Source organism: Podarcis muralis, chromosome Z (assembly GCF_964188315.1).
Source record: "Podarcis muralis chromosome Z, rPodMur119.hap1.1, whole genome shotgun sequence".
In the NCBI taxonomy this organism is placed as follows: domain Eukaryota; kingdom Metazoa; phylum Chordata; class Lepidosauria; order Squamata; family Lacertidae; genus Podarcis; species Podarcis muralis.
In genome coordinates, this window is record NC_135673.1 from 17,191,966 (window position 1) to 17,478,721 (window position 286,756).

General features: G+C 46.2%; 6 protein-coding genes across 14 annotated transcripts in view; 2 read left to right on the forward strand and 4 right to left on the reverse strand.

Moving 5' to 3' along the window:
* Positions 1-4,713: 4,713 nt before the first annotated feature.
* Positions 4,714-14,764, reverse strand: MYMK (myomaker, myoblast fusion factor). The gene is made up of 5 exons (XM_028715625.2): positions 14,475-14,764; positions 12,196-12,310; positions 8,952-9,100; positions 8,188-8,304; positions 4,714-5,592 (listed from the first exon to the last, which is right to left on the reverse strand). Exons 1-5 carry the CDS (start codon positions 14,607-14,609, stop codon positions 5,446-5,448), a joined length of 663 nt encoding a protein of 220 aa, XP_028571458.1. The 5' UTR covers positions 14,610-14,764; the 3' UTR covers positions 4,714-5,445.
* Positions 14,765-28,902: 14,138 nt separating this feature from the next.
* ADAMTSL2 (ADAMTS like 2) lies at positions 28,903-68,130 on the forward strand. 3 transcript variants are annotated; one of them, XM_077922194.1, is made up of 19 exons: positions 28,903-29,030; positions 35,339-35,453; positions 37,168-37,310; positions 38,296-38,371; positions 39,122-39,224; positions 40,833-40,978; positions 43,282-43,405; positions 43,727-43,807; positions 44,418-44,593; positions 45,191-45,533; positions 46,135-46,516; positions 51,536-51,639; positions 53,935-54,061; positions 55,247-55,460; positions 58,589-58,744; positions 62,940-63,110; positions 63,955-64,131; positions 65,774-65,918; positions 66,310-68,130. In XM_077922194.1, the coding sequence occupies exons 2-19, from the start codon at positions 35,340-35,342 to the stop codon at positions 66,426-66,428; spliced, it is 2,901 nt and encodes a 966-aa protein (XP_077778320.1). In that variant the 5' UTR covers positions 28,903-29,030; position 35,339; the 3' UTR covers positions 66,429-68,130. The 3 variants fall into 3 exon arrangements, with proteins under 3 accessions (XP_077778320.1, XP_028571154.2, XP_077778321.1); XM_028715321.2 differs by lacking the exons at positions 28,903-29,030; positions 35,339-35,453 and having other exon boundaries at positions 37,248-37,310; positions 40,833-40,973; XM_077922195.1 differs by lacking the exons at positions 28,903-29,030; positions 35,339-35,453; positions 40,833-40,978 and having other exon boundaries at positions 37,248-37,310.
* Positions 68,131-69,238: 1,108 nt separating this feature from the next.
* FAM163B (family with sequence similarity 163 member B) lies at positions 69,239-119,302 on the reverse strand. 4 transcript variants are annotated; one of them, XM_028715402.2, is made up of 4 exons: positions 119,075-119,300; positions 78,538-78,635; positions 75,784-75,899; positions 69,239-74,794 (listed from the first exon to the last, which is right to left on the reverse strand). In XM_028715402.2, exons 3-4 carry the CDS (start codon positions 75,874-75,876, stop codon positions 74,381-74,383), a joined length of 507 nt encoding a protein of 168 aa, XP_028571235.2. In that variant the 5' UTR covers positions 75,877-75,899; positions 78,538-78,635; positions 119,075-119,300; the 3' UTR covers positions 69,239-74,380. The 4 variants fall into 4 exon arrangements, with proteins under 4 accessions (XP_028571235.2, XP_028571234.2, XP_077778323.1 ...); XM_028715401.2 differs by lacking the exon at positions 119,075-119,300 and adding an exon at positions 118,758-118,885; XM_077922197.1 differs by lacking the exon at positions 78,538-78,635 and having other exon boundaries at positions 119,075-119,302.
* Positions 119,303-121,310: 2,008 nt separating this feature from the next.
* DBH (dopamine beta-hydroxylase) lies at positions 121,311-154,992 on the forward strand. The gene is made up of 13 exons (XM_028714705.2): positions 121,311-121,556; positions 133,317-133,668; positions 136,117-136,263; positions 137,332-137,592; positions 139,862-140,038; positions 140,615-140,717; positions 144,662-144,828; positions 146,075-146,218; positions 147,252-147,290; positions 149,424-149,483; positions 150,022-150,149; positions 150,773-150,932; positions 153,947-154,992. Exons 2-13 carry the CDS (start codon positions 133,318-133,320, stop codon positions 154,079-154,081), a joined length of 1,872 nt encoding a protein of 623 aa, XP_028570538.2. The 5' UTR covers positions 121,311-121,556; position 133,317; the 3' UTR covers positions 154,082-154,992.
* An 83-nt stretch (positions 154,993-155,075) lies between these two features.
* On the reverse strand, positions 155,076-206,736 carry SARDH (sarcosine dehydrogenase). Of its 2 annotated transcripts, XM_028714703.2 has the most exons (22): positions 206,628-206,736; positions 204,947-205,020; positions 201,748-202,072; positions 199,718-199,896; positions 199,320-199,499; positions 199,003-199,126; positions 198,449-198,549; positions 195,815-195,919; positions 194,931-195,060; positions 186,029-186,115; positions 184,985-185,075; positions 177,607-177,748; positions 176,952-177,035; positions 176,280-176,393; positions 175,383-175,521; positions 173,952-174,065; positions 170,013-170,160; positions 164,854-164,947; positions 161,924-162,086; positions 160,208-160,376; positions 158,657-158,792; positions 155,076-156,807 (listed from the first exon to the last, which is right to left on the reverse strand). In XM_028714703.2, exons 3-22 carry the CDS (start codon positions 202,064-202,066, stop codon positions 156,682-156,684), a joined length of 2,745 nt encoding a protein of 914 aa, XP_028570536.2. In that variant the 5' UTR covers positions 202,067-202,072; positions 204,947-205,020; positions 206,628-206,736; the 3' UTR covers positions 155,076-156,681. The 2 variants fall into 2 exon arrangements, with proteins under 2 accessions (XP_028570536.2, XP_028570537.2); XM_028714704.2 differs by lacking the exons at positions 158,657-158,792; positions 160,208-160,376.
* A 5,966-nt stretch (positions 206,737-212,702) lies between these two features.
* Positions 212,703-286,756, reverse strand: part of VAV2 (vav guanine nucleotide exchange factor 2) — a 157,215-nt gene continuing 83,161 nt past the window's right edge. The window contains exons 3-28 of one of the 3 annotated variants that reach the window (XM_028714438.2): positions 265,353-265,411; positions 256,526-256,594; positions 252,632-252,734; positions 250,082-250,180; positions 248,221-248,289; positions 247,417-247,517; positions 245,746-245,845; positions 244,722-244,817; positions 241,970-242,038; positions 237,941-238,027; positions 236,698-236,783; positions 236,269-236,401; positions 234,645-234,754; positions 233,869-233,970; positions 232,611-232,699; positions 231,919-231,935; positions 226,817-226,832; positions 225,633-225,760; positions 224,569-224,643; positions 223,798-223,850; positions 222,609-222,725; positions 221,266-221,353; positions 219,438-219,561; positions 218,240-218,326; positions 215,965-216,119; positions 212,703-215,825 (exon numbers count right to left, since the gene is read on the reverse strand). In XM_028714438.2, the coding sequence (XP_028570271.1) occupies positions 215,778-215,825; positions 215,965-216,119; positions 218,240-218,326; positions 219,438-219,561; positions 221,266-221,353; positions 222,609-222,725; positions 223,798-223,850; positions 224,569-224,643; positions 225,633-225,760; positions 226,817-226,832; positions 231,919-231,935; positions 232,611-232,699; positions 233,869-233,970; positions 234,645-234,754; positions 236,269-236,401; positions 236,698-236,783; positions 237,941-238,027; positions 241,970-242,038; positions 244,722-244,817; positions 245,746-245,845; positions 247,417-247,517; positions 248,221-248,289; positions 250,082-250,180; positions 252,632-252,734; positions 256,526-256,594; positions 265,353-265,411 (2,280 nt within the window). In that variant the 3' untranslated portion in view covers positions 212,703-215,777. The remainder of the gene's footprint in view (positions 215,826-215,964; positions 216,120-218,239; positions 218,327-219,437; positions 219,562-221,265; positions 221,354-222,608; positions 222,726-223,797; positions 223,851-224,568; positions 224,644-225,632; positions 225,761-226,816; positions 226,833-231,918; positions 231,936-232,610; positions 232,700-233,868; positions 233,971-234,644; positions 234,755-236,268; positions 236,402-236,697; positions 236,784-237,940; positions 238,028-241,969; positions 242,039-244,721; positions 244,818-245,745; positions 245,846-247,416; positions 247,518-248,220; positions 248,290-250,081; positions 250,181-252,631; positions 252,735-256,525; positions 256,595-265,352; positions 265,412-286,756) is intronic. The other 2 variants (XM_077922582.1, XM_028714441.2) reach the window with 2 other exon arrangements.

Below are 286,756 nucleotides of genomic sequence, written 5' to 3' on the forward strand. Positions count from 1 at the left end.
GGAAGGTAGATTCCTCATTCACCACCCCTTTTCGCTCATGTCTCTCTGAACATTTCTTATAGCTCAAGGCATCCATCCCTAATGTCCGAATTAAATTTAGATACCTAGTTAATATTTCTGAATTACTGGAGGTCTAATGTAGGTAGCTGATTTAGCTAAGGCAAGGAGGAAACAGGGAAATGGACTTGTGGGTTTGGTTCTGGATCTCCTACCTCCCCCCACCCCCAACAATTGTGAGTGATGCTCTTACATCTAAAAAGGTTGACTTAGTGTGTGGGGATAAGAATGGACCACTTCTTGTGTCTCTGTATGAGTCATTCCCGACTGGAAGGATGCAAATCCTCATTCAGAGATCTGGTAGGCAGCGTCTTCTGAGGTTAGGAAATTCCACTTCTTCCCTGAATCAGGAGTATTTGACTGCTCCAATCACACCTCGATGCAACAGAATTACTCTCTGTCACTACTGAGCCTGCCTGGAAAGAAGGTATGCCAGATCTGTGCCTCTTAGAATGGCAATGGTGCCCACCTGAGAGGTGCCGAAACCCACCTGAAAGGTGCAGGAACTGAGTTCCTGGGAGTTCCCCCTGAAAAAGCCCTGATTATTATTATTATTGCATTTATACCCCACCTTTCCCTCCAAGGAGCTCAATAGTTCCCCCCCTCCCCATTTTATCATCACAACAACGCTGTGAGGTCAGTTAGGCTGAGAGGCAGTGACTGTCCCCACGTCACACCCAGTGAGCTACATGGGCAAGTGGAGATTTGAACCCTGGTCTCTCCCAGTCCAGGGCAGGCACTCTAGCCCCCATTCTTGCTCTGCGTAGATCCAAACGCCTCCCTTCTGCAGACCCAGATTCCCTGCAGCGACCCCCACACCACTTAATCTTTCTCAAGTCTTCAAGCTCCCTCCTATTCTCTTCTCTTCCCTTCCCCTCTCTTTCCTTTTGGACTCTGCCGAGATCTGCAATGCCTTTTGCAGCCCCGAAATTCTGGTCCTCCTAAGTGATATCCCAGCCCTGGAGAACAACGCAGTATATGGAGTAGTCTGGGAACTATAAAGGCACTTTAAAAGGGGCAATAAACGTTTTGGGTTTCATATCACCTTACTGAAGAGGAGAATAACAGATAGGCAGGAAATTTCAGTAGCAGACCCAGAGAAGGTCACCCGTCTCAGACACTACCTTAGACAAAAACAGCTCCTTTTATGAAGGCAGCTGGGGCTGCTGGCAGAGGCCCAAAACCTCCTTACAGGCTCAACTCCTGGCAGCGCTGAAAGGTGAGAAGAGGCTGTTTTGTCTGCATTCCCCGTAGATGTTTGAGAATTATTCCTTGGCGTTCGCTGTCCAGGAAGGCTTGGCGAGCATCGGTGCCCAACTGCACCACACTGATGCTGCTCAGGCTTATGGGGGCTGTGCCTGGCGAGGTGGTGCATGGCGGCCACTGATTTCCTCACGCGCCTGCATTCCTGGATCAGCACCAAGAACTTTATTTCATTAAACTAATAGACCGCCTCATTGTAGGAAACCTCAAAGCGGTTTACAAAAGAATAAAACGGCAAGGTTATTAGTATAAACAATTTAAAAGTTCAAAACAGTAAAACTAGCAGTAAACTAAAAACACATCCGCGTTCTGGACAGACTTGCCTAAGCAAAAAAATGTTTTTAACAGGTTCTATTGGCATAGCTGGCTGGGCTGATGGTTTCTGTAGTCCAACAACATTTAAAGACCCCAAACTGAAGAGCACTGGGGCAGGCAGTACTGAGCCACTTGGACCAATGTAAGCAAGCTTCCTATGCTCCTATTTAATTCATTGTGTTAGTCAAAATGATGAGGACTAGAACCTTACTTTTAGCAGAAGGGCTCTAGCTCAGTAGCAGAACATAGACATTACATGCAGAAGGACCCACACTTAATCCCCAATGGTTTTTCCACGTAGGGTTGGGGATGTCCTGAAGCCTCAGAGGGCTGCTGCCTGTCAGGGTACTGAGCTTGCTTAGCAATATGGACCCCTGGGTCTGAGTTGGTATAAGGCTGCTTTTTATGCTCCTATTTAATTCAGACCTTTATTTGAAACTGTGTGGTTGTAGAGGAGCCCTGGGTGACAGGGTGGAGTTGCTGTCAAGACAGCCTACCTGCCTGCCATCCCTCCCGGAGGTGAGAGTGAAAGCAAGTCTCATTCTTGAGGAGGGTTCAGAGAGTCTGTCAATTTCAGTTTGTCTCACTTTCGCATTTTTCCTCTTTTAAGTTCCACTCTCCACATTCCCACACCTGCTTGCTGCTTTTGATTTCTAAAAAAAGTACTCATGAAAATTTGCATTACCTGCAAATTTCTCCTAATACACACATTTGGTGTGCAGTTTCCCCTAATGCACACATTTCTGCAAAGCAATTTCCCCTTAATGTAATGCAATTTTGCATGCAGCTTTCACCAATAAATTTCATTTAAAAATAAAATAAAATCAAAAACACACACTCAGCTGAAGAGCTGTATTGCAAAATCTGGAGAAGCACAGATGTTGAAGGGTGGCTACAGCCATTTCAGTCCACATATTATTTCACAAAGGTATGCCTTTTCTTTCTTTACATCATTATTGTATCCCACTTCTTCCTCCAAGGAGCTCAAGGGAGTCTACGTGGTTCATCACCCCCCCCTTAATCTCCAGAACAACCCTGTGAGGTAGGTTAGGCTGAGAGGTAGTGATTGGCCCAAGGTCACCCAGTGAGCTTCATGACCAAGTGGGGGATTTGAACCCTGGTCTCCCAGGTCCTAGTCAGGGCACTCTAACCACTACATCACACTGGCTTTCTCTTTATATGCAAACTGAATTGAATTTCTGTATCCCATCCATAGTCCTGAGTCTATGGCTTTATTGCTGTATATTACACCCCTGTTTTTTGCTATGCAAGAACTGCACTGCTGTTTTGTATCCTAATTCTGTTTGCTCAGCTGTAACTTCGCTGAGTAACCACCCCCCACCCTTGATTACAGTTGACTGGACTTTCCAAATAAACAAGGAAGCAGGGAGGTTGCAGCTGAAATGAAATTTGCTCTGGTTTCTTCTGCTGTTGGTAGCGAGCGAGCTTTAAGTCAGCACCAATGGGCAAGCTTAGGACAGTCATTGATAATGGCTGGATTCCAGCCAGATTCTAGTGCACTGTTGAATGTAAAGCAAGCGAGAGAAACATCTGCAAATCTTGGTTCATGTCACAGTCTGTTGCTGTATGACGTCACTGGAAATATAGCCAGCTAAAGAGTGTCCATGTCAAAACAGAATCGCCCACACCCCAGACAAGTAGTTTGGGAAATTATTTGCAGCCTGAGGGCCACATTTCCTTCTGCACAACTTTATGGAGGCCACATGACACAACTATGAGGACTAGAACCATACTTTCGGGTGAGGCTGCAGCTCAGTGTCAGAGCACATGACATACACGTCTAAGATCCCAGGTCCAATCCCCATCAGGAAGGGCTGGGAAGAGACCCTCTGCCTGAAACCCTGGAGAAGCTGCTGCCAGTCAGTGTAGACAATGCTGAGCTAGATGGACTAGTGGTCTGAATGGTTTAAGACAGCTTCCTACCTAGCACTGATGGGTCATCCAGTGTGTAGAAAATGCATGCCCCTATTTGTTGTTCAAGGTGATGTTCTTACTTTTAGTGTGTGTGTGTGTGGTTTGTTTTGTTTTGTTTTCTGCGCTTAGCCAGGAGTGTGTCGAGATAGACGGCAGTGGTGCAAATGCATTGCAGATACTGAGCAAAGATTAATGTTGGCCTTCAGCGAATGTTGGTGGACATCCATCCTCCTCTAATTGTCCGTGACAGAGAGCCCCTGGCTTCCTTCCCAGACAGGATAAATAAATCATCCGCTCGGCAACACTAAACAGTCTGTTTAAGTTGGGATAGCGGTGCAGACGTTTTGAGCCGCGCCCCGCTTTCGGGAGCTGGGTCCTTCACCTCTAAATTTCCCGTGAATGTGGCAGGCGCTAATGAGGGCCTGGCTGAGCACACCTGCTGGATGTTTTCGGGTGGTGGAGAGTTGAGCAGGTGGACATCACAAAGCAGGCACTGTTAGGGCCAGTCCTGCAAGGCACGGAGCACACCTGAGGAAGGCTTGGGAGGAGAAGGCATGAATGGAGCAAGCGGCTCTTTAATTCCAGTTGCCTGCTGACCTAGCATTTAATTTCTAAAAGGAGGAGTGATGGGGCTTCCCTCCACTTTATCAGTCATTCCTTTTTTACCTGCAAGTTCAGAAGCTGCCCTGTGCTGAGAAGTCAGATCATCATTTAATGGACCTCAGTATTGCCAGCAGCGCTCCAGGGTTTCAGGCAAATAGTCTTCTCTTAGCCCCAACTGGAGATGTCAGGCATTGAACCTGGGATCTATCTGAAACCCTGGAGATCTGCTGCCAGTCTGTGTTGACAGCTCTGAGAAAGGCGGGTTGATGAAGGCAGTTCCTTTTTCCTAACAATTCTTTTTAAATCCTCCCCCCCCCCCATAATTATCCCCCTGGTTACTCCTTGCTTCATTCTGAAATCCACCCTCTCCTCCACTGCTCTCTTATCTTGGCTTTGCCTTATTTAGTCAGCAGAACTCTTTCTGCTCCCCTTTGCTGAATAAACATCTGGATTGTGACATCACGGATGACTACAGGATTGTGGGATCTGCAGGCCGGTTTAAAACCATGCCACGTCCAGAAACATGTATTGCAAAAGCTGTAGGTTAAATAAAGATGTTTATTTGGGTGAGGAAGCATAAATAGAAGAGGAAGTAAAGAAAAACACAAACTCTCCCTCCGCCTGCTCCTACTGTACAGACAGAAAGACAACGGCTGCCCCTTTGGATTAGTAGTGAGTGGGGGAAATACTTCAATTTTTAGTTTCATGGAATCATAGTAAGGACTCTGGTCTCTCAATTTGCTCTCCCCCCCCCCCCCATAAAAAAGTCCTCATGAAAGCTCATCAGCATTCTGATCTGAATTTTAACTGACCTACAACATGTTTTCATGCAGTTTTACTTAATGTGCACCTTTTTGCAAAATGATTTCACTAAAATAATGCATTTTTGCATGCCATCTTCACAAACACATGTGTTTTTATAGACACTTTGCCCCCTAAAATATTCCTCTTTGAACCCATTACTCGACTGGAGAGTTGCAGTGCAAGATTGAGAGTGGTGAAGATTCTGGAGGATGGCTGTGTTTAAGTTGGCAACTGGATTCATCTCTTTAATGCAAACTGACTCTTAATTTCTCCCCCATTCCTGTTAAGGATTGCCAGACCTGGCTGGCAGGGCTAGGAAACACATTCAGCTTGGCTGGCCACAAGTTGCACATGGGATTCATCGGACCTGCCCTGCGGCTAGGAGGGTGGGGTGCACAGGTGCAGGTGCAGGTGCTCTATCCGTTCCAGCAGCAGCCACACACAAACACACACACACACGCCACATTCTCAGACACAGCAGCAGAGGGTTGAACAGTCCAGTTTGGCCGGAGCGCCTCCGTTGCCGGCCTTCTTGTTCACTTTGGGGAGCAGGAGGACAAAGGACATGGCCAAGGCACAGTGGTAGAAGCTGTGGACGTACGTGTAATCCCACTCCTGGAACAAGAAAAAGCAAATGAGATTCTTCAAGTGTGTGTGTAATGGTTTCTAGTTATTCAGTGGTGTAGTAGTTGGGAGTGTTGGATTAGGACCTGAGAAACCAGGGTTTGAACCCCCGCTCAGCCATGAAGCTCACTGGGTGACCTTGGGTCAGTCACTGCCTCTTAGCCTCCCCTACCTCACAGGGTCGTTGTGGAGATTAAATGAGAAGCAGGGGGAGAACCATGTATGGTACCTTGAGCTCCTTGGAGGGGGAAAAAGTGGAATATAAATGAAGTAAAATAAATAAGAATAATTAAATAAACCGTCCTCTCTTGCTCATTATGAAAACTGTGACAAACCCAACAGGATGGCATGAGCGATATTCCATTTTTGTTTCTCATTATAATCTGAATATTGATCTAATGTGAGATCACAATGGAGAGGCTTTAACATGAATATGGATGGAAGAATTTAGTATTATGCAATATGAAGTAATGGTGGTCAGAATTAATAAAGGGAGCTTATCTTGGACTTTTTGTACGGAAAAAATGAAATGAATTGATTACAGGACACCTTGATTTAAAAGAAATATTGGTTAACAGAAAGTGGAGAAGATAGATATTTGTATGGACTGAAGGTTTTAAATGATTTTATATATGCATTGCAGGTACTAGATGACCCTTTGGATTCATTCCAGCTCTACAACTAAGATTCAGTGATTCAGGGGCTTTGGTCATGCAGAGACTGAGGTCTGTGCCTTTTGGTAAATGTTCGTGTGTGTGTGTGTGTGTGTGTGTGTGTGTGTGTGTGGAAAGAGAGAGAGGCCAAATGTCGACACACTGAGGGAAGTGACAAAGACAATAAAAACTGGGTGGGTGTTGCTCCCACAGCTGTGGGCTGAAGACCATTCCTGCAAGCCCACGTTCCGAGAGATAAGCCAACTCTCCCTTGGACATCTCATGAGTCAGATGCCAAGAACTTTGGAAGCTGGCTTTTCCACGCGGAGAATCTCAGGACCTCTTACCTAAAATGGTATCGTTGCTTCAGGCCTGTCGGAGTGTGATGGAGGGTTCATCCAGGAATTTTAAGATTTCAACCCTCCCCTTTTGCTGGGATGTGGAATATGTTTGGGCTTTGACTAATCTCCTGCCAGTGACATGCTTTCTACACAGGGTGATTTGCGGGGGGCGGGGGCAGGGGGGGCCATATAACCAGCTTACTCATGAAGCTGGCTCTGATTAGCCTCATAATTCTATTCCCCCTGTCCCCCCCCCCCCCCACACACAACACATGTGCTGGAAATGTTGGTTTATTTGCCACACACTCATTGGACTGAAATTGTTTTCAGACGAGGCTTGTTGCCATCTTTTCATCCATGGAACACTTCTTGCTACTGAGTTCCTTTTCCCTCATGTCAGAAAGAGGTTTTCTAAACAAGCAGGACCTCAGCACAAGGCCTGGGCGATATCTGGTTTTCAACATCACAATATAGCACCAGCTAAACACTGTGATATACCAGTGCAGTATATCATGATGTCTGGAATAAGGATGGAACTACGTAGAGATGAACAGTAGGGTTGGGCAACATCTTGTTTTCAACACTGAGATATATAACCCGCAAACATCGCAGTATACTGATATATCACAATGCCTGAAATAAGGATGGAGCTATGTAGAGGCATTGGCTGGCTTCACGGTTTTCCCTGCATTGTGATTTTTGTTGGCGCCTGCTCTTGTGATTTGCTGCCCCTGCATGAGGCAGGGGAGAGCTGAGCTGGTGAAGTCAACAGGGGTTGCAGGAATTAAGAAAAGCATTGGCTGGCTTCACAGTTTCTCCCACATTGTGTTTTTTTGCATCACACACACACACAATGAGTCACGATATATTGCCAAGTCAAAAATTATGAAATAAATATCATGATATGGACTTCAAAGCGGTTTTGTACAATATATTGATATATCACCCAGCCCTACTGAGCACAAGAGCATTCTCCCTATCTGAAGTTCTCAACAACTGGCATTCAGAGGCATACTGCCTCCAAGGGAACAGCCCTGCTGTTGAATCAGGTCAAAGGGGTCCCATCTAGTACAGCATCTGGCCAGCTACATACCCCATTGAGAAACCCACAAGCAGAACCCACGTGTAGCAGCAACTCTCCCCACTTGCGCTTCCCAGAAACTTGTAATATTCAGAGGCGTCTTGCCTTTGATAGTGGAGGGAGAACAGCGATTATGGCTAGTAGCTATGGATATTCTTATCCTCCACAAATTTGTCTAACACCCTCCTTTTACAGCTTTTCAAGGTCATGACCATCACTACCTGTTCAGGTGGCAAATTTCAGAGTTGTGCATGGCTATCTAAAAGAGCAAGAGGGCATAAGACCGTTAAGTATGTAGTTACCTGAATTCACCATTGCGGAAGGGGGAAGGAAGGTCTATCCATGGCTATGAAGCAGAAGAATGCCCTCACTGTTGCCTTTGCACATTTCCCGGGGGCTTCTCAGAGGGCATTTAACTGGCCATTTGCCAGGATGCTGGACCCAGGTGGGCATCTGCTCAGATTCACCAGGGCAGATCTTAAGTTTTGTGTTTTGCAAGGGGCAGTCTTACCTCAAAGAAGAACCTCAGCATCAAAGCAAGGGCCCCGAAACAGAAGCCAGGACCAATCTGCTGGGTATAGACGCTTTTGTCTGGATAGAGACCCTTCTTCTCCTTCATCTTTTGTAGCTGGGAGGAAAGAAGGCAACAGATGATAGATTTCGTTTGCCGTGGCCTTTTGCAAAAAGAAAAGCTGGCTTGCAAGGAGGTATGGAGTCTCCCACTGCCCCGCATGATGCTTCAAAGCTCTTCCCTTCCTTCAAAATTCCTTTTATATATATTTCTCAAATGAAGGAATCAAAAACCAAGGTGTGAGCCCAAGGTTCTCTGTTGGGGGTGGGGGTGGGGACAGAGGTGTGTTTTCTTAATAACCATCATTTCCCTCCAGGATGACACTTGTGAACTGGGTAGCATCTTTCCATAGGAGCTTACTAAGGTGGTGGACTGTCCTTCATTTAAACAGAGGTTGAATTACTGCCTGTCATGTATGTATTCTTTAATTGTTATTCCTGCATTTCAGGGGGTTGGAGTAGGTGACCCTTGGTGTCCCTAACTCTAAATTCTATTATTCTGTTATCTTGTTTGCTTTAGCTTGCAAAATGTCTTGGGCTGGATCTGTGGGAAACCAATTTCCCCCTTTCCCATAATCAGGTGGTGGAATGGGCGAGGAGGGCATCACACACACACACACACACACACACACACACACACACAAAAACTTTGACTTGTTATGGCTGGCAATACTTGCTTAATGCAACCAAGAAGGGGAATCTTACCCATTTTACAGTGATCATGAGAACTGCTGTCCCAATCGGTCCTGAGTAGACGCCGTAGCCCCACCGATCATGGTAGATTCTGACTGCGATGGTGAGCACTCCAAACATCACAAACGTTGACCGTTTAGGCTCATCGAACTCTGCCAGGGCTGAGCAACAGGTGATATACAGTGTCATTTGAAATGCTGTGTTGTTAGGGCAGCTTTAAATCTCCCTTGAAATGGATGTCTTTGTCCATTTCACCTCATTTTTCCAATCTTGGATGCAGTTCTTCCACATTTCTCCAGCATTTTGTCCTCATGGAAATTCATTAGTATATTAATGTTCATTTTCTCTCATACATTTTTGTGTGCGGTTTGGGCAAATAGATACTCCCCCCAAAAAAAAAATCCCTAATATAATGCATATTTGTACACATGGGTTGGTTGAAGAACCATAGTCCTTCAAAATCCAGACTTTCATTTGATCTGAACATTCCAGTGTTTGGCTTCTGTAGTTCTAGTGTTAAGAGAAAAAGGGGAAACTTCTTTCTGCCCACCTTTCTCCACAACATACATTGGTTTAAATATCTCTATCATATCTCCTTAAGGGACGCGGGTGGCGCTGTGGGTAAAAGCCTCAGTGCCTAGGGCTTGCCGATCGAAAGGTCGGCGGTTCGAATCCCCGTGGCGGGGTGCGCTCCCGCTGCTCGGTCCCAGCGCCTGCCAACCTAGCAGTTCGAAAGCACCCCCGGGTGCAAGTAGATAAATAGGGACCGCTTACTGGCGGGAAGGTAAACTGCGCTCCATGTGCTGCGCTGGCTCGCCAGATGCAGCTTGTCACGCTGGCCACGTGACCCGGAAGTGTCTTCGGACAGCGCTGGCCCCCGGCCTATAGAGTGAGATGGGCGCACAACCCTAGAGTCTGTCAAGACTGGCCCGTACGGGCAGGGGTACCTTTACCTTTTATCATATCTCCACTTACTTGAGTTTTCTCTGAAAAGCCCCAGATGTAACCTTTCCTGATAGGGGGAGTCACTCCACTCCCTTGATAATTTGGATTGACCTTTTCTGAACCTTTCCCATCTCTGCACAATATCATCTTTGAAGCAGTACAAGCAGAACTCTACCCGGCACACTAACGAAAACTCAACGTGGTGACGGCCACATTCACACCATATGTTGAAAGAGTTACAATACCAATACAATGATGGTTTCCTCCAGAGAATCCTGGGACCTGTAGTTTGTTCAGGATGCCAAGAGTTCCCGAGTTCCCAGGGTGATTTAACCATCCCTCTTCTCCAGGGAACTCTGGGAGCTGAAGCTAAGTGAGGGGGAATGGGAAAAGAGTTCTTTATAGCTCTCAGCATCCTAAACAAACCACAGCTCCCAGAATTCTTTGGAGGAAGCCATCATGGTTTAAAGTAGTTCAGAGTGTTTAGAGTGGTATGTTTCAAATGCACAGTGCAGATGGGGCCTTGGACTATATCTGTTTGCTGCTGACAATCTGCTCTGATGGGTGTGGGTTAATGAACTATCTTGAATAAACTACAGTTCCCAGGATTGGTGTGTGTGTGTGTGTGTGTGTGTGTGTGTTGTTGTTGTTGTTGTTGGTATCCTAGTGCTTTAAATGTACAGTGTGAATGTGGCTGGTACCTGGGGACCTTGAGTTGCAAAGGGAAATACTAATGAAAAAGTTGAGTCAAATATGTTTTGGGGAGAACATCACCCCTTGTTCCCTTTATCTGCAGTTCTCTGAGTCGTCCCAGGATGTTTTCAGACTGGGCTGAGGTTCCTCTCTAGTGTCATGCACCTGCCTGCAGCCCGCTAACTCACACTTCATCAATGAGGCTATGAATTATCAGAGACTGTCATTGCACGGGGAATGCGGTAATCGCTCGTAAAAATTATGGCTCCCGGCGGGCTCCATGAGTTCTCCAGATTACACAGCTGTAGCGTAGCTGTTTCAGATTTGCAGTCCCAGGAAATGTCCCTGCAAGGAGCTGAGCATGTTCAGCTCTTTGCAAAGCAAGATGGAGGAGAGGTTTTCTTCACGTCCCAGACACTACATGTCCATGTGTCCTTGGATTACATTTTTATTATTATTATTCAATGGAGGTTTGTTTGTTTTTTTGGCTAAGGAATAAGATCCGGTTTTTAATCTGTTCTGCTTGTCTGCTGACTTGACATCCCCTCCCCCATCAGATAGATCCAGTCCTGTGAAATTATGGGGATCTCCCATGGAAGTATGGGGATTAAAAATGGCAGCCAGCACCACGCCCCTCCCCTGAGAATTCTAGCAGCGAGGCCACCCTAAATTGCAAAGCTTTTTTTCATATTCAAAAACTCACTCTAGGCCCTGGTAATTTATTTACATAGCATTATCAAGGTATATGGTGCTTTGCGGAGTAGTTGGTAGGAGAGAAATTTGGCTTTGGTTGGCATTTTAATGTGGACCTACTTTTTAATGCCCACAGTTTAAGAATGATGTTGACAAGAAAGGAGATTCTAACTAAACATCAGGAAGAGCTTTCTGATGGTAAGAACAGTGGAACGGACTCTCTCGGAAGGTGGTGGACTCTCCTTCTTTGGAAGTTTATAAGCAGAGGTTGGATGGCCACCTGTCATGGATAGTTTAGATAGTATTCCTGCATTGCATGGGGTTGGACTAGATGACCCTTGGGTGTACCAACTTTACAATTCTATGATTCTATGAATTCACACATCCCAAAACAAGCTTTGCACTGAAACACAGCCATCCCTCAAAAAGCTGCACTTCTCCAAATTTTGCCATGCTATTTTCCAGCCAAGTCTCATGGCCCCCTATAATGCACATATCAAAATCCATGTCTTAGCAAAAATAACACACAAATGCATTATACTGTATTAAGAGAAATTGTTTGCCGTAATTGTATATTAGGAGGTATGTGTAATTAATAAGCTTCTGGGTTTTGTGAGGACTTTAAAAAGAAATGCAAACTGGTTTGGAAATGTGCAAACTGTCTAGAAAAATCACGAATGGAGAGAAACTGAAGTTGATAGGGATGCTCATCTCTGTTACAGAATAGCATAAGTATAGAAGACTTCTCCCTCGTCAGAGGAATTTCTAAATATTATTCTATTTCTGAAACTTCTACTTTTTTGTTGTTGTTAAAAAACAAAATGTGACTAGGCATTGCTTGTTTTCCTCTACGTCAAATATTTGCCTTAACTCCCTCAAAGTATCTTAGCATGAGAAACCATCCCAAAGAACGACTTGCTCTTACCCATCAGGGACACCCACATTGATAAAGCTGTCCCAAATATACTGAAATATTCCAAGATGTCATACTGCATGAAGCACAGGATGGATAAACCGGGGCCGTCACATGCGTGGTAAATCTGTTGGGGAAACATAAGAACGTATGAACGTAAGGAGGGCCTGCAGGATCACGCTAGTGGGCCCCCTATTCCAGCATCCTATTCTCCCAGTGACCAACCAGATGTCTGTAAGAAACCTGGAAGCAGGACCTGAGCCCAATAGCCCTTTCCCCTCCTGCAGTTTCCAGCAGCTGGTATTTAGAGGCATTGCTGGCTCTGACTGTGGATGCAGAGCCATTGTGGCTGGCAGCCATTGAAAGCCTTCTCCATGAAATTGCCTAATCTCCCTTTAAAGCCATCCAAGTTGGTGGCCATCACCACTTCTTCCTGCAGGAGCAAGTTCCATAGTTTATACGCTGCATGAAGAAGAAGTTTCTTTTTGTCTGTCTTTTGGACACCCACGAATTCTAGTGTTGAGAGAGGGGGAGAAAAACTTTTCATTTCCTCCCTGCTATGCATCATTTTATAAAATTCTATCGTGTTGCCTCTTACTTGCCTTTTCTATAAAGTGAAAGTCAGAAACATTGCAGTCTTTCCACACAGGGGGGTAGCTCAACCACTCAATCATTTTGGTTGCCCTTTTCCAACTCTACAACAACTTTTCCTGAGGGTAGGCAACCAGAACTATACATGGCATCCCAAATGTGGCCATGCCATAGACCTGTAGTATAGCAGACACTAGCTGTTTATCGCCAGCAAATCTTTGTCCAATGTTGATTTGTTTACTTATTTTGTAAGATTTACACAATGCATGATTGTTTAAAAGTCCTTTAAAAGGTTTACCAAGAAGGTAGAATCATTGGTAAGGAAAATACACAAAAATTAAAGGCGTTTGAAAAGTTAAAATAACAAAAACGGATTAAAACATTCATCAACTTTCTTTGTGCTCTTTATTTTTGTTTATCAATAGAATTAAAGAAAAATTAAAAGATAAAATGTTTTTAGCAGGTGCTGAAAAGAGTACAGTGAAGGGGACCTGCCTGGTATCAATAGGCAGGGAGTTTCAAAGTGTGCCTCCAAAGGCTGTAGCTGTCAAGACCATCCCTCAAAAGGATTTCCGTTTCTAGCACCACCACCCTGTATCATGAACATTTGCCCCATTCCATCGCATTTGACCCATCTTTGAGTTGCAATGAGCAGGTTATTTGTGAAGGCAAAGGAGAGAGATGGAGTTCATGCAGATGTTTTCGGCTGTTGCAAGAACCCTCGTCTGGGTGGGAAGGTAAACGGCATTTCCATGCGCTCTGGCACTTGTCACGGTGTCCCGTCATGTCAGAAGCGGTTTAGTCATGCTGGCCACATAACCCGGAAAGCTGTCTGCGGACAAACACCGGCTGAAGTGAGATGAACACCACACCCCATAGCTGCCTTTGACTGGATTTAACTGTCCAGGGGTCCCTTACCTTTCCCCCCCCCTCTTAAGCCTTTGTTTGGGGGGGGGTGCAGATGTGTTTGCTGGTCTGAATAATTTCCTGTTGGGGAGATGGAGAAGGAGGGCCTTCGAAGGCTAAGACAGCGATGGCTGCATTTCTTCTGAGAAGCTGCAGAAGGTCTTGGCTGGAGGATGTGGAGCAGCTGCAAGTCTGTCTCGTTTTTCCTCCCCAGCCTTCGGTTCTATTTTTAAGTACATTCAAGGCCCCCACTAAAAACTCACGAGCACGTTTCCTAACTGGCCCACATCATGTACAATTTTTTCATTAAATTTTATTACTGCATTTATACCCCAACCACATAATACCTGTTCTGCATTTGGTCTTTAAGTGTGGAGGCACATACACTTTAGAACTCCCTGCCTATTGGCACCAGGCAGGTACCTTCACTGCACTCTGTTTGGCACCTGCTGAAAGCAGCTACCCAGATATTTAGAAAGCTGGTGTGAGTTTTCACCTGTTTTTAGTTTGTTATTTTAACTTTTGGAAAGCTTTACATTATTTTTTTTTCTTTTTATCATTTTGTATTGTTTTATCTTTTCTGTAAACTGGCTGTGAGGTCATCACCCCTTTTCTTTTTTACAGTCAAGAAACATATGGCTAAATAAAGGTGTCTGCTCTACCACTGAGCTAAGAAATCTTAGTTCAATAGGAACATAGGAAGCTGCCTTTCCCCTCACCCCCTTTCACTTAAACAAATGGACAGACACCTTTGGAGAACAGAGAAGGAGGAAGGGGAGGGGGAAGTTTCTTACCGACACAAAGAACATGGTGAAGAAGTACACCATAGCCTCCATGTGGAACTGTCTCTTGGCAGCGATGCTGATGGTCGGGAGGAAAGCCAGGCTACTTAGAGTTGGCAGAAGGAGCTTGGCGACCAGAGAGCCCATCGAAAAGGAAGAGAGATTGCCAAAGCGTGGAAAGGCAGGATGGCTGGAAGATCCTTCCAGATCGCAGAGCTGGTTGGCGAATTCTGAGCTCCAAGGCTACTGTCCTGATCTGGGCCTTGGGAGAGGCAGCTGAGCCAAATGGACTTTCAAGTTCAGATGGCCCAGCCTTGGCTTAGCCACTGTGTGCGTGAGATGTCAGCTGATGACAGGTGCTGGGGGGGGGGCTTGGGTTTATGACGGTGCACAGCTGACAGCTGGCATACAACACAGGCCACACTTGTGAGGCTTGGAGACCTCTTGAAGACCAACAGATGGTCCATTGCAAAAGCCAGCAAGCCTTTGGGATGTTTGCAAATAGATAAGCACAGGTGGGGCCACATTTGCTCTTGGCTGCTAGGAAAAGCAATTTCTTCCTCCTTACCCATTATTGTAATCATCTAGCAAAATGCACAGCATTATGGCAGGTAAGATATGTGCACAATGAGTGCTTGTATCCAGAGTCTTTAACTGGTTCAGACTACTGTATATGTCCACCTAGCTTAGCATTGTCAGCACTGACTGGCATGGTTCAGTCTTCAGAGTTTTAAACAGGAGAGATAGTGAGCCCTACCTGCAGATGCCATTGGGGACTGAACCTGAGACCTTCTGGATGAAATGAGGTACTCTACCAGTGAGCTACAGCCCTACTCCTAAAAATTATACCCGCCCCCATCATTCTGGATAAAGGGCTTAATTAAATGGGATCATAACATATGCAGAGCTTGCTGGGTTGGGGCACCAAAGGCACATCTATTCCGGCACCCTATCCTCATAACAGCTAACCAGATGCCCATTATGGGAAACCCTGAGGCAGGATCCAAAAGCCCTCTCCCCTCCTGTTGTTCACAGCAATTGGTATTCAGAAGCATTGCTTCCCCTGTCCAAGGGAGGTACAACTCGGTCATCGTGGCTAGCAGCCATTTAATTTATCCAATCCTCTTTTAAAAGCCACCCAGGTTGGTGGCCACCACTGCCTCCTGTGGGAATGTTCAACTATGTGCTTCATGAAGAAGTGTTTATCTGTCCTGAATCTTCCACCATTCAGCTTCATTCATTCATTCATTCATTCAGCTAGTGTTATGAGAGAGTTTTCTCTCCACTGCCTTCGTGCCCTGCATGATTTTATAAACTTCAATCATGCTGCCTCTTGCTCGCTTTTTTTCCAAACTAAAAAGTCCCAAACAATATCCCTTTGAGGTGGGGCGACCAGAACTCTACACTGTATTCCAACTGTGGCCACACCATTGATTTGTAGAATCGGCATTATGATATTGGCAGTTTTGTTTTCAATACAGCAACAACAGTCTGTGGGAGGCAGTGAGAGGCACAGTTAAGCGTGTGCGGACGTCAAGTCAATTGGCCAACTTTATTTTATTATGATATCTTCCCCCTCCCCCTCCCCCCCACCGGCCAATGACTTTATTACAAGCCTCCTGCTTTTCTCCTTCCTGGTATTAATATCTTTTCCTTGGAACCTTCTGCAGATTCTTTGTGTCGTTTTTGAGACAGCTGTTCAGATGAACCAGGGAGGAGGAATGCAAGACAACTGGCTCTGTGGTTTAGAGCTCTGTAGCCAGGTCACCAAGATATGAGCTACTGTCTGCGTCTGCCTGGATTCCAATAAGGAAGAAAAGTGGGAGGCATCTAAAGAGACTGGTGTGGCTGCATATGGAGCTTCCAGATGAACTGAGATTTAAGAAGGGCACGTGCAAGAAATGGAAGAATGGGGAATTCATGGAGGAGAAGTTTACAGGAGTAGCCAATAGTAGTTTCAGGGAGAAGGTGAGGTGAGAATGAGCTCAGGCATGCAAGAGAGGCTATAATTAATAACAAGGGTTACATCAGCTATGTTTGAAGCAGGAGGAAGAACAAGCAAGTGGTGGGTCCTCTGCATGGAGAAAACAGAGAAATGCTCTTGGGTGACATAGATAATATGGAACTACACAACACCTACTTTTTCTCTGTCTTCACCCAAAAGGAAAGCGGTGCCCAACCTGGTGATAACAGAATAAACAAGGTGGTCAGGGAACACCTGACTACTTTGAATGAATTCAAATCTCCAGCTCCTGATGAGCTGCACCCAAGCAGCGGCGTAGCGTGGGTTGTCAGCACCCGGGGCAAGGCAAGTAATTTGCGCCCCCTAACCCGTGGATTTGCGCCCCCTAACCTGTGGATTTGCGCCCCCTAACCCATGGATTTGCCCTAACCCCAGATGTTGCGCCCGGTGCGGCCGGCCCCCCTGCACCCCCCACGCTACGCCACTGCACCCAAGGGAACAAAAGGAGCTTGTGGATGGAATCTCATACCTGTCAACTGCCCCAGAAAAACAGAGAAACCCCATTTCCCCCCATCAGAGTACGGTGACCATTTTGGGCACCTTGTTCTCATGCAGTTTGGGGCTGAGATCTTGCTCCAAAAAAGGTGCCTTTTCATGTCTGCAATATTGCACAGTTTCCCGAAACATGCTTTTTGGGTGCTGTGACCCCCCAAAATGCTTTTTTGGGTCCACATTCTCGCACGGGTCACCTGGAAGATGGTGTCCCAAATTTGGGCCACGTTGTGTTGGATGGTTTGTAATCTTAAAGCCACTGTCTATCATCTTTGATAATTCTAGGAGATTAGGTGAGGACTGGAGGAGTGCAAATGTTTCCATCTGCAAAAAGGGGGGGAAAGAAGACCCAGTTAATTACTGAGCGGTGAGCTTGACATCAATACCAAGAAAGGTCCTACAACAGATAATTAAACAGCCAGTCTGTGAGCAGTGTAAGAGCTGTTTGACAGTAGAACAGACTCTCATGGGATGTTGTGGACTCTCCTCTCTTGGAGGGTTTTAAGCAGAGGTTGGATGGTCATCTGTCATGGATGTTTTAGTTCCTGCATTGCAGGGGGTTGGACTTGATGACTCTTGGGGTCTCTCCCATCTCCACAATTCTATGGTTCTGTGATTTCTCAATATATTTTTAAGATACCGAGGAGGAAGACAGAGACATAGGAAGCTGCCTTATACTGAGCCAGACCATTGGTCTGTCCAGCTGTGTATTGTCTACACCAGGGGTCTGCAACCCGCGGCTCCAGAGCCGCATGTGGCTCTTTTACACCTTTGCCGCAGCTCCGGGGCGGATAGTAGCGAGGGGAGGAGGCACATTGTGCGCCCCGACACTCCCCACTGTGGCGGGCGCTGTTCTGGCTGTGACGTTGCATGGGGGCGGTGCGTGCGTTAGTCACGCACCGTCCCGATGTCACCTTCCCGCCCGCCCGCCCGCCTGCCCGCCTGCCCGCTACATTGTAAGGGGCATGTACGCTGGTCACTGCATTGAAAGAGGGCGTGTACGCTGGTCACTGTTTTGAAGGGGAGTGAAGAACACACACACACACAAAAGGTAACTTGTTAATTTAACATTTATTTCTATGAGGAGGAGTAATTCTGAGGGGTCAAACAAAGAAATAATAAAAAAGTGACAAAAAAGTTATTTTTATAATGACGAGTTTTGCGGCTCCCAGTTTTGTTTTTCTTCGGAAACGGGTCCAAGTGGCTCTTTTTGTCTTAAAGTTTGCAGACCCCTGGTCTACCCTGACTGGCAGCAGCTCTCCACAATTTCAGATAGGGTGTCTCTCCCAGCCCTGCTTGGAGATGCCATGGGGGATTGAACCTGGCACCTTCTGCATGCAAAGCAGGTGCTCTTCCACTGAGCCATAGCCCTTCCACAAGACAGCACTTTGTTATAAAGTGGCAGGATTTTATTGCCTGTAAAAATGTGGTTTTATCACCAAATACAAGTTACGAGCTTGCAATGCCTTAATGATTAATTAGGTAACATAAGCATTTCAAGACAGATATATACATATTTTCATTCTGGGACAGTTTTCTTGGAAAGTGTGCTATTTATATTGTGATTATTATGGAAAGGGCTGATTTAAGTATTTACTTCCTAATGTTAATTCTTTATTTTCTCAGGGCCAAGTGCTTTATGACTTCATTGCTTTCTTCTGTTATAAACAGTGCTGTTCTCTTCTTCTTTTGCTATGGAATTATGCATGTTCTAGCAATACATAATAAATTTAAAAACAAACTAGCCAACAGCACAAACTCCTTGTCTCTCACACACAAATACGGAGTGGGGATGTGGGGGAGAAAATTGATTTCTCTGTCATGGCGTCTGCACAGAGCCAATTCAGAGTGACAGCAGGAATCATTGCCCTCTCTCTGAGTGGGCACATGGAAACATGGGTGCTTCCAGATTAGGGATAGGGGAGAAATTCAACTCAGTTTGTATTTAAATACAATCCTACCAAATATGCACTTTTTGAAACAATTCACAAACTGAAACACAGCCATCCTTTGAAAATTAACAGTGCAGTTCTCCAACTAAGTAATATATATGAAACTGGATACGCTGCATAAGAATGAACTCAATTCAAGGTCCTCACTCTGGTGTTTAAAGCCAGAAATGACTCAGGTCACAAATACCTGAAAGACAGTCTCCTTCTCTCCAGACCCTCTGATGTGCTGAGATTCAGAGGGGACCCCCTTGGTAGCTCCTTCAAGGCTTGGGGGGAGTGGTGGTCAGGGAGATGGCCTTCTCTGAGTTGGCCCCTAAGCCATACAACTCCCTTCCCAAAGATGCGTGTCTGGCACCTTCATTGTATACCCTCCCACGTTTCTCTGATAATAAAAGGAACGTCCCATTCCATAATGATACCCCACACATCTTGCTGGGTTGTCCCAGCCACTCTGGGCAACTTCCAATACAGTGGTGCCTCGCAAGACGAAATTAATTCGTTCCGCAAGTTTTTTCTTCTTGCGAGTTTTTCGTCTTGCGAAGCACAGTTTCCCATAGGAATGCATTGAAAATCAATTAATGCGTTCCTAGGGAAACTGCTTGCCAGGCTGGCGGTGCGGAGAAGGGCTTTTCTCCCCACCGCAAGCCTTCAGGACAGGTACGGGAACAGAGGGGAAGGCGCGCAGTGCTTTCCCTCTGTTCCCGGGGCTTGCGTGGGAGGAGGGTTTTTCCTCCCCACCGCCAACATTCAGAACAGCATTCTGAAGGTTGGCGGTGGGAAGGCAAACCCTCCTCCCACCCCAAGTCTTCAGGAAAGCCATCCGAAGCCGGGCGGTGGGATAAGGTGTCCCCCCCCCCCCCCCGCCCGGCATCGGAGCTTCGTTCCGATGGCGGGCGGCGGGAGAAGGTGTCCCCGCCCCCCCGCCCGGTATCGGAGCTTCGTTCCGATGCCGGGTGGCGGGAGGGGGTCCGAGGACAGTGGGGAAGACACGCTGCGCTTCCCCGCTGTCCCGGAGATTTCCCTATGGGCTTTCGTCTTGCGAAGCAAGCCCATAGGGAAATTCGTTTTGCGAAGCGCCTCCAAAACGGAAAACCCTTTCGTCTAGCGGGTTTTCCGTCTTGCGAGGCGTTCGTCTTGCGGGGTACCACTGTACATATAAAAACTCAAGAAAACATTAAATATTAAAAAAACCTTCCCTATACAGGATTGCCTTCAGACAGCTCAGGGGTTGGATAACTCCATACCTTCCACCATTTCTCCAATGAAAATAGGGACATCCTCAGGAAAAGTGGGACATTCTGGGATCAAATCATAAACCGGGACGGCTTCTCTAAATCAGGGACATCCCTGGAAAATAGGGGCACTTGGCGAGTCTGTTATTGTACAGTTTCCAGTGAATGCTGAATGCATATCACTTTGACCTGGGCCTTTGACGCTTGAGGTGCATATTTTTAGAACCCACCTTATTTTTATGATGGCAAGTTGCTTTGAATTATTTTTAATAATTGTGTTTTAATTGTTCTTGTGCAAAGTTCTTGAACAGGTGGTCACAGGGCGTATCCAGATGTCCTAGGAGGAAACTGATTTTCTAGATCCATTTCAATCAGGGTTTAGGCCCAGTTTTGGTACAGAAACTGCTTTGGTCACCCTGTAGGATGACCTGTAGGCACCTGCAATGCGTTTTATGTAGGGCTGCCTCTGAAGACAGTTTGGGTATGGTCTGTTCACAAAAGGTATTTAGGCATTACCCAACCCTGGGAGCTGATGCAAGGTATGTGTGTTTGAAAACAAGTCCTCCTCTCACAGAGAGGGTTGTCTGTCTTGCTGCTGCTGGCTCAACCAGGCTTAGTCATCTGGGGGTCTTGGGGTATGAAACAGTGTCAAGGGTTGGAGAGACAGCTCACATTGAACACTCTCCCTCACGGCCGAAAAAAGAAAATAAAAAAATTACTGCCATGGAATTGTTGTGTTTGTATTGTGTCTTTTTAAATAACACTGGAAGAGCCTGACTGCTGGATCAGGTCAAAGGGGTCCCATCTGTATGATGATGATGATGATGATGATTTATTACTTATTATTTATTGCCTGCCCACCCTAAGGTCCCAGGGTGGGTTGCAACAATTTAAAGACAACATTAAAAGTATTTTTTTTAAACTTACACTCACCAAAAATACAAAAAATATCTAATAACAATAACAATAACATCTAATAAGAAGTAACGAAATTTAATACAATTGCTTATATTTAGATTTCCAACCTTTCTGCACTTGAAATGTTAAAAGCGTGGGAAATTGCATACAAAAAAATAACATTATATTAGGAGTATATCGAGAGAAAACCACGCATGGAAAATACATATGATCATTCATTCAAGGCTTAAAAAAAGAAATGAGTTGAACAAAATTGCAGGGATGGGCAGTGGGGGGAGGGGGAGTAAAATGGACAGACGTGTCTACCTGTACCTCCAATTGGCAAGGAACCCTTATCGGTTGATGACTCTTGTGAAGAGCCAGTTCCATCTGCAAGCCTCTCCCCACCTCTCCACCTCTCCTCCAGAGCAATAAAAAATGCTATAGTTCTCAGAAGCTAGGAAACATTCCACTGGGCTTTAAAAAATAATAATAAAAATAAAAATTCACAGCTGCAGACCTGGACACAGTGCTGGGATGTTGCCAGTGGTGATGCATGAAGTTAAGGGGGTGGAGAGAAGACGGCGGGGTGGGGTGGGGTGGGGGGAGAGGGGAAGCCTAGCAGGTTTGTGCACATGTTCTAGCAATTACTGAAAATGGGTCACTTAAAAAAAAAAAAGTTGCTATCCCTGGGGAAGACAGGTGGCTGGCTAGGAGAACTGGGGTCACAAAGCCTTTGTACTGGATGCAGCTCTGAGAGAGGGAGGGAGTGACCACAGGAGGTGGCCTGTGGTGCAGACGCTGACCCCACAAATCCCAGCATCTTGTCACCCTGCACTTCCAGGGCTTCAGAGGTCACACCATACACCTGCAGCCCACTGAAAACACTGGGCTTCTCTCAGAGGGTCCCGGGAATGGCAGTCCCCCCCCCCCGCCCCCAGTGAACTTACTATTCCCAGCACATACTCAAGCAAACTACAGTTCACAGGTTTCTTTGGGAGCAAGCCAAGTCCTTTAGATGGGAGGACGTGAACAGAGGATTAGACATACTCATTGAGAACAGGCCATATAACAGGGCAGAGCATCTTTTTTTGCATGCAGAAGGTTCCTGGTGTGATAGCCAGCATCTCCAGGTAGGGATGGGTATGTTCCTTGCCGGAAAGAGAGCCTCTGCCAGTCCTTGTATACAATATGGAGCTAGGTGGACCAATGGGCCCCCCCATGCACAAGTTCCCCATACCATATTTTTGATATGTGTGTATATGTATCTCTCTCTCTCTCTCTGAACACACACACATACATGGTAACTACAGTTTCATGGCTAGGTTTTAGCTTCTCCCATTGCTAGTCGCTCCTTGTATCAAGCCGCACCTGCATCCTCATTGCTGTTTTATTAGCCACATAAATAGTCGCCTTCCAACATGTGGCCACTCTGAGTGGCGCATTAGCGGAACACCTGTCCCTCCTCCCCACCTCGTCTGAAATAAGCCTCTTTAAAATGTTCCTTCCTTATTGCTGTTTCCTTCTCCTTTCCTCCAAGCTTTCCATTGTTCCAGCCTTCTGCTCTTTATTCCCATTTGTTTTAGCTTCTGTTGTTGTCAAAAACGCTTATAGGTTCTATTTAATGCTTATACCCCTAGAAGCTCTCTGATGAGGGCTGCACGGTTGCATTTTTATGTATATAGGAAGATAAAGCCAGGACTTGTAGCAGAGCAAGGTGGTAGAATTTTAAGGGGGAAGAGTGGGCTACTTCAGGCTGAAAGTGGAGGATTGCTTGCTCCATGTAAAATCTCTCTGTGGTTACAAAACCTAAACTCAGCTAGTTGGCTGTTGTTGGGCCAGACCAGGGAAGTGTGGAACTTCAGACCTGGGTGCTGAATACAGTCCTTTAGACTTGGGTCATAAACATAAGTGCTCTGCTGGATAAGGCCAAAGGCCCATCTAGTTCAAGATCCTATTCCCACAGTGGGAAAGCCCATAAGCAGGACCTGAGCACAAGAGCCCTTTCCCCTTCTGTGGTCTCTAGCAACTGGTATACAGGAGCATTGTTGCCTCCCATTGGTGGAGGCAGAACAGAGCCATTGCAGCCCATAGTCATTGATAACCTCTTCCTCCTCCCCTTCCTCCAATCCTTTTTTAAAGCTGTCCAAGTGGGGGGCTGTCACTGCCTCCTAGGAGAGTGAGTTCTGCAGTTAAACTCTACACTGCATGAAGGACTTTCTTTTATCTTTCCTAAACCTTCTAACATTCATCTTCATTGGATGTCAATGAGTTCTCGCGGGATGAGAGAGGGAGAAAAACTATTCTTTATCCACTAGTCTCTCCTCATCCCTTGAGACTCTCTCCAACTCAGAGTAGACCTGTTGAAATCAATGGACCTGAGCAACTCATGCCCATTAATTTCAATGGATCTACTGAAATTCCAGCAGAAATAACATTGGATATAGGCAACCCAGTCCCTGAGAATCCTGGGAAATGTAGTTAAGAGTGTTGAGAATTGTCGCCATGAGAGGGGCAAGCAACAGTTTCAAGGATCTTTGGGAGCCATTTGCCTTCAATGTGCTTTAAATGTATGGTGTTTTATGCAGCCATGATTTACAACAGCGGACCCAGCTGGGGTGCCATGGATCTTGTTATCTGGCTAACTTTGCTTGGCACTTCCTCCTACATTCGGAGTTGGCGAGGAGGGATATTCAGAGATAAACATAACCCCCAGGGATACAATTTCCTGTCCAGTTCCTTTTTAGCTTTTTTGAGTTAATTTCAAGGCTGTAATTACAATCTTGGTCTCTCGCTGGTGCTGAACTTGCAGATGATGTTTGCTGGTCAGTGTGAGGCTGACCCCTCCTTTTCATGGGCTATCTGAGGATAATCTTCTCTTCACAGCATCTCTGTTGTTTATCTGTTCCTGGAGGCCATGTGCCTCCTATATGCTTTCGACTCCAGTTAAGTATTGTTCTGAAAACTGCAAGGGGGAAAAAGACAGAAAAGTGAAAAGGAAAGATCTCCCTCTTCAGCATTCTGCTTCTTGGTTACTTGATTAGTCAGATCTGTCAAATATCAGGCATTTTACCTGCTCATTCTATAGTTTTGTCTTGGGCTTGCTATCGGGTATTTTATTGAATGAGGCTGTAATCCAGCTGTAACTAACACCACTCACTAGAAACTGCAGAAGGGGAGAGGTGCTATTGTGCTTGGATCCTGCTTGCTGGTTTCCCATTGGACTAGATGAGCCATTGGCCTGATCCAGTAGGGCTCATTTTATCTTCTTATGTTCAAAATGATCTGGCCCATCAGATTCACCCAACAAATCACCAGCTTCTTGCAAACAAACATTTATAAATAAACAGTGAGCACCCAAAGGTCAGGTTTTTCATGTCCCACACAGGTGTACCTTATATGTGTGGGAGGAAAATATGAATCCCTGTGACCCACATGTGTGAGTTAAATAACAAAAGAATTGGCTGGGTGCCTGGATTCAACACAGGGGGCTTTGCACAGTCTCCAGCAGGAGAGAGTCCCAATAGCAGAGTTTGAACACACAAAATTCAAGCAGCAGTATAATGTGGGAATTTGGGCTGTTGAACCATTTTCATATCTTGTTCATTTGCATACAGAATCCCCCTCCACGTGCCTCTCTTGGCATGAACAGACCATACACTGTTAAGTAAGTTTAAAATGATTTACTTACAAAATGTTCCAAATGGCAGATTTATGCATTTATCCAAGCAGTAGCAAAGAGAACACAGGCAGAATACTCTTGGATAGAAAAGACAAAGAGATAGCTTCAAACATGTGCTCTAAGCTAAACACTAGCTTAAGCACATCTTCCTTGATCAGTTACATGGCATAGAGAGAGCGTGAAAGAGAGAGAGCAGAAAGAGAAGGCTTCACTTCCTCTCTCATCCAAGAAAAGGGGCATGGCTAGCTGAGTCTAGGAATATAACTCTGTAGTCTTAACCCCTTCATGCACTAACTAGCACTCACACATAGTTATGTTTGACTGCAATTTCCCACAATCTGTCTTTGTTTCACCTTCCTTTCTCTCAGTGTTACAAGCACCCGGGTAGTAAATAACATCTGCTTGCAATTTCTTGCTCCTTTGCAAGAAGGGAGAGGGAGATGCATAGAACCATCATGCTCTGATTGTCTGCCTGTGATTAATGACACACCTGTTCAACAGCCCAGCCAGCCCAGAGCATCCATCCAGGGCAGGTAGGTCATTAATCACATTGTGTGGAGGGAGCTGCATTGATTTACTGGAAGCAGAGAAGCTGGCAGCACCTTCATGTTCTTTTGCCTTGGCTCACAGAGTCTGCCTCTGTAACATTTTGGAATCTGGAACTGGTTACTTTAGGGACGCTCTGAATAACAGCCACAGATTTCTGCTCCTTACATCAAAACCACCTCTTTACTCTGTTGCTGAGGAGTGTCTCAAACAGGCTGTGAGTTTGAGAATGTTACTGCTTTGTATCATCGTCATCAACAACATGATGCAACTAAGTGGGCAAATGTTGGCCCTGGCAGCTTATTGCAATAACATTGTGACATTCAGAACTGGGTACCCTGAGTTCAAGGGTGTATATAGGCGTTGGCAATGTTGTCCCCTGCCAAGAATGCAGGTCCAAGCCCAGTGGGGATGCAAAAATCACATCTCTCCACTCTTGCAAGAAGTGGCTAGGGGCCTGCCCACCCATACATGCACTCTCCTGACCACTTATCCACTGCTCTGCAGGGGATGGAGGGAGTGCCAATACAACTCCTTGCCAAGGATGCAAGGAAGCCTAGCTTTCCTTTTCCCTCCTCCTCCCTGTTTCCTTTTGTGCTGTACTTTTTAGATTGTAATTCCAAGGTCTGTGGAGAGGGGGGGGGCTCTGGGAGTCTTTTTAGCTGAAAAGTGGGGTGAAGAAATGCATTAAATAAACCAAGCAACCTGCAATTGCCCATGGAAAGTAAGCCTCACCCCTAAGGTTTTTCTGTTAAGCCAGAGACTCGTTTACATGTTACCCTGAGCACAGGGCCAGGCTGTCTCTCCACATGTACAAGCATCTACATGAAAAGTGTGTACACTTGCTGATGTGTACAACTGTTTGTTACCAGAGGCAGCACTTGTTACACATTTTATTTTATTTTTTTTAAAGATATTTATTGAAATTTTCCACTTAGTACAATTTAAAAAAATCAAAAAAGAAAAAACAAAAAAGGTTAAAAACACATAAAGTTTACAATCCTTATTTTTCTATAACATATTTCCCTGACTTCCCCACCCCTCCCCTTCTTGTATTCCAATTCAAATTATTAGTTCAACAAGTTCTTATCCCCAATTCTTAACCTTTTTCTATTTAGTTCATTTAAAAAAAAAACCAATTTTACCTTATAAACATCAATATTTATACCTCAATTCTCATTCTTAAAACTTTTCCCCCCCCCAAAGTCGACCCAAATTCCCTTCCACAACTTCCCCAGTTTTCATACAAATAGCAAAACAAAATAAAAGCAAAAACAGATTATACTTATGTGCCCTTTGGATCCCCAAACTCCACCCCCCCTTTCCCGGTTTCAATCCCCAACAAATGTCTATCAATCTTCTACTATCAGCCTGGAGATCTCACGTCTAAGACTCTTAATTCTCTCTCAGTTCCTCTCTGCCGGTTTTTTTGATAGTCCTTGATATTAAACACCAGATCTCAGAGAAGCTCTAGCCAAATGGGATCCATGTTTCTTCCAGCCAGACCTCCATCTTTAAAAATGGAGCCTGAATCTTGTTTCTTGCTCCTTTCAAGTCCAAATGTCCCCAAAGCTCCCACTTGTTACACATTTTAACCATATGTGTGCACACACAGATTTCACACTTGCTGAACATCATGTGTGAACACATCTCCTGAAATTCAGAAGCCAAGATCAAGGTGTTACTATTAGTATATGAAGCCCTGAACAACTTCAGGCCAGTTTACCTATTCAGTTGCCTTAACCCATATACACCCATTCGACTGCTTCAATCTGCAGAACTAGCTATTACAGGTGCCATATACAGTGGTACTTCGGTTTACGAACTTAATCCATTCTGGAAGTCCATTCTTAAACTGAAACCATTCTTAAACAGAGGCGCGCTTTCCCCAATGAGGCCTCCTGCCGCTTGTGCCCTTCCACCGGTCAGATTCCGTTCTTAGACCGAGGTAAAGTTCTCAAACCGGGACACTATTTCCGGTTTTGCGGAGTTCGTAAACCGAATCGTTCTTAAACTGGACTGTTCTTAAACTGAGGTACCACTGTATAGTCATTCTGCATTTGAAGGAAAACCATCTTTTAGTGTGGCACACTTTGGAACTCCCTGGCTATTGACATCAGGCAGGTGCATTTGCTGTACTCTTCTGGTGCATGCTTATACATGTGCAGAGACACCCTGTCCCTGCTGAGAGGCAGTGACTGGCTGTACTCTTTCTGGTTCCTGCTAAAAACATTCCTGCTTAGACAATCCTACCCAGATCTTTAGAAAGTTGGTGTGAGTTTTGATCTGTTTTTAGTCTATTGCTATTTTAACTTTTTGAATGTCCTGCAGGCACTGTAACCACTACACCAAACTGATCATTATATTTCATAGACTGGCATTGATTATTTTAGTTATACTGTGTTTCGGGGTTCTAATTATTCATTTGGTTTATTCAGTGTTATTTTTCTAGAAAATGATGTGCCGGAACTCAATGGTGCCCATCCGCGTGGTGCCAGAATGGAGTTCCGGCGAGTTCCGGCTGGAAAAAAGCCCAGGTTTTATTATTTACTGCTGGTTTTAGTCTTCATTGCCTCCGTCCAACACACACTTTGCACAGGAGTAAGTCCCATTGAGCTCAGTGGGGCTTACTTCTGAGTAGACACATACAGGATTGCACCCTCTGCTTTGTTGAATATTATTTTACCCTGCAATCTGCTTTGAGTGGGCTATGGCTCTTAAAGGTGGCCTGGAAATATTATAGTAAGAAGTTTCACAGCTTCCCCGTGGGCTTGATGGTATATCAAATTATTTCTGACCAGTGATTGCTCAGCAGATCAATGTGCAAAAGGCTGCATTTAGGTTCCAGAACATGGTTTTGCATCATAAGAACACAAGAACAGCTTGCTAGATGAGACCAGTGATCCATCGAGTCCAGCATGCTGTTCTTACAGTGGCCACCCCATATACCCCAATGTGGCTCCCCCCCTTCAATCTCTCCCCGAATTCCACTGCAACAGGCCTCCCACCCTCCATGATCAATTTACTGAGTCAACAGAGACAAAACTGGCAGCCTTTGTGGTTTCACTTGCCTGGAAACCTGATTGATTCCTGCCGGTGGTACGGAGGTGATATCGATTTGGCTGGACTCTGATGGCAGGATTAGCTTTTGCCTCGTAGACACATCTTCAGGCACAAACATTCTCTAATCCTTTAAACACACACACACACACACACACACACACACACACACACACACACCCCCTCATCCAGCAAGCCCGACTGCAGGAAACTGGCTAGCTGTGGTTGGCGGAACAATTGTGGGTTTGTGGGGGGGGGGGGACGGGACCGGGAGGGAAAGCACCATGACTGTAATGCACAGTGGTGGTGCTGGAGGAGTGCTGAGCCGCTGAAGAGAGGCATCTCAGGGAGACTGCAGAGCTCCTAGCCCATCTGCCTGACAGCTATAAAACTGACTCAAGTTGACTTGGGATAACCGCTAAGCAGCCTCCTCCTTGCTGGAAGCTGAAGGCTCTTGGCTGCCCTTTTGAAGTCTGAGGAGAGGGGTGGGGGAGAAGACGGGAGGAGAGAGAAAGTGTGTGTCTGCAATTTCTGCACCTCCTCCTGCTCTGCTCCCTCTCAGTTTCGCCCCAGTCCTCCACCGACCAGAGCCTGTTGCACCTGGACCCTTGCAGCATCTTTTTCCCCCCCTGCACTTGAAAAAGCAAGCATCTGGCTGTCTGGCTGGCTCTCACATTCTCCAAGGTAGGTTTTTTTCTTTTTTTCTTTTAAAAAGAAACTCAAATTTCCTTTTTCTTTTGCTTGTTGGTGTGTGTGTGTGTGTTTCATGTTTAATTGCACCCACTTCACAGATTCCAAACACACACACACTTTCCTGCTAAATGGCTTTCAGGGGAAAACATCTTTGCATTTTTGGTTGAGACAGAGCTTTTCTCTAGGTGCTGTGTGAGGCAGGAGGCTGTTATATAATACGAGTGTAGCGATCCCAGAATGGGCAGCCACCTTGACTTTTTCCCTTCTGTGTCCTGCTAAGTGCATTTCCTTGGAAAGTCTTCCCTGCCCCCAAATAACCAAAGCCAGAGAGGCATTTTGGAATCAATGTTCTGCTGATGGAGGTTTTCTTATTTAATATATATAGAAGTAGGAACAATAGGCTTTTTTTTTTCTTCTCTTCCCCTCCTTCTCTAGTCTTTTGGACTGAATGAAGAATAATTATTTGGCTGGCTTTGGACCAGAGGTGGCTTGAAGCTCTAATGAAAACCAAGTGCTCTGGGTAGGTTTCAGCCACCTGTCCCAAGGATGTGCAGTCAATAATTTTGGGGATTTAAATTTAATTGGTATGGATTCTGAGCTTTGGGAAACCAAGTGCAGTGAAGCCCACAAACTCTCCTTTCTTGGACATTTTGAAGCAGAGGTTGGGTGTCCACCTGCCAGGCAATATTTGGTTGTGATTCCTGCTTTGCAAGGGGGTTGACTAGATGGCCCTTGGGGGTCATAATAGAGAATTAGCTCTATTATTCTATGAAAATTGACACCATGAAGGGGTGGATGAAAATATGATACTCTTTTGGGACTCCACTGGACAAAAACCTTGGCTGTCTCCATGGCCAAAAGCAAGGCTGGCCTGTGGGTCTAATTAATTGATTTATAATCTGCTTGCCACATTTATATCCCACCTTCCCTCCAAAGAGTTCAAGGGGGCATGCTTAGTTCTTTTCCCCATTTTATCTTCACAACAATCTTGTGAGGTAGTTTATTGGCTGAGAGAGATGTTGACTGGCCTCCAAGGTCACTCAGTCAGTTTCATGGCTGAGCTAGTCCAACACTCTAGCCACTGCACCACCTATGTAGATGTCTGGCCTGGGTTTTTGTAGGGTTCTGAGCATTGCCAGTTTTTTCTTCTGTGAAATGGGCATTTTGTGAGGCACATGACAGCTTCTTAGATTTCCTGATGTATCCCCCCCCCCCCGAGGCCCAAAAGGGTTAGAGACCCCTGCTGATGTGAAAGGAACGGGAGTGTGGTTTTTATGAAGGATAGAAAAAGGGGGATAAAATAGATGCTTAGAAAATTGGACGTTAAAATAACTAAGACACAGGGACCAGCACCAGGGTTGCATCAAAGTAAGTTCTGCCCAGAGTAGAGGCATTGAAATGAATGAAACGAATTCCTGCAGGAGGATGGATCAGTTGACCCACTGGGCTCCCTTCCAAATCTACCATTGTACAATTCTAATATTCTACAACTCTCAGACAGCCATGTTCATTCATTTCATTGCATCTGCTCTGTAAATGACTAATCCATGGCAGCTTCCCTGGGAGGGCATGACATGGGCAGTCAATGGGCCCTGCTCAGAGGAGCTCTGTGGTTTGGGTGTAATAAGAGCCTGCTGGATCAGGCCAATGACCCACCTAGTCCAGCATCCTGCTTGCATAATAGCCCACAATATGCCCCAAATGGGAAGCCTGCAAGCAAGACCTATGTGCAACAGCACTCTCCAGTTGTGTTTCCCACTGTCTGGTATTCAGGGATAGACTGCCCCAAGGCATGGAGGTTTTGCCATCACAGTACACCACCACATGGAGAGCCTGCTGGATTGGATCAATGGCCCATCTAGTCCATCATCTTTTTCTTACAGTGAATAACGGGGTACCCATTATGGGAAACCCACAAGCAGGACCTGAGTGCAAAAGTCCCCTCCCCTCCTGTGGTTTCCAGAACTGGTGTTCCTGCTTCTGACAGTGGAAGTAGAACATAGCCATTGTGGTTAGCGGCCACTAATATCCTTATCCAATCATAGAATCATAGAATTGTCAGTTGGAAGGGATCCTGAAAGTCATCTAGTCCAGCCCCCTGCAGTGCAGGAATCCTGGGTGGGCTTGAGCCACCTGCCTCCAACAAAGTTCTTTTAAAGACACCCAGGTTGATGTCCATTACTGTCTCTTGTGGCAGCAAATTTCGTCATTTAACTAAGTGTTGTGTGAAGAAGTATCTTCTCTTGTCTGCAATGAATCTTCCAAAATTCATCTTCATTGGGTGGCCCCACAGGATTCTAAATGTTACGAGAGAGGGAGGCCAAATGTCTCTCTGTCCATTTTCTTTGCCTACTCTTGTACATTTCTAGCAGATCCCCATACAAAGTCATACATTCACACCATACTTTTAAAGCAGTGTGATATTGCTTTAAGCAGTCATGGATTCCTCCAAAGGATCTGGGAACTGAAGTCTGTTCAGGGTGCTGAAAGTTGTTAGGAGACCCTTCTGTTTCCCTCTGAGAGAGAGAGCTACAGTTCCCTCAGTGGTTTGCTCAACCATTCCATCTTCCCAGGGATCTCTGGGAATTATAGCTTGGGGGCCAGGTGTGAATAGGGGTATACTGTACTAACAACCCTCAGCAAACAACCCCCTTAACAAACCAAGATTCTTTCAGGGAAGCCATGGCTGTTTAAAGCAGAATGCTACTGCTTCAAATGTAGGGTGAGGATTTGGATGTTGGAAGATTCAGGGCAGATGAAATAAAGTCTGTCTCTACACAGCACATATTTAAACTGTGGAACTCCCTCCTCCAGGAGGCAGTGATGGCCACCAATGTACAGTCATACCTCGAGTTACGAACACTGCGGGTTGCGCCTTTTTGGGTTGCGGACTGTGCCGAACCCAGAAGTACCAGAATGGGTTACTTCCGGGTTTCGGCACTCGTGCATGCGCAGAAGCGCAAAATGACATCACGCACATGTGCAGAAGCGCCAAATCGCATCACGCACGTGCGCAGACATGGCGCTTCAGGCTGCGAATGCTGCGGGATCATGTTCGCAACCGGAGGTATGACTAGATGGCTTTAAAAGAGGATTAGACAAATTCATGGAGGATGAGGAGGCTACAGCTGGAGCCATTAATGCTTTCGAATACCAGTTGCTGGAAACCACAGGATGGGAGAGTGTGATGCTTACCTTCAAGGTCGGGCACCTTTATGGGGCATCACCTTCTGTTCACCCCATGATCCGGTGAGGGACATGGAGTTGTGGGGTTTTCCCAGGCCAGCACAAACCCCAAAATCGGCTTCGCACCAGCCCAGGAAATGGATTACAACCTGCCTGCCAATTGGCCAATGGCAGGCAGGCTGACCAAAGGCTCTACCCCTGGAGCAGATTAGACTGGAGCCAGCAGGCTTCACTCTGGTCCACAGTTTGGGAATTTAAACCCATCCAGCCTCCACCTCCTTGTCCAGTTCCTAGTTGGATCTCCCACCGCCTCTCCTTTTTCCTTGGCTCTTGGGCTCTGCATGACCTTGCTATGGACTATTGTTGGTCACCATATTCGGGGCCAGGCAGGAATTTGTCAGACTGATTCAGGGCCAGGCAGACTAACTGGATCTGTCCTTTGGTTTTGCCTGCCTCATAGCAGTTGTCACAACTTTGGGGGTTAAGGCATTGAGTAAACCTGAGTCTTCATTGGAGGGGAGGTTGTAGCCTCTGCCTGCCTCTCCAATTTTCAGGGGTATCTTGTTAAATGAATCTGAGAGGAGTTGTTTTTGTCCTGAAGCCCAGGCAGGAGCTAGGGCCATAGCGCTCCTCAAGGTGACCACCCTTGTGTCATAGGGGTTGACCTCTTCAACTAGGAGTGACCCCTACAGGTATACCCCAAGAGGCAGGCGGGCAGGCTGACAATTCAAATAGTTATACCCAATGCCTTGGCAAAGGTGGTAGCCTGATTTGACCCAAATTAATGTGTGCTTTCTTGGGAGGCGGATATGGGTGCCAGGGGCGCCTGGTTCATACAATGTTCGAATCCTGTTTCTCACTGGGGCATCCGTTTGACCACTGTGACAACAGAATGGTGGACTAAATGGGTCATTGACCTGATCCACCAGTCTCTTCTTATGTTCTTTTTTAAAAATATATCTTGGAGTCAAGGAGTTTGCCCATTTGCTACAGACAAGCTGGCTGTCCTCCCTTCTGCTCCCCAATGGGTGTAGGATGGTGGCAGCAGCCTCTGGCTGCCAAAATGGTATTATGGCCTTTCTTGCTTTGGGGGCTCTGAAGCTGCCTTCTTTGAGAGCTTCCAGAAGAGTTTGAACACCTATGGACAATCATCTCCCCATTGCTGAGCCTCACGGATGCCTCTTCTGAGCTAGTTGTTCCCCACAGTCTCTTGTTCCAGTCCTCCAAAATCTCCTTGCCTGGCTGGAACAGGACACCAAGCGACTCAGACACAGTCTGAACATCCGTGCAGCTTTAATATAATCATCCAGCTTGGGAAAATCCAGCACCTCCACTCCTGGCAGGCGGAGAGGCGGGGATGAGTAGGAAATTCGCGCTCTCCAGGCAGCCAAAGAAAGTGGGGAGTTGGGGGAAGAAGCCAGCACTACTCTGAAAGGCTGAGCTTTCTTAGAAAGGGGAATCCTCAGTGTCTCTTCTGTAAGACGGAGGAGGAGGAGCCCAAAGAGGGAAGGGGAAGTAAGTGGTGGGCAAATTTCAATTCCACTTTATTTAATACCCTACATTTCTTCCAAGGTGCTCATGGAGGTGGTACATAGTCCTCCCTCTCCCCATTTTATCCTCACAACAACCCTGTGAAGTTAGGCTGAAAGGGAGTCACTGACACCCCCCCCCCAGGTCACACCCAGTGAGCTTCATGGCCCAGCGGGGTGCATTTGAATTCTGGTCTCCCAGGTCCTAGTCCGACACTCTGACCACTACGATCCACCGCACTGGCTCTTCCTCTCAATTTATCACTTTTCCAAATTTAAGTTCAGTCAATCTCCAGATTCATTTGCTTTAAAAAAAAAAAGTTCTCATGAAAAGTTATCAGCACCTTAGTACATATTTTCCCTAATAGACACATGTTTGTATATAGTTTTTCCTCATCTACACATTTACACAATGCAGTTTCTCCCAATATTTTCTCCCAATGTTTTCACTATGGTAATACATGCATTTTTATGCACACTTTTGCTTTACTATATGCATTTTGGGACATATTATTCAGCTGGAGAACCACACTGCAAGACAATTTTGAAGGATGGCTGCATGTTTTGGAAAGCACTGATTTGGTAGGGTTGTCTTTAAATGCAAATTGAGTTGAATTTTTCCTCCATCCCTGGTCTGGAAGCACCCATTTTTCCACATTTCCATCCAGTGAGAGGGCAGTGATTCCTGACCTCATTCCGAATTGGCTCTGTGATGACACCCTGTCAGAGGAGTCAGATTTTCCCCCACACCCCTCAACAGAACTACACTTTTTAATGAGGTGGTCCTTGGGTTTCCTATTCAAAGCTTTTCTCAGAGCAAGGGGAGAAATTCATTGCAAATTTCACACCACTGAAACTCTATGCTTAGATGATGTGGAGGTGTCTTAATAGACTGCCCCCCACACCTGGAATACAAGCAGAAAGGCAGTTCCAAGCGGGAGCTTGTGTCAGAGTCCCCCACACCACATTGTGATGGGGCAATTATTTATTTGCCAACATTTATACGCCACTTGATTGTAAACCTCTAAGCAATTTACAAAAATATATATATTAAGATTATCAGTAAAAACGGTTGAAAACTTTTTTAGATAATACAAATCAACAGGGGGAAGAGAGAGACTAAAACATGTCAACATCTATGTGCCTAAACAAAAATGTTTAAAGCAGGCACCGAAAAGAATACAGTGAAGGTGCCTGCCTGACATCAATAGGCAAGGAGTTCTGAAGTGCATGTGTGCCACACTGAAAGCTCAATTTCTCACAACTGTGGGAATGGGTATCATGTGGCACCTCTAACAGTGTCAGTTCTGCAGAACGATGAGCACCTATGGAGCAAGATGGTCCTGCAGTGATGACCAAATTCCTCAGTGCTTGTTTCCTGCCAGATTTTTCATTTTTTCATTTCATGCAATTTATATACTGCTTTTTTGTTATTAAAAAAATATACACATGAAAGCAGCTAAACCTGCAGAGTTTTTAATACAGCCATTCATAGAAACATAGAATTATAGAGTTAGAAGGGGACCCAAAAGGCCATCTAATCCAATTCTGAAAAAATTCAACCTTTGCTTCTTGCTTTCTTAGGATGAAGAGAATCAAGGGGACCTGGGAGTGCAGCTTTATTGGCGACTGCACTCACCTGAAAGGGGCTCTTGCATTCGCACTCTTCATAGGGAACGTTGCCCTGGTGATATCACAAGTGAGAATTTTCTTCATTCACAAATGTATTAAAAATATCCATATACCACCAGTTATGCTAGCTCCTCCAGTTGCTGCCCAGTGACAATGTGTAAAATGCAATACAAGCAGTGGTCTAGTGGTTTGGGGGTCACCAGAGGGTGTGTGTGTTAAAGACCTGTTACTATTTCTGCAGCAGCATCCCAGAAAGCTCCCTGTCTCTGGGATCCTTGAGCTGACCAATCAGCATGAAAGGGGAGGTTTGTTTAGCCACTGGGAAGAAGCCTTCTTGCCCTTTGCACTAATTGGATCCAGTCAGAGTGAAAGGAGTTGAGTCAGCCCTGAGAATGGGCTCCTGGTGCCCCTCTGAATAAGGTACATGTGAGGAACACCAAAGAGTTTGCTCTGTAAGCTGAAAAGCTAAGCATTCAGGAACGTTGAAAAGACAACGGAAGGAACGCTTCCGTTTCAAGAGAATGGGGTACAAGTTCTGTTACGTACAATGGCACTTCAATGAAAACACAGCTTAAGTCACTCTGAAAGAAGATTTTGGAGCACTCCAAATGATTTGTCTACATACATGCACAGAAAATAGCAGATTTAGCTGAAAGGAAACACATGGAGATCTGCACTGATCATTGTAATGCATCCTTAATTACTGTATTACTGTTGTATAATTATAAAGTTAAAACAAAAAAAATTCCTTCCAGTAGCACCTTAAAGACCAACTAAGTTAGTTCTTGGTATGAGCTTTCGTGTGCATGCACACTTCTTCAGATACCAAGAACTAACTTAGTTGGTCTTTAAGGTGCTACTGGAAGGAATTTTTTTTTGTTTTGACTATGGCAGACCAACACGGCTACCTATCTGTAATTATAAAGTTGTTGTATAATCCTAGAAGGGGGCCTGGCTATGACTCTCATGAAGGAACCCTGCACTTCTGAATTTGCCACTACACTACTGAATGCAAGTACAGAATATGCAATAGAATTTAAAATCAGACGCAAATGAAGCAATGAAGATGTACTGAAAAATGACAGTGGCAGGCATGAAGAATCAGTGTTCTGTCAAAAGGGCGATAGCTCAGTGGTAGAGCCCCTGCTCTGCTTGCAGAAGGTTCCAGGTTCGGTCCTCAATGGCACCCTTGCTCCGCCATGGTGAAACCCTATCCTGAAACCTTGGAAAGCCACTGTCAGTGAGTGTAAGCAGTACTTTGACAGATAAACCAAGGGTTTTATTCATTAGGCAGATTCCTATGTCCCTACCTATATCTGCTGTCAGATGCAGAATTATGAGGACTAGAATCTTACTTTATGTTTAGCTGAAGGAGCAACTGCTGAGTGGCAGAGTCCCTGCTTTGCATGCAGGAGGTCCCAGCTTCAGCCTCCAGTGGCATCTCCAGGTAGGATGAACGTCTCCTATCTGAAATCCTAGAGAACCTATGCCAGTCCATGTCAAAGATACTGAGCAGGATGTGCCAGTGGTCTGACATGGCTGCTCTGCACAAGTATGTGCTAAATATGAGCAACCCATAAACTGGGGCCCCTGTCTTCAGTGGGGGAAGGAAATGGAGATGCAGCTGGCAGATGGGCATGAAACCTCAAATGAACTGAAGTAGGACAGAAATGGGGAAAGAATTGGTTTCAGCAGCTGAACCATGTTTGTTGAAGTATCCCTTTAACCAATCAACCCATCTCGCCTCTAATTTATCTTCTTTGCCCCTAAACGGCAAACAGGAGAACCTTCAGGCGTCCAACAGCCTTGAGGAAGGCAGCGACGTCACTGCCCACTGGTGGGGCGAGTGGACCAAGTGGACAGCTTGCACCCGGACGTGTGGGGGAGGAGTCAAATCCCAAGAGAGGCACTGCCTGCGGCAGAGGTAAACCCCTCGCTCCAATGAACTCATCTCAAACCCCCCCCCCCATCCTCTGAACAATAAAACTTTCCCATTGGTTCCGAAGGGACCGTCTCAGACAGCCTCCCTCGAATCAGGTGCCCTCAAGGTTGAACTGGCTGATGGGAGCTGCAATCCATAGCCATCTGGATAGGGCTTCCTGGTGATTTGTTGCAGGAAGGATAACATTTTCAGCCAAAGGATCACTGTCCCCTTGAAGGGAACCTTCAGAAAGGTGGGCGTGGCCAGGACAAAAGCAGGCAGGTTAGTGGCTGTGATTCTTACCATTGTGTAGCCAGATAAATTCCAGCTACACAGAGCACAGAGGTTCCTTTTATATGCAGATGTATCTTTCCATCCTCCATCCAGGTAAGAAAGAGGCATTATCCCAGTTCAAAAACGCTATTCCAACCAGGCAAACGCACTGAAGGAGGCAGCGAAGCAGGGGTATCAAGAGAAGTTGTGTGTGTAGCCTTGGGAGAATTTTAAGGGCCACATAAGAGGTGACACGGGACACGGGTGGTGCTGTGGGTTAAACCACAGAGCCTAGGACTTGCCGATCAGAAGGTCGGCAGTTCGAATCCCCACAATGGGGTGAGCTCCTGTTGCTCGGTCCCTGCTCCTGCCTACCTAGCAGTTCGAAAGCACATCAAAGTGCAAGTAGATAAATAGGTACCTCTCTGGCGGGAAGGTAAACAGTGTTTCTGTGTGCTGCTCTGGTTCGCCAGAAGCGGCTTAGTCATGCTGGCCACATGACCCGGAAGCTGTACGCTGGCTCCCTCGTCCAATAAAGCGAGATGAGCGCCACAACCCCAGAGTCGGTCACGACTGGACCTGATGGTCAGGGGTCCCTTTACCTTTATTCTTGCTGATATTTGTAAGCCATTCTGGGGCCCTTTCTTTTGGATGATAATGATGCGTTTCATTTTTCGCTTGACTTGATCCTGTTTCCTTTTCTTTCTGTGTTTAGAAAGAAGTCCATGACGGGGCTCGCTAATAAAACATGCACTGGGACATCAAAAAGATACCAGCTATGCAAAGTGCAAGTAAGAGGAGCATTTTCATGCTTTTTAAAAATTATTATTGAGATGCAGCTTTCAGTCTTAACTAGCAAGGTACAGATTCCATGCAGCTGTAGAAAATATGAACCAGCTACCACCACTATTTCAAACTCAGGCCACCTTCACACCATACATTTAAAGTGCTATGATGCCGCTTTAAACAGCCATGGCTTCCCCCAAATAATCCTAGGAAGTGGAGTTTGTTAAGCGTGTTGAGAGTTGCTTGCAAACCCCCATTCCTCTCCCAGAGCTACGGTTTCCAGAGTTCCAGAGTGTGAAGAAGAACTGGTTGTTAAACCACTCTGGAAATTGTAGCTCTGTTCTCAGGATTCTTCAAAGCCTTAATAGTATGGTGTGGATATCATCATCCTCCTCCTCCTCGATTAGTAGAAATAGGAACCTTCCTAATGCCAGTTGTTGGAAACCACAGGAGGGGAGAGGGCTCTTGTGCTCAGATCCTGTTTGCTGGTTTCCCACAGGCATCTAGCTGGCCTCTGTGAAAAGAGGTTGCTCTGGACTAGAGGAGCCCTGGCCTGATCCAGCAGGCTGTTCTGGTGTTCTTTTAGTAGCCTGATCATAACAGTCCCAGGATCTTCCTGATTCCCTTGCACATTTGGGTTTTGACAGCCCACCATCAGTTCACCCACAAGGGCAGGAAAAGCCTCTGAAATGTAGAAGCAGATTCTCCTTCTCCTCCTCCTCTTCCTCATTTGGACTCGTCTCTTCCTTTTCCAGCAGTGTCCCCCGAATGGCAGGAGCTTCCGGGAGCAGCAGTGCACATCCTTCAACTCCCACATGTACAACGGGCGGACGTATCAATGGAAGCCATTGTATCCTGGTAAACAAGGAGGCCTTTTGTCCAGGCGCTTTTGATAAGGCAAAGCTTACTCTCACCCCACCTCATCCAAAAAAGACAGAAAGACAGGGGCGGGTGTGTGCGCGTGCACACACACACACACACACACACACACACAGAGGATTTGAAATGAATGGAGTTCTCTTCTGTTTTGGAAGGAGGCTCCAACCAGATTTTATCAGAGGAGCAAAACTCCCCACCCACTTCTTTCCCTGGGCTCAAAGGCCTCTGCAGTTGCAACAGCTGCTTTGAAAAAGACAAGAAGGGAGTAGGGGAGTGGAAGCATTGTGATGAACTAGGACTGGGTCAAATATCCACTACAGTGGTACCTCGGGTTACATATGCTTCAGGTTACATACGCTACAGACTCCACTAACCTAGAAATAGTGCTTCAGGTTAAGAACTTTGCTTCAGGTTGAGAACAAAAATCATGCTCTGGCGGCAGCGGGAGGCCCCATTAGCTAAAGTGGTGCTTCAGGTTAAGAGCAGTTTCGGGTTAAGTACAGACCTCTGGAACAAATTAAGTACTTAACCCGAGGTACCACTGTAGTTTCTAATGCATATGCAGAAATGACCCTATGTGACAGCCAATCTTGAACTTGCTTGTGGGTTGCTGCTGTTGTTATTTAAATCGATTAGTTGCTTTTGCTCTTTCAGTGCCTTACAACAATCAAACAAACCCCGTAAATACATTAAAACATCCCACCCACTCTAAAAGGCCCTAGATAGTTAAGAGCTAAAGGCTTGGTTAAAAAGGAAAGTTTTTTGTCTGAAGATATATATAATGATGGCATTAGGCAAGCCTCCTGGAGAGAGCACTGCACAAGCAGGGAGCCACCACTGAAAAGGCCTTGTTCATGTGTTGCCACTATCTGGGCCTCCTGTGGAGGCAGACACAATAAGAGCCTCAGAGGTTAGAACGCCACTTCATGGTAGATCAAATACTTTTCCATATTTTGAGACGCCACCTCAGTGTGTGACAAGTGCACTCAAAAAATTTGTGTTATTTACAGTTGTGATGCATCCATAATGTGTTCTTTATGGAGAAGCACACTGGAAAATACCTATTTGGAGGAAATTTGTTCCATAATGCGTATAATAATGTGCATAACAAGCACATTAAAATTTTAAAAGCAGAAGTTTAATGGGTTCCCTCCCCCCCAAAAAAATCTACACAAAACAGGGCAGGGCAGGCTTTCAGCTGAGTAACAGTGAAAATGAAATGGGATGTCCTAGCAACCATGGAGGCTATGCTCTTCCTTCACAGTCAGAGGCAGTAATGTTTCTGAATGCCAGTTGCTGGAAACCGAAAGAGGGGAGAGTGTTCTTCTGCTCAGATCCTACTTGCTGGTTTCCCATTGAGGTATCTGGTCTGCCACTGTGAGAACAGGATGCTGGACTAGATGAGCCCCCTTTGGTGTGATCCAGCTGCAGAGCTCTTCCTATTTCCTGATGTTATGCTATACTTTCTACCCCACAATGATGGATATTTTGCTGGTGACATTTAATAAGCAACTGCGTGCATTTGTGTGTGTGCATGTGTGTGTGTTTGGTCAGTGTGTGCAATATCATTTGTCCTCCTATCTCCAGATGACTATGTCCACATCTCCAGCAAGCCCTGTGATCTCCACTGCACAACCATCGATGGTCAAAGGCAGCTCATGGTCCTGGCTCGGGACGGGACGTCCTGTAAATACTCCGATTTCCGTGGGGTTTGCGTTTCTGGAAAATGTGAGGTTGTTAAACATTATAGCAACCATATTGTTAGCCCAGGGGGTGAGTGAGATGGGACAAAAAGAGGGGGACACTCAAATGACCCTGTTGTGGGGAGCCCAGAATCTGGGAGATGGGTGCTGACCAGTGGGGAACTGCATAGCCATCGTGGGGTGAAGTTGCACTAGAGGTTGATGGAATTTGTAGTTCTGCAGAGTGTTCCCAACTTCCACTCTCAGCATCTGTAAAGATCTCAGGGGAGAAAACTTCCAGGCTAGGCTTCTTCCAGCAACATCAGCGAGGAAGTGATGGGTGGGCAAGATCTCTATTGCACCACATGTCCAAGAAGTGAAATAGCTGCCAGCAACCCCTCCTTATTACCTGTTGGCCAAGGTGACATTGAATATCATTTGATGTGGGGCTTGGGGCACAGGAGGGTGTCTTGGACCAGGAGCAGAGAGCCAGTAACTCTATTGCCATCCAGTTGGTGAAGATCTCTTTGGTCCGTGTGTGTGGCAATGCTGGCCCCCAACTTGGATGGCTTTGAAAGAGGGTTGGGGAAATTCATGGAGGAGGAGAAGGCTACCAGTAGCTACTAGCCATGATGGCCATGCTCTGTTCAGAGGCAGTATTGCTTCTGAATGCCAGTTGGGCTTCTTCATTCTACATTGGATCACTTGGCCTGATCCAACAGGCTTTCTTATGTCATGGAGGAGAAGGCTACCCATGGCTACTACCTCCTGTGCTTCAAGGCAACAATGCTTCTGAATACCACTTGTTGGAAACTGCAATGGGGAGAGGGCTCTTGTGCTTACGTCCTGCTTGCAGGCATCCCATTGGGGCACTGGTTGGCCACTGTGAGAAGAGGATGCTGGACTAGATGGGCCACTGGCCTGATCCAGCAGGGGTCTTCTTGTGTTCTTAAGTTCTTATGCATGGAAAAAGTGTTTGTGTGTGTGGATGTGTGTGGGTGTGTGTGTTGAATGTGGGTGAGACTGTGCGGGGTGGTGGTGGTAAGCATATAAGTGTATGTGAATGAGTGTGAATAGGGAAGTGGAATGTTTTAAAAATCCAACCAGATTTTTTGGGGGGTGGGGTGGGGAGGAGAAGCATTAAATAAAAATATTTTTGCTCCCTGCCAGGGATGGGGCTGGTCTCACCTTTGGGAGTCAACTCTGCAACGGTGGGCAGGGTTTGGGGGGGATGTCACAGTTAAGGCCCCGTCTCGCATTCCCACCAGCCAGAGTACTTTTCATGGTGGGAGATGCGGTGGGGCTTCTGAAGACAATTTCAGCCTGCAGGCTGCTTCATACAGGAGGAGGCTGATCTTTCAGATATCCTGGCCCTGAGCCATTTAGGGCTTTGTAGGTAAGCATCAGCACTCTGAACTGGACCCAGAAGCCAGAGCAGTTTGCTTGTGATTTATTTAACAATCTTCCATTCCTCCTTTTTAAAGAGAAGCTGAGAAGGCCCTAGCTCAGTGATAGAGCACCTGCTTTGCATGCAGAAGGTCCCAGGTTCAATCCCCAGTGGCACCTCTAGGATAGAACCCCTACATGAAACCCCAGAAAGCTGCTGCTGGTCAATGTAGACAATACTGAGCTAGATGGATCAATACTCTAACTCAGTAGGAAGCAGCTTCCTTTGTTTCCAGGAAGGGCTGTAACTCAGGCAAGAAGCCCTCCCCTCGGTCACCACCAATTGTACTCAGGTCAGCATAATGTTGTGAAATAGGTTGCAGGTAATGCCATCAGCAACTGGTTGGCCAGTGTGAGAAGAGGATGTGGACCAGATGGGCCCTTGGTCTGATCCAGCAGGGCTCTTCTTAACTGATAGCTGAGAATGGAACCTCCAGGCCCAGAGGCAGCTGATTGGATTCACAGGTGGGGAGAGCTGCTGTTGTTCTCAGGTCCTGTTTACAGGATTCCCATTGGCTTGGCCATTCTGAGAACTGGATGTTGGACTAGATGGGCCTCCTCTGGCCTGATCCAGCAGCCAAACTTTTCTTGACTTAGTGTTGCCTTGGCTGTTTGCATCCCACAACAGCCTTCTTCCACGGGTCTGTTTAGAAGGCTCTAACACTCCATCATTTTTAGTTTGTTCAGCCTGATTCTGATGCGGATCTATGACTATGTGATATTTACAGGGGCTTGATAACATGAAGGGGTAGAACAGAGGACTCTCCATCACACACAATGTCGCTGGCCCTGAGATTACTGCTGCCAAACACACAGAGACACAGCCCAAAGTGTCAGCATGATATTTGAATTGCAGTGACTGTGCCCCTCTACCTGACCCTTGACACTCTATTTTACACTGTTTCCAGCCCATTGGATGTGACGGGATCCTGTTCTCAACTCACACGTTGGACAAATGTGGTGTTTGTCAAGGAAATGGGAGCAGCTGCACTCACGTCTCCGGGAGTTACAGAAAGGGAAATTCACATCTTGGTAAGGCTGGAGGGGTATTTTGTTCTTATGGGGTAAGGCTTGCCAATCCTTGAGCAAGATGCAATCGTGGGCAGGTGAATTTGTGCATGATCAGGGATGTGGGGAGTCTGGGCTTCCTTGCATCTGGACTGCGGCAAATTTGCCGCTGCCTCCCTCCACAACTCCCCCGCCCCTTTTCAAAGGACCAACATTGAATCAATTAAAAAAAAGGATCCTTCAGTCATTTGTGAATTTGCTCCTGTATGTGAAGAGTTATTCCCAGCCTAGGACTGTTAATTCTTGCAAAGTTTGCTTTTCATACATGGATGCAGTTTTCCACAGGCTATTCTCTGGTCACACACATCCCCGCCGGAGCAAGAGACATCCAGATCGTTGAACGGAAGAAATCTGCTGATGTTCTGGGTGTGTATGGTGCCAGGGGCAGGAACGAAGCTGAATGTTTATAATTTTATATTTCTGCGAAAACGAAACTGTTTGACAAGTAGCTTATTAGCCAAATCGGTATGTGAAATTCAGTCTCTTCCTGGCCTCTTTGGGTTCAGCCTTCCTTCTCCCTCTTGATTGCCTGTCTGTCTGTCCCCCTAGCTTCCAAAACATATTTGCCTGTGTGGTCTTTATCTGCCAACAGTTAAATGCCCTTCTGATTCTGAGACCCCACGTTACATTTTGCTTTGCCAACCCAACTTTCCCCTTCCCTCACAGAACTGGCACTGCATGTCAGCCCTTTGCCAACTACATTGAGAAGTTGGGATGTTTATAAAGACCCCGGGTTCAGCAAAAAACAAACAAAACAAAACAAAAACAAAACAAAACACCAGAGGCTTGCAAATGTTAATGATAAGAAAGTTACTTCTTCAAGCTGACAATCTGAAACACACAAAAGAAAAAGTCGTTGGGAGGGAGGAGGGTGTAAAGTCATACTTGCTTAGCATGTAGCAGAGATTGAGGTGTCTTTAAGATGACTTGTTCTAAGGCGTGGGTGGGAATTCTTTGCCTCTGCTGACTTCTGCAGCTGTTGCGGATGAAGCTGGCTACTACTTCTTCAATGGGAACTACAGAGTGGACAGTCCCAAAAACTTCAACATCGCAGGGACTGTTTTCAAGTACAGGAGGCCAATGGACATTTATGAAACTGGCATTGAATACATTGTGGCCCAAGGGCCAACCAATCAAGATTTGAACATCATGGTAAGTGTGGGGGCTTTTTCTTTGTACCTAGAGATAGGTGGTCAATTTAGGAACAAGCAAAAACACGTCCGTTTGCAAGTAGGGCTGGAAGACTCTAGGGGTTAGAATCTGGGGAAGTGCCACAGCTCAGTGATAGAACACCTGCTTGGCATGCAGAAGGTCCCAAGTTCATTCCCCACGAGTATCTCCAGTTAGGGTTGGGAGTCAAGACACCACTTGACAATACCTAGCTATCTGGACCCAATGGTCTGACTCAGTATAAGTCAGAGAACATACCCACTGAAATTAGTAGAGATGACTAACTTAGGTCCATTAATTTCAAAGGGTCTAGCCTGAGATTGAGTGAGAACCTGAGTGTGATAGCCTGAGAACTTAGATGGATACAGGTATCAGTTTCTCATTTTTCCAGTCATGCGTTTAGATCATCCCATTTCTATATCAGTTTGCATTTTCCCCAGTCGGTTCAAAAATCCCTATGCATTTTCATGGATGTTTCTCCTAAGCTTATTTTTAATGTAATTTTGCTTGATATTGTTTCAAGCCATTTCCTCTAATATAATGCATGTTCTTATGTTTGCTATTCCTCCCCACTTCCAGGTCTGGAACCAAAATGGTAAAAACCCATCTATAACCTATGAATATACCCTTCTGAGGAAGCCGCATTCAAAAAACGTCCAGCCCATTTATTACACCTTCTCCGAGTCGGACAGTGGAGAAAGCAGAGAGATTGATGCAGAAGAGCCTCTGGGTTTTGTTCAGCACAATGCAAGTTTCTTTGGAACCCTCTCCAAAGAGAAGATCCATCTGGAGAATCAGGTGTTTGGAAGAAAGGACACCATTGAAGACCTAGACTTGAGCAAAATCCAAGAGACGAATGAAGTCTATGAAAGAACAGAGAGCAATGACTGCGACCCAACTCTGAAGGGCAAACAGGCCAAAGGTGAGGTGAACCCCAGGTCTTCACACCAGCTGTAGTTCACTCATTGCTAGGGCGGTGACTGTTCATGATGCAAACTCCTGGCCTACAGATTAATATGCTTCTTTCACTATTTTAGCTAGAGTTCTAAAACAACAACATACATCTCAAAAATTTGTACAAGCTGGATGGAATTGACTTCAGAAATTCTCCTGTAATGCTGAACATTCGCCACCTGGTACACACTGAATATTTCAATATTCATTCGCTGTTCATGAAGCACTTAATATAGCTATATTTTGAAATAAAAAGATGCTCAACTTCAATATTTGACTTCATCACTGACATGCAATAGTATCTGGGGTCTGACAGGGAGGGCTTATAAGATTTCAAATTTGATATCTGGCAAAAGCAAGGACACATCAAATGAGAGCCATTGTGGAGTAGTGGTTAGAGGCCTGGAAGATTAGGGTTCAAATACCTACTCAGCCATGAAGCTCACTGGGTGACTTGGACCAGTCACTCAATCTCAGACTATCCTATCTCATGGGGTTTTTGTGCAAATTTGAAAAACAAATCTATAATTTTACAAATCTCTTGATTTCATTTTCCTTCTCTTCCCCAGATTCAAATGCAACCCAATCCAATTACATGGTGGATGGAATTGGGAGAGATTTTGACTCCAGACTTGCATCCAAAGAATTCCTTTCTGAAAATGCTATCACCCATAAACTTTTGGAAAAGACATCAGACTCAAAAGAATCAGTCCAGAACAAGACGGCAAACAGCATCTTTTCCCCAAGGGACCCTGTTAACTCTGTTGGTTCTCACATGGACAGCCTTTATGTTGATTATGATGACGGTGATGATATGATTGCTTATGCCGTCAACAGCAGCTTCCTGGAGCTGAGCAGTGACAAAACCATCAACACATCTTCAGAGACTCAGTTTCCAAATGCCACCATCTTGGTCACTAGTCCTCAAGGGAACAGAACCCACAAAACAAGGTAAGAGGCCTTGAGGTGTTCCTTTGCAACTGAGATTTGATCTACTATATTTCAACCACTGGAGACATTGGGTTGTATCCAATGTTAATCCTACTCAGAGTAGAACCCATTGGAAATCACTGCATGTGACCAACTCAGGCACATTAATGCCAATAGGTCTACTCTGAGTACAACTTTGCTGGATCAAAACACATTGCCCTTCCTTTAAACAGGCGTGTTGGTTCTGATTGTGGCTACTTGGTGTCAAAGGAAGATCCTCTACACATGCTGAGGGGCACACTGCACTGATAGTTGGATCAGGACCGACCAAAATGGCTTTATTGTTAAGTTTAGACTTAAGCAAGGAGAAACAGTCTAGACTAGGTTTACATGGGCATGTTTTTCTGTGTTATTTTTAACATCCTCCCGGTTCTTACGTCAGTGGGGAGAGGAGAAATTCACATTTTGATGCGACTGCCCCAAATCCATAGTTTCCAAAACAATCCACCAGCTGAACCTCAGCTCCCCTTCAAAATTCTCCCATCTCCAAACTTTGCCACACAGTTTTTCAACCAACCAACCAATACAAACTTAAAAATGCTACATTGAGGGAGGGAGTTTGCTTAAAAAATGTGTATAGTCATGAAAATAGCATTTAATATGTGAGGGGAAATTCCGTACAAAGCAATAAAAGCACAAATTGATGGAGAAATTTGGCAAGCTAAACTTACATTTGGAAAAACAGGAATCCAAACTGATGGACTCTGCTCATCCCCACTGATACGGTTAACTAGCCAAACCATTTTAAAATATCTCCCTCCCCCACACCCAGCTCCTAGGAATGTCATTGCAATATCTGTTCGGTTGGTGCTTAAAAAAAACAACAACTTTAATAACAACAAAATATGCTCTTGGTTTAACTTTGGTCTGGTGCCTTGATTTCCACCCCGTGCCTAATAATTACCATACCACAATTCCCAGTCTGGTGAGTTAGCTGGGAGAAAGGCTGTTTTAGTGAATGCAGCTCAGATTACTAGGAACTTTCGCTTGGTGTATGTGACAAGGACCACAGGACGGGCTGAGTTGCTTGCTTTGCTCACTTCTCTTCCTTCTGTCAGTGTCGGCTAAGCTTCTCCCACCTGGTACCCTCCAGATGGTTTAGACTGCAACTCCTATCAGTTCCCAGGGCTATTTCAAGACATATGGAGGGCACCAGGTGGGCAAAGGCTGGCATTCTGTCGGCACAGGCAGCCCAAGAAATGACAGTGAACTCAATTACAGAGCTGCAGGCATTTAAGTGTTAGATTAATCAGCTCACAGCAGTCAACTAATCAACCAACACAGCACAAACCTATACAAATACCTACTTAGACACTTCAGTTGATTGCTTAGAAGAGAGGTGTTTCATTCCCACGATTAAGAAGTAAGAGTACCAGCTTTTTCTCCTTTTTTTGTTGGAAATATTTGAGATCTGCTGGTAGTACTAGGGAATGAGAAAAGGAGGTCTCCTTCGGTTATTTCTTCTTCTTCTAAAAACGAAGGGTCATTTTTTGCTTATTAAAGACAAATACTCTGCCTCATTTCCTTTAGTGTCTCAGAGAGTCGCCCCCATGCAGGGTTTGAAGACGGTCCAACTGTGTTGCTACTCTTCAATTGTTAAATAGATTAATCACAAACCTTTTAACAGATTGACTTTAAAAAAACAACTGTAATGGTTTAAGTAGCAAAATACAGTAGTACCTTGGGTTATATACGCTTCAGGTTACAGACTCCGCTAACCTAGAAATAGTACCTCGGGTTAAGAACTTTGCTTCAGGATGAGAACAGAAAACATGCTCCGGCGGCGTGACAGCAGCGGGAGGCCCATTAGCTAAAGTGGTGCTTCAGGTTAAGAACAGTTTCAGGTTAAGAACGGACCTCCATAATGAATTAAGTACGTAACCAGAGGCACCACTGTATATGTAGATTTACATGGAAATAAGCCCCACAGAGTTAAGTGTGGCTTACCCCCAACTCAGTGCACCTCCAAAAGATTTTTTGTTGATGTCTAGAAACATTAACAACCCATAATACCCCTTGGGAAACAACACCTCTGTCCTTTTCTCTTTATCATTTGTACATTCATAAAATAGTCCAAAACGGGCCAGGTCAGAGCTTCTTCTATCCAGAAATGATGACAGGCAACATGATTTGGCAATTCAGAGACAGCTGAGTTTTCTCCATACTGTATTCTCAGTCCATTTTGCAAAAAGACAGCAATTCTGTTTGGTTTTTTTAAAAAAATGAATTACAAATGTAGTTTTCAACGCTTACTTATTGTACACAGGGACATAGGAAGCTGCCTTATACAGAATCAGATTGTGGGATCATCTGTCACTCTGGGAGGGAGGGATATAAATCAAATTATCACCATTCTATTCTACTACTTCCTTCTTCTGGATATTGTCCCCTTCAGTTTCAGTAGCATATTATTATTATTAATAATAATAATAATAATTTTTTTTAAAAAAATTAATTTATACCCCGCTCTCCCCTGCCAAAACCGGGCTCAGAGTGGCTAACATCAAATATATGACACATTACCATAAAATCAAACAATCAATTAAAATACATCTTAAAATCAAGTCAGAATCAAAGTGAAATCCAATCATATGGCAACCCGCAAAGTAGGAATGAGGACCTTAAATGCTCACCAGCTTAACTGTTTATATTGATCTTATATGAGCCTGTGCGAAAGGTTGGGGGGGCACTTTCATGCAAATTCTTATAAGGAGAAAGGGGAAATCAGACTGGACCCTGACCAAAGGCCTGGTGGAACAGCTCTGTCTTGCAGGCCCTGTGGAAAGTTGTCAAATCCCACAGGGCCCTGGTCTCTTGTGACAGAGCATTCCAAAAGGCCTTGGCCCTGGTCAAGGCCAGTCTAATTTCCTGATAAGAAATACATTGGAAAACAAAAAGAAACAACTCCTAGCAGGGGTTGATTTATTACCTAGAATACAACTCCTTTATGATTGTGGGACATCCAGAAAGTAGAAAACAATGCAGCAACGTAAGAACATGAATCATTCCCAAAATGTAATAATAGACAAGCCTCTTCCATATGTAGGTTAAGCAAGTATACATGTATGTATATTGGAATTGGAAAGCTTTTCCACACAGATCAAACATGTAGGCTGAGGGACATTTTCATCTCTAGTCTGTGAAACCGAGATGCAGATAGCTAGCCACATATTGTCAACAAACTACCCCCCCCCCTTTTTTTCTTTTTTTGAGGTTTGCTTGGGCCTGCTACTGGTGTGGAATTAAATAAGTCTTCTGCAGCACCGTCTATCCATATTCTGCAATATATCTATCTCTATATCTAGTCTGAAATGTCTAAATGTTTCTTTGTCCTTGAATCATCCCGCCACATTTGCCATCCTCTTCTGACACCTCAGTGCGGTGTACCACTGCTCTAACCATTACACCACACTGACTCTGAACACTGGCTCATTCTAGCAATCATTCATTACACAAGCAGCAAGGTAAACAAAAAGAAAGGGTTGCATTCTGCTTATAATTCTAGAACTTTTCTAACTTTTCTATTCCATTTTCTAACATTCCTTTCATGCCACACTACCTGTGACTTTATGGAGCTGTGCCTTTTTGACTGACATCTTGGCACTGTAGGGTTGGCAGGAATCTCAGGGTTCATCTAGTCCAGCCCCGTGCAATGCATGTCACGCTGGATTTCATTCTCACCAATGGGTGTGGTGTGATGTAACAACAAACTTTTATAGGAAAATAGTGGCACTCCCCTGCCCTTTCTGCACATACATGCCTTTGTCCCCCCACGAATCTCCTATGAAAACAACAGGAAAGCTCGCTAATCTGGTATAACTACCCAAATTCCTTCACTTTACTCCTGCAATTTTCTGGGCTAAGGGTACTTACTTAAAACTGATTCTTTTTATTCCTTTTTTTAAACCTAGAATAAAATCATTCAGAAACAAGTGCTAAACATGAGTGCTAGATTTCCAGAAGTGGCTTTTATGTCATATGAAAGTAACCGAATGGGTTACTTCCAGGTTTCGGCAGTTGCGAATGCGCAGACGCGCTAAATTGCGCTTTGCGCATGTGCAGAAGCGTCAAATCGCAACTGCGCATGTGCAGACGCGGGTTGCGAACGCTGCAGGTTGCGAACGTGCATCCCGCATGGATCACATTCGCAACCTGAGCGTCCACTGTAATGCGGAAATTAACAGGGAAATGGAATAACCTGCCATGCGGAGGCAACCATAGTTTAGAACCTTATTATGATATCACTGTTTTTCCTTGAAGATTCAGGACAGATAAAAGAAAGTAATTATTCATATAGTGCAGAGTTTAACTAAGGAACTCCCTCCCACAGGAGGCAGTGTTTGCAGCCAGAGAGAGAGAAATGTTTTTGAGGCATAGCCATGCATGGTCTCACCCAAAGAGGAGGGGAAGATGGATGTTACCTCCTGGGCCTTTCTGAAAGGTTTGACACTGGTGCCAAGACTTCCTGGCCACTTTATAGTACAGCATACCTGGTTCTGTTCCATGCCAAGGACTCAAACCGCACCTTTTTGGACCCTCTGTGTCTAGTGATCAGGGGTATTGGATTGAGTGCAAACTATCTGATATATTTATATACATATATTTGTCATTGAAAACTTGAACTGTTTCTCTTTGTGGGTGTTTTTATCCCATTCTCTCTATTTCTAGACAGTTGAAGCTCTGCCTCTAACCAGGCTGGGGAGTCTGCTTGGGGAATCAGGACAGGTATGTTGGATTATAGCCAAATGATCCCAAACCTTAAAATTTAAATTTTTTTGCACCCCTCACAAAAATTATTATTTCCCCCCCTCTTATTTTGATACAGCACAACAAGCAGCCTAAAGCACCCTCCCCAATCCCAATTAGATGAAAACTATTAATTATTATTATTTTTCCTCCCCGTCAATATTTTTAATGTGAGGAAGTATTGGGGGGTGGAAAATCAACCCGTCATTTGATTTGTCCTCTCTCATTGTGTAGAAACCGGTTGAAGCTGTTCCGAAAGGGCCAGAATATGAGCCCAGCTGATATGTACAGGTGGAAACTCTCCTCCCATGAACCCTGCAGTTCTACCTGCACCACAGGTAAGCCTGAGAGGATGAGCTCGGCAAGGGCCCCCCTCACCCCAAGAATGGGAAGAGAGGAAGCAAATTGCTAAATCCCATAGGCACAAACTGAAGCACCTGTGCCTTATGAAATCTGCGCTGCTCCAAATTTTGCAATGCAGTTCTCTGATCAAAGAATGAATATATAAATGTGTATATAAGGTTTTTTTAATCACTTAAAATGCACCATCAGCAACATTCTTGTCCATATTAATTAATTAATATATTAATAATATTATCAGTGGCGATCATAATGAGCCTGGGATCTTTTTCATGCAAAAAGCAGATGCTCTAAACACTGAGCATTCTGTGATTCTTGCATTGCAGGGGATTGGACTAGATTACACTTGGGGGTATCTTTCAACTCTACCATTCTATGATTCTGATGGTTTATTTATTTATTTCATTTATATCCCCTCTTTTCTTCCAAGATGGTTCTCCCCCTCCTCATTCAGTCCCCACAACAACCCTGTAAAGAAGATTAGACTGAAAGGCAGTGACTGGCCCAATGAGCTTTGTGGCCAAGTCAGGATTTGAGCCATGGACTCCTAGGTCCTAGTCTGACAATCTAACCACTATACCACACTGACTATTATTACTATAAGGTCCCTGGGCAGGCACATCTATTAGCACAAGGACTGGATTCCCTCCTGGGGCTACATGCCAGTGTTAAGGGAGGAACATAAACCAAAGTCGATTGAGCAACAGATGCAACCCTTGCCATCGTACAGAAGGCAGCATCCCAACCCGTGCAGAATTCAGTTTCCAAATCACATCTCCCAATTCAAGCAAACCATTTGCATTTCTATTAGGTCCATGGAAGGCACCTCTGGTGCAGTTTGGGCCATGATTTGGCAAACTTGACAGGGTTCTGCTGGACTGAAATGTGGGAAGGCTTGCACCCACCTAATGTTTAATTGACCCTTTTCAACCTGAATTAAACATGGTCAACGGTAAGGCGAGAAGGATATATGCAGACTACTTAGTCTCCTTTTGCCCCCTCTCCTTGCCGCCTGTCCATAAGCATCCCCTTTTCCAGCCCTGGGTCACTCCAGGTAGGTCCACCCAGGGCAATCCAGGACTGTCAACACCCAGTCCAGACACATTCCAGAATGGCCAAAAACTGTCTGATTTGGTTTGTGATTTGAGATTTGTCCAAGACAGATAGATGGCCTTAATGTCACAGTTCGAGGCTCCCTTCTGGACAGGGAGAAACACTCAGCGCAGGTCTGGCAAAGGGTGTGACCTGGAGAGAAGTGGGTATGGCTATGGGAACATCCTGAGGGCCTCATAGATAGCCCTGGAGGGCCACATTCCAGCAGAATATTCAAGATGCAGGAGAACAAAAGGTACACAGCACATAGTTAAACTGCTGAACTCCCTCCCTCAGGAGGAAATGATGGCCAATAACATGGATGACTTTAAAAGACGATTAGACAAATTCATAGAGGAGGAGAGAGTTATCAATGGATACTAGCACGGGGGCTATGCTCTGTCTCTGCAGTTAGAGACAGCAATGCGTCTGAATGCCAGTTGCTGGAAACTGCAGGAGGGGAGAAGGCTCTTGTGGTCAGGTCCATAGCTGTCAACTTTTCCCTTTTCTTGCCAGGAATCCTATTCGGAATAAGGGAATTTCCCTTAAAAAAAGGGAAACGTTGACAACTATGGTCAGGTCCTGTTTGCAGGTTCTCCACTGGCATCTGGCTTTCCACCGTAAAGTTATGGGTCATTTGCTTGATCCAGCAGAGCTCCTCTCATAAAGGTTTATTGTGATAGCAGAACCTCTGTGTCTAGGGAGAGTATACCTCTGAATACAAGGTAATTGGAGAATACTCTTGCACTCTGACCCTACTTCCATTTGGAGCATCTGGTTGGCAACTGTGAGAACAGGGTGCTGGAGTGGATGGGCTCACTTTGGCCTGATCCTGCAGGGCCTTTCTTATGTTCTTATTCCTGAGGCTTCCTATGCCTGAGGCATGGGAACCAAGAGTGTTCTGGGAAAGTATTCCTGTGGAAAGTGGTGCAGAGTAAGATAGAAGGTAGGGCAGAGACTCTTGATGGGGCAGAAGACCTTGAGGAGGTAGGGCTGGTGGAGCAAATGTCACAGATTCTGTATTGGGCAGTTTCCAATGTTCCTATGATGCAAATCACTGGTCCTTATCGCTCCATATTGCCAACACTGATTCCAGTGGCTGGAAGCTAGAATCCAGTGACATCTGGAGGGCTGCAGGTATGTTCCCCCTCCCTGATCCACACTGACCTGTCTAAATACAGGTGTGATGTCCACCTATGCCATGTGCATCCGCTATGATGGAATTGAAGTGGACGACATGTACTGTGATGCAATGACCCGCCCTGAGCCAGTCCATGAATTCTGTGCAGGAAGGGAATGCCAACCAAGGTAAGAGTATGATGTCAGGTGATTGACAGGTTGGTGGCCTCTCACCTTGTTGTTAAAGGCACCTAACTCTCTTGCTGCCTTGATGCTTCGTCTGCTGGGTCTATCCGCCTAGAGTTGTGAGTTCAGTGTTATGGGTCTTATTCTGTGGAACCCCCTTCCTAGTTTCTCCTAGCTTCTGTTCAGCCTATTAGATCAGGAGAGCCTTATTTTTTTATTTTTAAAAAATGCAATGGGTTTTGGCTCATTTACTTGACTGTAACAAATTCCAGAAAGCAGAAATTTAAAAAGCGGAATGAGGTCAGATGATGATGATGATGATTGATTACACTGCCTTTACCCTAAACTAAAGGGTATTTGTACCCTATACTTTAGCCAAAAGGGCTCCCTGGAACAGCTTAGGTAAAAGGTAAAGGTACCCCTGCCCGTACGGGCCAGTCTTGCCAGACTCTAGGGTTGTGCGCTCATCTCACTCTAGAGGCCGGGAGCCAGCGCTGTCCGCAGACACTTCCGGGTCACGTGGCCAGCGTGACAAGCTGCATCTGGCGAGCCAGCGCAGCACACGGAACGCCGTTTACCTTCCCGCTGGTAAGCGGTCCCTATTTATCTACTTGCACCCGAAGGTGCTTTCGAACTGCTAGGTTGGCAGGCGCTGGGACCGAACGACGGGAGCGCACCCCGCCGCGGGGATTCGAACCGCCGACCTTTCGATCGGCAAGTCCTAGGCGCTGAGGCTTTAACCCACAGCGCCACCCGCGTCCCTTACAGCTTACCTATGGTCAATTAAGACAAGACAGTCCCTACCTGCAGGCTTACAATCACAACAACAACAACAACAACAACAACAACAACAACAACAACAACAACGCACACACACAGAGGAAAAGAGACAAGGAGGGAAAAGGAAAACCAAAACCAATTTCTCAGGCACCAATTTCTAAACCAATTTCTGTGGGAAAGGAGTTCCACAGCTTGGAACTGCCACAGAGAATGCCCTCTCGATGGCTGCCAACCCCCAAAATATTCTGAGGGCAGAGGGACTACCAAGGGGGCCCCCTCTGCCGATCTTGGCTCCTGAGGGGTCTGTAGGGACATTTAGGCACCAGGCAGCTGTGAGCACATTTCCTTTCTTGAGGTTTGCCCCCATCACCTCCTTCTATCCTGAAATGCCCATTCCCTCCAACACAGGTGGGAGACAAGCAGCTGGAGTGAGTGCTCCAGGACCTGTGGTGAAGGCTACCAGTTCCGCATTGTCCGATGCTGGAAGATGATCTCGCCTGGGTTCGACAGTTCCGTCTACAGCGACCTGTGTGAATCTGCTGACATCACCCGTCCAGAAGAGAAGAAGATCTGCAAAAACCCAGCCTGTGGGCCGCAATGGGAGATGTCCGAGTGGTCAGAGGTAAATCTGCAGAAGGGATATGTTTTTGACAGGGAAGGATTTAGGCTTGGAGTTAGCTGACCTTAGGAATGGCCGAATCTGTCCATTATCTTTCCAATCCTAATTTCATTTTGTCCTATTTCCACGCATCTTTTCAAGAGTATTTTTTTTTTTTTTAAATAAAAGTCTTCTTGAAAATTCGTAAGCATTTTAGGGTCCGCTTCTCCTTATAGTAATTTTTGGAAGCATTTTTGTATGTTTGTTTCATTGATATATGCTTTTGGGGAACACACTTTACCCTGATATATATGCATCTTGTACACATTTTGGGATTTGTTTGCTTTGAGGAATTGTGCAGCAAAATTCAGAGAAGTCTGAACTCCAGAGGGTAACTTTGTAGCCTGTGCTCTGTGGCCCTTTTGGCAGGCGCAAAAGGGGCATCTATGGAAGCAGAGCCCCTCCTGCTGGTGGAGAACCACCAACTGCCCAGCACCCTAAATCTTCCCAGCAGCAGAAATCGGATGTCAGGATTGCTCTGTAAAACAAACAAGTGGACTAGACAGGCCATTGGCCTGAGTCAGAAGGCTCTCCTTACCTCTGCCTGAACACCACAGAATTATTGTGCCACCTGTGCAGTGGGGTGGGTGCAACAACCCCCCCCCAGGCAAGACTTGTATTGCCTTTTCTCCTGCATGCACACTCCTGAAGGCTGAATAAGAGCATCTTGGGGCAACCGGTCTGCTGGATAGAGAACACTTGGCATGCCAAGATCGCCCTCCTTCGTCCCCGAGAGAGAGCTTGGATATGGTTCTGGTTCATACTTGAAATTCCCCTTCCATACTGAGTGCCAGCGGTAAATGCTTGGCTGCCAGCCCTTCCCACTGAAATCCTGCTGTGTTCTTTGCTTTTATAGGATGTTTTTTATTCCTCCCCCCCCCTCCCACCACCACCCCACAAAAGAAACACACATCCACCCACACTCTGGTATAAAAAAAATATGGATTGCTTCTCCCCATGCTGAACTGAGTGATTTAAAAAGAGAGAGTCTTGATTGTGTTAAGCTACCTATTTTATGCATTTTGGTAGGTGTCAAGCCGAGATCATTGGAGCGCAGGGGTCCTTCCTCCAGCCAAAAAAGCAACACTAATTTAATTTTGATCCAGCAGGCGAAGTTCAAGCCAAGCCAGCTTCAGACCTTGGCTTCCTTTTTCCCGTCCAAAAATAATAATGAGCAGCATCCCTTACCACCCCGTACCACCCCCCAAGTCCCAAGTCCCAAAGAGATAAGTGGATTACTGTATCAGGAGTGCTGGGTGCTGATTGCCACACTCTGCTGTTGTCATCACTTCTGAAACAGTAGAAATATGCACCAAACAGACTTGCATAATGCAACACCTGTGTGATTGCAACCCCACTCTGCATAATACTGGTGGGTTTGGCTCACCTGTGTCATTTGAGACAGGACTTGGGGCTCAGCGGCTGCGTTCATGTGCTGGATGGAGATGTTACATTGAAGATCAAACTCGGAATGCGGGGGCACTTAGGTCCAAATTCCAAATGTGTCCCCAGGCCTCTCTGTCTAGCCCTTGTGACACTCATAGGCCACAGCTCCTCTTCTCAGGCCACACCTTCACAAACCCTTTGCTTTACATACCCTGCTTTTTGCCTGGCTGGAATGTGGCGCTGTGGGTTAAAGCCTCAGCACCTAGGACTTTCCGATTGAAAGGTTGGCAGTTCGAATCCCCGCGGCGGGGTGCGCTCCCGTCGCTCGGTCCCAGCGCCTGCCAACCTAGCATTTCGAAAGCACCCCCGGGTGCAAGTAGATAAATAGGGACCGCTTACTAGTGGGAAGGTAAACGGCGTTCCGTGTGCTGCGCTGGCTCGCCAGATGCAGCTTGTCACGCTGGCCATGTGACCCGGAAGTGTCTCCAGACAGCGCTGGCCCCCGGCCTCTTAAGTGAGATGGGTGCACAACCCTAGAGTCTGTCAAGACTGGCCCATACGGGCAGGGGTACCTTTACCTTTATCTTAATTCCTCTTGCTTCTTTGGATGTGGGGTAGAGAGGTTTGTTTGTGAAGGCTAATTTACTGTGCAGGTAAAACTGCACCCTCTCTAGCCCCCATCCAGGGAAGCAAGAGGTAATAACAGAGTTAATACCTGCCCTGTTGGAGGCAGAATACTCAGTGCTTTTTTCTGGAGGTATGCAGGGGTACACATACCCCTAAACACTGTGTGAATCTTTGTACTTTTGCCCATTTACTGTATTTATTTTCTCTGATTTGAACTATAAAATGGTGATTTTCTTGAGTCAAAATGAGAGTACCCATAAACATATTTTTAAAGAAAAAAAGTACTGAGTAGACCTATGAGTGCCAGTTTCTGGGAATCACGGGGGGAAAGTTGTGCTGTTGTGCTCAGGTGCTACTTTGGGGCTTTCCATTGTAGTATGTAGTTGGTCACCATGGGAACAGGGTGCTGGAGTAAGATGGGCCTCCTTTGACCTGTTCCAGCAGGCTTTTCTTGACTTTTTATGTTCTTACATGTCATACCCTATAAATGTCCCGGAAAAACAGGGACATCCCATTTTTTTTTCTTATGAGAGAATGGCAGCCATTTTGGGCACAGTGATCTCACGTGATTTCATGCCACAATTCTCCCCCTCTCAAAAGTGCTTTCACGCAGCACACATTTTGGTGTGCCATGTCTGGAAAAAGTGCTTTTTGGGTGGGAAATTGTGGTGCAAAATCACATGAGATCATGGCTCCCAAAATGGCCACTATGCTCTCACAAGAAAAAAGCAGGAAGATGTTGTCCAGGAATTTGCTCTTGTGGCATTGGAGAATATGACATGTTTAGTTCAAGGGTATATTCCAGATAGGCAGAAAGGAGAGCTAGTGAAGAGTGTGGCCTGAAAAGAGAGGGTGTGACTTGGGGAGAGTTCTGAGGGCCAGAGAAAGAGGTCTGGAGGGCCATTTTGCTCCCACCCCGGAACCTGAGCTTCCCCACTTCTTCCTTATGGAAATCTTCGTGTCAGTTCTTGGTCAGGCCTGACTCCTGGGGTGCTCCCTGTCTCTGTCAGAAACACAAGCTCTTCGGTCAGATTCTTGCCATCTCAATCACTTCCTGTTCCCTTTCTCCCTTCCCCCAGTGTACAGCCAAGTGCGGTGAGAGGAGTATTGTCAGCAGAGACATCCGGTGTTCAGAAGAAGAGAGGCTGTGTGATGCTAGCACCAGGCCCCTGGCGGAGAAGAATTGCAGTGGTGCCCCCTGTGACAGACAATGGACCGTCTCTGACTGGGGACCGGTGAGTCCACAAGGGTATGTGGGGAGGGAACCATCTGCAAATGGAGGCAGGGGAGTTGGGGGAGAACCAGCTATAAATGAAAAACAAAGTAGGGCGTGTTGTGTGTGTTTACAGCTGGCTAGTCTATCTGGCTGAGGATTTTGCTCATGAAACTCATAAGCAAGGCAGGGAGGCAGCTGCACTCCCTGACTGATTGAACCCAACGTCTGCTATCTACAGATATACTGCATTTGTACATGGTGGTTCCACTCATTTAGCTTTGTTAATAGTCACTACAATCTTTGAGAATTCTTGGATAACAGATGAGGTCCCTGCAGACTGGAGGCAGGCAAATGTTGTCTCCATCTTCAAAAAGAGGAAAAAGAAGACCCAGCCAATGAGCTTGACATCAATACCAGGAAAGGTCCTTGAGCAGATAATTAAACAGTTGGTCTGTGAGCACCTAGAAAAGGTTGCTGTGATTACAAAGGCCCAGCATGTGTTTCTGAAAAACAAGTCATGCTAGGTCAATCTCATTTCTTTTTTCAATAGAGTTAAAAGCCTGGTGAAGGCTGTGGACAGAAGATGAAGAGGTAACAGGATTTAGTGAGCAGGGAGAGTCCCTGGCACAGAGAAGTCCAGAATCAGAATCAAAGGCAGAAGCAGGAGAGGAGGGAGGCCAGGAGGCAGAGATGAGTCAGGCTGGTGAAGATGCGAGGGTGTTTCCCCTTCTAGCTGCGACAAGCTCCCTTCCCCCTGGTCTCCCAGGACAAAACAAGGTATGAAGAGGGAGGAACAGAGACAGGCATGTCAGTGTAGTCTCAGGTTGCTTGGGAAGTACCCAGGGGAGGAGGAGACCTATTGAGAAGAGTTGCTGTGTTCATTAGGCCTGGCGCTCTTGAGCAGACCTTATTTCTTCTAATAAAGAGTTAACATCACTTGCTCTGTGTGATTTATTCCCTCCAACTCCTGACACCTTTCCAACTCTACAGTTCTATGATTCTATGATTCTATAGGTTGGTGGCCATCACCGCCTCCTGTGGGAGCGAGTTCCATAGTTTAACTCTGCTCTGGGTGAAGAGGGACTTACTTTTATCTGTCCTGAATATTCCAACATTGGACATCCACGAGTCCTAGTGTTATGAGAGAGGGAGAAAAACGTCTTTCGTTCCAATTATTTGCCTGGAGTCAGGTGGCTGTTTAAAGCCCCATGCAAAATCCTCACAGCTCTGGGTGGCTGCTCTGTGCAATTACGAGAGAAGACCGGCGTGAGCCAGAGGACCCTCAAGGCTCCTTTTTTGGGTTAGCGTCTGAATTACCCATGTCTGTGGTGTCTGTTTTTGCCATCTGAAAGCTATCGTTTAAGCCAAGCTGGCACAGTTTCCCACAGTGTGGGGATTAAATTGCATTTGTTAGCTGTATGCTTGGCAGACACTCCTTGGCTTCCAGTAAAAAAGCATGTCTCCAGCTGTAAGCACAAGTCCAGCTGCAGACAACTCCTCACCCCTGTCTCCTATAAGGCAGCCATCAGTCCCTGCCAGTTCGGCCGGTATGATGGTGAGGCTAATGAGAGAATGTCTGTGCTGCCCTGGGACTGATGGGAGTTGTAGTCCGAAACATCTAGAGGGCACTGAATGGAGAAGGCTGCTTCAATGCAGGTTGAAGAACATGAAACCTCTAATTTTCTCTGCTCCTGGACTCAGTTCAGGTGGCAGAGAGAAATCATAGATTCCATGCTCCTAAGCAATGCTGTGTGATGCTGGGGCTGATAGGAGTTGTACTTTTAAACATCTGGAAGGCATGATGTTGGGAAAGGTTGTCCTACTTCCTTGAGGGGACAGAAGAACAGGTGGCTGTTCCTCCCCTGCTCTGGAAGCCTCTGAAGCAGAGATGGAAACAATTTCATAATTGTTTTTATGACACTGTGAGTGTGTGAGTGTATGTGTGCTGCAGTTTTTTAAGATGAGGCTGGCGGGTGGGTGCAGGAAACATTTTGTAAAAGTTTTGGCTAATGTACACCTTTTCTTTCTTTTTTTTTCTCAGAATTTCTCCTGATAGGATGCATTGCCAAATCCTGTTTTCAGTATCATGCAATTTATGTACACTTTACCCTGATTTTTGCAAGTGATTTCCCCTCTTATAATACATTTTTTGTGGTGATACTTTCACAAATAGATGCATTTTTACACACACTTTCCCTGATGCACTTTTTCCTTCTTCCAAGGAGTATCCCCATCATATTTTGGCTGTGATGTTTTCACAAGTAGATCCATATTTATGGACACTCTCACCTCATTGTACACATTTTTGTACAATGTCTAGCTTAGAGAGCTGCACTGCAAAATTCAGAGAAGCTATGTTTGTGGTTTATGCTTTATTTTAGGAGGCTGTTAATGAGTTGGGCTTACATTATAATGAAAAAGGGACAGGATTGCTTCCCTATCCATTGTCCAAAGTAATTCACAGGGTTGCATCCAGAGTAATGCTGAGCAACAGATCACATTGCTGTGAGGGTTTCTGCTTGTGCAATGGGACTCCCCCCTTCTCTTCCTGCTCACATACCCCCTTAATGGTTTGGGTGCATGCAGCAGGGATAAGAGAGGCAGATATCCTGAGGTGCAAGCTGAAGGGCCATAGCTCAGTGGTAGAGTATTTGCCTTGCATGCAGAAGGTCCCAGGTTCATCTCCAAGTGGTATCTGCAGGTAGGGCTGGGAATGTCTGCCGTTTGCTGCAGAGCTGCTGCCAATCAGTGTGGACAATACTGGACTAGATGCATTTAGTGTAAGGCAGATTCCTGTGTTCCAGTAGTGCTCGTGCTGACTAGATGTGTTTGTTGGAGACTACCCTGAACCTCCATTCCTGCTTAGGAACATCAGAGGTGGCTTTGCTGGGTCAGTTCACCAAGTGTTACATGCACATGCAGTCAAGCAGGCCCCAAGTGGTCTTCCAGAAACAGGTCTGGGGTCTACTAGTAGAATAATCTACCTTCTTGAATCAAAGCTTGCAATGAACTGAATTCACAGCCCAAAACATCCTGTCCTATCATTCCACCCACATTTGGAAATGGGGCAGGATTATGATCTTGAGGAAGCATCCGAAGTTTGTCTCAAAGATGACATGCATTTTTAAAAACCCAAGCTGGTCTAGAACACAATTGTCTTAGGCTTTGTTTGTCTTTTAAGTGAAATAATCTATGTCACGTGGACTGCCTTCTTGGCTTCTTCCCCACCCCGCCATTTTCAATTCAGTGGCAGTGCCTAAAAATAAGCCGTTTCCATGGTGATGGCTGGCAACTGTGAGGAGCTTGTCTCCCAAAAGGAGACCCACAAAGGAACTCTGGGGTTTGTAAATATCAGCCAAGGCAATGCCCCCTCCATGTCTCCCTCTTTTTTTTTTTTGTAAGCAAAGGGAACATATTTGCAGACATTTGCATTTTAAATGGGGGCTGGGGAGATCTTTCTGTCGGAGGCCCTGAACTGGTTTGAATTAACAGGCTGGCTTGATGGTTGCGGAAAAGGTCAGGACCTACTGGGATTGTTCTCCTGTGTGATTGCTCCCTGAGAATGAGAATATGCCTAGGGAATGGCTGTAGCTCAGTGCTAGAGCACCTGTTTAGCATGCAGAAGGTCCTAGGTTCAATCCAGGTCGGGCTGGGAATGTAGAGCTTGATGGCCTGACTCAGCAGAGGGACGAGTCTTGCATTCCTATTTAATTCAGCCCTTCCTTCATAATGACGAGGACTAGAATCTTGCTTTAGGTTAAGTGGCACAGCTCAGTGACATAGCGTCTGCTTTGCATACAAGCAGCTTACAAGAAAGAAACGGGGGTGCATTTCAAACAAACACCACAAAAACTATTTCATAATAACACAGCAACATAATAGCATAGTAACAATTTCATAATAACATAGCAAAGCAAAATTATAATAACATACAAAAACATGTTTCAATACTATAAATATAACAAGATTGCTCAAACAGAATGCAGCATCCAGTGGCCAAAATAACAAGGGAGCTTCACAGTTTCACCTCAGTCCTAGAAACAACCATCCCATGACCCTTTTAATGTGGAAGAGAGATTGGTACATTATTTGGGGTGGGTGGGTGTTATCTGAGGTTAGTAGTCAATTCAGCTAAAGGGGCTGAAGTGCCATTGAGTGGATGTTATGCAGATGCACATTTGTGTTTATTACCTTCTTGTCTGTTTATCTTCCAGTGCAGTGGAGGCTGTGGACAGGGGCGGATGATCCGGCACGTCTACTGCAAAACCAGTGATGGCCGTGTGGTGCCAGAATCACAGTGCAACTTGGAAACCAAGCCACTGGCAATCCATCCCTGTGGGGACAAGAACTGCCCCGCTCACTGGCTCACCCAGGACTGGGAGAGGGTAAGGGAGCCTTTGAGTTTGCTCAAAGAGCAGCATGGTCCACTCTCTAGGCCTAGGGGGCAGGGGGAACCTTTTTTCCCCTGCCCGAGGGCTGCATTCCTTTCTGGTCAACCTTCTGGTGTGGGTGGGTACCTGCCAATAATGGGAGGAATCAAGAGTCAAAAAGCAGGTGGAGCACTGAATGCAATTTTTTTTTCTTTGTATACTTGACTATAGAGTTGACTACAGGTCAGGAGCAACACAGACCCTGAGAATTCAGGGCCCAAACCAGAGACCTAGGGATGGGCCCTAGAGATGGGAGTTAATTGGGAGAGAGAAGCGGGGAAGGGGGGAAGGGCAGACCTCTCCAGAATGTCTATGCTATAATTTGCAGCCGCTCCTGCCAGGCTGAAGCTTGCAAGCTGCACACACAGTTTTCTTCTTCTTCTTCTTCTTCTTCTTCTTCTTCTTCTTCTTCTTCTTCTTCTTCTTCTTCTTCTTCTTCTTCATCATCATCACCATCATTATTAAAGGCCCTCTTACCCACCTGTAGATTCGAGCCCTCCACCTGTCTCCTGGAGGGGCAGACCAACCTGTCAGACCTAAGAGTCTGACAACCCTACTAGGCTAGTTTCTAGACACATTCTTCTCTGTCCTCTGTCAATGCAAGCAAGAGGCACTGTCAGGATTCAACGACACTTCTCAGCCTGGCATAAGCACTCAATAACAGTGTGAAGCAAGAGTGTGTGGCCTAGAGTGGAGCCAGAGGGCCAGAGGGAGGGGGCAGGAGGATTGGATTTGGCTCCCATGCCTGGCCACCCCTCCTCTTACAGTTTCACTTTGGCTCTCACTCTTACCTTGACAGTGCAATACCACATGCGGCCGGGGGGTCAAGAAGCGAATCGTCCTTTGCCTGGAGATTGTCAATGGGAAGCTCAAAACCCGCAACCCAACTGAATGTGACGTCACCAAGAAGCCAGCTGAGGACACAACCTGCTTTGAACGGCCTTGTTTCAAGTGGTACACGACCCCTTGGTCAGAGGTGAGAAACGGGTGGGTGGGTGGGGAGGCAGACAGTGGGTGAACCATGCTGGGAAGACAAAATGGTCCTGTAGAGGACTGTGGTGGGACTGAGCACCCTACGAATCAGAGCTCTGGACAGCTTCCATTCTACCTCTGTTAAAATGAGACTTGGACCACACTACTTCAAGGGGTTGTTGCGCCTGCAAAATTAAAAATATTTTCCCCTTTTGGGAAATCGCATGATGAACAAGGGTCTGTAGTACAGTGGTACCTCGGGTTACATATGCTTCAGGTTACATACGCTTCAGGTTACAGACTCCGCTAACCCAGAAATAGTGCTTCAGGTTAAGAACTTTGCTTCAGGATGAGAACAGAAATTGTGTGGTAGAGGCACAGCGGCAGTGGGAGGCCCCATTAGCTAAAGTGGTACCTCAGGTTAAGAACAGTTTCAGGTTAAGAACAGACCTCCAGAACGAATTAAGTTCTTAACCCGAGGTACCACTGTATTAGGAACACAATGTAACCAACAGGGAATCGTAGCATGTAGATTTCATATTGGTTGAGTGGCCCGACAGTCATTCGTTTCTAGGACTGCCCACAAACATAACCGAACGTTAGGTTGTTTATCACTAATGGGTAAACTGCTTTCACACTGGCAGGCCTAATTAATTGCTTCTCTGGCCTTCTGACGTCCAGACACCATGCACTCCATCACTGCCCTCCCCCTTCCTTGGCTCAGCGGTGAAAAGGAAAGTCTCCCTGTGCTCCACTTTCCTCCCTCCTTCTCCTCCAAAAAAAGCACAGCCAGTTCCGATTACATCTTGGCAGGCCGTGTCCTGCCCGGAGCCACTACAACGGCGGACGGCAGTTCGCCTTGGCTGCGGCAACGACAGCAACTGGGCTCTAATCAGTCCCTGGCAACCGCCTGTGCTGAAGTCTCCACTGGCTGAGCGGCTGCAGGCCTCTGCCTGGTGAGAGCCAGGGGGAAAGAGTTCATGCTGCACTCTGCTCCTCTAAAGGGAATTTGTGCTTCTGCGATGGCTGCCGGGCGTTCTCGGATAACATCGGGGATCGGCCCAATAGCCGCTGGAATGCTGCAGAGCTTTTGGATTCCTGGAGGTGGAGTTAATTAGGCTCCCCAAACATTCTCTCCCCCCCCAAAAAACCCCCTCTTCTGCAGTCCCCCCCCCCAAATATGGGTTGCATCCAACTCAGTTTTAGGCCACAATCACACCACAGATTTTAAAGCAATATCACCTCACTGCTACCAACCCATGCCCATCAGGGAGCCAGGTTGTCTGTAGCATTGCAGGGGGCTGGACTAGATTGACCCCTGGGGTTCCTTCAAATGCCACAATTCTGTGAAGCAGGTATACTCCAAGACACTATGTATTTAAAGCACTGTGATACCACTTTAAACATCTCTGAATCTCCCACAAAGAATCCTCAGAGATTTAGTTTAAGTGGTATGATACTGCTTTAAATGGATGGTATGGATGCAGCCTTAGGTAGAGCTGACGACTTGCAATCAACATCCGTACGTCAATCATGTCCATTAATTTCAGTGGGCCTACTCTGAGCAGATGCTTCTCAAAAGGTTGAATCTTAGTCCTGAATGCTTGTTGTAACAAACGAACCTCCCCTCTTTTCCTTGCCCACAGTGTACAAAAACTTGTGGCATTGGCGTGAGGATGCGAGATGTCAAGTGCTACCAGGGGAAGGATCTCGTCCGGGGCTGTGACCCTCTCGTGAAGCCAGTTGGGAAACAGACGTGCGATCTTCAGCCTTGTCCAACTGAACCGCCAGGTCAGGGGGAGATGGGTGTAGGGCTGCCGGACTTCCAGGTCTGACCTCCAAGCTTGCCTGGGCCCCTCCAGGTGGCAGGGGGCGGGGCTTGAATCTCTAGGTGGGCAAGAGTGCCTTTTGAATGGCAGTGAATTGCTAGGGTTTCTGTCAGGAGTCTTTTCCCAGCTTTAGCTGGAGATGCCAAGGTTCAAACCTAGGACCTTCTGCAAGTAAAGCATTTACCCTACCCAGGGAGCTACACCCTGTTCCTCTTTGAAATTCCTCAGAGAATTCCTTGGAGCACCTCCAAAAATTAATATCTGTGGCTGCCCTGGGAAAACTGGCTCACCATATTGAAAGTGAAGTTGTTTGGAGTTCTCTGCCACACCTGACACTCACCTGTCTCTTGCAGATGACAGCTGCCAGGACCAAGCGGGGACCAACTGTGCTCTGGCCATCAAGGTGAACCTCTGCAGCCACTGGTATTACAGCAAAGCTTGTTGCAGGTCCTGCCGAGCTCCCCATTCCTAAGACAGGACCAAAGGGATCCAGTGGTTCTCCAGAGCATCCAGCGGGACACAGGAGCAGCCAGGTGCGAACTGGGACAGTTCCTGCCTGTCTGCCTACCCATTATGCCACAACATGGAGAGTAAGAGATGGAGGTCCTGTAATCCAAGACACCTCCTTCACCTCCCTCCTGGGTTCCGGAAATGGAGGGACACATTGTTACATTTGCTACTACTGTAGATCAGAACCCCCCCACTCTATGAGGAAAGTCGCGTTTTGTTTTGTTTTTAAAAAAGATGTCATGAATATTTCCCCCCTTTTAGTTCTTGTTTTCCAATGTTGTCTTTGAACTTTTGTGCCTCCCCTTCATCTCCTTTGCAATTTGAACAGAATTAGAATAGCCCTTTCATCCCTGGCCCTTGGGAGCACTCTTTCCACTTTCTAATTTTACACACAGGTTTGCATCGCGGGGCGCCCTGACCTGACCTGCTTAGCATCAGGTGAGGCACTCCATCTGGATCTGCTGAGAAAGAGATTCTGACACACTGCTGTAATGACTGAAACACCGTGGTTTGTTCTCCAGCTTACCGTTTTGCAGGGCGGACATACGTTCCATCCAGTTAAAATGCAGGGATCAGCCATCCATCCATCTTGGCCCTCCCCTTAGGTAAAGGAACTGCCTTCCAGAAATGCATTGTTGCCAAGCACCACATGCCTGTTTTATCCCTGAGATAGAAATCCTTTCTCCTACCATCTCCTGCTAGGTGATGTCAGTGGCCCATCTAGTCTAGCATCCTGTTCTCACAGTGGCCAACCAGATGCCTGCAGGTGCAGCAGCAACTCCCCCCACTTACCATTTCCAGAAGCTAGCATTCAGAGGCATACCACCTCAGACAGTGGAGGTAGAGCTAAGAAGAGCTTTGCTGGGTAAGGCCACCTCATCCATTCTAACAGTGACTGTCCAGATGCCTCAATGGGAAGCCCACAAGCAGGAGCCAGGTGAATCAGCACTCTCCCTATCTGCAACTCGCAGCAATTGGTATCCACAGTGGAAGGAGAGCATAGCCATCAGGGTTAGTGGCCACTGATCCTCTTCTCCACCATAAATTAATCTTCTTTTAAAGCCATCCCAGTTGCTGACCCTCACTGATGCCAATAGGTTACATTCTAGACTTGTATAAGGCAAATTTTCTAAACAAACACACAGCACCACCAGGACTGACCCCATTGTAATTAAAACACAATCTCTCTCTCTCTCTCTCTCTCTCTCTCTCTCTCTGTGCCTCTTCCTCTCTCTTTGATTTCATCCTCTTGTAAGCTTCCCTTTCCCTTCTATTTTCAATACCATTCCCCAGCAGCTCAGCACTTAAGGAGCAGAACTTAACGCTCCCCAGGCGACTCTAAGCCAAAAAGCCCATTAGATATAATATGTAGGTGTCTACGTTTTCAGAGATTTTTTTATTTTATTTTATTTTATTGTGTAATCAAATCCCAGACCGTGTAGTCCTTTAATTAAATGAAAAGACATAGAGCCAACAATAGTTGTAGAGTAACGAAAACATAACAGCAGCACTTTATATCACAAAGAGAGTCACGCTCTCTCTCTCTTTTTAAAAGATAAATAAAGAAATAAGTATATTTGTTTACAAACAGTGAACTTTATCCCTGTAACCACAGAAACTGTACCCATTAAGTATATTTTAAAATAAAAGTTGTCATATTTATAGTGCCAGCTTGATGTCTTCATGGTGTTTGGCCCTTTTGCTTTGGACATTGTGGTTTAAAAGAATGACAAGGAGAATGAATGTGCCACCCTACACCCGCCCCCCCCCCAACAAATACTAGAATCTGGGTTCTCTGGATTCTAGGGACATTAAGGTGGCATCATATTATGTGTCCATTCAGCTGCAGTTCATCTTCTGCCAAAAATGACATCATTCATCTCACTGTCTGTTGTGGCAAAATCACGCAACTTCCGTAATTTATGTAACTGATCACATGAATAGCACCTGAACATCAGGTGCTGATCCACAGTAGAATGACACTGACCTCTTCCTCCACCTTGCTTATGAATCATAATGGGAGAACCCTCACTGATTTTAGACCGCATATGCATATGCCTTGTACCAAGTAAACCCTGATTGGAAGCAGCTCTCCAGGGTCTTGGGTAGAAGGACATCTTCCCCATTGCCTGATCATTGTCTGAACCTGGGGCCTGAACCCGGGGCCATCCACATTCTGTTTGGAATGACTGACTGCATTGAACTGACTGAACTGACTGACCTGCTTATAGTGCCTCGTGGAGAAAGTGAGCTCTGTTGAAATAGAGTGATGTTTCTTCTTGCACTAAAAGGGTGTATTCCATGAGCCTTAGCTAGCAGACATTTTGCAAACGGTGGCCCAGAAAACCTCCTTCTTGGAAGGAAGGAAGGAAGGAAGGAAGGAAGGAAGGAAGGTAGGTGAAATTTTCAGGTTGCCATATTCTGCACCACATAGAATACCATTGAATACCTGTATTCAATGATAATCCTACTCAAGGAGACCCACTGAAAATAATTTACATGACTAAGTTAGCAGGCTAACTTAAATTGGGAAGGGCCATCGTTCAGTGATAAAGCATCAGCTCTGCATGTGAAAGGACCCTGATTCAGTCCCTGGCAGCATCTGCAGAGAGGGCTGAGAATGGCCTCTGCCTGAAACCCTGGAGAGCCGCTGCCAATCTGTGTAAACAATACTGAACTACATGGACCAATAGTCTGATTCATTACTTTCAATGGACCCGCTCTTAAATAAAAACAGGTGTCATGAAAAAGAGCACACTTCTCCCTCGAGAACAAAGTCAAAGATAGGTTTATTTTTTTAAAAGTTTTTGTTCTTAAGAGTCCAGAAGGCCTGTACAAGATAACCACAAGGCAAAATGAATGAAAATCCATGAAATATTTCGATTAATTTCAAAGATATACAATGAAGGCCCATGGGGTTGGGAAGATGAGCACGGAATAAATAATAGGAAGATAATAAACACAACCACAATTTTAATGCAACAAATGGCTTTTTTTTTCTTTTTGAAAATAAAAATGCCATCGAAAAAAGTGCAAGTTTTAAGAAGAGTTGTACAAAATTTACCCAGAGTTCTGTAGAAGTAGCTGCAATTACATCAGATCACTTCAAAGACTGAGCACAGCAAAATGGAAACTTGTCATACAGGACATGGCCTAGGATAGTGAGAGTCAGGCCCGTGCAGGGGGTGGGGTGGAGTGGGGTGGGTAGCCAGGTACACTTGTCCTGAGTCTCAGAGGGCTAAGCTGGCTGGGAGCGCCACCAGGGACCAGCTGCTTTTTTGTCTGAGTTTATAACTTTATCCTAACTAGACTCTTAGCCCCCGGGCCTCAGACAAGCTCTACACCCGTCTGTTGAATGTTGTCACAAACTGGATGGCTGTGGGGGGCAGGCAATGGGTGTGGGGAGGAAGACACCAAGCAGTAACAGAATTGGCATGTCCATTGATATAATAATACCCATTGACATAAAATACCAATGTTTCTAGTCAATGTTGCAGAAATATACTTTGCACTTTGGACAACCATCCACCCCCGCCCCTTCAGGTTGCGTACATCCATCTCTATAAAGTTCCACAACCTTGAAGGCTTTGAACCCCAAACCACCAATTGGAATGTTAGTCCCTTGAACGTTGCAAAGTTATTCCTGGGTGGAGTTTTACAAGTCCAGGAAACGGATGACATTGCTAACGGACTCCATCTTTGTGCTTTCAAACCGGAAGTGCTTGTGAAGCTCATTTGGAAGGATTGAGGTGACCTGCTTTAATTTTGACTGAAAAGGCCACAAGTTGGTCCCAGTGTTCTAGGGCACACCCACGCCATACAATTAAAGCACTCTCAAGCCAATTTAACAGTCGGGGGGGGGGAGTGATGTTTGTTCAGGATGCTGAGAGTTGCTAGGAGGCCCCTCGCAGAGATACAAGGACTGCAGATCAGTGGCAGAGCATCCGCTTTGCATGCAGAAGGTCCCAGGTTCAATCCCCAGGTAGATCTGGGAGGGACTCATGCCTGAAATCCTGGAGCACCGCAGCCAGACAATACTGAGTTAGGTGAACCAAGGGTCTGACTGGGTAGAAGGCAGCCTCCTATGTTCCAACAATTCCCAGCACCCTTTAACAAGCTACCCTACAAGGATTCTTTGTGGGGGAGCCATAGCTGTTAAAAGAGCAATAGAAGTGCTTTAAGTATATGGTGTGGTTGTGATCTTAGGCTATGATGAGAGCGTTCAGATGAGAGCAAAGTTTTTTTTTATGAGAGTTTTCGGATGAGAGCAACTACAGAGGACCATAGGAATTAAGACTCTTCAGGCTCACAGCATGAAATTTTGCCAAGCTGGGCATTATTTTCAAGGAAGTAGGCCGGGGCAAGATGGATGTCTTTTCACTTAATTATTTTAAATCTCATTATTTATTTTAAATAAATATTTTAAAAATTTATTTGTTTTAAATCTCTTGGTACAACCCCGAACCATTGGCAGGGTCTCTCTATAATATTTAATATAATATTGATAGCAGCTGTTTCAAGGGTGCACTTTTAGCTATAATGCAGTCCAAATGTTTGTTTGAACGAAACAGTTCTTTGACATCTTCCACAAATTGCTGAGTGTCCAGAACGCAAGGCCCAATTCACTAGCTACTTCTTTTGCCTGTGCTCCTCGTGAAATGAATGTTTCTTGAACTCATGTATGAGCAATGTGCTTTAATTCAAGATGCCCCACCCCATGGAATTAGAAAAGAAATCCAGATGGAGCTCATTATGTGAATGGCTGTTGACTGAACCTGGTTTCCTTGCCTTTTGCTGAACTTATCTCCAGTCTTGCTATTCTCCCCTTACAGATTCAATCTAACAAGGGGCTCCCTGCATTGAAGGCTGCATCTGTGGGAGGGTTCCTGAAATTTTGGATAGGGGCAAGTCGATGTAAGTGGGACGCGGGTGGCGCTGTGGGTTAAAGCCTCAGCGCCTAGGACTTGCCGATCGAAAGGTCGGCGGTTCGAATCCCCGCGGCGGGGTGCGCTTCCGTCGTTCGGTCCCAGCACCTGCCAACCTAGCAGTTTGAAAGCACCTTCGGGTGCAAGTAGATAAATAGGGACCGCTTACCAGCGGGAAGGTAAATGGCGTTCCGTGTGCTGCGCTGGCTCGCCAGATGCAGCTTGTCACGCTGGCCACGTGACCCGGAAGTGTCTGCGGACAGCGCTGGCTCCCGGCCTATAGAGTGAGATGAGCGCACAACCCTAGAGTCTGGCAAGACTGGCCCGTACAGGCAGGGGTACCTTTACCTTTACTTAAGTCAATGTAATATCCTGCAGAGCAAGAACATGGTCACATAATGGCAGATCTTCCCTAAAATAGTTTTGCTTTTATTAGAAACATGAACTTGACCCCATATAAGGTTGTCTGTCCAAACAAGATTGCATGATCAGCTACTCCTCTGTCAATTCCTTGCAGAGGGGTGCTAGCATCAGGTGTTTAGTACATTTTAAATCTGATCACATTTCCCATTCATGAGTGTTGAAACACGGTACTGAGTTGACAAGGGACGTGAGTGGGAAGAACCTATCTGGGCGTAAGGAGTAGCCATGGTACTGGAGTAATGCCACCACATTTTTCTCTATGGCTTGCACAACAGAGAGCCTGGCTTCAGCAATCCATGCTCTGATAAACCTCTGGGTTAGATTGCTGCAATGTGAAATATGTGGGCCTCACCTTGAAGACTGTTTGGGAATTGCAGCTAATGCAGAATAATGGGGGCAAATAGAAAACCTTAATACACCTGTTCTGGCTGGCTGTGCAGACCTGTCAATCTTCATTTCCCATCATTTTCTCATTTTCCCACTCTTAAATTCAGTTCTCCACATTTCCACGTCATCAGCACTCCAGTGCAAAATTCTTATACCATACACATATGTGTATGCGGTTTTTCCTAACATATACATTGTTGCAAAGGAATTTCTCCCAATATAATGCATTTTCACAGACAGATACATTTTTATATGCACATTTTACCCTAGTATATGCATTTTTGGACATTGGCTGGAGAACTGCATTGGACTTAGCTGGAGATCTGGATTGCAAAATTCAGAGAAGTGCAAATTTCAAAGGATAGCTGTGTTTTGGGCCGTGCATCATATTGGAAATTGAAGACTGGGTAGGTTTGCCTTAAAATGCAAACTGAGTGCAACAGCTGCACACTCCTAGACTGAGGTGGATGGGGCAGTGCCCCATTGATGCAAACAGGCCAGCCTCCACTACCTACAGGACCAAATCTGACCCTCCCGCCCCACCTCTGCTGTAGAACAATGGTGCTAAGCAAGACAATAATAATAGATCTCCCTGTTTTCTTTAAAGATGGGAGCACACCAAAGTCAAAAGTGCTAAAATGGTGTGGTTGAATCAGATGTGGAGAGCCTTTGGCCCTCCAAATGTTGCTGAACCACAACTCCCATCAGCCCCAGCAAGCATGCCCAGAGATCCCAAGGGATGATGGGAGTTGTAGTTCAGAAACTTCTGGAGGGCCAAAGATTCCCCTCACCAGGACTGGAAAGCTCAATCCATTAACTCTGACAATATACTGTTTCTTCTTCTTTTAATTCATGGCAATATCCAGAGGTCATTTCTTTAGAAGTCCATGCTTGCTCCCTGGGAGGTGGTGGGTCCTAATGAGGTGAGATTATGTGCCAGGTGGTTGGGTGGCATTTGTGGCTTGTTATTTAGTAAAAAATAAAATAAAGGCAAGATTGAATTTGTCTCCAGCCAAGGTCCTAGAAGACATCTGAAAAGTTGTCACAGGACGGCAGGCAACAACCGCACATCACCCAGTCAGAAAATAAAGGAGGGCACAGCGGCAATTCAGCATGAAGCATGGGGTTGCCATAGAGCTGCCCCCCTCCACCATAGCCTTATACTTGCAGACTTTCATGACAGCAAATGAAAAGGGGGGAAATCTAACGCTTACAAAAGGATGCCCTGTATCAAAATCTTCTCATATACAGTGGTACCTCGTGTTACATATGCTTCAGGTTACAGACGCCGCTAACCCAGAAATAGTGCTTCAGGTTAAGAACTTTGCTTCAGGATGAGAACAGAAATCGTGCTCCGGCGGTGCAGCAGCAGCAGGAAGCCCCTTTGGCTAAAATGGTGCTTCAGGTTAAGAACAGTTTCAGGTTAAGAACGGACCTCCGGAACGAATTAAGTACTTAACCCGAGGTACCACTGTATCTATATATATCTATATATAGATACAGTGGCACCTCATGTTATGTACCATCCCCCTTACGAATGCTGCAGGTTACGCGCTCCGCTAACCTGGAAGTAGATGCCCCTTGTTGCGACCTTTGCCCTGGATGCGAGCAGAAGTCGCGCTCCGGCGGCACGGCCGCAGTGGGAGGCGCCATTAGAGAAAGTGCACCTCATGTTACGAGTGGTTTCCTGTTACAAACAGACCTCCGGAACGGATTAAGTATGTAACATGAGGTACCACTGTATGTATCTATGTATATCTATCTATAGCTATATATAGATATAAAAGAAACTATTGTCAACACTAAACTTTAGAAAACCTATATGCACCCATCAAGTCTATTAATTCTCCCTCCTCCCCTTTATACAGTGCATTATTTAATAGGTATATAGATAATTATCCATCGTTAACATATAAATACATTCATCATTTTTAAAAGACTCTCTGTGGGTATTTTTTTTGTCCTGTAAAAGAGTGACGCCATGTTATTATTTTTAAGCCACAAGGGTATTTAGGGAAGGGGGAGGGGAAACACCCTTTCACAGAACCAAAGAATTAGAGAGTTGGAAGAGACTCAAAGGATCATCTAGTCCAACCCCTTACAATGCAGGAATCAGCAGGATATGTATGCCACCAACGTTACCCACCATCAAGCTGCGGGTCACGGCTGCTGGCACTCATTAGACGTCCGTGCTGATGCTGCGGCTGCGGGAGAAAGCCTCCCGCATGGCTGAGAGGCGGTTGGGGTTGAGGGCCTGGAGGCCACTCATGTTGACGGGCAGCTCCAGGTCTTCCTGGCTGATGGCCTTGTAGTTGATGAGGTCGCCCCCATTCTGGACCTCCTCCTCCTCTTCCTCCTCCTCCTCCTCTGGCTCCTGGAGGAAGAAGGTGGGCGGCTCATAGTGTGAGCAGCTGGGGCATACTGTCCGGCACTGCGAGTGCTTCTTGTAGGGGGAGGAGGAAGATCGGTACAAGGATGGGCCGTTCGTCAGAGCCACGTTGCGGTTGCAGTGGAGAGGCGGGATGTGGGAATCCATGCCAAAGTCTGGTTCATCTCCGTCCTCTTCGGACTCCTCCTTCTTGCAGCAGTAATACTGGGGGAGGAAAAGAGGGGAAGAGTCAGGGATTTGATGAGAAGGTGGCTGTACGTCTCACCATGTCTCCCTTTCAGGTTGACATTGATGTTTTCCCACGAGATCCACAAAAACTCCAAGCAAGCACATCGCTCCTGCTGCCCATGCTCAAAGAATTCTGGGAACTGTAGTTTGTTAACGGTTGGTGGGAATTGTAACTACAGGTCCTAGAATTATTTGAAGGAAAGGATGCACTTTGAATGTGCTTTAAATGTACATTGCGTACACAGCAATAATAATAATAATAATAATTTTTATCCCACTTTCCCCCCACACTGGGGCTCAATGTGGCTTACACAAATTAAAACAACAGAGATAAAATGCAAAAAAGTTAAAAACATATAGAAGAAAATAATTTAAAAGTAATTAAATTCTAATAGAATCTAAACAATATAAAACCAACTCTATCAAAATACAGATTGCAAAAATAGCACAGCACTATTATTAGCCCTTAAAAAAGCAGTCAGTTCTTAAAGGCCTGTTGGAATAAAACAATCTTCCCCTGCCAGTGGAAGGAGAGCAAAGAGGGAGCTCGTCTGGCTTCTCAAGGGAAGGAATTCCAAGGCGGCCCTTTCCTGCGTCCCCACCAAGTGGGCCTGTGTGGGTGTGGTGGGTCTGAACAAAGGGCTACTCAGAGCCCAGGCGGGTATGTATGGGAGAATACATTCCTGCAGAGAGCCTGGGCCCAAGCCTTAAAGCACTATTATACCACTTTAAACAGCCATGCCCCCCCCCCCACTCCAAGAATCCTAAGAAATGTAGTTTGATAAGGTTACTGAGAGTTCTTAGGAGAGCCCCTCTTCCCCTCACAGCTACAGTTCCCTGGAAAGACTGATTGATCATTACACCATTCCGGAATTCATAGCTCTGTGGTCACCTGTTGCTTCACCCACCTTTGCCTCTTCTCCTTTAAAACCCCTTCTCCCCGCACACTTTTATAATTGAAATACCTGAAGCCTACAATAGCAGAGAACTGCTATGATACACAGTAATATGACAGTCGCTAATATTCCGCCTGTGATGACCACAGTCCCGGCTGTCATTCGACCTCTTCTCCATTAACACCCTGGAAGACACAAGAGGTGTAAAGAGTTAGGAGCCAGACCGTCAGGCAACAGAGTAGTTACTGCAGCTTGGGGCCAGAGCAGTGGCCTCAGTGATTGGGGTAGCAATGAGATTTTCCGACGGCATGTGCCTGGATCTCTGCAAAGCTGCACAGGGTACAACTCTCAGGCCATGTGCCCTCCACCCGTCATTTCCTCTGTTACGTTTTCCTCCCTCTGTCCTAGCACTATAACTCCTGGACTTCCAATGAAGCTGAATGCAGATAAAAGAAATGACTCTCCTTCATTGAAAGTTTTGAAGCAGAGGTTGGATGGCCATCTGTCACGGATGCTTTAGTTGAGTTTCCTGCATTGCATGGGGTTGCGCTAGATGACCCTTGGGGTCCCTTCCAACTCTACAGTTCTATGATTCTACGACTTCTTCATGCAGCACACAGTTAAACTGTGGAACTCCCTCCCACAGTAGGCAGTGATGGCCACCAACTTAGATGGCTTCCAAAGAGGGCAATGGCTGCTCTCTGCCTCCACGGTTGCTGGAAACTACAGGAGGGGACAGTGCTTTTGTGCTCAGGTCTTGCCTGGGGGATTCCCATAATGAGTATCAGGTTGACTCCTGTGAAACCAGGATACTGGACTAGATGGGCCATTGGTCTGACCTAGCAGGGCTCTTCTCATGTCCTTATGACCAAAAAACCCTCATGGAGCAGGGAGTACAAGGGTGAGGGAGCTCTGGGTGCAGTGAGGTTTTTACATGTAAGTCTTCTCCAGCCTGCCATGGTACAGTCCAAGCCAGGCCGTGCTATATGATAACAATTGTGCCCACGTTCCAGTGGTTGAAAGCAGGGCAGCCCCACCTATCTGTCAGAATTGGCCTGCCAACCAGATCTTGTTCCCCATCAATAAAAATAATAAAAATTGCAGTATAGTGGCTAAAGTGACCTGGGAGATACCAGGATTCAAATCCCTTCTTGGCCACTGGGTGCCCTTGGTCACAGCTATTGCCTCTCATCCTAACCTACCTGGCAGGGTTGTTGTGGGGATTAAATGAGGAGAACCATGTTTGCCCGCTTGAGCTCCTTGGAGGAAAAAGTGGGCTATAAATGCAACCAGCCGACCAACCAACTGACCAATCAATCAATCAATCAATCTATCTATCTATCTATCAACCAATCACTCAAATCACTGACAGAATAGAGGAAGCTTCTGTTGTTGCTTGGTGGCAGAGCCTCAGAATAAGAAGGGGTCTCTTTCATCCTTTTAAATTTTCAAGCAGAGGATGCCAAGCTCTTTCCCCACAGACACAACCTTTCTAAATCTGTGCAGACGGTGGCGAAGCTCTGCAGAAACACCCGCCAGTGCCTCCAGCCCACCTTGCAGTGCCAGCTGGCTGGAATCTGCGACAGCTAACGAACCCGTTAGACAGGCACTCTGGAACTTGGAGGCCTCTGTAAGAGGCCGCCTTGCAAGCAGGTGTACGGGAAAGGAGGTGGCCCCATGGGGAGTGAGGGAGCCAGGCCCATGCTCTTCTCGGCTTTATTTTGGATTTTATTCAGGGCTCTGCACCTCCTCTCAGACTTGAATGCCACACCAGGCAGATGCTACATGCAGGAGAAGATGCCTCCCCTTTATCCAAGAACAATATCCGGCACTCTCAGACACAGATATACATTGCAAGCTGCCTATTCTCGAATCAGATCATTGGCCCATCTAGCTCAGTATTGTCAACACTGACCGGCAGCAACTCTTCCGGGCTTCAGGTAGGGGGCCTTGCCCAGTCCTTCCTGAAGATTAAACCCGGGAGTTCCTGTGTGAAGAGCAAACATTCCATCGCTTGAGCATTCATAGTAAAGGTATCTTAAGGCTTCTCCTCTGTTCAGCAGTTGGCATCTGCTTAATCTCTTCCCAGGTGGAGTTGTGCAGACCTTGCAATGTAGGACAGTCATGGAGCTGGGATACTTTTGCTGGGTCTCGATGAGTGTCTGCAGCCGCCTCAGCATCCTCATCGCCCTCCAGTGCAGGCACCGGTATCCTCCCCTGTAGTATCACTGCTACTTGGAATCTGCTCATCTGCTTCTTTTTCCTGTTCATAATCTGTGCTAGCTGGTGTGACAGTAGAAGGCAGACCTGGCCTATTGTTTATCAATTCAGGAAAGTACATGAGGTCTTGTGTCTCTTCCTCTCACTGCCCAGAAAAAGCATTTTACTGTTCACTGTGCTCATCAAAATGAACCACTCTTCTTGCACTGTCCTTTCCTGTTTCTAAGTCCATAACCCTGTAACCTTTGCCTCCAGAAGTATATCTTAGCATAGTTTCTCGTTCTACCCTGGAGTTCAGCTCGCCTATTCTCTTTGGGTATATAGGCAATGCTGCCAAATGTGTGATAGGTTAAGTACACTTCCATGTCAAAGCTCGAAAGGTGTGTATGCTGCCCCGCAGTCTGTTCTGGAGATACCCTGCAGTGGCTACTGCAGCTCCCCACATGCATTTGAGGAGGCCAGCATCACTCAGCATGCATCAGGTCATCTCCATAAACTCTGTATCAGCTACTGAGCTCTGTTGTGGGGTGTGACTAACACTCCTCCCATGTGTAATGGCTTCCTCTTCCAGGAGGGATCTCATGTGGTTTGAAGTAAACTCACCACTGTTGTCGTTCATGAGAGTTGTAGTTTCCCTCTGCAACTTGTTGCTCACCATGGCGAGGTACTTTCTGAACATATCCACTGTCTCACTTTTCTCCCTGAGGAGGTACAGAACACAGTATCCTGAAAAGTCATCTAGAAAAAATAAAATGTACTCATTTTTCCCTAGCAAGGAAACACTCAGTGGACCACATACATCACTATAGACTACATCAAGCACTCTGGTGCTTCTTTGTTGAGTATATGGGGGGACGGGGGGACGGGCGGTTTAACACTTTTCTCAGTTAGGCAACTTACGCACTTCATTGCAGTTGGTGCACTCTGGAGTACCTTCTCCCCTCTTGCAAGCTCCTTGCATTTCAGTTCCCTAATGGCTTTGATGCCTCTGTGGCCAAGCCTTCTGTGCCAGAGCTCTGGGTCTGCTTCAGGCTTCTGAGGTTCTGTGATATTAGTCTCAACATATAATTCACCATCTCCGGTAACCTGGCATCTTCAGTCTTCAGACTGCACACAGAAACCATTTTTTCTGTCCAAGGTGGATACATTGAACATGCTGCAATACAGCTGTAGGACAAACAGGAACTGTTCCACAGGATTCTCTCTCATTAGACTGCTTAGCTTGCAATTTAAGGCTCCTGCACCTGCACCACATATTGTTATGGTTTTGCCATCTGCAGCTTGGATATTGCCATCCACTGATGGGTCAATATTGTTAATGCCTCCAAAGATTTATATATATATAAAAACTCATATAAGTCCAGTAATATATGGCTTGCTTGCTTAAATGCAGGGGATCTTCCTGAATTTGGGCATCACACACACACAAAAATCTGGAAATATGACCTTCTTTGCTGTATTTGAAGCAAACAATTTTTCTGAGTGTAGCCTTGGCTCTCCTTTGGGACTGAGACGCATAGTTTGTCTTGTATCCCTGGCTGGGAAGCTTGCTCGTCTCTCCACACTTTCCTCTCTCAGGTGCTCAATCACATTTGCTAGCCTTAGGTTTGGTTTGTCATCCATGAGAGTTTTGAAATTTAGGTCCTAGTGACCTCAAGAAATAGCAAACTTTCTGTTCCTCATCCATTTTGTATTGTTTAGATTCCAGCTTTTCAATAATGGTTAGGAACTCTGTCATGTGACTGTCACAGTCCTTCTTTGCTTCAAGTTTTAATTTAAATAGATTTCTCACCCAGGCATGGTGGGAACCCCTTGCTTGTGAATCCAAGTGCTTTTTGCAACTTTTCAAGCACCTGAGCAGCTGTATCATCTCTTTTTGTGTGAACCATTTGGGTCTCTGAAATACTATCCAGAATGATAAAAAGGTAAAGGTACCCCTGCCCATACGGGCCAGTCTTGACAGACTCTAGGGTTGTGCGCTCATCTCACTCTATAGGCCGGGAGCCAGCACTGTCCGCAGACACTTCCGGGTCACGTGGCCAGCGTGACATCGCTGCTCTGGCGAGCCAGAGCCGCACACGGAAACGCCGTTTACCTTCCCGCTAGTAAGCGGTCCCTATTTATCTACTTGCACCTGGGGGTGCTTTCGAACTGCTAGGTTGGCAGGCGCTGGGACCGGACGACGAGAGCGCACCCCGCCGCGGGGATTCGAACCGCCGACCTTTCGATCGGCAAGTCCTAGGCACTGAGGCTTTTACCCACAGCGCCACCCGCGTCCCAGTATCCAGAATGATAGGCACTGTCAATTTATTCTCTTGTTCCCACTCCTTTGAGGCTTTGTCCTCACTAGGTTTCACTTTCTCAATACATTATAAAATAGCTTTCATATCAAGTTTGGCTTCTAATTGTCTTTTCCATTGGATGAAATTGCTTCGTGTAAGCTTAGGTAATTTGAGACTTTCCTCAACAATGGAATTCCTGCTATCCAGTTTAGAAAAATCAAAAATGGAAAAATTCCCAAAAGGGGGGGGGGGGAGAGAAAGGAAAAATATTCCAAAATAAAAATAGGGAAAATCACAAAAAAAAAAAACCATTCTCAAAATCTCCAAAAGTAAAATAAAATTATTTAATCCTCTTTGCTAAAACCCCAAAGCAAAAAGCACAGAGCAGAATAAGAATCCTTTAGTATAACTGCTTTGCATTAGAGGAGTAGATAGACAAATAAGGGGTGAGTTTATCCACTCACAATAGAAACAAAGCAAACAAAAGATTGCCTGGGAAAGCTTCTCCTTCACCTTGAGGCTAAGAAATACAATCTCTCTGAGTGCACTTTAAAATCAAGCCTAAAAAATCACCCAAAAAGGTCAAAAGTCTCTGCAAAATGCTTTCACAACTCTGGGATTTATTCTCACTCTGGGCCACCATAACCTTATGCTGGGAAATAACTGGGGAAGACCAGGTTAACGCTGAAGTCCCACATGTGTAAAGGTAAAGGGACCCCTGACCATTAGGTCCAATCGTGACTGACTCTGGGGTTGCGGCGCTCATCTCGCTTTACTGGCTGAGGGAGCCAGCGTACAGCTTCCGGGTCATGTGGCCTGCATGACTAAGCCGCTTCTGGCGAATAAGAGCAGCGCACAGAAACGCCGTTTACCTTCCCGCTGGAGTGGTACCTATTTATCTACTTGCACTTTGACGTGCTTCCAAACTGATAGGTTGGCAGGAGCAGGGACCGAACAACAGGAGCTCACCCCGTCGTGGGGATTCAAACCGCCGACTTTCTGATCGGCAAGTTCTAGGCTCTGTGGTTTAACCCACAGCACCACCCGCGTCCCTTCCCACATGTGTAGGAAACTGCAAAAGAAAAAAATGGCTGACTGCCTTTATTCAAAAAAGTGCAGGGCTTGACTCACCCTTTAGCCAGCAGCTGCTGCCCCCGGCCACAAAGTTTAAAACAGAAGTAGGTGCAGCATTTGCAAAGTGCAGGAAATATAGGTTTTTAGATCTTTAAATATCCCAGTACAGAGCACTGACAAAGTACTCTCCCACCTCTACCCCTCTCAGAATGAATAGACAACAACCTTAAGTAAGTTGAAATGCTTTACTTACAGTAATCAGAGGTCTCACTCATGCATTGTTCAATGTTACAGCAGAAACAACAGAGGCAAAGTATTCTTGGTTACAAAATATAGAAGTTGGTCTCAAGCACGCAATGTGAGTCTGAAGCCCCAACCTCAGACGTCTGCTCAGGTACATGGTTAAAGAGAGAGAGAAAGAGACAGATAGTGAGAGAAAGGAACAGGAAACAACCTTTACTTCTGAAGGTGAGGGGACATAACCTAACCAAGCATTTTCTAGCAAATTACAGCACTGTGGTCCTTAATCTCTTCATTTACTAACTAGCAGAGATATTCATTGTTAGGTTTGACTTCAAAATCTACCACAATCTTAAATCCTGATTCTGTCTTCTGCAACATAAATTACTCCTCCCAGTTTGGTGTCATCTGCAAATTTGATGAGCATCCCCTCAATATCTTCAGCCAATATGTTTGTAAAGACATTGAACAACAGGCCCAGGACAGAAACCTGCGGCACCCCACTTGTCAGTTTTCTCCTGGATGATGAAGAACCATTAGTGAGCACTCTTTGGGTTCGGCAAGCCAACCAGGTACAAACCCACCTAACAGTTGTCATGTCCAGACCACATTCTACCAGCGTCTCTGCAAGAATAGTGCCTACTTCCCAAAGCTCAGTAAGCTTCTGCCCAGCTTAGGATGCTCACATGTGCAACATCATTTCCTCCCCCCATCGCTCTGAGAAGCTGACACCTCTGGCTCCAACTGTTTCCCTATGAAAAAACTCACTGCACACTACTGCAAGATACACTACGTCCACAGCATTTCCCCAAGCTTGTAATTTTATAAAAAAAGAAAGAAACGAGATTAATCAGCAGTGACCTGCTTTTGAAAAACCCATCTTATATCTTAGTAATCACAACATTCTTTTCTAAGTGCTCACAGACCAACTGTTTAATTATTTGTTATGGGGACCTTTCCTGATAATGACATCAAGCTGACCGGTCAGAAGTTACCCAAGTCTTCTCCCCCTGCCCCTTTTTAGAAGATGGAGACATTTGCCTGCCGCCAGTATGCAGGGACCTCACCTGTTCTCCAAGAATTCTCAAAGATTACAGATTGAGGCTCTGAAAATACACCGGAACACTCCTTTAGCATCCTTGGGTGCTTCTCATCAGGCCCTACTTCATTTATAGTAGCTAGGTGTCTCCTTGCCTCCTCTTGGGCTGCAGCTCCCTCCTGGCGTGGTTTATTCTGTTATGAGCAGGTTGAGCACTGCTTTTATTTTGGATGAAGACAAAGGCAAGGTAGGTGTTGAGCAGCTCCGTCTTCTCTCTGCCACCCAATAGCATTTCTCCATCTTCTCCATGCAGAGGACCTACCACTTGCTTGTTCTTCCCCTTGCTGCAAACATAGCCTAAGAAATCTTTTAAATACTGGTATTTTCTTTCCTTACCTCTCTTGCAAGACTGAGCAAATTCTGAGCTATGGCCTGCCCAACAGTCACCCTGCAACTCTTGGCTACTCATGTTATACACCTGCTTCTTGATTTCCCCTGTCTTCCATTTCATATATATGCCCTTAAATATCAGTTCATCTGTAAGCTCCTTATGCAGCCACACCAATTTCTTTAGATACCTCTCACTTTCCTTTGTATCATGAAACCCAGGAGGACATGATCGCTTAATCCCAACTTTCCCTGTACTTCGTCGGTCAATTCCTCCTTGCTGGTGAAGACCAGGTCCAAGATAGATGATCCCCCTTGTTGCTTTTTCCACCTTCTGGGAAATGGATTTGTCAGCAAGGCAATGGAGGAATGGGTTGGACTTTACAGTCTTGGCAGAGTTTGAGTCCCAGCAGATATCCAGGTAGTTCGCTTCTCCCTTGACTATTATACTCTCAATTTGCCTTTCATGTTCCAGGTCATGGAGTGTATACAACTTCCTTTACACAGAATGCTGCTACTCTTCCCTTCCTGTTTGGTCTATTCCTTTTCTTTCAGGACAGTCCACTCTGCTCTATCTAGACATTCCTCGTCTTGCCTTGTAGCTCGAAGTGTAGATAGGACTCATTATTTTTTTGGGTGAAGTTGTTGAACTTTCAGCTGATGTCTCTCCATTTGCCAGTCCCACCCAAAAGGCAAACTCTTCATCAAGTCAATCCTTTGGGACAGAGGCGGCGAGCGAAGAAAAAGTGGCTCCTACTGGCACCGCCACGGTTGCAGAGGCAGCGATGTAAATAAATTGGGGGGGCATCAAACCACCCCCTTTCCCTGGTGCATCTGCCAGAGCGGTGCACAGAAGCAAGACTCCACAAGGGCACATGCGCAGAAGAGCTGCCTCGCATTGGTGCTACCGCCATGGTTGGCCATGAGGAGCTCTGAGGCGCCAGACAGAAGCCTCTCATCTCCTCAGGTCAGAGGGCAAAAACACAGAGAGGTAACCCGAGTGTGTGTGTGACTGTCAAGGCCTCCTCCTCCTCAGCTCAAGGAGACGGCCTCATTCTTTCCCTCCAATCACAGGTATAATGGCTGCAGTGGAGCAAGGAGGAGGGAAAGAAAGGGAAGTGGGAGGGAGGCTGGTACTACCCACATGTGGTCAAGCCTCCTTCACTGCCCAGATCCTGAGGTGCTGCCGCTGAAAAGCTTCCGAGGAGGCAGAGGGCGCACCTCATGTCGGATGGGAGAGGGTGACAGCCTGGCGTTGTGTGGACCCAATGCACCGAGTGAGAGGTGGTGGTAGAAGGAGCCTCCAGCTTCACTTTGCCTCAGAGGCAAGAAGTGACCTCGCCCTCCCGAGCGGAGAGGGAAGGGGAGGAGAGGCAATAGCCATGTGTAAGCGCTCCTCGCTAACAGCTGCTCTGCCCCTCTTCACTCCCTCTCTTGCAAGCACCCCCCTTGTTGAGCTTTTTCTGGGACCCCCCCCCAAAAAAATTAAGCCTTTGGGGATTTCAAAAGTATTTTTAAAAATTGCCCTACTTGCCATAGGTCCGGGTTTTCTGGACATTTTGTCAATTTAGCAAAAATTTGCCCAGATGCCATTTTTCAGCCCAATTCCTGGATGTGTCTGGGAAAACCAGGATGTATGGCAGCCCTAAGATTGACAGGCCTCAAATTTCTGTACCTTCTCTTCCAGTAAGTAAGGCAACCAGCTTGCACTTGCTGCAGGTGTATTTTAGCACATTCTCAGGCAGGAAGATAAACATGGCACAGGTGTTGCAGGTTACTGCAGCAGCTCCCTCACTGTCCTGTCTTGGTCCTACAAACACAATGAGACAGCACTCTGGACCTCCCCCTCAAATCCCCCTCTGTTTCTGGTCATGAGCTCCCAGAGGCTGCTGTCAGCTAAACAGATGGGGCCCCCAGCAGGTAGCCGAAGCTGAATGTGGCCTTCAGGCTGAAAAAAATCTTTGTCGGCTTTGAAATATACTCCATCCATCCTCAGTAAGAGGTCTATCCTCCGTGAGGGGAGCAGAATGCATGGCTCCCTTTGATGCAAGGTGAACGGGGCAAGTATTTTTCAGCCACTAGGCCACATTCCCTCCCAGAGAACCTTGCGAAGGTCACACACCAGTCGGGGGGGGGGGGGGGCAGGGGTAAAAGTGGGCAGAGATTCAAATGTTCATTGATTGACTCACACTCACATCTCCCCCTCTGCACACCATCCCTGGAAGCAAGAGGCACCATGAGATATTAAGCACACTCAAAAACACTCAAGGGTCATCCAAAGCAAGACTGTGAGTGGTGTGGCCACACAGTACCAGGGACCACACAGAGAGGCCCCAAGGGCCACCACATTCAGCCTCAGGGCCTGGTGTCTCACATCTCTGATACAGAGTACATGGTCACACCCCATTTCCCATGTTGCATTGATTTTGAAGATGAGAATTACCTGGGGCAAGGACAAGGTACACAGAGAAAGGCCTGTACTATCTAAGCTGTCTATTTTTGTGAGGATTTTTAAATTATTTTTTATTTTAAAAAAAGCCTGGCCTGCTGTACTTCGGATCCTGCCGAAGCAAAATAAAAAGCAGAAAGCTGAGCCTGAAGTGAGTTTAACTGCAGCGCTGGGCAGAGAAGGAGCCCCTATTTGTCAAGACGTCTTCCAAAGAAAATAAATCTCTATTGTACATTGAGCTTCTGAATCTCAGAAATGGAGAAAGCAGATCTCCTTTTGTTTCTTTTTATGTCTGTCTCTTTGGAGAGGCAGTCATGGGGTGGGGGGGGATCACGATTGATTGGTATCTCTGAGCACCTATTTGTTGGGGTTGTTGGGGGTTCATTGAACCCAAACATTTCAAAAAACTCTCGCACCCAAGGGAATTAGTCTTCTTTCTGTCCCTTGAGGAGGTTCTCGTCTGCTCCAAACAGGAGCCGGCCCTACTGTTAAACAGAGTGAGGGGGTTGCTTCAGGTGGTGGACGATGTAGGGCGGAGACTGGGAGTGAGGTTTTGGAGGGTAGGGAAGTGGGCATGCCTCAGAGCCTGTCCCGCACACTTACTAAGCTGTCTTTTGATGTGATGGAGGATACAGTACCTCAGGACCCAAATATTTGAAGGAGACACTCCCAAAACATTTGCCAATTGGAGCCGTGCATTCAGCAGGAGATGACCTGTTGGTGGTGCCACCGCTGGCTGCTGCTTGGTCAGTGTGGACCCATGACAGGGCCTTCTCAGAGAAGGTCCTCCATTTTGGAATATCTTCCCCACTGCAGTGAATCTGTCTCCTCATTATTGACATTCATAAGAAATGGAGGAGACTCTTGAGAGTCCCATGGACTGCAAGAAGATCAAACCTATCCATTCTTAAGGAAATCAGCCCTGAGTGCTCACTGGAAGGACAGATCCTGAAGCTGAGACTCCAATACTTTGGCCACCTCATGAGAAGAGAAGACTCCCTGGAAAAGACTCTGATGTTGGGAAAGATGGAGGGCACAAGGAGAAGGGGACGATAGAGGATGAGATGGTTGGACAGTGTTCTCGAAGCTACCAGCATGAGTTTGACCAAACTGCGGGAGGCGGTGGAAGACAGGAGTGCCTGGCGTGCTCTGGTCCATGGGGTCACGAAGAGTCGGACATGACTAAACGACTAAACAACAACAACAAGAAAATTGAAAACATTCCCACCAGATGCATACTTATGGTCCCTTGAGCCCTTGGGAAGAGCTGTATTGATGGCCCCCCAAAGGGGGGGGAAATCACTTCTTTGCACTTGGGCATTGGAGGTGGCCCAACACCAGCCCCAGATGTGTGTTTAGCAGGGCGAGGAGTGACTGTGACTGGCAGCTGGAAGCCCATGCCATGCTTCCCTTCCTCAATGCAGCTGTGCAGTGCAGCTTGGAGGTGCAACTGTTGGGGACAAGGAAGTGGCAGCTCTGGGGCTCACACTTAGACATGACTTTCTTTGGCCAGCTGTCTCCTGTCAGCCCTCTTATAGCCATGTGCTTTGCCCCATGCAGTACTTGGATCTGGCCTGGCCCCTCTGACAGATGCTGCATTGCATCTTTGCACTGTGACAGCTCCCGTTACCATGCCCTGAGGTCCCTCTTGGCCAAGGGGAATAAAGAAAGGCTTCCCCCCTTCAGGTGGGAGAGAAGGGAGTGGACACTCCGTTGTCCACGGAGGCACCACCTTTCTCTCTTTGCTCCCTCAGTATACTCTTGAGGAGGACTCGGACAAAGTAATGAGGGGATTCCACTACATTAGTCAAGAAACAACATTTTGAATGCATTATAAACATGCAACACCAGATGGTGCCAGAGAGCAAATAAAATTTCTAAGTAATTTTGCATAGTGTTTTTTTCCCTTTCGTTATAACAATTTAATTTCTGATTTATTTATAGCAGTTTTTTTCAGTGTGTAGATCCACCCAGGGTTAGGAGCAAGGTGACATCCTCACCTTTCACTCTGTCATCACCCCAAGTGCCCCGTTGCTTTCAGAAGCACTTAGACTTCAAAAATAAAAACAAGGAAGAAGGGCAGAGACACTTGCGGGGTGCAAATAGTTGCTGTAGTGGCGACCGTCAAGCTCGCTAAGCGGCAAGGAAAAGGAGACACTTGCTAAGACAGAGAATTGCCCTAGAGGAGCAAGCAGCGCTAAGAAGACCAAGGCTATCTGCACACACCTAGACCTGTGCCAGCCTGGTCAACCCCTACAGAGGCCCCTGATTCCCATTCACCCTGCCAGTCAATGGCTGAAAGATTCTGTTCCTGGCAAGCCCTGAAATTAGTAACTACGAGGGTATGTGATTACCTTTAAATGCTTGTAGGTGTTCTAAATGGTTTTCAAATATTTTCAGTGTGTTTCCCCCCTTCCCCCCTTTAGAATTGTATTTTTGCAACTTTTTAATGTTTGCTGCCCTGGACTCCTTTAATAGGAAGAGAAGGATATGTATTTCTTCCTATACACATAAAAATGTAAGGCTGTCATCGTGTAAGCCACCATTGGAGGATTTGCAGTGTCTCATCAGAACCCTGGATTTGCATGAAGCCACAACAGGGGAGCGGAACAAAAGTGTGGTACTGTGGGTTAAACCACAGAGCCTAGGACTTGCCGATCAGAAGGTCAGTGGTTCGAATCCCCACGATGGGGTGAGCTCCTGTTGCTCGGTCCTAGCTCCTGCCAACCTAGCAGGTCGAAAGCATGTCAAAGTGCAAGTAGATAAATAGGTACCGCTCTGGCGGGAAGGTAAACGGCGTTTCCGTGCGCTGCTCTGGTTCGCCAGAAGCGGCTTAGTTATGCCGGCCACATGACCCGGAAGCTGTACGCTGACTCCCTCGGCCAATAAAGCGAGATGAGCACCGACTGGACCTAATGGTCGGGGTAGCTTTACCTTTACCTTTTATAGCAGGGGAGTGGAACAAAAGAAGTGGCAAGTATAAAACGGGCATTTTTAAGCAGGAACAGGGGATTTAAACAAAGCAGGGATGAAGGCACACTGAGGAGTTTTGAGAGGATGGGGGTTTGGGTGAGGTGCAAAGGGAGGGGTGTGGTTTGGCAAGAGATGAGCAATGTGATCAGGTGTGGCAGCCCCTAATTGTTTCTTCTTTCTTTCTTTCTTTCTTTCTTTCTTTCTTTCTTTCTTTCTTTCTTGATTCAACCATCAGTCCTGTGGGCTTCTGTACAGGGGGTGTGGGAGCGGAGAAGAGGCATCATTGTCCCATTTGCCCCAGGCAGCAAAGTGTATTGGGTTAGCCACAGCTCCAGAAACAAATAAAACAACCCAGTGATGCTGTTAAAATCCCAAGAGCACCCCTCACTCCAATGTAGTGTTTTTAAGGAGAAGACTGTGGTATCGCAAGACAGCTGCTTGGCATGCAGAAGGCCCAGTTTCAATCCCCAGGAAGCAGCTCTAGGTAAGTCTACCAGAAACCCTGCCGGAAAGTCTGGAGAGCTGCTACCAGTCAGTGTGGACAACACTGAAACAGATGGAACAAAGGTTTGGCTCAGTATTAAGCAGCTTTCTGTATTTTGGGCATCTGTCTGGATGTTGTAGGGCAGGGGTGGCCAACTCCCAAGAGACTGTGATCTACTCACAGAATTAAAAACTGGCAGTGATCTACCCTCTTTTTAGGGGTTCAGGACAAAGTTGTTGAACTTTTTTTAGGGAGGGGGAAAGCCACATTTTTAGGGGTGCAGGGCATGATGAGCTTTTTTTAGGGGAGCCAAACTTGTTGAGCTTCTTTGGGGGGAGCCAGTGATCTACCACAGACATCCAGTGATCTACCCGGTAGATAACAATCTACGTGTTGGATGTGCCTGTTGTAGGGAAATGGATGCCAGCAGCCAGACAAGATGGGACTTGATCCAGCAAGCAAGTTCTTCTCTGCAAGCTTCTGCATCACACAGATCTCTGTGTTAATGCAGGTTTGAGCTGGGGAGGAGGGGAAGTGTTTTCACAACCCGAATGACAGAAAATGTAATCAACTCCTTTTCTGATTAACCTCCCTCTCAAGATAAGGGAATAAAACAGTTAAGCATGTCTCAGGACTCTTGCAGAGTTTTAAGTGTAGGGATTGAGAGAAAGAAAGGTGTGTGTAGGGAAGGATTTTAGCAACATATTTATTGCACATGCATATATATATATATATATATATATATATATATATATATATATGCCTAGCTTGAAACTCTCCAGGGCATGAGAGAGAGAGAAAAATTAAGAACACAAACCATTCAGCACATGGAAGCCCAAAAGCAGAACAGTTCCTGTCTAGACTTTTCCTTTTTCCTCCCCCCACCCCTCCTCCCACATTTGCTCCTAATTCCATGCTCTGCAGGCTTTGGGAATCACCATCTATTTAGTAATAAATATACCTGGCCAGACTGCCAGGTCTCAGGGCGAGAGCCAATAAAGCAACTCCTCAGAGTAGACCTGTTGAAACTGACAGGCTCCAGTTACTTAAGTGTATCTCTTGCATTAAGAGTTTCTTCAATGCTATTCTAATGGGCTCCCTTATATTTTAACGGTCAGCATTTTAATGTGGTTGCTTTTCTACATGTTTAATTGCAGATAGATGCATTTTCATTATTTGTTTTGTTCCTGTGGTTTTGCTTTTGTGTCAAAAGGTGTCAAAAGTGGTTTATTATTATTACTATTATTACTACTATTATTACTATTATTATTATTATTATTATTATTATTATTATTATTATTATTATTATTATTATTGCAATTTGAATGGGTCCATTCAGAGCATGATTACCCATAGAATTCAACCCTGAAAAGTTCAGGAAACAGACTAAGGTCACATTTTTATTTATAAAAACCTAACACCCCAGAATAAAATCATTCAAGTGTTGAAAACATCCACACCACACATTTAAAGAATCCTGGGAACTGTATTATTATTATTATTATTATTATTATTATTATTATTATTATTATTATTATTATTATTACCACAGCCTGTTAAGTATAAACTACAGCTCCAAGTGTTTCTTTTTGGGGGAAGGGGGGGGGGGAGAAGGAGCTATGGGCTTTTAATGTACAGTGTAAATAGGTAAAGGTAAAGGGACCCCTGACCATTAGGTCCAGTCGTGACCGACTCTGGGGTTGCGGCGTTCATCTCGCTTTACTGGCTGAGGGAGCCGGCGTACAGCTTCTGGGTCATGTGGCCAGCATGACTAAGCCACTTCTGGCGAACCAGAGCAGTGCACGGAAACGCCCTTTACCTTCCCACCAGAGTCGTACCTATTTATCTACTTGCACTTTGCTGTGCATTCAAACTGCTAGGTTGGCAGGAACAGTGTAAATAGAAGCCCCTAAATTTTCTGGGTGGGGTCAGAAGGGTGTTTTCTGATTGGCGTGATAAAATTGTTAGTTATTCCCCAGAGGTTCCTGGAGGGCATTCCTGAGAGTGGGATGGCTTCTCCCATCCAATGGAACAGGCAGGGTTCTTGAAGATCCTCCTTGTGGGAGGGGCCACTCCACTCTCCCAGGACAGGCCCTGGGTGTACTCTATGAGCTACACAGAGCTCAGCTTTAGATCCCTTTTCACTTTACTTCACCTTCATTTTGCCTTTATACTTCTCCAACTCAACTTCAACTGCTTCCCTCTTTTCTTCCCACCCTCAGCCTTCCTTAACCAGGAGTGGGGGAATTAGCACTGGCCACAGCAGGGGAGGGATTAGTAGGCACACAGAGGCAGCAATGGGCCTTTTCATGCTCTACAGGTGAGGAGAAAAACAAAAGCATGGCAGGAGAGCAAAGCTGATCATGCCTACCTGTGATCAGTGTGCTTTCTTGCCAAAACAAGCAGACCAGCAGCACCCCCATCCTTCTCTAGGCCCGGAGGGGACTGCAGCAACACCCTTTTTGCCACATGAAGCCCTTTTTGCTACCATGAAGCCTCAAGAAAACAGGTGGGGCGAGCCTGGAGTGCACCCACCTGTCAAGAGACCGGTGTGCCCTCCAAGCCCTGCAGAAAGGAAACACCCAGGCAAGCATTTTCCACACCCACCTCTGGCACAGCTGCAGCTTCGCACTATGCCCACAAACAGGGCATCGTCACTTCCCAGAGGGGTGTTCTCAGAAAAGACAGAGACCCCCAGCGCGAGGGACACAGCAGCGCAAGGGACAACCATAGGGTAAGTGCTACTCACCCAAACCCTCTGTTTCTGGCTGCGTAACTGGGATGTGGATATTGCCCCACAGGGCCACTTAGCTAACTCCCGCTTTGGAGGAGGGAAGCTGTTCGAAGAACCCCTGGAAATGGTCTTGATCAAGACCAGAGATAAACAGAAAGCTCTTCCTAACAAGCTGGAATAGGTGAAGAGCAGGCATCAAGTGCCTTTTTGTTGATTTCACTCATACAATACGCACTCAGTCATTTGGGATGCAAGCAAGCCCTGATGGGACAGGACAGACAAGGCATCGGGATATAGCCGGAAGTAATCATCTGGGGGAATTCAACTCCAACCCCAAATTCCAGAAGGCCTCTAAGAAGGATGGTCTTGCAGCATGACACAATTCCACAGGGACCAATAGGGGGCAGATGTCTCCACCTTCCTCAAGAATGGCACAAAACATCATTGACCATGTGGGTGATCAGCACAGTTTCCTCTGGGTATTGCTGGAGTTTCCAAGCAACCAAGAGCAAAATTTATTGCCACCACACCCACATTCCTTGAAACAGGAGAAACACCAAGTGGACTGTGCAGCCTTGACCAACTTCTAGCAATTTGAGCTATAGAGCTAGTACCAAAATGGGGGGGGGGGAGCACAGAGTGTATTCACTAGTCTTCTTGGTCACGAAGAAGACTGATGACACACGGGTGATGCTAGACTTGAAGTGGCTGAATCAGAGACTATTTTACAAGCAATTCAAACTGAGAACCCTGAGGTCAACAGCAGAAGTGGTGGAGAAGAACGATTGGCTAGCCTCCATATGTCTGTCAGAGGCATATCTCCACATACCAATCAACAAGTGTCACAGATGGTACCTTCAGTTCTGCTATAGTCAACAAAATACCGCTTTTGGCTTCTCAGTGGCCCCATTAATTTTTATCAAGGTCCTGGTGACTCTGATAGTATATTTGCAAACCGTGGGAATCCACCTGCACTCTTACTTGGACAGTATCCTGATCTGAGCACCATCAAGGAACCAGTGCAAGAAGGACATCTGGACAAATCTCAATTATTTCCAATGGAACAGATTTGTTATGAATTGGCGTAAAAGCTCTCTGATCCCATAACAAACAATAACTCACCTAAGATTACAGGTAGACTCTCAGAACTTCAAGATGAGGCTTAAAGGGGAGTGCATAGTCAAAAATCGCTCATTGACTCAGAAGATACACAGTGCCAAAGACAGAGACATCATGGAATTGGTGAGGCTACAAGGGCTCATAGTATCATGCATTGACTAGTGAAATGGTCCAAATTTCACAAGTGCCCATTACTTCAGGTACTGCTCCCCTTCCAGGACCTGATCATGGCCTCGGGGCACCAGATAATCCTCATACCAGGGAACCTCCAGACCGAGTTGAAATGGTGGCTGCACCTGGACCAACTTCCCACTGGTGTGAGCCTAGAGGTGCCAAAACACATGGGGATCACAACACATGCAAGCCTACTGTGGTGAAGGGCACACTTGGACTTCCATGTAATGTAGGGAGCATGGTCCCCCACCAAGGCCAGATTAGCATAAACTGGTTAGAACTACAGGCAGTCAGACTCGCCCTGATGGATTGTGCTCCAAGTATCCGAAGAGCACATTCCTGTTCTGAATCAACTTTTCTGCCAAAGCCTGTTTGAACCACCAGGGCTGTTTATTCCAAAGGCCTCATGAGAGAGGCAAAAGACCTTCTGATTTGGTCAGAAGTCAATCTCTTCTCCCTGAGAGCAGAACACGTAGCTGGGTTGCAGAATGCTGCAGCAGATTGGCTCAGCCAAACCACAGTCATAGAATTGTAGAACTGTAGAGTTGGAAGGGACCCCGAGAGTCATCTAGTCCAACCCCCTGCAATGCAGGAATCTCAACGAAAGCATCCATGGCAAATGTCCATCCTACCTTTGTTTTAAAACCTCCAGTCATGTTGGACCCTGAATGGAAACTCCACCCAGAAGTCTTTCAACAAATCACCCACCACATCAGAAACCCTGTCACGGACCTCAAACATCAACATACAAGTGGAACGTTTCATGTTTCATGTCTCAGATGCCCTGATGATGGCATGGCTACCAAGCCTCCTCTATACCCATAGGCGCCGACTCCATGGGGCTTGAGGGGGCCCGAGCCCCCTCAAAAATTCGTTTGGGGGGGCTCCGCCCCCCCAATAATCTCCGGCGCCCCTCCAGCAGAGCGCCATCGCCGCCCCTCCCCCAGCCCAAAATGCACAGGGAGGGGCGGGCTGCATGCCTCCTGCCCTCCCTCCCGAGCAAAAGCTCCACCCAATTTCCTTTGGAGCTGATTAATAGGCGCAGCACGCTCTCCCCTATTCGCTCACGAGGAGGCGGCGCCACTTTATTTGCATATTCATGAGCTTATTTATTATTCATGAGCTTTCCCGGGCCCCCCCAATATTTTTTATAAGTCCGTGTCCCTGTCTATACCTCTCTGCCCCCCATTCAACCTCCTAATGCAAGTAGTGCACTGAGTGCAACACTTGCAAGAAGAGGTGATCCTAGTGGCACCATACTGGCTAAGACAACCATGGTGCCCATAAGGTCTCCACCTATCATAGAGTTGCACCTATGGCAACTCCCAATGTGGGAGGACCTGCTGAGCCAGGGGCTTCTTTTACACCCGCATCCACAGCTAATCTGCTTAACAGCATGGAGACTGAGCATACCAATTTGGAAAACCCTAATTCCATTCCTTCTCGCCGACCACCACCACCACCACTTTTTGGCAAATCTGTGAACTGTGATCATTTGTCTATTTACAAGGCAGAGAGGGAGCATGAACAAACAGCTGGTCTATTCCGAACAAATCAGAGACGGTTGGCCATCAAAGTTTGCAAAGGCTGAGGATGGGCTCAGTTGGGTCTGGGCATCAAATGAGTAGCAAGAGGGTCTAGAGAGAGCTCCTAGTAGTGTAGAAGGAGTTTTGGATCTCCTGTCCAAAAAGAAAAAGAAAAAACCTCTTGGGGCAGCTATCCAATAAGTAACAGAAAACAGATTTGGGGGATTCTGTGGGTCCCCTCCTCCCTTTCTTCACAATTGGAAAAGTTAGGAAGAATTGTTGATTTAAACCCACAGCAACCCAAATAAACTACAATAGGTCCATCAACAAAATTTCCAAAAGGCTTCCTGCCATGGTCTGGGTTTCCTGGAAAAGTCTCCTTAGAGATTAAGAAGTAGACAGAATTTAAGAACTGTCTTGCATTTGGGTCAGACTGAAGCTGAAGTCTGTCTGCTTTCCCCAAATGGGCAAGGTAGATGCCCCTGGGAAGCAGAGCGTGGAGGCAAAGTCTGCCCCCTGTTGTCCATCCTCTGTCAATGCAAGTTATACTGGCACTGCACAGGTGTTCATTCTGAGCACACAGCCACACAGAAGTAGTGGAAAACCTCCTTGACCGTATGTGCATGTGTGTGTAAAAATTATTTTATTTATTTATACATCCCACTTTTCCTCCATTTAGCTCAAGTGGGCATACATGAACATAAGAAGAACCTTGCTGGATCAGACCAATGGCTCAGGCCAGCATCCTGTTCTCACAGTGGCTACCCAGACACCCCCAAGGGAAACCTGCAAGCAGGATCCAAGCTCAAGAGCAGCACTCTGCCCTTTCCAGCAAGCATTACTGCCTCCAGCCATGGAAGCAAAGCATAGCTACGTGGTTCTTCTTCTACCCATTTTATCCTCACAACAGCCCTGTGAGGTAGGTTAGGCTGAGAGACCACAGCAGGACCAAGGTCACCCCGTGAGCTTTCACAAATGAGTTCAGCTTTGAAACCTGGTCCAAATGAACCCGCTCCAAATGACCATGCAAATTAGGCACTTTGTCACAGTGCAAAGAAGCATGAGCAGTAACTGCTTTGCCACACCACATAGAGGAGCTTGGAAAGCAACCACTTTGCCACTCAGTGCAAGTCTGATAGCAACTGCCAGTCAACCCTGACACTGTCAGCAATCAGCCATCCACCCAGATCATAACAGCCCAGTGCTTTGTGGCTTCCAAGTGGCATGCTCTTTGAGCAGTGGGGCTGCCAAGCGAACCCGCTTATGAATGTTTTATAAGTGCATTCAATGATTTTTCTGTCTCAGCCAACTTACGTTCTTTCGTGCCTTTGCATGTGGGTGAAGGTTGACCCCTCTCCCCACCTAGATGCTGTGATAAGTAAACACGGCAGCTCATCAGTTCTAGAGCCCTCCCCTTAATCGGTCCTGCTTAACTGACCTGCCAATTAAATCCAAACACCACTTGTGTGGGATCCAATAAAAACTGCATTTCTTATTTGCTGCAACATGAGAAGCTGCCTTATATTGAGTAGGACCGTTGGCCCATCTTGCGTGGTATTGTCATCAGGTCTCCAGGGTTTCCGGCAGGGGACATTCCCAGTCCTGCCAGGAGATGCCACTAGGGGCTGAAGCCAGGACCTCCTGCATCCAAAGCAGATGCTCCAACACTGAGCTGCAGCCTTTCCTCTAAAAGAAGAAGCAAGATTCCAGTCCTCATGGTTCTGAATAAATATGCATGAGCAGAATTAAATGGGAACATGGAAAGCTGCCTTATACTGAGTCAGACCCTTGGTATGTCTAGCTCAGTATGCGCTAAACTGACTGGCAGTGGCTCTCCAAAGTTTCAGGTGGGAGTCTCTCCCAGCCCTGCCTGGAGATGACACTGAGGACTGAAGCTAGGACCTCCTGCATGCACAGAAGATGCTCTGCCACTGAGCTATGGCCCTTCTCCATTGCACAATAGTACAATGATGGCCACATTCACAATCAAGGCTGTTCTTTACCTGCTATATGATGTCCGATATCCAATTTGCATTCTCTGGGGCAGCACTGATTTTCTTTGGAAGACGAAATGCTCAGCTGCACCAGAGAGCATCCTGAAGGCTTCAGCAGAAGGCTCATGAAGCTTGGAAAGGGCACCCCCTGGAGGAGGCAGGGAGAAATGCAACCCACAGCCCTGACCTTTTCCCACATTAAATCGCAGAAGAAAAAACTCTTTTTTTGCGCTGAATTTGCAGCTGCTCTTGTGGAGGACATTTGTGAGGTGGTGAGGAATTTGATTCAGTTCACATTTAAAGGTGAAGCTACCTTATTTGCACTTTCTGAAGCCATCCGAGAACTGAAACACGGGCATCCTTCAAAACCTGTGCTTCTCCGAATTTTGCATTGGTGTTCTTTAGCCAAGATATGTGTAACAAAAAAATGTGTTTACTGCGGCAAAGTGTGTGTTAGTTGGAACCTTGTGTGCATATATTATTTGGCTCAATTTTGGTATGGAAATTTGTTCCTATTTATTTGTTCCTATTTATTTTGCATCTGTTATTATACTTTGTAATGCTTTATTATAAATAAGAATATGCAAACAAACAAAAAAGAAATTCAAAGGAGCATTCATTGGAGAAAAAAATCATACAAAAATGCATTACAGTGGTACCTCGGGTTACATACGCTTCAGGTTACAGACTCCGCTAACCCAGAAATAGTACCTCAGGTTAAGAACTTTGCTTCAGGATGAGAACAGAAATCGTGCTTTGGCGGCGCAGCAGCAGCAGCAGGAGGCCCCATTAGCTAAAGTGGTGCTTCAGGTTAAGAACAGTTACAGGTTAAGAACGGACCTCCGGAACGAATTAAGTACATAACCAGAGGTACCACTGTACATTAGTGAAAACTGCATTGCCAAATATGTCTATATTAGGCAAAATTGCACACAACTAGGCATGCAGGGGTGGTGGTGGTGGGGGAGATGCCCTAAATTAAATTTCATCAAGAAGAGTTTTTTATAATAAAAATAAAAATATAATAGCAAACTTGATGTGAAAATTCAGAGTGTAAAATTTAATATTAGAAAAATGAAGAACCAAAAGAAACTGAAAGTGACAGATTTGTTCACCTCTAATCACAGTCTGAACTTGAAATCAATCTCATCTTTCTTTCTTTTTAATTACAAAAATAAGATAAGGAGAAAACAAACACGTGTTTTCCACCACTCCAAGTCTATGCCCCACAGCTAAGGAGACACAGAAATAATCCTATCATTGCTTTCTGTGCCAAATATCAAGAAAGCAGCAAATCAGCCAAAATAACCCAGGAAAATAATTTGGAGCCAAAAAGGTTTGTCTCTTTCCACCCAGTTCCTTGTAATCCTACCCAGTCAATGGAGAAAGAAGCAAGGCTGCTTAGATCAATGCTGTAAGTCTTCTGGCTGGGGATCTTGCAATAAGGGAGCCAGCAGATGGGGCTGCTGCCAGATCCCAAAGCACTGAGCCCAGTTCTTCACAAGGATAAAGTGCTTTATGTACAGCTCTGATGCCCATCAACAAATCCTGCCCGCAGGGCAGAAAAGCACCACTGAGCTGCCCGCTCATGCAATCAGGATTTGGACAAAAGGTTCCACTTGTCCAGCAGCAGCAACTAACAGATGCTCCTGGAAGATGGTGGGCATGAGATATCTGAGATGGCAACTCTTAACATGTGCCCTTAGCATAATAGACTTAGAGGTAGACTGCTCCTGTACATGGGAGTTTCCCTGAACAATCGGAACTGAAAGTCCTCTTCGCCCATTTGGATTAAACAAAAAGAAGAAGGTAGTGATGCTCTTGTGTTAAAATGCTCAGCAGCAGTACAAATAACTTTGGAGTGTATCTAGCTAAGCACTACTTAAGAGTACACACATTGATAGTAACACACCTAAATATTGTCCTGCCCATTACTTTCAAGGGTCTACTCTGACTAACCTTGGATACAACCCTTGCTGCACCTTTCAAAGACTCACCCAAAACAAGGCAGCTAAGTGTTTGTCCATGCAGAGTGAGGGCAGCACTGAACGAGCTGAGCACTGCCCTTGCTCTGAATTGGCTGTAGGATTCCTATACACTGCCAAACTCCAGTTGGCAGTGTAGAATTGTGACACCACCTCTAATCCATTATGGTAGGCTTGAAAATCCAATAGGAAAATAGAGACCCTCATCCCAGAAGACATTGAAGCAGCAGAAGAAGAACAAGGCTACAAATGATATAGGGTCCAGTGGCCACCACTAGAAGTAGCCACAGTTGGTGGCCAGTTATGGAGTCAGCAGCTCTGTCAGGAACAGATGGGTGAACACAGTCTGCTGCCTGGGCCACATGGCTCAATATGGCTCCTGATATTGCTAGGCTCTCCACCAGACCCACTGTGTTGTGCGTGGCCCCCTTGTCCAGTGATTGGGCTCAACCCAAAATGACCTCGCCTGCAATTACCAGAGCGCAACCCCAGGAACAATGGAGACCAGCATAAATTCACTTCTCCAGAAAGGTTGAAATAGAATGTGGACTTTAGTATATCGTGCAGCTCCCAAGAGCACCCCTGCTGGATCTACTATCTACTCCAGCATCCTCTCTTCACAGTGGTCACGGGAAACTCACAAGCAGGATATGAGTGCAACAGACTGCCATTATAAGAGAACAAGGTGGATTCATGGTGAGCTCTGGCGCCTCTTTTTCTAGAAAAATAATTCCCAGCCGGTAAGAGTTGTTTGACAGAGGAAAAACTACCTCAGAAGGTGGTGGACTCTCCTTCACTGGAGGTTTCTAAGCAGAGGTTGGATGGCCATCTGTCATGGATTCTTTTGCTGTGATTTCTGCATTGCAGGGGGGGGGGGGTAGACTACATGACCCTTGCAGCCCCCCTTCCAACTCTACAATACTCCAGCCACCCACACAATTTATAACCCATCAGGTTGAGCTCAGAGCCACACAGCCAAGCACTGTGGCTTACCTGGGACCTAATCATCATCATCATAATCATCAAACACCCTTTTGGGTGGTTATTGAGTCCACAGATGGCCTTCTCTTTAGAGCTGGTGGTGTCAGAAATTAGCAAGCCTGGCTTAAGAGCAGGAGCTGAGGCTTGCAAATACAAACTTTCCCTCAAAATCACACAGAGAGAAAGAGAGTGCAGCAGAGGACCCTAGTAAGCTCACTTTTGATTTCCAAAGAATGGCACCTGGACAGGACTGGCAATTTGGTGCAGACCTAAGACAGATCCTGGTGCATTATGGGAGAAGCCTGGGATATCCACTGGACTCTTGAATTCACCAGCCTCCTTTTGGGAACTCACAGGTTCCAAACTGGCACCATCAAGCTTCTGCCCATACTGCTGCAATATAAACGCTGAATTTTTTAGCACCGAGGTGGGGTATTAAAACTCTAGCTGAGGAATTTAATTCCTTTCTCTCCTCCCCCACCCCTGGCAATCCAAACAATCATCCATTGCATAAGTATCAGGGAATTATTTCCATATTTCAGGCGTTAATCCACACCGCATGCATAATCTGCCTACGCTCTTTAAAATAAAGATAGGCCTGGTTGTATTTGGATGGTGGAGAGGGGGTGGAATATATTCTCTCCCCCCCCCCGCCGCAAAATAAAATAAAATAAAACAGAGGGGGAAAGAAAGCACTGTTTAATCACTCCTGGAATTAACATTAAAATCGCTATAGACATTAGCATCCAAAGATGCTGCATTTCCAGCAACAGATAAGCTGCAGCGATTGTAGCTAAAAATGTGAAAGAAAATATGGAGGTGAAAAGGATTCACATTCCTCAGATTAATCCTATTCGGCCCTGCTAATAGGTACCTGGTCCTGCTAGCCCTGCAGAATATCACAAAAGAAATGTATGGAACACCCAAAGCCCCGCCCCCTCCAAGGAGGCAGAAAATGCAGAACTAATGAGATTTAATGGCAACTTGCATTATTTTTTATTTTGCAATTCTCCATTTTCGCATCTAGGCAACATGGGGAGAGAGCAATTCAGCTGTCTGCTGGGGCTCCCTCACAATGTAATCTGCAGGAGAGCAGGCAGGGAGCGCATAAAACCTTAATTATTCAAAGTACACTGGGAGAGAGGAACAAAGGGGAGAGGGAGAGGGGAGGGGGTGGAACGGCATGAAGAGTCAAGCAGGAACGGGGGGGGGGGGGGAGAGAGAGACACCTACGTTTTGAGAGTCTGCAGGAAAAATATAACGTGGGTGCAGTACACTCGTTTATGTCCTTAAAATACGTATATGCCGTCCAACAAGAAAAGCTTAAAGTTAAGAATAGTGTCCAGTGCTATGGAGAGCAAGACCTGTTGAAAATTATGGGCATGGCTCTAAGACTGCAACATTCCTCAGATGAAAACAGGGACATTTCTTACTCCTCACCCTCAATTCACTCTCCTGGACACCCAGTTTTTGCACACCCATGCACACACCCCTACCCCTTACAGAGCGCCACCAACACAACAGCAACACAGCACACATGCCCTCCACAGTCCTGCGAAAACCCCTTAATCCTGTTTTTATTTTATTCTTTGGAAGATTTACAAAAAGAAAAACACACCAATAAATAGATTTTAGAAAGGGGGAAAATTAGACATGGACACACAAATGTCTATCTATATCTATCTATCATCTATCTATCTATCTATCTATCTATCTATCTATCTATCTATCTATCTCTATCTTCCTTGTCCTCCGCTCCACATCCTGTTTCCTCCCACCCAGGGTGGCTCTGCCCTTTCCCTGCACCTCAGAGCTGGTGTGTCACTCAGGGCTGGGTCTTGGTGGCAGCAGCCTCTCCTTCTCCTTGCCCGCAGTGGCAGCCATGGAGAGGCCATGGAGTGGCAACAAGATGCTCCCTTGCAGCTGCTACCGCTGCTGCTGCCACCACCGTTGCTTGGGACAAGTGCAAGCTCATCCTCCCTGAGCTCAGGGGCACTGGCAGGGGAAATAGGGACAGAAGTCTGGATGGCTTTCGTAATTCTGGGCTGTCCCTGGAAAATCTGAATACTTGGGGGTATGCTTTTCTATGGGTATACTTGGAGTAGAACATAGTTGGATACAGTCCTAAAGGCATAACATGGTCAGGTGATGTTTTCACCCTAAGGGCTGCATTCTCTTCCAGACAAGCTTCCATAGGCCAGTGAGTGAGGCCAAAGGGGAAAGTGGGTTGCAGCAAGAACCTAGCAGTACGAAAGCATACCAACACAAGTAGATAAATAAGTACCACTGCGGCAGGAAGGTAACTGATATTTCCGTGCACTCTGGCTTCCTTTATGGTGTCCCGTTGTACCAAAGGCGGTTTAGTCATGCCAGCCACATGACCTGGAAAGCTGTCTGTGGACAAACGCCGGCTCCCTCAGCCTGAAAGCGAGATGAGCGCCACAACCCCATAGTCGCCTTTGACTGGATTTAACTGGATATATATATCCAGAAACAGCATTCATGCCTCTTTTCAAGAGCATTGTGGACTTTGAACTCTGACAAATATGAAAGATCAGAAAAGAGAAAAGCTTATTTGTGTTGATGAGGAAATGAGAGTTCGTTTGTTTCAAATTAGACCCAATATAAATGAGATTACCCGGCAAAAGCAAGCTCACACCTCTCACTGAATCTGTATACATACTTAAGGGTTGTTTATAATTGTATTTTAGGAATGATTCATGTTCTTATGTAGCTGCATTGTTTTATATTTTCTCTATTCCCATGATCATACTACAAAGTACTTGTGTTCTATGTTATAAATCAAGCACTGCTAGGAGATGTTTCTTTTTGTTTTCCAGTGTATGTCTTATCTGTGTGGCACGAGCAAGTTTTTATTCTGAAAATGTGCCCCAGAGGAAAAAAGGTTGAGAACCACTGGCCCAGTGTAGGTTTATTAATTTTTCTCTCGACACCTCCTGCCACTCCACAAAATATAGTCGCTCCTTCTGTTGTTGTTTTAAAGTTTTGAGGGAAGACTTAAAGCTTTTAAGAACACCAATTTATTCCCCTGCTAAGGTTTTGCTCCCGACGTGTGTGTGTGTCCCCCAAAAAAGAATACAAAAGAGGGAGCCTGGTTGCTGGATCAGGCCAAAGGCGCCCATCTAGTCCAGCATCCTGTCCTCACAGTGGCCAAGCAGAGGGAAGCACACAAGCAGGACCTGAGTGCAATAATACTCTCAGTTGTTGTTCCTCATTATCTGAGATTCAGAGGTAGACTGTTCCTGGCCATGGAGCTTCTGATATCGAAATAGACTGCATAAGAAGAGCCCTGCTGGATCAGATGCCTGTGAAAGGCCCACAAGCAGAACCTGAGCAAAACAGACTCTCCCTTCCTGTGATTCCCAGGAACTGGTATTTAGAGGCATATCGCCTCTGGCAGCGGAGGTAGAACATGAGAAGATCCCTGTTGGATCAGGCAAAATGGGGTCCATCTAGTCCAGCCTCCTGTCCTCATAATGGCCAGCCAGATGCCCTGACAGGAGGTCTGCAAGCAGGACCCAAGTGCAACAGCAACTCCCCCCCCCCCCGCTTTTTCTAGTGCAGTTATTTCGTGAGAAGCGATTCCCACACCCAAAAAACTGCAGGTGGTTTCCATAGATACAGCTTGAAGCTGTTTTGAGAGAGAGAGAGGTCCCTACTCAACCTGTGTAATGGCAAGTGAGATGGGTTTTCGGGAGGATGATAACAGTAATGATTCCCTCTTCCCCAACTGAGCTAATTTGACTGAAGTATTCTGAACAAAACAGAAGGGAGGCAGGGAGACGTTTGTTTGGAAACCTACAGGCATATCCAGAAGCTCTCACAATTATCCCACTTCTCTCTCTCTCTCTCTCTCTCTCTCTCTCTCTCTCTCTCTCTCTCTCCCCACCCCACAAGGTGAGAAGAGAAAGAAGAGGCAAGACTTTGCCAAGAGATCTTTGGTTTAATTGGCCGTTGCTGCCTGTTTGCTGTGGGTTAAACCACTGAGCCTAGGACTTGCTGATCAGAAGGTCAGCAGTTCGAATCCCCACGACGGGGTGAGCTCCTGTTGCTCGGTCCCTGCTCCTGCCAACCTAGCAGTTCGAAAGCACGTCAAAGTGCAAGTAGATAAATAGGTACCGCTCTGGCGGGAAGGTAAACGATGTTTCCGTGCGCTGCTCTGGTTCGCCATAAGTGGCTTAGTCATGCTGGCCACATGACCCGGAAGCTGTACGCCGGCTCCCTCGGCCAATAAAGCGAGATGAGCACTGCAACCCCAGAGTCGGTCACGACTGGACCTAATGGTCAGGGGTCCCTTTACCTTTACCTTCACTAGCTCCCTTGAACCACAGGCAATGGAATGAAATGTAGCAGATAGATTCTGAACCCTATTTTACATTTCAGGTTCAAATCCTGGCTCAGCTGCTCCACCATCATTCAAAGGAAAGGTCTCATGGGAGGCAGCGCAAAGGAGTGCTGCACCGCAACATCAAGCATAGTTAAGTATTGGGGTAAGAGCTGGCGCACCTTTTCCAGGACCATATTCTGCATTTGAAGTTCAAAGCTCCATCTTGTGTCACCCCCCCCCCCAGCCATTTCTGGGTGACGGGAGGGTTAGATTAGAGAAGTATGGTGCAACGTTATATATCATATACCTCGTTTCAAAAAAAAAAAAAAAAAAAAAAAAGCTGCGCTGGTTGCCAGTTCATATCTGGGCCTGATTTAAGGTGCTCATGTATTTAAAGCCCTAACTGACTCAGGCTCAAATATCTGAAAGACTGCCTCCTTCCCTACAGACGACTCTCTTGGGTGTTGGCAGAAAAGACTCCATCCCATGGAGGAAGCCCATGTGCTGCGTTCTGTAGCATGGAATTTTCCTTTTTCACAGCTGTTGCTCACAACTGGAAATAGCTAAAGCCAACAGAAGCTCTGCGCAGCACACAATGCACGGCACACGATTTGACTTCATTGTTACGCAGAGCACTCAGACCTGGCATCGGCCTGGTTGTGTCATGGACAAGCTGTGGGGAACAGATGGAGATGACTCAGGAGTAGGAAACCTGAAACAGGCTAGTTGCCAGGGCTGATCAGAAAGGCAGGGCCAGAGGTCAGGCTAGGTCACCACACGAACAAGCACCTCAAGAGCTAGAACTGTGGCACAGGGATAAGTAAAGGTAAAGGGACTCCTGACCATTAGGTCCATTCGTGGCCGACTCTGGGGTTGTGGCGCTCATCTCACTTTATTGGCCGAGGGAGCCAGCGTACAGCTTCCGGGTCATGTGGCCAGCATGACTAAGCCGCTTCTGGTGAACCAGAGCAGCGCACGGAGACGCCGTTTACCTTCCCGCTGGAGCGGTACCTATTTATCTACTTGCACTTTGACGTGCTTCTGAACTGCTAGGTTGGCAGGAGCAGGGACCGAGCAACAGGAGCTCACCCCGTCACGGGGATTTGAACCGCCAACCTTCTGATTGGCAAGCCCTAGGCTCAGTGGTTTAACCCACAGCGCCACCCGTGTCCCGTGGCACAGGGATGGAGAATCTCTAATGTGTAACATTTGTTGCATCTATAGTCCACCTTTTCCTCCAAAGAGCTCAATGTAACATGCATAGATCTCCTCCCCATCATCTTCCCATTAACTTCACAACAAATTTGGGTGGTAGATTAGGCTGAGATGCAGTGACCAGCCCAGTCACCTTGTGAGCTTCATGGCTGAGTTGGGGAGATTTGAACCCCAGTCTCTCAGCTCCTAGTCTAAACCACACCGGCTCTCAAATCTTGAGGGAGAACCTGGATGTGAACCAGAGATCTCTGCCTGGCCCTCAGAACTCTCCTTAAGCCACACCCAACACAGGCTCCGTTTCACACCCTCAGAGGTGCCAACTTGAATAAAATATTGGGGTGGGGGAGTAAGACCAGCCACGCATAATTGATCAAATAACATGGTGCACGGATACCATTTGAATGGCAATGCCTATCAACTGAGGGGACTAGCCCCCTCAAATATTTTATTGTGAAAGGGGGGAGGAAGGGACCTTGGCCCCTAGAAGTTGGCTTCTATGCACACCCTCCTTCAGTGTTTTTGCTAGGCCCAAATGTGTCATTGAACTCTGATCATGCCATTCTTCAACCTGGAATGGTTGAATCTGCCACTTTCAGCTTTCCATTTTCCCAATCTCTGCATCAGTTTGTGAAGGAGTTTTTTGTGTGTTTTTTAAGTCCACATGAAAACTCTGAGATATTTCAATGCATATTATTATTATTATTATTATTATTATTATTACCTTCCTTTCACTTACTACAATTTTAAAATTCAGTATTCAGTTGAAATGAAGTTACAGTCATAGCAATATGCATTACCATACACAATTTTGCCTAACAACACAGCTCAGAAAGCAGTTTTCTCCAACAAAATGCATTTCCATATGTTATTTCTCCACAATAAACACATGGGCTGCATACTTCACAACATTATCTTTAAATAACATTTAATGCACACTGAACTCAGGGCTTTTCCCACTTAGTCCACACACAATCTGGACCTGTTGCAGATTTCATGCCACTGAAAAACACCTTTTCATCAACTACTTTCATTCCCAAAATATAAAAAGGTCAGTGCAGATTGATTCAGCACTACTTTACAGTGTGTTCATTTGAAAATGGATGGAGGTGGTCCCAGCAGTAGGGGGGGGGCATGTCCAAACCTGCCCCATGACATTGTGGGTGGGTGTTCCCCCAGAGTGGCAATCAACACTTCCTACTGCATTCACCTGGAACATATATGCAGGGAGTGAAAGACACGGCTAACCTAATAAAGGGGAAGGTTTTCAAATGTATACAAAGGAACCACACCAACCCTTGTGGATGGCACGATCTAGACTCTATCTAGACTGAAAGCAGCATGCTAAGGATGAGCATGAATGATTCTGGATTGAGAAAAATTACTTCTTCACACTACGAATGTGTACCTTTGTACACAGCCACCTTTGTCTGCATTTTCTGGCTGGTAACCTGCATCACGAGTGAGAGAAGTGAAGATTTTGAAGGACAGCTTGCATGTTCAGTTTGCATGCTGGTTTGAGAAGTGCAGATGTGATGGGTTGGCATTGAAATAGATGCAGAAACATTGGATGGGGGACCCTAGCAGTGGCGGACTTTGGGCTCTCAAATTTCCGTGGTGCCCTGTGCAGTGCTAAAATTTGGTGCTCTCCACCTCTCGTGCTCCATTCTACAGCATTGTTTTGGCTCTCCCTGCATTGCAGCACCCAGTGCAACCGCACCAGTCATGCCACTAAAATGACCTCTGCCCAGTGGCGTAGCGTGGGGGGTGCAGGGGGGGCCGGCCGCACCGGGCGCAACATCTGGGGTTAGGGCAAATCCACAGGTTAGGGGGCGCAAATCCACGGGTTAGGGGGTGCAAATCCATGGGTTAGGGGGCGCAAATTACTTGCCTTGCCCCGGGTGCTGACAACCCACGCTATGCCACTGCCTCTGCCCCAAGAAGAAGAGGAAGAAGAAGAAGAAGAAGAAGAAGAAGAAGAAGAAGAAGAAGAAGAAGCAGCAGCAGCAGCAGCAGCAGCTAATGCGTTTCTAGGCTGCACCAGCAGAAGTGTAGTGTCCGCATCAACAGAAAAAAATATTGTCAACCTTGGTCAGGCTCTACCTGGAGTTCTGTGTTCCATTCTGGGCACTGGAATTTAAGAAGGATATCAATAAGCTGAATGGTGTGCAGAGGAGGGTGACAAAGATGATTAAGGGACTGCAAACCAAGCCTTATGAGGAACAACTGAAGGAGTTGGGCAGTGCTATTTTTCTAGAAAAAGAGGTGCTGAAAGTCACCACGAACACCTCCCATGTTCTCTTATAATGGCAATGGCGCCCACCTGAATTTTGATGAGTTCCAGCAGAAAAAAAGCCCTGGAGTTCGGTATGTTTAGCCTGGACAAGAGAAGACTGAGATGCGATATGATAGCCATCTTCATTTATCTAAAGGACTGTCAGATGGGAGATGCAGCAAGCTTGTGTCCTGCTGTTCCAGAGGGTAGGATCCCAACCAATGGATCGGAATTGCAAGAAAAGAAATTCAAATTAAACATTAGGAAAAAAACTTTCTAACTGTAAGAGCTGTTTGACAGTACAATGGACTCCCTCGCAAGGTTGTGGACTCTCCTTCATTGGAGGTTTTGAAACAGAGCTTGGTTGGTCACCTGTGAGAGATTCTTTATCTGTGATTCCTGAAGTGTGTGTGTGTGTGTGTGTGTGTGTGTGTGTGACCCTTGATGTCCCTTCCAACTCTATGATTCTATGATGATGTGAACCAAATTTATTCCCCACCCCTGTTCTTTGCTTAATGCAAAAGACAAACAAATGGTCACTGATTTTGAAGAAATATACCCTTAATGTACTTGTTAAAAGAAAAGAAGATCATGTGCTTAAAAAACCAAAACACCTCACACCTTTTGGGAATGAGAACTTGAGAGAACCTTGAAATCAAAACACCTAAATTTAACAACGGTTCAAAGAAAAACAAGGACTCCCAGCAAGCAAGAGGTTTTGATTCCATCTGGAGAGAGAAAGAGAAAGAGATTGTTGCCAGCTTGGATTCAAGTAGCCAAAAATAGATCACAGCAGCCCCAGAATTAAAAGAAGCAGGTGGTAGAATGGGGAAAAAATTAACACATTTGAGGAAATTGCCAGCATCTTTTTTTTTTTGGGGGGGGGGGTAGAAATTCTAAACACAACCAACTCCCAGCAGCTTATGAAATGTGATCAGAACATTGCTGTCTATCCCAGTTTAATCTGAATGTGAAAGACCCCCACCCTATAGCTGAAAAATGTCCCATGGCCATGTATCATAGGAACAACTCGCACCTGGAGTTACACCTGGAACTAGTAACCAATGATATTGACAGCAAAGGTGCTTCCACAGGTGAGATTCCAAGGGGGTTCGAGAATATTTGCAAACTTCCCATGGGTGGAAAAAGAAGTGGAGTTGCCAGACTGAAGAATTGGATGATGCCTTTCTACAGCAGATTGCCAAACTTTCTAGAAGGAGAGATATAGCAGTCATGGGAGATTTCAACTACTCTGATATTACTCCATTGCCACAATTTCATTGAATTCAATGAATTCAAATCTCCAGGGCTTGATCAGCTGCAAGGTTACCAAAGGAAACTGTGGATGTAATCTCAGAGCCTTTGTCTATAATCTTTGATAATTCTTGGAGAACAGGTGAGGTCCCTACAAACTGGAGGCAGGCAAATGTTGTCCTCATCCTCAAAAATTGGGGGGGGGGGGGAGAAGACTCAGGTAACTACCAACCTGTGAGCTTGACATCGATACCAGGAGAGATTCTGGTATCATAATTAAACAGTCAATCTGTGAGCACTTAGAAAAGGATGCTGTGATTACAAGGACCCAGCATGGCTTTCTCAAAAACAAATTCTGCCATCTCATTTCTTTTTTTTTTTTATAGAGTTACATGTTTGGTGGATCAGGGGAATACTGTGGACGTAGTGTATCTTGATTTCAATAAGGCTTTTGACAAAGTATTCTATGATATACAGTGGTACCTTGGGTTAAGAACTTAATTCGTTCTGGAGGTCTGTTCTTAACCTGAAACTGTTCTTAACTTGAGGTACGACTTTAGCTAATGGGGCTGCTCGCTGCTGCAGCACCGCTGCCGCTCGATTTCTGTTCTCATCCTGAAGCAAAGTTCTTAACCCGAGGTACTATTTCTGGGTTAGCGGAGTCTGTAACCTGAAGCATATGGAGGTCTTTAAGCAGAGGCTTGACAACCATATGTCAGGAGTGCTCTGATGGTGTTTCCTGCTTGGCAGGGGGTTGGACTCGATGGCCCTTGTGGTCTATTCCAACTCTATGATTCTATGTAACCCGAGGTACCACTGTACTTGTGGAGAAATGGTAAAATGTGGGCTGGCAAGGTAGGTTTCTGATAGTAAGAGCTGTTTGACAAAGGCAGGCTCTCCTTCACTGGAGGTTTCTAAGCAGAAGTTGAATGGCCATCATGGATGCTTTAGTTAAGATTCTTTATTGCAGGGGCTTGAACTAAATGGCCCTCTGGGTCCCTTCCAACTTTACAGCTCTATGATTCTATGCTCTCACTATTTGATCATTCTTTTCTGGGGCTACAGAGGAGGAAGTCATTCCAAGGACTTACAGTAATATGAAAATAAGACAAAAACTCCCCACATGCTCACACATAGCCCTTCTGAGCATGGCTTTTAATTTATTCACAAAATAACCCTGTGAGGTAATTTAGTCTGAGAGGCAGTGACTGCCCCAAGGTCACCCAGTGAGCTTTGTGACTGAATGGGGAGTTGAACCCTGATCTCCTGGTTCCTAATCCAACACTTTAAACTACTACAACACACTGGTTCTAGATTTTCTCACTTTTGGAAAAGGCTGCTCTTAGGTTCAGTTTTCCAGCTGCCTTAGAATCAAATAGTCAAGGAGTAGTCCAAGGAATACATCCCTGGAAATAAATGGAGGAATGCTAGTCCAAACAACCATCATATGGAGATTCTCTATTTTGTATCTATTTGCAGTTACCGTATGCCATGTTTTCTCATGCATGCTTTGTGTATTTTTCTAAAACTTTCATAAAATTCATACAAGATAAAGTTATGACCAGCAATAAAACAATGGCAATCAATATAAAAACAACATGAAGAGACAAGATAGCCACTCCAATCTATGAGCAGTGGGACTCCAGGGGTTCCAGATACTCAGCGTTTGATTCTCTTGGAATGAAGGTCAAAAGAGGCTGTGGGGCCATTAGGATATATGGTTTTATTTACACATATATACAACCTGGGCATACAATGGAAGGGCTCACAGCATTAACACTCTGACAGATCTTGCTTCTCCATTAGTCGCAGCTTTGGATCCAGCACAGATCCAGCACAGGTCTCTGTCTCTCCAGCTTCCAACCTGCTTCCAGCTCAGCTCTCACACATCATTTTGGCTATTGTTCTTCTGGAGGGCATAAATCACCTAGTTGCAACCTAACTCATTCTTTTGGGATGCTGATGAGAACTCTTGAGGCCAGGTAAAGTCACTGTCTTGCAAAGAAACCTTTCTGACCAGTTCAGTAATCGGCTCTCTTTAATTCTAACCCTCACTTGGTACAGGACCTCAGGAATTGGAAGGAATTCAGAACATCATCTAGACTGACTGCCCTAACCACAACAAACTGAAACAGCCTCTGAGACTTCACCATGTGCCAGTAGCTCATTAGCACTGTAACCATCGGTACTACCATTTCTCTGTCCTGTTCCAGCCTTGCATTTTCCTAATCAGTCTCCCTACCATGACGGTGTAACTTACCAGCTCCTGATTTGGAAGAAGGAGTTGCCCACTGTATCTCTGCCTGAGTAACTGCCCAAGTTGTCACCCCATCCAACCAGGCTCTACTTGGGACAGGTTAATAATTGTGCTCGGTCTCTGCATTAGGTATTTTGGATCCTTCAGTTACTCCCAGCACAGTTACTGCCTGCAAAGGAGACTTCCTGCATCCCTAATGAGCCCCTGGCCTGACTCACCTCCGTCCAGTCAAGAAGCAGACTTATGCAAAAATACCCAAAGGGTATTCCTCTGTCTCTGAAGACAAAGCTCACCCTTCTACATTATAAATGTGCTTAAAACGGGGGCTGCCCTCTCTAACACAGTGGAGTAAACTATTCACAAGCTTCAGTTCAGGAGCAGAAGACCTCCAAATCAAGCCCTGTTTAACAAGTTGCAAGAATTTCGAAATCTATTTCATCCTAGCATTTATTCAAACAAACCAATTGCATAAACAGTATTTACCGCAATATGTACTGAGCCATGATAAACTAAGGTTAGTGTGCTGGAAACACCGACAAATGCAGTATTGCTCTTTCACCTCTTTGCTTCTGCATCAAATTAATTATATTTCTGGAGCCTGAAACAACCAGCCATGAAATAATGAATCAGTGTCAGAAATCCCGTAATTGCTCCCTTCACTTAAAGGATCACACCGACCTGTTTCCAGTTCCTCACTCCCATTAACGAATCTACTTCAGAGGCCCAGCATGTGGGAATGCTAAAGCTTTAATTACAGCTGCATGGCCTTAATTTATTTCAGCAATTAACATCCCGGGTCAAACTCACTCTCAGCTCGGTTCGAGAGAGATAACTAAAAACACCAAAGTGGTTCCTTTTTGAGCGATTGTGGTTAACTCTGGAGCCACTTAAGCACCAGCTGAAAGCACCTGTCTTTACAAAGCGTATGCAGTCACCCCATTGCTAGAGACCGAGGGGAAATGCAATTATCTACTGGACCACTCCAGCAAGCATAAGGGCGTGTCATGCATTCATGCTAATCCCACACACTCTGAGGACTCTGAATTGTTGCAAATTATCATTTCCCCCCAACCAACAGGTGTAATTCATAGCACCTCCGGGGACAGGGTGGGTTGGAGGGAGAAAATTGCATTCAGTTTGCATTTTGAAGGCAAACATACTTGATTTGTACTTTCCAAAACAACATGCAAATTGAAACGTGGCCCTCCTTAAAAATCCACTCTCCTCCCCATCTTGCAGTGGTATTTTTCTACAAAAGAAGAGGTGGTGGAACTCACCATGAACACTTCCCTTGTTCTCTTAGAATGGCAATGGTGCCCAACTGAGAGGTTCCTGTGAGTTCTGGCTGCAGAAAAGCCCTGAGCCAAGTTATGTGTCCCAAAATGCATATGCTAAAGCAAACTGTGTGTATAAGTGCATATTTTTGATTTGTTAATTTATTGCATTTATATCCCACCTTATTCTCCAAGAAGCTCAATGTAGCATACACAGTTCTCCCCCCTCTCAAGAATTAATCCCCAGAACTCTATGAGGTAGTTAGTATTTGACTGACCCACGGTCACCCAGCAAGCTTCATAGCTGAGCAGAGAATTTGAGCCTGGGGGACAATCACCTTCAGCACCTTGGAGAAAAATACAGAAATAGAATAAATAAAAATGATAACAATAAATTGCAGCCAAGCCGCTAGTTGCTGTCTATCCATGGGTTGGCAACATGGTGCCCACAATTGCCAGGGCCAGGCCATGCCATTTTGCCAGCTGAGGCAAAGAATGGGACAGTGGCCTCCCCTCTCATTCTGTACAAAGAACACAGCTAGACCAACAACTAAATCATACTTCAGTGCTTACAATGGGGCCACATCTAGGGGAGGGGAGGGGCAGCAGGCTGGCTTAGAGGTCTCGGGAGAATAGCGTGGGGTGGGGTGGGGGATAGGTTGCCAACATCTCTCACTTGAGGCAGCTAACTTGCTTTGCCCTAACAGAGGAGTCATCCACTCTTGCTCCTCCCCTTAACAGCTATAGGCCAGAGCAGGTCGTGCATTCTTGACTGACACTTGTAAAAGCTCTCAGGTCAAGTCATGTCTACCAAGGAGACTCAATAGAGACTATGTTGGAGACACTTTCCCCAATACCCTCTGTTTGAAATACCATTCTGCCTTCCTCCTGTTCTCAGAAGCATCGCAAGGACTGTGCTTATTCTACAGTCCCATTGATCAAAGAACAGAACAGGTGTGTAAAATTAATGAATGTTAGAAAAATGTTGGAATGAAGTTATATGGCTTTAGTAGAAATGTTATAAGGAATTAAGTATAAATAGGTTACTAGAGCATTAAAGGGAAAAATAAGGTTAAAATGTGTTAAGACAATTATAGGATAGAAAATAGAGGAAGATGGAAAGGAATTGCTGAAACAATCAATAGAAGTGGAATACAAAAAGGGAGGTGTGAGGAGGTCGTGGAAATTAGCGAAAGATGGATAAAATATTGAAATTGGACTGTGTTTTAAATGGTTTTTGTTTTGTTTTGTTAGTTGTATGTTAGTGTTTTTTTAATATTGTATTGTATTATTGTATGTTTTTTCTTTTTTGGTTTTTTGTAGTGTTGTGTTCAATTTGTTGGAAAACTAATAAATATTATTATTAAAAAAAAAGATCAGAACAGGTGTTGTGCAAATTAATCAGTAACTCAAAACCTCCACTCAGTGCTATTTTTCTAGAAAAAGTGGTGCTGGAACTCACTGTGAACACCTGCCTGGTTCTCTTCGAATGGTAATGGCACGCCCCTGAGAGGTGCTGGAATTGAGTTCTGGTGAGTTTCAGCTGGGGAAAAATGCATTTCCTCCAGTATTCCCCTCCACAAAAGTGTGAACTCTCAGAAGACAAGAAGAAGACCTGTGTGTGTTACTCTATAACCAGGTGGGGGGGGGGAGGCTTTAAATACCTTCTCCCATGACGCAAAACAATACATATGAGTATGGAAACTTGACATAATATGCTTAAGTGATGAGAACCATTTAATTTGGTTTGGGACAGAACTGTGATAGTTTGATTTCTCAGTCATTGTTTTAAAATGTATATACCACTTAATGCCAAAACAGACTTCTACACAGTTTGCAAAGTATAAATACCAGTTTTGCAAGCACTGAAATATAAATTTCTCTAATTAAATTGTACACAATAAAAAAATCCTATTAAAATGACACAGCAATTAACAAAATGGGAGTCAGGTCAAGAGATCAAAGGAATGTCTGCGTAAACAGGTGAATCTTCAAAAGCTGGTGGAATGCCAATAAAGAATTATGATTTGGGCACCACACAGAGCATAAAGACCTGCAACTAACTTCTGTGTGTGCCTACAAATCTTTATCAGCTTTATGTCCCTTTAACCCTTGAGGCTGCCCACCCCAAAGAATCCTGGGAATTGTAGTTTGTGGGTGCTAAGAATTCTCTGCTTCAGATCCCTAGCTTCAACCTCTACCCCCACAAGAACTACATTTCCCCCTAAAAAGAAACCACAGATAAAAACCAGTTTAAGTCTACAGAGCAGTTTCCCATCTGTCACCACCATTTGCAGTCAGACACCTCCCAACAAACTTTCTGGACCTCTTGATGGCTCGCTCCCAGTTTTGAGAGCTCTGTCCCAAACTTGGAAGCCTGTGTGTGTGTGTGTGTGTGTGTGTGTGTGTGTGGCATAGGTTAAACTATACACACAAGTGCCAAGCAAGTTGGTTGTATATTTTCTAGAAAATTCTCATTCTGAAATCATCACCCAAGTATGAAAAATGGATACCCCAATGGAGACTCTATCACAGTTCCCAGAATCCCGTCCCTACCAATATACCAGGGGCCCTTCTGTACTTTATCAGTCAGGATGTGCTCTTCAACTGACTAATCAGGGTTACCTCACAAATTGCTGGCCAGTCAGGGATGGTACTGGCCAAGTTGATTTCCATCAGGTTACCAGGATCAAAGGTATTGGCTCCAAATTCTTCTGGGCTCCACCCATCACTCTCCACAGGAATGGCCAAACCCCAGCTCAGGGACTGGATCAGGTAAATCAAGTAATTTTAATTTTTTTATGACCCCAATGATTTTGATAGCATCAAAAACAACAATTAAAGTAGACAGCAGGCTGGATCTCCACCCAGCTCAACACTCTAATGGTGTTGTGAAAATTCCCCTCCTTTACCAGTTGTCAGATAGGTCATCTGATGCGTAGGGAGGGGTTGATATCCTGCTTTTCAGCTGATCTGCACAATGTCCCATGTGTTTGGATGCATCATCTGAATGTGTGTGCGCATGTGTATGATTGCAGAGTGTCCATACCCACCCCTGGTATGCAGTTCTGGGTGTGGGCCAAGGGCGTATGTAGACCTCAGACCAAATGAAGGTTAGCCCCCACGCCCAGAGCTGCAAGGTACCATCTTGACCGCACCTCCCAAGACCGCACCTCTCCAAGCAGGGGAGCAGCATTTTTTATGTCAGAGTTTGGTGGCTACGGGTGCCCATCGGGATTTTTTTTTTAAAATAAACTTCTATACTGCCCTTCATCCAAAGATCACAAGGTAGTTTACAATATAAAAATGCAAAAAAATACATAGGATAGTCACAAACTAAAACATTACCCACCCACCCACCCGATACTCTTTTAAGATGCCATAGAGAAGAGGAAAGTTTTGGTCAGGCACCTAAAGATATATAGCGAAAGCACCAAATGAGCCTTCCTGGGGTGAGCATTGCACAAATGGGGAGCCACCACAGAAAAGGCCCATTTCCATGTTGGGGCACGCCAAAAGGGCCTCAGGTGATGATTGCAGGGCCTGGGATGATTCATATGGGGAGAGGCAGTCCTTGAGATACTGTGGTCTTGAGCCATTAAGGCTTGAGCCAAACCAGCACTTTGGATTAAGCCCTTTGACTGGCCACCAGTCCAGTTGAGCTAAGATTGGTGTTATGTTCTCAAACCAACTCACTCCAGGGAGCGACCTGGCTGCTGAATTCTGCACCAGCTGAGGTTTCCAAACTGTTTTCAGAGGCATCGCCATGCACAGTTCCTTACATTAATCTAACCTAGGGATCCTGGACTTCACGCTCCAAAGAGACATCACTGCCAGATTGGGGATAAAAGAGGCAACTATAGGAGAGCCAGCCAGATAAGGACGAATGTTTCTTCACAGCAGCAGAAGAGCCCAAACACTCAAGAGATGTACACTGGTTGCTGATCTGCCAGGTCAAGTGCAAGGTGTTACCACAGGTATATAAAGCCCGTAGCAACTTGGGACCAGTTTACCTTACCCCACATGCTCCAACTTGACCACTTCGATCTGTGGAACTGGCAGTGTTACAGGTGTCACATAATACTTATTCCACACTTGTAAGAAATTCTTCTTTTAGTTTGGTGGCACTGACTACTGATGTCTCCAGGCATGTTTGCTGTATTATTTTTGGTGTCCGCTTAAAACATTTTTGTTTACACATGCCTATCCAGAAACATTTCTGCTGACATGTTTTAATCTGTTTTCAGTTTACTGTTGTTTTTACTTTTTTAAAAAAATGTTTACATGTTTTAAAATATTTGTTTTAACTGTTTTTATAGATAATTCTAATATTTCTTGTAAACTACTTGGGTGTTTTGTTACAATCAAGGAGTAATTAAACAGTCTAGAAGGAGTCACATAGCATCGCCCAACCCCTGCAAAAGCTTCCACTAGAAGACTCACTCAATGATTAGCCTGACTCTCAGTGGAGAGACTCTCAACAAGAACAATGCAAACTGAATTTGACAGTTCTGTAACAATCGCACAGGTAGAAAAGTTCAGCCTGGTGATCTCCTCTGAAAGTATTCACTATAAACTTGCTTTACTGCAACTTACCTTTTAAGAAATATCTATGTGTATCAGAAGCTAATGTACCTGAAGCCCTGCTGGATCAGACCATGGTTTGCAGGCGTGGTTGGCTCAATGCCTCTGGAAAGCTCACAAGCACCACACAGTGGCAAGATTCCAGCCCCTACTCCCCAAACACTTCCTTGTAACATGGCAATTCCATGGAGTTCCTGTAGCTAGCAGCTATCAAGAGAGTTCACCCTTGATGGATTTGTCAAATCCGCTTTTAAAACAATCAAGCCAGCAGTCTAGTGGCAGTAAGTTCCAGAAGCTAGTTGTGCATTGTGGGAGAAGGTAAGGCTTCCTTTTCGTCTTTACCGCTGATACATTTCACTGGAAAAAAATGTAGGATGTTGCCTTATGCCCAATTGAATGACTGGTGCATGCAACTCAAGATTGTTTGTCTATGCGCTGACTGGCAGTGCTTCCTCAGGGTTTCAGACAGGGAGTCTTTCCCAGCCCTATGCGAAGATCCCTGGGGTTGAAACTGGGGCCTTCTGCCTGCGAGGCATGTGCTCTGCCACTGAGCTATGAGCCTTCTGCTAGAAATCAAGTAATATTCCAGTCCTCGTGGATCTTACGAACTGGTATAATTAAACAGAAACAGAGATTCAGCTACTCCAGTATTGCTGACACTGACCGGCAGCAGCTCTCCAAGGTTTCAGTCCAGAGTCTTTCCCAGCCCTACTTGGAGATGCCATTAGGGACTGAACCTGCATGCAGAGCAGATGCTGCTCTACCCACTGGGATACACAGCTCCTCTCCAAGAATTCTGGAGACAGTCTCTCCACCTGCTTTATTTGCTGTCTTAGTCATAATGTTACCAAAAACATTTCACTTCCTTTCCTGTAAAGATCTAGCATTTGAAACATGCAATGACCCTCTTGCTATATGGAACCACGCAGGTAGGATGGCATGCAAATCACCACACAGGGGAAGTTATCTGTTGGAGAGTGGTCCTCTTGCAACAAACAGCAGCAGAGTTTGTTGCTGCAAGGTTCAAGATCACCTTTTGGAGGGCATGTGGGCCTCACATTTCTTTTTTTAAAAATGTTGGGGAGGGTCTTTAGTGGGTGCTGCACATCTCTCCTGTTGCTGTGGGAAGAGGGGGAGGTTCTGCACTCTACAAGATTGTGTGGAGCTACTGGAAGTTCTAGCAGACATCCTCAATATGATCCTAGGTGACCATTTCATGTTTTTGATGGGATAGCTCAGCTAGTTACAGCATGGTGCTGATAACACCAAGGTTGCAGGTTCAATCCCTGTATGGGACAGCTGTTTATTCCTGCATTGCAGGGGGGTGGACCAGATGATCCTCAAGGTCCCTTCCAACTCTATGATTCTAAGCTCTAAATCAGGGCTAGAGAAACCTTTTCCTCTCTAGGTGTCACTGGACTCCCAGCTCCCTTCAGTCCCAGTCAGCCTGACCAATGGCCAGGGATGATAAGGGCTGGGATGTTGGTAACACCTGAAGAGCCAAAGATGCTCGCCACCCAACACACACACTCCAAATAAAGAGAAGGCACACTAGAGAGAAACACGGCTTTGTGTCATGGCCACAACAGCCAAAAGGACCTCCAAAATCAGGGATGGTGTACCTTGCAGTACTGGGCGCTGGGAACAAACTCTAAAAGGCTGTCACTTTCATGCCTTGCTTGTGAGCTTCCTCCTAGTCCTTTGCTGAATCTTGGTCAGATCCGTGAATTTTCCCTAGACTCGTTTTCAAATAAATAAATAAAATGAACACAAGATTTCTTTCCAATGATAACAGGCAGCATTTCGCCAACTGTTAGGGTCAAAACTAGCTCTCCAACTTCTCAAACCGTCGCCACCCATCCAATACCTTTCCCTTTTTAAACCGTGTGGGTTTGGGTATATATTGGGCATGTATTGTGGCAACAACACCTGAGCAGAGACCACCCCCACTTCTAGAGAGCATCCATTTTCTCACTCATCTTTCAGTCCCTTCAAAAGCAAGACCAGAATAAGCAAGGGAGGGGGAAAGTCCCCTCCTCCAGATCCCCAAAATTACATTCAGCAGAAATGGGAAGGGGCAAAAGAGGGGGATCTTAAACAGAGAAATGACCATAGGAAATTTAAAAAACGAAAACCGTTTCCCCAGCCACCTCCTGCAAATAAATAAACAAATCTTACCTTTAAACACTGGAATTGTATTTAGAGCCCCTTATATACATATATCTCTTTCCCCCACTTTTCGTTCCTTCAGGTGAGCACCATCTCTTCCAAAGCCTTCTACCTGCGGGGCATCAGCGCTAAGATAACTGGGGTGGGGGGGGGGGGAGAGAATGTAGAGATATACGATCCTTCCAAGACAAGGCGGTTGCGAGCTTCTTTTTTAAAATAATAGTATTAAGTCTGCTTCGGACGCAGCTGAGCTCGGTTGCCCAGCCAGGAGCTCCACTAGTCCATCACACCTGAGCCATGATGGATGACGGGCCCCTGTCTCTTACCCTCTGCAGCGGGCTTTCCAAAGTTCAGGGCGGCGGGAGGGAAAGGCACAGTTCCGAGGCGCCCGGGCTCCGCTGGGGCGCCTGGGCTCCGCAGGGGCGCACAGGAGGAGGAGGAGGAGGAGGAGGAGACGGCGAGAAGGCAGCAGCAGCAGCCGGCTGCGCGCTTGCCCGACACGGCTGGTGCAGGGACGCGCTGCAGCGGCTGGGCAGGCGCTGGCAGGCGAGCGAGAGCGCGCGCGCTGGTCCCGAAGAGTGAGCGAGCCCCCGCGCGCCACTCAGCTCAGAGCAGCAGCTATAGGACACGCGCTGAGAATCGCTCTGGAAATGCTCTGCTGCTGAAGAGGGGACAGTACCCGCGTACCAGCAGGAGGGCGCCTTTCTAGGGTTGTTTGGATAGCTGTTCTAAAAGCAGCTGGCGCAGCTGCTATTGTTGTTGTTGTTGTTGTTGTTGCTGCTGCTGTTCTTGTTCTTGTTGTTGTTGTTATTCCTGCCTTTTCCCCAAACTGAGATTCAAGGAAGCTTACACAAATTAAAACAACGCAAATATAATGAAAAAGCTAAAAACAAAGAAAATATAACTGTTAAAAAACACAACTGAACTATGATTTTTTTAAGTTTGAAAAACAAGCCCAAAACAATTAGATGCCCTTTCTTTTAAAAGCATTCAATTCCCAAAGGCATGTCCAAATAAAAAGGTCTCCACCTGCTTGCAGAATTTCAGCCACCAAAAGGAGAAAGGGGACAAATTCTTTCTCTTCTCCCCCACCCCACCATAATTCCCAGTTCTTCCTACATAACAACATAAGAAGAGCCTGCTGGATCAGGTCCATGGCCTATCTAGCCCACCATTCTGTGGCCAGCCAGAGGCCCACAAGCAGATTCAGGCACAAGAGCAGCCCTCTCCCCTCCTGTGGCTTCCAGAAACTGGTATTCAGAAGTATTGCTCTTTCCAACTATGGAGGCAGAGCACAGCCATCATGGCTAGTATTCATTGATAACCTTCTCCTCCTCCATGAATTCATCCAATCCTCTTTTAAACCCACCTGAGTTGGGGGTCACCACTGCCTCCTGTGGGAGTGAATGCCATAAGTTAGCTATGCATTGCACAAAGAAGTCATTTCTTTTGTCTGTCCTGAATCATCCAACATTCAGCTTCACTGAATGGCCATGAGTTTTACTTTTAGGAGAGAGGGAGAACAAAAAAAACTACCCACTTTCTCCATGCTATGCATAATATTCTGAACTTGTGGGGAAGAGACCAGTGGGCATTCCTGCTTCCTGAGAACCTCAGCTTTCATTTAAGATGACCACCCCCCTCCTAAGTTTCTGGTCTTTATGGGGTGAAGCTCTGCTTGAAAGGGAGTAGACAGTGTCTGAGAGAATGCATCACTCCCCCTCCTGTATGTAGAGCTTATGTGTATATGAGTGTGTGCAGGGGTGGCCCTATGATGAGGTAGAGTGAGGCAGCTGCCTCGGGGCGTAGAGGTGGGGGCAGGGAGTGAACAGAGCTGTGAGTACCATGTGCCCTGCCCTGTACACCTTATGCTGGCTTGCTGCCCTTCAGTACAGTGGAAGATGCAGTCATTTCATCAGTACTGGAGTAAGATTCAGCTATGAGTCCTGTATGGGCTTTGGGGGAGACTGCCATATTGTCCTTTGCCTCAGGCAGCAAAATGTCGTGTGTGTGTGTGTGTGTGTGTGTGTGAGAGAGAGAGAGAGAGAGAGAGAGAGAGAGAATCAGCATTGATCCACATTTCAGTGTTTGCAAAAAACAAAAGCATCTCTTTTCTCAGGGCTTTGCCAGTAACACCAGTTGGTTTTATTCATTGATACAATAAAAGTCCTAGGCTGTGTTTTAATACGTGTGTGTGTGTGTGAGAGAGAGAGAGAGAGAGAGGAGAGAAGGTTGTAGCATAACAATGGCGGATTGGCCTTGTATCCTGGAGGTCCCTTGCCTGAAACCCTGAAGTGTCATTGCCAGTCAGTATAGACAATACTGAGCTAATGGTCTGGTTCAATATGAGGCAGCTTCCCATGTTATAACCCTCCAACCAACTAATAGGTCTTAACGACTCCTTGTTTTCCTATGCTCCACCTTGATAGCGGAGGTCCTCTGTGTGGGATATTTATTTGGGTGTGTCAAACCAACAATTCATGTTTTGCTAGATAGGCACACGATAGGAGCTCAAGGACACAGAGTTTTCCTGTAAACTTGCTAGAGAGAACTCTGAGAGATTCTCCCACTGTATCCTGACATGGGGGAGGGCGTAGCTATATATTCTCCTGCCTGTCTGGGTATGTTCTCTCTCTCTTCATCTTCCTCTCTCCACTGTGTAAGCAATATGAGAACATCTGCAGTCTGAGCTCCAAGCTCAGACTCCATTTTTAAGCTAGACTTAAGTATGTCTTTGTAACAATGATCATTTTAAGCCTGCCTGAATAAAGCTGCTATAGATCTGTTACTCTTCAACAAGTATTCCAAGTGAGCAAATGTTATTTTTACCTTTTACAAAGCTGTTTGTGTGATTGTTATTTTAAGTGGGAGAAAAGAAGGAAATACTAGGAACGTCTAGTCTGCCTTAAAGCATCCTGGATTACTTAAACCAAAGGGCTAAAACTAGCCCATATAAGCTTCCCTTTAAACTACAAAGGGATGGCACTCTGTTAAGCTCACAAATGTGAGGAAGGAAGGGTAATATCTAATAAATATATCCTCTCGTAGCATCTATTCACATTCTCACAATGACAAGGCAATTCTGGTGGTTCTCTGCACCACTAAGGTTCAGTCTGCTTCTGTTGGGTAGCAAACCTTCAGTACAGCAGGCCCTGTGCTGCGGAACTCTCTGCCAGTTCAGCAGGATTCCTTCCAGCCTTCTTTGAGATTCCTAAAAAAACAGGCCTTTGCCATGTGGATTTCTTTATCCCAACCAGTTTTTATTGATGTTTTTATTTATCTTATTGTAACTTTATATGCTCTATACCATCTTGCAGTATTTTATTTTTTAAAAAAATGAATTTGCAGCCAACTTCTGAAGACTCTGGATGAATCACTTTTACCAATTCCAGATTCTCTCTTTCCCATTTTCCCAATCTTACATAACGACTTAAGAAGAGCCTTGCAGACTTATGGAAAACACACAAGCAGCACCTGAGCACAACAGCACTTTCTAGTTATTGTTCCCCATCAACTGGTATTGAGAGGTACCCTTAGAAAGTACCCCCTAAGCCCCTGGGCTTAGAGATTCTGCTATCACAACAGATGTCTATAAGAAAAGCCCTGGAGCTGGATCAGGCCAGTAGCCCATCTTCTCCAGCATCCTGTTCTCACTGTGGCCAACCAGATGCCCAGAAGCACCAGTTTGCAATTAACTACAAAAATTCACATGAAAATGCATCTGCATTTCCCCCCGTGTGCAATTCTGCCCAATATATACATTATGGTATGCAGAATTTCCCTAATACCATTTATTCCATACTGCTTAATCAAAACTATCATCACCATTATCTCAAAGCAGTTTGCAGAAAACAAGGTAAAATATTCATCAAAAACAGACTTTTAAAAATTGCAGGCACCACATGTTACCAAAATATAGCTAAAATCACAAATATATTGGATTGGATTGAATGTTAGTCCTACTCAGAGTAGATCCTTTGAAAATCGTGGACGTGACTAACTTCCATGCAGTACATAAGAGTTACTGCCTCCAACCATGGTAGTAGCTATCAATGCCCTCCATGGATTTGTCCAATCATCTTTTAAAGCTATCCAAGTCTTCTGTGAGAATGAGTTCCACAATATAACTCTGCACAGCATAGAAAAACGATTTCGTTTATTTTCCCTGAATCATCCAGCATTCAGCTTCACTGGATGCCCACACATTAAACATTCATTTGGGTCTACTCAGATTAAACTCACCTGGACACAACCCACAGATAATATAGTGCATGTTTCCTATTTTCACCAATACATGCATTTTATGTGCAGGAGAACCTATTACATGCTGCTTCTTTCTTTAGGGCAAAATTCAGAGAAGTGGGTGCATAATTTTTTAGATACATACTTTTTCATATACAGTGGTACCTCAGGTTACATACGCTTCAGGTTACAGACTCCGCTAACCCAGAAATAGTGCTTCAGGTTAAGAACTTTGCTTCAGGATGAGAACAGAAATCGGGCTCCAGCGGCGCGGCAGCAGCAAGAGGCCCCATTAGCTAAAGTGGTGCTTCAGGTTAAGAACAGTTTCAGGTTAAGTACGGACCTCCTGAATGAATTAACCTGAAGTACCACTGTATTTTTTTATTAAAGAGTTTTCTTGGGTAACAATAGAACATATAGAGTCTCTGTTTTCAAGTCATAGAATCGTTCAAACAAATCAGTCATATTCAGAGTGAGATATTGCTGTTATAGGCAATATAGGGTTGAGGGAAAACAGGAGAACAGAGCGGGGAGGGAAAGGGAAGATAGTAAAGTTTCATTCTTTCAGATAGTATATACCCTAAGCAAAAGTTTTGTGTCAGCATCCTGTAAACAGATACTTTCTTTTTGCTGGTGGATTGAGAGTCCAGGGGGCCCAGGGTGTGGTTGGTTGCAGTGGGGTTTTGTGTTTGTGTGTGTGCGCGCGCACTGTTGGGTCAAGTTAACCATGCTGATTTCTATGCTGTTGTAGGGGATTGGTTGTTGTCTTGTTGGCTTGCATATGTAATTTAGGGGAGCCATACTGGGGTGAAGGTGCCCTCCTGTGTTTGTCCCCATGCTAACTTCAATTTGTTAGTTAGCTATTCTAGTAGGGCAGTTTCCCATAAGAGTTTGGTACCAGTGATCCGTGTTCACTACCGAGAGATCCCTCCAGTGTCTAGTTATGGCACTTCTAGCAGTTGAAAGTAAGTGGTTTATGGTATGGCTTGGCTATCATTAATCACCACAAAACTATCTCTGTCGAAGAGGTGCCAAGTCCACCATGTTTCCTCCCCATGGTTATCCCATTATCTCTGTGGCAAAAGAGATAACAGGGTTTAACTTCCAGTGCTCCGAAAAGGCTGCTTTCCACACTGAGAAAGTGAAACATTTTTGAAGGATTCATATGAGGGTTAGTAACCAAGAGGGACGCGGGTGGCGCTGTGGGTAAAAGCCTCAGCGCCTAGGGCTTGCCAATCGAAAGGTCGGCGGTTCGAATCCCCGCGGCGGGGTGTGCTCCCGTTGCTCGGTCCCAGTGCCTGCCAACCTAGCAGTTCGAAAGCACCCCCGGGTGCAAGTAGATAAATAGGGAACGCTTACTGGCGGGAAGGTAAACGGTGTTTCTGTGTGCTGCGCTGGCTCGCCAGATGCAGCTTTGTCACGCTGGCCATGTGACCCGGAAGTGTCTCTGGACAGCGCTGGCCCCCGGCCTCTTAAGTGAGATGGGCATACAACCCTAGAGTCTGTCAAGACTGGCCCGTACGGGCAGGGGTACCTTTACCTTTTTAACCAAGAGCGGAATAACTGCAATCTTGCCCAAATACCACATAATAATCCTAGGGGTCAGTCCTTAGGACAAAGGCCAGCTAAACCCCCACCCCCTTTCTTCAATTATTTGTGAGACTGTTATAAATTATGACTGAGGCTATCTGTCTGCCAGTTTAAACATACATCTGGAACATGACCCAATTGCTGGCTTAAGAAAAGATGGCAATTCAAAAGCTTAAGCGAAATGAAAAGGATGCTTTAATCGTTTGTACCTGAGAACGATTCTAAACAGCCAAGAGGTGTTCCAACTGTATTTTGTTTTATTTTTAATCCTCCATCTCGCTGATGAAAGTGCTGGTTGTAAGGTGAAATTACATAATTACACCACTGTGAGAAAGAAATGCAAGATGAAAAAATCATCTCATTTGATGGCAACCCAGTTGTTTAATCCCCCTCCATATTTATTTAGGACTACAGCTCCCATCCGTGGGTGGCGCTGTGGGTTAAACCACAGAGCCTAGGACTTGCTGATCAGAAGGTCTGCAGTTCGAATCCCCGTGATGGGGTGAGCTCCTGTTGCTCGGTCCCTGCTCCTGCCAACCTTGAAGTTCGAAAGCACGTCAAAGTGCAGGTAGATAAATAGGTACTGCTCCGGCGGGAAGGGAAACGGTGTTTCCGTGTGCTGCTCTGGTTTGCCAGAAGCAGCTTAGTCATGCTGGCCACATGACCTGGAAGCTGTATGCCGGCTCCCTCGGCCAGTAAAGCGAGATGAGCACTGCAACCCCAGAATCGGTCCCCACTGGACCTAATGGTCAGGGGTCCTTTTACCTTTACCTTTACCTTTACAGCTCCCATCAGTCTTAACTGTTGGCTGTGCTGGCCTCCTCTTGTATTATGCCATGAGGCAGGCATGGGCCACTGCAGGCCGGGGGGGCCTCTAGCTGACCGCTATAATCTGTGTGATGGGAGTGAAACGACAACACATGCAACAGGTTACCTGAACCAGCAGGGAGCAATAGAGAGCAAAGCAACCTTTTCCAGGCTTACAAGAGAAGAAAAAAACACCCCTTACTATTTCAGTTCTCTTCACCGAACACCATTTTATAAACCTTTATGATATATCCCCTGCCTCTTCCACCCCACAAAAATCCCCTCAAATACTTCCACCTATTTTACACCCTGATCCTTTAAATTGCCCTTTCCTCTGTTTGTTCTTCCTCCATGATATATTTATTGCATTTTTAGCCCACATTTTCCTCCAAGAGGCTCACAACCATGTGAGGTAGGCTAGGTTGAGAGGCAGTGACTGGTCCAAGGTCACATCCAGTGAGCTTCATGACTGAGTGGGGATTTGAACCCTGATCTCTCATTCCAACAATCTAATTACTATGCTACACTGCCCCCTCTCTTTGAGATAACCAGAGACAACAAGGCTGTGCCGTAAATGGGTATACTACAGAAAAGCACCAAAGTTTCCTAAGTGCTCAGCCCGTGCTTGGGTGTAATGCTCCTTCACATGGCAGACAGGAAGTCGGATGACAGAGGCCTAATTTATGCAAAAAAATGTATTTATTTTATTTATTTCACAAGATTTGTGTGCCTCTTGGTTGCAATAAAACCTCAAAATGGCTTACAAAAAAAATTGCAAGGAGAAGCATCCTGCAAGCTCCTCACCAAATGGAAGGTATGATATAGCCCAGAATGAAGTGGTATAGTCCAAACCAGGGTCAGGCTACCTCAGCCGCTGTCTGTGAGCAGTAAAGAGGCTTCCGTTTACTCGTTATCTGCTTTCACAAGGGAGGGCTTGGACATATTTGGAAGGGATGATTATCATTATTTTGTCAAGGTCTGTGATGCCAAGGAATCTGGAGTGAAATCTGGATAATGGAAAGGCATTTGAGATCAAGGCCCTCTGAGAGATGCGGATTTGTGGTGTATTAAAGGATTATTCAAATTTTCTTTATGCAAATGTGACTTTGCAAAAATTTGACAGCTGATGATAAAAAGCCCTGTTTAAGGAGGCTCCACTTGAGAGCTTTAGCACTCCATTATATGGTTTGATTGGCATGTCTGCCCAAATCCAGTCAGATGGGGCAGAAAAGGAGGAAGAGGAAGTAAGGAGGAAAGCCCACCCTGTTCTGCACACTAGCCAAGTTTTTCAGATCTGGCAGAGACACCCTCATAACAGTGTCCTTAGAGGGGTGGCCATAGCTCAGAGGTTGGAGCATCTGTCTTCATGCAGTATATCTCAGGTGCATTCTCTGACATCTCCGGGTAAGACTGGAAGAGACTCCTGCCTGAAACTCTCGAGAGCTTCTACCAGTCAGAGTATACAATACTGAGCTAGCTGGACCAAGGTTCTGACCAAGGCAGCTTCCTATGTTTTCGGGAAGGGCTGTAGCTCAGTGGCAAAGCATCTGCCTTGCATGCAGAAGGTCCTAGGTTTAATCCCCAGTGGCGTCTCCAGGTATAGACTCACAGAATTGTAGAGTTGGAAAGGACCCTGAGGGTCATCTAGTCCAACCCTCTCCAGTGCAGGAATCTCAACTAAAGCATTCCTGACAGGTGTTCATCCAACCTCTGCTTAAAAACCTCCAATGAAGGAGAGTCCACCACTTTCCAAGGGAGTCTGTTCCATTGTGAAACAACTCTTACCATCAGAAAGCAATTCCTGATGTTTAGTTGGAATCTGTAGCTTGAATCCATTGGCTGGGTCCTACCCTCTGGAGCAGGAGAAAACAAGCTTGCTCCATCTTCCACATGACAGCCCTTTAGATATTTGAAGGTAGGACTGGTGAAGACTCCTGCTGAAACCCTGGAGAGCCACTGCTGGTCAGTGTAGACAATACTGAGATACTGGAGAGAATGGTATTACTCCAGGAAAACTGGTGGGAAATATTGTTAAAGATAAAATAACCAAGCATGCGGAAGAACAAGCCTTGCTGAAGCAGAGCCAGCATGGCTTCTGCAGGGGGTGAGTTCGGTCTCGACAACCTATCAGAGTTGTTTGAGAGTGTCAAGAAGTATATAGCTAAAAATGTTTCAGTTGACATTGTGTACTTGTCAGCAAGAATTCCCAAGTAAGCTTAGCAGTCATGAAATAAGAAGAGAGATCCTGTCATTTGTTTTGTGACTAATGCATCTTCCAAACTTTTATTTTCTGGAGTACTGTTGTTGTTTAGTCGTGTCCAACTCTTCGTGACCCCATGGACCAGAGCATGCCAGGCACTCCTGTCTTCCACTGTCTCCCGCCGTTTGGTCAAACTCATGTTGGTAGCTTCGAGAACACTGTCCAACCATCTCGTCCTCTGTCGTCCTCTTCCCCTTGTGCCCTCAATCCTTCCCAACATCACAGTCTTTTCCAGGGAGTCTTCTCTGGAGCACTACCCTGCCTGTTTTTTGCCTGATTAAAAATAAAGGCACTACTGTGCTTTGCCCTTACACTGTACCACAACGCTGGGAGCAGCGATCTCCAACCCATGCCAATGTGCAGCCATCTTCCCTGCCTCTGGTCCGTGACCAACCACCCATCCTCTTTCTCTCCCAACTCTTAAGAGTGTGGTCTCCCTTCTCTGACAATGTGTGGTGTGACTCAGGCTCTCCCTAACTTCATCAGGATCCCCAGTAAATCGGATTAGGAGCATTCAGGTGCAGGACACAGATATCTGGTGGTGAATGTCAGAGGCCCTGGGGCATTGAATGTCCCAAGAGCTGCACGCGGTCCGTCTTTAGAAGAGCAGATGGAAGCCTGTCTCCTTCTCCTGCTCGCTTTGTCTGCTCCACCAATTTAATTTAAAACTGCAATGCCATACATCTATTTGATTGTAGCTCCGAGGGATGTTGCCTGCTCTAATCCCTAATTTAATGCATCAACAACGGGTTTTTAAAAACAACTTGTAAGTCACATTCCCTCCCCCTTTTTGCTGATTTTTAGTTTCCCAAAGGGTGTTTTCATTTCTTACTGGTGCAACACACTGAAAGATTCGGCTTTCTCAAGGTTTCTGGAATGAATATCTTGGATAATTTATCACAAGCCATTACTAGATCAGTCTTCACTATGTCTAAGGGGGTGCAGGGCAAAACACACTTACACCTCAGCACACACTAGGAAATGTCTCAAGGTGGATATTGAACTAGAAGAGCATGGGAGGGTAAATATCCATATCCATTGAACTGATCTTTCCTGCTGGGTTGGAGTTGACCATACAGCCAAAGCAGGGTTGCAATTCTGGGAGTTTAAGCTTAATTACATAGGCATAGATTGGATTGCCCTGTTTGAGTCATGCATGTCAAGAGTAGGGGGCAGGGGAGGGTCCTGAAAGCAAACAAGCCCACTGCTCTATTCTGCCCCAGTCAGATCACACCTGGAGTACTGTGCCCAGTTCTAGGCACCACAATTAATGAAGGATATTGACAAGCTGGGATATGTGCAGAAGAGGGTAACCAAGATGATAAAGGGTCTGGAAACTAATCCTTATGAGGAATGATTGAGGGAATTACGGTAGATATGTTTAACCTGGAAAAGAGAGGAGATATTATAGCCATCTTCAAAAATCTAAAAGGCTGTCACAAGCTTGTTTTATCCTGCTCTGGAGGGAAGGACCCTGGACCACTGCCCAACCAAAAATTAATTTTTCCTCGGCCCTTCAAGTAGGAAATGTTATTACTAAGAGAGAGAGGCCGTGCTGGTTACATTTAAACAGGGCAGAGAAAGGAAGAAAGAATATCCAGCTGCCTATCCCAGAACTACCTCCAAGATTAAGCAGTTGCTCCCGATGCTTTTAAAGTATTGAATGACACAAAGAGACCTTGTGGGAGTCACTGACATGAGGCTGAGGGTCATTAAGAGAAACCTTAATATGGAAAGACAGCCTGTTCCATGTTGCCTCTTACGACAAAAGCCAGTTCGAGGGGCAGAGAGCCCCTATAGTTCTTGCTCCATTGGCAACCTCTTGTGTGCGCACTTGGAACCCTGTTGAGAGACCCTTCATTGTGCTTACCTCTTCTCTGGGGCTAGCAATTAACACTCACAGAACCACTGACATGAAAAGCCCTGCATGGCTGCAAGTAACGCTCCTGCTTTGATCCTAATCGTTCCTCTGGTTCCTTTGAATGCCATTCTGTTGCAAAAGAGACTTTGTTTTTCTGTTTTGTTTTCTCTGAATTGTAACAGGTGTCGCCCACAGCACCAGGCGCTTTGGGACATCTTGTGATGCCAGGCTTGCTTTGGAGACAAAAGGGGGAGTAATCATGGGGACTGGGAGAAGGATCAGAGGAAAACAGACCCCCAGAAGTCAGGCCCACTCTTTCTCCATGTTTCCAGGATCACCATATCAAAAGAGTTTAGACGGGGATGATGTCTGTGTATATATATATATATATATATATATATATATATATATATATATATATATATAAATGAGCCAAACTCTAGAGCAGGGCTGGGCAAGGGACTGTTTGCTCAGCCTGGGGGTCCAATTCCCTTCTGGGTGATATTCCAGGAGCTATTTGCAAGTGAGGGGCGGGGCCAGAAGCAAAAGTGGGTGGAGCAAGAGAGGTGTAATCCTTGTACAGTAGGCTGGTTTGTAACACTCTCACACCCAACCCTGGGCCTGAGGTTCCCTGCTCCTGATCTAGAGAAATAATCAGGGGGTCTCCAGAAAAGGCCAAACCCATCAGAAGAATCCCTTAATGCATCTTGAAAGAAGCCCCATTGAACACAATAGGACATGTCCACTAGGCATGCTGTGCTTCCACTGATGGATGTAGAAATGCTTCTGAAAACCAAATGCTGGAGACCACAAGAGGAGAGAGAGCTCTTGGGCTTGGTCCTGCTTGTAAGCTTCTCATGGAGGCATCTGGGTAGCCACTGTGAGAAGAGGATGCTGGACTAGATGGGCTATTGGCCTGATCTAGTAGGACTCATAGTATGGTCTCCCTCTACTGCTGAAGGCTGCAATGCTTCTGAATTCCAGTTGCTGGGGATTGCAGGGGAAGATGATGCTCTTGTGTTAAGGTCTTCCTTGCAGGATTCCCTCAGACATCTGAACAGTCACTGAGAGAACAGGATGCTGGACCAGATGGGCCAATGGTCTGATTCAGCAGGCTCTTCTTAGGTGACATCCTTCTGATTAAATCTGCATTTTCTTGCTTTGTACAACCATCTCCCCCTGGCTCAAGCAAGCAATATTTGTGGGGAATGTCTGCCTTTCAAGTACATGTCAGAAGCAGCTATGGAAAACAGCCTGCAAAAATTTGTCTATTAGGAGGAAAGCACACTAAAATGCAGAGAAATCTCCATAAGGATTTCTTTTGTTTGTTTGTTTTTAAATCAAACTGATATGGACTTAAGACTGGGGGCAGGGTGAGAAACAGAGGAAAACTGAACAGACAGATTTATCCAACCTTCCTCTCAGGGAAGTGTGTTCAAGACAGCAAACTTTAGGGAATGCCAGGTGCAGGCAGCCAGGGGGATCGTGGCCTGATTAGAACACTTCTTATTTAGGACAGAACTGTGACAACATGGAGCAATGGAGAGCAGGAGAACAGGAACGGAAATGGCATCACCCAGCTAAGCTGCATCATAAACGTCCATCCAAGCCGAAAGGCCAGTCTCCCCACTCCGTGACCTCTTCTCAGATGCTAAGGTCACTGCTGGCTTCTGGGAAAATCCAATTGCTCACTTGTCACACACAGATGGGAAGCAGCAGCTCCTGCAAAGGAGAGAATGTTTTCTTGAAATGCAACTGGGAGGAAGAGGAAGTTAGAAAGGAAGCTTTCGATGTTGTCATTTAATGCAGCTCTTTATCCAGAATGATGAAAACTGAGTGGCATCTCCAGATCAGGCTGGGAGAGACACCCTGTCTATGAAACCATGGAGAGACGCTGCCAGTCAGTGTACTGAGCTAGATAGACTTCAGTGGACTGGCTCCATATGAGGCAGCTTGCCATGTTCTTTTTTAAATTCAGTTCTTTATTCAGAACCATGAGGACTAGAATCTTACTTTATTTTGAGGGGAAAGGATACAGTTCATTGGTGGAGCATACGTTTTGCATTCAGAAGGTCTCTGGTTTGGTCCTTGGCAGCATTTCCAGGTAGGACTGAAGAAAAACTCTCCATCTGAAATCCTGAGAGCTATTGTCAGGGAGGACAATAGGCAGCTTCCTATGTGAAGAAATGAAGAGTGCTGTCCTTTGCATTTTAAGCCTAGGCTAAATCTTGGAGCTCAAAGTGAATTTGCCACACACACACAAACACTGAGATGCTTTTCACTGATTTTCCTAGACAACAATCTCTAATGTTTGCTGGTGGAGGGGAGGAGAGAAAGAGATCAGATCCATGAGCCTCATGCACCTACATTGTTTCTCATACTTCCAGCAACTCTGTATTGCCCTACACACACACACACACACACACACACACACACACACACGCCATAGACCAGACCAGACCACAAAGAATGTACTTGTCTTTGGGTATCGGATCTCCAGGAGTTGACGGAAGGGCTTCCTTTTGCTGCCATTGCATTTCTGATGCATCTGGCTGAATGAGCCTGTAAGGGAATCTGGCACAGAGAACCAAGTAAGAGCCAAAGTCAGCATCAGGTCAGAAAAGGAAAGAAATCCTATTCACACTTAAAAGGGGGGGCATACCATAATTCACTTTTCAAAACAATGGGTTGTGTGCATTAGTGCTACTCAGAGTAGACCCACTGAAAAGAATGGACAGAGCTAACTTGGGTCTATACATTTCATTGGGGCTACTCTCCATGGAACTTCACTGGATACATCCCAGTTTGGAAAATGAAACACAGCCATCCTTTGAAATGTGCACTTTTCTGAATTTTGCAATGCAATCCCGTGGCCCCAAATGTATATACTAGAGTAAAGTTTGCATAAAAATGCAGGCATTAGTGAAAAGAGCGTGCAAGGATCAATGCTGGTCTTTGATTGTAACAGTAAAGAGTTGGTTTGAGCATACAAAAATGCATCATTATAGGAAATGGCCTTGCACAAATGTGTTTCTTAGGCAACATTGCCTACATAACATTTATATCAGGAGAAATTCACACCCGAATGCTAATGATTATTTTAAAAAATGAAAATTGCAAACTGACATGGAAATGTGAAGATATGAATGTAAGATTGGAAAAATCAGAAATGGGGAGAAAGCCCCAAACTGACAGATTCACCCACCTCAAGTACTGGAAATCATGGATTACATCTGTCCAGTGGCAGAGAGAAGGAGATTTTGACAGGTATGCTTTTTGTAACTGCTATGAGGTGACAAGATACTGTAATCCTCTCTTTTCTGAAACCCCAAGTCACCTTGAGAATATTTTTAGACCTGTAACAAATGAAGCAACAACCCTGGTATGTCATCTTTTGGGGAACGAGGGCTGCTTTGGAGGAACACTTGCTCCAGTTTGGAAGGAGAAAAAGTGAAGCTTAGACCATGGATGCAGAGTTTGCCGGTTAAGCTTCTCTTTCTGGGCAGCGTTAGCAGGGCTTTTTTTTTCCCCTAAAAGAAAAAAAAGAGATAAAATCCATCCAGTCTACTTCAATTGCCTCTGATAATGTCCATGGAGAATTAAAGCCAATTAAGGCAAGGGGGAAATGGAGAGTGACAAAGCCTTTGGCCCAGGAAAGGAGGAGGGGTGGTGGACACAAGGAGGGGGTCAATGCCACAATCCAATTTCCCAACCACTAAATGCAATTAAGTGGGAATTACTTACCCTATTTGCCTAGGAGGGCCAGCCTATAAATCGAAATGACCCAATCACTTCTTTTCTATTTGAGGATGCAAACCGCAAGGATGAAGCAGAAGCCGAGACCCTCCTGCCTGACTCTCAAGCTCCGGGAAGTGGCCTCCATGTATTTCACAGGGGTGGCCATCTTCCTAGTCATCTTGGTGGTTGCTCTGCAAGGCACAGATCCGAGGGAGAGTGGCTTCCTCTACAGGGTGTCGCTGGACCCTCAAGGCCTCCTGGAGCTCTCATGGAACATCAGCTACCCCCTGCAGGAGGTGTATTTCCAGATCCTGGTCAAGGAGCTCAAATATGGGATCCTTTTCGGCATGTCCGACCGAGGAGGCTTTCAGAACGCTGATCTGGCTGTCCTCTGGAGTGATGGACGCCAGTCCTATTTCGCAGTAAGTCTGTTGCTAGGCTTCGTCCTGCATTTGGGCTTGGGACCATGAAGACTTTCCCCTTCTGCTTTGGAAAATGAGGTTTAACATGAGTCTGGGTTAGGGGATCGAGGGAAGCACTTTCTCTGCATGCAGAAGGTTCAGTCCCAAAAATACCCCTGCCGAAAACCCTGGAGAGACACTGCCAATCAAGTGTAGACAATACTGAGTTAGATGGACCAGTGGTTTGACTTGGTATAATACGTCTTCCCATGTTCTCATTTAACTCAACCTATACAGATACATGAGGACTCAGATCTTACTTTCATTTTTAGATGAAATAGCTCAGTGGTCAGCCATCTGCTCTGCATGCAGAATGTCCCCGCTTCAATCCCTAATGGCATCTCCAGGTACGGCTAGGAGAGAAAGACCCCAGAGCCTGAAACCTCGGAGAGCTGCTGCTGGTCCGTCTGAGCAATGTTGAGCTAGATGGACCAGCAGTCTGACTTGATAAAAGATGTTTTCTCATGTTCATATTTCTTTGAGCATAGTATCTTGTGTTCATTGACCTTTCCCCACTATCAGTTAATGAGCAGATCATTTGTATTCAAAAAATTGCACTGTGGGAGAGAAAATTTCAGTGAAATCTGCAAGGTGGGGAGTTCTGGGTTTTTACCATGCTTACTTTATTCCAGCTGAATCCCCAAGGAAGATGTTTCAGAAAAGACCATTCATTGCTTGGTTTTCCATGCCTGCTAAGCACTTTTTGTTTAAGCAATCCTCCTCAAACATGTACTTTTATTATGCACATCTGTTTTGAAAATCTGTTTTCACTATATGTTGGGAATTTTGTTACTCCTCCTTGCTTTAAAAACCTGTCCTAATGGCTACTGGAAGGTGATGGACTCCCTTCATTGGAGGATTTTAAGCAGAGATCAGATGGCCATCCATCAGGAATTCTTTAGCCATGATTCCTGCATTACAGCATGACTCTTGAGGTGCCTTCCTGCTGTACAATTCCATGATTCCATTGTTCTTTTTTCAGTGAATACTTTATACCCTTTTATGTTGACTGCTTAGATATTATTTATTTTTTAAGGCTTTTTATAAATCTTGCCAAATACATAGAGGCAACTCCTCCCTCGTGGGCTTTTTCAGATCAGGAAGCACAGAAAGCCAGGGAGGTGGTAGAAAGCTGGAGAAAGATTTACAGGAAAGAATAGGCACACGCTCCATTCTTACAGTGATGCCAAAAGCTCAAAGCTCCTATGGTGAAGGTGCTTGCAAAAATGAACCCCGCAGCCTGCAGGATTGAATCCACTCACCAACTGGGAGGCAGAGGGTCTGTTTTTGCTGTGATCTCCTTCCTGACCAATGTCAGTGCCTGAAAGCCTCAGATCACTCTGGACAGCCTGACCAAGCATGATCAAGGGTGGTCTTCTTGACATGTGCCAGGATCCTATTGAATTGGCCTGATTCAGTTCAGGAGTTGCCTGGATCCATTGGTGGCTGGAGCCCATTTGGGCAAAGTTAATGACAGGCAGAGTCACATGATGCCTCCATTGGTATCGCAGAAGGTAGTAGGTGGGCCCAGACAGGGAGAACCACACCGTGATTGGTTGTAAGTCAGACAACAGGCATGTGGGAGCTAGGTGAGGGCAGGTTGGTGGGGCAGGTTGCAGCACCCTACCAGCCCCAGAGTATGTCACAGAGCAAGCCTGTCAGTAAATCACACAGTTCAAAATTGGCATTAACGCTTTACTAGCAAAAACATGTTCTTTATGGACTTGGCTGTCAGGTCTAATGAGCACAGCAGCTCATTCCCTGTATGCCTCCCCACAGCCGTCTATGGCTCCTCTTCTCCAGAGCTTATTTCAAGCAATCAGAGACTGTGCCTGTGTGCAGCCTGTCTTTGCTCTGCCCATTTTATGTCTCTTCTGGTTCTGGGAGAGGTGGGGTAGCTTGTTGCAGCAGCAGGAGGACAAACCCATGACTTTTCACCAGCCTGACTCCTCTCTGCCTCTTGGCTTCCCTACTTCCACTCACCTGCTTCAGCTTCTGCCTCTGATTCTGGACTTCTCTCTGCTACAGACTCCACCAGCTCACTACGTCCTGTTGCCTCTTCAGCTTCTGACACCTCTTCTTCTCTATCTTTTCCCTCTTCTCCCTCTGACCTCTCATCATTTTCCAACACCACTCCCAGGGCTCTGAACCTTCTTTCCTTGGTGGCTTCCCAGCTGTTCCTCCCTCCATTCCTCTGCGTCCAGTCAGTCCACAACAGGGTACCAGCCTCCACTAGAGCACAGCCCTGTTCTAAAGAAATCTTAAGAATGACTGGAGGACAAGGGGGGAAAACTGAAGCCGCTTTCAAAGCAGGAGAAAACTCTTAAGAATCTGGAGGACAGATTTTGGCACAACTGTCTGTCATATATGATCTGTTGTGGGATGTCCCCCCCCCCCCCTTACCTGCAGGATGCCTGGAGCGATCAGGACGAGCGACTCCACATGGATCCTCAGCAGAACTACAGGCTTATCAGTGCTCATCAAACGGCTGAGGGCCTCTCCGTGCTCTTTAAAAGGGCTTTCAGCACATGTGACCCCAAGGACTATCTCATCGAGGTAAAAAAACTATTCGCCTCCTGCGGTGGGCTTAAGATTTATTGAGCACCATTAGAATAGTTGCTGAGTACTGTTGAGAAGAAAACAGTCCTCCCTCAATATTAAGCACCAAGGGAAAGCTGCGCATCAGTTCAAAAAGTTGTAATTTTTCCCAATTGCATGTCATTTTTTCAATCTAGGCTGATGCCAAACATACAAATATACCACTTGAGGCAGCTATAATCTGCCCTGTAAGCATCTTCTGAAAATTTATTTAGTCTTCATTTATTTTCTAAAAAGTTATATACAACTGTGTCATAAAAATATGTCAAAGAAGTTGCAGCAGCAGAACCATAAAACCCTACAAAAACAACAACAAAAAAGTTAAAACGGGCATCAATGAACTATTGTGGAAGGATGTGTTCTTAACTGCATGGATAGGTCTTGCGGAACAGAAATGTTTTCAGCAACCGTTTAAAAGTTTAGCACAGAAGATGCCTACTGAATTGTTATTAGTAGAGACTGGGCTGATGACACCAAATGCTCAGTTTCTCATTGTTGTCAAATGCATCATGCCAATCTAGGGAATAACCAACAATGTTCCTGCAGATGATCTCAGAGATTAAAGTGTTCAGGACAGGGTGCCAACTTGAATAGAATATTGTGGGGACCCAGATAAGCCCCACATAACTGATCATATGATGCAGTGCACACACATCATTTGAATGGGAATGCCCACCAATTTTGTGGGGTCTGCCCCCCTCAAATATTTTATAGCAGAGGCAGAAGCCCCCATGGCCCCTAGGAGTTAGCTCCTTGTTCAGGAGGTCCCTGAGGTACCCCAGATCTAAGCTGCTCAGGGCTTTATAAATTCATACAAGAATCTTGAACCTGCCTCTGTGGTAGATGGGCAGCCAGCGCTGCTGTTTTAACAATGGTGTCTCATGTTGTTGACCAAATGCCTCCATCAGCAGTCTAGCTGCAGCATTCTGCACCAGCTGGAGCTTCTGACCCAGTTCCCAAGGGCAGTTGCTCTGCTGCTCAGCTCTGGTCCTTCCTGATGGATGTGCCTTCTGTCTTCCCTTCCAGGATGGCACTGTACATCTTATCTATGGGATCCTGGAAAAACCGGTCCCCTCCCTCCAAGCCATCAATGTCTCTGCCCTCCTCTGGAAAGGCCTGCAACGTGTCCAGCTACTGAAACCCATCATCAGGATCCCACCCCTGCCTGGTGACCTGAAGACCATGGAAATAAGAGCTGTTGACGTGGAGATCCCCAGCCAGGAGACAACTTACTGGTGCTTCATCCAGGAGCTCCCAAAGGATTTCCCAAAGCATCACATCATCATGGTGGGTGGAAGAAAGTACAGCATCTTTCTCCCAACTTCATAGACTTTGAGTACTTTTCTTTCTTTTCCCTCCAATCCTTTTACCTTTTTAATATCTATAACAGGGGTCATGAAAGAGGGATGTCATTTTTTCTCAGTGGCAACCTCCAGGAGCCAGTGGTAGGTGGAGTCACAGGTTAATAGAGGTGTAAGAGGCCAGGGTGCGCTCTCTCTCTCTCTCTCTCTCTGTGTGTGTGTGTGTGTGTAAGACCCATTACTATTTCTGCAGCAGGGTCCCTGTTCCAGGATCATAGCACCACCCAAAGGGGAGCCTTTTAGCCACTTGGGTTAAGAACTTTGCTTCAGGATGAGAACAGAAATCGCATGGCGGCAGCGGGAGGCCCCATTAGCTAAAGTGATACCTCAGGTTAAGAACAGTTTCAGGTTACGAACGGACCTCTGGAACGAATTAAGTTCTTAACCCGAGGTACCACTGTATATTGGAGTACTCCAAATTATTTGCCTGTGTTGTACCTGCACAGAAAATAGTAGATCCAGTCAAAAGGCAACACACACAGATCTGCATTGATTGTTGGAATGCATTTCTAATTATTATTAGTGTATGGATTATTCTGAAATCTTAGAAGGTTGCATAATCTTAGAAGGGGGCATGGTTGTGATGGGTGGTGGTGTCTGTGACTATCTTGAATGAATTTGTCACTATGCTGCTGGAGGCAATGGGGGGGGGCAATGGTTGGGACTCATTTCTTTCTAGAGGCAAGCTCTCAGTAATTCCATCTGTGCAAGCCAGGGGTTTCTGCATATGCCTCCATACCTTTCTCCATGCAGAAAAGCAAGAGACATCTTCACAGCTCAATTGCATATTCTAGCCTGACAAAAGCACTTGTGGAAGAGACCAGAGAGGGCTGGTAAGAGTATGCCCTGGGTAGCAGCTCTGAGGGTCAGATCCAGGGCTGACAGTGCAAGCTCAGATCCCCAGCTCAGTCCAGATCTCCACCCCAAAGTGGCCTGGCTTTGTCCGAATCCAGTGCACAGCTCTAATTAAGAGGAGGGTAGGCCCAAAGAAAAGGCACGCGGGTGGCGCTGTGGGTTAAACCACAGAGCCTAGGACTTGCCGATCAGAAGGTCAGCACTTCGAATCTCCGCAACGGGGTGAGCTCCCATTGCTTGGTCCCTGCTCCTGTCAACCTAGCAGTTCGAAAGCACCTCAAAGTGCAAGTAGATAAATAGGTATCGCTCTGGTGGGAAGGTAAATGGCGTTTCCATGCACTGCTCTGGTTTGCCAGAAGCGGCTTAGTCATGCTGGCCACATGACCCGAAAGCTGGCTCCCTCGGCCAATAAAGCTGGATGAGTGCCGCAACCCCAGAATTGGCCACGACTGGACCTAATGGTCAGGGGTCCCTTTACCTTTACCTTTAGGCCCGAAGAATTCCCTCTCCACCTTTTTTATATTTCAAGTCTCTCCTTCCTTTCAGCACTGTTACACTTTCTGCTATGGGAGGGTTTGTAGGAGCTGCAGAACTGTCCCCCACCCCCCACCCCCACCCTCCCAACAGGATGAGAGCGAAATCTGAGAATCCAGCTAATGAGGGGGAAAGTCAATCAGCCTAGAGGGCAATTCCTGCAGAATTCCTTAGTCATCAGCTATGGAGAGCTGTTAGTCAGACCCTGTCACCTTGCAGGTTACAAGAGAGGTAGGAGGGGAGGGGGGAAGGAAAGCCATGACTCAGCAGATCTCAAAGTCACAGCTGTCCATATAGCAACCCACACCCCCACAAGGTGGTTAGGGAAAGAAGAGGAAAAAGGGAAGTGTGGGTTTTAAACAGCAAACCCTCTTCACAGGGAGCTCTTGAAATTGTAGCTCTGAGAGGGACATAGGGGGTCTCTTAATAACTCTCAGCCCCATAACAAGCTACATCTCCCAGAATCCTTTGTGGTAAGCCATGGCTGTTTATCATAGCACTTTAAATATATGGTGTACATGTGGCCTTTGACTGTTTTGTTGCATTTTGTTCTTTTCAAATACTACATCCATTGTCTCCCAAAGCCTAGATCTAAAGACAGCGCTGAGGATGATCAGTGGCAGACATGGCTTTCTCTCCCTCCTCATTTAATCCCCACAACTCTGTGAGGCAGGATAGGCTGAAAGGCAGAGACTGGCTTCCAAGGTCACCAAGTGAACTTCATGTCCAATGGAGGGATTTGAACCCTGGTCTCTCCCAAATCCTAGACCACTCTAACCACCACACCACCCTGATTCTCTTTGCAGTATGAACCGGTCATCACAGAGGGGAATGAAGCTATTGTCCACCACATGGAGGTCTTCCAGTGCGCTGCCAATTTCAACACCTTCCCACACTACAATGGGCCCTGCGACTCCAAGATGAAGCCAGAACGCCTGAACTACTGCCGGCACGTGCTTGCCGCCTGGGCGATGGGTGCACAGGTGTGTCAGATCGAGATAGCTGCCCAATACAGGGCTGGGGCAAAAGTTTCTTTCCATTCCATTCTCTTTGAACTGTTTCCCATCAGTTAATGGAAATGAATTCATGCAACTTTCCAGTGACCCCCACAAAACGTGCATATTCCACTATTGCCCACGTATTGTGGGATGACCTTTCACTCTGCCTGATAGGCAGAAGCAACAGACACCTTCAGACATCCTGGAAAGAGATCATTGGGGGCTACTAGGGCAGAGCTTTCCAAAATGTGTGTCGGAACACATTAGTGTGTCGGCTGCAATGTGTAGGTATGCCACGTGAATGCTCCCTGTGCTCCTCCTGGGGCTGGAAAGTTCAACCTCCTGTTTGCTAGGAAAACTGAATTACTGTGTCGCAAAATGATGCATATCTAAAAACAGTGTCACCAGCTTGAAACGTTTGGAAAGCTCTGGGCTAGGGCTGAGCTCTGCCTGATACTCCCTCCTTGGGGGGTCAGCATAAGAATTGCAATATTGGAGTGGGGGGCATGATGACGATGACCATCCATCTGGTTAACTCTCCCTCCCCTGTCCTTCTTATAGGCTTTTTACTACCCAGAGGATGCAGGGCTTGCATTTGGGGGCCCTGGTTCTTCCAAGTTTATGCGGCTGGAAATCCATTACCACAATCCCCTGGAACTCAAAGGTAAACAAAACTTTGGTGCTGGTGTTAAGACTTATTAGTCACTTGTTATCTAAAAGGTCTACAAGTGACTTACATTTGAAACATGAACACCGCCCTGTGATTGTCCGATGAAGCGTTGTATTATTTATTTAATTTATTAAATAAATAATAAGCAATATTATCAAGGGTCTAGAACAGGGGTCTGCAACCCGCGGCTCCGGAGCCGCATGTGGCTCTTTTACACCTTTGCCGCGGCTTCGGGGCGGATACTAGCGAGGGGAGGAGGCGCATTGTGCGCCCCGACACTCCCCACTGTGGCGGGCGCTGTACTGGCTGTGACGTCGCATGGGGGCGGTGCGTGCGTTAGTCACGCACCGTCCTGACGTCACCTTCCCGCCCGCTGTCAGATCGCAGCTCCAGAGATATATTTGTTTTAAATGTCGCAATGGTTTTGCGGCTCCCAGTTGTTTTTTTCTTCGGAAACGGGTCCAAGTGGCTCTTTTTGTCTTAAAGGTTGCAGGCCCCTGGTCTAGAATGAGGATAGGGGACCCCTGGCGTCACATGTGAAAAGCATCTAGTTGTCTCAATAGACCACAAGCTTCACATGAGTCAGCAGCATGATGCACCAGCAAAAAAGTGAATGCTATCCTAGGTTGCATCAACAGTTGTTGTTGTTGTTGTTGTTGTTGTTGTTGTTGGGCTCAGGGCTGCTAACAAGCAATAATAAAAACAAGTGGAATGAATACAACTTAAAAACAAGATTAAAATACAACATTAAAATATTGAAACATCAAAATATTAAAATGCAGCCTCATCACAGGAGGAGAAAGGAAAAAGGAAAAAGAAAGGGGGAGGGAATCAAATTGGCTCCAAGCCAAAGGCCAGGTGGAACAACTCTCTCTTGCAGGCCCTGCGGAAAGAAATCAGATCCTGCAGGGCCCTGGTCTCATGAGGCAGAGCGTTCCACCAGGCCGGAGCCGGAGTTGAGAAGGCCCTGGCTCTGGTTGAAGCTAATCTAACTTCCTTAGAGCCCAGGACCACTAGGGTGTTGCTTTTTATGGACCTTGAGGCTCTCTGTGGGGCATACCGGGAGAGGCGGTCCCATAGGTATGAAGGTCCTAGGCCGTGATCCAGTAGTGTCTGGATCAAGTGAAGTAATGGTGCCACTCTATTCTGCCTTGGTCAGACCCCACTTGGAGTACTATGTCCAGTTCTAGGTGCCACAATTTAAGAAAGATGCTGGAACACTTGCAGAGGAGGTCGATCAAAATGATAAAGGGTCTGGAAACCAAGCCTTATGGGGAACAGTTGAGGGAGTTGGGCATGTTTAGCCTGGAAAAGAGGAGACTGAGAGGAGATATGATAGCCATCTTCAAATATCTAAAGGATTGTCACATGGAAGGTGGAGCAAGCTTGTTTTTTCCTCCTCTGGAGACTACAGCCTGAAATAATGAATTCAAATGACAGGAACTTTCTGATGGTAATATCTGTTCAACAGTGGGATGGACTCCCTCAGAGGGTGGTGGACTCTCCTTCCTTGGATGTTCTTAAACAGAGCTTGGATTGCCATCTGCTAGGTGTTATTTCACTGTGATTCTTGCATTGCAGGGAGTTGGATTAGATCATTCCTTGACTGGGGGGCGGGATGGGGCAGGCTGCTTATGCATCCCTCAAACCTGAGAGAAGAGACTTTGTGGCTGCTGTTTCCTCCCCACCCTCCCTCAAATGCCACTTAGCTGCTTGACTGAGCTTACAAGGCTGAGAATGAAAAGGTGCCTCTCAAAATAATGAGCGAAGGGGCAGCCTCTCCTGCTTCTACCACATTTTGTGACAGCAAGCTGGCTTCAGGGAGGTGTGGGGAGAGGGATAAGAAAATGCAAAGTGGCTGCATTTCCATAAACACAAAGTTGCCTGCTCCTTGACTTCCTCTGAGTATTTTTAGAAAGCCCCAGCATCTGTGCTGCTCAACCGTCGCAGGGTGTTGGGAAGCAACTCATCTATAAATAATGGGGTTTGGTTCTTTCTGTTGAACCAACACCTCCTTCGTTTATTCTTAACCATCTGTTGTGCCCAGTTTGGAGACAGGGACATAAAAGGAGATGGATGTCCTGGCCAAAATCAGATTATCTTCCTTTATGGCTTTAACATGGGGATTGGGAAACTGGCCAGTTTGGGTCTGATCTCGAGAGTAAAAAACCTCTGAAAATGAGTTACTGAGAATTGCAAGTGGTGAGAGTGTTGCTCTTGCACTCAGGTCCTGCTTGGGGTACCACTGGAGCATCTTGTTGGCTGACTACTGCTAGATAGCCCAGTTGGTTGGAGTGTGGTTCTGATAACACCAAGGTCACAGGTTCAATAACCATAAGGGACAGCTGCCTATTCCTGCATTGCCAGGGTTCAGATTAGATGATCCTCAGGGTCCCTTCCAACTTGATGCTTCTGTGAGAACAGGATGCTAAACTAGATGCTTCCCCCTTTGACCTGGTGCAGCAGCCAGGCTCTTCTCATTTTCTTCTTCAACTGTGGGGGAGGTAAACGTCTTTTGGGAGTGCTCTTCACATCTGGCTTAGCAGTGAGGATGGCAGAGATGATGTTGGCGAGTATGAAGTGGGCTCATTTTGATGGGGGCACCTACTGGGCATGAGAACAGCCCAGCCCCAAGATTGGCCAGCAACATGTTCTTCTGATGCTTCTTCCATCATCAGTCCTGCTATGAGAAAAGAATAAGCTGCAGTTATGGATTTCCTGCTGGTTCAGAAGGAGCACACACACAATGTGCAGAACATCTGGAGTCAAGATGAGGTCAGAGGGGGCTGATGAGGGGGCATGTATCACAGGACTGCAAGTTCTGAAAGCCTTTCCCCCACCATCCTTCTCCATCTAGTATACAGTTTGCAGGATGTCAGGTGCCCAGAGGGGCCATTAAACAGCAGTGACATTTCAAGCAAACTCAGAGGGGCCCAAGACAGCAGATTCTACTTGGATTGGCTGCTAATTACGGCCCCAGGCAGAGAAAGATCTTACATCACCCACTATGGTGCGTGTACAGCTCATAATCCCTGAGTTATGAAAGAAGCAGGTTTGTTTATAAGGTGTTCTTAAAGTTAGTAGGTATGGAGTTTGGATTAGTAGTAGTAGTAGTAGTAGTAGTAGCATTTTACAACATATTAGTGACTTTATTTTTTACAAAACAATAAAAAAACCTGCAATAAATAGATAACCCATAACATTAAAAACAAAGGAGAGAAAAATCTAAAACTCATCTATATTTTTGAAAGGCAGGACTGCAACATCCCACTCACTGAAGGAAGCCACAGATTATTAAATAATAACATTTTTAAAACAACCACAACCAAAACATTCAGGGTATTCCCACACACACATCAAACCTAATCCCAGATCCATATATATTTTAAAATATATGAGAACAAAACCTAAGAACAAAACATAAGAACAAAACATAAGAGCATGAGAATAGTTCTGCTGGATCAGGCCAAAGGGGGTGCATCTAAGCCCTGTTAGCTCAGAGGCCTCACAAAAAACCCCAATGGGAAGCCTATAAGCAAGAGCTGAGCTCAACATTACCCTCCCTTCCTGCAGTTTCTTGCAATTGGTATTCAGCAGCGCTCTGCCTTCAGCGGTAGAGGCAGAGCACAGCCTTTGTGGCTAGCAAGCATTGGTAGTCTTCCATGCATTTGTCAATTCCTCTTTTAAAGCCATCCAAGCTTATGGCCCTTACTGCCTCTTGTGGGAGTGAGTTCCACAGTTTAACAATGTGGTGTGTGAGCTCCATAGCAAGGGTAGAATCATCAGTCCATACCCTGTAAGGCTTAATTCATTTCCAAGATCTTCTGCCTGTACCTATGAAGATGATCATGGAGACAGCCTAGTTCTACACCCAACACTGAAGGCTGTTCTGCAACTCTCGTTTAGATGAGCTTCTTCTTCTTTTCAAACTTTGACAGGTCGCCGTGATTCCTCAGGGATCCGCTTGTATTACACAGCCTCTCTCCGGCCATACAATGCAGGGATCATGGAGCTGGGCTTGGTCTACACACCGGTGATGGCCATTCCACCAGGCGAAGCACACTTCCATCTGACCGGCTACTGCACTGATAAATGCACTCAGCTGGTGAGCAGGGGCATAGTGTGTGTGTGTGTGTGTGTGTGTGTGTGTGAGCTGTCACCCGGGCACAGTTTTTTTGCAGGATGTATCAAGGCGCCCTGCTCCGCCGTGAGCTGTTGGCTCCTCAGCACCCTCCAGCTGGAGGGTGATTGAGAAGGACGCAACAGGCGTGCACCTTGATCCCTGCAAGCCCAGTGCTGCTTTTGTTACGGTGCTGCTCACAGGGGCTAGGGCGCATGCCTGTTGCATCCTTCTCAGCCACCATCCCACCCCAAAAGCTGGAGGGCGTTGGGAGAAAGACGCAACAAATTACGGGCACTCTCCCTGTAAGCAGCGCTGCTCTCGAAAGCAGCGCTAGGCTTGCAGGGGCCAGGGGAGCAGGCCTGCTCGCTGCACCCCATGAGCCCAGTGTCATTTTTTTGAGAGTCTTGCAAAGTGACATTGGACTTGTGGGTCGCTGGGAGTGTGCCCCACTTTGAAGCAGTGGGTTGGGGTCGCTCTGGTGGCTGGCCCTGCCCACAGCCTTGCCCCCATGGTGCAGGCAGGGAACACTCCGCCGCTGCTGGTGAGTATGTTTACCTTTAGGCAAGCATAGCCAACAAGGCACACAGGGAGCTAGCTGCCTTCTACTGAGTCAGACCAATGGTCTGCTGAGCTCAGTAGTGTCTAAGCACACTGGCAGCAGCTCTGTGGGGTTTCAGGCAGGGGGAAATCCCAGAATTGGGGTCTTCTTCTCGCAAAGCATCTGCTCTATGACTGAGCTGTGGCCCTGCACCAACAAATAAAGTATGATTCTAGTCCTCATGGTTCTGAATAAAGGGCTGAATTAAATAGGAACAAAGGAAGTTGATCTTGTATAAAGTCAGAGCAACAGTCCATCTACACTCAGTAATTTCTACACTGGCCAACAGCAGCTCTCCAGGGTTTCAGGCAGAGGCCTCCCTTGGCCCTACTTGGCAATGCCATTAGGGGTTGAACTTGGGACCTTCTGCATGCAAAGGAGATGCTCCACCCCTGAACTATTTCCCTTCCCCAGAATCGTGACCTGTGTCCAAACCAGGGGGAAAACAATGCCAGTTCTAGATATTGTGTAGTGAAACCACTACATGAGACAACTTGCAGTTAGACCTTTTTTGGTGTTCCACATTGATTTCTGATAACTGAGTAGCCACCTTCCCTTCCACTTGAAAGCATTTGCCATTTGCGATTCAATCCTCTGGGCCACATATATTTGTGTGACATGTCTTGCCAGGCACTGCCACCTTCTGGGATCCACATCTTTGCCTCCCAACTTCACACCCACCTAACAGGGAGGAGCGTGGAGACGGTGTTGTCGAGAGAAGGGAGAGAAGAGGAAATTGTCAACATCGACAAGCACTACAGCCCTCACTTCCAGGTACAGCTTTGATAGTCATTATATACAGACTGTGTACCTCTCTCGCCCTGACCTAGCCACTGTGATCCATGCGATGGTCACCTCCAGACTTGATTATTGTAATTCACTCTATGTGAGGCTGCCCTTGAGACTGACCCAGAAACTCCAGCAGGTGCACAAGTGAGACTCCTTATGGGGTCCTCGCTGCGGGATCACATTCACCTGGTTTTATACCAGCTGCACTGGCTCCCGGTGGAGTACAGGATCAGTTTTAAGGTGCTGGTTTTAAGCTTTAAAGCCCTATATGGCCTAGGACCCTCATACCTACGGGGCAGCCTCTCCTGGTATGTCCCACAGAGGACCTTACAGTCTTCAAACAAAAGCATCTTGGAGGTCCCGGGCCATAGGGAGGTTAGGCTGGCCTCAACCAGAGCCAGGGCTTTTTCAGTTGTGGCCCCGATCTGGTGGAACACTCTGTCACAAGAGACTAGGGCCCTGCGGGACTTGACATCTTTCCACAGGGCCTGCAAAACAGAGCTGTTCCACCAGGCCTTTGGCGAAGGCCCAGTCAGAGCCCCTCCTTTGTAATCCTCATAGAACTCTAGCCCAATGGTTGCCATTAATTTGATTCTGAATTGATTTTAGAATGAATTGACATTAGAATGTATTTCAATTAATTGATTGTGATTTTATGTAAACTGCATTACTTTTACTGTTGTTAGCCGCTCTGAGCCCGGCTTTGGCTGGGGAGGGAGGATATAAATAAATAATTATTATTATTATTATTATTATTATTATTATTATTATTATTTAATATTCAGCTGTGATTCATTGGATTAGATGGTGCATTGGGTCCCCTCCCAACTCTACAATTCCATGGTTCCAATACATTTTAAAATAAGCCTAGAGTGCACTGCAGTTAAGGGACAGAGGTTCTCTACCCTGCCAAGCAATATCTCTCACCCTCAAAGCCTTCCATCACGTTTCCCTTCCACATCAGTTACCCTCTGCTTACCTGTACATCTCTCTACTCCTGTCTCCCGCTTTATTTTAGGAGATCCGTATGTTAAAGAAAATTGTGACTGTTTTCCCGGTAAGCACATGTCTAAATGATGTTTTGTTTAATCCTTCGTAGGAGGTTTTTTTTGGGGGGGGGACACTCTGCCACCTTATTATTCATTAATAATACCCATCAGTCCTAGGGATATGGATGAGGATAACCCTCTGAGTGATGGGGTAAACTCCAAAGGGCATACGCACACCAAAAGAGTTTCTCTTTGGGTCAGTCCTTTGGGATGTGACAACAGCTGCTCTGACTGAGTGCTTGGTTGTAGATGGGCTTGCCTCTAGGCAAGGGATTTGAGCGGGGGGGGGGGGGGGGAGAGAGAGAGAGATTTGACCAGGCTTCCAAGCAAGAGATGGAATGCTAGGAACCTCTGTTGTTGCAAGAGCATGAGTTGTTGCTGGCATCGGTCTGTCTCAGGAGACAATGGAGTGTGCCTGCAGGGGTTGAGTTAAACCACTGTGTTAGCAGCACAGAAGTTACTCCCCTGGGGTTCAAAGCCTGGGCAGTGTGAATGGAGGTCCTGGGCTGCCCACACAACAAGACCACCCTCTCAGCCTAGCTGATGTGGTCCAAAGGAAAGCAGAGCAATATGTTTGGCACCAGCTTGGCTACAGGAGTTGCCAGAAGGAGACGTACAAGGCACCATCCAACCACCTTCAAGACTCCACTCTGTATTTGTATAGAGTTTACTCCTTGGCCTTTTCTTCTGAAGATATCCCACAAGACAGTGGAGGTTTAGGATCAGAGTTTTCCTTCTCTCCTACCTGGGCTCCCTTCCCAGGTTGGGAAGCCCCACCTGCCCATCACTTCCCTCTACAGTGCATTCAGAAACTGCCTTCTTGACCACTGGGCCTACTATTGGTCTCATCTGCTTAATCTGCTGGAGCCTGTCTTCACAGGCAGGTAAAGTCCTTAACACACCAGGAGTTTGTTACCCATCGGCTCCCCTCACCTGGTTTAGCAGGCCAGTTGAAGCTGTTCCTGGGGTGTGGCCGCTGACATATGCTGTCAGCTTCTAGGAGCTGCAGGTGAGAGCTAAGTGCAGGGTGGGGACCAAAGGTGGACAAATTACCCCTGAAAGATCATGACATGTCTCCTAATCAGAGAAACTGCCCCTTCCCTAACACTCCATGTGTTGCTCATAAATACATACCCAGTGTGATTGGTGAGTTTGCTGCAATTTTGCTATTTTATATTCCTTGCTGCTTTTCTTGTATTTAAATACTTTTACTGAGTCTCTTTCATATTGATTGGCCCATCTATCTCAGTGTCCTCTGCACTGACTGGCAGCAGCTCTCCAGGGTTTCAGGCAGGGATTCTTGAACGTTACATGAGTGGAGGCACCAGATGGCATGGCGTAGATCCCTGCCATTTTTTCTCTTGCTGCAGAGCCCTGGTGTCACAGATGCACAGGCCCAGCTGGTCATTCTCCCCAGAAGGAACTCTGTTGAAAAGCATTAGCGTCCCAAGAGGAAGTGAGGGCAGGTGATGCAGACACCAGCTCTCTGGCGCTTTTCTGTTTATTTCCAGGGTTTTCTCTCGACACAGACTGCCTTTTTGGCTGGGGCTCTCAGCTATCCAAAGATGACAAATTGAACAGATATAAGACAAAAAGGAATGGAGAGGAAAATATGCACAGAAACCCTGTATGGGTGAGAAGAGGAGACAGGGAAGTGTGATTTAGCTGGAAGAGATAAGGACATAAGAGGAGCCCAGCTGGATCATGCAAAAAGGCCCTTCTAGCCCAGCATCCTGCTCTCACTTATGTCCATTTACTATAGGACTGCAGAACCCCAAGCCTGGGGCCCAAATGCAGCTCTTCAGTCCTTTCTGTCTGACCCTTGCAACTCTCACCAGCCACACCCCTCAACAGCTTGGCTTCACACCCTCCCTGAGTATTTTTGCATGACTGTAAATATGTCCTTGAACTCTGATAATGCCACTTGCTTGCCTGGAAGGAGGATTGAGAAAGGAATGTTTGTGTAGAAACTAACCTACTGCACATGGGTAAAATTCGAATCCATTGCCCACTTTCACCTTTGTCCCCACTCACCACAGCCATATGACCTCCAAAAAGTTGCCCATTAGAGAATGCAGCCCTCAAGCTGAAAAGCTCCCCGCTCCCGCCCCAGTTTCAAATATGTGTTTTTCTACCAACAGGGTGATGTTCTAAGAACCACCTGCATGTACAACACTGAAGACAGGACTAAGGCAACTGTGGTGAGCATCTCTGGATAGGTTCTGGGATACAGTATGGATTTGTGCCACTTGTGAAGATATGCAAAAATCCAGAAGCCAAATGGGTGCTGCCTTCATTCTCTGTCTAACACTGCATATAACATGCAAAACCAGAACGAAGTATTCAAAATAAACAGTAGTACAAAATCCCACTCTTAATCTGCATAGTTTATAGACACCCTTTTGCAGAATGTGGATTGCTTGATCGCGTAACTTTTTAATATTGCGTTTTGTAACATGGAACACTATGATTTTTGGCCTTCTGAAACTGGGTGAGGGTGTAATGCAAGTGAGACCATGTCTACTTAGAAGGAAGTCCTGTTGGATTGAATGGGGTTTACTCCCAAATGAGTGGATGTAGGATCTGAGACTTGGCCACGAAGGGCATGGAATGAAGGAAAGACTATGGAATATGGGAGTTTGGGTTTGGTGTGCAATAGGACAGGCCTTCCTCATGGGAGGAGTCAACAGAGCTGGGTCCCTCCGTTCACATCTTCTTCTCAATTTCTGCAACCTACAGGGCGGTTTTGGCATTATGGAAGAGATGTGTGTGAACTACATCCACTACTACCCCCAGACGGAGCTGGAGCTGTGTAAGAGCGCCATAGATTTGGGCTACCTCCATCGCTATTTTAATCTAGTAAACAGGTAATGCATTGTAATTGCCCTAATGTGAGATCATTAACTGAGGGACAAACTGGCTTGCTGGAGGATCCACCAAAATGGTCTCTGGTAGGGCTACATTGACCCAAACTGGGCTGACACAGAGAAAACCCAACCCAGCTTGAATCCAGACCCAGAATCAATTTGTGGGACAGGGCTAAAGTTTAATTAGGGTTATTTAAAGCCTAATTTAACATACGATCAACAGGGACACTCACAGTCCTACCTGTAGATACCATTGGGGATGGAACCTCTTGTATGCAAAGCAGCTGCTTTGCTCTACTGAACTATCACTCTGCCCCTTAAAATAAAGCAAGATTCTGGTCCCCAGAATTCTGAAGGAAGGACTGAGTTTAATAGGAACATAGAAAGCTGCCTTATACTGAATCAGATCCTTGGTCCATCTAGCTCAGTTTTGTCCACTCTGACTGGCAGTGGCTTTTGGGGATTTCAGGCAGGGAGTCTTTTCCCAGCTCCACCTGCAGATTCTAGGTATTGAACCTGGAACCTTCTGCAGGTGCTGTACTACTAAGCTGTTTTTGATGTTATGAGGCTTTGCCTTTTTCTCTTCTTCCCTTCCTAAGACAAGAGTTTTCTCCTTCTGGCAGGTTTAACGATGAGGATGTCTGCACATGCCCAGAGACCTCTGTCACAGAGCAATTTGCTTCTGTCCCTTGGAATTCTTTCAACAGAGATGTCCTGAAGTCCCTGTATGACTTTGCCCCAATTTCTATGCATTGTAATAAATCCTCAGCAGTGCTTTTTCCGGTACGTATAGCAATGAGGAACTTTGGGGGAAGCTGGGGGAAGCTGGGGGAAGTGGACAGAGAAATCAAAGGTGTTTTACCAATTCCTTGGTCTGTGCTGGGTTTCTTTGTCAATGAACACAAGGGCTAATATCTAAGTGAACTATTGGAATTAATGGGTCTACTCCACAGGTTTATTCAGATCCTGGGCACATTGCATCAGTTTTCCCGATTGTAAAACCAGCATTTCTGTCCTGTTCTAATGTTCCTTTCATGTGGCAGTACTTGTGGCATTATGGAGCTGTGGCTTTTTTTACCACAGTGGCTTTTTTGATCTAGCCCAAACCCCTGCAATGCATGTCATGCTGAATGTCATTCACACCACTGGGTGTGGCATGACATAAAGATGAACATCACGGGACAACGCCAATACTCCCCACCCCTTCTGCACATGCGAGCTTCTGTTCCCCCACATCTCCCCTTAAAACAGCAGGATGGAATTGTAATATGGTATAACTGCTTAAAATTTCATCACTTTACTCCCACAGTTTTCTGGGTTAAGGGGGTTGCAAATGGATTTTTTTCCCTGGAATCAAATAACATGGAAATGAGTGCTAATCTTCTGCTATATTCTGCCAGATTTCAGGAAGTGGTTTTTACTTTATTTGAAAGCGCAAATATAATGTGCAAATTAATAGTTTGGGCAACATCAGGGAAATGGAATAAAGTGTTGTTTGAATGTAGCCCACAACTAATGTTGGACAAGTTGGTCTTGGCCATTAATTTCAATAGGTCTACTCTGAGTAGGGCTAGCATTGGATACAACCCATTGCATTCTTTTTTCATGATGAAGACAAGTGGAACAAGTTCCCCTCCTCCCTTCCAAGTATTATTTTGCCCTGTTTTGCAATTGCATGCATATTATTATTCACAACTGTCTAATTTTCTCCCCATTTCATTGCCCATCCAAAGGCACAGGCACATGTTTCTAAGTAGTAATGCAGACCTGAATGGCCACAGTGTGTTGCCTATGCATGAAGGTCTACAGCTAGCACAACTGGAGACTCCTCTGGAGCAACAGATTTATGCTTTTCATATCAGAAGTGCAAAATTCCATAGGTATTTCTCAGTGACATTGAATATAAAGCACCAAACACACATACATACACGCACCCCAGCTCTCAGGGCATCCCAGGAGAGAAAAATGTGCCTTTTTGACTGTCTATTTTAGACTCTTTCAGCCCAAAGATAGGTCTCATAGAAAGTGACAATGAATAATCTTGGCCAGGAGGGACATGTGATGAGCAGCCTTCATCACTGAAGACCTTTGCTTCTGTAGTTGGACTTTAAAAGTAATCACCCAAACTGTTTAAGTCATAAATAGAAGGATTGAATCCACTTTATGAAGGGGAAGTTATTGGATTTGGAGGACAGTGCAAGGCTAGGGAAACTTTTGTATGATCCACCAAGGCAAGGCCTACTAGGGATGACTCAGAGCTCCACATCTGCTGATGCCTGGAATCCATGTGGTCTCTAGGGGCAATTCCACCCAATTCCACATGCAGAACCCTGTTGAATCATAACTTCAGTGCTGGTGACTCCATTGCATCTGAGGACAGCAAGCTAGTTTAGAGGGTGTAGGTCAAACCATCAGCTTGCCACTGCTTCCTGCACATTCCTCCTGAGGCTACTGCCTCACTCTGCTGAATGATAAGACCAGATTTGCATTCTGGAATGGAATCAGGAATCTGTCGCACTGTGAGAAGACCATACCTAAAAAAAATTGGGCTGTTCTAAGCCTCTTTCCCTGAGTTTGGCATTGGATGGTTGAACTCACTCCAGAGTTTTGGAGCTGTTCTGCTATTCACCCCTCATTTTTTTGGCATCTAGTTCCCAAAGAAGTGGGATGATGAACAAAAGGCTTAGAGTTGAGAGGTCAAGCACATGGCCCCGATTGTGCAGAAAGTTCAGTGCTCGCCATCAAACACTTAAAGGACTGGAAGTTAAGAAATGCCTTTGAAAGCAGCTATCTTATCTGGACAGAGGTGGGGGAATAACTTATTCACACAGTGCATAGTTAAACTATGGAACTCACTCCCACAGGGAGGCAGTGATGGCCACCAACCTAGATGGCTTTTATAAGAAGTTTAGACAAATTAATAGTGAAGGCTATTGATGGCTACAAGCCACGATGACTAAGCTCTGCCTCCTGAGGCAGCAATGGAAGCAGCAATGCTTCTGAGTATAATCAGGGGTATAAGTAACAAATTATTATTATTATTATATTATTATTATAAATATACACTTTTAGATACCCAGGAAGGTCACTTATTTCCCCAGTTGAGTTTCTCCTCAAAGTTCCTAAAATAACAGAACTACAGCTTTTTAACAACTCGGGGCAGGTCTTTCAGTATGGCTGCTCCTGTTCTGTAGAACAGCATGAATCTTGTGATCCTGTTGGAACTTTCCAGAAACGAATGAAGATGTTTCTGTCTGGACAAGCTTGTCCAGCAGGATGAAGTCTCTATCTTAGGCATTCACAGAATCAGAATCATAGAATCATAGAGTTGGAAGGGATCCCAAGAGTCATCTAGTCCAACCCCCTGCAATGCAGAAATTTCAACTAAAGCACCCATCCAACCTCTGCTTAAAAACATCCAATGTGGTCAGAAAGTTCTTCCCGATGTTTAGTCCAAATCCCTTTTGTTGTAACTTGAAGCCATTGGTTTGGACCCTACCCTCCAGAGCAGGAGAAAACAAGCTTGGTCCATCCTCCATGTGACAGCCCTTCAAATATTTGAAGATGGCTATTGTATCTCCTTTCAGTTTCCTCTTTTTCAGGCTAAACATTCAGTCTGTTATCATTTATAAACCTCTTGTTCATTGTTGCTGATTTGCACTGTTATTCAAAATATTTCTTAGCAGTTTTTACAGTGTATTTGTACGTTACTGTGACTTACCATGGGATGTATGTAAAATGATGATGATAATGATGATGATGATGATGAATGATTAATAAACTGCTTCTCTCTCCAGGGTGAATGGGAGAGGCAACCTGTACCGAAGATCACAGAGATACTACAGGAACCAGAGTCAAGCTGCGAGCCCAACCTAGTCCGTCCCCCAGTGTCTCCCACTCTTGTTAAACTCAACAAGGTGCCTTTAAAGTGAGAGCTGGACCTAACTTAGGCCTCATCCACACCTTACATTTAAAGCACTATGATACCAGTTTAAACTTCCCCCAAATATTATTTCCCTCCAATAATTCATTAAGGGTACAGAGAACTGTTAGAAGAATGGAGGTGGGGTGTGTGTCTCCTAACAGGGCTACAATTCTCAGAGTGGTTTAACAATCAATCCCTCTTCACAGCGAACTCTGGGAACTGTAACTCTAACAGCTTTCAACACCCTGAACAAGCTACAGTTCCCATGATTCTTTTGGGGGGGGGCAGAAATGTTAAGCTGTGATAATACTGCTTGGAATGTATAGTACAGGTTGGGCTTTTAAGCAGACAGCTGCAATCCTCATAAAAGGATAATGGGCAAAGGAGAATTTCTTTACCACCCCAGGAGGCAGACCTCGAGCCAGGGTTTTTTGAGGTGTGTGGGGGTGTTGAGTGAAGCTCTGTTCAGAAGTTAGAACAAGCCTACAGAGAGCAGTATGCTTGGATTTCAATCATAGCAGCTCTGCGGGTGAGCGACAGGACTTATTCTCAAACAAAAATGAGCCTCACAGATGTATCTTCATGGATGGCCCCATTCTGAGGCACATAACAAGGCCTGACTCCCCCTTTGGCTCTGCCTACAAACCAGATCCCACCAGGTGTTCCTCTGACCCACCCCAAGTTCTGCTCCAAAACTCAAAAGAGGAAGTCTTTTAAAATAATAATCAAATTGAGTGGGAGTGTCAAAACACAGAAAATGAGCCTAATGCCCTCTGTGTTGAGGACTGATTGGTCTGTGGACCTGAGCTGATGTGATGGAGGAACACGGACCATCTGTGTGTGTTTTTCACCCACAAACCCGTTAATAGTTACAACTCAACCCGCAACATTTATAAATAAACGTAATTGCAAAGATCACACCAAGCCTGCTGCAATGTGTATGTGCACTCTTTTCTCCTTGATGGACAAACCCCACAGTCTATGGAAGGAACACAAAGATATTAATCATCATTGTTTATTTGTGTATTTGAAGACCAGGAGACTAGTCCCCAGAAACTGCATCTGCAAAAATGGTGTTACAATTGGCTTGTCACTTCTAGCTCTATGGTTTGCTTGAGAGCCCTGCTTGCCTTATTCCTTCTCAATATCGGTTGCTGGAAACCAGAAGAGAGAATGTTCTTGTGCTCATTCCCACTGGGGCATCTGGTTGGACACTGCAAGAACAAGATGCTGGACTAGATGGGCCTTTGGCCTGATCCTGCAGGGTTCTTCTTTTTGCCAATTTTTTAAATTGATTTTCCATTAATTTCAATGAATTGTCACCAAATTAATAGAAATTTAAAAGCTGACTTCCCCCATGTTCCTTCTTTTTCCCTCCCTCCATTGCTGCTCCAAATACATTAGCTTTCCCAACTTTCATTTCAATATTCAATAAAATTAAACATAATTATATACAGGTTTTCTTCTTCTCCTCCTCTCCATTTTGTCACCATAATTACCCTGTGAGTTGGATTTGCCAAGAGAGAGCACTTGACCCAAGCTCCCCCACCAGCTGTCACCCTTAAGTAGGGATTTGAGCCCTAGCCTCCTGGGTCCTAGTCCAAGGCTCTATAACCACTTCACCACACTGGCTCCTAAAGCGTATTTATCCCTAGCTTCTAGACAGGGCATTCCACCTGCCTCTTTTAAAATGCCACCTAACAGTGACAAGCCCTCAGATCATTAAGAAAGTCTGCTACTTTCATCCCAAGAACTGCTTTTATTTGTAAGCAAAGTTAATCAATTTGGCTGCATCCCCAAGCTGCCGCTGAAGTCAGCGGGCCTTCTGAGCAGGCAAGGTTAGGATCACACTGTTAAAAGCCATATAGTGACCCAACTCTGATTTCTTGGACAGGACAGGGGCTGGATGGTTGTGTTGAAATCAAGACAGCAGGGCACCGATTTGTGTCCAGTTGTCAATAGAAATAACAATATGTCCCAGAAGGCGTTAAGCATCTCAGCAGGAAAGGAAGTTCATGGTAAGATTGACAGGAGTAGTGGATGCTGAAGAGAAATCACAGGGGCTGATCCTCATTGAAACTGGTACTGGGGAACGCAGGGCGCCCAAGCTATAGGCGGAGCTGGAGCCAGAGCCAGTGACAGGCAGGGCCAACTAATTCCAGTGTTATCCCCATCTTCCTACGAGCTGACTTCTACAAAGGGCAACACTGAGACTAAGGAGGAGGAGGTGGAAGCTGACAGGCAATGCCATTCCCTAGGCTTCTCGTAAGTAGGAAAGAAGGCATATAAGAGCTAGCTGAAGGCAGAGTGGGGTTGGTGGGGCAGAACCCCATTTGCCCTAATGGACCAGCTTCCACTGCATGGGGTAGAGTGGGGTGGGGGGAAGGAACATGATTGTCATGATCTGCTACAGAGCTTCTTCTTGAGGCATTTCACTGGCCACTACCAATTAATTGGTGGAGGTCACTTCCACATTGATCTGGTCCAGCAGGGCTCTTCAAGTTTTCCTTGGGTCCTAAGCTCTGTGGAATTTTGCTGAGTCATCATTTGTCCCCTGCCCCACCCAGTTTATAGTCTAGTCATGGTCCAGTCCTTTGTCCATCCATCTCAGTAGATCCCTTTCACTCTCTTGTTCTCTGGATCAAAGGGTGTCCTAGTGTGTGCTTTAGCTGCGTAAGGGACCCCCATCCTTTCCAAGGTGTATTCACCACTTTTCACAAAGTCCAGGGAGACCTGAAGATGAGACAAAGCCATGTTGTAGATATAAGTATTAGATATTTTCCCACCAAAAGGGTTTCGTTTAATTTTCCCCCTTGTTCTTCTTACGGCTGCTATTAACATGCAAATGAGACTGGGATTAGCATGCCAGGTGGGAAAGAGCAACCCCACATGTCAAACATCTGCTTAATGAGCAATGCATTCTGCAGGGCACATTTGGTGATCAGTCCACTCAGCAGAACATCACCTGTCTGCCACAACAGCAGCAGCAGCACTGTTTCCCAGCATAGGGACCCCTTCCACTCCTTTAACTGGGGGTTCACAGTGCCTGAACTAAAGGTTTTTTGGAGGTGAGGTACCCTTCTGAACACATCAATTCAAGGATACTGTTATGTGGGCAGCAAGCAATGTGAAGAAAACACTGGAGGTGCTTGAAAGGAAAGTTCAGTAAACAAACAGCAAAACACTGCATCAAAATTGCTATTCTGGAATATAGAAAGCTGCCTTCTATAGTCAGTCCATCTCACTTAGTACTGCCTGCACTGACTGGCAATGGCTCTCCAGGGGTTTCAGATGGGAGTTGCTGGGGATTGAACCTGCACTCTGCTGCTGCAATTCATTTTTCTTTAAAAAAGCAAAATTCCAGACCCATGGTTCTGAAAGCAGAGGCTGAATTAAACAGATACATTGAAAGCTGCCTTTCAGATATTTGGTCCATCTAGCTCAGTACTGTCTACACTGACTGGCAGTGACTCTCTAGGGTTTCGGAAAGGGAGTCTCTTCCAGCCCTACCTGGAGATGCTGGGGACTGAATCTTTTGCATTTGAAGCAAATGTTCTCCCAGTGAGATACAGCCCCTGTTCTAAGGCACACAGGCCAACACAGCTTCATCAATAAAAAGTCAACGTATCAAGTAAAAACTCCATAATTGGTCAATGACCCTAAATCCACAGCAGGGAACAGCTGAATGTCACAGTGCACCCAAGGAAACCTTATCATCATCTCATTTCGTGACAGCACAGTGTTCCCATCTCAACCTCTTGCACGTGCACACAAAAGCCCTCGTCCCTTGTGGCTTGTCCATCTGGTCCAAAACAAACTGTCAAGAGATTTCAGCTTCACCAACAATTCCTCCCCTCCCCAACACACACACACACACACACACACACACACCACCCCTCCCTCCCTTCCTTTGATGTCAAGCTCCCCCCCCCCACTTTTCGCTTAAGGCTCCTCTGTTGCATTACTAGATGCCAGCAAAAGGGAGAAGGGAATAGGCTAAAGGCATAGGGAAGGCAAAGTCATTAAATTGCTGGAAATCATGTCCACAGTGACAGGTGTATCGCCTTCTTGGATTGGGAAAAAGGTGGGCAGGCAGGCAGGGGCTGCTAAAGAACTGTGGACTACTGCCCCTCCATAATTATTCATTTTAAAAGTATTTCAACTAGTTACCCTACAGCTCTCTCAACAGCTCATGATGAGATTTAAAATAGGAAAGAAACAAGATATGAATAAAACACAAGAACAGCCACAAACCAATTCATCAGAGAGGGCTGCACACCACCCGGTTCTCACCCTGACTTGACCCATGGTCCCAATCTGGGGTTTCATAATTGTGTCAACCCAGGTAATAATTCTAATTAATTAACCAATTAATCAAACAACTACCCCCCCAAAAAAAGAAACCTGATGCAGTTTCATTGGCACTAACTCATGGAACCTCCCTGTAATGTTTCGTGTAGGTTTTTTAAAGGCAGGAACAGAAAGCCTGCATTTTCAAGTATAATTGGCACTCCTAGCACCAAATACAGAATTGCCCACTCATCTCAATGCAACTTGGAGATGTGTTGCTTCCAAGACTCACCGGTCCACCATCAGGATCCCGGATGTAGCCATAAGCTATTGTCTTGTTGATAGCATGCCCAAAGTCTGCCCTACGGATGTGCCCAACAGCTTTGCCATTCCTGAAGATGGCCTCCAAACCAAACATTGGCACTTTTCTGGAGAGAGCAGAGAAAGACATTAGGTAGAAAGGCATCAGGTATGATGCAAGTTTATGGCAGAGGGCAAATCATGTCAGAAACTTGCCTTGCTGCAAATTCAGGAACTGAGGAGAGAGACTAGAGCATCGAATAAACAAACATTTGCAAGTATCCAACACAAGATCCTCTCCCAGCTTTATCATTTCCCAATTTCACAAAGCAATGTGTCAAAAGGTTGAATGCAATTCAGGGGCACGTTTCGAAATCTTTGCTTCGGTATTTCAAGTGCTGCTGGCATCTCCTGTTCCTTTTAGAAGGCTTCGGATATGAGATCTGTCAGCTGTCAGAAACAGTCAGTGCTAAAAAGTGCTGCACACTAGCCATCAAACTTGTTCAGAAATTAAAATACCCATGATGCACCCACTTCTAAATGAAGGTAATTGCTAAACTACATGAAACGTGAACCATCAAAAACGTCCAGTCCTTCAACACTAGCAGTGTCACACCCAGTATGTTGCCCAGGAATTCTAAGAAATGCAAAAGTCAGTGCATTTTTTAAATCAGTGATTAAAATTAGGGCAGTTTTGAAAGGTTTGGTCTGCCATCTTGATTCAAAATGGCATCCAATTGGATCCAAATATAGATAAAAACTGGTTCAGGAACCATTGTGCAAAATTTGGTTAAAATCAGGGTAGTTTTGAAAGGTTCCGTCCATCATCTTGATTCAAAATAATGTCCAATTGTACCCAATCACAGATGAAAACCTGGTTCTCAATATTATGAACTATCAAGCAAAACTTGGGGGGGGGGGGTTCTGTGAATAGGTTTTGCTTAAAGTAGATCCATTACAAATCAGTGGAGCTAAGTTAAAAATGTGCATCAGCTACTCTGAGTAGGACTAACATGGACTAGCCTGTTGCAGATTTGATTCCAATTATAGGATACCCAATAGAAGTAGCAGTTCTAGATTCAGGTAGGTAGCCATGTTGGTCTGACATAGACAAAATAAATAAATAAAAATTAAAAAAATTCTCCAGTAGCACTTTAGAGACCAACTAAGTTTTTTCTGGGTATAAGCTTTTGTGTGCATGCACACTTCTTCAAGATAGGAAGTAGCAGTTGTTTTGTAAAGATCTGGAGAAGTTTTGACATTGACATCTGCAGAGGGCAATGGAGGAGGCTGACTTAGATTGATCCATCTCAGTACTGTCAACACTGACTCTTCAAGGTTGCAGGAGGGACATTCCCAGCCCTGCCTGGAGATGGTGTGGAGTCCACACTTCTGCCTGGAGAGCCATGTGCTCTACTAGCTGAGTGACAGTCCTTGTCCTTTTGCAAATTAGAGAGGCCTGAAGGCCAACTTGAGAGTCTGATCAGAAATGTTGAGCTAGATGCCATCAGATACATGCAACTGCCTACCAGTGGCTACTCACTCATCAGTGGTGAAGCAGACGAGGCGGCGGAATATTCCAGCTGCTTTCTGAGCCTCAATGGCTTCCCTCCCAAGGAAAGGGGTGTCAGTTTTGAGCTTGCATGTGAAAGCCAGGCCAGCTTCTAGGGGAGTATCATCAGGACGGAGGTCTGCATGCCAGTGCCTATAGCCTGAGAAGAAACACAACAGCCACAGACAGACCACATAGAGATGACTCCCTGGCAATGGAAGGTAAGCTCCCTCCACCCAGATCAACTCAGAAAGTGCCCAGTTTTTTGACATGCTCCCTCCGACCATCCTTATAGGACAATCAGGTTTCATCCAAATCCATTTTGAGAGACATTGGGCTTCATCCAAGCCTATTCTGAGAGAGACAACTTCCTACCAGCCCACCAAATCCATGTTTCCAGGACCTAACCTACTCAGAGCAAATGCATGTTACAAATGTTACATAACAATTACAACTACTACAACTACTAATATTAAATAGCAACAATAATAAAATATGGGGGGGCAGGTAATTGATCATATGATTTGGTGCATGTACATCATTTGAATGGCAATGCCCATCAACTCTGAGGGACCCCAGCCCCCTCAAATATTTTACTGGGGAAGCTGAAGACCCCTCAGCTGCTAGGAGTTGGCTCCTATGATAATAATAGTATTCCCAAGATAGGAAATACAATTTCAGTGATCTAGAACCACCAGAAGCTGCTATTTATCAAGTCAGACTAATAGTCTACCTAGCTCAGGAAGGAGCTTTCCCCAGGCAAATGGGGATTGAACTTGGGACATTCTGCATGCACAGCATATGCTCTACCACTGAGCTATGACCCTTCCCCTAAGAGCTATGGCATCTCTGTGATCATAAGTAGCCTGAGAAATGGGGAAATAATCAATCAAGTCTGGGAAACAGGAATGGAATGAGTGCAAAGAAGTCTGTAGCCTCCATTATGACTGTGGGCTTTTGGCATACACACAGAGAGAGATTCAGACACAGCTGCCAGTAGAGTTTGAATCAAAGCGGCTGTTGAGAAGGCTTAGCCTGATCCAAAATGGCAACACTCAAATAATGTTCAGAGGGGAAATCTGATTATCCAGTTATTATACAGGTCTGGGTTTCAGTGGCATCTTCAATCCATGACCACAACTAGTCAGGAATTCCAGCAGGATTTCAAGACAAACTGAAAACATGAAAGCAGGGGTGGAGAAACCTGTGGCCCTTCAGATGTTTGAGGACTCCATCCCTCATCAGATCCAGCATGGCCAACTGTCAGAGATGGTGATGGGAGCTGAAGTCCAACAATGTCTAGAGGGCATCATGTTGTCTACCCTTGCTTCAGAGGGAACCTCTGCACCTTCAGATGCAGATGGACTGAGTATGGCCAATGGTCATGGATTATAAGGGCTGCCTAAAATCTAGAGGGTCACAGGTTCCCCCTCCATGGGACCAAGAAGTCCCAGGTTCATCAATCCTTGGGATCTCCTGGAAGGGCTTGGAAAGAATGGACAGTCAGTATTAGCTGGCCTTTCCCATTCTGCTGCCATCTAGATGTTGCTGAATTTCCAAATCCCACCAGGCCATAAACAGCAAAGCTAATAGGCAGGGATGATAAGAGGGCACTGAGAGGGCAGTGCAGGATCCCCAATATCTGAGCTAGATAGAAGTCTGTCTCCAGGCCATCACTGCAGATAGAAGCAAGGACTGTCCAAACACCTTTTTCAATGCTGAGAGAGTCGATGGCCCTGTAGCCAGCATTGATGATGCCATGCCTGGCGCCAGCCTTCATAACTGACCGGTAGACCCTCACGCAGTGCTCCTTGGGGACATGAAGCTCCCAGCCCATCTCTCCCACAAACGACAGCCTCATGGCACGGACCTGAGAAGGAAGAACATAGGAACTTAAAGAGGAACTTGGATGCTGGATAAGGTCAGTGGCCCATCTAACCCTGTTCTCACAATGGTATTGTTGTTTTCCCATCCTTGCCTTAGTTTTGAAGTGGCCGGGGACACTTGGGAATGGCTTTTCATTTATTCCAAATATCACCTCACCAGTAGCCTGACCTCTCTGCAGCCTCACTGGGTGCCAGCACATCATTTAAAGCCTGGGGAAGATGTCAGGAAGTTAATTCATCCCACAGGGCAGCCAGGGAGGCTGTGGAGTGCTGGAGATATGTTTACGAGAGAGAGGGGGGGGAGGGAGGGAGGGAGGGAGGGAGGAAAGAAAGAAAGAAAGAAAGAAAGAAAGAAAGAAAGAAAGAAAGAAAGAAAGAAAGAAAGAATGCCACCCTTGGCCAGCACCTAATGGGAGAACCTGCCCTGTGTCTCAACTTGGGTTTTTATTCAGTGTGTCATGCTCTTCACCCCTTTCGCCCATCTACAGTCATATATTTTTTTTTGTTCTAACTTTGCGACAGTTGGCCTACTGGTGCTAGAGACGGGAGATGGCGTGTCACCAGAGCAACTGAGTTAATACAACGGGACACCTCACAGTTGTTTTTCTCCTTCGCTCCTTGCTCTTCTGGTCCTCTGAATTTCCCCACGGGATGTATTTTAAAATAGCAGATTTATTTCCTATCCTTGAGTCCCATCAAACCCCTGGAAGGGAATGAGGCACTGACAATTACACCAGCACAATGGGGGCCTGTCAGCAGCATGACGAGCCCCCCACTCCCCGACCACCCGGAGGAATGGAGCCGTCAGCCCTGCTGATTTCCAAGCCTTCCTCCGGAGATGATCATTTAACACGACACGTTGCATTAATCTAGATTAGCCAGATGAAATATTCATGGGCTCCTAAGCGGAGGATAGCTGTTCAAATCCGTTTATTAAGGACAGGGAACAAAGTGAGACATGGAAGGAAGTGTCAAGTTATCAGCTTTGATTGGCCATGTGGAGAGTCCCTCAGCTGTCAGAGAATATAAGAAGGGCCTGGCTGCTGGATCGGGCCAATGGCCCATTTCGTCCAGAATCCAGTTCTTACAGTGGCCAACCAGATGCCTCTTCTGAAAAGCCCTCAACCAGGACCCCACCATCTGGCATCCAAAGGTAGACTTTCTCTGGGCATAGAGGTCCTACTATCACAATAGATCAATCAGGACAGAGGGTCAGCTGTTCTGCTACAATGGACAACCAGATACCCCAGTTGGGAACCTGTAAGCAAGACCAGAGCACAAAAGCAACTCTCCACACTTATGTTTCCCAGCAACTGGCATTCAGAGGCAAACAGGTAGAAACATTTACGAGGGACCATGCTCAGTTATCACCAGCTTCAGCCAAAAGGATTTGGGTCATAAGGGTCTCTAGGAGAGCTCCTGCCAGTCAGATCCAGCAACACTAGTCTATGCAAGCTCAGCAACCTGGTGGCAGCTTCCTGCATCTATCCTGACAGCAGCCCCCAAACCCACATGCTTTCCAATCACTCTTCAGCTCTGTGGCATGTGGCAAAATAACTGCAGTTTCTCCTCTCCAACCCTGCTTTCTGAGCATAACCTCTGAAAATTTAAGGAAAGGGTTAATTCTTTTCCAGCCTCCCACCCACCTACAAAAAGCTCTGAACATTCACACCCCTCCTGATTAGATTGTCAACCTTCAGAAATGCTTTGCTGCGCCACTGAGAGTGTGACAGCTCCCAGCCAAGGCTCTATTGTCAGGGGAGCTCAAAATAAACCCACAATCCGCTTTCAGTTTCCCACCCCATGGCTGCTGAGGGAGTTGCTCTTTTGAGCAGAGAATTCTACTCTAGTAGCTTTTCATTTTAGACATGTCTTTTGAGAATTAACCCCCACTCCTCGTTTGTCTTTTTTAAGCCCACCAACTTCAGCGTCTCTCTTTGCTAGGCTTTAGCCTGTTCCCCGTCCAATTCCTGGCTATGTTTTAACAAGGCAGGAAGAAATTCAACAGGGGTAGCTCTGCTTATGGCTCTATATCCATCCTGATAAAAGAACAAACAAACAAATCACACCACTTAATTCTGTTCAAGGCAAATCCTCTGCCAGAGGAAAATTATTTTGCCAGCTATAAGGCAATGGAACAGAGAGAAGTGCCTAATACCAAGTTAGATCTGTGGTCCAGCCAGCTCTATATTGTCTGCACTAATTAGCAGTGGCTCTCCAGGGTTTCAGGCAAGAGTCCTCCCCAGTCCCACCTGGAGATGCTGGGGTTTGAACCTGCGGTCTTCTACATGCAAGGCAGATCATCTACCAATGAGCTATGATCCTTCCCACTGTATCCAGAGGATGAGGATAAGGAAAAGGGAGTCTCTCTCTATTGCATTTTTAAATGACTGCAATCCACACGCTAGGACCTTATGGTGCAGGTCGGGTTATGAAATCATAATAATAATAACAGGAATACAAGAATGGGGACTTTTCAGTGGTGGCTCCCTACTTATGGAATGCTTGGGGAGGTTCATCTGGCATCCAAATATATGCAATGATTGTGCCAAGTAAAAACATTCCAATTTCATCAGACCTTTGCCTTTTTGCACAGGTGGGATGTTTTAATGTAGTTTTTTTTAAAAGAATTATCTTTTAACTTATTTGTTTTTTATGTAAACGTATGCATGTTTTTTGTTTTTGCATAAAATATCGTAAGTTGCTTTGAGTTGCCGTGGCAAAAAAGCAAAACCACACTGAGATCCCTACCGTGCAGCCTGCAGCTTTCACCAGTTTGTGAGTGGAGAAAGGGAAGGCTTCATTGCTGAGGTCCGTCTCCAGGACTTCCTGCAAGACAGCGCGGCTGTGAGGAAGGAGAGGAACCCTGGTGAGGAGAAGATGGCGACCAACTGCCAGGAATGACACACACACCCTTCCAACATTCCCCACAATCCCTGCCATGAGGGCCAGCCCATTACATGTTGCTGCCTGAGGCAAATGACAAGCTGACACCTCCTCACATTCCACACCCCAAATGCAAAGCAACTACCAAGGGCCTTCAAATTTCTTCCACTTTGGCCAATGATCCATCTCGCTGTCTGCTGGGAAGGTGCCTTCCAAGTACTCTTTTCGGTGCCTGCTGAAAACATTCTTGCTTAGACAAGCCTACCTAGATGTACAGAATGTGGATGTGTGTTTTAATATATTTTTTAGTTTGTCGCTGATTTTCATTTTTTAATGTTGTTTTAAATGGTTTTACTAATAATTTTATTGTTTCATTCTCTTTTTAAACTTTTTTGGGGGTATGTCTTTTACAGTCAGGTGCTGTGCAAATTAAATAAAATAAAATGAGTAAGCAAATGTTAAAATGACATGGGCCAACCCCAGCAAAATCCATAGAGTGTTACATACATACATCAGTCACGTATAAGAAGGAAAACTGAGCGGGGGCAATGTCAAATAACTGGATCATTGAATGCCTTGCCAAGGCTTCAATTCTATATGACGTAGCCTATCCATAAGTAAGCATGAGAAGCTGGAGGTCTGACACTGACATCACTTCTATTTGCATAGCTGATACAGGGGGCCATTCCTTGCCAGTATGATTATGTTTAGTTTGGCCTCTGACACTTTTGCTTTATGTTTCCAGTAACTGGTAGGCAGAAGAATCACTGCTCTGACCATCAAGGTAGAACATAGCCATTGTGGCTAGTAGCCATTGATAGCCCTCTCCTCTTCCATGAACTTGTCCAATCCTCTTTTTAAAGTCTTCTAGGTTGGTGGCCATCTCCTCCTCCTGTGGAAGTGAGCTCCATAGTTCAACAACATGCTGTGTGAAGAAGGACTTTCTTTCTCCCAAACTTCCCCTTGCCATCCCATCAGACATTAGGCTTTAAGGTCTTCCCAATAGAGGGCAATCTCCAAGCTGGCAGCAGTAAAGAGCATAGCTAACTAGCCCCAACTCATTCCTGTTTTAAATGGAATTCTCCAACACCACTTCTCAGAATGTGGCTTCGGAGCATGGGAAGGGATTCTTAGAATCATAGAATTGTAGAGTTGGAAGGGACCCTGAGGTAGGAATCTACAAGGCAGGAATCTCAACTAAAGCATCCATGACAGATGGCCATCCAACCTCTGCTTGAAATCTCCAAGATAGAGTCCACCACTTTCCACTGTTGAACAGCAATTACTGTCAGAACTTTCTTCCTGATGTTTAGCTGATGTTTCTTGTAACTTGAAGCCATTGGTTCAGGTCCTCCCCTCCAGAGCAGGAGAAAACAAGCTTGCTCCATCTTCCATGTCACAGCCCTTGAAATATTTGAAGGTGGCTATCATAACTCCTCTCAGTTTCCTCTTTTCCAGGCTAAACATACCCAGCTCCTTCAACTGTTCCTCATAAGGCATGGTTTCCAGACTTTCCTGCTAACGTTGAAAATCTCAGTTCCTCCAGAATCTGTGGTAATGAGTGCTCACTTTCTTTAAACATGCCAGGGAAGCTTTTGAGGATCTTCCTGTCCCACCCTGAATAAGCTGACACAGAAAAGTGACAGGAGCCAGAGATTATCTTTAGTGGACCAGGATATTTTGGGGCCCACTGAGCATAGGGTCCCTTGGCACATCACAGACGCCAGCGCACCAAGGCTGACAAGCAATTGCTGTCCCCTGAGGATCAGCTCTGGGCTGAGGAAACAGGATGCCATTAACACAGCCATGGGCAGCATTACGAAAATGAAGGGCGTGAATGCAAGGATAATGAGTGGAAATCCTCTTAGACTCCAGTTGCAAAGCTTCGCCTGCCCTCAGAAATGTGCCATCAAAGAGACAGCTGGCAAGAAAGGGCCCTCAGAAAGCTAATCAGGAGGAAAAGGAAAGCTCCAGAGAGACATGATACGTGCTCCACAGGGAATCTCTTGGCCGATTTTGGGGGAGTGTCAGCCTAGCATGGAGAAGGTCCCAAGATTCAATCCCCAGTGGAATCTCCAGGTAGGGGTGTGACAGGTCTATGTCTGGAATCCTGGAGGGCTGCTGCCAGTCAGCATAGATAATACTGAGCTGGATAAACCATTGGTCTGACTTGAGATAAGGCAGCTTCTGAGAGTTCTCTTGAAAGAGGGATCAGCTGTTAAACCAGTCTGGGAACAGTAGCTCTCTGAGAGGAACAGAGGTCTCCTTGCAACTCTCGGCACCCTAAAAAAAACCACAGTTCCCAGGTGGTGGGAGAGCCAGTGTGGTGTAGTGGTTAAGAGCAATAGACTCGTAATCTGGGGAACCAGGTTCACTTCCCCACTCCTCCACATGCAGCTGCTGGGTGACCTTGGGTCAGTCACACTTCTCTGAAGTCTCTCAGCCCCACTCACCTCACAGAGTGTTTGTTGTGGGGGAGGAAGGGAAAGGAGAATGTTAGCCGCTTTGAGACTCCTTAGGGTAGTGATAAAGCGGGATATCAAAGCCAAACTCCTCCTCCTCCTCCTCCTCTTCTTCTTCTTCTTCTTCTTCTTCTTCTTCTTCTTCTTCTGAAGTCATGCTTGCTTAAAGTAGTACGATACTGCTTTGAACATATAGTGCAGACAGGATCTCAGGATGTAAAATTAAGCAGCTGACAAGATAATCAATATGCTCCTGAGGAATACTGAGGACCAAAGGAAGGCGTGTGGGTGTGTGAGTGGGTGTGGGTGTAAATGCATGTGCAAGAGAAGGGAGCAAAGGAAAGGGAGGAGGCCACCACCCCACTTTTCCTAAATAGCATTTTTGAAGCCACCATAATTCTGTAGTTATAAGAGCATAAAATATGCCCTGCTGGATCAGACCAAAAGCCCATCTATTCTAGCATCCTGTTTTCTCAACGTCTAACCAGATGTCCATTATGGGAAACCCTTGCAAGCAGGATTTGAGCACAACAGAAACTCTCCCCACTTGAAAATCCCAGTGGAAGAAGAACATAAGAAGAGCCTGGGTGCTGGATCCAGCCAAAGGATGCCCATCTCATCCCGTCTTCTCAATAGGAAGTCCACAAGCAGGAGCTGATATGGATACTTTCCGTCTAAGACCATCCCCAAACTAGAAATTTACAAAGCCCTCTTGATCAATTTCTCAAACTCATTCTCAACTGCTGCCAAAAAAATCAGTGGGTATTTCACCTGGGAAGGTACAATAAAATTGAGGATGAGGGGGTGTTGGCTCTTGAGATTTTTTTTAGAGCCTCCAAATCCAGAGCCCCATGGAACAGAGGAAACAGTCTTATACCTAATTTACAGGTAGGTGTTGGTCTGCTGTAATTGAAACAAAATTAAAAAATTCCTTCCAGTAGCACTTTAGAGTCCAACTAAGATAGTTATTGATATGAGCTTTCGTGCACATGCATACTTCTTCAGATACCAATTTATAACATTAAAAATGCATTATAAAAATGTGACACCAGATGGTGCTGTAGAGCAGAATCCAAAGTCAATGGCAGATTGCCTTGGGAGTGTTTTCTCCCCTATAGCATTTTTCCCCCCATAGTGTTTTTTTATATCTGTATAGATCCAGCCCTAGTCAGGCTACTGAGTTACATCTAGCTCAATATCACCTACTCAATATTGACTGACGGCAGCTCTCCAGGAATTCAGAGAGAAGTCTCTCCCAGACCCACCTGGAGATGCAACTGGGGAATGAACCACCTAGTGTATACAATAAATATCCTACAGTGGTGCCCCGCAAGACGAACGCCTCGCAAGACGGAAAACCCGCTAGACGAAAGGGTTTTCCGTTTTGGAGGCGCTTCGCAAAACGAATTTCCCTATGGGCTTGCTTCGCAAGACGACAGCCCATAGGGAAATCTCCGGGACAGCGGGGAAGCGCAGCACGTCTTCCCCACTGTCCTTGGACCTCCTCCGAAGCCTGGCGGCGGGGCGGGGACACCTCCTCCTGCCGCCGCCGGGCTTCGGAAGGCTCCTCCGAAGCCGGGCGGCGGGGCGGGAACACCTCCCGCCGCCGCCCGGCTTCGGAACGATGCTCCGAAGCCGGGCGGCGGGGCCGCGAAGCCTGGGCGCGCTGATCTCAGCGCGCGCAGGCTTCGGCTTGCTGGCAACTCTCCGCAAGCAGCGGGAGCGCTCCCGCTGCTTGCGGAGAGGTCCGCGAAGCCTGTCCAGGACAGCTTTTGAAGGCAGGCGGGGGGGGGAGCAAAGACTTTCACACCCCGCCCGCCTTCAGAAGAGGTCCTTTGTCCCCCCCTGCCTGCCTTCCCGGGAGAGCGGAGAAACGCAGCGCGTTTCTCCGCTGTCCCGGAAGGCTTTTGAAGGCAGGCGGGGGGGGGGGGAAGCAAAGACTTTCACCCCCTGCCCGCCTTCAGAAGAGGTCCTGGACCTCTTCTGAAGGCTGGCGGGGGGCGAAAGTCTTTGTCCCCCCTGCCTGCCTTCCCAGGGGCTTTTAAATCGCCCCGGACAGCGGAGACGTCCTCCGCTGTCCCGGGGCGATTTTAAAATGCCGCCTGCCAGCATTTTAAGATCACCCCGGACAGCGGAGAAGCCCTCCGCTGTCCCGGGGTTTTTTAAAATGCTGGCGGGCGGCAGCGGAGGCTTCGCTCCCGCCCGCCAGCATTTTAAGATCGCCCCGGGACAGCGGAGAAGTCTCCGCTGTCCCGGGTTTTTTTTTAAATGCTGGGGGTGGGAAGAAAAGCCTTTGTCCCCCCCCCCCCAGCCTTCAGAAGAGGTCGGGGGACAGACTGTCCCCGGACCTGGTCTGAAGTCGGTTTCCATAGGAACGCATTAATTGATTTTCAATGCATTCCTATGGGAAACCGTGCATCGCAAGACGAAAAACTCGCAAGACGAAGAGACTTGCGGAACGAATTAATTTCGTCTTGCGAGGCACCACTGTAATTTATTCAGTCATGGGTTAAAAAGAACAACCAGACTACCCTGGGTCCATTTCCCACCTGTGACTCTCACCTGTATGGTCCCTGGATGCTGATCATTCCAAGCTGTTCTGACTGGTCAATCAACTGGCACTGGAACTTCTTGTCCTGCAGGACTGTCATGATATGGGACCAGTTGTGCTGTGCTACTGCTCCCCCAATTGCAAGGTAGTAGCCATCCCCTAGGAAGAAGGACAGGTAATATTAAATAGGCATCTTGCTGCTTATCTACTACAGAGTCTGGTTCAAGGTCCTTGTATTAATTAACAAAGCCCTGAACAGCTTAGGTCCAAGGAACCTTAGGGATCCCCTGAGTCCTTCTGTTCCAGCTCCATCACTGACATCATCTGCAAGAGTGCCATTTGTCGTACCCCTGAGTTGGTGAAGCTTGTTTGACAAGAACAAGGAACTGAACCTTGATTGTCATTCCTGTGAAATGCTCTGCCAATGAAGATTGAGCAGCTGCCTTCTGTGCCAACGTTTAAATGCCTGTTGAAAACTTTCCTATTCCACCAGACCCATGCAAGCAATTAAGAGTGCATCCTTCCACAATAGTCAACTGATGCTTGCTTTTAACTGTTTATGGTTTTATTTTATGGTTTTATTGCTGTTAACAACTTTAATATTTTTTTTAAATGATATAGCAATATACAAATTTATAAATAATGCGTTCAGCAGCATCTGGATTCCGATTTGTGGGGCAAGGTCTCCATCTGTCAGAAAGAGAATATGGACTTACCTGACTCCAGAGAGGGGTTTCCATCTTGGATGTGAGTCCTGGAAGACCTGCTCCCTGCCTTACAGGCTTTTCCCCACCTAGCCTGGGAAGGTGGGTCTCCAAATAACTCCAGCTACAAAAGCTGAGGCTGCTGAATAGATTTTTTGGGTTGGAGCAGTGTTTAGGTTTCGGGGGCAGGGGGCTGTTCTTATTTATATTATTTTTTTAGTATCTTTATATTTAGATCTCACTATGATTTAGGTGGAAATTGTTCAACCTGGTGTACTTTTAGATGTGTTTTATTGCTTATTTTGTGTCACATTCATTGCTCTACCCACTCTTGCCTCTCATCCCACCCACCACAGGTATGTGGCCCCAGAAGCATGGAGGGTGAGCATGTTGTCATCTTGGATGCTTTCTCAGTGGGCTTCCTGAAAGCAGCCATCTGTCTGGCACTGGGACCAGGATGCTGAATTTGTCATGCCTCCAGAGAAGACAGCTGGTGCCCAGTGGAGCTGGTGGGGTGGAATGCAGGGAGCCCAGCAGGGAGCCTTAACCAATGGCAAGGAAAGCCAGCTTAACTCCAGAAGACCCTGATGAATCTAGTCCAGCATCCTATTGTCTCCATTGCCAGCCAACCAGGTGGCCCTAAAGCAGGACCCAAGCACAAGAGCACTCTCCGCTACCCACTAGTATTCAGAAGCATTGCTGCCTCCAACAATGGAAGCAGAACTTAAGAGCGAAAGGTCAACCAAAAGCCTATCTTGCCCAGCATCCTGTTCTTACAGTGGCCAACCAGATGTGCCATTGCAAAGCTCACAAGCAGCACGAGAGCACAGCAGCACTCTCCTTACTTGTGATTCCCTGCAATTCAAAGGCATACTGCCTCAGCCAGCAGAAGGAGGACATAGACATAGTGGCCAGTGTCCATCAATAGCCCTCCATGTAAGTTGGTGGCCATCATTGTCTCCTGCAGGAGGGAGTTCCACCGTTTAACTATGCACTGCATAACAAAGTCATTTTTTATTTGTCCTGAACCTTCCAACATTCAGCTTCATTGGATGTCCACAATTTCTGGTGTTCCGAAAGAGAGAGAAACATTTATCTACCTGCTTTCTCAATGACATTTATTATTTTATTTCCACCAGGTAGCATTTTCTTTCTTTTGTCCCTATCCTTCTCCCAGGGCAGCACAGGAGGATGTGCACACACCAGACAGGTAAAGCACATTTCCCCCAAAAGAATAATGAGAACTGTAGTTTAAGTGTGCTGTGAGTTATAGCTCTGTTGGGTAAACTACTGTTGCCATGTGGGGAGGACTGGGGCTTTGAATGTTCTGTAAATGTATGATGTGTGTGCAGTCTGAGACTAAGAGGGAGAAAGAAGATGAACGCCAGGCCCACCCTCAAGACGGAGGCCAGGAAGGTGGGAGTGGCTGAGAGCAGGCTGAGCCCTGTTAGCCCCAGTGAGTCAGCCTCCACCAGGCTTCATCTAGCTGAGCTCCTTTTTACATCTGGACTCTCCTTCCTTGAACGTTTTGCAGCAGCAATTGGATGGCCATCTGTCAGGGATTCTTTAGCTGTGATTCCTGCATTGCAGCAGGGGGTTGGTGTAGATGACTCTTCGAGCCCCTTCCAACTCTCCAATTCTGTGATGTAAGGTCAAGTAACGCACGCTCCCTCCAGCTACCCATTTTAGCTTGCCAGTAATTGTGCAAATCCACTCACCGGCTGATTTATTTTTAATTTGTCCTTAATTATTCCAAATAAGGGCTGTAGGAGCGGTCACGGGTGCACCTACCCGCCAGCCCAGAGACAGTAGATGCAGCAAGGGTTGACAGAAACTCAATAAGCACCTTTCAGTTTGCAAAAAGGCCTCAAAGGAGGAGTGTTTAATTAGGTTATGCTGGCTGCTGGATGGAGACTGGGGGTGGGGTGGGGGGAGACATGGCCAGCCTGGTGTCTAGTCATAGGTAATGAAATCACCATTCACACCAGCCACCTGCCATCCAAAAAAATTAAGGAGGCTGTCATGTCAAGGTCCAGGACAGAAAAAGACGTGACTGGCATTCTCATTCCTGCTGTACTGAGAATGACTTCATTTGGGACTGGTGTGAGGGAGAGCAGTCCTGCAAGGTAGGTGAGGAGGAAAGAAGTAAGGGAGGAGGGTGACTCCATCAAGCCCCCTCCTGTGAGGATTTCCAAGTGTCATCAAGACTCAGACTGTGGGGCTGGAGCTGCCCGTTCCCTCCTGGCCTGGCTGTTGGCACCAGTTCTATGCTCCTGGATCTGATCTGGTGGAGGGGGGGGGGAGGATAGTGTGCTTCAGTGGGTGGAAGACTGCTCTTTATCAATGGCAAGACAGCCAGAACCACCACTGACATCAGCTGCAGCTTTTAAGAATGGTAACCTTAAAAACTTGGCCGGGTGCTTGCTTTCCCCTCTTCCCTCCTGCTCCTTTTTCCTCATGTGCCATGTCTCTTTATAGCTTGTGAGCCCAAGAGGTCAGGGAACCATCTTAAAACTGATTTCTGCAAGTCCTCCTGAAAACCCATTTTTGGCTAGACGGCTCTTGCACTAAGCACTAGAATTCTTACCCACAAGAAGCAGTGATGGCAATCAACTTGGATGGCTTTGGAAAAAAGAGGACTAGATTAATTCATAAAGGAAAGGGCTTTCAATGGCTACTAGCCATGAAGACTGTGTTTCCCCTCAGCTGTCAGAAGAGAGATTCAACAGACAGGCTCTTATGTCCCCTGGATTGCTGGGACCTGCCCACCTCCAGACCCTACCAAATGTTTCAAGAGTTGCCCACCCAGCTCCTGTCCACACCAAGACTTCTGAAATATACTCGGAGTCGTGCTCTTTATTCAGCTCGTATGAGCAATAAATGAAACTTTCCCCAAAATGTCTGGCTATATATACATTATTTACACAATGGGCCCCACGTGATTGGCTAATTCCAGGCTGCTCCTGTAGGCCAATCAGGTTGTGGATTCACTTCCTCCAGAAGCCTGATTGGCTGCTCCTGCAGGCCAATCAGGTCGCTGATTCACTTCCACCTGGAGCTGGATTGGGTGGCTCTTGCGGACCAAAGAGACTGCTGCATTCTGGATCCTATTGTTCTAGGATTCAGCTCAGTACATAACAACTTCCAATCTAACTGCAGCTCTACTCAAACAGAGAGCTAAGAAAAACCAACATCTAATCGGTTTAAAATGATCAAGGATCAGTGTTGTTGCCATTGCCGTTTTACCTTCAAAGGCAGGTGCCAGCGCAGAGTCCTGTGTGCCGGGATCTATTGCACTAACGGTCAGATCGCTTTCGACTCCCCCACGCATATTCAGCATGCAGGTATAAACTGTTGCTCCTGAAACAGAAGCCCCAGATATTTTTTTATCCCCAGATCATTCCATAAAAGCAGCATTTGGAAGCAGGAATGTATGCATATGCAAAGTCATTTAAAACACAGAAGAAATCCAAAGAGAGAAGCCCTGATAACACTTTACTGGGAAAAGCAAATGAAAACAGGGTATTAATGTGAGAAGAAAGGAATGGAGAGGTTGGCCTTGTACACAGCATATATTTAGACATTCAATCAAATACACAGAGGGGGGAAAACTCCCTCAGAACTACAAAGCCAGTCAGAGCATGTGCTAACTCAGTAATGGCCATGCCACCCTTCCCTGGTTGCTAAGCAACACTTCCACTTGTCCCCCTCTTGGCTAGCTAACTAACAAAATTAACCCTTAGGCTACAAAGTGAAGGATCCTTGCCTTTGCTCTTCCATTAGGGGAGAGGAGGTGTAGGGGAAACAATTCCATTAGGATTTATCTGAATTGTTCAATAACTAAACAGTCTCCTTTTAGCTGAGGTAACAATTAGCTGAAACAAGACAGAAATGGATTTGAATGATGAGAAAGGAAATTCCAACCAACATTAGGAAATGCTTTGTGACAGTAACAGCTGTTCAATAATAGAACAAACTCCCTCGGAAGGTGGTGGACTCACCTTCATTGGAGGTGTTTAAAGAGAAGCTGCTGGGCATTCTTTAACTGTGATTTATGTAATGCAGGGAGTTGGGCTAGATGCCCAATTTTACAATTCTATGATTCTGGGACTTTAAAAATGAAAGGCAGATGTAATATGAGGAAAAAATGAGGAAAAGTTTGTATGCATCTCCCTTAAACACACACACACACACACACACCCCACACACATTTCTTTCCTGGTGGCGTTGATTTCCAATAGGACTGTGCGCCAAATTCAGTCAAAGCCTGAATCCCGAACTGAATAGATTGTGATCTCCTGTAGTTAGTTGCTAAGAGGCATACTTCCTCTGAGAGAGGAAGCCACCCCAGCCACTGCAATTGCCACTGGTAGGCTTGTGCTCCCATGAATCCGTATAATCCCCTCTTAAAGCCATCACAAGCAGAGCCAAATCAGCACAGGCTGCAGCTCTCAAAGAGATGCCTGCATCCTTTGGGGTATTCAAACCTCCTCCTGGGCACAGAGCCCTTTGTTTGAAAGCAACCTCCCCAGCTTGATTGGCAGAAGCCTGGGCTGAACGTTATCATTAACTGGGAGGGGATTATGTGCCTGATGCAAGAGAAGGCATTGATGACATTGGCAGCGCCAGCAGAACACCGCTGGAAATAAGCGGGTGGGATGGTGGGGGGGTGGGTACCTGGAGGCTTGGAAACGTCAGCCGTAAACAGCCAGTCAGCTGCCCTCTTGGCCTCTGGGCCGACGAGGTAGAATTTCCCAAAGTAAGACATGTCGAACACCGCCAGGGCATTTCGGCAGGTTAAGCATTCGTTCCTGATCTAAAACCGGGGAGGGAAAGAAAACAGAGCCATGGTGTGATGGGGGCACATGGCAGGCAGGCTTGGTCACGTTGAAAGGGAGAATCAAGGGGCATGTAAGAAGTCGCTCAAGGTGACAAGAGAGCACGGAAGAAAAGAAAAGGGACCTGTGAGTCATGCTTTTTATATCTCAAAAAGAAAAACAACAGATATTTCTTGGATTATTTTCTTCTTCAAAAGTCACACCCACCACGACAATGGCTCTTTTCCAGTGCTTGGCATCCCATAACCCATGTCTGCGTGCAGTGACATCTCATCAGACTACCTATTAGGCATCTTTCTTCCCAAAGAACTCAGACCTGAATCACTTTTGATTTTATGTTTCAACAGCTAAAGGTTCCCTTCCACCCCCACCCCCCAAGATGCTGTGCTGGGTGTATAGAACACAGGAAGCTGTTATACAAAGAGCCAGCTGTGAAACCCCCTCCCATAAAGGATGCTGCTGTAGCAACAAAGTTTTAAAAAGCCTCAATTGGCACCAATGGAGGATTTTAAAAAGCTCCAGTTGGCTCCAGTGGAGGCTTTTGAAAAGTCTGATTGTGGTGCAGTCCTGAGGGATGCCAGCAAGCCTCAGTTCCTCTGCCGGAATATCCCAGGTTCAAATCACTGCATCTCCAGGTGGAGATGGGAATGCCCCTTACCTGAAGACTCCCCCCCCCATTAGAAGCCCCTCTTGGCAACAGGACCACTGCATCCTCCTCCAAGGGCATTCTACTCACAACATTGTGGTGAGGTGGGAAATCAAATGTGTATTCATCCGACAGCAAGCGGTTGTATTCATAGTCTTCATGTGGGGTTTGGTCATAAGCGCCATAATAATCATATCCCAAAACCTGCAATAATAATAATAATAATAATAATAATAATAATAATAATAATAATAATTTATTTGTACCCCACCCATTTGGCTGGGTTTCCCCAGCCACTCTGGGTGGCTTCCAACAGAGATTAAAAATACATTTAAACATCAGTCATTAAAAACTTCCCTAAACAGGGCTGCCTTCAGAAGCCAAAATTAGCCAAACCCATCCCTCTGGGAATTCTGCCCCTGGTGGGGTGGATGCCAAGGACTGGGGTTTTCCAATCCTTGGAAAGCCCAAAAGGGCCAAGATTGGGGAAAAACACATGCCCATACATTTAAAGTCAGAGGGAGGTCTAGGACAAGACTGGGGTGAGGAGGACATTATGTGGATCATCCTTCCCACATTAATGGGGAGACAGGCTGGTGCAATTCTGCAAGCTCCTGGGGCAAAGAGCAGCACAGGAAAACAGGCAAAAGAGCCTTTAGAGTACCTCACAATGGTAGTGCTAGAGGAACAAAGGTCACATGTGGAGACATGATGTTCCACGATACTCCTCCTTGGTATCACATCCCTAAATTTTGTACTTACTGGTGCCTGACTCTTTGGATGGAACCAGCCTGGCCTCTCCCAACCATGTCTCTCTTGAAATACACAACCTTGTTGCAGAAGTTCCTGCGAGGGTCACAAAAATTTGAGTGTGGAGGGAGGAGATGGAAGGAAGAAGAGTGTTAAAAAAAAACCTGAACCCCAACATTCCATTGAGCCATGAAATTAGCCTGTGATCGCTCTCATGCTATTGCCTCCTCTTTGCTGTTCCTGGAGCTAATGTTGTTCTAGGCTCCATGCCCCCATAGTGTTAGGGTCTACCTGGGGCCCCTCACCACAAATAATTTCCCCATACAAAGCCTGCTTGGGGCTTTGATCCCTACCAAACTGACAACACACACTTCCCTCGCGGTTGTTGGATGGCTTTTCTCCTCCTTTTCTCCTCTAAAAACAACTTGCGCCACATCCCTTCTGGCCGTGAGGGTACACAATGGTGGGTGGCTTGCTCAAATAAAGTATCAGCTTTGGACCATCCATGAGGTTTCTAGATCAAACCCTAGAGTTGTGCAGACACAATCCATTTCAGGACATGCCTGTTTCAGAAGTCTTCCAGCAAAAGCTACCCACAGCCCTGGATGCCTCTGTGCCTAACGCCCCATGTCCACCCAGAATTTCTCCCATGAGCTTTGGGTCTGACCTCATAGAGGGGGTCCTTCCTCATATTGCGCCCAGCCAGAGGTTCATCATATGGGAATACGACAGAGTAGTTTTTTGCATATGATTCATGGCTTCTTTCCCGGATCCAGCGGTTGTTGTTTGTAAGGGAGTGGTGAAACCTCCTAAAGAGAGGTGAACATTTCAGAGACAGACCCAAGTGTTATCTTCAGATGAGGACCAAATGGTGAAATAAAGAGATGAGTGTGCTGTCACCACCCTCATTTTCCCCCAATACCAATTATATTCGGTGGATTGGTCCAATCTGGACATGGGATGAATAAGCAAACACCAGCAATTTCTGCTCCCAGAAACCCTACTGCGAATGCTCCCAGCACATTTTTAAATGCTAAATTTGGGGGGTTTCAAACTGGGGTTTTTTCAGGAAAATGGGGCCAGAGGGGGGCAAATATAGCACACCCATCTCTTGTCTCTGTCTAACCTGTTTACTTCTCCATTTGGTTAACACCTGAAGAATTTTATTAGTGGTGTGTACATTCAAAATGGAGGAATTTGTTATTTTTTATTGTTGCTTTTATGGCTCACCTTCTTTGCTCCAAGGAGCTCAATGTAGCATGCATAGTTCTCCCCCCCCCCCCCCATTTTATCCTCACAACAACCCTGTAAAGTAGGTTAGGCTGACAGTGAGTGACTGGCCCATGGTCATGCCCAATGATCTTCATGGCTGAGTGGGGATTTGAATCTTGGTCTTTCCCAAATCCTAGTCTGGCACTCTGAACGCTACAGCATGTTGCAGCATCCATGGCAAATTAGAGGCATGAGTTGGCCGTCTTCCTGATTTCTTTCAGAACCCAGAAAGATCTCCATCCACAATGGTGTTGGACTTCCAGGAAGGCAGATGGAGGTGGTGGTGGTGTGGAGGGGATTGGTTTCAGTGTTCTGGTTGAAAGGCTCCAAGCATAAGGGGCAGCACAGAAGAGGGAGGTAAATCTAGATATCAGCAAACCATTAGTTGTACAATCAGGGCCATCCCTGCCATTAGGCAGGGTGAGGAAAAGTGCCTCTGGTGGCAAATGGAGGCAGCCAATAAGATTCAGCTAGTAATAATAGCATAGGAAGCTGCCTTACATGGAGTCAGACCACTGGGTGCATCTAGTTCAATACTGTCTAGGCTGACTGACAGTGACTCTCCAGGGTTTTAGGCATGGAGTTTTTCCCCAGACCAACTCAGAGATGCCATTGGTTAGGGATTGAAGCTGGGGCCTTCTTCATGCAGAGCAGGCTCACTAATCACTGAGCTACGGCCCTTCCCCAGCCTTGCCTTGCATCTGGGTCCCCAAGGAGTGCTATCCAGTCTTTTACCTCAGGCACCAATACATACTTTTATTTTATAACCCCTGCAGAATTTGCAGGGTTCCGCAGATTAACAAGGCCATAAGTTCAGGAACAGGATTCTGAGCTCCCCTTGAGGAGGCTAATGATGACAGGCATGCTTATCCTCACACTACTTTTGGTGCTAAGATGCTCTTCCATAGCAGAATCCAAGAGCACATTGCAACAAAGGAGGCTGTTGGCAGGTTTTGACACAGAGGTGCTTCTGTGTCTGCTGTTTGAGAACATGCCATTTCCTCTGCTTCGGAACAGCACACCATTAAAATAAATTATGTTTTGAGTGACGCTGACACCACTCTCTTCCTCTGGAGGTAGGAGGGTACGAGGCACTTGCTTGCTCTACATATGAAGGCAGAGAGAGACATTACAGGCTGCAGCATCATGGTAGAGTCAGGCCTTCCAGTTTCCAGCTCTTGAACTCACTGTCTGCCTGGCCACCAGCTTCACTTATATACATTGTTCCAATGCTGCCCTCCGCACCACTTAGTCATAGTTCAGTGGAAGAGCAGCTGCTTTGCATGCAGAAGGTGCCAGGTTCAATCCTTGATAGCCCTACATGGAGATGCTAAGAAAGACTTCTTGTCCAGAACCCTGAAGAGTGTCTTCAAGTCAGTGCAGACAACAATGAGATGGAGGGACAATAAGAACCTAAGGAGACCCTGTTGGATGAGGCCAGTGGTCCATCTAACCCAGTGTTTCCCAACCTTTTTTGGGCAAAGGCACACTTCTTTCATGAAAAAAATCTCGAGGCACACCACCATTAGAAAATGTTAAAAAATTTAACTCTGTGCCTATATTGACTATATAAAAAGTACAGTGGTGCCTCGCAAGACGAAATTAATTCGTTCCGCAAGTCTCTTCGTCTTGCGAGTTTTTCGTCTTGCGATGCACGGTTTCCCATAGGAATGCATTGAAAATCAATTAATGCGTTCCTAGGGAAACCGCCTTCAGACCAGGTCCGGGGACAGTCTGTCCCCCGACCTCTTCTGAAGGCTGGGGGGGGGACGACAAGGGCTTTTCTTCCCACTGCCAGCCTTCAGAAGGCTGTTCTGAAGGCTGGCGGTGGGAAGAAAAGCCCTTCTTCCCACCTCCCGCCCCGCAAGCTCCGGGGACAGGAGGGCTTTGCTGCCGACCGCCAGCATTTTAAAAGCCCCTGCTGTCCCGGGGCGATTTTAAAATGCTGGCGGGCGGGAGCGAAGTCTCCGCTGCCCCGAGGAGATTTTAAAATGCTGGGGGTCGGCAGCGAACGCTTCGCTCCCGCCCGCCAGCATTTTAAGATCGCCCGGGGCAGCGGAGAAGTCTCCGCTGTCCCGGGAAGGCAGGCGGGGGGAGCAAAGACTTTTGCCCCCGCCTGCCTTCAGAAGAGGTCCAGGACCTCGTTCCGATGCCCGGCGGCGGGGTGCGAGGTTCCCGCCCCCCCGCCCCACTTCGGAGCAGCGTTCCGAAGCGGGGCGGCTGGGGCAGGTGTTCCCGCCCCCCCGCCCCGCTTCGGAGCACCGGGAGAAGCGATCTCCCCGCAGCCCCTTGCTTCAAAAGAGGTCCGGGGGCAGCGGGGAAGAAGCGCTGCGCTTCCCGCTGCCCCCGGACCTCTTTTGAAGCAAGGGGCTGCGGGGAGATCGCTTCTCCCCGCAAAGCCTTGCTTCAAAAGAGGTCCGGGGGCAGCGCGAAGCACTTCCCGCTGTCCCCGGACCTCTTTTGAAGCAAGGGGCGGTGGGGAGAAGCGATCTCGGGCGCCGCGGCGCGCAGGCGCACTGCTCGCTCCTCTTTCCGCGCAGGCGCCTTCTCTCGCTCTTTCGCCTCCTTTTCTTTCTCTCTCGATGGTCCGCCTACAAAGGAGCGAGGGAGGCGCCCGCCATGTTTGGATTTGCATCCAGCAGGAGATGCCGCCGCCGCCCCGCCTCTCCCGCCTCCCTCCCACGGCACACCAGGCAAGGTCTCACGGCACACCAGTGTGCCGCGGAACACCGGTTGGGAAACACTGATCTAACCAACCTCTTGTTCTCACAGTGGCCAACCAGATGCCCATTATGGGAAGCCAGCAAGCAGGACTCAAACCCAAGAGCCCTCTCCCCTCCTGTGGTTTCCAGCAACTGGGATTCAGAAGCAATGTGAGGCAGAGCATAGCCATCATGGCTAGTAGCCATCACTAGTATTCCCCTTCAACTGTCTAACTCAGTATTAGCTTTCTTTAAGACCACAAGCTTAGCATGAGTCAACAGTGTGATGCATCAGCAAAAGAAGCTAATGTAATTCTAGGCTGCATCAGCAGAAGTATAGTGTCCAGGTCAAGGGACACATTACTTGGTTTCATTCTATTCTAATAGTTCCACTCTATTCTGCCTTGGTCAGACCACACCTGGAGTCCTGTGTCCAGTTCTGGGCACCACAATTTAAGAAGAATGTTGACAAGCTGGAACCAAGATGATAAAGGGTGTGGAAACCAAGCCTTATGAGGAACAGTTGAGGGAGTTGGCTATGTTTAGCATGGAGAAGAAGAGAGTGAGTAGAGATATAGATTCAGGTAGGTAGCCATGTTGGTCTGACGTAGTCGAAATAAATTTAAAAATTCTCCAGTAGCACCTTAGAGATCAACTAAGTTTGTTCTGGGTATAAGCTTTTGTGTGCAAAAGTATCTGAAGAAGTGTGCATGGGGTCACGAAGAATCGGACACGACTAAACAACTAAACAACAACAAGGTGCTACTGGACAATTATTTAATTTATTTTGAGTAGAGATATGATAGGTAAAGGTAAAGGTACCCCTGCCCATACGGGCCAGTCTTGACAGACTCTAGGGTTGTGCGCCCATCTCACTCAAGAGGCCGGGGGCCAGCGCTGTCCGAGGACACTTCCGGGTCACGTGGCCAGCGTGACAAAGCTGCATCTGGCGAGCCAGCGCAGCACACGGAACGCCGTTTACCTTCCCGCCAGTAAGCGGTCCCTATTTATCTACTTGCACCCGGGGGTGCTTTCGAACTGCTAGGTTGGCAGGCGCTGGGACCGAGCAACGGGAGCGCACCCCGCCGCGGGGATTCGAACCACCGACCTTTCGATCGGCAAGCCCTAGGCGCTGAGGCTTTTACCCACAGCGCCACCCGCGTCCCTAGAGATATGATAGCCATCTTCAAATATCTGAAGGACTGTCCCATGGAAGTTGGAGCAAGCCTTGTTTTCTGCTGCTCCAGAGACCAGAATCAAAACCAATGGGTTCAAATGGTATGAAAAGAGATTCCAACAAAACCTCAGGAAGAACTTCCAGGTGGTAAGAGCTGTTTGGCAGTGGAACCATTCAGAACCCTGAAAAAACTAGGCTGTTTGGGGTGTGTTTTTTTAAAGGGTAAGAACATGCAGAAAGTCAGATGTTCAATCCTGGAATCCCCCAGGTTATACCCCTGACTGAAATTTTATTTTAGATCTATTTTACCATGGATTTATTAATGGCCTCCTAAGCAAACATAAGATAATTAGAAATTGTTAAAAACACCAAGAATCAGAAAATACATTGGGAACAGGACTAAAACCCTAACAAGTGGCCACTCAAAGTAAAGACCCATCTACCCAGCTGGTAAAGCCTGTTGGAACAAAAATATCTTCAGTTGTTTCCAGAAAGTGTGGTTGCCCCTGCTTCCATAGGGGCATCCACACTAAAAGCCCAAATTACTGGAGAGCTGCTGCCAGTCAGTGCCGACAATACCAAGCTAGATTTGATGCGGGTGAGAAGAGAACTATGTATTCCACTCTGGGCTCTGTAGAGCTAGCTTCTCCAACCTGATGCGCTCCAAAACTACAGTTCCCTGAGATCTTTTGGTGAAGGGTGATATATAAATCTAATAAATAATAATAATGATGATCAGGATCAGCCAGCTGTAGTCCAAAACCTCTGGAGGGCAACGGGGTATGGAAGGCTGCCTGAACAGATATAATTACAGATATAATTTCAACTTGCATCCGACTCCCGGTGATCACACAGAAGCAGAATAGAGGCAATGAGATCAAACTGACAAAGAAATTAATGACGACTATTAAGAGCCATCAATTCCCAGCCATTTGAAAGACAGAAACATCTGTGGAGCAGGCCTGCATTTGTGACGGAACCCACTGGCTGCTGGCAATCCACACTACTTTGCAATGCAGGGTGAGAAAATCCTATACAGCAACCCCGCTTTCAGGCTCCTACAATGTGGTGTAAAGGTTAGAGCCTGGGAGACCAGCGTTCGAATCCCTACTCAGCCATGAAGCCATGACCTTGGACCAGTCACTGTCTCTTAGCCTAACCTACCTCACAGGGTTGTTGTGAGGATTAAATGTGAAGGAGGAGAACCATGCACATCACATTAAGCTCCTTGGAAGAAAAAGGTGGTATATAAGTGTAACAAGTAAAAATAAATAAAATATTGCCCTAAAATGTATAACTCTTGGTAAAACTTAACAGTGAGTAAAGTACAAAAATAATAAATAAAAGTGAAAGACAAATGTAAAGCATTGTATTCAACCAAGTTCTACCCACAGGAGACTCCATCAGAGCTACTTTGGTCATGTCCACCCACTTCAGTGGGTCTACTCTAACAAGCATTAAGTTACCTAAATGCAACACAACAGACCTCAACACACACCCCAGCATTAAAGATAGATTTTTACAAAACAGAGGCCAAGGTTTTATAAAACATCTGGTGCTCCAGATATTGCTGAACCACAACTCTCACCAGCCCCAGCAAGCATGGCCAATAGACAATGGGAGTTGCAGTTCAGCAGCAGCAGGAGGGCCAAATTCCCCCCCCCCCCCCCGCTGGCCTACATGAACATAAAAGGTTCCACATTGCACTGGAAATACTACAAAGCTGGCAGCAAAAGAGTCTCATTGGGACGACTGTGTCATAACCTAGGAAAAAACCACTGGACCATCTAGCTCAGGGCCGTCTTAAGCACATCTGGCCCTTGGCACAAAGATCCCTCCGGCACCTCCTCCTTTTCCCAGAATTTAGAACTCGGGGCCCAACTTGCAGACCACCTCATAGCCCCAGGAGCCACTACCCACAGAAAACGCAGTCAATGTGGTGGCCGCTGCCCATGCCGCCGCCGCCAAGCGGTTGAGGGAGCAGCAGCAGCAGCAGCACCAATGCACCCGCCCGCAGAGGGGGACGGGCCGAGGAGGGTAGGAAGGAAAGATGGTTGGCAGGGCACAGCTGGGGAGGCCACCAGCAAAGCTGTGCAGCTCCCCCTGAGAGGCCGGGGCCCTGGCGCAACAAGCCACTAAGCCCTATGGGAAAGACGCTTCTGATCTAACTCAGTTTTGTCCACACTGACTGGCAGTGTAGAGTTGTAGAGTTGGAAGGGGCCCCGAGGGTCATCTAGTCTCGTGCAACCCCCCTGCAATGCAGACAGAGAATATTCCCACCCCTACCAGGGCGGAAACCAGAACTTTGTATATGCAGATAGGACACTCTATGCCTGGCTGCTGGCCTATCTTCATACATTAGTCTATGAAAACTGCCTTATTCTGAGAAAGACCATTAGTCTACCTAGTTCAGTATTGCCTGCACTGACTTGAAGTGGCTCTCTGGCATTTCAAGACAGGAGCCGTTCCTGGAGACTGAACTTTTGCACGCAAAGCAGATACTCTACCACTGAGCTATGGTCCTTAGTCCTTACCCTAGAAAGAAAGATTCCAGTCTTCATAGTCCTGGGTAAAGGGCTCAGAAGAACAAGGATGCAAGAAGCTTCCTTATCCTGAATCATACCATTGCTCCCGCTAGCTCAGGACACTATATGCTGGCTGGGTGTTTCTCTGCCATTTGCTGCCTCCTCACAGGAACCCCCCTGCCAGGACACAGGCAGCATTTATCATCAACTCCATCCAGCACTTTTTGCTCCCTTCACACTGAAGATGGCAGCCTAAGCAACCTTTTTAAACAGGGTTTCAGACACCCTCAGCCTCACTGGGGAATTGAACCTGGAACCTTCTGTATTCAAGGCAGATTCTCTACGGGGCCAGAGCAGGAAGGTGCTCACCTAATGTCATAACCGTACATGTCCTTTTCAGGATACCCATGGATGATCCAGTGGGCCAGCTCCTTCCCACAGCCACCTCCGAGCATCATTCCTGGAGGGAGCAAAGAGCAAAATTGTGGAAAGACTACGCACTCAGATCTGGTACAGAAAACAAATTCCTAAGCTGAGCTCTGACTCAGGAGGGCAGGATCTGATGGCTTTACTCTCCTCAAATTACTCCTGGATTCCTGAGGGCAACAAAAGGTGTCAAATATTATGGGTTGTATCCAAAGCAAGCTCTATATTCAGAGGGAACCCCCTGCAGTTAATAGTCATGAATCATTTAGGTTCATTCATTTCAAAGGGTGTGCTCTAAGTAGAACTAAGCTGGGCAAGCCAGGCCACACCAGCCTACCAATTATAGGTAGATAGCTCTGTGCTTATGTGTTGGAGGCCCAAGCTGTGCTTATGTGTTGGAGGCCCAAGACAGCACTGCAGCTCCTATTAAAGGCCCAAGCTGGGGTCAGAGTCCTCAAGAGATGCAGCCAAGGATTCAGAACTGAAGAGGGAACTGCCCTCAGTGCCTACCAGAGAAGTACATAGTGAATCAGAGGCATTCGTGCAAGATGAGCACACAGTGCTAGTGCCTCTCCAGATGGAGCAGAACGTCTGGGGATGACTGCTGCTGAAACACCATTGGTGGTTTGATGGCCTCTCCAGCCTAAGCTCTGCAAGCAGCTGTCCAGAGTGCTGCTGAAGACAGCACTGCAGCTCCTATTAAAGGCTCAGTCTGAAGATGACGGCTGCTGAAGCAACAACCATGCCTGGAACTGTCCAGGGGCCTAGCCTCTGCACTGCTCAGGCTCTGGGAAGGGTCGCATTGTGAGCCACAGACTTTCCAGCTCTCTCCTGCCACTTCCAGGTTCCCAGCACTGTGTGTGCGCATAGTGGTGCGCAAGTAGATCAGGTGCAAGTGAGGAGATGCTTGTATATAAATTTAATAAATAGCAGTAGCAGTAATAATTGTAGATCATACTTATGTAGAAGAGAAAGTTTGTCTCTTACCAGCGCTGTTGAAGCCACAGCCCAGAAAGAAGCCTCGGACTTCTGGCGCTTCCCCCATGAGAGGCTTGTGGTCAGCAGTGAATGACTCTAAATCACAGGGGGAAATAATGAAACACAGACCACTGAACTACCAGTTTCTGGGAACCACAGGAGCAACAAGAGCTGTTGTCCTTACCAAAATAATCGCAATACCCACAGAAGACAGGTTAAAAATATTAAAGCATAGACAAAAAGGGGGGGGGGGCAGACACATCAATAACACATTCAAAGTTCTTGGTGTAACCAAAATTTTAACACGCCTGCTATACCAAAAGCAGGCTACTATGAAACTGCTTGATGTTTCTGAAGCAAGATGTGCTGTTCCCTCCCATCAGCTGGTAGACAGGGCAGCGCACTTCAGTGAAGGAACTTCAGGAGCTCACTTGACATCTGGTATGGAGCAACTGGGTGTGACTTAGGAGAAACAGCCTGTCAGGCCAAATGGGGAAACATTAGAAAGAACATCCTGATAGTAACAGTGGAACGGACTCCTTTGAAAGGTGCTTGACTATCTCCTTCATTGGAGGCTTGTAAGCAAAGGGTGAGACATGGGTGGCACTGTGGGTTAAACCACAGAGCCTAGGACTTGCCGATCAGAAGGTCGGCGGTTCAAATCCCCGCGACGGGGTGAGCTCCCGTTGTTCGGTCCCTGCTCCTGCCAACCTAGCAGTTCGAAAGCATGTCAAAGTGCAAGTAGATAAATAGGTACCGCTCCGGCGGGAAGGTAAACGGCGTTTCCGTGCACTGCTCTGGTTCGGCAGAAACGGCTTAGTCATACTGGCCACATGACCCGGAAGCTGTACGCCGGCTCCCTTGGCCAATAAAGCGAGATGAGCGCTGCAACCCCAGAGTCGGTCACGACTGGACCTAATGGTCAGAGGTCCCTTTACCTTTAAGGAAAGGGTGGGTGGTCACCTGTCAGCGATTCTTGAGCTGTGGTTCTTGTGATGCAGGGAGCTGGATGGCATGATCCTTGGGGTCCCTCTCAACCCTACAATTCCAAGATTCTATGAAAGGCTTTGGGGCCAAATATTCCCACTGACCTGAGGTTCACCAGTGTCCTAGGTTGGCCCTGAAATAATATGATTGGCAACTGGGTCAGCACTCATTTCAACAAGGTTTAAGAAGAACCCAGGGAAGAGAAGTCATTGGCTTTTTGCCCTCTGCCAGTAAAATTGCCATTGGCCTTCCCTGTTCTTAGTCATCCTTTCATGCACTCCAATTATTTCCAAAATTGTGGAAGGTGAATCAGAGCACTGAAGAAGAAGCATCCTCCTTAAGAACAGTTCTCTCAAAACTACCCTAATTGAGCTGAAAATACTTAAGGGGCTATTCCTGGCTTCAAAATGATTACTTTATATATATAAATATATAACAGTCATCTTTCTCTCACTTCCAGCCCACGCATTCCAATAAATTACCATCGTGTATTCTCCCTGTAGCTGATATTTATTTTTTTATTATTATCATCAGGGGAAAGAGAGGTATTTTATATATTAGTAAAAAGCTGAACCGATTTCTGCTGTCAAAGTTTCATAAATGTCAGCAAGGTGTGGGGTGGTAGGTGGAGAGAGAGACAGAAAGGGATAAATATTTCAAATTAAATAAAGGGCCCTGATGTGTCGTTCGCCTGTTTTGGTGCTCAGTTTGTGGGGCTGGGGGGTAGAAGAGTCAGTCAAGGGGGAATTTCTACACATTATTTTGCACATGTTTCTTTTTTTTTGGGGGGGGGGAGAGTGTTATGTGAAAGCAACCACACCATGGAACTCCCTGCTTGTTGACCTTCAATATACTCTTTTCGGCACCTGCTAAAAACATATTTTGCTTAGGCAAGCCTACTCAGATATGTAAAATGTTGGCATGTGGTTTAATCTGTTTTTAGCTCACTGCTGATTTTAAATTTTTTTAAACGTTTGATAGGGATGTTTTTAACTGCTTTCATCAATTTACTCCTTGTGTAAACTGCTTTGATGTTTGATTTTTAACAAACAAGTCATACATAATTTTTATGAAATTAAATATGTATCATAACAGTGCCCTGAAATACTGCAGTTCAGTCCCCGAAGAGTTCAGCCAAGCTCCCTTTCTCTTCCCACAATCTGTTTAATGTACCTAATTATAATCATCATCATTATTGTCATCATCAATCATAATTATATACCACCCTTCATCAAAAGAGTCAGTGTGGCGCAGTGGTTAGAGTGTTGGACTAGGACCAGTCAGAGACCACGGGTTCAAATCCCCCACTCCATGAGGCTCACTGGCTATGACCTTGGGAGCCAGTCGCTGCCTCTCAGCCTGACCTACCTTACAGGGTCATTGTGGGGATTAAATGAGGACGAGAAACATGTGGCCTCTTTGAGCTCCTTGGGGAGCAAATGGTGGGATATAATAAATAAATTAATAACAATAACAATAACAATAACAATAACAATAATAATAATAATAATAATAATAATAATAATAATAATAAATTTATTATTTATACTCAGCCCATCTGGCTGGGTTTCCCCAGCCACTCTGGGCAGCTTCCAATATTAAAATACAATAGTTTATTAAACATTAAAAGCTTCCCTAAACAGGGCTGCCTTCAGATGTCTTCTAAAAGTCTGGTAGTTGTTTTTTTCTTTGACATCTGGTGGGAGGGCGTTCCACAGGGCGGGTGCCACTACCGAGAAGGCCTTCTGCCTGGTTCCCTGTAACTTGGCTTCTCGCAGTGAGGGAATCGCCAGAAGGCCCTTGGTGCTGGACCTCAGTGTCCTGGCAGAACAATCGGGGTGGAGATGCTCCTTCAGGTATACTGGGCCGAGGCCGTTTAGGGCTTTAAAGGTCAGCACCAACACTTTGAATTGTGCTCGGAAACGTACTGGGAGCATACTAGGTCTTTCAAGACCGGTGTTATGTGGTCTCGGTGGCCGCTCCCTGTCACCAGTCTAGCTGCCACATTCTGGATTAGTTGTAGTTTCCGGGTCACCTTCAAAGGTAGCCCCACACAGAGTGCATTGCAGTAGTCCAAGCGAGAAATAACTAGAGCATGCACCACTCTGCAGGCAGGTAGGGTCTCAGCCTGTGTACCAGATGGAGCTGATAAACAGCTGCCCTGGACACAGAATTGACCTGTGCCTTCATGGACAGCTGTGAGTCCAAAATGGCTCCCAGGCTGCACACCTGGTCCTGAATGGGGCACAGTTACCCCATTCAGGACCAGGGAGTCCCCCACACCTGCCTGCCTCCTGTCCCCCAAAAACAGTACTTCTGTCTTGTCAGGATTCAACCTCAATCTGTTAGCTGCCATCCATCCTCCAACCACCTCCAGACACTCACCTTCACCGCCTTCACTGGTTCTGATTTGAAAGAGAGTTAGAGCTGGGTATCATCCGCATACTGATGAACACCCAGCCCAAACTCCCTGATGATCTCTCCCAGCGGCTGCTTGTAGATGTTGAAAAGCATGGGGGAGAGGACAGAACCCTGAGGCACCCCACAAGTGAGAGCCCAGGGGTCTGAATACTCATCCCGCACCACCACTTTCTGAACACGGCCCAGGAGGAAGGAGCAGAACCACTGTATAACAGTGCCCCCAGCTCCCAGTCCCTCTAGACAGTCCAGAAGGATGTTATGGTCAATGGTGTCAAAAGCCGCTGAGAGATCCAGTAGAACTAGGAAACAGCTCTCACCTTTGTCCCTAGCCCACCGGAGATCATCGACCAGTGCGACCAAGGCAGTTTCAGTCCCATGATGAGGCCTGAATCCCGATTGGAAGGGATCCAAATGGTCTGCTTCTTCCAGGCATGATTGGAGTTGTTCAGCAACCACTCACTCAGTCACCTTGCCCAAGAATGGAAGATTTGAGACTGGGCGATAGTTGGCCATATTGGCCGCATCTAAAGATGGTTTTTTAAGAAGCAGTTTGATAACTGCCTATTTCAGTGGGTCTGGGAAGGCTCCCTCACAGAGAGAAGAATTCACCACCCCACAAAGCCCATCGCCCAGCCCTTCCCGGCTAGCTTTTGTAAGCCAGGATAGGCAAGGATCAAGGAGACAGGTGGTTGGTTTCACTCGTCCAAGCAGCCTGTCCACATCCTCAGATGTAACAGTTTGGAATTGATCCCATGCAACTTGACTAGACAGGACTCTAGCACCCTCCCGCCCCAGCCCTGCTCCCATGGTGGAGTCTACCTCTTCCTGAATCTGAGCAACTTTATCTGCAAAAAACTTTGCAAAATCATTGCAGGAGATCATGTGGCCCGTACTGGGCCCCAATGTAGCAGGTGGTTCCGCTAAATTGCGAACCACCTGAAGGCACCTCCTGCTGTTTTCTGAAGATGCAATAGAGGCAGTGAAGAAAGTCTTCTTCGCAGTCACTACCGCCACTTGGTAGGTTCGACATTGAGCTCTAACCCGTGTCCGGTCAGCTTCAGAATGAGTTATCTGCCACCGGCGCTCTAGCCATATCAGTGATTGTTTCATTGCCCTCAGATCAATGGAAAACCACAGGGCTGTCCGGGCTCCATGCAATCGGAGAGGTCACTTTGGAACCAAACAGTCAATAGCCCTGGTTAACTCCACATTCCAGTGGGCCACCAGGGAATCAGCTGAAAGGCCATCAACATGGGATAAAGCATCCCCTACCACTCTCTGGAAACCATTTGGATCCATTAAGTGGCAGGGGTGGACCATCCTCCCTGCAGTGGAGTAGGGTCACGGAGAAGTCCAGTTGCACCAGGAAGTGGTCTGACCACGGCACTTCTTTAGTTTTGCTTTTACTTAGTGTCAGATCACCCACATCCATAGAGGTGAACACCAGGTCCAAGGCATGTCCACGGTTATGAGTTGGGCCAGACTTATTCAGGGACAGCCCCATGGAGGCCATGGTTTCCACAAAGCATGGAATTTCCATGAATAAAGAAGGTCCCATGGTGGTTTAAAAAGCAGAACATATAATATCTGTCCAATACAAAAATCAAAACCATTGTATAAATACAATTATTATAATAAGCAATACATAGCAGAAGACATTTTCCAATAAAATGCAGGTTATCATTATAGCAGCAACATTGAAAATAGGGAAGAAAATCAGCAGTAGGGTATCTAAAATGCAAGAATGGGGCACAGTGCATAGCAAATGCAGCATCCTCTAGACATTGCTGGACTATAACCCTCATGACCCCTTACCATTGATCATGCTGACTGCTGGAAGTTGGGAGTCCAGCAACATCTGAAGAGCACAATACTGGCTACCACCAACACAAGCGTATCAGGGTTATGTCTCCATATTGCTATCCAGGTCAATAATCTATCACTCTCTCTGGCATGTGGCATGTTTTTTGAGAGAGATCATGGGTATGGTTAATACCCAGCTGGTTATATGTTTTGCAATTGTTTCTTCTCCCCAGGGCACCCCTGCTATGGATGTTATGAAGGTAGCGATTGCTGTTCTGATCAGTTACCTGTCACAATCAGCACTGTTTCCATTCCCCTGCAGCTCAGTAACTGCCAAATGCTCCATTATCTGTCCCTCTGTCTGCAATTTAATGAGTGTTATGCAGCTTACATAGGTATTTACATACCCTACACAACCATTTATGTAAATTTCAGTGGAAATCAAATGGCAAAACATTTTTTTTAATTGAAATTTATACATTGTTTGCAGACTAGAGAAAGAAAGAGCAGCAGCAGCAGCAACAACAACAACATCATTTTTCATGCACCACATAGTTAAACTATGGAACTCAGTCCCACCAGAGCAAGGGTGGCAACCAGCTTTGATGGTTGTAAGATCCAAGAGCAGGCTTTTGAAATTTGCTAGGAATCTTACACCCTACCACTACTGAACAATTATGGCCATATTCACAGCATACATGTAAAGCACTACAGTACTACTTTAAATGGCCGTGGCTTCCCCAGAAGAATTCTGGGAACTGCCATTCATTAAGGGTGCTTGGGCAGCCCCAACTCCCCTCACAGAGCTATAGTTCCCAGAGTTTCCTGTGAAGAGGGGTTGTTAAGTCATTCTGAGAATTTTAGCTCTCTGAAGATAATAGGAGTCTCCTAGCAACTCTAAGCACAATTCAAAGTTTTGGTGTTGACCTTTAAAGCCCTAAATGGCCTCGGTCCAGTATACCTGAAGGAGCGTCTCCACCCCCATTGTTCTGCCCGGGTGTTAAGATCCAGTGCTGAGGGCCTTCTGGTGGTTCCCTCATTGCGAGAAGCAAAGCTACAGGGAACCAGGCACAGGTCCTTCTCAGTAGTTGCACCTGCCCTGAGGAACACCCTCCCATCAGATGTCAAAGAGATAAACAACTACCTGACATTTAGAAGACATCTGAAGGCAGCCCTGTTCAGGGAAGTTTTTAATGTGTGACATTTGATGTATTTTTAATCCTTGTTGGAAGCCGCCCAGAGTGGCTGGGGAAACCCAGTGAGATGGGCGGGGTACAAATAATAAACTATTATTATTATTAACAAACTACAGAACTCTTGATTACTTAATGCCATATCACAGTGCATTAGACGGATAGTGTTGGTGTGATAGAAGTCTTCCTTCTCCCCATTAGACTGTAAACTCTTTGGTTCAAGATCCTGTTTGGTTTGGTTTATGAAAATGGATAGCAAACTGTATATAAATAAGAGTTCCAGGCAAATGCCGCCTGACTAATGTAGCCTGGCAACTATCTCCTCTTTCTCTAGCTAATTTGGCTGCCAAGAAAACAGAACTCTGGTGCCACCTTTAGGACTAGCAATCATGACATTCTTCTACTCTCTCCCCTTTTGTCACCACCCTCTGAGTTTAGAAATCAGCTTTTTCTTTTACCTAACTCCTAGCCCAGGGCAACAGTCATTCAAACCCTTCCAGTCCTATTCCCTAGTAGGAAGCTTTCACTTCTTTTCTCACTCCCTGGGCCAGCCTCTCCACGAGACTGAGGGAGGAAGATGCCCCAGGTGGAAAGGTGGAAGGGAGGGATGGTCATAAAATTCCAACAAAAATAGAAACTGGAGCATAAATTGCTTATTCATCCCATATCTGGAACAGAAATCATTCCAGCAAATGGGGTTGGTATTAACTGCTGCTGCTGCTGCTTTCAGCCAGCCAACGGTATGGTGCAATGGTTAGAGTGTTGGATTATAACTTGGGAGACCTAGGTTTGAATCCCCACTTAGTCATGAAGCTCACTCTCTCAACCTAACCTACCCTCACAGGATTGTTGTGAGGATAAAATGGGGGGGGGGGGGTGTCATGTAAACTACCCTGAGCTCCTTGAAGGAAAAGGAGGCATATACCGTATTTTTCGCTCTATAGGACGCACCAGACCATAGGAGGGGGAGAACAGGGGGGAAAAATTATCCCCCTCTCTGCTCAGCACCCATTCAGTGAAGCGGCAGGAGAAACGGAGCCCCTTCCATTTCTCCTTCTGCTTCGCTGAAGGGGCGCTGCGCAGAGAGGGAAAACTGTGCAGCGCCTCTCCAGCGAAGCGAAGCCTGGAGAGCAAGAGGGATCGGTGTGCACCGACCCCTCTCGCTCTGGGGGCTTCAGGCGGCTATCCTCAAGCCTTCGGAGCGCAGCGGGAACTCCTGCTGCGCTCCGAAGGCTTGTGGATAGCTGCCTGAAGCCTCCGGAGTGCAGTGGGAGTTCCCGCTGTGATCCGGGGGCTTCAGGCGGCTTCAGCTAAAGCAACGCGAAGCCTCCGGAGTGGGGGGAGGGGAGCTCTCCCTCTGCACTTCGGAGGCTTCGAGTTGCTATTGCTGAAGCCAAGGAGCCTGCATTCGCTCCATAAGATGCACACACATTTCCCCTTAATTTTTGAAGGGGGAGAAGTGCGTCTTATAGAGTGAAAAATGCGGTAAATGTAATAAATAAAACTTATTTATTTATTTTCCCCTTCCCCTCATTTGTATAGTGTTTCCTTTTCGCTGAAATGGAGGGGTTGGAATAAAATAATGACACCAGAGTAGACATAAGTTATTATGAAAGTTACATCATTTTGCCCGCAGTAGACAGCAGCATAAATAATGCTGGTTTTGGTGGAAGGTAAAACTGCAGTGAAGTGGAAATGGGTCTGCAGGCAATGAATACCATGCAGAATGGAATGAAGTGTCTCATCTTAAGTCCCTGCTGGCGAGATGGCAGAGCTGGGCATATGTGCTTCATGCAGCCTGTCCTGTACCTCCTAAATTAGTCTCAGCTGCAGCAGAGGATGCTAAGATAAGATTCAACTGCCAGCGTTTGCAGCTTTTGTATATGGGGTTTCAATGAATGTCAGCTTGCCTTTTGCCTCTGAAAGGTCGTGGCTCACTGGTAGAGCATCTGCTTTGCATGTAGAAGGTCCTAGGTTCAAACCTCTGCAGTATTTCCCGGTGGGGCTGGGATAGCCTGGGCAGGTACCACAGAGAGACCAGCTGCCAGTCAGTGTTGACAACACTGAGCAAGGCAGATTAATGGTTTGACTCAATACAAGGCACCTCTCTGCACTCCTATTTAATCCAGCCCTTTATTCAGAAACCACAAGGACTAGAATCCTGCTTGCAAGAAGGCCCCAGGTTCAATCCCTGCCATCTCTCCTAGTAGGGCTGGGAGAAATTCCCTTCCTGAAACCCTGGAAAGACACTGCCAGTCAGTGTCAACAATATTGAGCTAGGTGGACCAATGGCTCTGACCTGGATATACCATTGATTAAAATGAGATGAGGGTTGGGCAATGAAGGTCTTTTGCTTCTATCCAAAACTAGCTGTCAACTCCTGACTACAACTAATGAGAATAAAGTGCTGTTAGATTCAAGGGTCTTTTCCTCAGGTAAATGGTGTTAGGGTTGCAGACTGTCTCTAAATCCTGTGCCATGCTTTTATGGGCCTGGAATATCCTTACCTGGGCCACAGACTGTGGATTTGATTCCGGTTTTCTCCAGCACTGGAACTCGGTTGATGGCGCCTTCAATGTGCTGTGTAAACACATCCCAATCCAGATCAAAGAGGCCAAAAGCAAACTTGTCCAGCACCTGAAAGAGCCAGCATGCTCATTTCCAAATGTTCTGCCCCCTCAAGAAGTTTTCAAAGATGGGGATTCAGTCTTGGACAGCTGTGATTGCCAGTCCAATGCTGTCCTGCTATGGTCAAGACAGAAGCCCATGTCCTTCATTTCAGGAAGGAGAGAGCTATTGAGGGCTACTAGCCATGATTGCTATGCTCTGCCACCATGAACAGAGGCAAAAACACTTCTGAATACCTGTTGCTGGAAACCACTGGAGGGGAAGAGGGCTCTTGTCCTCAGAACCTGCTTGTGGGTTTCCCACTTGGTCATTCGAACAGGATGCTGGACTAGGTGGGCCACTGGCCTGATACAGAAGGCTCTTCTTATGTCCATACCAAGCCTGATCTGTCCACACTGCCTGCCCATCACAGGTGACAGTGCTGCAATCCCTTTCTCCACCTCAAGGAGGGGCTCCAATATCTGTGCAAGAGTTCACACACAGCTTTCTTAAGCAGGGACTGGTTCACACGCCAGCAGGTACTTTGTGCAAGCCCTGGAATTTTAACTACACGTCTTCAAGGTAGACCAAGGTGGTGCCTTCAAAATCCTCCAGAAACATCTCTGATTTCAAAGTCGTCTGGGCTTTTAAAATGTAGGGTTTTAAGCACCTTGTTCAACACACACACACACACACACACACACACACACACACACACACACCTCTCTCTTCCCAGCCTCATGCAGTGCTGTGCTTTTTAAAATTCCTTATGAACACCACTCACCTCCTCCCAGAAGATGGGATTTGACTCATATCCGCCCACAGAAAGGGCATCGCCTTGGAGACGCAGATATACGGAGGTGTCATGATCTCGAACATTTGGCATGTTCTAAAAATACCCAAAGAGGAAAAACTAACAAATCTGGGGGAAGACACAGCATGTTCACATATATATATACACACACACACAGTGTTTGCTTGTTTGTTTGTTTTTAACTGTGTACCTTAGTCACCTGGTGCCCAACCTTTTTTATTTTTATTTTCCTGGGTGCTTTACAATCATTTTAAGGCCTACTGTGATTTTAAGAGCTCTGTTAGCAGAATGTATGTTTTTTCTGCTCCTGGATTTATTTATTTATAGATTGTTTATAAATGACGATATACATTATGGTGATGTACAGCAAAATCGCAACTTTGTAAAATTATAAAGTCATAAAATGCAGACCAAACAGCCATCAATGAATTAAATTAATTTCCTAAAATCACTTGGGGGGGGATGCTTTCAAAAGGTGATGAAATATCAGAATCATAGGTGCTGTCTGATTTCAACAGAAGCACTGTATGTGCTTTTGCACATTGTTAGTTTTGCAGTGACGATGCTTGGCTATGGCAAGAACAGGATGCTAGACTCAGTGGGCTTGCATTGTCATCCTGCCAGGCTTTCCATGTGCTCTGTCCCCTGACCGATTTCTCCCCTTTGACACCCCAGAGTCTCACTCCAGAAGCCCTTGATTCATGGGGATGTTTTAGGGTAGATGTAGACCCTATGGTAAAGCTGGAGCAAAGCCACTTCTGCCCTGCAAAAGGAGGTGGTGTTGCGGGCTTCATGCCCCCACCACACATGTGGCGGCTGGCGCTCAGCCTCCGCACTATAGAGGGAATCACCAGCCGCATCACCCCCCGGACAGCCAATTGGCTGGCTCGGGGGGCGTGGCTGCCCTATTTAACGCAGGCGTGACCTGGGATCTCCCTCTTTTGCTGCCTCCAGCTGGGACCAATGCCTAAGCCAATACCACTCATCACCTGTAACCAATAAAGTTGTGGCCTTAATTAGCCCATTAACCTTAATAATTGTGTCATGTGTCTTTATTTCCACTGGGGGGGCGGGAACTCGCCACGCAACTGAGCAGCCTTGCCTGGTGCTCTGGTGACCTCCCATCCATACTACCAGAGTGCATTGTATGTGGGGCTGCCCTTGAAGGCAATCTGGAGTGTACAGCTAATGCAGAACGAGGCTGCCAGGCAGATATGTGGGGCAGCCTGATAAGACCATGCGCCCCCTGCAAATGCTGAAATTACTAGTTCAGTTAGTGTTATTGCTTTGAACTGTTTTTGCAAAAGCATTTTTAATGATATAAAAAATTCCTTCCAGTAGCACCTTAAAGACCAACTAAGTTAGTTCTTGGTATGAGCTTTCGTGTGCATGCACACTTCTTCAGATACACACAGCATGTTCACATCTGAAGAAGTGTATCTGAAGAAGTGTGCATGCACACGAAAGCTCATACCAAGAACTAACTTAGTTGGTCTTTAAGGTGCTACTGGAAGGAAAAAAATTTTTGTTTTGACTATGGCAGACCAACACGGCTACCTATCTGTATCTTTAATGATATAGTTACTGATGCGTTTGCTGCCCTGGACTCCTTTGGGAGGAAAGGCAAGATACAAAATTAGTGGTCGTGATAGTGGTAGCAACCAAAGTAATAGCCATCTGATTAAGCTCACCAAGTGGCCCCTGGAGGGGCTAGAGTAAAGTGAGGAGCATAGGATCCTACATCGGCTACACTGTAAAGTGATTTGGTGAAGAAGAAAAGGACACACACACCCCAATCCGCCACTAAGGGATGTGAGATGTCTTCCACAGCAATCACTGATGCAAAGCACTAGCCTCTCCTGGGCTGCATTAGAGGGTCTTAGAAGGACATCTAGTGGCAATTTGAGGAATAAACCTTCTTGAGACTGCCTAAAAATTACAGGCAGGCACACATCACAAAATTCAGTGTGGACCCTGATTTGGGGCTTTGTAAAATAGCCCAACTTCAGAGAAGGTGCTACATTGGCTGCTCAGTTCAGCTTGGGGTCTGTCTGAGCCTGTTTCATTTCCCCACTATTCATTATTGGAGGGAGGTGAATTGTGGGGGGTGGGAAACTGCAGCTATTCTCCTTATCACAGGACAAAATTTGCAAGCTTGGTGTAGCCCCATCAAATTGCAGATTATGCACACACACCACCACACCACACCCACAAACATAAAAAAAAATTCAGCAGAATTGGATGAAATTTGCAGGCAAGATTGTCCCTTCCAGAGGCACAGTTCTCACCAAATTTCAGAAAAATAGATGCAGTGGTTTTCTTGCAGGGGTAGCCGTTACAGTTTTAGGTTGGGTTAAAACAAAAATCACCTAATCTCCCCTAGCATTTTACTAGTCAGTAATCCACAATAATGTCTAATAATTTCAGTGGTTCTACTCTGCATATGACTGGTTGGATAAAACCCAATATTTATATCACACTCTTCAATCAGTAAAAACCATGAGCAATCTTCAACAAAGGGTATTGCTGTGGTACACACAAGAGAGAAAAACTAATAAAGTTAGAAAGCACTGGATTAAAAACTAGTATCTGCAATCCACTAACCTGGATCCCTTCTATCCTCTCTGTGACGACATATGCATGGTGCATTGCCACAAGCGGCACATTAACACCGGCCATCTTCCCCAAGGATTGGGCCCACACACCTGTTGGGAGAAGGGAGATCTACCATTGGATGACCACAGCAATCAGGGATGCCTTCTGGGTGGGAAAGACTCGTTGATGCACTGAGCTCACATCAGCTTCTGGTTTGCTTGACAAAGGCCATAGCTCTTTGCATGAAGAAGACTCAGTTAGTACTGGGAAAGTCTCCATCTGAAACCCTGGAGAGCAGCTACCAGGCAGTGTAGAGCTAGAAGGACTAATGGTCTGGCTCAGGATAAGGCAGCACACTGGCAGAGCATCTGCTTTGCATGCAGAATGTCTCAGATTCAGTCCCTAGTGGCATCTCCAGGTAGGGCTGGGAGAGATCCGCTGTCTGAAACCCTGGAAAGCTTCTGCTAGTCAATGTAGACAATGCTAATTGAAATGGACCAAGATAGAAGGAACCCCAATGGATCGTGGTCCTAGAATCTGGAAGGAGGAGACATTTTTCTTACCCATGCAGTTCACCACACAGGGAGTCTGGATGGTTCCATGGTCTGTCACTACAGCTGCTACCCGTCGGGCTCCCATATCATCCTCCCTTAATTCAATGCCTATCACAGGGCAATTCTCAATCACCTAGACAAAGCAAAGTGGCAAAGAAGCTGCATGTTTTTCATTCCTGCACTTAAACCCACTCTTCTTCAAGGAGGCATACACAGTTCTCCCCCTCTCCATTTTATCCTCACAACAACCCTGTGAGGTAGGTTAGGATAAGAGACAATTACTGGCCCAAGGTCACCCAGTGAGCTTTGTGGCCCTTGTGACTCACCAGAGCTCCTCGGGCGGTGGCTGCCCGGGCGAGGGTCGTACAGGTCCCAGCAGGATCCATCGTGCCATCCTTGGGGACGTAGAGTGTGCCATAGAGGTCATCCACATTCATCAAGGGATACAGGTCTTTTGTTTCCCCAGGCGACAGGACATACGATTCAATGCCATAAACTTTACCTAGCTAGAAAGCATATCAAGAGGACAAGTGTCTCACAAAACAACATCCAAGAGACTGACTAGTGGATCAAGCAGAGATCTACCTAGTTCTGTCCTCACAGCAGCCAGCTAAATGCCCCAATAGGAAACCTGCAAGCAGGACCTGAAATGGGACAGAATTAGCTCCTCAGGCCCTCCCTCCTCAATAGAGGAGAGGAACCAGATAGGACTTTTTCTACTTACAGACATGAGCCTTTTGTATTCGTCCAATCTTTGCTTGTTAGAGGCAATGAAGAGGCCACCATTTTGAATCCATCCCGTGTGGAGGCCTGTCTCCTGCTCTAGGTCTTGGCTAACGACGGTACGAGTATGAGCCAACAGTTCAACCTCCACATCACTGGGGCGCAATTGCCACAGCAGGCCTAAGCGAGACAGGAAGGGAAGGAGGTAAACTATTATTCAATATGGATGCAAGGCGGTGTCAGTTTCCATTGTGGCCCAGGTTCGGCACACAAAGCACTGTTTCCATTCCACAATGGTTTGGTTTGCAAACCAAAGACGACAATAGTGAATACCGATTTATATTTGCTGGATCTGTTTCTGTTCCAGACATGGGGCAAGTAAGGCAACACTGACCATTTTCCCATTCCTGTTTCCATCAGAATTTTCTGGCATCCCTGTTCTTCAATGAGCAGGGGAAATTTGACACTGTGCCACATTTAAGGCATGCATAAACTATCAGCGATCAGGATCTCTTGTCTCTGCCAGGAGAAGGGAGCATCCTCTATGAGCACAGGGATGAAATTCGTCAGAAAAGAACAACTGCCGCTGCCATTCCTCCTGCAGGAGGCAGAAATGGCCATCAACTTGGATGGCTTGAAAACAGGATTCGACAAATTAATGGAGGAGGAGGCAGCTACCAATGGCTACTAGCCATGACGTCTATGTTCTGCCTCCACTGACAGAGGTGATACGCCTCCAAATACCAGTTGCTAAGAACTGCAGGTGGGCAGAGCGCTGTTGCTTCCAGGACCTGCACAAGCATCTGGTTGGCAACTGTGAAAACAGGATGCTGGACTACTTGGGCCATTGGCCTGATCCAGCAAAGTTCTACTTATGCTCTTAAATTCAGGCATTCTCTGCAGCAGACCCTAAGCTGCAGCGCTGCCTCCCCCACAGAGACGCACCTTGCATCAGGGTCGCTGTGAGTGGTGCAGAGACGTGTGAACACCAACCTAAGCTCTTTGGAGAAAAAGCGGGACTTAAATTTGGTAAAACAAATAAATGAATATTGGAAGCTTTCATTTTTTTGCATTGTAGTTTTTGCCTTCTTACTTTATAGCTGAATCATTGAGCTTTTGTTGGATTTTTTTTACATTGTAGTTTTGTTTTGTTTGTTTTTACTTTATGATAGATTCATTAAGTTGTTTATTGGACCCGTGGGGGCTTTTTTTTTGATAATTTTTGAATATTGTTGTTTTTCTGTTAATTTTTATTACTTCATTCCCCTCTCTAAGATTGAAGAGCAGGCTACAAATACTGTAAATGAATGAATGAATGAATGAATGAATGAATGAATGAATGTACACCACCCATCTGACTGGGTTGGCCCAGCCACTGTGAGCAGCTTCCAGTGGATATGAAAACATAATAAAACATGGGTAGGCAAACTGGCCAGATCCAGCCCTATCACCTTCTAAATCTGGCCCGTGAACAATCCAGGAATCAGCGTGCTTTTACATGAGTAGAATGTGTGCTTTTATTTAAAATGCATCTCTGGGTTATTTGTGGGGCATAGGAAATCATTCATTTCCCCCCCAAAAAAAACATAGTCCAGGCCCTGATATAGTCCGGTCTGAGGGACTGTGGACCAGCCCCCTGCTGAAAAAGTTTGCTGACCCCTGTAATAAAATATCAAACATTAAAAACTTCCCTTTCCAGGGAGGTTTTTGCCTTCAGGTGTCTTCTAAAAGTCAGATAGTTGTTTACTTCCTTGACATCGGATGAGAAGGCGTTCCACAAGGTGGGCACCACTACTGAGAAGGCCCTCTACCTGGTTTCCTGTAACCTCACTTCTCACAGTGAGGGAACTGCCAGAAGGCCCTCAGTGCTGGACTTCAATGTCCAGGCTGAATGACAGAGATGGAGACGCTCCTTCAGGTCATATCAGAAATATAACAAATCATTATCATACTCTCTGGCACAGCCAGCAGACAGAGCCTCCACAGGCCTCTCCAGCTATCTAATTGCATTTATTTCCCCTTTCCCTTTACCTGCTGTGTGCCAGGTGGTCCCTGAGGTCAAGCGGTCCCTCTCCAGTAAGACAACGTTAGTCACCCCCATCTTGGCAAGATGATAGGTGGTCTGGCACCCTAAGCTGCCTCCGCCCACCACCACCACATCAGCAGATGCTGGGACTGGCTTGGTGGGCCCTTGGCCCTGAGGGGCCTCTTCCTTCAAGGTCTTCTGATAAGGGACACTCTTTTCGGTCTGCTGGCCTGTCGTCCTGCTGCTAAAGAGTCGTATGTGTCGCCAGGGACATGGCGGTTGGAAGGAAGAGGCAATTCGAAATGCCTGCTTCAAGGTGGCCATGGCGATCTGGAGAAGAAAGAAAAGGTGTTGATGCAACTTGCCAGTCTATGGAGTCAAAATCCTTCTCTTTAACAAATGGGTGCTTATCATTTCCAAGTCAATGTGTTTAGCCTCAGGGTAGCAGAAGCGAACACTGCTTTATTCCTGTAGTGATGAGGGTGTTAGAAGCAGCTGTAAAGGAAAGGTGATGGAGAGGAGGAGGAAGAAGAGAAACTTCAACTTGGGTGCTTTTCCACTTACATCATTCTCATGGTCATTTAAAGGGTTGGGGTGCTGTAAAATCATACAGCCTAAAATTACCCAGCTGACCTCTGTTTCTCTCTGAGGAATCCCAGCAAGCTTAAGAAAAAACCCCGAATCCCCCAGAACACATTCTCAAAAACACTGCTCCATATTAAATGAACTATAAATAAGGCAACAAAACTCATATTCATGTTTTAACTTGTATTGTACTAGACACCTCTTAATTAAGTGTCTTCATTTGGCCAAGCCCTGGGGCAATCCAATTTTGGATAGCAGGGTTGCGGGGAGGGGTGTGTGGAAGGGTGGTTCTAGTTGCTGGAGGGTCAGGACTTTGGGTGTGTCTTTCCTTCATCTGAACTTCAAGCCAGAGAGTCTGCAGGAAGCAGAGGAGGTTCTGTCTCTGCACAGGGAGAGGGAAGAGATGCCTAGACTGCTCAACATGCAGAAGCAGAATTCAAAGTCTCCCTGCTTGAAACCCTGGAGAACTGCTGCCAGACATTGCTGACAACACAGTGGTACCTCGGGTTACAGACGCTTCTGGTTACAAACACTTCACGTTACAGACTCTGCTAACCTAACCCAGAAATAGTACCCCGGGTTAAGAACTTTGCTTCAGAATGAGAACAGAAATCGTGCAGTGGTGGCGCAGCGACAGCAGGAGGCCCCATTAGCTAAAGTGGAGCTTCAGGTTAAGAACAGACCTCCAGAACGAATTAAGTTCTTAACCCGAGGTACCACTGTACTGAGCAATGTGAACCCCAATGGTTTGGACTCTGCAAAAAGCAGCTTCCAGTGTTTTGATAAGAGTTCTGCTATGCTTTTCATTAATAATCCATTTGCTTTTATCCTGCTTCTCATTTTGAAATTCTGTTATTACTGGGTTATATCCAATGTTTGTACTACCTTTAATTGAAATTAATGGCATGACTCACTTAGGCCCATGAATTTTAATGGGTCTGCTTCATGCGAGACAATCCATTATTATTTCATTTATATCCCACCTTTGTTGCCAAGAGCCAGCGGTTAGGAGCTTTGGACTTGCATATGAGAGGTGGCCTGGTTTTATTTCACTGCTCCTAATTCCAAGCTCCAGTGTGCACATCCCCACCCCCTCCAGGCTCCTCCACTATTCCATCAGAGTGAGTTTCTTGGAATCCTGCACAGTCAACAAATTCCTCTGTCAAGCAGGCTTGAATCTCTGCTTTTGCAGTAGGGACCTGAGACACTCATTTGCAACACACACAAACCCTTTCCAATAGATGAAACCTTGCTTGAAAAATAGTAATTTTCCAACACAGCTCTCTGGTATGAATATAAACACCACAGCTTGTAAGAGACAGGATAGAACAGGGAAAATGCTTAAAATACACATTCCCATGCAATGCAGGAATTTCAGCTATAATATCCATGACAAAAGGCCACCCAACCTCTAAAAACCTCCAAGGAAGAAGAGTCCACCACCTCCAGAGGGAGTTCATTCCACTGCCTAACAGCTCTTACTGTCAGAAAGTTATTTCTGAAATTGTTGGTACAGGTTCTACCATCCAGAGCAGTAGAAAACAAACTTGTTCCATTTTCCATATAGCAGCCCTTTGGATATTGGAAGATGGCTATCATCTCCTCCTCTTTCCAGGCTAAACATCCCCAACTCCCTCAACCATTCCTCATAAGGCTTGGTTGCCAGACCCTCAATCATCTTGGTCGCCCTCCTCTGCACACCTTCCAGCTACTCAATATCCTTCTTAAATTGTGATGCCCAAAAGTGGACACAGTACTCCATGTGTAGTCTGACCAAGGCAGAATAGAGCAGTACTATGACTTCCCTGTTGATGCAGCCTAGAATGTATTAGCTTTCCTTGCTGCTGCATTTCACTGTTGACTCATGTTCAGTTTGTGGTCTACTAAGATTCCAAAATCTTTTTCATATGTACTACTCACAAGCCAGTGTCCCCCGTCTTATATTGGTGCATTATATATGCTTGCTTACTGAGACATATATAAAAAGCTGACTTAGGTAAAGGTAAGGGACCCCGGACCATTAGGTCCAGTCGTGACCGACTCTGGGGTTGCGGTGCTCATCTCGCTTTATTGGCCGAGGGAGCCAGCGTACAGCTTCCGGGTCATGTGGCCAGCATGACTAAGCTGCTTCTGGAGAACCAGAGCAGCGCACGGAAATGCCGTTTACCTTCCCGCCAGAGCGGTACCTATTTATATACTTGCACTTTGACGTGCTTTCGAACTGCTAGGTGGGCAGGAGCAGGGACCGAGCAATGGGAGCTCACTCCGTCACAGGGTTTCGAACCGCCGACCTTCCGATTGGCAAGTCCTAGGCTCTGTCTAAACCACAGAGCCACCCGCGTCCCTTCATAAAAAAGAAAAGCTGACTTACAACAGGTCAAAAATAATAGACTTCTTCATGCAACAAAGAGTTATGGAACTTGCCTGCAGGAGGCAGTGATGGCCACCAACTTGGACAGCTTTAAAAGAGGATTAGCCCCATTCATGAAGAATAAGGCTATCATGCTTTACACAGTTGATGCATGGAACACAAAACATCCACTTCATGCACAGCTCATATGCATGCCAAACACCACCCTCAAATGCAACATAAAGGAAAGTCAGCTCCATCCTGTTTACCTCTGAAGTCAGGTTGCTGCTGGACTCTTCTCTCTGGCTGCTAGGAATGCCGGGCTGGGCTGTCAACCACGCTGCTATTACACAAAAAAATTAAGCAAGAGTTGAAAGAGGACACCAGATCAGAAGTGAAGGCAGCAGCTGCTGCTGCTATTGGCCAGGGGCTGCTAGTCCCAGAGTCCAGTCAGTGCATTTCTGGGAATGTGGAGTGACGTGTACACAGCTCATGTGCATGGCCATAGCCAAGGGGGAGCAGGCAGGAGCAGCCGCCCACCCCAACCAATAAAAATCTATAAAAATGCATAGCTAACTGAGGTTCTCCCCTGCCAAAAAAAGGCCTGCCCCCCTAACAAAAATCCTGGCTATGCCCATGCTCATGTGGACATATCCTGCCTCAGAAGAAGAAGCTCCATCTGTGCATCTGTGCTCATTTGGGCAGCAAGCTTTGGCAGAGTCTGGCTTGAAATAGAATCACATAATTCTATGCTCCAATGGGCAAGCACAGATGTTTTTGGCACAATTAACAAAACGAGGGCATGCCTTGCATTGAACTTTGCACAGTACTAACTTGTGGGATTTGTTGATAGAAAATCTGTTGTCAGTGGCAGCACCGGGGGGCGGTGTAGAATTCATGTGGGCACAGCAGGGCAAAGTATATTTGTAAACTAACAGCATGTGTTAATAACCAGCAATGTAAGTAGCAATTGTGGGGGGAAGCGAATTCCTTGTTTAGGGGGGTATTGCCCCCCCCCATGCCACACATGTTTGTTTTATGTTTGCCATACATCTGGGATTCCCTGGATGTATACAGAATACTGCAGTCAGCAGCAGTGTCTGGGCTGAAATAGGTTTTTTTTTTTAAAAAAAAAAATTAATTAATAACTAATGTCCAGGAAAATCCGGACATATGGCAAAAAAAGCTCAACAATTTTTTTTGTTTGATGGTTGTTTAAAGAAACATCAGACAATATCATGCTGGAGGAGAGGGGGCAACTGAATGGATCTCCCCCCCCCAAAAAAAAGAAAATACATTGGGGAGATATTTGGGGCAGAAGTAGATTTCACAGGAACAGAGACTCATAAATGGCAGTTAATCCAAGTCTGCAAAGTGAATATTTATGCGTTTCCAAAGCTTTATACATAGCACTGGTCAGGTTTTCTAGATATTCTTTTTTTATATCACACCTTTTCCTCCACGGAGCATAAAGCGGCGAACATGGTTCTCCCCCTCTCCATGCTACCTTCACAACAACCCTGCGATGAAGGGCCAGGCTGAGAGAGACAGCGACTGGCCCAATGCCACCCAGTGAGAGTCATGCTGCTGAGTTCGGGATTTGACCCCCTGGTCTCTCCCAACGGTCTACTCTAACCACAGCTACATCAGCCTTCCAATGTACATAGCCACTTTTACAGAGCTCTCTGCCCCACCGAGCTTACAATCAATTTGTTTCAGAACTGGAAGGAGACAACCGAAGGAGAAGAAGAAGAAGGAAAGGCAACCAGCAGCAGAAGAAAGAGAAAGAGAAAGAGAAAAAGAGAAAGAAAGAAAAAGAAAGAGAAAGAAAGAAAGAAAGAAAGAAAGAAAGAAAGAAAGAAAGAAAGAAAGCGCGAGAGAGAAAGAGAGAGAGAGAATGCAAGTGGCAGTGCACGCGTAAGTGTTCGTGTGTGAGAGAGAGGATTATACCTTTGCTTCTTTCTGAGTTCTTTCAACACCACCACACTTCTCTCCCGCGCCAGCAAACGAGGCAACTTTACAGCCAGAACCATTCCTTGTAAGAACAATCAAATGTGGGCAGTGTCGGCTAGCTGGGCTCTTATTGGACAAGAGACTGGAGAGGGAGGGGTTTGCCACAGTGCAGCTGAGGAAGGAGGGGCTGACTGTGTTGAAACTGGGTTAAAGAGCCAGACCTACCATAGGGGAAAGAGGGGCGGCTCAGGGATCACCTTCCGAGCTCTACTTTTGCACATTGCGATATTCTGTCGGTTGTAGGCTGTGCATTTTCTGAGCTCTGCAAAAAATCCTGTGCACCAATTAAGGAGGAGACTTTTCCTTTCAATAACGTTTCCTTTATTGTATTTGTAAAAAGTATTTCTATTCCACCCCCTTACAAAATATTAGGGAGCTGTCCAGCAAGGTAAAAAAATCTTTAAAAGCAGTGTGAAGCAAGTCTTGAAAACGGCTGGCTAGACGAAAAATCGTTTTAAACAACTGCCTATGTCTGTCAATGTAAGCGAAAGGGAAAAGTTAGAGGCTGGTAGCCGCGTCTCTGCAGGAAGAGTGTTCCATGCAGCATGGGAACAGCGACACCAAACACAGGGCTCCCACGGAAGGTGGGATTGGGCCCTCTTAACAGGGCGGATGACTAACTTGTAAACCGCTTAGAGGTTTTACTACAATCAAGTGATAAACGTTCTTGAATAAACACATAAATGAAATAATTACCTCCAAGCAGAGCTTTGTGGCACAATAAAGGGCTATCAGTCTTGCAAGCAAAGGGAAAGTTCAAAGTTTCAGAATTTATTTATTTATAAGAATAATTATATTCTGCCATTCATAAAAGAAATCAAAGCTGTTTAAAATAGCAGCACCATCCCCGATACAATAAAAATGAATGTAAAATATATCCTCTCAGTTGTGTGCATTAGCTTTCTGGAATAGAAAGGTTTTCAGCAGAAGGCGCCTGCTGGATTGGGCATGTGAGCCTGCCAATGTTTTCCAAAAGGAGCTGAATTCAGGGCCTTCTCACTGCTTGCCCCCAGACTTTGGAACTCCCTCTTGAAGCCAGACCGGCCTTTTCCTTGTCCTTTGACTGGCAGGTGAGGATTTTCTTGTTCCCACAAGAGCAATAATTGACTACTATAATGAAAGAGCTGGTGCTGTGCTGTTTTTATTGTAATTTTCTATATGTTTATAATAGTCTGTGTAAAAATTAGTGTGCACATGTGGGGCAGTGGAGAGGAAAAAACAAAATTAAGAACAGAAGCAGAAATATTTTGTTATTGGGGTACAGGGAAGCAAGAAACTCACAGCACAGGACATACCGTATTTTTCGCCCCATAGGACGCACCGGCCCATAGGACGCATCAAGTTTTTTGGGGGGGAAATAAAGAAAAAAAATTATTTCCCCCCCAGGCGCTTGTGGGGCCGGCAGCGGGGAGAAGCGCTCTTCTCCCTGCCGCCCGCCTTCAGATCAGGTCCGGGGACAGCGGGAAGACGCACTGCGCCTCCCCACTGTCCCCGGAGCTTGTGGGGCTGGCGGCGGGGTCTCCCCGCCGTCAGCCTCCAAACCACTTCGGGAGACAGCGGGATAGCGGCGTTCTGCCTCCCTCTGTCCCCCGACCTTGTGGGGCTGGCGCTGGGGCTCTCCAGGCTTCAGCGAAAGCCTGCATTCACCCCATAGGACACACACACATTTCCCCTTCATTTTTGGAGGGGGAAAAGTGCGTCCTATAGGGCGAAAAATACGGTACATACAGACATGGTCCTTTCCTGCAACATTCTTCCTGCCCCCATAAAACTAGGTGACTCTTAAGGAAGAAGGGGGTTGCCTGGGGGGGGGGGAGAGGTAAAAAACAAGAGGGAGGAGGGATGTTGGAGTGTAAGGAGAGAGAAACACAGATGACACTCCCCGTTTTCAGGGTTATTTTTACATCTTTCCATATAGGACTGGGGGGACTCTAAAAATGGAGGAAGGTGCTGGTGGGATTTTTTTGGGTGAGAGGGGGGCATTACAAAAAGGCAGAAAAAAGTTACAGGAGGGGACACACAAACACTTCCAAGCGTGCACATCATCCAGCTGTTTTGCTGTTTTCTTGCATTTCTCAATCCCTCTGTGTAAAACCACGGAGATGTTTGTTTGGTTGGTTGGTTTGGTTGTGTGTGGGAGAGATTTTATTAAGATAAACAGTAGCAGCTAGCAGGCACCATTCAAAATCCTCAGATGCTGCTCGGAAGAGGACCCGGGAGATGCGAGGAATAGAGAGAAAAGCAGCTGCTTCTGCATATATGTTTTCATTTTATCTTTAAAGCGGGGCAGCGGGTTTTTTGTTTTTGTTTTTGAGAGAGAGAGAGAGATGCAGGAAGACATGGACTGCAAGTAAATTAAGGGAAGGGAAGAAAGGAGGGAAGGAAAGCTGCAGGTCCCCTAAACATTCCTCAAGTTTCCCCAAGGAGCTGCAGCTCACCGGTTGAAAACCAATGGTTTATTATGCTATGGTCTTAAAGCCTTCAGGCATTAACTAGAGCTAAGTGTCCTGGACTGACTGGATGAAGAGGAGTGGTGGGAGGCACCAGCTGGGGAAGCCCCAAAGGAAATCCCAGAGAAGGAAGGCTCAGAGCCCGGGGACTGGTGGTGGGACACTGAGGAGATGTCAGAGGGGGAAGATTGGGAGGGCCTGCTGGATACTGAAGGGACAACAGGGTTCAGTGAGCAGAAGGAACCTGTGACAGGGAGAAGTTCGGACTCTGAGGCTGAGGCAGAAGGGAAGGAGTGTCAAGGGACTGCTGAAGAATCCAGAGAAGCTCCCTCTCCTGCTGCGACAAGCTCCTCTCCCCGATGATCTCCAGGAATGCACAGGATAATGAGGAGGGCAGAACAGGGACCGGAGGTGCTCAGAGCCGTTTGAGACTTCTTGGGAAACATCTGGGAGAGCAGTCGTCTTAGGAGGGGTAGAAGGCAGGCACCGTCAGCCCTGGCAACTGCTCTATAGGGGAAGACTGGGAAGTGTTGCTGAGTTACATGTTTGTTCTTTGCATAGAGTTAACTTCTCATTGTGTGAGATTGTATGGGAAAAATATGGAATAACAGATACAATCTTGCTTAAAATGCATATAGGAAGTGCAGTGTAAGCGATGGAAGTCAATCAATGAAATTTTATTATTATTTTCATATTGAGATATTTGTAGAATAAATTTGGAAGAAACTCTTCCAACTTTTCTTCTTCTTTTCTCTTTATTTTTTCTTCTTCTCTTTTGTTCCTTTTTCATGTATATGTGCCTATTTGAAGTGTATATGTGTGTATGTATTTGCAGTGTTTTGCTTATATTTTTGTAACAATTATGTTAAATAAAATTTAAATTAAAAAAAAAAAACTTCACTGACAATGGATATCTGTTTCCTTTATTGCTGACCTGCATCTGACTCTAGCCCTGATACGAAGCATGCTGGTTATATGAGGCTGATATTTATACCACAAATTTTAAGAGGGAGGGGGAGGTTAGGTTGGTAACACAGCCCCTGTGTTGCATGCAGAAGGACCCATGTTTAGTCCTGGGCAATTCCAGGTGTGGGGGAGGGGGGGGAGAGACCTCTGCCTGAAAGTCTGTAGAGCTGCTGCCTGTCAGTGTGGATAATATTGAGCTGCTGCCTGTCAGTGTGGATAATATTGAGCTAGATGTACCTGACTCTGTAGAAGGCAGCTTCTTAGGTGGCTGCTTCCCTGGCAGCAAGACCTCTTGAACTCTATGATCAAGTGAGCAACCTAAGAAGTACCTGGCAAGGGTAGCCTCCACACTGTTGCCTGTTCTCTCCAGTCTTTCAGCCTGGCCTGAAAGGGAGAATCTCTCTCTCTCTCTCTCTCTCTCTCACACACACACACACACACACACACACAAAACTCCGTCTCAGTGTGTACTCAGAAGTGACATATCTAAATAAGGATATGGTTATTTCTTGGTGTTTCATAACTCTGTGGCTCCTATATGATCTGCCCAATCACCAGCATGAGCAAGCAGTTACCAAAGGGTGATTGGTTGAAGGGTGATTGGATAGCAGAGCAGGTAGAAGAAATACCCACCCTCCCTGCTTTAACTCATGCAAGATTCTTGGCAGTAGCTGACAAAGAGAGAGAGAGAGAGAGAGTTCTGAGAACCAGATGGAGATATCTGGAGGACCACTTTTGCCCCTGAACCTGAGATTTAGTTTGGGGTGCTTTTCATTAGGGAAAAACACCAAAAGGGGCAGGCACTGTGGTGAAAACCAGCATTCATATCAGAAGAGAAATTGTTTCATAGATTACATATCTGTTTGGAGTGTCAGACTGGGGAAATCAATAGTTCAGACACCTGACACACGAGTTGGTTGAGGGTCTCTCTTTGCTGAAGTTGCAGTACTGAAGTGACCCTTCCAGGACACAAGCCTGGGCAGTGTGTATGGAGCTCATGGGCTGCCCAGATGACCAGATCCCCCTCTTGGGCTCGCCGTTGGGGTCCAAAGGAAAGCATGGCAATATGTTTGGCCCCAACTTGGCTACAGGAGTTGCTCAAAGGAGGCATGCAAGGTGCCAGCCAACCGCTTTAGGGACTCCACTCCAGATTTGTGGCGGAAATGTGGGATACAAATGTAAAATAAAATAAGTGAGGAGCATATGATGTTTTTACTCAGGTGCTACTGGGGAGTTTTGTCTGATGCAAATCAACAGTTCAGCATTTCTTCAGGAGAACATGGAAGTTTATTTATATAGCTACCTCCATTGGAAATTTGATTTTAAGTGTTTGCCATTAAACTTAAGTGTGGAGGTGGCAAAAATATCTCTCTTTGGCCTTACTAAAAATGCATTTCTCTCTCTCAAATCTTTTGCAAAGGGTCTGAGAGGGAGAGAATTTGGCACATAACCCTGTCTTCTGTATCCAAACCCTGCCAGCTGTGGGAAGACAGGGACCTTCCGTGTCCACAACTGCCTCATAGAGGTATGACCTACTGAGAAGAGTTGCTGTGTTCATTAGGCCTGGCACTCCTGAGCAGACCTTGTTTCTTCTAAGGAAGAGTAAACTTCACTTGCTCTATGTGATTTATTGCTGGGTCGCTTCTGACACCATCTAAAGGGTTGGGGGACATTCCATGGTCTATGGTCACCCAGCTTACCCCTGTTGTCTGAGGAAACCCCCAGCAAGCTTAAGAGAAACACCAGGATCTCCTAGAACACTTTTTCAAAAAACAGCTCTCTGTATTGAGGCCACTAAATCCACCACATTTTAAATTGCATGCACCAAATGTCTCCTAAATCAGTGTCTCCTTTTGGCCAAGTCTAGAGGCAACACAATTTTGCAGAGGAGGGTTTGAAGAAAAAATAATAATCTGCGGCTCTAGTTGCTGAAGCCTCATAGGGGGATGCCTCTTTTAAATAGATGCATTCTTCCATTTATTGTATGCAACAGAATCATGGAATTGTAGAGTTGGAAAGGACCCCAAGGGTCATCTAATTCAACCCCCTGTAGAGAATGCTACTTCTTAAAGTAGGATTATTGGCCATGATGGCTGCAGCTGATATTAGGTGAAATCCAATAAATATGGTTCCCCACCCCTGATGTAAGAGGTGGCACTCTCACAAGAGAGTGCTTCTTTTAAAATAGGGACTTTTCCCCGTTTCCTGCATGCAAGAGGAGAAATGCTGCCTCTTAGATCAGGACTAGGGCAGGTGTGGCCCTCCAGATATTGCTGAACTAGAACTCCTATCATCCGTGACTATTAGCCATACTGGCTGCTGGAAGTCTGGCTATATATGGAGGGCACCATGTTGCCTCCCATATCCCACAACTGTGCCAGGATTCTGAGAAAGACACGCAGGTGATGGGAGCATCTGTGTGTCTTAAGCAGCAGCTCTGCCATTCCTGTTTGCCTGACAATCACAACTGCAAATGGATTTTCAGTTCCTCTCCCCATCTATAAGCCAAACTTCATATGATCTTACATAATCTCCCATCTTCCATCCGGCCCCAGTTCAGGGGTAGTGCAAAAAGAACCAAACGAGAGCAAACAAATCAGGGAATTTACATATTCTTTTTTTGTCCATTGGTACAATTATTTTAAAAATGTTTTTTCTTCTTCAAAACCAACTAAAATATATGTACAATATTCTCACCACATCATCATCATCATCATCATCATTAAAGAAAACTTCCTTTCTTATTCACAAATATATATTGTGGTGACAAAGTGGGTCCATAATTAATTACAAACGAAATAATCCCTTAGATTGGGGGAGGGGGAATATTACATCAGTAAACAAACATACAAAAGAAGAAGAAAACCCAGCCCCCTCCAACCCAACCCACCATCCCTTTCCTCCCCCACCCCAAGAAATGCTTTTATTTTTTCCTCAGAATTCAGCACAGAAGGCAGCAAAGGCATTTCAAGAGAGAGGTGAGCGCTGCTCCGGTTTCATTTTTGAAGGAAGTATGTGATTTGCCTTCACTGAGAGGTAAGCAACCAACAACCCTTAGTTATTTCATTACTCTGGCAGAATACCCTCCCCACTTTCCTCTCTGTTTTCCAAAAGCTGAGCAACAGAACTGCAAGGCTGTAGACTCCATGCACATCTTATTGGAAGCAAATCCTACAAGGAAGCCTGACGGCTGAAGGTGCACAAAAGTAGGAGTTCAAAGGTGCTTCAGTTTATGCTTTGCTGGCTTCTCTGGGCTGCTCCCTGTAGCAATTTCCAAGATCAGTTCTTTGCATTTGGTAACAGTTATGGATCAAAGAGGCACCCAGAGGCAGGAGAGGTTGGTTCATTGGGGCACAGCCCCACCAACCCCTGGTCAGTCCTCATGCCTGTCATCTTCTTACTTTCAAGCCAGACTGGGATGGGGGTGGGGTGCTGGCTATCAGCTTCCTCCTCTTCCTCCAAGCAGATCCTCACTAAACAGTTAAAGCACATTGAATAGGCATTTAAGAACATGGCTACACCCCCAAAGATTCATGGGAACTGTAGTTTCACCCTCACAGAACTGTACAGTGGTACCTTGGGTTACAGACGCTTCAGGTTACAGACAACGCTAACCCAGAAATAGTACCTCGGGTTAAGAACTTTGCTTCAGGATGAGAACAGAAATCGTGCGGCGGCAGCGGGAGGCCCCATTAGCTAAAGTGGTACCTCAGGTTAAGAACAGTTTCAGGTTAAGAACGGACCTCTGGAATGAATTAAGTTCTTAACCCAAGGTACCACTGTACTTCCCAACAACCATAACAAACTACAGTCCCCACGATTCTTTGTGGGGGAAGCCATGCATGTTGAAATGTGCTTTGCATGAATGCAATGGATCAATCCTGTGCTGTCCTTGCAGAGCTCAGCAGGGACAGTAGGGATGACACTAGAATCAGCTGCCTCTGCCTATCAATGCAATCCCTAAATATATTATCTCTTAAGTGCACCAAGCACCTCTGGATGGGAAATGAGCTTGGGGGGGGGGGGGTAGGATTTACCTGCCGCTGATGGTGCAATCTGGGTAAACAGGGTGGGATATTAATTTAGAGAAATAAATTATTTTAAGGTGACGACTGAGCGAGACATGTTGAGTTTTAAGAAAACGAGTTGCATATTTTATTCAGAACTGACAGCCCTTATCAAATCCTAACCCTTAGGGTGACCAATGTTTGGACGTCAACGGTGATATAACACTTCTCTCTTTCCAAAAGAGCGAAAACTATGAAATTTGCTGATTTCTCGATTGGGTGTGCCCTGAGGATGTTCTTGGACTCCAGCTCCCAGCAGCCTCCAGTAACCAGCATGGGATGATGGGAATTGTAGTCCAAGAACACATGGAGGACCCTAGGTCGGGTGGGGAAGGCTGCTGTGGAGCACAAGCCCCAGAGAACCAGCCTGACATCCCCCAATCACAAGGGAGAAAATCCACTCAGAGATGTGCAAGGGAGCATTTTTCAGAGCCACATTTCCTCATAGAGAACCTTCTAGGGAACACATCACAGTGGTTGGCAGGGCCAGTAGTGGAAGCTGGTGGAGGGACAGATGCAAGTCTTACATTTCTATGGCAAGCTATATCCCAGCCATGAAAAAGGCAAGTATTTGTATGTCCAACTTTCACCCAAACAAGAGGCATTACCCCACTGCAAGGTGAGATATCCAGTCAGCCAAACCCACTTAAGGTGTGGAGCAAGCATTGTTAAATGGGGACAGAGGTGTGTGGATGTGGAGTGGCCTCTGGAATGAATTAAAAGGCTTAGATGGCCACTTTCAGCCCCCTGGGGTCTAAAAACTCCCACCCCTGCACTAAGAAATGAGGATCAATGTCACACTTCTTAAAAGTGAAGTAGAACCTGATGAACAAGGTCAGACGCAGGTGATGCCTCACCTGTCTGGGCAACCTTCCAGGAGTGACATTCTCAGGGTTCCTCCTCACCCAAATTGAGTAGGCAGTCCTTTTATGCCAACTGGGGAGGGAGTGATGCCTGAATGAGAACAACACAACCATGGCCCTGCCCCCAGACACCGATTCATGCCTGTTGAGTGTGTGAGATCAGTCCCACATACCATCCAAACTACGTCTGTAGTCTGTGAGAGGACTCCCTCCATTGTCCTAATGCCAGAGTCCCCAGAAGCCTTGTAGAAATCAGGACTCCCCTTCTCCATCGCTCCCCACCCAGGAACAAGAGACTCTCTCCAATTCCAGAGTTCCACCATGCCATCCCTGTGGTGGTTTTGGTCCAACCTTCACTAAACAGGCTTTGTAAATCACCCCTAAGCCATGTGTCACAGAAGGCTTCCCTCAGACGCCCCACAACTTTCCAGAAACACCACCCAACTTTGGATTTCAAAATCTTATGTACAAGTCAAGCCATCAATGAAAGATAAAGCTAAACTGTCTCTCCCAACCCCTCACCCACAGAAAGCACAAATGCGCAAAGAATCCCGTTCTGTTGCATGTCCATGTGCATTTGTTTGCTTGCACCCCATTTGTTACAATGGGCCCCAACAAGAGGCTTTTGTCTTAGTTGTTAGTGCCGGAAGAGGGACAGTCGCTTTTTCAGAGCCCCAGAAAAAGGGCTTGTTTTGGCTTTCCACTGGGCCAACTGCTGACAGCGCCTGGGAGCTCCAGACGTCACTGGACACCCTCTTCTTCAACGTAGGTCGAAGGGAACCAACCAATCTGCAGTGGGAGATGGAAAGCAGCAATTAAAAAAACAACACCCAGAGTGAGACCCAGGTATCTATCCACTCTTAAGAAGGACCCAGCTACCCATGTTAAAATGTAGAAGGACCCAGTTATCCCCAAAACCAGCACGCACTCTTCCATTGGTTTCTCCTTTCCACCAGCCCTGGTCCCCGCCTATCCGGCTGTAGATCTTCACAACGTCCCCTTCTCTCAACGAGAGCTCCCGCATGTCCCGCGCAGCGAAATTGTACCTCGCCACCGCCGTCCCTACGACCCGAGGTGTGAATACTGCAGGCAGACAAAGAAAGGAAGGATGGTTAGGAAGCATTGTGGTGCTTCACATCTGCCAGACTCTTTCCTGAGCACAGCTGGACCGAGTTCAACCTGACCTCTTGCATCTGCTGTAAGAGCAAGGCAGCACAATTTCACCTTGTGCAGAGAAGCACATAGGCCTCATTTGAAATGTGTCACAGGGCATTGTTAAATTGGTTTGTGCCTACTGCTCTGTGGGAATGGAATAAGATTCTTGGATTTTTTTTTGGGGGGGGGGGAAACTGGCATGTGAATTAAGCCACTGATGAAGTGCTGTGCAGATCATACAGTGCTGGGGTGAGGAACCTTCTTCAGCCAGAGAGCTGCATTCCCTTGCAGACAAGCTTTCAGGAGCCACATTCCAGTGGCTGGTGGTTTGCCAAGGCCTAACACCAACGCATGCATCTCACCAACCCTGAGGACCCACACAATTAAAATGCACGGTCACAGTTCAAGGGAGCATTCCTACCAGGCAAAAGCAGTCAAGGAAGGTGTGAAGCAAGGCTGAGGTGAGGGGGGTGGCTCAGTGAGAGGGGTGGGTCTGGTGAGAGTCCCGAGGGCCAGACAGAGAGGTTTGGAGGGCTGCATTCAGTTTCTGGGCCTGAGGTTCCCCACCCCAATATTAGGTAATTCTCTTCTTTGCAATGTGGTCCTCATTCAAAATAGTTAAAACGTAATTACTGCAGAAAGGAAAACTCCGCCAATTTTTTTTTAAATTGCAGATGTGCTGGAAGAGGAGTGCTTTTTACAAACATGCTTAAAAAAAATAAATCCCTGGTGAAGTCGCCCTGTGCTTTAATGCATCCATTCAGCAAGCAGAGGTTGAATTGCGTTCCATGCAGGCTGAAAAGTGTAGTCTCTCTAGACAGGCTTCTAAATGTGGGATCAGGAAAGAATGCAATGGATATGCCTCTGAAATGTGGCAATGAATGGGACACAGGGACAGCTTGTGTTTGGAGTCCAAGATGACACAGGATGAGTGCAAAGGCAGCAAAGGGAAACAATCCCACCAGGACATTCAATGCCCCACTGAAACAAATGGAAGGCGCATCAGGTCAGGACAGAGAATGCTGGTCAGGTATTTTTTTGCAAAGAGAAACATGGAGGTTTCCACAGCTATCCAGTAGGAAATTCAGCTCAGAGAGAGACTTGTGTTTTGATCCACCACAGTCCAATACTGCCACCAAGTTCTGGCTAAATGAAGTCGGAGGTGAGCTTTGGGGGAATTACTGGGCAGGGGAGAGGTGGAAATGGCTCTCCCCCCCCCCCCCCCATAATTTATTGTGCATTTTCAGGGTCAGCCAATGATATTTTGCTGCCAGAAGCAAAGGACAAGAGGGTTGCCCCTCCCATGAAATGTACAGAAACGCCTCCCCCCCAAGCCAGCTGTTTAGGAGGTACAAGCCAGATCATGTAGCACACAGAGATTTGTTCTGCAACTCCTTGCTGCTGTTTGACCACCCACAACCGCCTCACTCTGCCTAATGGTCAGGGATGACATGGGGGGGGCACAGATCTACACCATAAATTTAGACCACAACCAACATATGTTTAAAGCACATGGCTTCCCCTGGCAACTGTAGTTTGTTAAGGGTGCATAATTTATTCATTTGTTGCATTTATTTATTTATTGTATTATATCCCACCTGTTCCTCCATGGCTCTCTCCCCTCCTCATTTAATTCCCACAACACCTTGCAAGGTAGTTTAAGCTGAGAGGCGGTGGCTGGCTCCAAAGCCGCCTGCAGTGAATGCCACAGCCGAGTGGGAGATTTGAACCCAGGACTCTGTGAGAGGAAACTACAGTTCCCAGGATTCTTGAGTGGGGGGAGCCATGTGTTTTAAATGTGCTTTGAATGCACATTAAAAGTTTGCTGTGGATCTGGCCAAGGACCGATGGGAAAGCCCTTTTCTCTTCCAGGTGACCAATGGATGAATGTCTTCTGGTGGTGGTGATGATGGAGATGGCAACATGCTGCAATTTCTCAGGCTACCACCAGAGGCCAAGTTCCTCTCTCTTTTCATGCACATATGTATACATACAGATATCTAGATATATATATACACACTAACAAACACATATGTATATATATATACCTGACCAGAAAGGAGTGGAGGCATTCTGAGAAGTGAAGTTGTGGCCCTGAGGACTGAGAAAGGAAAAATTGTAGGAAGCACAGGCAGCTGCAGAAAGGTCAGAGAGAGAAACAAAGCAACGGGAGAAAGGAAGGAAGGAAGAAAAGGGTCGGAAAACACAATTAACGAGGGAAATTAACAAAGGCGGGGAGAGAAAAACACGGCACACACCCAGTAAAAGCAAACTCAGAGCATGCAGAATATTTTTTTTTCATTCCCGCCCCCCAATAATGATAATAACTATGTTTTATTTTTTGGAATATCAAAACATTATCATTGGATCAGACCAAGGCTTATACAAAGAGTCTGGCTGCTGGATCAGGCCAATGGCCCATCCAGCCCAACATCCTGTTCTCACAGTGGCCATCCAGATATAGAGGCCTGTGGGAAGTCCGCAAAGCAAGACCTGAGCCCAACAGCATCCCTCCCCTCCTGCAGTTTGCAGAAACTGGCGTTCAGAAGCATTGCTGCCTCTGGCTGTGGAGGCAAAGAATAGCTCCTCTGCCCTCACAATTTGCCCATTTTGGCCTGGAGCAAGGAAGAGGGGAGCCTGACTGCCTTTGACTGCTCTTAGGGGACAGAGTGAGATACACACATCCCATAGGACCCACTCCCCACAAAGTATATAGCATGTTGGAGGAGTTTGGATTTGATATCCCACTTTATCACTACCCGAAGGAGTCTCAAAGCAGCTAACAATCTCCTTTTCCCTTCCTCCCCAACAACAAACACTCTGTGAGGTGAGTGGGGCTGAGAGACTTCAGAGAAGTGTGACTGGCCCAAGGTCACCTAGCAGCTGCATGTGGAGGAGCAGGGAAGCGAACCCAGTTCATCAGATTACGAGTCCACCTCTCTTAACTACTACACCACACCAGCCCCTGTAGGTTTTGGGGTTGCATGCAATGCTTGTCACACTCCAAACAGACCCACTGAAACTGATAGGCATGATTAACTTAGGTAGGTACAGCAATTTCAATGGGTCTACTTCGAGTGGAACTTACTTGGATGCAATCCTTGGCCTGTGCCTTGCAAGCAGAGGGTTTGTTCTACTGTTGAACTAAGGACAGCACCCATAACTTCCCTGTCCTGGTTGTTTTTTTACTCTCAAGTGATTAAGCGAAACTGATTGAAGGAAGGGATTTCAACTTCCTTTTATTACCTGGTGACCGAGTCAAGGTTCTGGAGGTAGAGCGTTCCCGGCACTTGTAAGGGTATTTCAATGTTGTGTCCAGTTGTTTAAAACTCTCCTTGAGTGAGTGAGCTTGATAGTATTCAACAAGTTCCTACAAGGGGATGGAAGAAATTAAAACAAAAAGCAAAACTGTAAACTTCTTGGAAGAGGGTTCTCTAAATATACTTTAGCCACCAAGGCAGGCATACCTGGCCAAGTTCAAGGTGTTATTTTCAGTACACAGTCATACCTTGGATCCCAAACGCCACAAACCCGGAAGTGAGTGTTCCGGTTTGCGAACACTCTACGGAACCTAAATGTCCGACGGGGCTTCTGAGGCTTCCGATTGGCTGCAGGAGCTTACTGCAGCCAATCAGAAGCCGTGTTTTGGTTTCTGAACGTTTTGGAAGTGGAACTGATTCCGTTCGACTTCCAAGCTATGACTTTACATTATTATACAGTCAAACCTCAGTTTCCAAACGTCTTGGCTATCGAACGTTTCGGAGGCCAAACGCCAAAAACCTGGAAGTGAATGCTTCCATTTTCGAACATGCCTCGGAAGTTGAATGGCTTCCGAGGTGCGTTTCTCCATTTTTTCAATGGATTTTGCTGCCAGCCCTTTGATCCTCTGTTTTCGAATGTTTTGGAAGTCGAATAGACTTCTGGAACAGATTACGTCCAAGAACTGAGGTTCCACTGTATTATTATATATTCATTTATACCCTGCCTTTTCCCCTGATAGGGACTGAAGGGAGGTCTACAGGAGGTCTACAGGTGAAAACAAGAATTGCTAAAAACATAGAAAAAACAATAATTAAAAAATAATTAAACATTGATAAAAAATTAAAACTATATACACCAGAGCTTTCCAAACTGTGTGTTGCGACGCATTAGTATGTCGGCTGCAATGTGTAGGTGTATCGTGCGAATGCTCCCCACACTCCTCCCAGGGCTGGAAAGGGGTTAGTTAAACCTCTGTTTTGCTAGGGAAACTGAATTACCGTTTCACGAAATGATGTATATCTAAAAAGTGTGTCTCCACTTGGAAACCACTGATATACATAAATAAAATTTGTTTAAAACATAACCAGTTACTACCATAAAAACAGCATGGCACCAGCCCTTTAATCAAAAGCAGTCAGTTCCCCAAAGCCTGTTGGAACAAGGTTTTCACCTGCTGGCAAAAGGACAACAAAGAGGGAGACAGTCTGGCTTCTCCAAGGAGGGAGTTCCAGAATCTGGGAGCAGCCACCAAGATGGCCTTCTCCTGCAGCCGAAACCAAGTGGGCTTGTGAAAGTGGTGGTACCAACAGAAGAGCCTTCACCAAAGATATCAAAACTCTGGCAGCTTTGTATGAGGAAATGGTCTTTCAGATAGCTTGGACCCAAGTCAGGTAGGGCTTTATAGGTCATAACCAGCACTTTGAATTGTGCCTACAAATGGACTGGCAGCCCCTTCACTTGAAACTCACCACTTATTGACACCAATAAGTACTCTTTGTACTCTTTTCAAAGCCTGCTGAAAACACTTTTGTTTGGACAAGTCTCCCCAGATGTTTAGAAAGTTGATACGAGCATTAATGTTTTTAGTCTATTGTTATTTTGACTTTTCAAAAGTATTAAATTATTGTATTGTTGTCAATTCTTCTTTTTCGTTTATCTATTTTTGTGAACAGCTCTGAGGGATTTTTTTTTACAATCAACCAAGCTGTGTATAAATTTTATGAAATATGTAAATAATAATAATAATAATAATAATAATAATAATAATAATAATAATAATAATAATAATTTGTTATCTCCAAACAAACCATACCAATAAGCTTTCAAATTTTTTTGCTTCGGTGATGTGAATCCAGTTGTCTTTTTCGACCACCTTAATGTGCTTCACCTCCTCATTAAACCTGCAGGGGGAGACATGGAGTCGGTGAACCGGAAAGTATCACAGTCAAATTGGGGTGGTTTGGAATGCCACTGTGCCCCTACAGCAGGGGTCAGCAGCCTAAGGCCCATGGGCCACAAGCAGCCTATGGGGGTCATTTAACTGGCCCATGGACCCCCGCCTCCCACTCAGTCGGCTCCCGTGCACTATGCTAAACCAGCGTGGAGCAGAGTGGGGACTGCCTTCCGCTATGCTGGCCAGCTTCCCATTGGCTGCAGGAAGCTCCTGCAGCCAATGGGAAGCTGCGTACAGCTCCTCCGCACTGGAAGGTGTGCTGGAAATAGCATTTGCGCATGCATGCACTCCGGCCCACCGCGGCTTCAGAGGGACAGTGAACTGGCCGAAGTCACAAAAACTTTGACAACCCCTGCCCTACAGGAATGGTGGTGTCCTAAAAAAGGCCTATTGACCACATGGGGTAGGCAAATCTGACTCTCTCTCTCTCTTTTTAGTTTCCCATAAATATTTAAGAAAGAGGGGATGTGTTGTTATGTGGGGTTAGTGTACAATGTAGTTTTGAAATTGGTGGTTGTGGAAGCTTCAGTCCACTACAGTCATACCTTGGTTTTTGAACATGCCTAGTTCTCAAACATTTTGGCTCCTGAACGATCGAAACCCAGAAGTGACTGTTCCGGTTTTCAACCGTTGTTTTGGAAGCCGGACGTCCGACGGGGCTTCCGATTGGCTGCAAATGTTTCCTGCAGCCAATCAGAAGCTGCACTTTGGTTTTTTAACATTTTGGGAGTCAAATGGACTTCCGGAACAGATTCCGTTCGACTTCCAAGGTACGACTGTATTTTGATTCAGAATTTGCATCCTCAAATTGTATCCAAGGTCAGACAAAAACCTGCCCCTTGATCTTGGGAACTATCCTGCAAATTTTGGTTGCGTTGTCAAGGTGTTCAAATGCAGAACGAGCAAACACAGCTTACAAAATGATATAGTTTATGGTGCAGTAAGATTGGGGTTGCCAGCAAAATAATACCCAGGGCTCATCCCCCGCACAGAGCCCATACCCTAACCATGCGCCCATATGCCGGGACAGAAGCATGAGGCCCTTCTCCTTGCCCTACAGATACAGGGGCCTTTTTTGTTGTGGCCCTGCCCAGGCAGAAACCCCTCGGCTAACAAAGCTGGTGATACAACTGCAACCATTCCTGCACCCGCTGCAAGGAACTACACCCCCATCTCAGAACAAACCTAATTAGATCACTTACTTAATGCTGATTGCAAAGCGCTCGGCCTCCGCCGGCCTCTCCCGGATCAGGTACGTCCCAGTAACATGCAGCTTCAGGAGATTGTCTGTCTGCTGCCTTTCCATGTTTCCTGCAAACCTGAAAAACAAAAAAACATGAAATGCTCATTTACTCATTTGTTTTTGAGAGCTGAATTTTCTAGTTTGGAACCCCTACTTTCATTTCTCCAAGTTTCTAGCCCCTGTGGCCAAGCAGTAACTTGTATGGGTTTATTAGCAATTTGTATTTACACTACATTAGCATTATTTCAGCATTTGCTGTTGTTTAGGTGGTCTGCTGTTGTTGCTTTAGTTTTCTGTACAGTGGAACCTCGGGTTGCGGACGTAATCCGTGACGGAGGCACGTCCGCAACCTACAGCATTCGCATCCTGCAGCACCACATCTGCGCAGGCGCAGCCGTGATTTGGCGCTTCTGTGCATGCGCCAAAATCCGGAAGTAACCTGTTCCGGTACTTCTAGGTTTCCCACGGTCCGCAACCCGAAAACACGTAACCTGAAGCGTCCGTAACATGAGGTATGACTGTATGCTGCTCCGAGATACGTTTTACATATTAAGTGCTACAGAACTCATCTGAAACAAGTTATCAATAAGGTAACTTGAATAAGTAAGTTTTAATCAGTCCCAGCTGGCATGACAATTGTCAGGGGACAATGGAAGTTGGATTCCAAGAACACTTTGGCTACTCCAAGTACTCCACTTTGGCTATGCCAAAGAAAAGCCGTGAGCATCCACCTTTAGGTCTCCTGGTAAAAAGTAAAGGGTAAAGGGACCCCTGACCATTAGGTCCAGTCGTGACCGACTCTGGGGTTGCGGCACTCATCTCGCTCCATAGGCCGAGGGAGCCAGCGTACAGCTTCCGGGTCATGTGGCCAGCATGACTAAGCCACTTCTGGCGAACCAGAGCAGTGCACGGAAACGCCGTTTACCTTCCCGCCTGGAGCAGTACCTATTTATCTACTTGCACTTCATGATTTCGAACTGCTAGGTTGGCAGGAGCAGGGACCGAGTGACGGGAGCTCATCCCATCGCGGGGATTTGAACCGCTGACCTTCTGACCGGCAAGTCCTAGGCTCTGTGGTTTGACCCACAGTGCCACCTGCGTCCCAGGTCTCCTGATAATGCATGCCTAATTTGAACACTGGAACTCACCAAGGATAGGCAGAGTAATCCATCTCTCGTGATGGGGGCCGGCTGTTAGGAGGCTGCAGAAAGCAGAGCAGAAAAGAGTTACGCAAGTAGTGGCATCCAAAGAAGGCAAACAGTGGTGGTTGTTTTTTAATGAATCACAGCATTGTATAGTTGGGAGGGGTCCCAAGAGTCATCTAGTCCAACCCCCTGGAATGCAGGAATCACAGTTAAAGAATAACTGAGAGATAGCCATCCAGCTTCTGCTTAAAAACTTCAAAAAAAGGAGAGCCCAGCACCTTCCAAGGGAGTTCATGGACCACGTATAAGTGTGTAAGTTAATGAGTTATTAGGTGTGAGGAAGATGAAATTGGCCACATTGGACAATATATTAGCAACATAACTGTGCCCTTAAGTGAACGTAAGAGGCCTGCAGCTGGATCAGGCCACAGGGAGCCCATCCTGTTTTCATAGTCACCATCCAGGTGCCCACAAGCAGGACCTGAACACAACACAATCTTTCACCATTTGAAAATTCCGAGCAACTGGTATTATTCAGAAGTATACTCATCATGGCTAGTAGCATGCATGCTGATTGGCTTATTTCCATGCCTCCCCACCCCCACCCCCGTATGTTTGGCTGAATGTTTCCAAACTAAGAAACACAAAACCTCTTGATTTGTTTTTTCTCAAATTATACACTGGTTTTGTCCGGTTTTCTAAATAAAGTTCTGTCAAGGCTTTTCTCCCATCTGCAGAAGTTAAGTGATTCTGCTAACATTCCTGTCTCCTTACTCTGGCATCCACTGGGCAGGGTTTGACCGACGAGCTGGGGAAATAACCAGACTTCTTCGACAATATTAGCCTTCCCTGCAAACGAAGACGAGAAAAAGAGTCATAGGGCAGAGTCATAGCAAGAGTAATAAAAAGAAATTGTTATTTAGGGGAATTGAATTTAATTCTACATTATATACCGGAAATGTGGGAGATTACAAGGGGTCAAAAAAAAAATGGGTGCACTGTGCCATATTAGAAGCAAAAAAACTTGTTTTGATGAATTGGAAGAGCTGCAAAAAGATTCCATTGAGCACACGGATTGATAATATGGACAGACTAGCTACAAACGAAGGAATTGCATGCCAATGCAATTAAGAATGGAGAAATCTGAAGAAATCTGGAAGTAATATTTAAGCAATAAGGCGGACAGTGGTGGGAAGTAGGGGGAGGAGAGGTGGGGAAATATTGTTAAAAAGGTGTAGTCATAGGTATATCAGTACTCAAATCTGAAATGTTAAATTGTGTTATTAGTGTTATTGTGGTTTTTGTTGTATGTAATTTTTGTGGTTGTTGTTTGTATTGAAAAAATGATTAAATTTTTTTTTTAAAGAGTCACAGGGCAGAGTCATAGGGGGTGCTTTTGGCCTCAGAGTGTCATAGCTTCAGTTAACATGGACCAGGAGAGACAGGACCAGGAGAAGACCGCAGTGCAAGCAGGCTGCTGGGGCAAGGGCTGGGGAATTATGCTACCCATCCAGGTTACCCAAGAGGCCACTGTTTTGAAGCCTCCAACATAACAGCCATGGGTGCACTGCCACCCTTGAGGTCACCCCTCAAGGAAGAGTCATGTCAGAAATCAAGAATGCTTTCCAGCAAAGCAAAAATGCTCAAGGAGGGTGTGGCCTGGGAAGACTTATGGGGGCCATACAAAGAGGTCTGGAGGGCCAGATTAGAGCCTGAAATCCCCCACCCTGATCTAAAACTAAGTTGCAATTCAATTCCATTGGATGCAATGGCTGAACTTGCGCCCCATCTTCACCTAAGATCTCCTGGATGTTTCCAGAGGGCCTCCCAGCACTCACCTCCCACCACTGTGACTCTGGGTCCCCTCGGAGGAGCTCAATAACTTCTCCTGTTTGAAATGTCAAGACGGGCTTCCCTGGGGGAGCTGGGTTGCCATGGTAGTTCTGGACTGCCACCATTTTGGGACCTGCATGTAGACAGAAGGAAGGAGAAGCCAAGCTGAAGTTGGATGCAATTAAGTCAGTGAATGAACTTCTATCAAAATGTCATCATCATCATCATCATCATCATCATCATCATCATCATCCACTCATCTGACTGGGTTGCTCCAGCCAGACTGGGGGGGCTTCCAGCAAAATAAAACATCAAACATTAAAAATTTGCTATACAAGGCTGCCTTTAGATGTCTTCTAAAAGCCAAAGTTGTTTATCTGTCGACTTTGCCGTTATATGCGGGATTCGAAGGCTGATATTGCTTTGGGGCAGCCTCATTTATTTAAAGCATTTCCCCTTTTCGCTATTTGGCCAATGAATAAGTAAATAAAGATTCCCAGAGTAGCCTACAGGTCAACTAGAAATAAATAAATCAGTCTCTGCCCTTGGGCTTATATTCTTTTTTTAAAAAACAACCTAGCCTATCCTGTTTAATCCTGCCTTTTACTCACAAACTATGAGGACTAGACTATCACTTTAAGGGGGGAATAGTGCAGCTGCTTTGCATACAGAAAGTCCCACGTTCAATCCCTAGCAGCATCTCCAGGTAAGGCTGGGAACATCTCCTGTCTGAAACCCTGGAGAGATGCTGCCAGTCAGTGTTGACAATACTGAATTAGATAGACCAACTCTTAGGGTATAATGCTAGTATTTAATTCTACCCTTATTCAGAACAATGAGGACATGAACCTCATTTATATTCTGCCTAGCTCAGTGGCAGAATACCTGCTTGGCATGCAGAAGGTCCCTGATTCAAGCCCACTGGCATCTCCAGACAAGGCTGGGAAAGAGTCCCTTGCCTGAAACCCTGGAGAACTGCTGCTGTCGGTGTAGGCAGTACTGAGCTTGATGGGCAAGTGGTGTGACTCAGGATAATGCAGACCATTCACCCATGCTCTGAGACACACACCAGGGATGCAGCTGATCTGCTCTGCAGTCTACTGTTCCTCATCTCACTAAGCAGCTGGAGTATTTTGAGAAAAAAGAAAAAGCACCAGCAATAATAATAAAGAGAAAATAGCAACCTTACCCATATTCAATGAATCCTGGAGAAACAGACAGACAGAAAGAGAGAGAGAGAGAGAGAGATTTTAAAATTGTATACGATTCTTTCTGGGCCACAAAACATCCTGCTTGCTGTAACAACAGTTCACACTTCCTCTGTCTTCCCTCTGAGACTTAATATATATATATATATATATGCAGGTTTTGGTGTCCTCGGGTGTCTTCCCGTGTAAAAGTTGGGGTGTCTAGGCGACGTTTCGACGAGGTCTCACTCGTCATCTTCAGGCTGGTGCTTTCGGCTTCTTGTTACTGGAACAGAGCAGGATCTCAGTGTTTGAGTTCCTATAAATACTGTTGAGGAGGTGTGGTGTATAGCCTCCAATGTTCTGGGCCGAGAGGAAGTTCCCAGGCTAGTGTGCCTTTTCTTCTTTTGTTCCTTAATTGCTTGAGGGATATCTTGAGTGATTTCTTGAGTGATATCCTGAGTACCACTTAGGTGGGTCATTAGGTGTGGATTAGTTGCTAAAGCCTTTGTGTCTTGACCTCTTGAACTTTGTGCTCTGGCTTGGCTTCGTGTATAGGGGCGAGCTGTGGTTTTGTGGCCTGTGCCAGCCAGATCTGTGTAGGGATTGTAGGGGGGTGCAGCATCCGGAGGTGCCACCATGGTTTGGCTACTGGATGGTGTCTGTAATTTATCTGTGGAGAGGGTCTGGGTTTGGGTCTGGTGTGGTTGATTGGTGATGGCGTTCTGTGTGCCTCTGGATCTGGTGGGGATTTTTGTGGGGAGGGCTGATTTCCAGATGTCTGGCAAGCGGGATGTGTCGTCACGCTTGTTCATGTTGTGAGGGTGTTTCTCTATCTCGATGGCTTCCATGATTATTCTCTTGTGGTGATGTTCCATGTTAGAGAGCAATTTGGAATCTGCAAAATTAATTTCGTGTCCTGTTTCTTTCATGTGTTGGAAAAGAGAGGAAGTTTTTTCTTCTTTTTTGACGGCATTCTTGTGTTCTGCGATACGTGCATTTATTCGTCTGTTTGTTTGTCCAATGTACGTGGCTGGGCAGACTTTGCAGGGTATTTCATAGACCCCTTGGTTTTCCAACTGGATTTTATCCTTGGGGTTTCTGAGGATATTGGCTATCTTTTGGTTGGCGCAAAAGGCTGTTTTGATATTGTGTTTATGGAGGATTTTGCTAATTTTATCTGTAGTGCCCTTGATATAAGGAAGGAGGGCCATGCCATTGTTTTCTTCTGTGTCTTGGTTTTTGGGGGGTGTTTCTTTTTGGATTAGCTTCGTAACCCTGTTTTGCTGGTATCCATTGGCAATTAACACATTTGAGAGATTCTGTAACTCAGTTGTCAAGTGGTCTTTGTCAGCCAGGCGTTTGGTTCTGGAGATGAGAGTCTTGGCTACGGAGTTTATTTGTGCAGGGTGGTGGTGTGATTGTGCATGTAAGTAGCGGTTGGTGTGTGTTTTTTTCCGGTAGATAGTGTGTCCTAGGGAGCCATCAGGTTTTTTGTAGATTAGGACGTCGAGGAAGGGAAGTTGGTTGTTGGCTTCTATTTCCATAGTGAATTGTATTTTGGGGTGTAGGCTGTTGAGATGTGTGAGGAAGCTGTCCAGTTTTTCCTTCCCGTGTGGCCAAATTACAAAGGTGTCGTCAACATATCTGAGCCAAAGTTTGGGTTTGTGTTCTGACTTGTCTAAAGCATTGGTTTCAAAGTGTTCCATGTACAGGTTTGCGATGACCGGTGAGAGGGGTGATCCCATAGGTGCTCCTTCTATCTGTTTGTATCTTTGTCCATTGTGGATGAAGTACGTGTTGGTTAGGCAGTGGTTGGTCAGGTCCAAGATGTATTCGGGGGGATTGTATTTGTTTTGAATGGCTGTCAAGGCTTCATTAATGGGCACTTGTGTGAAGAGAGATACAACATCGAAGCTCACTAGTAGGTCATTGGGATGTAGGTTTTGCTTCTTTATTGTTTCTATGAACTGGAAGGAGTTTGGAACGTGTGAAGAGATGGATTCTGCATAGGGCTGAAGTTGCTTGGCGAGAAATTTAGCGAGATTTTGTAGAGGTGAGCCTATGGAGCTGACTATTGGTCTGAGTGGTGTTCCCTCTTTGTGTATCTTGGGGAGGCCGTAGAGTTTGGGGCATCTGGATGATTTTTCTCTGGGGAGTCGAAGCTAGCCTAACCAAAATCAACCCAGATGAAGCCAATAAAATCAGACTTGAAGTCACCAACATCCTCTGCTCCAGCAAACCACCCAGAAGCAATTTACACAAAGAAGAACAGAAAGCACTCACCAACCTGAGGAAAGACAACAACATAATCATTCTCCCAGCAGACAAAGGTAATGCCACTGTTGTGATGAACACATCGGACTACCAAGCAAAACTATCAAATCTACTCCAAGACCCTACCTACCAACCTATAAAAACAGATCCCACCACCTATCTGGAAAAAACCACCAAATCCAAAATAAAAGCCTCTCCTATCAGTGAAGAAATCCAGCTAAGAATCATCCCCAGAGAAAAATCATCCAGATGCCCCAAACTCTACGGCCTCCCCAAGATACACAAAGAGGGAACACCACTCAGACCAATAGTCAGCTCCATAGGCTCACCTCTACAAAATCTCGCTAAATTTCTCGCCAAGCAACTTCAGCCCTATGCAGAATCCATCTCTTCACACGTTCCAAACTCCTTCCAGTTCATAGAAACAATAAAGAAGCAAAACCTACATCCCAATGACCTACTAGTGAGCTTCGATGTTGTATCTCTCTTCACACAAGTGCCCATTAATGAAGCCTTGACAGCCATTCAAAACAAATACAATCCCCCCGAATACATCTTGGACCTGACCAACCACTGCCTAACCAACACGTACTTCATCCACAATGGACAAAGATACAAACAGATAGAAGGAGCACCTATGGGATCACCCCTCTCACCGGTCATCGCAAACCTGTACATGGAACACTTTGAAACCAATGCTTTAGACAAGTCAGAACACAAACCCAAACTTTGGCTCAGATATGTTGACGACACCTTTGTAATTTGGCCACACGGGAAGGAAAAACTGGACAGCTTCCTCACACATCTCAACAGCCTACACCCCAAAATACAATTCACTATGGAAATAGAAGCCAACAACCAACTTCCCTTCCTCGACGTCCTAATCTACAAAAAACCTGATGGCTCCCTAGGACACACTATCTACCGGAAAAAAACACACACCAACCGCTACTTACATGCACAATCACACCACCACCCTGCACAAATAAACTCCGTAGCCAAGACTCTCATCTCCAGAACCAAACGCCTGGCTGACAAAGACCACTTGACAACTGAGTTACAGAATCTCTCAAATGTGTTAATTGCCAATGGATACCAGCAAAACAGGGTTACGAAGCTAATCCAAAAAGAAACACCCCCCAAAAACCAAGACACAGAAGAAAACAATGGCATGGCCCTCCTTCCTTATATCAAGGGCACTACAGATAAAATTAGCAAAATCCTCCATAAACACAATATCAAAACAGCCTTTTGCGCCAACCAAAAGATAGCCAATATCCTCAGAAACCCCAAGGATAAAATCCAGTTGGAAAACCAAGGGGTCTATGAAATACCCTGCAAAGTCTGCCCAGCCACATACATTGGACAAACAAACAGACGAATAAATGCACGTATCGCAGAACACAAGAATGCCGTCAAAAAAGAAGAAAAAACTTCCTCTCTTTTCCAACACATGAAAGAAACAGGACACGAAATTAATTTTGCAGATTCCAAATTGCTCTCTAACATGGAACATCACCACAAGAGAATAATCATGGAAGCCATCGAGATAGAGAAACACCCTCACAACATGAACAAGCGTGACGACACATCCCGCTTGCCAGACATCTGGAAATCAGCCCTCCCCACAAAAATCCCCACCAGATCCAGAGGCACACAGAACGCCATCACCAATCAACCACACCAGACCCAAACCCAGACCCTCTCCACAGATAAATTACAGACACCATCCAGTAGCCAAACCATGGTGGCACCTCCGGATGCTGCACCCCCCTACAATCCCTACACAGATCTGGCTGGCACAGGCCACAAAACCACAGCTCGCCCCTATACACGAAGCCAAGCCAGAGCACAAAGTTCAAGAGGTCAAGACACAAAGGCTTTAGCAACTAATCCACACCTAATGACCCACCTAAGTGGTACTCAGGATATCACTCAAGAAATCACTCAAGATATCCCTCAAGCAATTAAGGAACAAAAGAAGAAAAGGCACACTAGCCTGGGAACTTCCTCTCGGCCCAGAACATTGGAGGCTATACACCACACCTCCTCAACAGTATTTATAGGAACTCAAACACTGAGATCCTGCTCTGTTCCAGTAACAAGAAGCCGAAAGCACCAGCCTGAAGATGACGAGTGAGACCTCGTCGAAACGTCGCCTAGACACCCCAACTTTTACACGGGAAGACACCCGAGGACACCAAAACCTGCATTCCTATACCCGTGAAAATCTACGAAAGCATATATATATATATATATATATATATATATATATATATATATATATATATATATCGCAAAACAGGTACAAACCTTGTCAACAAACAAAAAGTTAACTCTTGCTTAATACAGGGGTGGGGGCCCTTTTTCATTCTGGGAGCTCTTCCTAGGGGCTGCATGCTAGTGGTGAGTGGGGCTAAAATAAAAAGTGGGCACAGCAGGCAAAAAAGGGGGGGCAAACAAAGTACAGGTGGACGAAATTCAGCTATGCAAAAGCCAGAGGTTTCCCCACATTTTGCCTTGCTTTCTCTGTCCTCCATCGGAGCAAAGAGAAAAGGCGTCAAGTAGGCTGGCACTGGGTGTGCCTGTCAGCAGAGCCAATCTGCTGCTTCTGCTGCCACACTTGGACAGAACTGCCCTCCCTGTCGTCATCTCAATTTTCCCAGTATGTGGCAGTGACTTTGCAGGAGTGAGCGACTGCTCCCGTCCCCATCTCCATTGCCCAGTGATGCCAGTGCACAAAGGAAATGAAATCACAGGCAGTTGCAACCAACAGATAGGAACATCCTTTCCTGGAGAGAAGGCAAAAAGAAGTGATGGATCTTACCTGGTCTGCAGGTGAACCTGAAGATTTGGGTGGGTTGGGGAGAAATGAAATGAAAATTCTGATTAGCTTGAGCAGGAAACTCCACATTTCAGTTTACACAGTGGGATGAAAGGATCCCCAAACCCCAAGAGAATATTTACTTACTTACTTACTTACTTACTTACTTACACCCCTCCCTTTTCCCAAGAAGACATACACAAAATAAAAGAACACAAACAGAATACAAAAAGCTAAAAGCATATAAAAGATAATTGTTAAAAAGGAATGAAACTCATTAATAGAATTAATACAATATAAATATCAAATATATTTAAATACAGACAATAAAAATAGCACAGCGCTATTTCAAAGCCCTTTCCTTAAACAACAACAACAACAATAATAATTTTTTTAAAGTCCTGAAAAGCCTGGGAGAATAAAACAATCTTCACCTGCTGGCAGGAGAACAACAAAAAGGGAGCCAGTCTAACTTCTCTAGAGAGGGAGTTCCAAAGTCTGGGAGTAGTCACCAAGAAGGCCCTTCATAACAAAAGGGGCAGTGTATTGCCTGGGGTGGCTGCTCTGAGGCTTTGTGGGCACCAAGAAAGGACATCAAGGGTGCCATTGCACTCACAAGTCCCATGTTAGGGACCGACAGATCATTGAGGCAAACCACAGTTGTGAAAAGCGGCTTCCGCATAGGAGAAACTTACTGATTTTGCAGGGGGGAATAACTTCCAAGCATTCCTTGTGAGCGCCAACTTTGCATTTCACACACTGATAACCCTGGTAGAAGGTCCCTCTGTGAAAAGAGGAATTGGGGAGGGTTAGGAATCACAGCTGAATAATCCATGACAGATGACCCACTGTTAAGGTAAAGGGACCCCTGACCATTAGGTCCAGTCATGGCCGACTCTGGGGTTGCGGCGCTCATCTCGCTTTATTGGCCGAGGGAGCCAGTGTACAGCTTCTGGGTCATGTGGCCAGAATGACCAAGCCGCTTCTGGTGAACCAGAGCAGCGCATGGAAACACCGTTTCCCTGCCTGCCGGAGCAGTACCTATTTATCTACTTGCACTTTGACTTGCTTTCGAACTGCTAGGTTGGCAGGAGCAGGGACTGAGCAACGGGAGCTCACCCCATCGTGGGGATTCGAACCGCCGACCTTCTGATCGGCAAGTCCAAGTCTCTGTGGTTTAACCCTCTGTTAACCTCTGTTAAAAACCTCCAGTTAAGAAGAGTTCACCACTTTCCAAGGGAGTCTCGTCCACGGTTGAATGGCTCTTATCATCAGAAGGTCCGTCTTTAGGTTTAGATGGAATCCCCCTTGTAATTTTCCCCACCATCAGCAGAGACACAGGACCAGATACTTCTCATGTACCCCACACCACACCAATTTACCTGCATTCACTTTAGGTGTTTCCCCTTCTCCAAGCATAGAACAGAGAAAGATGCCTTATACAAAATCAGACTATTGGTATATCTTGTTCAGTACTGTCCACTCTGACTGGCAGAGGCTCTCCAGGATTTCAGGCAGGGCTATTTCTCAGCCTTACCTGGAGATGCCATTGGAGAATGAACCTGGGTTCTACTGGATGCAAAACTGACAATCTACTACCATGCATCCTTTCCCTCAAAATAAAATACGATTCCAGTCTTAAATGGAGTCAGGCCATATTAAGTCTATTTAGCTCAGTACTGCAGGATTTTAGGCAGGGGACAATCCTAGCTTTACCTGGAGATGTTTCTGGGAACTGAACCTGGGAACTTCTGCATGCAAAGCAGCTGCTCTGCCACTCAGCTGTGGCCCGTCCCCAAGTCATTTAGTCACTGCCATTGTTGAACCACTGGGAGTCTGCAAGCCTAGCGGCTCTGTTGCAAATCACCCAGAGATCTGCCAGCAGATGCCAAACCACCTCCCACCCAAAATTGGTTTGGATAGTCACTTTCCAGCAGAAGAGTCCCCTTTCACCTGAGAAACATCTTGCATGCTTTACAGTTTGTCGTCTTGTCAAAGGTGTACATCTGGAAGTTGTGGTTGTTTGCCATGGCTTTTTCCGGCTTGATGTTCGACCTGATCCAAAGGGAAAACGAAAACAGCTAATTTTTATTTTTAGTTCTCAGGACTATTCTGATCAGCTTCAATAACACTGCAGGCTTTTCCAACTTATTCAGGAGGCTTCTGTGGGCACCCTGGCGATCACGAACCCAAAGTTCCCTGATAAACTCAGCATTTCAATTATTTTGTTTTAATCTCTAAATTAAAAAAATTATTTATTTATTTTAGTTGCATTTATTCCTCTCCTTTTCTTCAAGAAGCTCAAGGAAGTGCACACAGTGGTGTACAAGGTTCTTTCCCTCCTCGTTTAATCCCCACAAGAACAACTCTGTGAGGTAGGTTAGGCTGAGAGGCAGTGATTGGCCCAAGATGAGCTTTATGGCCAAGTGGGGATTTGAACCCTAGTCTCTCCCAGGTCCTAGTCTGACATTCTAACAACAATTCAAATGACAAATCCCATAGAAACATTGGACAGGGAGATCCTGGGACATCTGCTCCGAAAGACTGGTGGCACCCGCTTTTAAAACCCTTCCCTTAACGACATACAGAACAGGAAATAAAACTATGTAATGTCAAATTGCCTCAATGTTGCCTATTGTCGGGTCTTTTACTGGCTCTGGGGTTTTGCCGGTGTTTCCTTTGATATGTGCCAACAATACTCTTCTTCTTTTAAGTGCCCCAATACTCACATGGCCATTTCGAACTGTTCCATCCACTTCCTTTTCATGTCTTCTGTTTTGCAGAAGAATTGGAAGCCCTGCTTGCCTTGAAGGTGAGTGAGGTAGAAACCGTACGACCACTACCAAGGGAAACAAGAGAGAGCAGTGGATGCTAAAGCAATCAAAATGGTTCCTCCCAATGGAGTCTGGTCCAATCAGGGCAAATGGGGAGCGCTGTCCCGCCAACCTCAGCCTGCCCTCAGCCAGCCCCCATCTGCCCTCCTTCCTTCCTTACAAAGTGTCCCTTATTGACGTGTTACAGCGATAAGATAAAAATTGAATCTGAATGTGTGGACGCAGCTTACCATTTTTCCATGCAACTGAGAAGCATGAGAGGGGAAAGCAGAGACACCATTTGTTAAAAAGAGGCTCCAGAGTCCAGCTCACCCGTGTTTTAAAGAGAGAGGTTGGCTTCCAGGAGCAGGGAAGACTCAACCTCCTGCCAACCAAGCCCTGCACCCCAAAATATAGATGATCAAGAGGCAGGGAACTAGGATGGGCACATAGCCACATCAGAAGTCCTCCATTGGCCACATTTTGAATTTGAGGTCAGGGAATTTTTACGTTCTTAGATCTGATAAAAAATATGGAGGAGCGTTCTGCCCCAAAGGGTTACTAAACCCAGCCTACCTGCCAAAACTAAGCATTTCAAGACCCTACTAGGCAAGGGAAGCTCTTTCCATGATGCCATCACCAGGGGATTCCAGTCATGGGGTCTTTTTGATGCTGTCCCCCCTTTTCTATAGAATGGCCTCACTGGCAAAATGTGCTTGATTCCCTTGCTATTGGCTTTCAGAGGGATTTTAAAATATTTGTTTTCACCCAGGTCTTTGGTAGTTGAAAAGACTGTTTCTGGCAACCCTAAAATAATCAGGGTAATATGATTGCTTTTAGAGGTTTGTAAAAATTTCATAAATGTTTTAATTTTATTTTTTAATTGTATTGTTTTAACATTTTGGTGTTTGTCACCCTGGGCTCTTCTGGAAGGACAGAATAGGAATGTAAATGCTAATAATGTGGGTTTGGGGGTCAGTCTGGAGGATGCCCTGAGTCCCTACCAATTCCTGTACCCAGTGAGGATTAGAATTCAGTAGAGAAGTTTGCCGAACTAGGGAGAGAAGTTTCTTTGTAAGACAATGACCTTAGCTGGCCACTTGAGGGTCCTCATCCGCACCCCAAAGGAGGAGCTTGTTGGTTGCAAAAGCCGCAACAAAGTGATGGTGCCCCTCTGGCTAAGGCGTGGGTCTTTCCTTCACCATCCACTCCTTGTTGTTAGGTAAGCGAACAAGAGCCAGAGTGGGCTGTGAGAGCTGAGCTGAAAGCAGGCTGGAGGCTGGATACACAGAGACCTGCTTGCTCCGTGCTGGATCCAAAGCTGTGACTAATGGAAAAGCACTAACGTGAGCCCCTCCATCCTATGCTCAGGTTGTACAGATGTGTAAATGAAACCATATATCCCAAGGGCAACCGCAGTCTCAGCTAACCCTCATTGCAAGGAAACATAACCTGGGTAAGTGCCTGGAAGCCCTGGGGTCTCTCACCACTTAAGAGATTGGGATGGTGAGTAATCATCATCATCAATAATAACAACAACCTTCTTTATATCTTTATTGTTCATCGGGTCATCCGTCATCTTGTAGCAGAACAGCTCGATGATATCCTTCTGCTCATAGTTGTAGCCTTTTCGTTTGCAGACGATCACCACTTTGTCAAATAAAAACAAGTACCTGCCCCCACACCAAAGAAAAAATACAAGGCTTGAAAAACACATTTTTCAACAGCATTAAAGTAATTTTGAGTGTCACTCTCTTCCCATCCCTTCCAAGGTAGCCTGGGAACGTTACATCCACATCATCCATTTAAAGCATATTTATGCCACTTTTCACAGTTGTGGCTTCCTCAAAGAAGTGTAGTTTACACTTATTGCACTACAATTCCCAGCATCCTTAGCAAACCAGAGTTCCCAGCCTTATTTGGTGAGCAGAGGCCACCTGCTTGTTCTGCTCTTCTCTCGCTTGCTCACCTATCCTGCTTCGTATGGTTCACTATTGAGCGGACCTTCAGTTCACCGTCTATTTTGGGCCTCCCATATTCTTCCAGTTTCACTGGCTGTGGGGTAACACAGGAAAGTGTTGAGAGAGGGGGGAAACAAAAACCTAATAATAATAATAATAATAATAATAATAATAATAAATAACTTATACCTCACCCATCTGGCCAGGCCTCCCCAGCCACCATGGGCGGCTCCCAACAGAATATTAAAAACACAATAAAGCATCAAACATTAAAAACTTCCCTAAACAGGGCTGCCTTCAGATGTCTTCTAAAAGTCAGATAGTTGATTATCTCCTTGACATCTGATGGGAGGGCGTTCGATAGGGCGGGCACCACCCCCGAGAAGGCCCTCTGCCTGGTTCCCTGTAACCTCACATCTCGCAGTGAGGGAACCGCCAGAAGGCCCTCGCAGCTGGACCTCACTGTACGGGCTGGATGACGGGGGTGGAGATGCTCCTTCAGATATACTGGGCGTTTAGGGCTCTAAAGGTCAGCACCAACACTTTGAATTGTGCTCGGAAACGATAACTATCAGATCTTGACTTCAAATCTTGCTTAAGAGGGAATCCTGGTTAAGGCTAGCAGGAGAAAGAAAACGGGGTCATAGAAGCTCCTGATCTGCTGTTTATAAATCCCATGGCTCCCAACCTTCTGTGGTGTGTGATCTGTTATTAAAGCTGCTGCTCTTTGCTTTTAGCTGCTGTTGGTTCTGCTTGTATTTGTTCTGTTTATAGGTTGTGTTTTTATGTTGGAAAGGGCTGCAGCTCAGTGGCAAGCCTACCTTGCAAGGAGAAGGTTTCCAGAAAGGCCTGGGAATGTCCCCTGTCAAGGCACTGGGCAGTCGATATACACAATATTTTGCTAGGTGGGTTGAGGGTCTGATTAATAGGAGGCAGCTTCCTATGTTTCTGGGAAGGGTCACAGCTCAGTGGAAGAGCAACTACTTTACATGCAGAAGGTCCAAAGTCCAATCCCCAGGTGCACCTCCAGGTAGGGTTAGGAATGCCCCTTCCTGAAACCCTGGAGAGCCATTGCTGCCAGTCAGTGTGCGCAACACTGAGCTAGAGGGACCAAGAGTCTGACTCAGCATAAGGCAGCTGCTTCCTTCGTCCCTATTTAATCCATCCCTCTATTCAGAACTATGAGGACTAGACCCTCAATTTACTTTTTAGGGGAACAGCATTCAGAAGGTCGCCAGAATTTTATCTCACCAAGTTTTCTATGGAACTCTGAAATTCACTTATTTTCTTTAACGTCTCCTTGTCCCGCTTGACTTCGTTTATATACATGGCCAGGTCCTGAAAAAATGAAACACACACACACACACACACACACACACACACACACACACACACAGCTGGCTGTAACATTGTGATCTGGCAGAATCAGCTGAGAGCCATCAACACAATAAGAAACAGTGGTGGACAGGCACGCATACACTGGCTTCGGGACTGCCCCGTTCATATATTTTTCAAAGGATCAGTTCAGAGAAGGGCTATTCCAAGACACAGTGGATTCCACCCCCCAGAATCCCTTGCAGTGCTGCAGGGGTGGCCACAGGTGGGGGCAAAGGCTGCATTGTTTTCTATTTTGTATGCAACACTGATTCCAATCAGTTGCAGTGCATCTTCCTATTCACCTCACTGCCTGCTGTAGCAAAATTATGTAACTTATACCATTTGCATGATTGATTGATTGATTGATTGATTGATTGATTGATTGATTGTTTATTTAAACACACCATAGAACTGGTTTTTTTAATAAAAGAAAAAGCATTGTCCGGTTTACAAAAAGATGAAACAAATTATCAAGAAGAAAAATAATAATTTAAAACTTTCAAAAAGTTAAAATGGCAACAGACTAAAAACAGATCAAAACTCACACAAACTTCCTAAACATCTGGGTATGTTTGTCTATGAGCAAAAATGTTTTCAGCGGGTACCCAAAAGAGTACAGGCAAAAGCACCTGCCTGGTGTCACTAGGCAGGGAGTTCCAAAGTATACGTGCTGCTGCACTAAAAGCTCAATTTCTTACAAATTTGGGATGGGTATTACATGGTCCCTATAACAGGGCCAGTTCTGATCAAAGCAGCCAAGTGGGTACACAGAAGGTAAGGTGCTCTTAGAGGTGAACTGGACCCAAGTTGTCATGGGCTTCATATACTAATTACTTAAGTTATGTCATTATTACGTTACTGTACCCCACGGATTTCAGTGGCAAAGGAAGTGCAATGAATGGTGTCCAGTGCTAGTCCTGCTCAGAGTAGACTCATTGACATTTATGGGCATGGTGAACTTCATTTAATGCAACCCAATTGGGGGGGGGGCGTAATCAATTATGTATCATTTGCGAACTGAAAGTAGCAAGAACAGCAAATGCTGATTATATTTGACGGATTGATCTCTGTTCTAGACATGGGATGAATAAGCAAACGTCAGCAATTGCTGCTCCCATTTCCATGGGAATTCTTAATCCCAGGGTCCTCTTGAATGGAGCTGTGGTGCAGCTCAAAATTGATGAAATTTGTGCAGTGGTTAAAGGGCTGGGACTAGGAGTCAGGACATACCAGGGTTCAAACCCCCCCACTCAGACTGACAGGTGCTCACAGGGTGATCTTGCACCAATCACTGTTTCACTTTCTCTCTTTCAGCCCAGTTTACCTTACAGGGTTGTTTGTGAGGGAGGAACGGGGGGGGGGGGGAGGGGACAGGACATAATGCTGGCTTGAGCAACTTGGATAGAAAGTGAGACACAATAAATGTAAAATAATAATAATTTTAAAAAATCCAGTCCCCAAAATGCGCACACTGCAACAGGGGCTGTTTTGCATTTTACATGGCACCACCAAAATTTCATGCAGAAAACACATGCAGCATGGTGGTGTCCCTCACCACACTTGCATGTGAGCTTGCCCACTGGCAGCTTGTGATGACCTGCATAGAATGTTCAGGGGTGTTTTAAGGTTTGCCATTGTGAGAAATACAATCGCTGAGCAGAAGGGAGCCCTTGGTTACGGTGCTGCAAATCCCCTGGTGGGCAGGAGAGGGCGGCAGATGGTGTAAGGCTGAGGAAAGATAGCAGCACATTTGTTTTCTATACCATTGTGTGTATGTGTACCACCAGAAATAAATTAAACAGGCACACTTGTGAGCCCGAGCACTCATGCAGAGAACAGACTGCCCGTTGAGTCCCTGTGCAAACTTTGACAGCCTCTAATCCAGGCTTCCTCAGCCTCGGCCCTCCAGATGTTTTTGGCCTACAACTCCCATGATCCCTAGCTAGCAGGACCTGTGGTCAGGGATAATTGTAGTCTCAAAACATCTGGAGGGCCGAGGTTGAGGAAGCCTGATCTAATCTTTGCCTCTCCCCTGTAGTGCATACATATTTGGGGGCGGAGTCCTTGGTGATTATTTTTGTCCCAAGGGGAAGAAAAAGAGGAAGAACCTGCCTTCACAGGACGCTGCTGCATATTGTCAGTGCTCTGGGATAACCTTCCCCCAAAACCAGCATCTCGTGCAGAGACACTGGGAAGAAATGTAGGCAGCTCTTGCTCTAAGACTGTAATGCAGCCTTCAACAACTTGTCCTTCTTCACATGTTTTGGACTACAACTCCCATCAGCCAGTCAGGGATGATGGGAATTGCTGTCTGCACAATCTGGAGGGCACCATGTTGGCAACCTCTGCCCTACTGTATCTTTAGAATGTGTGCATTGGGGGGGGGGTGCACGCGCGCATACCACTTCTTTTCATAGTCTCCCACCTCCTCCATCTCTCCCCCCCCCCCATCCAAACACACTTTCTGCCCTGTCAGTTCAGATTAAGTCAGAGGGATGGAGACTTTCCCAAGACAAGCCCTGGGGGTGCTGACCTTCCACAGCTTCCCCAACATAAGGAAGATTAATCCCTGGCTGAAGTGACAGTGCTTGTTAAGGGTCACACAGTCCCAGGGTTTCAAACACTGAGTGGCAGCAACAGTTAGCAAGGCAAACAACACCCAAAGCGTAATGGAGTGAGCCAAGAGTTGCCTGTGGCCACCATCTCCTTGCATTCCAGGAAGTGGCCTATTTCAGGAGGGTTCAGGAATCCAGGGAGAGCTTTCAAACCATGTTTTGAGGGACCTCAAGGGCTCTTCAGGGGTCAATCAAAGGTTCAGAATGTCAGGGAGATGCGTCCCCGAAGGTAGTTTGTCCAGGGCCTGATGACTTCCCAATCTGCAGCCTTAGGAGCCTCTCTTCATATCAGGGGATGCCACCTCCAAGGAGAGCCAGCAATATCCTGCCCTCCTTACCCATTAGACACCTATGGAAGACCTTTATTTCAAGAGGCTTTTAAATGTTTCATAGAATCACAGAATCCTAGAGTTGGAAGGCCCCCAAAGGATCCTCTAGTCCAACCCCATTCCAAAGAAGAATCACAAAAAAATTGATTGCTTTTAGGGATTTCATGGACCACTGCATTTAAAGTGACATGTTTTGCTGTGGCTTTTTTTAGAATTTTGAGTACTCATTGGAATCCATTGGCAGACGCTCAGTAGCCTCAGTGTCTTTGTTGGAAATGTTTAATATTATCTTACTGTGGTTTAGATATTTGAACTAGCTGGGATCATTGGACAGGCTTTAACGACTGATGTCTTAATTGACCATGAATAGAAAAATGTTGCAATGTCATCTGTATTATCAAAAGGAGTTATTCCTTTGGACTGGAGCATGGCACTTTGAAAGGAATTACTGTAGCATTTAGACTGTTGCTGTGATGGTTTTTCAACTTGCATTGTTTCCTGTTTTGCTTTGAGCTGCTTCAGTGTGGAAACTCAGCAGAGAAAACCATAAGTTGATGCAGAGGTGAACTGAACTTCAGCTTGGAAAAGAGAAACAGATATGATTGACAGATTAAGTTGATAGATCGAACTTTGGGACTGTGGACTTCGGAGCATGAAAGCCTTGCAGCTGGGTCCATCTGGTCCAACCTCCTGTCCTCACAGTGGCCAACCAGATGCCCCAGTGGGAAGAAGCCCACAAGCAGGACCTGAGCACAAGAGCTCCCCTCCCCTCCTGTGATTCCAGCACCTGGCATTCAGAGTCACACTGCCTCCAACAGCGGAGGTCAAACAGCCATTGTGACCCTCCATGGATTCGCCTATAAGAATATCTGGAACTTTGGAAGATTAGGAACAAGTGTGGCCTTGAAACAATACACCCCACCCCAATACCTGGTTAAAAAAAAAACTGGGGCTCCTACCTGCATCGCTTCCAAGGCTTCCTTGAGCTGCTGCTTTTCTGGCCGATCCGATGAATGGCTGAGAAGCTCCTGAAAGGAAACTGCAGCATGTCAGAGGCATGTTGATGCCTTGCTCCATCCCACAGCGTGAGCCTCACATTGGAAGCCAGCATCAGTGGCAAACTTTCTGCAGCCACAGAATCACCGGCAGCAGGGAAGTGAGGGTGTGTGTGTGTGTGATGACTCCACCTCCACTGTGTATTGCTGCGAACCAGAAGCCTGTTACAATCATCCAGCAAGTAACCCATGAGGGGTGTGTTGTGGCAGCTCAGCGAACCCAGAGCTAACAGAAGGAATTTCATGCATCAGCAAATTATTTGCAGGTTTCTTTCCCCATCAGCTAATTGACCCTCCTTGCAAAACAATGAGGATCAACAAGCCCATGCTTCACAAAAACTCCATTGCATGGAGACGCTGGTGCAATTATTAACATTTAAAAAGACGAGCGAAAGAGGGTGGAGGGAAATAAATGTGGGGAGGGGAGCTATGCATCCTTTCCTGGAAAAAGTGTTTAGCAGCAGCGTAGCTCTTAATTGTGTCAGACTAGGACCTGGGAGATCAGGGTTCAGTTCCCACTTTGCCACGTGAAGCTCACTGGGTGACCTTAGCCTAGTTGCTGCCTCTTGGCCTAACCTACCTCACAGGGTTGTTGTGGGGAATTAATTGAGAAGTGGGAGGAACCATGCATGCTACCTTGAGCTCCTTGGAGAAATAGGTGGAAAAGAAATGCAATAAATAAGAAAGGCGTATAGAGCTTGATGAGAGAAAGGGGACTGGGGTTTCAGTGGAGTCCCAGGCTAAGCCCCAGAATCTATCTTCAACAGTCCTCTGTGGATTTGCAGGGGGGTTCCCTCCTGCTGACAATCTTGCAAGTCCACATACCGTATTTTTCTCTCTATAAGACGCACCCGACCATAAGACGCACCTAGTTTTTAGAGGAGAAAAACAAGAAACAAGAAAGCAATGCAAAGCCTTTTGAGCGAAGAGGCAGGAGTGCTCCGGCTGCACTCAAGAGGCTCTGCATGGCTATCCCTGAAACCAGGAGAGCAAGAGGGATTGGTGCGCACCCTGAGCCTCCTGGGCGCAGCCTGCACTCACTCCATAAGGCGCACACACATTTCCCCTTACTTTTTAGGAGGGGAAAAGTGTGTCTTATAGAGCAAAAAATACGGTAGCTTGTATTCTTCCTTATTGCGGAACAGAATCTGCTTGAACACGAAATACCCAGGCCCTGACTGAACAGGCTCCGCGTTTGCACGAGAGGTATTGCTCTTGATCAAACAAGTGCCAACACAAGCCTCCACAGGCCTACCCTGCAGGGACAACTGGGGGCTGAGCATGCTGTGCAAGGGGATGCTAGGGAGCGGGGCTTACTTGCCACCTTGCCTACCCATAGACACAGCTTCTGCATATTCAGGTAAGTGCCTCAACTCACTTTATGGGAGTTGTTGAGCTTCGCACAAGGGAGCTAGTATAACGGACTGTAGCTTGTGTGCATTGGGGACATCTTTCTCCAGGCTAACTCTGCACACACTGCTGCTCTCCTTCTGCCAACTTCAAACTCCTGTCTAACTTTCAGACTTCGTCAAACCTGCCCCTCAGGCTGGATATTGAACCAAGAGTGAGGTGGCAGCAGGGAGAGGAGAGGAGAGGAGTGGAGCGTTGCAGCTAAAGGCCACTCTGGAGAGGGCATCTGATGTGACCTATGCTGTCAGGCTGATCACATCACATCTGCCAACATGGCACAGATCAAAACTGGGAGATGCTTGCATCACTCCTTTCCACAAGCTGAGGTCCACAACCTTATTTCATCCAAAAGACTACCTGCCACAGGACGAAGAAAACTCCATTTGCTTAGCCAGGGCTGTTTCAGAAGACAAAGGGCAGCAAATTTTTGCTGCCCATTGACCTGACAACTGATGAAAACTGAAACAAGTTAGTGACCTTTTCGATCTAAATGTTATTTCTTGTAGTTTTGCTTAATTGCTTTGACATCGATGAGTTTTAATTTTCTATTTGAATTTGATAAAGGGCTGTAAGCTGCCCTGAAGGGAACTGTAGATGTGGTAGAAGTTGCAACATCCATCAACTTGAGCCCTGTAATTAAAGGTGTGGAATAACACCTGGAGTCCTGGGTTCAGATAAGGGATATCTGGCTCTGAATCCCTGGGAAAAAGCAGGACCTGCAACAAGATGTTTCAAGCATGGGTGTGTTTCCCTGCTCTTAGAGATTTTAGCTGACTATACTCTTATCTGCCATACTCCTTTCCATTCCTCAATCAAATATCAATGCATACATCAATCAAATATGCTCTTCTACAGTTTCTCCTGAAAGCCAGTGTGGTGCAGTGGTTAGTGTCAGAGTAGGACCTGGGAGACCCGGGTTCAAATCCCCCACTCTGCCATAAAGCACACTGAATGTAATGTTGGGCTCAGTTACTGTCTCTAAGCCTAACTTATCTCACAGGGCTATTGTAGGCGTAAAATGAAGAGGGGGAGAATTGTTTACACTACCCTGATCTTGTTGGAAGAAATGGGGGGGGGGGTAGAAATGTAATAATAATTGTGATAATAATGATAATAATATTCATAAGAAACGTTTAGCATTTTTTTCTTGATTTGCTTTATATACTTTAATTTCCCTCACCCTCCCCAAACACACTGTAGCTGAAGGAATTTCTGCCCCTATCAGAATACAGGTGAACCCACTTACTTTTAATAAGAGGTGATACTTCAAAACTCTTTGCATTGGCACCACCAACAAGTCTTGCAGTTTAAACTTCCCATCCTGAACTTTCAGCGTACATTCCTGAAAGAGGGGGGAGAAAAGTGAGAACACTTTAAAAAAGAAAAAAAGAAAATGTTTTCAAAAGACTATCACTTCATGCTACTGTTAAGAAATTATCTAGTTTCAATTGCTCTGACTGTGGAAATCCAATTTGCATCTAAAAAACAATGCCTAGACTATCAGGGATCAAAGCTGAGCTCTTCCTTCATTGATGGCCATTAACATGGAAGGCTTCAGAAAAAGAATAAGGCTTTCAGTGGTGACTAGCTATGATGGCTATGCTATACCTCTACTTTCTGAGGCCCAGTATACCTGAAGGAGCATCTCCACCTGCATCGTTCAGCCTGGACACTGAGGTCCAGCTCCGAGGGCCTTTTGGCAGTTCCCTCACTGTGAGAAGTGAAGCTACAGGGAACCAGGCAGAGGGCCTTCTCGGTAGTGGCACCTGCCCTGAGGAGTGCCCTCCCATCAGATGTCAAGAAAATAAACAACTATCTGACTTTTAGAAGACAACTGAAGGCAGCCCTGTTTAGGGAAGTTTTTGATGTTTTATTGCTTTATTATTATTATTATTATTATTATTATTATTATTATTATTATTATGTTGGGAGCTACCCAGAGTAGCTGGAGAAACCCAGCAACATGGGTGGGGTATAAATACCGCTTGCAGGTTTCCCATAATGGGTATCTGGTTGGTCACTGTGAGAATTAGACTAGCTGGGACCCCTTTGGCCTGACCCTCTTCTTACACTTTTTCTAGCTTTCTACTTGGAGAGATCTCCCGCAACTGGTATTCAGAAGCACGCTGTCTCCAACAATGGAGGGAGAACACAGCTGTTGTGGCTAGTAAGCCAATGATAGCAATGGATTCATCTAATCCCCTTTCAAAGGCTGGCCACCCACTTGCTGACCTCTCCCCGCACCCACCAAAAACGCTCCGCACAGTCACCTCGATTTTCTGCTGAACATCTTCCCGGTTGGCCATGAGGTGATTCAGCGTGGTCTGTGCATATTCCATGTGGCTGCAGTACTCGCCGTATATCAAGAGCCTACAAGGAAGAAGAAGGGGGAAGGATTTGACAACTGCTTTGGCTCTCTGCTTGGCTCATTTTGGCATGGCACACAGTCCAACCCTAGTTAACATTGGTGATGTGACAATCCCACCCCTGACACAAGTTTTAATATATTTTTACCTCTCCCTTCTCTCCAAAAGAGCCCCATGCAGAGTACATACAATCCATGCACTGGATTTTGGGGTGCGTTCTAGGTTCCAAGATTCAGGCTGGGATTGCTCTGGCTCCAGCTTCCACCTAAAGCTGTGGTCCCCAAACTTTATGGAACCAAGTGGTTGCATAAACTGATCACCAGTGCCCACTACCCTAGAACCTTCATTATACACCTTTAGGCGCCAGGCAAAAACTTTCCTCTTCAGCCAGGCCTTGGGCTGATTAACATCTTATACCCCTTTTAAATGGGCTCATAGGAAGAGGCCGGGAGAGCAGGGATTACGGCTTTTTTGGTTTTGTTTTAATTATGCATTTTGTGTTTTTATATTGTACTTTTATGCTGTGAACCCGAGATCTACAGATGAAGGAACGTATACAAATTTAATAAGCAATAATAAAAAATAATATCCTACCCTACCCTATAAAAAGCAATATTCAGAATAGTGGGCTGAAAAAAGAAAAGTTCTCCGCCCTTGTGTGACCTAAACTATCCAAAGGAGAAACCAGAAATCTTAGCCAGTATGAAACTGTTCCAGAATCTGGATTGTGTAAAGGGTGGAACACACACACACACACACACACACACACACACACACACACACACAAACTTGGGTGGACCTTTACATAATATCTTGCTCTCTTCTTGCATCACCTTCTTCTTGTTCCAGCCAATTTGGCCACATGCTTTTTTGTTGAAACAGTTTTCCTTGGGCGGCTCGTTGAGGGAGATAATTGGAGCCTTTGCAATCTTTGTGCTGCCAAGCTTGACATGAATGCATTTTGGGGCCGGAACTTCGAAGGAAGGCCAGGATTTCAGTGCCAAACGATTCGGACAGGGACAGCTGGCATCAGAGTTGCACCGAAGTCCCTCTGATTAAGTTTCCAGCGGTCTTGCTGAAAACCTTCTTCACTTCTCTATAAATTCCTCCCCAGCCAGAGCCTCTGGATTCCCACCAGGACACAAGTCCCAGCTCTTGAGATCTTTCACCAGATGTGGATCAGATTATGCATGAGGTCAAGAGAATCACCCATCGCACAGTTCGGATGCCCCAGAAGGGGGGTGTGCGGAACACGCCTGGGATATGTTTCCTAGTCTCATCCAAAGTTGCCCCCCCTTTTTTGTTCCTGCGGGGGGGGGGGTTTATTAGCTGTGAGTAGAGGACCCTTGTGGGTCCCTTCCAACTCTACAATTCTGTGACTGGGACTCCCACATCCTGCTTCCTTTGTGGTGGCAGGAGACCTGGGTTGAAATACAGTGATGTGCCATCAGTATGCCCCATGCAACTAATCATCTGGGGCTCTGAGAACACCTGGAGGAGGTTCCCACAAATCCCTGACATGTTCTCTCTCTCCCTCCACCAATTGCCACTTTCCTTTCCTCCTTTTTCTTTTACCTTTCCTTGAATTCTAGAAACACTTTGGCCAAGCTGCTCCCTCCAGACATCATGGAAACATCGATGGCTCTCAGGAAATTGAAGTGGACTTTGATGAGGTCCTGGAAAAGAAAGGAAAGGAAAGGGGGAGAGATATAGTACCCAAAGGTTATGCCCACTTACAGTTGCGGAGCTTCATGCTCTGGCACAGGGGGGTGGAGACACTGGTGGAGGAAGAGGAGTGCGGGGGGAGCGCACTGCCCCTGGCAGAGCGATCCTGATGGAGTGGCATTGTGGTTGCTCCCCCACCCGCACTGGGCACCACGCCCCCAGGATGCGGACCACGCCCCTGCAGGCGGCGCACCATGCCACCAGGATGCATACCAGCCCCGCTCCCACCTGCTCTCTGCCCCCAGTGCCGGAGCATGAAGCTCCGCCACTGGGTGCGTGTTCTGGGGGCATGGCACGCCACCTGTGGGGGCGTGGTGCCCAGTGCGGGCGGGGGGGGCAGCCGTGATGGCACCCCACCAGGATCACACTGCCAGGGGCGGTGCGCTCCCCCCCACTCCTCTTCCTCTGTCAGTGCCCACTTATGCGAAAGAAAATACAATTTACTTATTATTTAGAAACAAAAAAGCTCCACTCAGGCCACCATAATTAACCACTCAAAAACTCTTAAAAGAAAGTCCTTGTGTGTAAAGTGAATTGTAAACTGCAGCAGGGTCAGACTTGAAACCCAGGTTCCTTAAATCAAGGAACTGAATCTGCAGCTTGTGTGAAGGAGGGGAGAAGAGATTTAAAGGTCCGGATCTTAGACAACATTACCTCCAAGTTAATAAATATTGCTTCCATCTCTTGTAGAGTCAAAACCAGCCTCAATGGATTCATGTAGTTCTGCAAAAGCGAAACAGAATAAGGTGGGAAGCATAGGCCACAACACCCAAATTCTACAGCAGGGGTGAGGGAGTCTAACATGGTCATCTAAGCCTCTCTATCTAGCACATGAAATTCCCAACAGGCCATGCTCCGTCTCCCATATTCGTGCTGCTCATCGGTCTTGCTCTGCAGTTTCCTCAGGTGATTTTGCCTGGCTGGAAGGTGCCCTTGAATTGTGATCATGTCTCTTGCTTACCTGAATGGAGGATGTGTGTGTGTGTTTGTGTATCTTTAGAAACCTATGACTTGGAATATAGCTTACTGTACAAGGGTGAGAGCCATATAATTTATTCTGCCACTTTTGTCTCTGGCCCCACCCGCCACTGTTGCATGGCCCTCAGAACACTGCCCACAAGGGAGTAAGAACTTGAGAGCCCTGCTGGATCAGGTCAAAGACCACCTAGTCCAGCATCTTGCTGTCACGGTAGCCAGTCAAATGCCCCAATGGGAAAAACTGAAAGCAGGACCTGAGCACAACAGCAACACTCTCCCCACTTGAGAGTCCCAGAAACTCAGAGGCAATGCTGCCTCCGAGAGTAGAGGTATAGCGTCAAAAGAGCCTGGCTGCTGGATCAGACCAAAGGCCCATCTAGTCCAGCATCCTGGTCTTCTGGCTAGCCAGAAGCCACAAACAGGACCAAAGTTGCAAGAGCAACTCTCCCCTCCTGTGTTTTCCAGCAACTGGTATTCAGAGGCACCCTGCCTTCAGTAGTGAAGAAGCAGCAGCAAGAGACCCTAAGCAAGGCTCTGTTGGATCACGCCTGTGGCCCATCCAATAAAAGCAAACTGTTCCCACAGTGGCCGACCAGATCCTGTTCTGGGAAGCCCACATGCAGGATCTGAACAAAAGAGCAACTCTTGCCCTAACTAAATATTCAGCGTACGAAACCTCTCTTTGTCCATCCATTTGATATATTTTTTTCTTTAGCCAAGGAATAAAAAACAAATTGTAAGTGGAGCTAATTTCATGTTTTAAAAACATTAATGTGCTTACACTGTTGCTTAATCACCAGAGGGGAAAGTAATTGCTTGGCTCCTGGCTCCACATTATGCTCCTGAAGTCATCATCTTTACATACGTGTGTGTGTGTGTGTGTGTGTGTGTGTGTGTGTGTGTGTGGTTTTAAACAATTCTGAAATGCAAAACCAAACCATAATTCATCAAAATGAATTAAAAGGCAGGGCTGGCGAGATGCACCCACCCCCAAGATAAACGGCCCTGCTCCCTTATCATTTGAAGGCCATCAAAGGGAGGTAAGGGAACGGGTCCTTATCAGAACGGTTGTGGAGCTCCTGCCCATCAGGAAGAGTAATGAGTCTGTTAAAAGCTGTCACTGGACTGGGCACGAGAGGGGGCTGGATGTTGGAGAGAAAAAAAACTTTTTGGCAGCAAGGACAGAAAAACAAAACCCTCCGCCTCCTTTCACGATGCCTTCAGCTCCAGGGGGCGTTTTCCTTGAAGGGAGGGTGGTCTGGCTGTTTTAAAGTCTCCCTTCCTTCCTTCCTTTCCTTGTTTGTTTGCAGCATTTATCTCCCACCTTTTCCTCCAATGAGCTTAAGGTGGTGCATAGGTAGGTTAGGCCACAGGAAGGAGATGGGGAGGGGGGGGGAGAGAAAGAGAGACTGGCCCACAAGGTCATACCTAGACCTATTCCCTATTGTCAAAATTTTGATTGTAAGATCCCCGTCGTAGAGCCCAAGCGTCAAATGCACTGACATATGTAATGTAGCAATTTGCACTTGACATTCACCTTTTCTATGTCTTCGAGAGTCTTGTAGTATTTGGCCTCAGTTTCCTGGATTTCTAGCAAACAGCAATTCCTTTTGTCATCTTCTGTCATGCCCATTTTCTAGAGGGGAAAACATAAACACTGGCATGTTAGCATATCTAAGCTGCTCGTTTTGATCTGAACTCAACAGAATGGAACTTAGGGATACCTTCAGGTGGACAAGGGAAGCTGTTTCATGCAGAACCAGACCACTGGACTGCCTATGCTATCAGGCAGCAGCAATCCAGGGTTTTAGGTGTGTGTGGGGGGGTAATTCCAGCCCTGCCTGGAGATGCCATTGGGGATTGCACTGGGGCCACCTGCATACAAAGCAGATGCTCTACCACTGAGCTATGGTTCTTTCACTGAAAATACAGTAAGGTTAAAATAGGAATGAAGGAATCTGCCTTATCAGACCACAGTATAATGCCATCATCAGTAGCTTTGTCTAGCTAGACACACATGGGGCAGGACGTTCCCAGAAACAGCTCCTGGATTAGGACTCGCCAACCTTCTTAGGCCCATGGGAACATTTGGGTTTTGGAGGGACTGCTCTGGGTACTATTTCCTCTGGTCACTTCTACCCCACCCCACCCTCCAAAACCAGTCCTTCTCTTGCACACACTCCACTTTCCCAAGGGATCTGGGTAAAAGTTGGACCCAGTAGAATTAATCTCAGCCGTGAGCATATAGGGTTACTTGAGGAAATGGGAAAGAGGGTCACTCTGCCAACTTCCCCCTTCAACTTTATGTGCTCTTTAAGGGAGAAAATGATAGCTACCCTCATCACTTTGTGGCTAAGAGGGCAGTTGCAGGGTGTGCTGGAGCTTCTACTGCAGCCCCTTCTTGTCCTACCACATTCTAAGTGTATGAATGAATGTTTTGTTTTGTTTTAATACTATCTTATGCTAACCAATGAATTGTTTTACTTTTTGAGGTGTAAATTGCTTTGTAACCTATTGGTGGCAAAAACAAAAACAAAAAAATCAGTTCATAAATAAATAGCCAGATCTATGCATGTTCCAAATGAGGCACAAAAGGCACCTGAGATGTCCATTTCCAAGCATGCAAACCTGGGCTTGGCACCATGGCACATGCAATGGATAAAAACTCTTTTCACTTATAGCCGGGAACACTTACCTGCATATATCTGATCTGAAGCATGGAAGGGGTACACAGGGAAAATCAAGAAGGGTTAGGACATTTTGCATCACAAATCACCCATTTCATTTGGATATTCTAAAAATGTTTTTGCTGCACATTTTGGGGATAAGTTACAAAGGCTTGCAAAGGCTGCTAATATGTCTTAGGGATACTCATAAGAACGAAAGAAGAACTTGCTGGATCATGCCATAGGGGTTGCATCTAGCCCAGCTTCCTGTCCTCACAAGGGCTAACCAGATGCCCATTATGGGAAGCCCACAAGCAGAACCTGAGCACAAGAGCACTCTTCCCTTCATGCAGTTTCTAGCAACTGGCATTGATACATCCAACTGGAGGCAGAGCAGAGCCATCATGGCTAGTAGCCATACAAAAGCCCTCTCCTCCTCCTCCTCCACCATGAATTTGTCTGATCCATGGTTTAACTATGCTCTGTGTGAATAAGGACTTTATCTGTCCTGAATCTTCCAACACGCAGCTTCATCGGATGTCCACCAGTTCCAGTGTTATGAGAGGAGAGGAAAACTTTTCTCTGTCTACTCTCTCCATCCACAATCTATAAACTGAAAAGCCCCAAAATCCTCACTTTTGAAAGCAGCAGACTTTGCATGACTTTTAACACACCGCTCAAAAAAGGGGGAAAGGTGTCCCCCAGGGAGCAGAATATCAGGGCAATGTCTGTCAACACTTGCCAGAATCTAAAAATACTCTCAGGAGAAGACGTGCAGCTGGTTAATTGAGCCACCCATACATCCCAACTTTCTCAGCCTCAAGAGAGAAGATCTGACAGCTAGCCAGGGCAGGTTGTCATCTGCTTGCTATTTTTATGCTTCCCTTACACATTTATCTCACTCTCTCTCCCCCCCTTGCAGAAGGCACTCCCCATACTCCAGATGACCTCCCAAAATGTTTTGTTTCCCCATCTAAAAAGCCGCAGAAGTGAAGGTTTAGTGTGCAGGATGACCCCAAAGAGAGGGAGGAAGAAGGTGCATTTCAAACAAGAACAAAAAAACTATTGGGTGTGGGTATGTCATTAGTGATGGGAATAAGAGACACACACCCCATTACAAGTGGCACATAAGAATCATTCTGCATTGGTAAGAAAACAGTATTTTAGTGTGGAAGCACCCACACTATCACTGATCTACTATCCATCACTGATCCACACTATCGCTATCACTGAGCTATGGCCCTTCCCCCAAATCATTCAAGTGGCTACCCACCGCCATCACAGCTCTATTCAGATTGCTCCCCTCCTGATATTCAGTTCTAAAAACAGTAGCTAAGGGGACCACCCCAAAAAGTTATGAGGCTGAGGCCCTTCCTTCCATTTTCATTTGAGCATGCTCAGGCCTTCAATGATGCCCTCACCATGGGCTGCTGGACTTCCACTTTGATAATATCTTCGTAGATGTCATCCCCTTCATCTTCACATGGGACGCAGTCGTAGATGTCTTCCCCCAGATCGTGCTCGCTGGAACAAAACCAACAAGGGTTGTTTAGTGCATCAAAAGAAACAGAGCAGGCCACGCTCATGGTTAAGTGCAAAAAGTCGCACAGAAAATGTTAAATAAATAAAAGGTGGTTACGTGAACTGCAGCGTGACGACAGCCATACATTTTTATGTATATAGGGGGGAAACCAAATGGTTAAACATATACCATATTTGCCTGAATATAAGCTGTACCCGAATATAAGCCGAACCTTTAAAAAAAAAATTTTGGGGGGGGGGGGAGAAAAAAAGACAAAACCCAATATAAGCTGCTCCCTTAAAATTCCGCAGGCACTTACACCAATTCCATTTTACCATATGTCTGTTTCAGCAGCGATATTGTAAAAAAAAGCCCATTTTTGTAAGGTCGTGAATTTAAGCTGCACTTTAACTTTTCATGGTCGGAATATGGGGGGGGGGGGCTTATATTCAGGCCAATACGGTAAATGAATCTTGTAGATGGGCAACCTTCTGCATGCAGCATGCCAAGGGTGGGCAGGCCCAGAGGCACACATGGACAGAGAGCAACAAATGTGCCTTTTGGCTTTGTATGGTAGGCTACATTCTAGCCGTGTCCTAGCCAGAGCTTTCTACACATGCACACACAACACAGCAACATCTCTCAGATGCTGAGATGGGCACAGGGGGCCCTCTTCGTAGGTCCTCCACCCTCAGAGGCTGGGGGCAGGGTGGACCAGGGGGAGAGGGCCTTCTCTGTGGTGGCCCCTAAGTTGAAGACCTCCCTTCCCACAGAGGTGTCAATGTATGGCCAATGCATGCTTCTTTACCTTGGTCTTTGGCACCTGAGGTATGCGTGTTTTAGGATGCACCTTATTTTGTTATTTTAAGCAGTTTTAAGCTGTTTTTAATGTTGAGTTTCGATTTTTAACCAGCCCTGTGATCTTAGGGTGAAGGACAAATAATAAATTGTAACAACAACAACAATAACATGCTGCCTCTTTATTCTCCGTACAGGCAAGCAAGAGGCATTATCATAGTTCAAGGCTGAACATCTGCACATGGTTTTGTACTGGAAGACAACACTTTATGCTTCGTAATTATTATTATTTTTAAATCAATAAAGTTTGTAATCAATCATTCATTCAATAAAGGTGGCAGAAGTCCTTGAGGAGGGAACAGAGTAGGACTCATGGGGGATGTGGTCTGGGAAGCGGAACGGCCTAGGAACACGCCCAAGGGCCAGAGAGCTGCATTCATTCTCTTGGCTTATGTTTTCCCCAACTCTGCTATATATCCAGAATTCATAGAAGGGGGCTTTTGAAGAGCATTTTTAGGGAAATCAAATTTGCTTAGTCTCCAGATTCTGTCTCCTAGCCGTCATTCCTGCACTGCAGGGAGTTGAAGTAGGGTCCCTTTGGGTCTCTTCCAACTCTGCACTTCTATGATTCTGTCCAGCGGTTGCCAAACCCCAATGTGGGGACCCACACCTTCCGGCAACTTCCGCAGCAGGCACTCAGCGACTTCTGATAGCAAAGGTTGGCTTTGAAAGCAAAGGTTGGCTTTGAACTCGGGATGTGAGCTTTGGCCTCCTGCTGAGTTTAAAGAGGGCACTGGCAGAAATTGCCTTTCTCTCCCTCCTCCTCCATCGCCACCAGCTCTTTGCAGTGAAAAATGGCACTTTGCCTTGCAAGCTGAGGCTCTGCGAGAGCTGTTTAAAAACAAAAACAGCTAGAAAGTGTTGGCTGGAGATAAGACTCTCTGTCACACCCATTCCCTAGCTGCTTGTTAGGGGAATGATGGTCTCCTAATTGCCCAAATTATCTAGGGGGTAAGAGGGTCACATCATTGGCCAGCCATGATGAAGCTTATATTTACTCCTACCATTGGGGTCCCCTGGATGTACCCTTATCTCAATCCCATCTCTGGCTCAGAGAAATGCAGAAATAAAGGAAGCTGCTTTATATTGCATCAGGTCATTGGTCCATATAGCTCAGTACTGCCTGCACTGACTGGCAGTGGCTCCCTAGGATTCCAGACAGGGGATCTCCACATGAATATGCTGTTGGGGATTGAAGCTGGACTTTCCTGCATGCAAAGCAGATACTCTGCTCCTGAGCTTTGTGGCCTTAAAAATGATTCTAGCACTCGTGGTTCAAAATAAAGGGCTGAGTTGAATAGAACATAGGAAATTGCCATGTACTGAGTCCATCTAGCTCAGTATTGTCTGCATTGACTGGCAGCAGATTTCAGAAAGGGAATCCTTTCCTAGCCCCCCCTGGAGATGCCATTTGGGGATTGAACTTGGGATCTTCTGCATGCAAAGCAGGTGCATTACCACTAAGCTAACACCCTTCACCATTCACGGAAGAGACAAGTGGGGAAGGGTGGAGAGAGAGATCACCCGGGCAGTCATTCTCCATGACTGTCCAGGACAGAGGACATGGCTTTTCCCAAATCGTGAGGGCTAGACAGAGAGGTCTGGAGGGCTACGCTTGCAGCAAACCAGGTGCAGGAAACCTTCTGCATTCCTGATCTTGTGCAACTACAACTCCCATCAGCCTCAGCAAGCAATGCCAGGGATGATGGTAGGAGTTGTGGTTCAGCAACATTTGGAGGAATGCAGGTTCTTCACACCTGCAGCAAACCAATCCACTCCAGTAAGATCAACGAGTCTGCCGTTAAATAATTTCAGTTGCTGGTTTGACAGTGGCAGATCTGAGCAGCATGTGAAGCCAGCCTTTGCTAATAGCTTAAGAACCTCGTGTGTGTGTGTGTGTGTGTGTGTGTGTGTGTGTGTGTGTGTTTACGGACTTCCTGGATGCTGCTGCCTCTGTTTGGTCACTTGCAGCATCCCCCTTTCCGTGCATCGCAACCCGTTCTTTTTGCAAAGGACAGCAACCGGGATGGGCTGTCAACTCTGGTTATATAGCAACCCAGCAATGATCGTTTTAGCATTTTGCCGCACCACACAGCAGAGCCCGTGGGTGAAGCAGCGCATCTCAGCTTGTCACTTGGGTTATTGTAGGGGACACAGCATTGGCAGGGGTGGGGTGGGGGGATACCACACGCACACACACACACGACCTAACCTAACACAGTTTGGCTTGGAATGCTGGGAACTTCATATAAGTTACGGCAGTCAGCCCTGGAAAACTATTTCATACCCTCAGCTCTGGAACTGATCTGCAGGAGAGCAAATCAGCTAGCGCTGCTGAGAAACATCTTCATCAAGCTCCTCCTTCAGCCATCATCCACAGCAGCTATTCCATCAGGCTGCATAGCAGGGAGAAAGAGGGGACCGGGGTGGGTGGGGACAGGGCTTCTCTCTTGCCGAAACATCAGTAACTTTCGGCTTCTCCTCTCCTTGAAATCTGCAATTCCAGCTATCTACTACAAGAACTCAGGAACGAAGGAAGAACCAGAGTCATTGTGGTCTGGGATCCTGGAGGAGGGGGCAGGTTAGAGACCTGCTACTATTTTTGAAACTGGGTCCCAGTCTCCAGCATCTTAGAGCTGCCCAAGCAGAGCGAAAGGAGTTGAATCAGCCACTGAGGATCGGGTCCTGGGGTCACTCTGGAGAAGGTGCATGGGAAGAAGACAATGCTCATGGGGGTGTGAAGCAGGGCTAGGAAGAGATGTGGTATGGGGAGAAGAGTGTGTGGCTTGGGGAAATCCAAGGAAAAGAGAGGGGGGAGTGGAAGGCCATATTTAGACCATGGGCCTGAGGTTTCCCACTCCTATACCCAAATAAAAAATGAAACCAGGAACCAATAAAATCCTATGGCAGAATCCATTATTTGGTAGATACTTACTCAGCCAGCTCTTCCAGGCTCCTATAGACATCATCATCATTTTCTGTGGTCTCCTCTGAAGGGAATGGCCTGGAAAGTAAAGGGTGGGGAGATACAGAGAAAGTGTTAAGTCTACTAAGAATAAGAGTTGGGAAGACCTGGAAATATGAGAACATCTGCTTTACGTTATTTTTAAAAACAGGATAAGACAAGTAAGGAATGCAAATATGAGATCAATGCTGCTTCTCTGATATGCAGGTTAAACTGGTTTGGAGAATGAACTTTTGGTTCCTACTCAGAGCCTCTGTATTCATGGAGACTAAAGCCATCAATGGTAAGGGGCCTTATGGAGAGCCAGTGTGGTGTGGTAGTTAGAGTGCTAGAATAGAACATGGGTAATCAGGGTTCAAATCCCTAATTGACCATGAAGCTCACTGGGTTACCTTTGGGCTAGACACTGCCTCTCAGCCTAACCTAGCTCACATGGTTGTTATGGGGATTACCGTAAATGAAGATAGGGAGAGCCATGTGCACCACCTTGAGCTAATTGGAGAAAAAGGTGAGATAGCAATGCAATTAATAATAAAATAAGTAATAAATAATAATAATACCAGCTGCTGGGAATCACAAATGGGGAGAGCTGCTGTTGCACTTAGGTCCTCATTGTGGGCTTCTCAATGGGGCATCTGGTTGGCCACTGTGAGGAACAAGATACTAAACTAGATGGGCCTTTTGGCACATCTTATGTTCTGAATGACACCAAATCCATGTCATTACATGGTAGAAGAAAATGTCAACTGTGCTAGATATACAGGAAGAGATCAGAATTTAAGATCCTCCATGACTCAATTTCCTGAACAAATAATGCAGTTCCTCATTGCCTGACGTTTCTGATGAATGCTGAACCACTTTCAAGGATTCTTGGGGTTAACAGTGTAAGAGGAGACCTGCTGGATCAGGGCAGTGGTTCATACAGTCCAGCATCCTGGTCTTACAGTGGCCAACCAGGTGACTATAACCAGTGAAGAACTCGGACCGCCCCTTGTGGGTGAAGCCCAGGACCCAAGAGTTTGTGAAACCACCTCCCCCATCAAAACAAATGACCCAGGCAGTTGCAAACTGCTTTGGCATCATCACCATTCTTTTCTTCTTATTTTTTAAAAGCACTTTGTTATCAGGGGGTAGCGCTCTCGCTCTCTCATACAATGTGTTTAGCTTCAGAGGACTACATGTCCACCACCATGGAGAGGTGATGTCCTACACATGGGGAATTCAATTATTCTTGGTTCCCAAGGCAAGGCAAGAATCGGCACCATTGAGAGATACCAAGGTGTGAGTTCAGGACCATGGATAATGCTCCTGCAGAGGAGGCCAAACATCAATGTTATTTTAGCAAAGCCCTGCAGCAACGGACTGGTTCTCAAAGCAGGGCTAAGTCATTGACTGAAGGATCCATCCACCAAAGCTCCTCTTCCTCCTCAGTTAAAGGATTGGTGCTGCCTTCTTCATCCATTGGCTCATCTGAAATAATGGGATTTCCAGTAGTGGGATCTCTACTCCGGACTCTGTCGATCCCGAGGAGTCTGTGGATGAGCCATCAGAGATGGGTGGTGGAGCTGTCTGCTCGGGGTGCAAGGAACAGCAGCAAGCTCTAGTGCCTTCTGGGCATCAATCCATCTCTTCCTCAGAGCTGTAGGTGCTTGAGGACTCTGACTGCTGAGGATTAATTTTCCAGGGGCCATGACAGATGTAGATGAATGCTTCTGGGGAAAACAAGGGGCCAACCCTTAAGTCAACTTGATTTCCTAAGCTTGCCTGTTCAGTTGGCTATTCAGGTGGAGCAGAGGGTTAATCAGCTTCGTTTCCTAGAACGCCAAAGGGCACTCCTTCAAAGGCAGAGCTAGGCTGGAGATAGAGAGGCAATGATGAGGAATTACTTACTGCAAGGTGGAATAGAAATCTCAGGGCCCGTCAGTCACCCTCTCGGCCTGAAGAACTTGACAACTTCCTTTTAATTATTGAAGAGATGGTTCTTGATGCCATGTCCCAGTTGGTCAAGTCGGTGCACATCTGCATGGCAGAGCTGTACACTAAATCCCGCTTCATGCATAAATATCCGGTTGTCAAAGCAACCAGGCATGTGGCAGCTGCCCCCAAAGGCCCTACAGGTCTTTAAAGACTCCCCAGCAAACCATTTCAGAGTTTTTCTTCAGTTGATGTGCCCCAGAGATACGTCTGCCATCCATGTAGGATATCCTTCTTGGAGAAGGGGATGCCACTACTCAGTCATTATTGTTACTATTGTTACACAAAAGTTGTATACTGCTTGATACTCTGCCTAAAATATTGATTTCTTACAAATGCAGAATGAGCGTTATGTGGCACTCGTAAGAAGCCAGTTACGTTGATCAAAATGGTTGAGTGGGGGCATAAGGGGTAAGACTACCTTATCGATCTGTGTCTCTTACTCCCAAAATGCTTTCCTTTGTGGAATCTGTTTTATTAGGATGTCTGCAAAATTGTACTCCACCTTCTGTTTATTTTATCTCAACTGCAATAACACAACCGTCATTCTTTGTTTCTTTATGGTTTGTAAGCTGTTGTTTTTTAAAACTCAGCAAACACATCTTTTTATTACTATAGTAATTAATAATAATAATAATAATAATACCCCGCCCTTCCCAGTTTAAAAACCAGGCTCAGGGCGGCTAACAGCAAATATTAAACATTGATTAAAATGCAACTTAAGGACAGCATAAAACAGCATAAAATACAACATAAAATGCAGCATCAATATCAATAAAATTCAGGGGTCGTTTGAGGGGGGGGGACCCCAGTCAGTAGACATCAAATGATCACTGGGGCTAACTGGCCAAGTTGGTCCTATTAGGACCAGCAAGGAGATCAGGGAAGAATTTAAATGTGGGGTCCCAGAAAGGGTTTCATCATAGAAGAGGAAAGGGAATAAAGGATCAGGCTAATTCAAACTGAAGGCCAGGCAGAATAGCTCTGTCTTACAGGCCCTGCGGAAGGAGATCAAGTCCTGCAGGGCCCTAGTCTCGTGGGACATAGCATTCCACCAGGTCGGAGCCGTCACTGAAAAAGCCCTGGCCCTGGTGGAGGATAGTCTGGCTTCCTTAGGGCGTGGGACCTTTAAGCTTTTATTATTCATGGACCTTAGGGTCCTCTGCAGGACATACTAGGAGAGGCAGTCCCGTAAGTACGAGGGTCCTAGGCCTCTTTTAAAAGATGAAAAGGCCTGGAGGCTTTGCATGTAGCCAAAGGAGCCCATCCAGCCCAACATCCTACTCTCACCATGGCTAAGCAGATGCCTCAATGGAAGTTCTAGTAGCAGGACATGAGCGCAACACCGTATGCAGAAACAGAAAGACTCTCCACACTTGTGATTTCCAACAATTGGCATTCACAGTGGAGGTAGACCCTGCCTACCAAATCAGGCTCTCTGTTCTCACAGTGGCCAACCAGGTGCCTCAATGGCGAGCCCACAAGCAGAAAGTGATAGCAACAGCAGTCTCCTCACTTGTGACTCCCAGCAAGTGGTTTTTCAGAAGCATTACTGCCTTCAACACTGGAGTTAGCATGCAGAACCTAAGGAGAACCTATCTGGATCAGGCTAGAGGCCAGCATCCTGTTGTCATGATGACCAGCCATATGCTCATTAAGGGAACCCCAAAAGAAGGAACTGAACACAATAGCACTCTCCCCTCTTGTTCTTTCTGATGACAGGCACCCAGAAGCACCCTGCCTCCATTGTTGCTAATTAAAGGGTCAAATGACCTAGGGATGGCCTTCTGCATACTCTGCAAATGGGAACTACAGTAAATTCCAGCTCCCACAAATGGTGTGATATGCCCTGAATCTACTGTGTATCCATTTCGTTGTGGAGTGGAATAGACCATATTTCATAGAACTGTGTTGACACTCTGGAGAAGACTAATCCTGCCATGGCGCAAGTAATGGAGTCCCCATACCATTTGTTTCTTCCTCCTCCTCCTCCTCCTTCCTGGACCTTTCTTACACTGCAGGGATTTTTTGTTAATTAGAGAATGAGAGAAGAGAGATTGGCGGCTCAAAAGGTATTACACACCAGTACTTGTTCCCAATTAGCCAAGCAAGCACCTCCGTGTAATTACAAGTGCTGGGTCATCATCCATAATTTTTCTGTCCCCTTTTCTTTGCCTGCAATGAGCATTAATCATGCCACATAAAAAGCAGGCTTACTTGTAAGTGGTATTCTGACCCCACTTCACCCAGGTGATCTCCAGTTCATAATTCTCCCTTTCCTGCAGCCTAAATTTCATCATACATGATTAAAAATCTCCAAGAGGTGCTATTCTGGATTCAGAAGCATGAACTTTAAACCCGTGCTCCCCACCTCCATCTCCAAGTAGGAACATAGGAAGCTATTCTCCTGAGCTAGACCATTCGTCTATCTAGCCCAGTATTGTCTACACAGACTGGCAGCAGCTCTCCAGACAGGGGTCTTTTCCCAAACCTGCCAGAAGATGCTGGGGATTGAACCTGGGAGGGTTTTGCTGATTATGCTACCACCAAATATGGTCCATTGGCAAGGCTCTTTGGCAGCAGAAGTCCGAGGCTGGGAAATATTCTCTTCTCCAAGCTGTGGCTTACCATATTTTTCGCTCTATAGGACGCACCGGACCATAGGACGCACCTTGTTTTAGAGGGGGAGAACAAGAGAAAAACTTCTCCCCCTCTCTGCTCAGCGCCCCTTCAGCGAAGCGGCAGGAGAAACGGAGCCCCTTCCATTTCTCCTCCCGCTTGGCTGAAGGGGCGCTGCGCAGCTCTCCCTCTCTGCTGAAGCCAGGAGAGTCTTGCTCTCCTGGCTTCAACAAAAGGAACCCGAAGCCTGCGGAGCGCAGTGGGAACTTGCACTGCGCTCCGAAGGCTTCAGGTGGCTATCCCTGAAGCCTGGAGAGGGAGAGGGGTTGGTGCACATCGACCCCTCTCGCTCTCCAGGCTTCAGCAAAAGCAACGCAAAGCCTCCGGAGGGGGGAGGGAGCGCTCCCTCTGCGCTTTGGAGGCTTCGCATTGCTATCGCTGAAGCCAAGGAGCCTGCATTCGCTCCATAGGACGCACACACATTTCCCCTTAATTTTTGGAGGGGGGAAAGTGCGTCCTATAGAGCGAAAAATACGGTATTTCTTTGCCCAGCATTCTGGAGAATTTACCCCCACCCCTTGAATGTGTTTTATTCTGGTGATAGGCTGTTTGTTCTATATTTCATTATTTTTACATTTATATCCCACCTTTCCTCCAACAAGCTCAAGGAGCTCCACACAGTTCTCCAACTTCTCCGCCTGTTATCCTAACAACAGCCCTGTGAGGTAGCTTAGCTAAGAGACAGTGACTGGCCCAAGGTCACACCCAGTGAGTTTCACAGCTGAGCAGAGATTTGAATCCTGGCCTCTCCCAGACCGTAGTCAGACCCTCTAACCTAGTGGTTCCCAAACTTTTCAGGACACCCACCCCCTTGGTCCCATAAATTCATCACCAGTGCCCCCTACCTTACCCTTTGAAAAGCCTTATTCAGAATAGTGGTTTGCATGACCTACCAAGGAAGATAATAGCACAATAAAATTCAAAACAGTGACCATTAATTGCACTTCTATTCTAAATTCCATTTAGTTTAACTAACTCAACAAAATGAATGAACTTGATTCAGTGATACCACCTTTTCAAAGTCTAATAGTCATTATCTCTAGCATCTCCTTGCCTCTTGGTGCCCCTTCAAGTAATCCCACCACCCTCCGGTGGATGGTATCACCCACTTAGGGAAGCAATGCTCTAACCACTACACCACACTGTCCCCCTATGTTGACATTTTAGAGCACGTATTTCCCTGACACACTTTACTGAAAGGCTACTAAATATTCCAAGCTGAATTTTGCAGAGCTGGAGAGGAAGACACGTGTGACATTGTGCATGACTACAGCTGCAGTGTATTAAGTCTAATCATAGCAGCACAAGAACAGTGGTTCATTAGAAACGGGTCTTTGTCGCATTGTGTCGTTCACAGCTTGAGCTCTGGAGAATAAACCCCCCCTCTTCCCCAATGAGATATATAGGCAGCCGCTACCTGCACATCTCTGAACAGCAATTCTATCCTCTGAGGTTTAAATACGGTAATTGCATTTACAAAATATTAAATTTTAAAACAGAGCAATACAGAAAATTGAGGATGTTGTGCATCCTAGCCCAAATCTCGCCGTTATGGTCTAGTTCTGTGCTGAAATCTCCCTTCTGGTTTCGTGAAAGTGTTCTTCCACTGAGAAAGAAGCTTCCAGGTTTTTTTATTGCTTGTTCTCAGGGGCACATAAGGAGTTTTTAAGAATATCAGAAGAGCCCTGCTGGACCAGGCCTATGGCCCATCCATTCCAGCATCCTGTCCTCACAGGATGCCCGTGGGATCAAGCTGGTTTTAAAAGAGGATTAGACAAATCCGTGAAGGGCAAGGCAGCAATGCTTATGAATACCAGTTGCTGGAAACCACAGGAGGGGAGAGGACTCTTGTGCTGAAATCCTGCTTGCAGGTTTCCTAAAGGCATCAGGTTGGTGCATGACGAATTTGAGCTCTTAATACAGGATGGCAAATATGACCTAGTAGGCATTACTGAGACCTGGTGGGATGAGACACATGACTAGAATGTAGAAATGGAGGGGTTTAACCTCTTCAAAAGGAATAGCTCAAACATGAAGGGAGGAGTAGGAGCATTATATGTAAAGGATGTGTACACTTGTAAAGAGATCCTGGACCTGGACCTGAGAGTATTTGGGTAAAAATTGTAGGAGAGGAGGAGAAAACCCCCCAATGATCTTACTGTGGGTGTGTGCTATATATACCTAAGCCAGTCTGAGGACTTGGGTAATGCCATCCTACAGCAGATTCCCAAACATCCAAAAAGGAGACTTCAACTACCCAGATATCTGTTGGAACTCAAACCAATTCCTCCATAGCTTTGCTGACAATTTCAGAAGGTAGAAGAAGCAATAAGGCCATAATCTATATTGGACCTGGTCCTCAATAACAGGGAGGAACTGATTGACAAAGTGGAAGTTCTAAGAACCTTGGGAGAAAGTGATCAGTTCCTCCTGGGTTTCATGGTACAGAGGGAAGCTAAGTGTAATCGAACATGCACACTGGACTTTAAGAAGGCTGGTTTCAAAAGGTTGAATGAACCAATGAACTATTAGGTGAGATCCCATGATCAAAAATACTGAGAGAATAGGGAGTCCAAAATGGATGGGGGTTTCTTAAAGGTGACTTGTGCCCTGTGCCACTTCCTTGAGCTGACACCAAGCATTGCTTATTATTTCAGCAATGATAGCCAGCCTTTGAAGATCCAAGTTTAGAATAAATGGAGGCCACACTTGGGTTTGTGCAGGGCAGGCAGGCAATGCAGGGGAGGGTGAGGAGAGGAGGAGGGTGGGTGGGTTTTCGTCCAACCCTTCTGGCAGCTGATCCAACAAGGCAGCGGGAGTGTTAGTTCCTGGGATGAAAGGCATTGTTTGCAAAGACCAGATCTTTGTTGCATGGGATTGCAAAAGAAACTTTCCACTCCCCAAAATTGGCTGTACAGGGATCAAGTGTGAAAAGGGTTTTTAAATGTCTGGAAGTTGCATTTGTTGGCCAAGGAAAGAGGAACTGGGATTACTCATCCATGAGAATGATGTGAGGGGGTGCAAAAATCTGGAGGTTCCAGTACCTGCTGGAGGAAGAATATAATATAAGCCCTGCTGGATCAGGCCCATCTGGTCCAGCATCCTGTTCTCACAGTGGCCAAGCAGATGCCCCAATGCGAAGAAGCCCAGAAGCAGGACTTGAGTGTAATAGCAACTCTCCCAGCCAACTGGTATTCCGAGAGCATGGGAAATTCTGGTGGAGGGATTATATTACTTTGACACACACACACAAAGGTAAATGGTAAAGGAGCCCTGGATGGTTAAGTCCAGTCAAAGGTGACTATGGGGTTGCAGCGCTCATCTCGCTTTCAGGCCAAGGGAGCTAGTGTTTGTGCACGAACAGCTTTCTGGGTCATGTGGCCAGCATGACTAAACCGCTTCTGGTGCAACAGAACACGTGATGGAAGCCAGAGCACACGGAAACGCTGTTTACCTTCCCGCCACAGTGGTACCTATTTATCTACTTGCACTGGTGTGCTTTTGAACTGCTAGGTTGGCAACAGCTGGAACTGAGCAATGGGAGCTCACCCAGTTGTGGGGATTCAAACCACCGACCTTCTGATCGGCAAGCCCAAGAGGCTCAGTGGTTTAGACCACAGCACCACCCACGTCCCACCTACACCAAAATCACCAATCTGCTTCACAAAGCAACCCCTCCCCCATCTTCACAGGTAAAGGCACCCCTGACCATTAGGTCCAGTCGTGACTGACTCTGGGGTTGCAGCACTCATCTCGCTTTATTGGCTGAGGGAGCCGGCGTCTAGCTTCCGGGTCATGTGGCCAGCATGACTAAGCCGCTTCTGGCGAACCAGAGCAGCACACGGAAACACTGTTTACCTTCCTGCCAGAGTGGTACCTATTTATCTACAGTACTTGCACTTTGATGTGCTTTCGAACTGCTAGGTGGGCAGGAGCAGGGACCAAGCAACGGGAGCTCACCCCGTCGTGGGGATTCGAACCACCAACCTTCTGATTGGCAAGTCCTAGGCTCTGTGGTTTAGACCAAAGCGCCATCCGCATCTTCACAGAGAAGTCAGCAATTAAACTTAAGAAAACCTGTTCTTCAGATTTAAGGAAACAATTTTGAAAATGCAACAACTTCAAGCAAAATGGAACCCCTTACCTAATTCCTTTGTTTTGAGCGATGCTGTGATGAGATAGTCTGGAGACTGCCGATATCACCTAATGAAAGAGAGACAAGGATGGGTGTTAGAGACAGATGCAGTTCTAGAGTCAGGTAACAAGGCTGTTATCGTCATGCAAGAAAGTCTCAGGTGGGAATCGCTTTTAAGGATCTGTTTCCCCACCTGTTAGAAAAGAATGTATTTAATTTTGGTATAATTGCAAAGCCGTTGCTCACCTACAAAAACAATAATTACGTCAAGGAACTACATCTAAGTTTTACTCAGAACAGAGCCATTGAAGTTAATGAAGCTAAGTTCATTAACTTAGGAGGGGAGGGCACTTGCTCAGTGGTAGAACTTTGCAGACAGAATGTCCCAGGTTCATTTCCCAACGGCATCTCCCTGCCTGAAACCCTGCAGAACTGCTGCCAGCCAGTGTCAGCAAAACTAAGCTAAGTGGACCTAGGGGCAATTCAAACTGTCTTTCTGATCATCTCTTTCAAAGCAGCCGCCATAGTGAAGCATCAATTAACTTTTCTTTTTGCCTTATGAGAAAGACCACATTTAAAAAATAATAATAAATAAATCAGTACATATAACGGTAACAGCGTTTTACAAACTCACAATCAATAAATAAACATAGCTGCATTGTCCTTTTCATTAGTAATTCATACACAGTATGCAATTGCATAACCGCCCGCCCTCCCGCCCCCACCGCTTGAAGTCCACAGTGATTATTCACTAGTAGATCACTTATTTTCCTCTGCCCTCCCGCTTCTTCTTCTTCCTTTTGTGTCTTGTTAAGACTGCAAGCCTGAGGGCAAGCAGCCCTGTTGCTGTTTTTATTGATTCGCAAGCCACTCTGGGAGCTCTTTCCTGCAAAAGAGCAGGGCATTTTTAAAATAGGCTTTGAATAAATAAAATAAAATAAAATAAAATAAAATAAAATAAAATAAAATAAAATAAAATAAAATAAAATAAAATAAAATAAAATAAAATAAAATATAAAATAAAATAAAATAAAATAAATAATAAATGTCCCAAATTGAAACTAAAAATCTGAATATAGCGAAAGGAGGTATTTTGCTAGGCAAGGGTGGCATGATTCTCACACATGCTGAGAGGAGCTTTGGACAGGGATGGAGTCTTCCACAACTAAGCCTTATGATGAATGGTTGAAGGAAATGGGTATATTTAGCATGGAGGGGAGAAGACATCTTCAAATATCTGATGGGCTGTCACATGGAAGATGAAGCAGGCTTATTTTCTGCTGCTCCAGAGGGGAGAATCCAAATCCAAAGGAAGAAAGGAGACTCTGACTAAACACTGGGAAGAACTTTCTGACTGCAAGTTGTTCAACAGTGGAATGGGCTCCCTCGGAAGGTGGTGGGCTCTCCTTCATTGGAGTTCTTTTGATAGCCATCTACCAGGAATTCATTGTAGCGGGGTTAACATACAAACATAAGAAGTGTCTGCTGGATCAGGCCAAAGGGGGGCCCATCTAGTCCAGCATCTCATTCTCATAGTGGCCAACTGGTTCGCCACAAGCTGGATTCAAGCACAAGAGCAGCACTCTCCCCTTATGTGGTTTCCAACAACAAGCATTCAGAAACATTGCTCCAGCTGTGGAAGCAGAGCCTAGCCATTATGGCTAGTAGCTGTTGGTAGCCGCCTCCTTTTTCTTGAATTTGTCCAATCCTCTTTTAAAGTCATCCAAGTCGGTGGTGATCAATGACTTCTCTGGGAGCAAGTTCCATAGTTTAACTATGCGCTGCTGGGTTAGACTAGATTACCCTTGGTATGCCTTCCAACTCAACAATTCTATGACTCTTTGGGATGACATGGAAGCAAAGGAGTTCTCCTTATTGACCCCTTCCTGGCCAATAGGGGAAGGGGAATGTGAGAGGGGCTCTGTGTCTTTGTGACTGGGAAATTGTTCAATGATCACCTGTGCCTGCCTTCACCATTAGACCCATCATTACCACTCCTGTGCCTAACTGGAGTTAATGGGCTGCATCCAATATTAGTCCTGCTCAAGTGCAGCCACCATCAAAATGACTAACGTAGGTTCATTCATTTCTATGGGTCTTTTCTAAGTAGAACCGATGGACCTGCATTAGTCACACACATTAAAGCAAAAACTGAAGACATCTGAAGGCAGCACTGTACGGGGATGTTTTTAATGTGTGATGTCTTGCTGTGTTTTAATTTGTTGGAAGCCTCCCAGATTGACTGGGGTAAGCCAGTCAAATGGGCGGCATATAAACAAAATATGATGATGATGATGATGATGATGATGATGATGATGATGATGTCTACTCTGAATAAAGGTGTATGAAGTGTCAGGGGAGAGCAGTTCCTCTGATGGGGATGGGACACGTCATGTTCCTTCTGGGGTAGTGTGTCCACCTTTGGTTTCCACCCTGCACGCAGTTCTCACCTGTGGCTCCTAAAAGTTGTCAGCATATGACAGCAGTCACACCCTGGGAAATGACTTCGACTGGCCAGCTAAACCAGGTGGGTCTCAAACCCTTAGTAAATTAAAGACTTCCCCTGCATGTGAAGACAGGCTCCAGTGGACGAAGCAGACCAGACCAACAGTCAAGAAGGCAGCTTCTGCATGTCCTGTAGAGGGAAATGAGGGGCAGATGGGGCTCATCAGCTTGCAAAGGGAGCCCATCTCAGAGAAGGAAAATTCTAATCCTAAACCTCCGCTGCCTTGTGGAATATCTTCAGGAAAAGGCTAAGGATTAAACCCACACAAATCTGGATTAGAATCCCTAAGACGTTTGGATGGCGCCTTGTATTTCTGCAGCCAAGCTGGTGCCAAATGTATTGCTCTGCTTTCCTTTGCACTACATCAGTGTGGCTGAGGGAGGGGGACCTTGTTGTCTGGGCAGCCCAGGACCTCCACACACAATGCCCAGGCTTGTGCCCCCACCCCGTGAAATCACTTCAGTGCTGCTAATGCAGGAGTTTGACCTCACCCCTGGAGGCACACTCCATTGTCTCTCAAGACAGACAGATGCTAACAATTACTCTGAATAGAGCTAATACAGTGGACGCTCTGGTTGCGAACATGATCCGTGCAGGAAGCACGTTCTCAACCCACAGTGTCCACAATGCTCAGCACCCCGTCTGCGCACACACAGGTCGCAATTTGGTGCTTCTGCGCATGTGCAAGCACCGAAACCTGGAAGTAACCCGTTCCAGTACATCCAGGTTTGGCGCAGTGCGCAACCCGAAATCACGCAACCCGAAGCATCTGTAACCCAAGGTATGACTGTACTGGATGTTTTATTTACTTTTATTTCATAAAATTTATACAATGTATGCTGGTTTTTAACAAAACTTCAAAGCAGTTTACAAAGAGAATAAAACAAAATTATCAGCAAAAGCAGTAAGAACTCTTCAAAATGTTTTTTAAAAATAAAATCTGCAAAAAACTAAAAAAAAATTAAAACATGCACCAGCATTCTACATATCTAGGTAGTCTTGGCTAAACCAAAATGCTTTTAGCAGATGCTGGAAAGAGTACAGTAAAGAAGCCTGCCCGATAGGCAGGGAGTTCCCATGTGTAGATACTGCCACGCTAAATCACAGAATTTTAGAGTTGGGAGGGACTGAGTTATGGGTATAGGAAGGGGTATTATGTTGCACCTGTATAAGTGCCAGTTCAGTTGAAAGCGATTAAAAAGAGCTGCACAGGACTGTCCATTCAGATAGATTATATATAGATCTATTTATGTATGTATATATTTGAAGATAACATCCAAGGGATAGCCTGAGATGTAAATCTTCCTCTCTCTCTCTCTCTCTCTCTTTCTTTCAGGGAACTGTGGGTTCTTTTCCACAACTCCCTGTAAATAACAAGGGAAAAGCCATCCCTTCTGTTACATCTCGAGAGTGCTATCACCACATGGACATAGCTGTCACTCAGCATTTGTTAAAGGGTCAGACCTTCTGACAGGCTTATTAAATAGAAGAGATCGATTCTTGGACAGAGTTAAATTTACCAAGCAAGCAGAAAGGAGAGAAGGAAAACAATGATCTGACCTACAAAAACAAAACAAAAAAAAGATAAAGAAGGAGAGAGGTAACAGGCCAGAGGCAAGCCCATCTGCTTTTTGCTCAGACTTCCCCTGGTGTCTCTCTCTTAGGGAGACACAGCCACAAAGTACAGCCACAGCCCACATCATCTCAACCAAACTGCTCAAAATTTAGGCGTGATGACAGTAGTCCTGCCCTTTTAAATGAGGGGCCTGTGTGGAATCACAGAGGAGGGAAGGAGGGGGGTCTGGTTTTATGCGAGAGAGAAGGAGGGAAAGATACAAGGGAGAGATTGGGAAGAGAATTTTGGAGCGGTTCTCGTTTTCATGCAGACCTCTAGCCAATTTATACTTGCTTGAACCAATAAAGTGAAGCCAAACATAAATCAATTTTGTTGCTCTTGTGCCTGGGTCCTGCTTGCAGGTTTTCTGTCAAGCATCTAGTTGGCCACTGTGAGGACAAGATGCTAGATCATGAGAAGCCTTCAGCCTAATCCAGCAGGGCTCTAATTATATTCTACCTCCACCACCGGAGGCAGCAAGTCTCTAAAGGCCAGTTGCTGGTGATCACAAGTGGGGAGCATGATGCTGTTGCACTCAGTTCCTGTTTTTGGGCTTCCCATTGGGGTATCCTGTTGGCCACTGTGAGTACTGGATGCTGGGCTACTGGCCTGATCCAGCTCTTGCTATGTTCTACAAAAGGCCCCAAACCCCACACACCTACCTGCTTGATTTTAATACTTTTAATAACATCTTCAGTTTGAATCAACCAGGACAGGTGGATGGGTGGGTGGGTGTACATACCTTTTTTTGCACAGGTCTCCTGCCTTTAACCATGAGCCCCCACTTCCAACTCAAGCAAAAGTGTTTTAAGCAATTCAGTTTTGCAGCCCTGTCAACCACATCTTCTGCTTGCACAACCAGTTCTCAGCAGAGGCAAAAGATGCAAGGCAGAAATTTGTCATGAACAAACATACAAGGCCCTATGGAAGGGGAACCTCGGTTTGCCCTTCCATGAGCTTGCCCTCCTGTGACTCTGAGCATGCCTGACACTTGGCGTGGCTGTTCCAAATGATGACAGACAGTCACACGCACACACTGACCCCGTGCTGCAGGCAGGCACGGAGGAGGAAGAAGGTGACGACCCTCCGGTGGCTGTGTGAGGGTCACAAGGGAGGCATCCTGGCTCATAAAGCAGAATTCTGCTGTTGCATAAATTAATTCAAATTAAGACAAATCTGAATAATCGCTTCTGCTACTGTTACCTGAAACAAGAGGTTCTGGAATTCACTGAAACCTGTTTTTTTATTGTCTATATTTTAATAGATTTGTTTTTTATATTGTTTTAATTCTATTAGAGTTTGATTACTTTTTAGCAATTATCTTTCAGCTTTCTGTATTTTATCTGTGTTGTTTTAACTGATGTAAGCCACCTTGAGTCCTGGTCTAGAAAAATGGTGGATATAAATAAAACAACATCATCATCAACAGCAGCAGCAACAACAACCTCACTTCATCATCCCCTAAACGTTGAACATCTTATCCAACCATCGACCAAGCTTTAGAGATTCTGGCAGGCACACTCACATACTACCAAATCTACCATTGCAGTCTTGAGAGCTAGAAAACTGTTTTTGAAGATAAACATATAAACAAACAAAAAGTTCCAAGAAACCCAGATTCTGCACTTTCCCCCCAAGGTTATGACCTTTTCCTGCATCCCTTGGGAAGACAAGTCAGTGTTCAAAGGGTATTTGGGTACAATACCTTAGCAGTTCTCACAACAGCCTGTGAGGCAGTCCAATACCAGTACTGTCCTTTACTGTTTAAAAAACAGAGGAGAGCCTGTCTGTAGGACCATTTTACTACCTGTCTCATCACAGAACTGCATTTGATGGGGGGGGAGTGCTCAGCCTACCCTGGGGTGAGTAGCAGAGAATGAGAATAATGAGGTAATAACTGGCGACCAGAAAAAGAGCCTGCCTTAGTATTGTTCTCTAAGATCATCTATTGCCTGGGGAAATGCAAAACTACGAGGACTAGAATCTTACCTAGTTTTTAGGGGCAGTATGGTATTTATTAAGGGACACAGGTGGCGCTGTGGTCTAAACTACAGAGCCTAGGGCTTGCTGATCAAAAGGTCGGCAGTTTGAATCCCCGCGACGTGGTGAACTCCCGTTGCTCAGTCCCAGCTCCTGCCCCCCCCCAGCAGTTCGAAAGCACGTCAAAGTGCAAGTAGATAAATAGGTACCGCTCTGGCAGGAAGGTAAACGGTGTTTCCGTGCGCTGCTCTGGTTCGCCAGAAGCGGCTTAGTCATGCTGGCCACATGACCCAGAAGCTATACGCCGGCTCCCTCGGCCAATAAAGAGAGATGAGCACCGCAACCCCAGATTCGGCCACGACTGGACCTAACGGTCAGGGGTACCTTTACCTTTACTATGGTATTTATTATTGCTGTTTAAAAGGATTAAACTATCACACTGTTATTGTCAAGGACCTAACATTTTCAATGCCATGAATTAGTGCAGAAGGAAGCAGGTTCAACCCCTTATGGGTTTGGAAAAAACTCCCTGCGTGAGACCATGGAGAGGCACTGTCAGTCAGTGTGTGCAGTACCAATGACCTGACTCAGTCAGCATCCTGTGTGCCTGTTTAAATTAACCCGAACCGTGAGGACTAGAATCTTGCCAAAGGAAGGGTTGCACCTCAGTGGTGAAGCATCTGCTTTGCATGCAGAAGGTCCTGAGTTCAACCCCCAAGAGCAAATCCAGCCACGGCTGGGAAAGAGTTTCCTGCCTGAAACCCTGGAGAGCAGCTGCCAGTCAGGGTAGACAATACTGAGCTAGATAGAACCCAACAATCTGGCACAGTGTAAAGGAGCTTTCCATGTTCCTATGCAATAAAGGCAAATTTCATCCTTGGAAAACATCCAGGGAATTTTTTCCTCTCCCCTCCACTAGCTCCAACAAGACTGAAAATGTGGAATAGCGTGGCAGAGATCACACCCAATTAATATTTCAGGCCACCAGCAGGGGATCAGGAGGGCATCTAAGACCTCTTAGTTGGCGGTGGTTCAATCCAGCTGGAGGAAGCAACGGGTCAGCTGACAGCTCAGCGCACAGCAGTCCTCAGGAAAGGATAAAAGTTGGAAGGTAAAGGAACCATGACTTATTCATACGCCTCAATTCAGCCCTACGCTCAGAGGCCCCATGACACTGAAATAACAGTTCAGCAGCCGTTTGGTGTAACTGAAAGGTTATTAGGAAACCAAAACAAAAAACAAAAAAGCAAAATATAACCCACCTCTTTTTTTCTCCCCAAGCACTAAAAACAAATGAATAACTAAGAAACTGATCCCTTTTGCACAGATATGGGAAAGCGTTTTTCTGCTGCTCCAGAGGGCAGATCCCGAACCAATTGATTCAATAGACAAGAAAGGAGATTATGATGAAGCATCAAGAATAACTTTCTGGTGGCAAGAGCTGTTCTACAGTGGAACCAACTCCCACGGAAGGTGGTGGACTCTCCTTCCTTGGAGGTTTCTAAGCAAAGGTTTTGTGGTCATCTGTATATGGTTTTCTAGTAGAGATTCCTGCGTTGCAGGTGATTGGACTGGATGGCCCTTGGGGACACCTTTCAACACTACAATTCTATGATTCTATGACTCTAACAGCTCTTTGAAGAGGAGGGCATGTGTGTTAAGCTGAATGTGGGTATGGGGGCAGGCAGCAGATCTCAGCAGCTTGATTCTGCCACCATGAACAACAAGTATAGTACAAGAGGATACCATCCTTGTATTAAACGATAAGGCAGCTCTGGTTTGGGACATAAGAGCAAAATCTGGGTTCTGCTTAGGCTGGGCCAGACAGAGTTGTGCTGGCTGGGACTGGTGGGAGTCGTTGTAGCTCAATGCACCAAGAAGGCACTGGGTTGCAGGAGGCTGGTCTAGTTGCATATCTAGTTGTACCTGCATTGGGTCAACCCAGTTTCCCCATTCTCCCAGCAGTCAATAATATGGCTCAGGGAAGAAATATAATAGTACCCCACACGGCTATCCTCGCAGCCGCAGCATTTTTAATTGGGAAAGGGTCTTAGCCCAGTGGCAAAGCATCTGCTTGGCAAGTTCCAGGTTCAATACCCAGCATTGCCAGGTAGGATTTGGAAATACTCCAATCTGAAACCATGGAGCACTGCTGCCTGTCAGTGTAGGCAATACTGACCCAAGTGGACCAGTGGTCTGACTCAGTAGAAGGCAGCATCCTATGCTCCTAAGCCAGTTTCTATATTCCTAATTAAAGAATTTCAACTTTCTCTAACATGATTATGGTGTGTTTTTCCCCCTAAACAACCCTAATAGGCCCTTCCAAAGGAAAGATGGATTCGGGAGTATAAACATCAGCAGAAACAGCAGACTGGAGGCACCCTCCTTGCAGAGTGGAGATAGCATTAGATTTAATCCCAGAACCATCTGCACATGCAAAGCCAGGAGGGTGAGGACGGCGTGTGGGGCCTGAGGAAAGCTGCTTGGGAAAGCAGGCAAGGTGGCCAAGAGCCCCTGACATCTAAATGGCTTTGGGCAGGAGACATTACTGCTGTCAGTAATGACTGACAACACACTGTGGAAGGTTTCCTATCACATCACATACCCCTGCAAAATCTGGTCAAAGGACAGCAGGAGAAAAGAGCATTTAGCTAAGTGCAAAGCAGCTTCAGAAGCAGCGCTGGCAAAAACGGGTGCTCTTTATTGCTCGTTTTTAATTTTACAATTTGTTAGATTTCTTACTCCCACCCGTTCAGTGTAAAATCCCAGGGAGGCACCGCTTCACTCTTGACACTTGAAGAGTAGATTTTTAGGATGTGAAGTGTAGATTTTTAGGACCCACCTTATTTTTGTGATTGTAAGTTGTTTCAAACTGATTTTAATATTGTGTTTTAATGGTGCAACCAGCCCATGGACCTTAGGGTGATGGGCGAGTGAGATGAGAAGAAGAAGAAGAAGAAGAAGAAGAAGAAGAAGAAGAAGAAGAAGAAGAAGAAGAAGAAGAAGAAGAAGAAGCAGCAGCAGCAGCAGCAGCAGCAGCAGCAGCAGCACTGGAACATTGTTATTGTATTTTAGTGTTTTGTTGGAAGCCACCCAGAGTGGCTGGGGGGACCCAGCCAGGTGGGCAGGGTATAAATAATAAATTATTATTATTATTATAAAGTAAGAAGAGTCTGCTTGCTGGATCAAGTTAGTGGCCCATCTAGTTCAGCATCTTTTTCTCACAGTGGCTAACCAGATGTCTCTTCTGGGAAACCTGCAAGCAGGATTCGAGCACAAGTGCACTCTCACCCATGGCTTCCAGCAGCTGGTATCCAGAAATCTTACTGGCTCTGACCACTGAGGCAGAGCGTAGCCATCATGGCTGGTAGCCATTGATGACTGTCTCTTCCATGAATTTGTCTAATCCTCTTTTAGAGTAATCTAGGTTCGTGGCCATTGCTGCCTTCTACTTCTGAGTAGATACGGTTAGGAATGGGTTCCTCTCCACCCTGGCTTTTGAAACCTTGAAATGTAGATTTATTTTTTTTAGGACTCAATTTTTTTATGTTTGCAAATTGTTTTAAACTGTTTTTAATTAAAAGTTAGCAGGGTGGTAGAACCCAGGGGTGGTTTTTTTTCTGCCCGCACCTAGCCTATCAGGTCTTAGGATGTGGCGATGGGGAGGGGGGAGAGGCTGTGTAGGAGAAGCATCGAATGCCCTAATGCACACTCAGCCCTGTGAGATTGGATGTGACACCCTGACGCAGGCGTGTGCTTCCCAGCATGAAATCCCAGAAGGAGGCCAAGCCACCACCTACAGAGTTTTCCACCTAACCATCAGGTCCCCTTAGCGCTGGGCTCAGTGGAGACGTCGGGCAGATGATCCCAGTGTCAGCCTAAGAGAAGCATGTGAACTTTACCAGCCTGTCTTCACTCCTGGCAGAACACCATCACCACCTTTCATGGAGTCAGAACTGCAGATTTGTAAAGCTGGAAGGGACCCCAAGGGGGTCATAGAGTCCAATGCCCTGCAATGCAGGAATCTCAGCTAAAGCATCCATGACAGATGGCCATCCAACCTCTGCTTATGTCTCCAATGAAGGAGGGCCCACCACCTTCCGAGGGAGACAGTTCCACTGGCAAACAGCAATTACCGTCAGAAAATTCTAGCATTACAGGTGTGTGTGTGGGGGGGGAGATTCCTCTATCCCACTTTCTCCATATCATGCATAATTTTATAAACTTCTATCACGTCGCATTTTGATGACTGTGAGTTATTTGAACTGTTTTTTTAATTATTATTTATACTGTTCTGAGGGACGCGGGTGGTGCTGTGGGTAAAAGCCTCAGCGCCTAGGGCTTGCCAATCGAAAGGTCGTGGTTCGAATCCCCGCGGCGGGGTGCACTCCCGTTGTTCGGTCCCAGCGCCTGCCAACCTAGCAGTTTGAAAGCACTCCCGGGTGCAAGTAGATAAATAGGGACCGCTTACTAGCGGGAAGGTAAACGGCGTTTCCGTGTGCGGCTCTGGCTCGCCAGAGCAGTGATGTCACGCTGGCCACGTGACCCGGAAGTGTCTCCGGACAGCGCTGGCCCCCGGCCTCTTGAGTGAGATGGGCGCACAACCCTAGAGTCTGTCAAGACTGGCCCGTACGGGCAGGGGTACCTTTACCTTTATACTGTTCTACTGTTAAATAAATTAACAATAATAATAGGCCCCTAAAGCTGCAACTTTCTCCACACAGGGGATCTGCTCCAAGCACAGGAAAAAGCAGGGTGTCACTAGATCACTGCACAACCCCCGCCCACAATTACAGCCTGCTTCGAAAAAGATCAATTATTTAGCTGAGCAGCACCTACCCACTCTCACTGCACCCTGCCCCACAAATACCATGTCAGCCCGCATATGGCGCCTGAAACACGACAACCCACTTACAGCAGATCAATTATTCATGGCCACTTCATGTCATCGCCGAACACATAATCCTAACCGCTCCTGTTACCCCGTAACACGTGTTTGGAAAACCATGGGGGACCGCAAGGCTAACGCAGCACCATCTATCTCTTATCCCTTTCCTTTTTTCCCTCTTTCTTTTTTTGGTCCAAGACAGACAGAAGACAACAAGATTTTACCAGGTTTACAATGGATCCCCCCAGTAATGGGCCATTCCCCAACCCATGTGCCGTGAGGGAGATAAGAACACAAGACTGACTCTGCCAGGTCAGGCCTGTAGCCCATCTAGCACAGCATCTTGTTCTCACGGCGGCAAACCACATGCCACAGGGGCAAGCCTGTAAGCAGGACATGAGTGCAATAGCAAGTCTGTCTCGCCAGAGTGGTGCATGCTCTAGTTATCTCTCGCTTGGACTACTGCAATGCGCTCTATGTGGGGCTACCTTTGAAGGTGACCCGGAAACTGCAATTAATCCAGAATGCGGCAGCTAGACTGGTGACTGGGAGTGGCCGCCAAGATCATATAACACCGGTCTTGAAAGACCTACACTGGCTCCCAGTAAGTTTCTGAGCACAATTCAAAGTGTTGGTGCTGACCTTTAAAGCCCTAAATGGCCTCAGCCCAGTATACCTGAAGGAACGTCTCCACCTCCATCGTTCTGCCAGGACACCAGAGCACCGAGGGCCTTCTGGTGGTTCCCTCACTGCAAGAAGCCAAGTTACAGGGAACCAGGAGAGGGCCTTCTCAGTAGTGGCACCCGCCCTGTGAAACGCCCTCCCACCAGCAGTCAAAGAGAAAAATAACTACCAAACTTTTAGAAGACATCTGAAGGCAGCCCTGTTTAGGGAAACTTTTAATGTTTAATGTTTAATAGGTTATTGTATTTTAGTGTTTTGTTGGAAGCCGCCCAGAGTGGCTGGGGAAACCCAGCCAGATGGGCGGGGTATAAATAATTATTATTATTATTATTATTATTATTATTATTATTATTATTATTATTATTAAAATTATAAAATCTCCATTATAATTATTAAAATGCTGTCCCCACCATTGTCTGGTTCTCAGATGCAGACTGCTCCTGGGCATGGAGGTTCTGCTATCACAATAGGCACTCATAGGAAGTGGCCTAGGCTGCTGGATCAGGCCAGTAGCCTGCCTAGTCCAGCCTCCTGTCCTAACAGTGGCCAACCAAATGCCCCAAATCAGAAGCCCAGAAGCATGGGATCTCTGACTGTGGAGGCAGAACATAAGAAGAGCATTGCTGGGTCAGGAAGAACGCTCTACCTGTCTCTGAGGTAGCTGGAGAGGCACAGGAGGTGCATTTGAACCTCATTCTAGAGGTTCCCCATCCCTGTCCTGCAGGCTACTCATAGCCCCCACAGTGTTGGGAACACACATTCACACAGGACTTCCTTTGACCTCTGCACATCGAAGGGCAAAGCGGATGTCCAGCAGGGAAAATCCAGTCTTGGCTGCCAGTCACACACTGTACAATAGCGGAAGCTGTTAAGGTATTTTTATGCTAGGGACCACATCTATCGCACCTGTAACCACACCTCCTGGCTGTCCCTTGTGTGCTTGTTGAAAGCACATGCAGAGGCCTGTAGGGGTAATAGCCAACTACCGTAAATGGAAAACTCATTAACCTTGGTCACTTATAACTCTCAAAGGAGTAATAGCTGAATTTCCTGAAACTTTGCATGGTATCAAAACAACAATGTTTAATATATCTTTGGTGTGTTTTTTTGTTATGTTTTGTTTTTGTTTCTAAAAATGGAGTAGCTGCCACTGTTGAGGACTCTCCAGAATCGTAGAGTTGAAAGGGACTCCAAGGTTGTCTAGTTCAGCCTCCTGCAATGCAGGATTCACAGCTGAAGCATCTCTGACAGATGACTCTATGTAGCTTCTATTTACAAACCTCCAATGAATCATAGAACTGCAGAGCTGGAAGGGACCCAAGGGTCATCTAGTCCAACCCCTTGCGATGCAGGACTCACAGCTCAAGAATTCCCGGCAGACAGCCATTCAAACTCTGCTTAAAAGCTTCCAATGAAGAAGAGCCCACTGCCTTCTAAGGTAGACCATTCCACTGCTGAACAACATAAAAAATGGTCAGGGATGATGGGAGTTGGAGTTTTGCAACATCTGGAGCGGCACAGGTTCCTCAACCTGGCTTTAGATGACTCTGGCCCTTTGTTGAGACAAAATTTACTGGGGCTCATCCATCAAGGCCCAATGGGAACTGTCTGTGGTCCTGAGCTTGCCTTTGCTCCATGAGACTATTATAGTTGCCATCATTTGCCCAGCATGTGTGTGTAAGAGACTTGGGGTTATGATCAACATCAGTCCTACACAGAGTAGACCCACTGAAATTCATGGGTAAGGCCGCATTGACAACCGTACATTTAAAGAACTATGTGCCACTTTATACAGCCATATCTTCTCTCAAAGAATTATGGGTGAGAGTTGTTAGGAGACACACACACCCACCCATCCCATTCCCACAGCTACGATTCTCGAGGTGGTTTAATAATCATTCCCTCTTCCCAGGGAACTTTGGGAATGGTAGTTCTGGGGAGGGAACGATGGATCTCCTAACAACTCTCAGCACCCTTAACAAACTATAGCTCCCAGAATTCTTTAGGGAAAGCTGCAACTATTTAAAAGGGGCATCATAATGTTTTAAATGTAGAGTGAATGTGGCTTAAATTAGGTTCACTAATTTAAATGAGCGTCTGTGGGGCGTTATGGGAGGGGTAGTACCTCTGGTGGGGGACATGGTCCTTCTGGGGTAGTTTGTCCACCTTTGGTCCCCACCCTGCAGTCAGCTCTCATGTGTGGCTCCTAGAAGGTGTCAGCATGAGACAGTGGAGACACCCTGGAAAATGGCTTCGACTGGGTGGCTAAACCAGGTGAGGGGAGCCGATGGGTCTCAAACCCAATGGGGCTCGTCAGCCTGGTAAGGGAGCCCATCTAGGAGAAGGAAAACTCTGATCCTAAATGTTTGCAGGATATCTTCAGGAGGAGAAAGGGCTTAGGAGTAAATCCTACACAAATCCAGAGTGGAGTCCTTAAGACAGATGCTGTCTTGTATGCCACCTTCCAACAACTTCTGCAAACCAAGCTAATGCCAAATGCTTTCCTTTGGAATAAGTCTGTGAGGCCAAGAGGTGGGGGGGTCTTATTGTCTGGGCAGCCCAGGACCTCCATACACACTGCCCAGGCTCGCTCTTGAACCCCGAGGGGGTCACTTTGGTGTTGCTAACACAGCGGTTTGGCTTCACCCTTGGAGGTGCACTCCATTGTCTCTCGAGACAGATTGGATGCCAACAAAATTTAAATGAGTCTACAGCTTAGTTGAAAACAACCTCCTAAAACATTCCACTATCGGAGTCATTCTGTTTCTCCGATTTGGCAACAAATATTCACACACCCACACACCCAGAAGAAGAAGCAATCCGAAGTCAGTCCGTTCCCAACTTTGACTAATGCATATCCACGCGGAAAGTCCTCGGGGTAAACGCTTAAGACAGACGGCCCACTGACCTTTTAGCCACAGTTCAGAGAGTCCACGTCAGGCCATGTTAGACTTGCTGAGCTGCTACAGGGACAAGCGATTACACCTCTCAAGATAATAAGGTTAGAGCCCCTTAACAGGCTCTGATTGCCGCAAATGCATTTTCCAGATGAAAGCATTACTTCCTATGGGTGGGTGGGGGGGAGAAAATCCCTCTTATCCAAAAGAAAAAGAAAAAACACTACAGAAAAAGCTTTATGGTTTTTATCACATCACTGCTGAAAGATTCAGGAAAGATTTTAAACAGTCCTTCTTCACCACAAAGTGTAGTTTGACAATGGAACTCCCTTCTCCAGGAAGCAGTGAATGCCACAAATCTAAACAACTTTAAAAGGAAATTAGACAAATTTAAGGAGGAAAGGGCTATTGATGGCTACCAGTCATGATGGCTTTGCTCTACCTCCACAGCTGGAGGCAGAAGTGCTTCTGAATGCCAGTTGCTGGAAACTGCAAGATGTAAAGGTTGCTGCCGTGCTCAGATTTTGATTGTGGGCATCTTGTTGGCGTCTGTGAGAACAGGATGCCAGACTAGATGGGCCACTGGCCTTGATCCAACAGGGCTCTTCTTATGTTCTTAAATATGACAATTTGCAGCTTGGCTCACTTCCTTGATTTATCTGCTCTATCCTGAAGTCATTTACCACTTTCTTTCTTTTCTTTTTCCACCTTCGCCACATCAAGCAGTTGGTCCCTTACCTTTCCCGCCCCAACCTGGCCACAATGATGCATGCAACGGTCACCTCCAGGCTTGACTACTGTAATTCGCTCTACACGGGGCTGCCCTTGAAGCTGTCCCAGAAACTCCAGCGGGTGCAGAATGCTGCAGCAAGGCTCCTCACAGGGTCTCTGCCAGGGGAGCATATTCACCCAGTGCTTTTCTAGCTGCACTGGCTCCCGGTGGAGTACAAGGTCAGATTTAAGGTGCTGCTTTTGACCTAAAAAGCCCTTCACGGCCTAGGACCCTCGTACCTACGGGACCACCTCTCCTGGTATGCCCCATGGAGGACCTTAAGGTCCATATATAGCAACACCCTAGAGGTCCCGGGCCCTAAGGAAGTTAGATTAGCCTCAACCAGAGCCAGGGCCTTCTCAACACTGGCTCCGGCCTGGTGGAACGCTCTGCCTCATGAGACCAGGGTACTACTTCTGGGTTAGTGGAATCTGTAAACCAAAGTGTTTGTAACCTGAGGTGTTTGTAACTCAAGGTACAACTGTACCCCTAATTAAATCAACCAATCTGATTCATGAAGACTAGAAGCTTACTTCATTTTTTAAGGGAAGGGCCGTAGTTCAGTGGTAGAACATGTTCCCTGCAAGCAAAAAGTTCTGGGTTCAATCGCCAAGCAGACAGCACTGAGCTAGGTTGACCCGTGGTCTGATTCTGTGCAGGGCAGCTTCCTACATCCCTGCTTTTGACTGGATTTACTAAAGCAGATGGGAAACGCACACACATGCCCCCTCCTTCCACCAGTAGGAAATACACAGCTATTCAAGGCCTTCTTCCCAGAAAGCAGCTTAAATCCACATGACTCTTAATCTCTCTTGATCAAGGGTCTCATGTGTAAGCAGGAAATATTATAGATCTATTTTCCCCCTTAGGCCTGGGAGCAGTTTCCTCAACATTCACATAGTATTCTAAGTGCAGGAGGATATAATTCAAGGTGGTTAAAAGAGGGAATAAGAAGAAAGCTTGAGATGGGGAAAAGTGGTGGAAATTGTGTGTTTGTGTATGTTACTTTGGTCATGAGGGGGAAAAGAAAATGAGTATATATGCTGCAAAGATAACAATCAGAAGTTAACCTTGGCATGTTCCTATTTATTATCCAGCTTTCAGCAGCTTGGAAAACAGCAGGTTTAAAATACACACACACAAACACATGTCCTTTGTGATCAGAACTAGGGGAAACATTTGATTCAGTTTGCATTTAAAGGTGTACCTACCAAATTCATACTTTCCAAAATAACATGCAAACTGAAATGCAACCAGCTTTCAAAACCTGCCCTCCTCCAAATTTTGCAATGCAGTAACTGCTGGGGTTCAACACCCACCCTGTGGGTTCAGCCTGGACGGTCAATAAAACCCAGACTACTCCAGAGGTCAGCAAAACAGGACATTTATTTACCTATAGTTAAATGCTATAGTTGTGGGGTAAGACACCAAAAATGAAGAAGAAAAAAACCCCACAAGCATTTATACACTTACAAGCAAATGGAAGTAAAGGGGCAGTTGTGTCTATATATGGCAGCACTTCGTTGTACTAGCTTTTACTGGTTTAATCAAGAGGAATAACAACTTTCTTATCTTTGCCTCCTTCCTTTGTCCTCAACAGGTAAAGCAATAGTTCCTGTGTACATGTTGTTCTGTCCTTCTCCCATGGTTCTTTTGGAAACACAGTCTTCACATTCCAACCTTCACCTGCTCAGCCTTTCTCTCACACATTTCAATATTCTTTCATTCTTTAATTTCCTTATAATTTTATTATCCTTCCACACAGTAAGTGCAAAAATGCATATGCTAGTGTAAAGCGTGCACAAAAGTGCATATCATAGTGAAAAGGGACATACAAAAAAAGAAACATTCAGCACTAGCTGTTACAACCTTTTCTCATAGTTTCTCATCCAAGAGCTTGGATCAGCCAAAAGGACGCCCACCCAGTCTATCATCCTGCCATCACAGTGGCCAACCAGGTGTACCAGATAGAAGCCTGCAAGCAAGGACCCAAACACAAAGCAACTCTCAAGTTGCTGTTGCCGTCATCTAACATTTAGAGGTAGAAGTCCCCTGGATATGGAAGTTCTACTATCGCAATAAACCACCATAAGAGTAGAGCCTGGCTGCTGGATCAGGCCAAAGGGGGCTCACCTAGTCCAGCATCCTGTTCTCACAGCCAGATGCTGCACCTGAGCACCTCTCACAGTAAAGGGAAACCGTGATCATTGCAGCTAGCGATTCCAAACTTTTTCATAGCTCAGCCTTCTAGTGCTGTCTCTGAGATTGGTGGTATCAAGCTGGAGAAGGGCTATAGCTCAATAGTAAAGAGTCTATATTGCAAGCAGAAGGTCCCAGGTTCAGTCCCCACTGGTATCTCCAGGTAGGGATGGAATAGATTCCTGACTAAAATCCCAGTCAATGTAGACAGTGTAGACAGTACTGAATTAGATGAACCAATGGTTTGACTCAGTACAGTGGTACCTTGGGTTAAGTACTTAATTCGTTCCGGAGGTCCGTTCTTAACCTGAAACTGTACTTAACCTGAAGCACCACTTTAGCTAATGGGGCCTCCCGCTGCTGCCGCACCGCCGGAGCACGATTTCTGTTCTCACCCTGAAGCAAAGTTCTTAACCTGAAGCACTATTTCTGGGTTAGCGGAGTCTGTAACCTGAAGGGTATGTAACCTGAAGCATATGTAACCTGAAGTACCATTGTATAAGGCCGCCTCTGGATTCCTCATCCAGTATATATCCCTGTGACCCAAATATTTTGTCATTTCAGTGGAGCAGGGTAAGGCAAACCCCTCCTTCCTTGCACATCCAGGTTCGCTCTCTTAAAGCCCTTCCTGCCTTTTTGAGCAGGGAGGCAGCTCAGAAGGCAGAGAGTGTTTGTCCCTCTGGGGAGAATGTCAACTTTGCTAAAAGGGTGTTGACTGCAATGGGGAAACCAGGTTAAAACTCCAGAAGAGGCACAGGCAGCCTTGGGGAAAGGACGATTTAAAGGCTTAGAGTCGCTAGCGGCTGAGAGCTCTGCATGATTCAGAGTGTGAACTGCCAGGGGATGCCAAGAAGAGGTTTCCAGAAAAATCTTTTTCTCACTATAAATTTGGGTGGGGAGATATTAGGGTCCATCACTCTCAGCTCCTTCACAGTTGGAAGCTGCCTTATACAGAGTCAGATCAGTGATCCATCTAGCTTAGTACTGTCTGCACCGGCTGGGAGGAGAATTATCTTGTGTTGAAATCCTGTTTGCGGGTTTTCTACAGGAGGCATCTATTTGTCCATTGTCAGATCAGGATACAGGACTGGATGGGCCACTGGCCTGATCCTGTGACACAGCTCCCCTTAGTGTCTGCCTTTGTTGTCCCCAGTTGCTTTGAGCCCACAAAATGGGAAGACAGGTCTTCCACAGGAGCTGGTGTTTATTCTGGCAAATTGCTGATGTGTTCAAAAACAAAAAGCTTTGAACCCTGGTTTTCCAGTCACAGTCCTCATTAAATCCCCACAACAACCCTCTAAGGTAGAACAGACTGAGATGCAGTGACTGGCTCCCAAGTTCACATTCAGTGAACATCAAGGCAGAATAGGGAATTTGAACCCTGGTCTCTCTCCCCCCCCCCCTTTTTTTTTTTTTTTTGCACAGGTCCATTTCACCATCTGGAGCAGGTGGAAAGTACCACTATTTTACGAGGAGAACACCAAGAAGCAACTTTTGTTACTTTGATTGACAGCGCTGCGATTTGCCAAGATCCAGCAAGCAAAGCGTTCACATAAGCCAAATAACGAGTGAAAATAATCAGAGGAAGCACCTTGAATGAATTGCAGCACGTGCAACCTTTTTTAAATGCTAGCTGCTTCAGAGAGTTTGCCCCTCAAACCCTTCCACAATAAAGAAATGGAAGAAGACACACTCAGAATAGGGATTCCAGCTTCAATTCATGCAGTGTAACCCTTCCTGAAATCCATTATTGGGATGTTAACAGGCCATTGGAAAATTGCAAGTTCTTTTTTTGGCGACACTGTAGCTCTGGCACAAACAGAGGCACAAGGCATGATATTGGGATCACAGAAAATTGCAGAGTCGGAAGGGATCCCCAAGGGTCATCAAGTCCAAACCCCTGCAAAGCAGGAACCACAACTAATGAGAATCCCTAATTATGTTAATGGTGAAAAGAGAGCAGGTAGCTCTGTCAAACCTAGATAGCTCCAAGAAGGGCTCTGATGAAACAGCTCCAGTTCCAAACTGTTGGGTTGAAGATGGTAAATTTGGTCAGCTCAGAAAACATTTCATGAAGAAGATCAGAGGTACCCAAGTTGGTACCCTCCAGATGTTGCTGGATTCAAACTCCCATCATCCCTGAGCATTGGGTGTGCTGGCAGTGGCTGATGGGAATCCAAAAGCATCTGGAGAACACCAGGTTGCATTTTGGACAGGGACTCCTATCATCCTCCCCTTCTTTCTTGTAACACTATAACTCCAGGTTATCCAATGAATATTGGAAGATTCAGGACAGACAGAACATGCAGCACAGAGTTAAACCATGGAACTCGCTCCTCTAGGAGGCAGTGATGACCACTAACTTGGATGTCTTTAAACGAGGACTGGAGAATAAGAATAAACCCCGATTTGAGCCCTCCAATTTGGCAGCCATCACTGCATCCTGCGGCAGAGAGTCTACAGTTCAACTGTGTGGAAGAGTTAAGCCACTTGGACCAACCAGACAACAAGCTTTGATATCAGAGCTTTTATTGGGTCTGATGGGCTTGGATTTCCCAGGCAAGCCTTTAACATATATGGATAGTGAAGGGCAAAACATCATTCAACCAAAAGAAAGCTGAACACACACAATTCCTCATTTCTGTAGCTTTTAAAAGCACCCTGTGCATGTCGCAAATAAGTCAAACACGACACTCCAAGTACCCAACATTGTGCATGTCAAGGGGAAAAAATAACAATAAGAGCAAAACAGAAAGTAAGGATTGCAGTGTAAACGATTTTTGTTTTTCTACCGAGTTCCCAAGGGGAATGTCATGTTGTCTTTCCAGCTTCAGAACATTATTCCAAAACCCTCCGCAAACCAGTTTGTACTGTTTGCATGGAAAGCTGTGGTGCTGCTCAGTTATGATATGTTATTATCCTAGCCCGTCAGATCCATCCCCACAGACCAGCTTCTTCCACAATTTGCCGGGGGGGGGGGGGGATACGCCACAGGACTGTGGAGTACAACTCCTGAAGTCAACTGATAACAAAGCCTTTATTTATACATATCTGATCATCACAATGCATTGCAGGGGATTTCCTAGGCATTTTCTGCCATCAGTTATAGTGACTGTCGTAAGTGGTTGTGGGGGTTTTTTGTTTTCGTTTTGGCTTTTTGTATTAATGGAAAATCAAAAGCACAAACAATCATAGTTACAAAACATAGCAGCAGTACAAAGGTTGTGTTTTACAAATAGCAGATAACATAGAAAAATAAAAGCAGAAAAACATATCATGAAATCATCACTGTTTGGTGTGGGAAGAGAGTCTTATATATCTCAATCTGATAAGTAAGAAATTAAATCCCACCAGTGTGGATATGTTCCAAGTGTTCCTTATCCTTAGAAAAACATGATTTGCAAATTGTTTTCTCTGCGGTAGCCGGAGTCCGCGTATTATTGCACCACAATGACCCTTGCCAGTAGTACAGAGTGGGACCTGTGAGACCAGGATTCAGATCCCCACAACCCCCATGAACACCGGGGACCAGGTATAGGGGGTGCTAGGGGCTCCAGCCCCCTCAATATTTTGCAATGGGGGCCCAGCCCCCCAGTATTGAGGGGGCTGATACCCCCTGTCACCACCAGGTGTCCCCAGCCAGGACGGGTGAGGGCAAGGATCACCCAACCTCCTCCTCACACGGCACCTGGCATGGCAAGAAGAAGGACAAACACGGTGCTGACTCCACACTTCCCTTCCTTCTCCCCGTCATATGTCCCACTGGGGTGGACTTGTCACATGACATCATGAGACATGTCATGTGATGCCTCCCATGTGCGCCTTTGCCCATGAAGCTTACTACATGACCTTTGGAGCCAGTTCTCCCCCTC

What these genes read in the sequence shown, in the direction of transcription:
- FAM163B (XM_077922197.1), bottom strand. Translation starts at nt 75,876, where the DNA reads ATGACAGCCGGGACTGTGGTCATCACAGGCGGAATATTAGCGACTGTC. An exon ending in TCTGCTATTGTAGGCTTCAG is followed by an intron (nt 74,795 to 75,783) that starts GTATTTCAATTA and finishes TTCCTCCCCCAG; the next exon opens with TATTACTGCTGCAAGAAGGA.
- MYMK (XM_028715625.2), bottom strand. Translation starts at nt 14,609, where the DNA reads ATGGGCTCTCTGGTCGCCAAGCTCCTTCTGCCAACTCTAAGTAGCCTG. An exon ending in TCACCATGTTCTTTGTGTCG is followed by an intron (nt 12,311 to 14,474) that starts GTAAGAAACTTC and finishes TTTCCCCAACAG; the next exon opens with ATTTACCACGCATGTGACGG. An exon ending in AATGTGGGTGTCCCTGATGG is followed by an intron (nt 9,101 to 12,195) that starts GTAAGAGCAAGT and finishes CCTGTTGCTCAG; the next exon opens with CCCTGGCAGAGTTCGATGAG.
- SARDH (XM_028714703.2), bottom strand. Translation starts at nt 202,066, where the DNA reads ATGGCCACCTTGAAGCAGGCATTTCGAATTGCCTCTTCCTTCCAACCG. An exon ending in ATGTACGGTTATGACATTAG is followed by an intron (nt 177,749 to 184,984) that starts GTGAGCACCTTC and finishes ACCTCTCTTTAG; the next exon opens with GAGGTTTCACCACTCCCTTA. An exon ending in GTCTGCTTCACCACTGATGA is followed by an intron (nt 158,793 to 160,207) that starts GTGAGTAGCCAC and finishes TGCTCTCTCCAG; the next exon opens with AAAAGTGCCAATGTTTGGTT.
- ADAMTSL2 (XM_077922194.1), top strand. Translation starts at nt 35,340, where the DNA reads ATGAAGAGAATCAAGGGGACCTGGGAGTGCAGCTTTATTGGCGACTGC. An exon ending in ATGGAAGCCATTGTATCCTG is followed by an intron (nt 39,225 to 40,832) that starts GTAAACAAGGAG and finishes TCCTATCTCCAG; the next exon opens with ATGACTATGTCCACATCTCC. An exon ending in TTGTCCAACTGAACCGCCAG is followed by an intron (nt 65,919 to 66,309) that starts GTCAGGGGGAGA and finishes TGTCTCTTGCAG; the next exon opens with ATGACAGCTGCCAGGACCAA.
- DBH (XM_028714705.2), top strand. Translation starts at nt 133,318, where the DNA reads ATGCAAACCGCAAGGATGAAGCAGAAGCCGAGACCCTCCTGCCTGACT. An exon ending in CAATCCCCTGGAACTCAAAG is followed by an intron (nt 140,718 to 144,661) that starts GTAAACAAAACT and finishes AAACTTTGACAG; the next exon opens with GTCGCCGTGATTCCTCAGGG. An exon ending in CTGATAAATGCACTCAGCTG is followed by an intron (nt 144,829 to 146,074) that starts GTGAGCAGGGGC and finishes ATGTCTTGCCAG; the next exon opens with GCACTGCCACCTTCTGGGAT.